The sequence below is a fragment of the Mus caroli genome, unplaced genomic scaffold, assembly GCF_978045245.1.
Source record: "Mus caroli unplaced genomic scaffold, Mus_caroli_1 scaffold_10, whole genome shotgun sequence".
Taxonomy (NCBI): Eukaryota; Metazoa; Chordata; class Mammalia; order Rodentia; family Muridae; genus Mus; species Mus caroli.
This window is the reverse complement of record NW_028227265.1, coordinates 58,766,815-59,010,202: the sequence shown is the minus strand read 5'-3', so window position 1 is coordinate 59,010,202 and position 243,388 is coordinate 58,766,815. Positions and strand designations below refer to the sequence as shown.

General features: G+C 52.1%; 15 protein-coding genes across 39 annotated transcripts; 7 read left to right on the top strand and 8 right to left on the bottom strand.

Moving 5' to 3' along the window:
- Positions 1–9,998: 9,998 nt before the first annotated feature.
- On the bottom strand, positions 9,999–35,441 carry Klhl26 (kelch like family member 26). 8 transcript variants are annotated; one of them, XM_021170672.3, is made up of 4 exons: positions 35,324–35,413; positions 34,885–35,045; positions 15,172–15,354; positions 9,999–12,801 (listed from the first exon to the last, which is right to left on the bottom strand). In XM_021170672.3, exons 2-4 carry the CDS (start codon positions 34,923–34,925, stop codon positions 11,220–11,222), a joined length of 1,806 nt encoding a protein of 601 aa, XP_021026331.1. In that variant the 5' UTR covers positions 34,926–35,045; positions 35,324–35,413; the 3' UTR covers positions 9,999–11,219. The 8 variants fall into 8 exon arrangements, with proteins under 8 accessions (XP_021026331.1, XP_085699998.1, XP_085700002.1 ...); XM_085843872.1 differs by lacking the exon at positions 34,885–35,045 and adding an exon at positions 15,889–15,997 and having other exon boundaries at positions 35,324–35,412; XM_085843876.1 differs by lacking the exon at positions 34,885–35,045 and adding an exon at positions 34,318–34,453 and having other exon boundaries at positions 35,324–35,386.
- Positions 35,442–42,230: 6,789 nt separating this feature from the next.
- Tmem59l (transmembrane protein 59 like) lies at positions 42,231–45,723 on the bottom strand. 2 transcript variants are annotated; one of them, XM_029480339.2, is made up of 8 exons: positions 45,517–45,723; positions 44,577–44,721; positions 44,386–44,483; positions 44,023–44,175; positions 43,426–43,528; positions 43,128–43,192; positions 42,880–42,997; positions 42,231–42,785 (listed from the first exon to the last, which is right to left on the bottom strand). In XM_029480339.2, exons 1-8 carry the CDS (start codon positions 45,664–45,666, stop codon positions 42,742–42,744), a joined length of 876 nt encoding a protein of 291 aa, XP_029336199.1. In that variant the 5' UTR covers positions 45,667–45,723; the 3' UTR covers positions 42,231–42,741. The 2 variants fall into 2 exon arrangements, with proteins under 2 accessions (XP_029336199.1, XP_021026520.1); XM_021170861.3 differs by having other exon boundaries at positions 43,078–43,192; positions 45,517–45,719.
- A 5,665-nt stretch (positions 45,724–51,388) lies between these two features.
- Positions 51,389–62,450, top strand: Crlf1 (cytokine receptor like factor 1). 5 transcript variants are annotated; one of them, XM_085844286.1, is made up of 9 exons: positions 51,389–51,647; positions 56,983–57,264; positions 57,479–57,608; positions 57,716–57,885; positions 59,236–59,393; positions 59,462–59,630; positions 61,673–61,860; positions 61,960–62,007; positions 62,193–62,450. In XM_085844286.1, the coding sequence occupies exons 1-9, from the start codon at positions 51,524–51,526 to the stop codon at positions 62,211–62,213; spliced, it is 1,290 nt and encodes a 429-aa protein (XP_085700412.1). In that variant the 5' UTR covers positions 51,389–51,523; the 3' UTR covers positions 62,214–62,450. The 5 variants fall into 5 exon arrangements, with proteins under 5 accessions (XP_085700412.1, XP_085700414.1, XP_085700413.1 ...); XM_021170661.3 differs by having other exon boundaries at positions 51,390–51,647; positions 61,965–62,007; XM_085844288.1 differs by lacking the exon at positions 56,983–57,264.
- Positions 62,451–62,665: 215 nt separating this feature from the next.
- On the bottom strand, positions 62,666–65,157 carry Rex1bd (required for excision 1-B domain containing). The gene is made up of 5 exons (XM_021170418.3): positions 65,019–65,157; positions 64,853–64,935; positions 64,128–64,332; positions 63,352–63,428; positions 62,666–62,880 (listed from the first exon to the last, which is right to left on the bottom strand). The coding sequence occupies exons 1-5, from the start codon at positions 65,088–65,090 to the stop codon at positions 62,808–62,810; spliced, it is 510 nt and encodes a 169-aa protein (XP_021026077.1). The 5' UTR covers positions 65,091–65,157; the 3' UTR covers positions 62,666–62,807.
- Positions 65,158–67,031: 1,874 nt separating this feature from the next.
- Uba52 (ubiquitin A-52 residue ribosomal protein fusion product 1) lies at positions 67,032–69,446 on the bottom strand. Of its 2 annotated transcripts, none has more exons than XM_021169937.3 (4): positions 69,303–69,446; positions 68,490–68,603; positions 68,269–68,355; positions 67,032–67,285 (listed from the first exon to the last, which is right to left on the bottom strand). In XM_021169937.3, the coding sequence occupies exons 2-4, from the start codon at positions 68,590–68,592 to the stop codon at positions 67,089–67,091; spliced, it is 387 nt and encodes a 128-aa protein (XP_021025596.1). In that variant the 5' UTR covers positions 68,593–68,603; positions 69,303–69,446; the 3' UTR covers positions 67,032–67,088. The 2 variants fall into 2 exon arrangements, with proteins under 2 accessions (XP_021025596.1, XP_021025597.1); XM_021169938.3 differs by having other exon boundaries at positions 68,490–68,600; positions 69,303–69,381.
- Positions 69,447–72,633: 3,187 nt separating this feature from the next.
- On the bottom strand, positions 72,634–87,653 carry Kxd1 (KxDL motif containing 1). Of its 6 annotated transcripts, none has more exons than XM_021171033.3 (5): positions 87,492–87,653; positions 79,462–79,586; positions 77,886–78,038; positions 74,837–74,883; positions 72,634–73,417 (listed from the first exon to the last, which is right to left on the bottom strand). In XM_021171033.3, the coding sequence occupies exons 1-5, from the start codon at positions 87,597–87,599 to the stop codon at positions 73,185–73,187; spliced, it is 666 nt and encodes a 221-aa protein (XP_021026692.1). In that variant the 5' UTR covers positions 87,600–87,653; the 3' UTR covers positions 72,634–73,184. The 6 variants fall into 6 exon arrangements, with proteins under 6 accessions (XP_021026692.1, XP_021026696.1, XP_021026693.1 ...); XM_021171037.3 differs by lacking the exon at positions 87,492–87,653 and adding an exon at positions 82,903–82,998; XM_021171034.3 differs by lacking the exon at positions 87,492–87,653 and adding an exon at positions 82,845–82,988.
- Positions 87,604–95,233, top strand: Fkbp8 (FKBP prolyl isomerase 8). Of its 2 annotated transcripts, none has more exons than XM_021171031.3 (9): positions 87,604–87,683; positions 89,221–89,511; positions 90,925–91,094; positions 91,170–91,258; positions 91,510–91,727; positions 92,521–92,693; positions 94,038–94,115; positions 94,389–94,520; positions 94,771–95,233. In XM_021171031.3, exons 2-9 carry the CDS (start codon positions 89,244–89,246, stop codon positions 94,855–94,857), a joined length of 1,215 nt encoding a protein of 404 aa, XP_021026690.2. In that variant the 5' UTR covers positions 87,604–87,683; positions 89,221–89,243; the 3' UTR covers positions 94,858–95,233. The 2 variants fall into 2 exon arrangements, with proteins under 2 accessions (XP_021026690.2, XP_021026689.2); XM_021171030.3 differs by having other exon boundaries at positions 91,507–91,727.
- Positions 95,234–100,070: 4,837 nt separating this feature from the next.
- Positions 100,071–153,870, top strand: Ell (elongation factor for RNA polymerase II). Its single transcript, XM_021169735.2, has 12 exons — positions 100,071–100,238; positions 134,181–134,228; positions 140,060–140,181; positions 140,318–140,481; positions 142,607–142,872; positions 144,872–144,996; positions 146,143–146,221; positions 146,541–147,015; positions 151,537–151,597; positions 151,711–151,882; positions 152,387–152,431; positions 152,514–153,870. Exons 1-12 carry the CDS (start codon positions 100,104–100,106, stop codon positions 152,628–152,630), a joined length of 1,809 nt encoding a protein of 602 aa, XP_021025394.1. The 5' UTR covers positions 100,071–100,103; the 3' UTR covers positions 152,631–153,870.
- Positions 153,871–155,367: 1,497 nt separating this feature from the next.
- Isyna1 (inositol-3-phosphate synthase 1) lies at positions 155,368–158,261 on the top strand. The gene is made up of 11 exons (XM_021170042.3): positions 155,368–155,552; positions 155,629–155,757; positions 155,832–155,993; positions 156,143–156,275; positions 156,364–156,557; positions 156,708–156,857; positions 156,935–157,150; positions 157,233–157,397; positions 157,482–157,595; positions 157,678–157,895; positions 157,973–158,261. Exons 2-11 carry the CDS (start codon positions 155,638–155,640, stop codon positions 158,172–158,174), a joined length of 1,674 nt encoding a protein of 557 aa, XP_021025701.1. The 5' UTR covers positions 155,368–155,552; positions 155,629–155,637; the 3' UTR covers positions 158,175–158,261.
- Positions 158,262–158,423: 162 nt separating this feature from the next.
- Positions 158,424–169,310, bottom strand: Ssbp4 (single stranded DNA binding protein 4). Of its 6 annotated transcripts, none has more exons than XM_085843866.1 (17): positions 169,113–169,310; positions 163,530–163,602; positions 163,356–163,417; positions 163,186–163,270; positions 161,334–161,423; positions 160,774–160,833; positions 160,623–160,692; positions 160,458–160,528; positions 160,312–160,382; positions 160,057–160,102; positions 159,932–159,967; positions 159,788–159,842; positions 159,638–159,708; positions 159,475–159,553; positions 159,140–159,168; positions 158,831–159,054; positions 158,424–158,702 (listed from the first exon to the last, which is right to left on the bottom strand). In XM_085843866.1, exons 1-16 carry the CDS (start codon positions 169,166–169,168, stop codon positions 158,845–158,847), a joined length of 1,164 nt encoding a protein of 387 aa, XP_085699992.1. In that variant the 5' UTR covers positions 169,169–169,310; the 3' UTR covers positions 158,424–158,702; positions 158,831–158,844. The 6 variants fall into 6 exon arrangements, with proteins under 6 accessions (XP_085699992.1, XP_021025610.1, XP_085699990.1 ...); XM_021169951.3 differs by having other exon boundaries at positions 158,947–159,054; XM_085843864.1 differs by having other exon boundaries at positions 159,475–159,708.
- An 8,679-nt stretch (positions 169,311–177,989) lies between these two features.
- Positions 177,990–182,163, top strand: Lrrc25 (leucine rich repeat containing 25). The gene is given in 4 exon segments (XM_021170885.3): positions 177,990–178,155; positions 178,685–179,484; positions 181,580–181,684; positions 181,686–182,163. Coding segments are annotated over 4 exon segments (960 nt in total). The 5' UTR covers positions 177,990–178,131; the 3' UTR covers positions 181,717–182,163.
- Positions 182,164–191,988: 9,825 nt separating this feature from the next.
- Gdf15 (growth differentiation factor 15) lies at positions 191,989–194,490 on the bottom strand. Its single transcript, XM_021170582.3, has 2 exons — positions 193,929–194,490; positions 191,989–192,770 (listed from the first exon to the last, which is right to left on the bottom strand). Exons 1-2 carry the CDS (start codon positions 194,206–194,208, stop codon positions 192,139–192,141), a joined length of 912 nt encoding a protein of 303 aa, XP_021026241.1. The 5' UTR covers positions 194,209–194,490; the 3' UTR covers positions 191,989–192,138.
- Positions 194,491–213,421: 18,931 nt separating this feature from the next.
- On the bottom strand, positions 213,422–224,410 carry Pgpep1 (pyroglutamyl-peptidase I). The gene is made up of 5 exons (XM_021170399.2): positions 224,293–224,410; positions 222,058–222,110; positions 216,837–216,953; positions 215,626–215,858; positions 213,422–215,259 (listed from the first exon to the last, which is right to left on the bottom strand). Exons 1-5 carry the CDS (start codon positions 224,324–224,326, stop codon positions 215,067–215,069), a joined length of 630 nt encoding a protein of 209 aa, XP_021026058.1. The 5' UTR covers positions 224,327–224,410; the 3' UTR covers positions 213,422–215,066.
- A 6,151-nt stretch (positions 224,411–230,561) lies between these two features.
- On the top strand, positions 230,562–231,506 carry LOC147002391 (ferritin light chain 1-like). The gene has a single exon (XM_085843863.1). The coding sequence runs from the start codon at positions 230,773–230,775 to the stop codon at positions 231,322–231,324; it is 552 nt and encodes a 183-aa protein (XP_085699989.1). The 5' UTR covers positions 230,562–230,772; the 3' UTR covers positions 231,325–231,506.
- A 5,099-nt stretch (positions 231,507–236,605) lies between these two features.
- On the top strand, positions 236,606–242,617 carry Lsm4 (LSM4 homolog, U6 small nuclear RNA and mRNA degradation associated). Its single transcript, XM_021170197.3, has 5 exons — positions 236,606–236,958; positions 240,427–240,468; positions 241,624–241,722; positions 241,800–241,980; positions 242,204–242,617. The coding sequence occupies exons 1-5, from the start codon at positions 236,956–236,958 to the stop codon at positions 242,293–242,295; spliced, it is 417 nt and encodes a 138-aa protein (XP_021025856.1). The 5' UTR covers positions 236,606–236,955; the 3' UTR covers positions 242,296–242,617.
- The last annotated feature ends 771 nt before the right edge of the window (positions 242,618–243,388 follow it).

Sequence of the window (243,388 nt, the reverse complement as noted above, 5' to 3'; positions counted from 1 at the left end):
GGAATAGCTCATATGCCCTTGCAACTAAGGTTCTAGAAATCCAACGCCCTCTTCTGGCCTTGGCAAGAAGTTAAATACACACATAGCATGTGCGCGCATGTGCACACACACACACACACACACAGATGCATAAATGTGTTTTTTTTTAAGATTTATTTATTATATGTAAGTACACTGTAGCTGTTTTCAGACACACCAGAAGAGGGAGTCATATCTCGTTACGGATGGTTGTGAGCCACCATGTGGTTGCTGGGATTTGAACTCAGGACCTTCCGAAGAGCAGTCAGTGCTCTTAACCACTTAGCCATCTCACCAGCCCCAAATAAATGTTTTAAATGTAAAAATATTACCAGGCAGTGGTGGCACACACCTTTAATCCCAGTATTCAGGAGGCAGAGGCAGGCAGATTTCTGAGTTCAAGGCCAGCCTGGTCTACAGAGTGAGTTCCAGGACAGCCAGGACTACACAGAGAAACCCTGTCTTGAAAAAAAAAAAAAAAATTAAGAGAGCTAAGGTCAGGCATAGTGGCATGTGCCTTTAATCCCAGAAGAGGCAGGCAGTTCTCTTTGAGTTCAAGGCCAGCCTGGTCTACAAAGTGATTACCCAAACAGTCAGGGCTACACAGAGAAACCCTGCCTCAGGAAAGAAAGAAAGAAAGAAAGAAAGAAAGAAAGAAAGAAAGAAAGAAAGAAAGAAAGAAAGAAAGAAAGAAAGAAAGAAAGAAGGAAAGAAAGAAAGACAAATAGAGCTAGAGAGAAGACTCCGTTATGCTAGCATTTGCTGTACAGGCATACACATTAAAGCTTGGCGTGGCCATGAGTGCTGCAGATAGGGGACTGGCCAATCACTCTACTGAAAGGGGAGCCCCACGTTCCATTCGGTGAGAGGCTCTACTTCACATGAAGAGGTAGAAGGGATCAGAAAGAGGCACACATGTCTGTGGCACACATGCACACACACACACATGCTGTGCTGAAGGAGACTGTATGAAACCCAGACCACACAGAGGAAAACAGAGCCTCAAGGTGGTAAGACTTTGAACTGTGTGAAGCTGGAGACACAGGCCTTTCAGCTACTGGGGCCATTGTGTCCTTCCCAATTTACTTAGGTCCATCTTTCCTACCTGGCAATGCCTGAGACCACCATCTCTGCCAGGAAGAGGGGAGATGGGACACACTTCCGTCTACCAGCTAGTTCTCACTATTGTCCTGAGAGGTCAAAGGCACAGACAAAGCCTACAGCTGCCTGGAAGGGGGACCCCTGGCTATAATTGGGCTCTGACTGTGATCCTGGCTATCTCCCATGGCTTCAGAAGGCTTTAGTGATATTAATGTGCATTGATAAACACCAGCTGTCTCTGCATTTACTCTGGTCTGAAGGGAGCCCATCACAGACACAGGAGAACGGAGCAGACATGGGCTGGGAGGGAGTAGAGGTCAGCAGGTAACCACTGGGGGCTGTGTCCTCACACCATTCACCGCACAGCCTTGGCTGTAACTTATCAGTCCTATCCCCCAGGGTGGTGGAACAATGGCCTGGCGACGACTGGATCCATTGGCCACTGCTTCCCAGGACAGATGAGGGAGATATGGAGAGAATCATACAACCCAGGTGTCCCGCTCCCTTATTTACTCACACTTGTCATGCCAACATTGGGGAAACTGAGGCAGAAGGATTGAACGTTCCTGGGCAGGGCCTGGAGAGATGACTCAGTAGGTAGTGTGGTAGTCTGAATACAAATGGCTCCTGAAGGGGCTGGAGAAATGGCTCAGTGGTTAAGAGCACTCACTGCTCTTCTAGAGGTCCTGAGTTCAAATCCCAGCAACCACATGGTGACTCACAACCATCTGTAACAAGACCTGATTCCCTCTCTGGTGTCTTAAGACAGCTACAGTGTACTTACATATAATAAATAAAATAAATCTTAAAAAAAAAAAAAACAAATGGCTTCTGTAGGCGCATATTAACAAGGAGTGGCACTACTTAGGCAGGACTGGGAGATGTGGCCTTGTTAGAGTATCACTAAGGGTGGCTTTGGAGTTTCAAACACTCAAGCCAGGTCCAGTGTCTTTCTTCTTGCTGTCTATGGATCAATGTAGAACTCCTAGCTCCTTCTTCAGCACCATGTCTGCCTGCATGCTGTCATGCTCCCCCCATGATGATCATAGACTAAACCTCTGAAACTGTAAGCCAGCCCTAATTAAATGTTTTCTTTGTAAGAGTTGCCTCTTCACAGCAATAGAACAGTGACTAAGACAGTTGGTAATTTGGTTCGAATCCCATCTTCCACACAGCAGCTCATAACCATCTGCAGCTAGCTGCAGCTCTAGTTACAGAGGATCCAACACCCTCTTCTTCTTCCTCTTCTTCCTCTTCTTCTTCTCCAGTCCCCAACACCCTCTTCTGGCCTCCTTGTTCACTGTACTCACAAAGGCATACAGAAATAAATGAGTTTAGTTAACTTTAGTTGCATGTGTGATGTACATGTGCATGTGTTCATGTGTGGGTGTGAATGGGTGTGTGCAGTGCAAACTTCTGGTTTCTTTGGAAAGTCAGTTATGTCAAATGATGGTTTGCTGGGACACACAGGTGAAAGGATGTTTTGCTGGGGCAGACACATGAAAGAATGCTTTCCTGAAGCAGACACAGGAGAAAGGATGTTTTGCTATAGCAAACATAAGAAAGGAAACACGATGCTAAAAAGGAAAAATATAACCCAACAGACGGTGGATGATGCTGTATGGTATTGGTATGCTTTGCCATTCCGTACCAGTCATTGTTTGTTGTGAACTCATAGAAAGAAATGCACTAAAAACTTCTGGTGGTGTTCTGGAGGCTTCTGGCTGCTTCTCCAGACTTGGACCAATTGGCATAGTGAAATGGAAATTTCTGGATCTGTCAGCTGATACAGACTCACACAGAGTTTTGCTAAGACAGACTCACATGGTGTTTTAATGAGGCAAGACTGGTGGGAGGACACATGATGTTTGGAGGGAGTATAAATAGGACCCAATGGACAGTGATGGAAGGGAGCTTGCATAGCTGGCTTTTCAACACTTCATTGGTCTCAAGTCTTCGTCTTCGCTGATCTTCACTTTATTGAGGGAGGCACAGCCGAAAACTTCTCCTGGTGTGCTTCCTGGTCCTGGTGGCTCCTGCTGACTTGTGCTGATTCAGCTGAGGCCTGGCTGTTTCTGCTGGGTCATGCCACCACTGCTGATTCATGTTTGCTCTCCTGACACAACTGAACTAGACACCTAATATCCTGACAATTAGAGATTGAACTCGTCCCAAAGAACTGTTTCTAAACAGGTTCACTTCCCCTATATCCTAATAACCTTCTTTTACTATCTCTAGAGGGTGATGGGCTAGAAGGAAGGTTAAAGCATTTCAGAACTCTTATTAAAAATAGGTTTTGAGGTCGGGCAGTGGTGGCGAACGCCTGTAATCCCAACACTTGGGAGGCAGAGGCAGGCGGATTTCTGAGTTTGAGGCCAGCCTGGTCTACAGAGTGAGTTTCAGGACAGTCAGGACTGCACAGAGAAACCCTGTCTCAAAAAAAAAAAAAAAAAAAAAAAAAAGGTTTTGAAATGTTTAAGCCTACAAGTGTGTGCAGCCTGCGTGCTGGGGCCTGGGAAGCCACACAGAGCACACTGCAAGTGCTAAGGCCCTGAGGCAGGCTGCAGCCTGCTAGAGTGAAGGGCAGGAGAAAGGAAAGGGGGAGGTGACACTGGGGAAACTGGCATGGAACACATGCCAGATAGAGCTATGGAGCCAGGTACAGCTATGACTACAGGACAGAAAACTGGATCTGTGAGCGATGAGATAGTTCAGGCAGCACAGTGCTTGCTGTGCAGTGCACATGACTCTAATCCCAAGTTCAAGAAGTTACAGACTGGAGGATTCCTGGGGCTCACTGGCACACAGGCTAGCTGAAGCATGACTTCCAAGTTTAGTGAGGGACACTGAGAGATGGCTCAGCAGGTAAAGGCACTTGCAGTGCTGACCTGAGTTCAATCCCCAGGACTGCCACAGTAGAATGAGAGAACCAACTCTCACAAGTAAACCTGACATCTACACAAATGTACACACACACACACACACACACACACACACACACACACTGGAGAGTGAATGAGAAAAGCACTCATGAGTCAATTTCTGACCTGCACATGTGCACACACTCGCATACATACACACACACCCATTCACATCCACACATGCACATCACACATGCAACGAGGTCCAAGAGGCTTGGCTGAGTGGTTTCTAAGGTGTGCACTGCATTGCAAATGATGCTCTTTAGCATCTATACTCCCCTCCCAGAGAGTGGCCCAGGGAAAGCAAGTGTAGGGAGCAGACTCACTTCTGGAGGTCGTCTTTGTGGCAGGTTTTGAGGGATGACTAGGAGTCCCCCAGGCATATCCAAAAGTGGATCACAGACAGAAGTCCCTTTTCATGCTGAGATGTTGAGATCTTATGAGAAGTTAAAACAAAACCTAAACTCTCGTGATGGCGGACTTGCTCTGAGATCCTCTCTGTGCATTTCCTGGGTTAAATATGGGGACAGAACTCCATCTAGCATCCTGTGGGAAAGATGAATGAGTGTGCTTGGCTTGCCCTGAAAGCCATAACTGCCTGGGGGAAACTACCAGGATTGGACCAGACTTCTCTTAGCTGTTCTTCGTTTTATAAGGTATTGGCTGGTCATGTCTTTTTTTTTTTTTTAATTTATTTTTTTACTAGGTATTTTCCTCGTTTACATTTTCAATGTTATCCCAAAAGTCCCCCACACCCACCCCCCCATCCCCTACCCACCCACTCCCCCTTTTTGGCCCTGGGGTTCCCCTGTACTGGGGCATATAGTTTGCAAGTCCAATGGGCCTCTCTTTGCAGTGATGGCCGACTAGGCCATCTTTTGATACATATGCAGCTAGAGACAAGAGCTCCGGGGTACTGGTTAGTTCATATTGTTGTTCCACCTATAGGGTTGCAGTTCCCTTTAGCTCCTTGGGTAATTTCTCTAGCTCCTCCATTGGGGGCCGTGTGATCCATCCAATAGCTGACTGTGATCATTCACTTCTGTGTTTGCTAGGCCCCGGCATGGTCTCACAAGAGACAGCTATATCTGGGTCCTTTCAGCAAAATCTTGCTAGTGTATGCAATGGTGTCAGCGTTTGGAAGCTGATTATGGGATGGATCCGGCTGTTCATGTCTTGAAGAAACGAATCCAGACCACTGAATCTGGGAGGTAAAGAGGTGAGCCAGCTAAAGCTGGAGCTAGACTTACAAATCAGGAAAATCAGAGCTGATTTTGTGACCAAGCAAGAGGTGGCTGGAAGTAGATGCCCAAAACAGCAGTTAGGGCTGAGGTGCACCCAAGTCGTCCCAGGTTCCCTCCCAGCGCTGCCAAAAGGCAGAGCCAGGTGAGGCCCCAGGCCCCATCACCTACCCTGGGCCTGAGCTGGGGAACAACAAGATGGCCAACAAATAAAGACTTGAAGCCCAGCACCAATCCCCTGAATTCAATTCCTGGACCCACATTGGTAAAAGAGAGAACTGGCTCCTGCATGTTGTCCTCTGACCTCCACATGTGTGGCACATGTGCACACACACATACATGCATTCACCATATAAAGAGGGAAAAAAAAACTCCTTTAAAGAGGCTAGGGCTGGAGAGATGACTTAGAAGTTAAGAGCACTAGCCGCTTTTACAGAGAACCTGGGTTCTATTTCCAGTACCCACATGGCAGCTAAACAGTATGCACAGCTATGCTTGGACCTGGCTTTTCCTGACTGCCCAGCATCCAGAATCCTGTACACCTTTGGGTGTTTGCCCACATGACTACATGTCCCCCAAGGCAATGTTCAGGGTCAAACTATTGACTCCCATTTCCCATTAGCTCCTTTGCTCTAGGCTCAGCCAGGGACTCCAGTTCTTTCTTTCCAGGGAGAAACATCCACTCTTCACGTTGGCCTTGGCCTTGCTTCTCTCTGCTGTGTGTGTGGCAGATGACCGCTGCAGCAACATAAGGGCTGTGGTGGCCTGCATATGCTTGGCCTGGTGAGTGGCACTGTTTGGAGGTGTGGCCTTGGTGGAAAAGGTGTGTCACTGTGGGTGTGGGCTTTAAGACCCTCATCCTAGCTGCCTGGAAGCCAGTCTTCTCCTAGTGGCCTTCAGATGAAGATGTAGAACTCTGAGCTCCTCCTGCACCACGCCTGCCTGGACACTGCCATGTTTCTGCCTTGATGATAATGGACTGAACCTCTCAACCTGTAAGCCAGCCCCAATTAAATGTTGTCCTTATTAAAGAGTTGCCTTGGTCATGGTGTCTGTTCACAGCAGTAAAACCCTAACCAAGACAGGGTCGTCCCCCTCCTCCTCCTCCTTCTTTCTTTCCTCTATGAGTTACCTTGGCCATGATGTCTCTTCCCAGCAATAGAAGAGCACTAAGAACATTGGGGTATCAGTTGTGGGTTTTCTACTCAATGATAGTAGAAGAGGCAAGATGGCTCCTTGGATAAAAGGATCTTGCCACAAAGTATGAAGACCTGAGTTCAGTCCCTGGGACTCCCACATAGTAAAAGAGAACCAACTCCTGTGTGCTGTCCTCTCCTGCATACACTCACCGTAGCACTGTAGCATGGCGTGAGAACAGAAGTGCCCTCAGCTTCCAGGACTATGACATCCTTTCAGCTCAGCATCTGGCTGTCTCATCCTCTTGCTTCTTCTTAACCCTAACCGACTCTCCCTATGTAACCCAGGGTAGCCTTGAACTTGCATCCTCCTGCATCAGCTGAGGGTCCTGGGATGACAGGTGTGTGCCACAACGCCTGGTTGTATGTGCAAGTGTGTTATTTAACAATTGAATGCAGGGCTTCACACACACTAGGGGAACGCTCTGTATGGATCTACATGTCACATTCACATTATACTGTGCACAAGTGGCGGCAGATGACGTCATATGTCCTGCTCTATCCTCTCAGCCAATCTCTTTGCAGAATCACTAGTCCTCTACTCTTCACAGGTTACAGACCCTGTTTTCTTCATGGGTGCTGAGATCTGAACTCATGGCACTCAGCTGTGTGCCAATTTCCATTTTATGTGAATGTGCATGGTGTGTGCAAACCATGGAATACATATGGAGTTCAAAGGACAACTTGCAGATGTCAGTTCTGTCTCTCCATCATGTGGGGCCAGGGGTCAAATTCAAGTTGCCTCTTCGCTGTCTCACTGGCCCTCTAATTATTTGGTTTCATCCATCACAAAATCTGGCTGCTATGTCTTTATTTGGGTTTTGATAGCAGGATTTCACCTGGCTGTCCTGGAACACACTCTGTAGACAAGACTGGCCTTAAACTCAGAGATCCTCCTGCTTCTGCCTCCCCAAGTGCTGGGATAAAGGCCCGTGCCACCACCACCCGGCCATTGGCTACTGTCTTATAAGTAGCATTTCGGGTAACAAAAAGTCTGAGGTTCATGGGAGGGTGGCTCTGTGACTTAAGACTTGGGAGGTAGATCTGTGTGATTCACGTACCTTGCTCCTCACAGCCACAAGATGGCTGCAGAAGCCCCTGGCATCCTGTCAGCAGAGGAAGGAGCAGGGAAGGGGAGGGGGCAACAAAGTCTCTCTCCTGTCCCAAGAAACTTCCGACCCCTCAGAGCTTGTTGGCCAGAGCTGGGAGCTATGCCCAGATTGAAAAACAATCCCAGCCAAAGGCACTGCCAAGAACAGTTCGGACCGAATCTTAAATCAACCCCCAGGGCTGGGCACATGGCTGCTGGCAGCATATCAGAGCCCTGGTGGTGTGGAGGGAGCTGTGGCTGCTGGGTCAGCCCCTAGGAGCACTAGGAGGGGCTAAGCAGGGGCCCTGACTTGGGTGGGAAGGTAGCTTGGTGCCAAGCGACAACCGTGCCACAAACACCGGATTTAGAATGATGACTGGCATTCACTTCTCTTGTGTATGGGCATCTTCTGGCGGGGTCCCTCTGGGCCAGGTCCCACGCTGCAGAGATAGTCGGCCAGGTGCTGCCAGCACCAGGGAGCACAGAGAGGGATCTCAGCCGTGAGAATGTTCAAGCTGGAACTGACTTCTGGAGAGCAGAGCCAGGGGCCGGCTTCCAAGCTGGCCAGGTCCAGGCGGATTCCCACCTCACACAGCTCCCCCGAGGCCCCCGTGGCCTGACTCACCGCGAGGCCCTGGAAGTCACACTTGGCCTGTCTCTCGGGCCTGCAAACCACCATCCCCTGAGAGGGCAGTTTCCCACAGCCAGAGCCCAGGTGTGGAGGGAGGTTCCTGAGGACCTTGGCCAGGCTTGTAGGAAGAAGCCGGAAACAGCGTCCCTGGGCTCAAGGCGGTTTAGGGGCCTAAGGCTGTAAGATTAAAGGCAGAGAAAGGCCAGGGGTGGTGATGCTACCAATCTGCCAAAGGGCATCTGCCAGACACAGGAGCTGGCTTAAAACCGGGGGCTCAGTCATACTAAGTCTCGCCTTTGCCAGGAAGACCTGCCCTCAGTCCCTCACTGGGAGATTCAAGGCAGGGACTCTTCCCTTGAGCCACACCCATAGAACCTAACTAGAGGATTTTAGGCAGGTGCTCCACCCCTGAGCCATCCCCACCCCCAGCCCCTCACTGACAGAATCTAAGTAGGGACTCTACCCCTGAGCCACACCCCCAGGCCCTCACTGGGGCATTCTAGGTAAAGGCTCCACCCCTGAGCCATATCCTAAGCCCCTGAGAGGTTCTAGGCAGAGCTCCACTGAATCATGCCCCCAGCCCCTCACTGAGGGACTCTAGGCAGGAATGCCACCCTAAGTGAGACATACCCCAGCTTGGTGAGCCTGCCCTTAACCATATGTGAAAGTCTGTGCGTTTGACTCTGTGCACAGATGCACATGGATTTGCATGTCCATCTTGGCCATGTGAACTCATGAGTTGCTGTATGTCCTTGAACTCAAGTATGCCCTAGCACTTAGGGGTGTGTGTGTGTGTGTGTGTGTGTGTGTGTGTGTGTGTGATACGCATGTACTGTGCACAGGCTTGTTTCCCTTTCTCTGAAGGACACAGACATTCACTAACTGAACGTGCAAGTCAGCTTCTGCTAATTAAAAACAGCTTTTTCATGTTTAAAGTTTACAATACAAAAAATAATTTTCCTTTCTTCAGGGGGGTGGGGTGGGCGCCAAGGAAGGGGCAGGGGCCCCCAAGAACATTCCATAAACTGGCTCAGATGGCTCTGCACAATCGCCCTAGTTAGATACAGTAACCCCCCCACCCCCACCCCGGCCCCGCTGCAGGCTCTCTGGCTAGCTCATTGGGGACAAGATGTTGTGAGGTGCTATGTGATCTGGGGGACTCGTGGTTGGCAGACACTTCACTCTGCCCCTCTGCCGAAGGCAGCTACAATGTCTTGGTGGGTTGTTTGGATACCCCTGGCAGCCTGGGTCCACTCTTCTATAGATCAGCCCTTGCTTTAGTGGCCACCACCCGAGACTTACTGAGGAAGGTAGCTGGAGTACAGGGAAGGGACCTTGGGATGACAGCCCCAGACTTCTTAGAGAACTGTTCGAAGTGTCAGTCACTTGTCCCCAACTGTCACCCTGTGCTGAGCTGGGCTGGGGCAAGGATCCTGAAGGGCCTGGCCCTGGGGAAGAAACATCCGGGAGAATGGAAACAGGTCTGCTGACTCTGACCCATCATGGCCTCAGAGGCTTATCTGCAGTTGTGTGTGTGTGTGTGTGTGTGTGTGTGTGTGTGACTGAGCAGAGGTGGAAGCTTCTGGGGGCTGTAGCAACATGGAGAGGTCCCTCACCAGCCTCTCGTGCATACCTTCTTCCAGGCTGCCCAGCAAGCCTGGCTCCTCAGCCCAGCCGACACTCAGAAGCCCTGCAGTTCTCCATTCAGCAGGGAAGCTGAAGAGAAAGGGATAGAGGGGCCCCCAAAGCCCGAGGTCACACAGGTGGCACAGGTGACACAGGTGGCACAGGTCACACTGGTGGCACAGGTCACACAGGTGGCAGGCGTGGAGCACAGGTCTGCTCCATCCTTCCTCCATAATGCCTTTATTAAATCAAAGGACTGATTAGCAGAGGCTGCGGCAAAGGACTGGGGTTAATTGCTCATGTGCTGAGCGGCTGTACAACGATGACATCCATGACTCTGAGCAGCAAGGGACACCTTAGATCACCAGAGAACACATTCATTTGGAAGACAGTGGGGCTGGCTTCCTTAAACAAGAAAAAAATTAAACAAAACATGAAGATGAGAGTTCAAGATTTAAACAGCAGAACAAAGCAGGGCCGCCATCACATGAGGCTGCTGGGGCTCACGGCATAGCACCTCCCACCCCACCCCAGGGTGGGCCAGACCTGGGGGCGTGGCTTTCTATAGCCAACATGTTAGATGAGCCCCCAGCTGGCTCTCCTCCTGGGCCAGCTGACACAGGCCTCCTCACCTGAGGTGGCTTTTGTGGTTTCTCTGCTTTTGTTTTTTGTGGGTTTCCTCATTTCAGGGCTCTGTGGTCCTGGCTGGCCTAGAACTTGCAATGATTCTCCCTCTTTAGCCTCCAGAGTATTGGAAAAGGCCACACCATGCCTCACTGATTAGCTCTGTCTTCTTATAAAAGTGGGTGGCACGGGCAAAGAATGCTGGGTTAACTGGGCAGGGGCCTTTGGGATGCTCCGGAATCCACAAGTCAAGCGGGCCAGGGAGGTTGGTGGTGAAGACATGGCTGCATCTGTCACCTGTCAGGGGGCCTCTGGGACACACTCTGACTCCTGCATCCTGAATGCTGTCCGGGCACCAGAGAGCTGATTTACAATCTTACTCATTTGATTGTGTGCGTGCATGTGTGCTCCATGATGCCCACGTGGCGTTCAGAGGGCAATTCTGAAGAGTCTCTTTGCCTTGTGGATCCCATGGCAGAAATCCAGGCTAGGATTTTAAACAGAAGAGTTTAGTCAGGAGACAGGGAGAGCTGTTCCTCCCTGGACTTGGTGTTTTATGTCCACAAGCTTACATCTGTCTGGCTAGGGATGAGAGATATCAAGACCTAACCACACAGGACAGTGCAGAGACACCCATTGGGCAATGGCTGCCATGGCACCTAAACCTCGGGGACCAGATCTCTCTCTCTGCTGACTTGGGGCTGGGAGGTAGGGACCCCTGGGCTGGGGGTCTGACACTTGTGGGGAACACAGCCAGGCCAGGATCCCAAGCTACCTCCCATGGCCTGAGCGGGGCAGCAGGACAGCAGCACAGGCAATGCCTGCAAAGGACTCGGGGAAGTGCAGGTCTCTCTCCCACTCATCCGTCTCAGTGTTATACACCTGAACGATGCCTGTGACATTGTTCAGCCTCCAGTTGTAGCCACCCACGATGTAGATCTTCCTCTCTAGCAAGCAGCAGCCAGCTTCCGACTGACCAGCTCGCATGGGTGTCACACTGGTCCACTGGTCAGCATCCGGCACGTAGTACTCCACAGCCAGCACATCGAAGCAGCGGTCCACGTGGTCCATGCGACCACCTAGGGCATAGATGCGGCCAGCAGCGCCCAACATTGCGTGCAGCACGCGGGGCTCACGCATGGGCGCCCTGGGCTCCCAGCGGTCAGCTGCTGGATCATAGCACTGCAGTGCCTTCTTGTCCTCCGCTGAGACGCCATAACCACCTGAGATGTAGAGGCGACCAGCAGCTGCGGCACCCGCATGGCCCCAGGTACGGCGCTTGAGTGGGCAGGCAAAATCCCAGCTGTCACGGCGTGGGCAGTAGCGCTCCACAGACGCCAGGCTGCCCGCGCGATTGCGGCCACCGGTGGCATACAACAGCCCGCCCAGTGCAGTGAGCTGGAACTGCACGCGGCTCTCACGCAGCGCTCGCAGCCGCAGCCAGCGATTGCGCTGCGGATCATAGCGGTAGCAGGCGTCCACAGCGCCCTCTCCACTGCGGTGCTGCAGGTGCTGACCGCCTGCCACGTACACGAAGTTATCCAGCACAGCCACGCCCGCGTGGCTGCAGCCCAGTTCCATCTCCGTGAGCTCGCGGAAGTGGCGTGCTCCAGGCTCAGGCAACTGGAACACCTTGCTGCTGACGGCTCGGTCGCTGTCGGTATAAGGTGTGCCTCCGAAGGCCACCAGGGACGCTACATCAGAGCGCACAGCAGTGCGTGGCGACTGCATGTCATGCTGGCGGCAGGGCAGCACGTGGTAGCTGAAGGCCTCCAGCAGGTACTGGCGACACAGGGCATCGTCGAGCATGACGTCAAGTGTCTGCACGCTGTCTACCAGTTCAGCAGGTTGCATGAGCGGGAAGCGCACGTGGCGCAGCACAAGGCTGGCACGGGCGCGGCGGGCAGGATCGTGCTGCAGCCAGCGAACAGCAGCGCGGAACAGGTCAATCTCGGCGCAGCTCTGCAGCCGGTTGCTCTGCAGAAAGAAGACAAGGCGCTCGAGTGGCAAGCGCAGAAAGTCCTCTTCTGCTGCTATCTGCAGGAAGTGGCGGAATGTGAAGGCATCTACTGACTCACGCAGTGATGTCAGGCTGAAGGTGGTAGCCATCTGGCCAATGTGCAGGCACGTCTCTACGCTCATGGCAGCTTTCAGGAAGTCCTCGCACAGCTCCACCACTGGCAGCATCTGCAGAAACACGGCAGCACCCAGCACATCCTGCACACAGTCTAGGTCCAGTGTCACCTCAGCACTGTAGGCGAAATCGATGATGTGGCGCAGGCCACGTGCAGACACACCCTGCAGCTGGATGACAGCCTGGTTGGCCTCACGCATGCCGCCAGTGAACATGGCCCTGGAGGTGGAAACACACCCAAGAGCAGGGCCAGTAGAGAGTCAAAGCTTGTTCTGCCCTCACCCAGCCTTTCTGAGCCTGTGCAGCTCTGCGTAGGGCCCCCAGCCCTGAAGGCTAACTGGTAGGTTTCTTGAGGAGGTATCAGTTGCAGATGCACAGCCACCTTGAGCTCCAAGTCAGGGCCAGCCTGTGCTCCCCCACTACCACCAGAACCTAGGATCTCTTCACTGACTGCTTGCAGGCATAACCAACTTCCCCAGCCTGGAACCTGTGAAGTAAGGGTCAAAGGGTCTGGCCCATTCCCCCTAAGCTGTTGCGAAGGTCCCAAGAGGTCACTGCCCACAAGGGGCTGTGCCCATTACTGCTGTCTACAGGGAGAAGCTACAGAGACGGTGCTCCTGCCCAGGCATGGTCAGCATCAGCCAAGTCCTTAGCCTGTGTGAGGCCTGTGTTAAGGGCCTCTGGAGCCACATGGCAGCTGGTGGGGGGATGCAGACCCATGCATGAAGGTTCTGGAAAGGCTTGGGGTCAAATCTCAGTTTCCAGCAGGAAGGAGAGAACTGAGTTGTGCTCACAGGGTCTGCAGGGGTCCCTTGGTGACATTCTCCAACACTTTACAGCAGCCCTCACAACGGTGAGCAGGCTTTCCTGCCAGAGGAGAAGGGATACCACCCATCATCAAAGATGACGGCCACCCCATAGTGGTCTACTTGGTGCAACCTAGGCTCAGGTCACAGCAGGAGTGAGGCCATGGGTGTCATGGAGGTGCTGTCGTCTAATGCCATCATTCTGTGGGATAGCATCCTGGGCCTCCCTAAGACCATAAGGAACAGCTCCTAGCCCCAGCCCCTGCCTGTCCCCTAAAGTCCCCACCAGCCCTTGGGCACTTCAGTGAGAAAAGAGGCCAGACCAGATGACAGGATGGAGTTTTGCCTTTTAAGGTCTCATGGGCTACATTGCCAGAGCGGGGGTGCCTTTAAAAGGCATTGCTGGCTGGGCTGCCCACCCGCTCACAAATCCAGAGTAAAAATAGCACCGGTGCCCCAGTTGGCTGCAGCAGCTCCTCATAACAGTCTTGCTGAGCCCCAGGGAGGGCCGCTGGGCCTAGAGGGACATTTGGCCTGATATCCACACCCAGGTAACAGTGGACCTGGAAGACGTGACCCTCTTAGAAGGAAGGTCACAGCTGGGGAAGAAGACTTAGCACAGGTCTCCAAGGACAACCATTCCAGCTTCCACCCTCGCTGGCTGGCAGGGGCATCCCCTGATGAGACAGCTTCACTGGGCCCTTAGTTCTGACTCAGTCCCAGGACAGGGAAAAGTAGACAGACCCATGTGTCTGTGTGTGCCTGGGGCATGATACAGGGGAGCCCTAGGGGAGACAAGAGATCCACCTAGGCTCCAGGAGCCACACACACAGATCCTGCAGGGCCTGAGCATCATGGCCCCCGTGTTCCTCCAGTCTCTCAGCTGTTTGCTTTTGATACTTGGAAGGGATGCCACAGCAGCAAAGGGCTCACTTTCTCCTCACAGGGCATGGTTGGCATCAATGCCTGGCACACAGCAGATGTTGAATGAAGGCTTAGGAAGGGGGAGGCTGAGGCTGGGTTGGCAGAGCCTGCCTGAGCTTGCCTGAGCCTGTATGAAGCCCCAGGTGTACTGCTGCAGGCCTGTCTGCCTAGCTCTGGAGAGGTGGAAGTAGAGGATCAGGAGTTCATGGGCATCTTGGGCTACATTGTGAGGATGAAGCTAGCCTGGATTGTGCGAGGCCTATCCCAAGAGAGAAAAATGAGTGTGGAGAGGTAAGAAAGCCTCCAAGATGGCTCAGTGGGTGGGGGGCCCTTGCTGCCAAGCCTGACTCCCTGCGTTCAGTTCCCAGGACCCACATAGTGGAGGAGAAACCCAATGCCTACAAGACGCCCTCTAACCTCCACGTGCACCATGGCTCACATTACCCCACTCACCATCACATACACACACGAAAATGAAGTAAGAGAGTGAAGCAAGAGCCTGGCAGTGCTGGCAAAAGCCTTTAATTCCAGCACTTGAGAGGCAGAGGCAGGCAGATCTCTGAGTTTAAGGCCAGCTTGATCTACAGAGTGAGTGCCAGAAACCCTGTCTCCAAAAAAAAAAAAAAATTCTTGGAGGCAGAATGTTTACTTAGTGTGCAACAGGGCTGAAAAACAAAAGAAACTTAGAAAGTGTCAGAGGCCAGGTGTGCTGGCACACCAGAGGATGGAGCAAGGGCATTCTGATCTGTGGCTAATCCAAGCTATGCAGCAAAACCTTGTCATTAAAACAAGGAGGTGGCTGCCACATAGGTCCCCAGTGAACGTGGCAGAGGTGTCAAGTCCCCAGGGCTAGGCTTACCTAAAGTAGTCACTGCAGGCCGCCAAGACCACCTTGTGCGCATGAAAGGCTTCACTGTTGACAGTGAGGACCACATCGAGCAGCTGGCCCTGTGCACGGAGGGCAGCCAGGCCCTGCAGGAGGCCAGTGCTGTGGCCAGCTGCAGAGAAGGTGCACTTAAGTGCCCCATTCCTGTCGGCCAAGCTGCAAGGACAGCAGAGGAGAGACGGCTCAGAGACCTCCAGGTGGACACAGACCTATGACATGGGTGACACTTGGAACTGTAATACTGAGTGGCAGTAGCCAGGATAGACACCCACACACAGGAAAGGATGCAGGCTAGCAGACCAACAAGTGGAAGGGGAAGCGACCATTAAACACACAACAGCCTTCTTATGGAGAAGCCCTCTAATCAGTCAGAGGCCAGGCCTCTGATACCCAGGAAACGCTGCAAGACTGTCTATGGTAAGAGCCCTACCAAGAATCCCCCAGTAAGGGGCTGGGGGCATGGCTTAGGGGTGGAGTGCCTGCCTAGAATCCTTGAGTGGGGGCCTGGAGGTGTGGTTCAGGTGTGGAACCCTGCCTAGAATCACCCAATGAAGGGTTCACACCTTTCATCCTAGCACTGGAAATGGACACAGGAGCTCAGGTTATCCTCACTAACAGTGAGTTTCACGAAAGCCTGGGCTGTGTGAGAACTTATTTCATAAGACACATACGTAATATGGTGGTGCACACCTTTAATCCCAGTACTCAGAAGGCAGAGGCAGGTGTATTTCTATGAGTCAGAGGCCAGCCTGTTGTACAGATAGCGTCCCAGAGCAGCCAGGCCACATAGTGGGACTGTCTAAAACAAAAAAAGAAAAGCCCAAAGTCAAGCACACCCTCATCCCATCCATGGTCTGTCTCCTGCTACTCCCTGTCCAGCCCACCAGCCATCCCCATCCATGGTCTGTCTCCTGCTACTCCCTGTCCATCCCACCAGCCATCCCCATTCATCCAGCCAATCAGCTGTTGTTCCTTCAGACACCTGTACTGAAGCTCTGCACAGAACACTCCACTGTCAGAGCACAGAAGGGGCGGTGCTGCTGAGTGCCTCTATCCAGCCCAGCCTCCCCAACCCAACCCGGACGGAACCAGACACACCCTCTCTGCTCACCTCTGTCTGTCTCCCTATCCATCTCCATCTCTCGGGACCCTTTTGGACCTGCCCTTCCATTCTTGGGCCACGAATGTGGGGCACTGGGCTTCTTGAGAAAAGAGGAGAGGGAAGGATGTGGGATGCCTAACCACCAAACCCCAAACAAGGAGCTATCAGAGGCTAGAGCTGCTCCATCTGCATGGAGCCTGACTCCCACCATCCCTGGTCAGCTGCCTAATTTAGATGTCATTCTAGAGACCCTCGGGCAGGAATCAGGCATTGCGGGGCCGGGCACTGGTTGATGAGCATGAGGGTCAGTGCTGTTGTGAGGCACTGGCTACCCTGGGTAGGAAGCCATGAGTCCTTAGGAAAGCAGACTTGGGGACTGGCCAGCACTGCAGGAAGTCTGGCTGCTGGGGTCAGGGAGAGAAGGAGTACAGGTAATCTAAAGGCCCTGGCTTGTCCTGAGGGTGAGATCAGCGTCCACCTGTCTTCTGAGCACAGTGGCATTCTGGCAGGCTGCTGTGGCAGTCCCAGGCCCATGCGTCTCAAACCCACAATAGATTTTGGACTCAGAGATGCTGAGATATTATTGTTGCTACATCAAGGCCATGAGCCCAAGGCCACCTATATGCTCCAGACAGGGCATCACAGCTTCCTGTGGCTTGGACTGCTTAGACTCCTGATGAGCCTGCAAGGGACTGGGGACACTGACACACTCAGTGGATATATGTAATCTGTGCAATGGGGCCACAGCACCCAGGCCTGGCTTCATATTCCAGCTGCAGCTGGGGCATGCAGAAAGAGATAGAGAGCTGGGTGGAGTCTGGAGCTGACAGACCCCTGCTGCTGCCCCACTGAGGGGGAAGAGTGAGGCTCATGGGGCTGCTGTCTGTGTCCACGGAGCCTCCCTAAATAGGGCAGTGTATGTGTCTGACCCAGGGGTCTGTCAGGGCAGAAGCCACAGACTGACAGCCAGACTGATGTCATTGTTGGGAGGTGACAGCCTGTGTGACCCTGTGCAACATCCCTCCCACAAGACAAGGGTGTTTCTCCCTCCTGGGGAAGCTAGTTAAAATACATTCCTGTTCTCCAAGCCATGGGGTTCTGAGGCAGGAGGACTGCTGCAAGTTCAAGGCCATCCTGAGCTGAGTACCAAATAAAACAGAACAAAATGGCAAGCACAGTGACCCCGAGGGTAAAGGTGCTAAGTTTATCTCCTTAAACTGGACAGAGAACCTATCCCTAAAAGTTGTCCTCTGACCTCCACATGTGGCACTCATTCCCCCAAATACATGTAATAAATAATAAAATACCAGAGATTCACAGCTTGGAGGACCCAGAACAACAGTGTCCCTACAGCAGGGACCTTGGTGCTACATGTTAAGGGCTGACACAAACACCATCTTCCACTGGGGTCCCTAGAGTCACCCACAGCTGCAGGCTAGCCTGAACCAGGTTGAACCTCAATAGCCACAAGATGCAGCTTTAAGATACCACCCAAGGGAGCCTGCCAAACAGTGCCTTAATCAGCCCCAGGATGGCATGACCTCTCCGGCAGGGCAGTGTCTAGGCTCTCCTGGGAACCTGCGCACATGGGGCTGACCAGGCCGGATCTTGAGGCTCTTACCTGTGTTCTCCATCCATTTATTCATCTATTTATGCATGTGACCCCCACCTTGTGATTTCATAGGTTTTAGGAGGAGCAGGGGAAACAGGACGTTTGTGTACACCCCAGACAGGACACAGAGAGACAGTGTGGTGACAGTGGAGTGATCAGCATTGCCAAGCACCTGCCCACAAGATACAGGATGATCTGGGAGAACAGACATATGCTCAGGGCCACAGTGCTATTGTTGATCCTGTGGCAGGGAACTAGCATCCATAATGACAGGCTGGGCATACAGGATGGCCCAGCAGGTAAAGGCACTGTGACCAAGCCTGATGCCCTGAGCTTCTCTCATGGTGAAAGGAGAGAACAGACTCCCATAGGCTGCTTTCTCACCTCCACAGCCACTGTGGTGCACGCCCCACCACTGTCAGTGTGACAGTAATCATTTCTTGGAAGACCTGTAGACATAGGAAGGATTTGGCAGGAGCCCTCTCTGACACACTGAGTCAGCTTTTCTCAGCTGTCAAGATAGCAAGGTCCTCTGAGATCACCATGCAGCTCCACAGCTTCCCAACTCCCAGAAACATAAAAAAACGCAAAGACACTTCCACAGTTGCCGAGGGACTTCTTAGTTCAAGGAGACTCTGGGCCAGGAGAAAGGCTTTGCACCAGAGATAAATAACATCAGGGTCATGTGTCCATTGGACTTTGATCTACTGTGATTATCCATATATATAAAGAGCATAATGGGGGCTGGCGAGATGGCTCAGTGGTTAAGAGCACTGACTGCTCTTCTGAAGGTCCTGAGTTCAAATCCCAGCAATCACATGGTGGCTCACAACCATCCATAATGAGATCTGACACCCTCTTCTGATGTGTATGAAGTCAGCTACAGTGTACTTATGTATAATAATAAATACATTTTTGGGCCAGAGCAAGTGGGGCCAGAGCGAGCAGAGATACTGAGCTCAAATCCCAGCAACCACATGATGGCTCACAACCATCTGTACAGCTACAGTGTACTCAGATACATTAAATAAATAAATAAACAAACAAATCTTTTTTAAAAAGAGTATAGTGAAAGTACTATAAACCCCACATCCTGATGAAAGGTGCTTGGTGTGAAGAGATCGCTCAGTGCTTAATAGTACTTGTTACCCTTGCAGATCCAAGCTCAGTTCTCAGCATCCATCCTAGTGGCTCATAAGCACCTGCTATTGTAGTTCAATAGGACCTTATGCTTCCTTCCTGCCTCAGTGGGCACCTACATGCACGTGGTTGGCGCTCATATAGACACATAGACATAAACATAAAAAAATAAAACTTTTGCCCAACAGTGGTGGTACATAACTTTTATTGTAGCACTAAGGAGGCAGAGGCAGGCAGATTTCTGTGAGTTTGAAGCCAGCCTGATCTATAGTGACTTCCAGGATGGCCAGGGGTATACAAAGAAACTGTGTCTTGAAAAACTAAAAATAAATAAATAAAATAATAGTAATAATGATGATGATGATGATGATGAAAAACAAACCAATCAACAAAGAAAGCAATGCAGGGGCTGAAGAAATGGCTCAATGGTTAAGGGCACTGGCCCTTCGTGCAAATAACCTAGTTTTAGTTCCCAGCACCCACATGGCAGCTCACATCCATCTATAACTCCAGATCCAGGGAATCTGACACCCTCTGCTGGACTCCACAGGCACTACACACATGTGGTGCACAGACATGCAAGCAGGCAAAACACTCATACATTAATTAGCAAACAAATGAATAAATGAAGAATGATGTAGAAGCTGGGATCTGAGAGTTACCAGGAAAGGAAGCAGAGCCCCTAAGAAGCAGCAGAGAGGAAGCTCACTGCCAGCAGGGGCTCGCACCTTAGTGTGGACATGCTCAACCTTCCCACCTGCAAACAGCCATCACCTGGAATCCATGAGAAACAGAACCTGTGACCCACAGACAACAAAACCCATAGGGACTTAGCTCCCGGCATCATAATGCCTTATGTGCAACTTGCCCCACTCTTCCCCACTTCCTGTCATCTCCAGACGACATAACACCTAGTGTGAGCTACATGCAACGTGTGGCTGTGCATTGGGTGAGGAGTAACAAGAAAGATCAGTGCTGCTTAGCTTTCCTGGTGCCCAAAGTGCCACATGGGACAGTGACATTGCCAGCCGTCTTCCCCACAGCTGGATCCTGCACTACACTGACTGCCAGCAAGATGTGGGTCAGCAGTGCAGTAGTTGCATGAGGTCACAGAAGGAGCGACTGCTCTGATTGATCTGGTGCTGGCTCCTGGGAGGGCACCCATGCTGGTACTCTAAACCTAGCCAGTAGCCCTTGGCCCTGTGGGGTGGGAGGATGCTACTACCTTTGTCCTGTTAAACACACATGCTGTCAAACTGACTTCAAGATGCTTCCATTGTAAGCTCTGGGATTAGCACTGCTCAGCCAAGGCCATAAAAACTGGACAACAACTAACGCAGACTTGGTCAAAGTGCTCAGAATAAATGACTAAGTGCTCAGCCCTGCAAAGGATGACGATACCCCACCCTCTAGGCGTAGGGGACACTGTGGGTGGAAGGGGATAGAAAGAATGTAAGCTCTGGAGGATGGGAGGAGGGCTGTGGCATGCTGTTCTCGGCATATGGCACGGGACTGCACTCAGGAACTTCTCTGCACAAGGACAAGAGCAAGCCACCAGGCTCAGCCAGCATTCCTGCAGGCAGCACTAACTGGACTCCGTGGCACGCACTCACGCACGCACACATTCACACACACAAAGGAGAGGACACAAACATGAAGCAGTGCATAGAGAAGTTGAGGGTGCATATGATCACAGCATGCATGAAATTACCAAAGAATTAAAGGCTTTTTTAAAAATGAAAACCTGTGTGTGTGTGATGTGGATCCATTTTTCTTCAAATACTGTCTATCTGTGTTTGCTTGTCTGAGAATACAGGCACCAGGGCAGGGAGGGTCATGGGGTCTCTGTCACAGGTGGCCACTGCCACATTTTCAGGCAGCAGGGAGGCACTCAAAAGCCCAGTTGGTGGGAGCCAGGCCAAATACTCACTGGTGAGGATGGCCTAGGAGGGCACTGCCACAGGGAGGAAGGACCTAAGTGTCCTGTCTCCCTGAGGCCTCTGCTGTTACATTTCTTGGGGAAGAAAAGGTGAGGGTCCCAGAGTTGATATGGCTCCAGGAGCAAAAGCACTTGCCAGCAACGCCACAAAGCTGTCAATCCCTGGGCCCACATGGAAGGACAGAGACAATGCCCACAGGTTGTCCTATGACTTCTACAAGCACACCATACCATATATATGCACACGCACACACAGGGGCAGGATAAGTAAACAAATGTAATTAATTTACCCAGAGAGGTGACCAGAGTTTAGGACCCACAAAGGAAACAGACAGCCTGGGCCTGGAAGGCAGAGGCAACACACATGGCCAGGGCACCTCTGGGCTTCTGATCTCTGCAGCTGGTGGCCTGGGCTGAGCTCCTGTTCCCTAGGCATTAGCAAGTCCTTGACATGGCCACTCTGTCCCTTCTGGCTGAGCAAGAGCCTCTGCCGTGAACCTACACACCTTGGCTAAGCCACCCTGGAGAACGCCGAGCCCCCATAGTTCAGAGAAGTGCAGTTCAGCCAGGGCTATGACTAAGGTCACCTTTGCCAATACCAGGACCAGCACTGGGCGGCAGGAGGACCCATTACTCAGAACAGTTCTAGACAGTGGGCGGCCACATGGTGGGGCCCCCTGAGCCAGTCCGAATCTCCAGACAGCCACTCGAGTCATGGTGGCCGGCCCGTGAGTCATCAGTCAGTGCGTCAGCAACCCTGAACCGGACAGTCTCCAGAGGCCACTCACCACCCACCCTGGCTGTGCCCTCATCCTCACATTCCATCTCAGGCCTGGCCCAGGCCCAGCCATCCTGCCATTCTCCCCCCATGATTCCCTTTGTACTTCCCAAGGGACCCAGGCATATACCAGGCCATCAAAGTGTTCAAAGCCCAGTGTGGGTACATGACCTTGATGGGACCACCTGTTTGGAGACCCAGGTGTGGGAACTGCTACTTGAGTTCTCAGCCCCCACCCTACAAAGGTTTTTTTACCTCCAATCCTGTTCTAGGGACATAATGTCAGAGTAGGCAACTAGAGAAAAGGCTCACAAGCTCAGCCACACCAGCTGTAGCAGGCCACCCTAGTGACCAGATCCTCCTGGAGCTGGCAGGGGACATGGCCCTGGCCCCCACCCACCCGCTGGCCTTGTCCGAAAGGCCGGCTTTGGCTTTCCAAATCCCAGAACCATTCTTCTCAGAACGTTGAAAAAACAGGCAAGAACAAGAAGGAATTTCATGGAAACATTTCTTTGGGGTTTAGTAAAATCCGTTCCCACCCCCACGAAGAGTGCAGCTCGCCGCCTCGCACACCCTGTTCTGACGCCGGTCCCTGCTCCCCCAGCCTAGCCACTTCTACTTTCAAAGCCAATTTCACTTTTATTGTCCATGTGGTTTGCTGAAGCACGGCACAGCTGGCTGGCTCACACCCTGGCTGTACTGCTGCCTCACCCTTGGTCCCCCAAACATGCAGGTGGGGGACAGAGCCTCTGGGAACAGTACAATATCAGGTTGGTTACCTCAGATCAGCAACAGGGTCCTGGAACATCTCCAAGACCGTTCCCAGAGAGCCTGGATGGGCAGGGATCAGACAAAGACCAGGGTAGCAGGACAGTAGAGTGTCACAGATGTGGTGTCAGAGACCCTGAATGTGAGGAGCTCAGTCTGGAGCATGGTGGCCCAGGACCTCATCCCAGGGCCCTCAGCCACACTAGGACCACCTCCCTGACCATCTTCAGACTGTTCTCTAGGGCCTGCAGCTCCCCTATGAGCTAGCAAATGTCTTTCTTTTAAAATGGAGAAACTGGCCAGGCAGTGGTGGCGCACGCCTTTAATCCCAGCACTCAGGAGGCAGAGGCAGGAGGATTTCTGAGTTCAAGGCCAGCCTGGTCTACAAAGTAAGTTCCAGGACAACCAGGGCTATACAGAGAAACCCTGTCTAAAAAATAATAATAATAAAATAAAATAAAACGGAGAAACTGAGGCACAAGGACCCCTGCTAGCTTTACCTCATCTTCCTATCCATTCTGTTCCCAGCAACATCCCAGTGGCTCTGGCCCCAACTACCAAGGCAGAGGGTGTAGAGCTCTGGGGTCCAGCACACCCACCGCTGTCCTGTTGCCATGGTTTCCCAATGTTTCCTAGCTCTGGGCACAGCACTCCAGCTACAGATCAACTCACTGTGCTCTGGCACTTCACGCCTGCCAGAGACATGCAAGCCAGCAGCCCCCACGCTCACTCACGTCAGCAAGCCCTCTCCTGGGATGTTCCATGGCTCCTGGCCCACAGTCTGTTCTACAGTAGCAGCCCTCTCTTTTGGGGTTCATCTCTAATGTCAGGGGGAACAGCAAGGTACCTGCTATAGGCTTGCTCCAGGCTGGCCTGTGGCAAAAGAAAGCCAGAATTTGGGAGGGGCAAGCAGAAGCCCAGAGGCCACTGAAGGTCCCCAAATCACTGACAGCAAGAGAGAAGCCATGGAGACACACATTGCTGGAGGTGGGCCACAGGTCTGAGGTAGAGTGTTAGCCTAGGATAAACCAGGCCTTGGGGCCCAACCTTAGCCACTTAAAAGACTAGGCTGGCCTCTTGCTCGTGCTAGGCTTAACAAGCAGCTTCTCCACTGAGGCACTGTTTCTGGGCTGCACCTGAAGACAGCCTGAGGGGCAGTGGGACAGCGGAGTGGGAGTGAGAAAGAGGCTGCCTGTGTCACACCGGACTAAGAGCCAGCTGAGTCCAGATGACACAGGCTACGGACAGAGGACTTAACACTGCTCAGTAAGCTGTCACCATAGGGATATACCCTGCAGGGTGTGAGTGGGATGTGCACACCTGACTGTGGCTCACCAGTGGCCCAGGAACACTGAAGAAACACTCTAAGACACAGAGAGGCTCACACTTTCTGAAGACCATGCAGCAAGGAAAAGAATTCCTTACCAATTCAAGCACTTGCTTCCCTTGGCCCCCGACAAAAGGGCAGGACAGCACTGAGATACAGCTGGGAGGATCCAGGCTCCAGGACTGGATCCACTCCCCAAAGCCCAGCTGAGTTGGGGTACGGGGCTCAGGAGCCGGAGGGGGAAAAATGTCCAAACTATCCCAGAGGACGCCACTAGGCACCCCATTGCCTTCATGAGGTATGGAGGTCCCTGAAGATAAGGGAAGAGCTTGGCTGCCAGGTCCCTGCCTGGCTCCATTCCTTTAGAACGTCATTCTTCTGCTCCTAGTCCGCCTCCCCATGGCTGAAATAGGAGCTCTGGGAGGCCAGCCAGAAGGGTTCTTTCTCCTGCCACATCCTGATGTCCACCCCTCCACCCCCACAGTGAAGGAGCCTTGTCACATTAGTGACCTGGACAGTTGGTGACAAGGTAAATGAGTGGGAGGGATGAGTGGAGAGACGGATAAGAAGACAGGTACATGAGTGCTTTGATGGTGTCTCCAATGTGTGTCCCTGTGCTGGCCCCTATTGCTCTGCATTCCCAGAGGCCCCCAGTGAACCCCACTATCTGCTATAGTCCTCTTCCCAGTCCCGTGAGGCCCAGACCTTGGAGTGCTCTCCCACTGATAAGCCTTAGCCCTCACTATGCCTCACACAGGATAAAACACATCCAAGAGCCACCTGTCCTCAGCAGCACAGATAGGGCACATAGTCCATGCTAGGACACCCAGGCCATCCCAACCTGAAGAATCCCACAACTTCAGGACAAAAGCAGTCTGGCACCTCAGCCCAGGACCCCTGGCCACAACCCTGTAGTACAGCTCATTTTACAGGTGTCTAAACCACCCTTTCCCACCCTTACACATATGTTCCTGGGGTGGGGACCCCAGCTCTTCTCCTCTCTGGCCATGCATTGAGAATCAGGTAGACTAACTCCCTCTCCTGGAGCCCTGGCACTGTGACTAGTGAGAGGATAAGGGGGTTGCCCACCTGAACCAGTCAGATCCTTCTCTGGAACTTTTTTTTTCATGACAGGGTTTCACTGTGTAGCCCTTGTTGCCCTGCAACTTGCTTTGTGGATCAGGCTCACAGAGATGCATCTGCCTCTGCGTCCTGAGTGCTAGAATTAAAGGTGCGAGCCACCACTGCCTTGCATCCCCTAAGACTTCTTTCTTAGCTCCAGATGGAAGCTCTTTCCCCTATGGAGTTGCAAGGCTGGAGGACTATGCAAGTCTAGGCCAGGAATTAGGCAGTGGCTAGGGAAAGGGAACAGATTCTCTGAGATGTCTCCATGTGTGCCTGTGCACATACATGTGCCATGGCATGCATGTGTTCATCTGGATCCAGGCAGGACACGATGGCAAGAGCTGCTAATCACTGACCCTTCTCGCCGATCAGGCTGGTTGTCTTGACAGAGCCCAGTCACATAGTCAAACCTGGCCCAGCACTCAGACATCAGTGCCCTGCTCCATCAGTCTCCAGTGCACTCCTTTGAGACAGAGTCTCTCACTGAACCTGGAGCTAGGGTGGTAGCCAGCCAGCAGCAGTGTCTTCTTGCTATGCCCTGCAGTGCTGAGTTGAAGGCAGCACACAGCACCATGCCTGGAGCCTCCATGGGTGGCTGGGACTAAACTCAAGTCTTCAGGCTTATACAAACGGTGTCCTGCCCTCTCAGCCATCTCTCCAGCTCCGTGAGCTGCTGACTGAGGGCAGTAGCCAGCTTTCCAGCTCTATCAGTCCGGAAGCCTTCTCACAGCAGAAGCTTCCATCTTCCCCAAATCCTGATACACTGGGCTTGAAGCCTCCCCAAACCACCCCAGTAGGCAGCTGCCTGTGTGTGCCTGCTGAGCTTCCTAGGTGGCCGGGGTGAGGAGGCCAGGCTGATGGTGAGTGTGTAGTAGCTATGCCAGGGCAGCTGGCTCTACTCTGGCCACTGAGAAGCCCCAGGAAGGTCAGCAAGCTCCCAGCACTGACCCACACCCTCCCAGAGTGACAAAGGCTGATGGGAAAGGGGTGGTGGAATCTATGCAGTGATTCCTTTGAGCAGGAGCGTGCGTGTGTATGTGTGTGTGTGTGTGTGTGTGTCCTGCCACACACAATAGACCACTGGCACCTGAAGAGGGATATAGGCAGGAGGTAGGGTGTGACCTGCAGTGCAGCACACAGAGCAGCTGAGGGGGGTGGAGGAGCTGCTTGGGAACCTCAATGGCTCTCTAGGCGCCTGTCACCTGGCAGCTACTCCACCCAGCCCAGCTCCAACCATCCGGGTAGCGGAAGATTCTGGGAGATCCCATGTCTCCACTCTCACTCTCTGCTTTCAAGCTGAGCTTGAATTCTCCCGTCCCGTGGAGAGCAGGCTCCGGATATCCAGCCCAGACGCCCCGCCCGGTTCCTGGCTTTGACCCCTGTGGAATTTCATGGCTGTGGTGTCAAAAAACATCTTCAGCCTCGATCCTTGAGTGTCCGCCCCAAGCCCTTTAAAAGCTGGAAGGTTGTGCTCTGCAGGCTGAGAGCTCAACTCCTGAAGCAGGAGATGCTAAGACTCCTATTGTTCCTGGGCACAGTGGATCCTCGCAGTGGATGGAGCTTAGTGTCCACCGGGTCCCTGCGAGGAGGAGCAGCACAGGATGCGGGAGTGCTGCTGGTAAAGGCTGCACGGGAAGGGCCAGACTGGGGTTAACAAGTGTTAAGAGAGCCAGTCAGAACAGCTGTGCAGCGGCTACCAGAGCAAGGGGGGTCCATCGCCTGGGGACCCCATGGCCCCCACCTCCACTGCAGACAGCTGAACAGCTCAGCTGCCTTCACTTCCAGCTAAGGGAAGGTTGTGCGGGGCTGTTCTTTCTACTGACCTCCTAGACTCTGTCCCCAAATAAAGGATGGTGGCCTTTGACCCACTGGAATGGAGGATGGTGTATCTGCCAGACAGCTGCTCAGTATTCACACTGGCTGCCAAGGTCCTACCCTCAGGCTCACATGCCTTAGAGGACATAAGATGCGACTGGGCAGTTTGGGGATGCATAGGCCTGTCATCAGCTAAGGGCAAGATATGAGATGCTGGGAGGCCTGGCAGGTGTCAGGAAGCTGTGTAATCTTGGGAAGGTCTTTATGGTCCAAGTTGGAGACAATATCAGGCCAAGGGCTTGGGCACGGTAGCTAGTTGAGTAAACCCTTGCTGGCTGGCACTTTGCTCTGCGTGGCTGCGCACTTCTTTTGAATGGAATGAGGGTCTTAGGGATAGAAGACAGGTCTCCCCACTAGGTTCACTGAGTAAAGAGGGCCCCAGAGGCCTTTATGGAAGACACGAGATTGTGACCCAGGTCCCATGCCACCTCTATCCATGAGGTGGATGGATAGAGCTTGCAGACAGCACAGCTCAGCTACTCCAGGCCAGAGCATCTCACCCTTCCACACACCCTGATAGATAACACATCTCCATCTCCCAGCCCTCATCTGGGCAGAAACCTGAGAGCCTATGGTCCCCCACCCTGCTCAGTGCATCAGAGCACAAGTACCACACACCCTTGGCCCCAAGCCCACTCTGTCCCAGGTCCAGAGGCCTTCAAACAGCAGGGTGAGTGGACCCTGCTCTGACTGCCTCCCTTACTCTCCTCTGCCCACACCTGGTCTACAAGCACATGAGAGGCCAGACACCATCACAAGGATGGTGTCAACCGAACTGAAAAGCCAGGAGTGCTAAGACTGGAGTGTCCACCTCCTCTGGGCCCCATGGCCCTCAGATGCCCCTCAGCCATCTCATTCCATGGTCACCTCCATCCTTGGACTTGGGTGTGGGGAGGTGGGGGATGACCAAGGTTTGGAAGGGGACAGGAAATTGCCAGGACTTCCACGCCAACAGGGTACTGGCCCCACTAACAAAACCTTTCTCAGGTCACTCATCGGGCCTTAATCCCAGCACAGAGGAGGCAGAGGCAGGTGGATCTCTGAGTTCAAGGCTAGCCTCATCTACTTAGCAAGATCCTGGACAGACAAAGCTACATAGTGAGACCCTCTTTCAAAAAAACAAAACACCCAAAATCTTTTTTCTCAGCAACCATGACAATGACAATGAGCTTGTCTCTGGAGCTCAAAGCTACCAGGTTGCCACAGTCCAGCTGCAAGCCGATCAGTCCCTTGCATGTGTCCTGCATGGCTGCAGCACAGGTTCCCACCCTGGTTCTCGGACTCCTTGTGTTAACCACAGAGGCCAGCCAGGGCTCTGGTGCTCACCTGTGCTCCCAGAGCCAGAGCTTATATAGCCCAGGTTGCACGCCACTCTCTCACCCCACCCCTATGCCAAGTGCTGCTGTGCTCCCAAGTGCTCCTCACTCTTATTTCCTCCTACTACAGTGTGGCGAGTGACCCCTGGGCACCCAGTGAGCCCCGTGAAGAAGCAGGCAGAACCACAGGATGGGCAGCATGGCCCCTGTACAGAGACCACCCCAGCCCTCGCATGCCTACATGACCCCAAGGGGCTAAGGATGCTGGCTTTTCAAGTGGCAATGTCTTGCCTGCCCTCCCTCTGCAGGGGTCACAGTTACTCCAGAGTCTTCTCAGCATTGAAAATAACCAAACTCTGTAAAAGCCCTGGCCTGAGCAGAGAAAATCAAGGGAATAATTAGACAAACCCAGCTCAATGAGTCAGGCTGTACCATGACAATCCTTTGGCTACAACTTCCCATGTCCCTGTCCTCCAAATGAGGCCAGGGGCGAAGTGGAGGTGGCAGGTCTCTCATAGTCACATGACACCCTTATCTTCACAGTCCTAGTGGCTAAGACCTCAGCTCTCTAATGGAGAAGCTGGCCCAGGCTTAGCCTGGGGGGAAGTCTCTCAAAGCAAATGCTCTTTGTTCCCTGGGCCAGGCTCTGGCCCCTTTCCTCTCTGCCTGCCGCCAGCCTGGTGGCCACACTGTCTATTGAGGTTCATTCAGCTCAGACGTTATGACAGGCTCCGCTAGGCAACGGGGTTTGTTGCTCCCGAGAGATGAAGGAAGGGAAGCCAGGCTTTTTCTTCTCCCGTAGTCGGGAGAGAAGTCAGAACAAACAAGTTACATAATGGAAGGGACAGTGTAGGCAGCGTGGCCCTGAGCTGTGTCAACATTAACATGGTAGGGAACACAGATGTTATCCCCTACATGGCCAGATGACACCAGTCTTCCTGGGTAGATGAGGGCATGGCCTGACAGGTTCCAGAGATGGTGACACAGTCAAGGCCAGTGTCCCTGCTCCTGGGGACTTCACTGCCTCCCCAGAAAGACCTGACCCCATGAAGGGATGTGGCCAGGCTGCAAGTTGGAGCAATGAGATACACTCTGCATGCCAGGCTCCTAGGACAGTTAGCTCAGGGCAGGCACTGGCCACCCACAGGCCCTTTGAGAGAGGACAATCGTCAAAGCACACCAGGTAGTGACTAAGACATCACTAGGTACCACAGAGCCCCACTACTGTGTATAGACTCATCACTCCACACACAGCCCTACTGGCCTACATCATAGAGGACAATGAATCCTGAAGCCACAGCAGGGGGTAGGGTGTGGACTGTTCCACCGAGACCAGTGTCCTCTCAATGAAGCTTGCCTGGAAGGCGGGCTTCTGAGCAGGAATGTGTATCAGACACAGTCTGGCACAGTGTCAATATGGCCCCACCAGGGTCAGAGCAGACACTGTCCCCCAGCTCTTACAGAACACAACCAGACAAACCTCTCTGCTTATAAATTTCTAGACTCCGTTTTAGTTCACTTTAGTTTGCTTTTGGCTTTGTTTTTGCTACTTAGTATAGAAGGCGTGCCCTCTGCCACTCAGCAGCCCTATCGGGATATTCACACTGCATTCCCTCCCTCCCCTTCCCGTTTGTGTCTCACTCAGCAAGCCTGGGACTCACTCTGTAGCACCAGCTGGCCTCAAACTTGAAGCACTCATTCCTCCTAAACGCTGAAATGACAGATGTTGGGATAGTACCCTCTCAGCTGAGAAACTGTTACAAACAATGACCATCAACACAAAAACAAGCAAAGACATCCAGCAGGTTATGACAAAATAAGTAAAGTGACGATTAGCCACGTAGTGGAGTATTATTTGATCATGAAAAGGGATGAAACACTGATGTATGCCACAATATAGATTCACCTTGAAACAGAAAGCAAGCTGAGAGGAGCCAGGCTGAGGAAATGACATTTTACACATTTTACAATGGGTGAGGTGTGCCAGCTGTGGTAGCACATATCTTTAAGTCAAGCTATGGTGTGAATTCCAGTATAGCCAGGACATAGAGAAACACTGTGTCAAACAAAACAGAACAAGCCAGGTGGTGGTGGTGCATACCTTTAGTCCCAAAACTCAGGAGGCAGAGGCAGGTGGATCTCTGAGTTGGAGGCCAGCCTGGTCTACAGAATGAGTCCTAGGACAGTCAGGGTTACACTGAGAGACCCTGCCTCAAAAAGAAAATAATAAAAAAGACTGGAGACGGAAACTAACAGGTTCTAAGCTAGCCTGGGTTACACAGTAAGAGTCTATCAAGAGAAATGGTGGAAAGATGGAGGAAAGGAAGGAAAAGGAGGAAGGAGAAGAGAAGAGGGGAGGGAAGGGAAGGGAAAAGGACAGGAGAAGGCAGGGATTCTGCCATCTCACACAATCTCATCAATACATAGAGTCCAGACCAGGTGGTTCCACAGGCAGGAGGCAGGGGCTACCAGGAAGACAGGGGACAGGGCTGTATGGGGTATACAAACTCGAGTGTGTTTCTGTGGATATGCTAAATGCCACAGAATTACACACTGTTAAAGTTAGATTTTATGTTACACAAGTTTTACTTCAAAAAATTAAAAACCCAGCCAGGGTTGGTGGCACACACCTGTCATCCCAAACCCACAAAGGAAGAAGCAGGGAGCTAAGGAGTTCAAGGCCAGCCTCAATTGCATATCAAGTGTTAGAGCAGCCTGCGTTGCGAGGCCCTCTGCCTCAAAAAGAAACAGTGAAAAACCAAGGGGCTGTGCAGAAGGTTCAGTCAGAAAAGTGCCTGCCACGCAGAAAAGTCTGAATAGCCAATGCCCATATTTAAAACAACAACAAAAAAACAGCCAGACACAAAGGTGCATGTCTGTAACCTCAGCATCGGGGAGAAAAGATGGATTCCATTACCGAATGGCAAGCATGGGCTCAGTGACAGACCATGTCAGAAACAAACAAAGACAGACAGACAGATAGACAGACAGATAAAACCTCTTTAGACAACTGCCAAAGGGAGGTGGGAGGTGGAGGTAAATAGAAGATACTTGACAATGACCTCTGACCTGCCATGTACATGCATACTACACATACACCCGTGCGCGCGCGCGCACACACACACACACACAAATAAATGCCAAGAGATCGCTCAGAAGGTAAAGGCACTTGCTGTCAAGCCTGAAGAGCTGGGAGAACTGCCATCAGTAGCTTTAGCTGTGACCACATGTCCAACAGCAGGACATAACCGCTGGAGCAGTAGTGGTCTGGCTGCTATGGGCATAACCAGCCACTGTCTGACTGGACACTTCTACAACTGGGATCTCAGTCTAAAGCCTGTGTCTGGAGAGGTCATAGATGTGGGTTCTAAGCTAGCCTGGGCTACATAGTAAGAGTCTATCAAGAGACATGGTGGGCCGGGCATGGTGGCGCACACCTTTAATCCCAGCACTCGGGAGGCAGAGGCAGGCGGATTTCTGAGTTCGAGGCCAGCTGGTCTACAAAGTGAATTTCAGGACAGCCAGAGCTATACAGAGAAACCCTGTCTCAAAAATATACTCACAGACACACAAATACTCACGGATACATGGCATATACTCACAGACACACAGAGCACCCATGGATACATGGTCCTGTTAAATGGACCTGATGGACCAGTCAAACCACCTTCTACAGAACCGTTTGTGCCTGCAGACGAGGGAGACTGCCCACTCTGGCTAGAGGAGCTACTCTCCGCAGTAGGCGGCAGTGACCGAAGACCCATAACTTGTCGAAGTACGGAGAAAGAGAGTCTGAATGCTCAGCCCCAAATGGGACATCTATCTCCCAGCTAAGGCTTGTGGACCATCATGAAAGGTGTAAAGAATGCAAGCCCCGGAGCTGGATGGACGGCTCAGTGTTAAGAACCCTATTTTTCGAGGATCTAGGTTGGGTTCCACACTCCTCTGACCTCTTACGGCACTGTACACATGTGAAGACATACATGCAGGCAAAGCACCAATACACAGGACATAAAAATGAAATCTAAGCTCAGGGCACGGTGGTGTACGCCTTTAATCCCAGCACTGGAGAAGCAGAAGCAAACGAAAGCAGAGCATTTAAGGCCAGCTTGGTCTACCAGGAGAGCTCCTGGACAGCCAGCACTACACAGAGAAACCCAGTCTTGAAACACAAACAAACAAACAAACACCTAAAAATAAGTTTTAAAAGGTGGGGGGGGGGGGGGAGCTGGAGAGATGGCTCAACAAAGTGCCAGTTCCTCTTACAGAGGACTCACATTCCATCCCCAGCTCCAACATGGTGGCTCACAACTCCACTTCCCGGGAATCGGAAACCTTATTCAAGCCTAACCTCCGAGGGTAGCAGGCACATACAAGGTGCACAGACATATACGCAGGCAAATCACTCTCAAACATAAAATAAATAAATCTCAAAAAAGAATTAATAAACAATAAATAAAAAGACTGAAGTAGGCTGGGTATGCTAGGGATAACACACCGTTATTCCAGTACTCCCAAAGGCAAGAGGATCAGGAGTCAGAAGCAGCCTGTGCTAAACAGCAATGACCACTGTGAACTGTGGTCAAACAACAACAAAACAAAAACCTGGGCTGAAGCCAGATTAGCAGTTAAGACCATGCACTGTTCTTCCAGGGGGCCCAAGTTTGGTTTCCAGCATGCATGATGGGCAGCTCCCAGCAAGAGCTCCTGATCAAGCTCATTCTGCTGGCCGCAACGGACACCCAAGGATACATGGCATATACTCACAGACACACAGAGCACCCACGGATACATGACATATACTCACAGACACACAGAGCACCCACGGATACATGGCATATACTCACAGACACACAGATACTCACGGATACTGGCATATACTCACAGATACATGGCATATACTCACAGACACACAGAGCACCCATGGATACATGGCATATACTCACAGGTACACAGAGCACCCACGGATGCATGGCATATACTCACGGATACACGGCATATACTCACAGACACACAGATACTCACGAATAATTTTTAAAATAAATGTTTAAGCCAGGTGTGCTGGCACACAACTTTAGCACCAGCACTCTGGAATTAGAGGCTCTGTGAGCTCGAGGTCAATCCTGTCTACAAAGTGAGTTCTAGGACAGCCAAGGCTATCCAGAGAAACCCTGTCTTGAAATATAAACAAATAAAAAAAAATACATCTTTAAAAAATTTACCCTAGGGATCTGGTCAGCTGCCCCCCACTTTTTCTGGTTTTGTTTTGATTTGTTTTTTCCTTTTTTTGGGGGGGGGGGTCAAGACAGGGTTTCTCTGTATAGCCCTGGCTGTCCTGGAACTCACTTTGTAGACCAGGCTGGCCTCGAACTCAGAAATCCGCCTGCCTCTGCCTCCCATGGGCTGGAATTAAAAGCATGTGCCACTACTGCCTGGCCAGCTGTTCCCTTTTATCTGGCCCCTAGGCCCTGCCCACTCATTCCCCAATGACTCCATGATCTACCCCTGTTACAGACCTTCAGTCCTGGGCCACCACTCTGTCATGCCCCAGTGTACTGCCACTCACTCTTCTGTGGCCAGAGCTCCCAGTTTCTGCAGTTGCTGATGGCCTGTATGGAGTCCCTGGTTTGCTCTGACCTCACTCTGAAGCTTCCAGCTGTTCTGGTAACAGGCAGGTCCAATGCCTCCTCTAGGTGGTAGCAGGGTTTCCCTAATCAGCATCTTCCATCAGGTCCTAATGCTCAACTCAGATCCACAGGCCACCAGATCTTTCCCTGCCTTCGGGCCTGCCTGAGGACCAACTTTATCCGCTATCATTAGGCCCAGTGCCCTTGGCTTCTGTTTATTCCCAAACCATTTAGAGACTGAATTTCTTCCTTGACCTCACAAGGGTGGTGGCTGTCTCAGGGCAAGGGTTCCTGGCTCTGGGTTAGTGTGAAAATGGAGGGTGTGAGTGCTCCCTAAGAGAGTTCCCTTAGACAGGTGCTCTTCCCTTGAGACTCCAGATCAATTCACAAAAATGTATTGCAACAGAAAGTTTTTGAGTTCAAGGTTGGCCTATGCTATACAAATCAGTCACTATCTTAAAAATAGGATGGGTAGAGGGCAGGCATATGACCCAGTAGTAGAGTCCTCACCTAGCATGCACCACAGGAATAGAGATGCATGCCTGTCATCTTGATCATTTGGGTTGAGGAAAGATAACCAGCAGTTTGATGTTATCCTCAGCTACATGGCAACTGTGAGACCAGCCTGGGCTATAAGATTCCTTGTCTTGAAAAGCCAAAATAAAACAAATATTTAAAAATACTTGCCATCTTTATGCAAATTCCCAAGTTCAAGGAACCCACCTTCAGAGTTGACCAGGAAAAAGGGTGACCTCATTTAACCAAAGGGGTGAACGTGGACCCAATATCTGAAGGCAAGACCTCCAATTCAATCGTTTAGACTGAGGGGAGGGGGATTTAAACCCTATGAAGGGTGGAAGGAAGGGGGTCTTAAAGAAAGACCCTATACTCTTGAGTATCTTCTCTCACAGCGCTCAAACTCCACAAATACATCCCGACCTCTCACAGTCCCTGAGACTCCCTGGCCATCATGATGGATCTGCTGGGGCCCCAAGGTTGCCTCAGTGTCCCCTCACGACATGCCCAAGTCCCTTGTTCACCTATCAGGCCCCTAGACAATTTTCTGACAATCAGAACCTGTTGAGGTCTCCCAGTGACCTCAGTGTCTCCCCAGACATGTCCAGGCTCCTAGGTGACTGGCCTCAGTGTCTTCCCCAGACATGTCCAGGCTCCTAGGTGACTGGCCTCAGTGTTCCCCTCCAGACATGCCTAGGCCTCTTGTTCCCTGCCATCAGGACCTGTGGAGGTAACCAGGTGGTCTCAGTGCTCCCTTCAAGAACGCCTCGGCTCCCTCCCGGGCCCCAGGGTCCTTGTGGAGCTTCCCACGTCACCTTCCCCGAACCCCTTCAGCCCCGGGCTCGCAGCTCCCAGGAAGCCGGGCCTCAGCCTGCCCTAAGGCCTACGCCATAGCTCAGGACCTTTGCAGCCAGGGACTCGGAACGTCCACGCCCCCGGCGGCCCCGGGTCGGCCCCGCCCGAGCCAAGAGGTGCATGCCAACAGAGGTGTAGGACTCACCTGCTCGGGCGCTCGGGGCTCTGACTAGAGCCGCTGCTGCCACCGGACTCCGCCATCTTCCGCCGCGCGCCCGAGCGATGGGGCCGCGCGCTGATCGGGAGATCGGGGCCCGGGCAGCGGGCGGGGCCGCTGAGAAGGAGGGAGTGACTCGAATGGTGGGCGGAGCTTGGGGTCAGGGGCGGGGCCTGAGGAGAGCAGGTCGGAGAAGAGCTTCGAGTAAGGCCAAAGAAAGTGAGGGGGAGGAGCCTGAAAGACCAGGGACGGGGCCAAAGCGGTAGGCGGGGATTGGGGCGGAGCTTTTGAAGAGAAGTGGCGCTTAAAACCCTGGAGGAGTGCAATGAAAATTATAAGCATGACCTAAGAGTGGGCCTAAGGAAGATGGTACCTGAAGTGGGGGGTGAGGGTTGAAGACGTCATGGCCCTCAGAAGGGAGGGGTCTGAGGAAGGTGATTCAGGCATGACAAGACCTAAAGAGGGGCGGGGCCTATGGAAAGGAGGGAAGAGACCTGTGGAAGAAAAGTTCTGTGGGAGAAAAGGTTGGCTCCAAGGTATGGTAGGGTCTGAGTTTGGGAAGGGGCGAGTCTTGGCTGTGGAGAGAGTGGCTGGAAGGCCTATGTGGGAAATGGAACCATGTTACTTCCCAACATAACCAGGAAGGGGAAGGCGACCTGAAGGTCATTCCTGGGGTTAGATATATGCTGGACCAGAAGAAAAGTGGAGGAGGACTGGAGCCGCCCCTAGAGGAGGAAAGGAGCCCAGGATGATGAAGGGAAGTGTCTGGCCCGAGAGGGGCGTGGTTAGCGGAGGGGTGAGGCAAAGGGAAGGATGGGAGGGTCTTTTAATTAAGAGCAGGACTGTTGGGAACACATGCCTGGTATTGGAAGAGGGCTGAATCTACGTTCAGGAGGTGCCTGGGCGGGGCCAGGGCTGGGAGAAGGATCGGGACTTGGGCGGGGCTCATCATAATGAGGGGGCGGGTCTGGACTGCAAGAATGGGAGGGTTTGGGGAAGAGCCTTGGTAGGAGATGCGGAACCTAAGTGGTGAAGGTCCTGCCACGAAGGGCGGGGCAAACAAGGTGTGGGCTAGGCGGCGCACAGATGTGGGCGTGGCTTATCGTTGGCAGAAGCTTGATGGCTCAGATGGCCTGTTCTGATGAGTGAGGGAACAAAAGTTCCTGCGTGCACAGACCCTCTTCACTAGCATCCTGCCCCGAGCCATATCCTTTCCCAGCCTGAACCCAACCCAACCCTCTGACTTTCAACCCTTTGCTCCAGCGTTTTCAGCATATGGTAAGCTCAGAACCTCCTACCTCAGGCCCCAATGTCACTCTCAAATCCCCATCCCTTCTTTATCTGCCCTTCATACTCTAGCTCCCATTCCCCAAATCCCTGCCCACAGAGACACAAGCCAGCCTCCACACCCTCTACCTCAAGCACGCTATAGACTTGCAACCCTCAGCAATGGTTCAAAGACCCATGTCTGTGCAAGACTTTCCTTTTGTTAAGGTCTTCCTTTTGTTAAGACTGTGTCTCCTAGGCTGGCCTGCAACTGTGAACCCTCCTGTGTCATCACCCTTCTGAGACCTGGAATGACAGGTATATATATCACCACACCTGGCTGTCTTTCCTTTTTTATTATTTTCTGTCTTCTGTTCTTTCTTCCTCTCTCCCTTCCATCATTCCTCCTTGTTTAGGGCTCAGAGGATAAATGGCAGCAATGCTTGAGGGGCTTGGCTGCCTACAACCTCCCACACCAGAGTCTCAGCTTATAGTAGGTTGAAATGTGTCCAGCTAGTCAGCTAGAAAGTACAACTCCTTTAGGTAAAAGCAAAGACTAGCCACCAAACATGGCACCCCAATGCCTGCAGCCCCAGCACTCACTCGGAGGCTGAGACAGAGGATCAGTTCAAGGTCATCTTTGCCTATACAGAAAATTCAAGGTCTGCCTGGACTACCTGTGGCTCAAACTAACAAAACCAAGTACAACCAAACCCAATGAAACACAATAGGTACTCAGACATTGTTACAAATGGACAGACACCAGCCATTGCTCTATAAACAGTGAATGTGTTCATGTAGGAGTCTCTGCAGTCCCCTATGACACACCCTTGTCCACCCAAGGTCAGCTTTTTGAACGTTGGTTCCAGCTGTGCTGTATGCAAGCTCAACCTGACTGGCAGAGAGGCCCATGGCTGGCATGCCCTCCACACATGCTGCCCCAATCAATGGTGTCCATATGTGTGCACATTTCACACGTGTCCAGATTCAACCCACATGTCAGACATACAGCCACAGTCTAGAGACAAGAAAACATGCCTGGGGACCTTGTCTGTGCCACCCTAGTCTCAGGTCCCGATGCCTGGGGGCTTCAGGATGATACGGCAGAGGACCAGGCAATGCAAAGATTACGGGTAGCTGTGAGCCACCACATGGGTGCTGGGAACGAAACATACATCCTCTACAAGAGCATCTAGCATCTTAATCACTGAGTTCTGAGCCAGTGAAATCTCTAGCCCTTCCATTTCCTCCATCTTTTTGTTTACAAGATGATCTAGGCTACTTGTGGTGATGTATAACTACCATGCCAGCTCTCTAAAGGCTAGGCAGGGGGAAAAAAAAGCATCTTTGAGGCCAGCCTGGGCTATGCAGCTTCTCTCCAAAAAAAAGTAAAGCAGTGTGAAAGGCAGACGGCTCCAGATGCAGGTGCCTATCACCACGCCCAGCAAGCCAAGGTTGTTCTTTGGAACCAACATGGCAGGGGAGAGCTGAGTCCTGCAAATCATCCTCTGCCCTCGACACAGGTCCTGTGGCCTGAGCCAGTCCTCAGCATAGAGGACTAGCGGGAGGGATGGGTGGAAGGATGAATGGGTAGGGTAGGTAAATGATAGGTAGATGAATAGATGATAGATGGATGGATAGATGACACACATACAGATAGATAAATGACAGGTGGATAGATGATAGACACAGATAAATGATAGATGATGAATAGATGATAGACACACAGATAGATAAATGATTGATGTATGCAAAAAGAATAAAGAAAGTCTGTTTTGATATATAGGACCCACCTTTGACATTATCTGAATCTGCTCACTCCCAAGTGAAGACACATTGTTACTTTGGAGCAGTACACCTCTCCATTCTTCTAGATAATTTGTTGGTAGTTAAAGTTTTCTTTGTGTTGCTGGGCAGTGGTGGCAATCCCAGCATTTGGGAGGCAGAGGCAGGCAGATTTCTGAGTTTGAGGCCAGCCTGGTCTACAGAGTGAGTTCCAGGACTGAGCCAGGGCTACACATAGAAACTCTGTCTCAGTTTTCTTTGTGTGCCAGTATGCAGGTGTGGGTGCATGCCACAGTGACCAGGTAGGAGTCAGTTCTCTTTTCCTACCATATGAGCCCCAGGTATCAAAGTCAGACTCTAAGACTTGGGGGCAAGAGCCTTTACCCACTGGGACATCATTCTAGGCCCTTAGCTTCTTGTGTTTGTTTCTTTGTATGTTTTGACCAAAACAGATAAATACAAACTGCCACAAACTGAAAATATCTCAAAAATCCATCAACAGGTGGACTGATAAAAGAGTCATTAAAAAAATCATTTGACAAATTTCCAGAACGTCCTGGAAGAGTCCGGAATGTTCCAGGTGGACCTAAGGTGGAAGAGCATAGTTCAGTGCCAGGAACAGCTCAAAGGACAGCAATGCAGCTAGGAAAAAGAAGGAATCGCTGTCAATCTTCATCCACTCTAGCCTCCAGAGTGACACAGCCAGATGCCACTGGAGTTGGGAGGACATGCTGGAGCCTATTTGTGTGATATTGAGAAACAACCCTTGCTGACCCATGACGAAACGCTGGGCAAGGAGCTGTCTGGGGGAGCAGGGTGAGATCAGACTGCAGAGATCTCCGGTAATATTCTAGAGAGTGCAAGGGTAGCCTAGGAAGACTCTATTTGTGAAACCTGATTTGCTGGGTTCTGACTATGACTATAGGATGTGGAAGCCGGTTCCTTGGCTGGGATGATTGTGTGAGGAGCCTTGGCCTGACATGCCCAAAGTCATCTCCTCCACACTGCAAGCAAGAAAAGCAGAAAGCAAGCAGCTCTACTCAGCATTGTTTTATTTCTTGTGCATGCATGTGTGTGTTGATAATGAATATTCATGTGCGCACATGTGTATGGAGGACAGAGGACATTCTCAGGAGATGTCCACCTTGGGGGTTTTGTTTTTGTTTTTTTTTTAGACACAGTGTGCAACTACTGTTGAGAATTTAAATACACTCACATCAGACTAAAACCCTGACCCTGAGTTCCAGAACATTTGTGAAGTATATTCTAATGGAAAATATAAATCTACCACATGCACAACAGTCAGGGACAAAGGCCATTCCAGGTGGTGAAAATGCACAAGGATAGCAGTCTGAAAGAGTTCAAGAGGGAAGCCAGTACTTTATTCAGGTCAGCAACAGTCTTTCCAAGGAATGGTGCCATCCCTGCTTTAGTAAGAATTGAATGTATTCTAGAATGTTCCAGAACATTCAAACATTTTTGGAACACTGTAGAAAAGTCCAGAATGTTCCAATACATCCCAGGTGGACATGATGCAGAAGGCCCTAATCAAGTGCCAAAAAGAGCCCAAGGGAAAGCAACAGGGCCACCGTGGGAAGCGGGAAGTGAGGCAAGGCGGAGCAAAGAGCGTGTCGACAAAGATGTATTGAGAATGGCTTCCTCAGTGTGTGGGACACAGCTGCGACTGAGACGCCCAGCGTGTTGCATCTGGCAGAGGGACCATTTATTAAACCAATCATCACACAAGTGAACAAGCAACTACTTAATTGTCAACATGATAAAAATTGGAGTTGAGACAGTGTGACATAGGTTGTGGGCTAGGGTTGGAAGGCTCGGGAGTCTTTCAGGCCAGAGAGTTGGTCAGGAGTGCACAGGGAACAGCCTTCAGGGCATAGGGGACAGCCTTCAGGGCACAAGGAACAACCCTTATGGTTATCAAGCCTTTGGTGTAGGAATCTGACCTTTGCTCTCAGTTCCCTACAGGAGGCCGGGAATCCCTGCCTTTCCCTCAAAGTGTTCAGTGTGTGTGTGTTATGTCTGCTGTACAACTGAATCTGGATCCATCTGTTCTTAGCCCTGGTGGTAGAACTACTGTGGGCTGTTGTCACCAGAAAACTAGGATACTGGTTCCCATGGCAACCCTCTGTTACCGACACATAGATGTTCCTGCAGATTGTCATGAAGCCAGCCAGACATCTACCACCACCTGATCTGCATGCCACACCAGATGATCACTAGCAGAACCTTGGGGACAAGTGGGGGAACTGAGGCTTCAAGAACCCGACAACCTTCATGGCTGTCAGCTATGTGGTCAAAGAGGATTCTCTCTCCTGATATTTTGGTAGAAACCAGTGGCTACTAATTGGCAGAGCAGCCTTGAGTTCCTCATGGGACACTTGAGTCCTTCCCAAGCCATCCCAGGTGTCCCTGAGGTGTTGCAAATCCTGTGATCTGACTGTAAAGGCAGGAGAGCTGCAGTCAAAGCCAAACCAGGTAAAGAGAAACACAAGTAACACAGGCTCAAATTGGATCAAAGGGCTGAACTCTGTCCCGCATGCCTATGAAGCCCAGGGCTCCATGCCAGCACTGTATCAACTATGCATGGTGACCCATACCTGCCATTCCAGCTCTTGGGAGGTGGAGGCAGGAGGGTCAAGAGGCCAGCCTGGAGGAGAGAGGGAGGAAGGGAGGGAGGGAGGGAAGAAAGACAGAGATTTCTGTGATCCTGTGACTAGATTACAGTGAGCAAGGGTTGGTGACTCCAACTAGACTGTGGGGACCTTGATGGTACAGCTGTATTTGGGGGTGCTGTATGACAATAGAAACCAGAAGACATCCATGTCAGTAATCAAACTTGTTCTTGACTAGATAGGACTTGGAGGGAAACTGGAGAGGGTCATAATGTAAGGGCAAGAGGATCTGAGGTTGTCAAGGAAACCAAGGTGGATCAGGAGGTGAGGGGACAAGCATGAAGTTGGAATAAGGTAGAGTTCCAGGAAGAACGGAGGCTACTTAGAGGTCCCCAGAGGTGAGGACTGGAACTGGGCTAACTCGTTAGAGTAGGCACTTAATGTTTGTGTGTGTGTGTGTGTGTGTGTGTGTGTGTGTGTGTGTGGTGGTGGGGGGGGTCATTGTTTCCCAGTGCCAGGGAGAGTGCCAAGGTGTTTGGATTGCCACAAGAGCGCTCCAGCAGTGAGGCCCTCTGCAGCGTGTGCACAGAATTCATGCTACTGAGGATATACTCCAAAAGTCATTGCAAGAGGGCCTAGTGGCGCACCCCAGTTACTTCGCTTTCAGACTGAGGGAGGAATATTGACAGTTCTTGGCCAGCTTGTCCTACATAACCAAAAAACAAAGCCAGCATGATAAAGGCAAGAGGTGTTACTCAGTGGCTGAAAGACATCTTAGAATCCCCCAGTGAGGTGCTGGGGGCATGGCTCAGGGGTGGAGCGCTGCCTAGAACCCCCCTAGTGAGGGACTCATGCCTACGATCTTCTTATTCCACCAGGGGTTCTAAGTCTGTCAGCAGTGGGTCAGAGCTCTGCCCCTAAGAGAAAAAAGGGATGCCAGATAATCACAAAATTATCAGCAGATTTCAAGGGGTAACCTACTGATTTTACAGGAGGGACATCAGGTCCGTAAAGGGCACAACCTCACTCAGGCTACAAGTGGGACGGGCTTTGTCAGGGACATTCACTCACTAGGTTTGTGACCTGTTTGTGTCCCTCTTGCTCTTTAAGAACTTCCTGGGCTTCTCCAGTGTTGAAAGAACCCAACCCGCCCAGCCCACCCTAGGGCAGGCACAGACTGAAGCAGGCGCAGCCACCCTATCTTTTTATTCACTTTATTTAAAGGTTTATATCTCCTTATCTCCTCCCAGGAGGGAGTTCACACCACTCTGTCCGTGTGGGGTTGGGTTTCCAGAGACAAAGGGAAGGAACCTTAGCAGAGGGGAGCCCCTGAGACCTCAGCCCCACAGTGAGGACACAGAGAAAGAAAAAGCAACACAGATGAGGTTCCATACTCAGAACATGTGAGGAATGTCAAAAAGCCAGCCCCTGGGAAAGCAAGATGGGGGGCCAAGGAGGCCAGACCCTCCTCTCTCGGCCACATAAGTCCACTTGTCTCAAGGGGACTGAGGGATGTGCTGGCAAAAGAGGGAGGGAAGACTGGGGGGGTGTGGATAAGCCCAAGGTTGGTCCCCAACCTGACCTTGGGATTTAGGGTATAGAACGTGGGGAGGCCCCTGCGCTTGGCAGCAGGCTGGAGATTACAGCGTGGTCAAATCAAGCTTCAACTTGTAAGGAGGTGTGCTGTCCTCATAGGCAGGCGGCGGGGGTGGGTATAAGGGCCAGTCAGACTCCACCAAGAGGCCCTTGTGCTGTTCTGCAGTTAGAGGCTGTATAGATTGGGGCAAAAGAGCCTTGTCTGGCTTCCCAAGGCAAGCAGGACCCCCCCAGCATGCAGCCCTAGCCATCATGACTGTTACTCACCTGGAACTTGAGGTGCTGGCCTGGTGTGGTGACCAGAGTGCAGCAACTCAGCCAGAGCATGATCAGGACGGACAGGAAGAGACAGCAGAACAGGACCCAACGAGGCAGCCCAGAGCGCCTGTACCAAGGACAGGCATCGCTCAGCTACCTGAGCCTCCTACATCTGCGCCCAGCCCAGCCTAGACCACGGGTACCTACCGGGACATACAACTGAGGAAGTCACTCTCCTGTTGGTCCTCAGACTCCACCTTGGCTTTGCTGGTCTTCACTCGGGGCTTAGCCCTCCTCACTTTGTCCAAGGGGCCTACGGGGTCTGAAAGGTGGGGGGCATCTCAGTCCCAGTCTCAGCTAGAAGGACAGCCTGGTAAGGAGTGGGAAATAAATGCCAGGACTCGGGCAGGAGGATGTGTAAGGCTGGAGTAGAGGTGCAAGGGATCTTGGAATATGACCCACAGAATATGGAGGTGGACCATGAATCCTGGGACCACTGGACCCTGGGAGACTATGGATTCCATGACACTGATCATGGATCTGTTGCAATCTTACCCATGTGCAGTTCTAGGGCCTTGGGGTGGGACCTCCTCCAGGTCACCTCCACTCGCTGCAGATGGCTCCCTTGGAATGCAAAGTTCTCTACTACAGGCTGAGTCTGAACAGGGAACAAAATGTCACAGAGGTACCCTCTGAGCCCTGGCAGACTCATCTCAGATGCAAGAAGGCTAGAGTTCCTTGTCCAGGTGGCCCCAGTTCTCCCAGGAGTCAAGCGGGAGAACACCATCCCATGGGCTGTATCCATTAGCCTTAACCCCTCTGATGATCCCTAGAAACAGGAAGATGCCCAAGCCAACGACACAGAATTACTGGATTGACCTACATGGTCATGTGACCCAACCAGCCAGTGCCAATCAGAGTAAACCCTTTTCAGGTAAAGCCCCAAATGGAAGGCAGGTAATATGGCTCAGTGAACTAAGGTAATGGCTGCCAGGCCGCATGAACTGAGTTCAGTCACCAGGACCTACATGGATAGCAAGAACAGTGTTCCTGGATGCAATGTTGCCTGAAGTTCTCTCGTGGTGAGGACTTCATATACCACGAGGCAACCACGGGATGCCACTCCGGTTCACTGTGCCATTATTCTCTCACCTGGAACACCACCACTTTCCGGTTGTCTGTCTGAAGGGAATATGTCCAGGTGGAGGATAGAAAGCCCTGGGCAGAACTCATCAGGTCGCTGCAGAGCATGGAGAACAGGTACCGAAGGGAGAGGCGCCCCCTGGGCGGGTCCAAAGCCAAGTCCTAGGAAGGGGAAGCCCAAGACAAACTCGTGCTGGGAGACTGGGCTGTGCTGATTTAGACAACTAGTGTAAGAAAACCTGAGTTTCAGTATCGGACAGGGACCCCTGCCCTGCCATATGTCAGCTGTGTTCACTTCAGGGGAAGAAGCCACACAGTCTTTCTTGTGAGTGCTTGGTTTTGAGATGGGGCTTTATAGGTTAGGGGGTTCACCTTCTGCTCCAGCTGGGTCTCAGGTTCAGGGATCTGGCCCCAGCACCCCTCGCTGCAGGCCCGTTGCTCCGCTGCCTTCACGTAAGCCTCTGTGCAGGCTGTGGGCCACAGGATGGAGTCACTGGGAGCTGCTTCCCAGGATACCTCTGCTGCAGGCATCCCCAAGGTGAACCCAGCCCTGGAGGACTCACCTGCTTCACATTCTGTCTCTGTGGCATTGGGCCTAGAGCTCTTGGCCACAAAGCGGCAGATGGAGAAAAGCCGACAGCCACGCTCACAAGCACTGATCAGGATAGCCTTGTTATTCGGGGACTCTGAGGGACCCTCTGGCTCAGGCTGGGAAGGGAGATAGAGACTCAGGCAAAGGTACTCTGGGAAGAAGGCTGGGGTCCCCCTAAGAATCCATGAGACTAAAGTCAGGTTTCAGAAAGCCAGGATCATCATGGGGGGAGGGGTGCCCTCTGAGAAATAGCAAGCAGCTTTCTAAGCAGGCTGGATAGTGGCCTGCACAGTGGCCTCTCCAGGATGGAGGCTGGCAGAGAGCTTCTCAGAGAGAGGCAGAGCTTGCACTTGGGAACAGACTGGAGCAGAACTGTCTCCAAGAAGGCAGTGAGGAACGTGGGAAGAGAAGAGAGCCCATGGGGGAAGGAGGGACAGCACCAAGTAGCCTTGGGCTGTGGGTGGGGTATGCTCCAGGACCTCTCAGGTGTAGGTCTCAGCCTCCCTTTGGCATGTCCCCACTTACAGTGTTCACCCCAGGTGCCAATTGATCCCTTCCTGGAAGGAAGGGCAGTTCTGAGAGACCCCTCCCCACTTCAAGACACCCTCATTGCAGGCACCTCAGTTCCTCCCACTCCTGAAGATCCTCCATCCTGTCGCCCCACTATTTCTAGAGGATTCTCTGGCTCCCACATTTCTCTAGGGACTCTCAGAATCTCGCATCCCTCTGCCAACCTGAGGAACCCCACATCAGCTCTTTTCTCATCCGAGGTTCCCCCATCCAGGCCCCTTCCCAGGACCCCAATCTGCACTAGCATACCAGGAACTCGCATCCCCTCCTCCATCTGAGGGTTCTGCACTCAGGTCCCTCCCCTTTTCCAGTCATTGGGTTCCTGAGAGTCCATCTGTTACCTGCACAGGCGGCGAGCCAGGGTGGTGCTGGCGACACCGCTGCTGGCACCTCTGAGTGTCCCCGAGCTGCGGAGCGAAGGGGTCGCGCGCTGGGGTTGGGGTGACCAGTGACGCCAACAACAGCAGCAGCGGCAACGCTACCGCAGCCATGGCTGAAGATGCGCAGCGCGGGCCCCGGGATGCGGGACTGGGTGTTGACGTCACTGAGCGAGGCAGCCTGGGAAAGTGGGGGGTGGTGTGCTGCGGCGAGCGGGGCGGGCAGGTGAATCTCTACTCGGGTCGGGGACATAGTCCTGATACTCATGGTCCGGCTCTTTGACCAGACTTGGATCTGCGGGCCGGGGATGACAAAGAGGACCTGGCTAGATATGATGACAGGCCTATCTCAGGCCACTCAGGGATGGAGGCCAAGAGCAACCCGGGCAGGGAGCATCTAAGATCCTTAGTCAAGGAATTTTAAAAGGGGCAAGAGGAGTATGGACAGAGCAATGAAAGAAGAGAGAGAGAAGGAGACCAAGAGGATGAGGAGGTTGGAAGGCCTGGGAGGATGGAGGGGGAGGTAGAATGAGAAGAGGAAGAAAACGGAAAGTGGGGGAGGGGAGGGGTAAAAAAATGGTAAGAAGGGAGGAAGACAGTGAGGGAGGAGGGGAAACAAGAGGTGTTTGAGGACCAGGAGGAGGCGGATAAAGACTTGGGAGTGGAGAGAGAGGAAGTGGAGGAGAAGGGAGGCCAGAAGGAGCGAGCAGGACCGTAGAGCTGGAGCCCGAATGGATTTGAAGCATCTGAGAGCGCGGAAACCGGCCGACCACCAGCCACAGTTGGCCTGCTTCCGGGACACTAAGACTCAAGGGGGAGGTACTCTAGGGGCAGCTGCCTCCTCCAGGAAGTCCTCGAGGAACTTCAAGGAGCAACACTTAAGGTGGTCTCCCTCCATTTCAGTGCGGGAAAACAGACCTGAGGGAACCCAGTGTCTCCCTGGGACTCGGAGGCCCCCACCACTCTAACAAGGCCTCTGAGCCGCTCACTTTTCCCATCTGGTGGGAAAACTTGAGGCAAATAGGGACACTGTGGCTTCTGTCCTGGATTCGGAGGTCTCCACGGCTTCCTCAGTTCGGGCGCCAGGGCGCGGGCTCTGAGCCCCAGTGGCCTGCTTGGCACAGGTGCCTGCGGCCCGCGCGCCCAGTCGCTCCGCCCCAGTAGACGAGGAGGCCGCTCGCAGGGTCGTCGGGTCACAGGGAGCCGCAGGTTCCGGTCGGGAGGAGGGGCTGGCGCGCCCGGGTCCCCGCCGGCCGCTTGCTTTCATCTCAGCGGCCCGGGCCGGCCCCCACGTGGCTTAATCAGGCGCGGCTGTGCCTGGCGGACCTGAACATCTGGATCCCGGCGCGGCCCCTCCCCCGCCCCTCCCGGGCTGGGCCTCTCTTCCACCAGCGCACCCTGGGCACGGTCCCTGTGCGCTGGGACCCCGACCGTTTCCTCAAGTCGGACGCCTTGGCATATGCCCATCATCCCAACACGCGGAAAGGCTGAGGCAGGAGAATCGCTGCGAGGTCCAGGTCAATCTGGGTTAGGACGTGAGTTCTAAGTCTGGCCCTCTATAGCGAGCGAGACCCTGTCTCAAGAAACCAAACGCAAAGCCTGTTTCCCCAATTTACAGGTGGGAAACCTGGCACCCGGACGCCTGGGCAGAGCCGGAATTCAAGTTCACACTTGTCATTTGCAGAGTCCCGGGCACTTAACCCTTCTGCAATTACGGTCCTTCATTCAATTTCAAACAAACACTCCTTTCAACAAAGATTTTCTTGCCATGACTTTTTTCTCTGACAAAAACCCTATAGGGTAGGGCTGTCCCCCTTCCAAATTAGGTCATTGGAACCCGCAATGGCACAGGGGATAGGCTTAAGTGACATGATACAGAAGAGGGCTAACAGAGGCTGCCAAGCTAGGGAGGATGGGGGCTGATGACAAGGCGGGCCTGACAGTCTCAACAGAAAAGACCGAGACAGGAGGATGGCCGAAAAATTGAGGCTAGCTTGGGCCACGTAACACCGTGTGTGTGTGGGGGGGGGGTCATCGTCCAGTGTAAAAAAGAACTTCCCATGATTCTTTGCAGAGTGAGAAACTGAGGCATGAGGATTTGAGTCAGAGCGTCCCAGGGCTTAAAGTAAGTTTGTTGGCTTCCAGCACCCCCTCCTTTTCCGCTCCCCGAGGCCGCTGGGGGTAAGCGGAAGAGGACTTGACCCCGGCCCCCCAGGTGAGCCCCGACGCCCCTCCTGGCGTTCCCGGGGGAGCTGGCCCAGGTGAGGGGCGGGCGGCCGGCGGGCGGCCGGGGTCGGGTTTCAGGAAATCCGCCGACATTCCTTCGGGGCTTAAGAGGGAAAGTTGACTCGCCGCCGCCCCGCGTCCGCCCCCCCTCCACTTCCTACCCCCCGGGGCGGCGCGGCGGGGGCGGGGGGCGCTGTCCGCGTGAATCAGCGGACTCCCGGCGTCCGGGAAGCAGCCACCCGGTCAGGGCAGGCCGCAGACAAGCGCCCTTTGTCCCTGGCCGCCTTCGTCACGACCCTGCTGACCCCCACCCCCAAACGGAGTCCAGCCCGGCAAGGCAGGGTGGCGCCGCTGCCTGCTGTCAAGGGAGGAGCGATGAGAGGAGGGGTGCGGTGCTTCCCCCATACGACTGGCTATCCTGGGACTTAGCAACAGTCTTTTGAGGATGCAGAGGAACAAGGACCACAGGCTTGGTTGGCCCCAGAGCACCCAAATCCAGACTGGAACCTCCCCACATCCATATCTAGTACTTAAGTTGCAAAACACTATAAAATTGAGGTCTGGTGTCCCTACTGTCTATGCTGTCCCCGGGGGAAAGGCTGGAGCACCCATAGGCCCTCAAGCAGACTCTCAATACCCCAGTGCTCAGAGCGCAGCCAGGTACAGGCAGGAGGGGGAGGGCTGCTCCTGGAGGAACGGTTGGTCACAGGGAAGGGCAGGTCCCAGCTCTGCCCTTCTGGGTCCGGCAGGCTTTGATTTTTACTGGCCCTGCTGCACTAGCAAAACTTTAGTGGTTCACATTTGGGAATCTGAGGCTGGGGAAATTTCTCTGATTTAAACCTGCCTTGTTCCTCCACAGGAGATTTCTGGGTAAAATGTTCAGGGCTAATAAAGAGCCCTTCCACCCACCCCTTCTAACATTCCCAGCCACCTTCAATGACTTAGGTCAATATTTGTCAGAAAGTACACTGTAACTACCTTCCTTTCCTAAGCAAAGAAAGGCCTGGACTGGGGAGGGAAGAGTTAATTTCGCGGGAACACAGGGAAAGGATGGGTGCACCTTAAGGCCAACTTCTTTGCCCCAAAGGGTAAAAAGGTCATCCAGAGGGTAGGGGTCAAACACCAGAGAGGGCTGTGCCAGCTTGGGTCAGACAGCTAAGTAGGGTGTGTGCAGTACCCTGCTCTGAAACCCAGCGGCAGGACACTAGCGATGCTGTTTTCTGGCTTCTTGGAGGGACAGGATTCTTTTATGACTTTTTCTTTTTGTGTTTACTGAACTCTTCTGGCCCTCGCTTGGCCCAGCAGCATGGAATCTGGGAAGCCCTCAGGTATTCAGGACTAGCAAAATGAAGTAAGTGGCTAGAGAGAAGGAGCTTTGAAGGGCTGTGCTGCAAAGATGGTGAAAGAGTGAAGGTGAAAGAGTGAAGGTGTCCCTGGAGAGTTGTGGGGGAATTCACAAAAGGGGCGAGGGAAGTTTTCCCGAAGCCACAGGCAAAGAAAGAAGGCTCCTGAAAACAACGAGCCCAAACAGCCAGGGAGCTGGAGAGGGGAGCATCTGGTATGGGCACGGGGTGGCAAGGCAGAGTTGGGTCTCATTTCTTTCAAAGTCCCTCTGCCTGTGACGAAAACAAAGACTGAAGGAAGACGGAAGGAACCCCAGAGGAGGGCCTGCAACATCCCGGGAGGCGGAAGGAGCCCAGAGGAGGGCCTGCAACATCCCGGGAAGAGGATGAGGGGCCTGGACCAGGAGAGGGGTGTGTCAGAAGCTCAGGATGGGGGTGTGTTTTGGAACCAGGGCCAACCGGATTGCTGATGGATTGTACGTGTGGGAAGAAGGGGAAAGCATTCAGTCACGCAGCTCCCAGGTCGTTGTCTGCAGCACCTGGGTGCATAGGGGAAGTTAGCCCTTTCCACCCGGGACTGGGAGAAGGAGCGTTCGGGAACAAGTAATAAAGATCTTTGCCCCCAAAACCTCCCAGGAGTCGAGATTCCTACTTCTCTACCTATACGCAGACCGGAGCGAATAGGCGCTGTGGGGGAGGGGCGGCAATGATCCTGGAAATGTAGCCAAGACCCAGGGTCTCCACAGAGCCTTAGGCCACCTGGCCACATTTCTCAGAGGAGACCTGCAAGCCAGTGCCACCTCTGCATCCCACCTTGTTAATCAGATTTTAAGTTTGGGGGGATTTTTCCCCGTATTTTATTCTTTACACGTAAACTTTTAAGTTGGTCCCAGATTATCCACTGTACAAAAGAAGAAACTGAGGCACAAGAGGCCTAGTTTGCCCCCAGCAAAATGGCAGTGGCCGAATTAGTTTTTATTTCTCTCCTTTGTCATTTGAAGCTTCTTGGAGGACCTTTAAGGTAGGGGCTGAGCCTCCAAGGGAACGGCTGTATGGGAGAAATCTAGCCCTTTACTCTCAGGGAGCTGTGGCTGGGGGCCTTTACCAAACCCATGGGGTGGAACCACCCGGGAACTTGCATTTCAAGCGGCGCCCCACCAGCAAAGACCTTGCAGGCCAGAGACCTCCCTTCGTGGGCATCCGGATAGGGTGGAGACGAAGAAGCGATCAGAGAGATGAAATGCCAGGGCTGGGTTGGTCTGGGAGGGGTCCCCAAAACCCCAAACAGTGGCCAACAAAAATAACCCAGAGAAAGAACTCTGCGCTCAATCGGCGATAATTCTGCGTTGCTCGGGGCTGCCCGCGTTACCTGAAGTTGGCGGGCGGCGGCCGCCGCAGTGATTACTCACCGCGTGGCGCACCCCACCCGCGGGCCGCTGAGTGGATTTTTCCGTGGGGGGATGTGAAGAAGTTTAGGGAGAACTCTTCTGCACCGATGGGAACTAGGAATGCAGGGTTCGGTCCCGTTCCCCAAAGGACACACCTCTCTCCATGAGCCCACTCATAAGGGCTCCCTGCACGCGCTCCGGGACATCCCCATATCCAATACCCGCAGATATGATAGGCGAGAAGGGACCGGAGGCCGGAGACTCCCTCCCTGCTTTCTGGCTTTTTCCGCCCTGCACGAGACGAGACTGTGCAGCGAGGATGGAAGAGGTGGCATGAAGGCTTTGGGTGGGGATCGGTAGGACCCATGCACCCAGAGAAAGGGACTGGTGGCAACTTTCAAACCCTCTGGGGAAGGAAGAAGGGCTGAAAGAGGATGAACGGGTTCAGGTACTGCTCAATGTGTGTGTGGCGGTCCAAAGTGGGTATGGGGGGCCCCGTAAGAGGGGCGGGGAAGGTGGATAGGAAGGCTCCCGGTAGACTGTAGGGGATCCTGGAAAAGCACCAGGGCTGCGAGCTAGGAACCCATTCGGAGTTAAGGGTACAGGATCCCAGATGAGGGGGTGGGAAGCCTGGGACGGGCGGGACCAGAGAGGGAGGTCCCACGGGCTGGTGGGGAAGGAGTAGGGGGCTTCGCGCAGGAGTATGGGACGATCAGGAGTGGTAACTGGGCGGAGGCCGGTCGGGCGGGGCGCGCCGTGCCCGCGGGCGGTGGGAAGGCCGGTGCGGGGCCCACGATCAACCCCCCCCCCAGGGGCCGGGCCGGGCCGGGGGCGGGGCCGGGCGGGGCGAGCGGCGCATTAGCGCCTTGTCAATTTCGGCTGCTCAGACTTGCTCCGGCCTTCGCTGTCCGCGCCCAGTGACGTGCTTGAGGACCCGAGCCCCAATCTGCACCCCGCAGACTCGCCCCCGCCCCATACCGGCGTTGCAGTCACCGCCCGTTGCGCGCCACCCCCATGCCCGCGGGTCGCCCGGGCCCCGTCGCCCAATCCGCGCGGCGGCCGCCGCGGCCGCTGTCCTCGCTGTGGTCGCCTCTGTTGCTCTGTGTCCTCGGGGTGCCTCGGGGCGGATCGGGAGCCCGTGAGTACCGTGCGCCCTGCTCCCCACCTCCCCAGGGAAGCCGGGATCGGGCGCCCCGGGGGGTAGTCGCGGGGGATGGAAGAGGGGGCGCGAGCGCCACCTGGACGTCCCGGGAACAAAGGAAGGCGGCCCTCGGGGCGCCCTCACCTGTGGGGCTCACGGCACCACCACCCAGCCTCCCAAGAGTACCCCGTTATACATCAGAGGCCTCTTATCTGTATCCCCTTTGCGAGGCTGTCTGGCCAGGCTCATTTTGAAGGACATTGCAGTGTCCTGGGACCCCCTCCTTCAGGGAGCTGGGACGGTTCGGGGCGCACGCCTGTGTCTTGGATATCAGAGCGGAAGGGAAGCCTCCCTGGCCGGGGGCGCACGCTTGGGTGCGTTGGGTTGGGTGCTGGCGCAAAGTGGGGTCCCCTCCCCCATAAAGTGATGATCCCCGGGGGGAGGGTGGGGCGTTATCGTGAGCCCTCCTGTTCGCCTGGCATGCGGCCCGGCGTCCCCCGGGACTTGCCTCTCCGTGGGGTCGGCGCCGCCCCCTCCCCCCTATAGCAGACTCCATGCTTTGGTATCCTCGAAGTCCTCTCCACTGGTGGGGCTCACAACCGGTCTCATTCAGGCTGCGCTGGGTTGAGAGCCTCTAGCGACTGAAATTTCGGTGAGGAGCGAGAGCAAGCGTGTCCGGGCATCACGAGCCCAGACTTCATTGTCTAAGGGGCACCCAGTGGGGGTCAGCTGCCGAGAGAATCCCACTGTCCCAGGAGGAACTCTTGGCCTTGAGCCCCCATCACCCAACGCACACATCCCCGCCAGGATGCGGTCTCCACATCCAGACCCTCTCTGGGACACACCCAAAGACACACAAAAGAGCCCCACTGGCTTATGTCCCGTCACCCTGCCCTCCGACGCGCGCTGCAGCCCAGATGCGTATTCGCACACCATCGCGGCGCTCGCATTCCATCCTCTACACAGACACACACACACACACACACACGTCCGCACGCCCGCACTCGTGGTCCCACATTTATTTCACAGGGGAGGCAACACCGGGGTACGCATATGGTTGAGTGCACTGGAGATCTTTCCCCACCACTCTCAGGACCCCATCCGGAGACACAGATACAGGCCACACCGCAGGGGCACCACGCTGCGCTGCTGCTCTGGGCTACTAGTCTGTGCAGTTTGTCCGCGGTGTCTGTGGACGCCCTCCCGCTCTCGTCAGGGGACACGAACCTACACTTCTGCTTGCCCAAGGCGGCTGGGCAGGTGATGTGGTGACACCCGGGACCTTTCCGGGGAGTTGGTGTTGCTGCCAAGCCTGGGTAGTTTTTGAATGCCACCAATAGCGCTAAGCTTTGTTTCCGGGCGGGCTGCAGAGCAACAGGCGAAGGTGGCGGAGTGGGGGTGGCGCGTGTGTTTTTTCCTTTAAGGGGAAGAGAAATTAAATAAGAGGTTCTCACACCTCTGCAATCTGTTTGTACTTACGGTGTGTCTTAGCACCTGACCAGCCAGCCGGTGGGTCGTAAAAGTGTATGCAGGTACCAGCGGGACAGGAGATGGGGGCCCCTGGGGGATGGCTGGGATGGAGGCCACCTTCCCGTTGGCCTTTCAGGGAATCTCACACTTTTCCCTTTTAAAACACATGGTGTTCTTTTTAATAACGGCAGCAACTCCGCATTGGGAAAGGGGGAAAGAAGCTTGTATAGGCCCCGGCTTTGTGGGCGAAAGGAGGGGAAGAGGGAAGAAAAAAGGAGGGGTGTCTCCTCCAGGCTTAGGGGGCTGCTGTCAGCTGCTGCTCTGTCTAGTTTGGCATGTGTGTGCTCCAGTCCCCAGTGGCTTTGGCCCATTGTTTGTGGAAGCCAAGAGGGAGACTGGAGTCCTCTATCTCTGGTACTCCACAGAGTCAGGCTTCTCAATCCGAGCCCAGAGAACGTCTTCCCTGTTTTATGGAGGGAATCAGGGAAGGGGGTGCCAGGTGGACTAAGTTCTGCTGAGGACTGTACCAGTCGCTCGCTTGAAGGAGAAAGCTTGGGCTTGCCCCCTTCCCCCTCAAGCCACGAAGGGCAGCTGCTAGGCTAGTGTGGTAAAAGGGCATTACTCCCCAGCCAGGACCCCCCAGAGAGTCCCCTTCCTGGCCAGACAAATGCTGGGGAGGGACAGAGGGGTGTGATCATTGCCCAGGAGTGCAGACAGTGGGGTCCCGGGTCGGGCAGTGCCTCCCACCCTGCTGAGGGGGGCGCCCAGGCAGGAAGCGGTGGGTGGGCCGGGGTAGAGACGCTGGCACGTCCCAGTTCATGCCGAAGGAATTCTGAATTAGCGGGCGGCTGGCTGCCTGGGACCTCCGGGGCGGCCCCCTGGCCCCCGCCGCCTCCGCTCTGGCCTGCTCCTCCTGCTCCTTCGCACGGACGCTGAGACCTCCGCTGAGCCCTGGGACAAGCCCCAAATGTAACTGCGATTGCAGGCTTCGCAAGACCCGCCTCCTCCCAAGGCCAAGTTTGCCCGGGAGAAGTCATTCAGGGCCCAGACTAGAACCATGTTGGTGCCACCTCATCCATCTGGGGCATGAAGGACGGTCCAGGGCTGCAGTTTAGCTTCTTACTAGGAACCTGGGGGTGGGTGCAGCCTCTGTTCTCTGAGCCTCTTGGGGAATCGGTTTTGTTTTTGTTTTTGCTTTTTCTAATACTCTTTTCCTCTCATCCAATCCCGGGACTGTTTTCCTCCCTAAGGGTTGAGAGCCCTGCAGTCTTCCCTAACCTTTCCTTTGCTTCTACCCCAGGGCCTTTGCACATGGAGCCCCACCTCTCCCCTTGTCCAACTGGGGCTCCAGCCTTACTGCATTTGGCTCTTGGTAACTGTCCCAGGGCCTCTCTGACACACAGGGCTGTAGCCCCAGCTCCCTCTCTTCTCTTTCTCCTTCTCCTCCCCCTTTCTCTTTTGCTTCTGAGACTTCTTTTTTTCTTTTTCTTTTTGGCTTTTTGAGACAGGGTGTCTCTGTACAGCCCTGGCTGCCCTGGCACTCATTCTGTAGACCAGGCTAGCCTCAAACTCACAAACCTACCTGCCTTTGCCTCTGCCTCTCCAGTGCTGGCACTAAAGATGTGGGCCACCACAGCTAGTAGGGATAAGTGTTTTGCTGTGTCTTTATTCCTATAGTGACCTCAGTTCCTGGCATATTGTAGGCTATGAATAGATGAATGGATGGATGGATGGATGGATGGATGGATGGATGGAGCAAGCTTGAATCGTTCTGAGTGAAAAAAGAGGCCTCAGAGAACTGAATGGAGTTAGGTTCCCAGGGCAGCCTGGCTGGCTGGTCTCATGGGAGCTCCCTGTGAAACTTCCCCTACACCTCCCACCACCCTGCCATCTTGTGTGCCTGACAAGAAAGGCCAATGGCCAGATGAGGACACAGACTCAGGGAAGCTTGGAATATGTTCCCCTCCTCATATCCTAGGCCTTGCTGTCCCCCTGAGGGCCCAGCCTATGAGTAGGGCAGCTGTGGGCTGCCCTAAGGTTGGGTAGGCAAGAAGGGGGTGGTCCCTCAGAGTGGGTCACAGGATTGAGGTCATTTCCTAAGTGGCCATCACAGTGGCCCTAGGAAATGATTGTGGAGAGTCAGGACTCCTGTTGGGAGTTGTAGAGGGCCCATCGTGTGTGCTGGGATGTGAGGAGGGCACGGGGAAAATGAAGGCTCAGCCCCTCAGCTTGCCCTTCACGGTTTACCCAACAGAGCTCACCTCTTCTCCTCTGGACAGGGTCTCTCTGTATGCACAGATTGGCCTCACATTTGTGATTCCCTTCCCTTGATCTCCTGGGATGACAAACATTTACCAGGGTAGGATTTTACATTTTAGATATGTCCATTCTCCAGAAACACACTTGTGAGGTTAGGGTGTCAGTGAAAGGACACCACCAGGACAGGCAAAGAACTGGAGAGGAAGGAAATTGGTAAGCCAGGCCATGCTTGATGGCTTATGTGTGATCCCAGAACTCTGGACGCTGAGGCAGGAGGATTCCGAGTTTCAAGACCGTGTGGTCTAGGTAATGAGACCCTGTCAAGAAAAGAAAAGAAATAAAGAGACAAGAAAATGTTTATGGGCTGTGAGACAGCTTGGTGGGTAAGGGGCACTTGCCTCCAATCAAGACGACCTCAGCCCCATCCCTAGGACTCCATGGTAGAAGGAGAAAGCAGACTCCAGTTGGCTGACCTCCATACATGTGCTCCAGTGTGCACACACACAGGGAGACATAATGAATTAATAGGATGTATTTGCTTAGATTTAAGTAGGCATTTATGACTGATGTTTTTAAATTTTTATTTGATTTTATGAAAATATACTTGTTTGTTTTTGGTTTGGTTTGGTTTGAGTTTGAGTTTTGTTTATTTGAGACAGGGCTTCTCTGTATAGTCCTGGCTGTCCTTGGAACTCACTCTGTAGACCAGGCTGGCCTTGAACTCAGAAATCCGGCTGCCTCTGCCTCCTGAGTGCTTAGATTAAAGGCATGCATTGCCACTCAGCAAAATTGCATACTTTAACCCCAGCATTTGGGAGGCAGAGGCAGACTAATGTCTGAATTCCAGGCTAGCCAAGGATACAGAGTGAGACCCTATTCTTACCCTCCCCCCAAAACCCCAAAATGTATTTTGTGCTTGTGTATGTACATGTGTGTTGCAGCATGTAAATGTCCAAGGACAACTTGTAGAAGTTCTCTTCCTTCACAGTCTAAGTCCTGAATTCAAACTTAAGGTCCTCAGGCTTAGCCACAGTTTTCTTTATGTACTGAGCCATTTCACTGGTCCTGGATTGACTGATGGATTAATTTTTGAGATAAGGTCTCTTGTAGCTCTGGCTAGGCTCAAACTATGAACTCCAAGGTCATCTTGAGCTGCTGGTACTCCTGCCTCCACCCCAAGTGCTGGAATGATACTCAGGCAGCACCTCTCTGGGGAAGGTGCTGGCCTTGGCCTTGATTTTGTTGCCTCGGCTTCAATGAGTGCTTGGGTCTCATTGTTTCTTTTCTTTATCTGTAAAATGGGTGAATACCTGCTCAAGACTTCCTGACTCTTTTTTTTTTTTTTTTTTTTTTTTTTTTTTTTTTTTTTTGGTTTTTCGAGACAGGGTTTCTCTGTATAGCCCTGGCTGTCCTGGAACTCACTTTGTAGACCAGGCTGGCCTCGAACTCAGAAATCCACCTGCCTCTGCCTCCCGAGTGCTGGGATTAAAGGCGTGCGCCACCACGCCCGGCGTAAGACTTCCTGACTCTTGAAACATCCGGGCAAGGTGAGGGACTTGAAGTGGGCTCATCCATGCCTGACAAGTGTCGTCTTTGACCCCAGATACAGCTGTAATCAGCCCCCAGGACCCTACCCTTCTCATCGGCTCCTCCCTGCAAGCTACCTGCTCTATACATGGAGACACACCTGGGGCCACCGCTGAGGGGCTCTACTGGACCCTCAATGGTCGCCGCCTGCCCTCTGAGCTGTCCCGCCTCCTTAACACCTCCACCCTGGCCCTGGCCCTGGCTAACCTTAATGGGTCCAGGCAGCAGTCAGGAGACAATCTGGTGTGTCACGCCCGAGATGGCAGCATTCTGGCTGGCTCCTGCCTCTATGTTGGCTGTAAGTGGGGCCCCAGACACTCAGGGATAGATGGGGGGTGGCAATGACAGATTTAGAGCCTGGGTCCTCTGTCCTGGGGCGGAGCCATGGGCTCTCACTTGCATGCAGGCATGGTCATATCCAGCACAGGCATTGCAACTCTAGAGACAGCTGTGGCTGCACTGTCCCCTGTATACCCCACTGCTTTAGAAAAGCTGTCATGTTTTCCTTGTAGTGCCCCCTGAGAAGCCCTTTAACATCAGCTGCTGGTCCCGGAACATGAAGGATCTCACATGCCGCTGGACACCAGGTGCACACGGGGAGACATTCTTACACACCAACTACTCCCTCAAGTACAAGCTGAGGTTGGTACCCAGCCAAACCTTGCTGTGTGACTTCTGGCAATACTTACCTTCTCTGATCAAATATGTTCCTGTCTATGAACTCAAAAGGGACTCTCGCACCTCCACAGGTGGTACGGTCAGGATAACACATGTGAGGAGTACCACACTGTGGGCCCTCACTCATGCCATATCCCCAAGGACCTGGCGCTCTTCACTCCCTATGAGATCTGGGTGGAAGCCACCAATCGTCTAGGCTCAGCAAGATCTGATGTCCTCACACTGGATGTCCTGGACGTGGGTGAGCCCCCAGTGTCCACCTGTGTTCTACCCTAGACCAGACTTTTTGGTTCTTCTAGAGGTCTTAGCCACAGCCATGGTGGTTACAGGGCAGTGGTTGTTCATAACTTGATGCAAAGACTTTCCCCCAAGACAGTCAAGATTTTCCCCTCCCCAACCCCAACACACACATATACACACACACTCTGCAGAGGACACCTGGCCTGACCACCCTCCCTCTCAACAGCCCAGGTGTTCAGAAGGGAGTCCTAAGGGACTGAGAGGAGGCGCCCAGGTCTGAAGGCGCCCCAGGAAGCCGAGGCCTTGAGCTGGGGGGGGGGGGGCGAGGGTTGGAGGCAGGAAGTGGATGATCCCTGAGCAGAACTGGGCCTAATCTAATTAGGGTGTTCCCAGCCCAGAGCAGCCTGGGCCATTTAACCCTTCAAGTGCCTTACTGAAGACTCAGGGGAAAGATCAGCTTGTACTCTCTCCATGGTCCCCCAGGAGGGTTCCTGGGTGCCCCTGGCTCATTCCCACATCCCAGAGGTTTTGTGTCTTCCTGGCATCTAACCCGCAGTTGTGCTCTGTGGCTGGCACAGCTGCCCCGTGGAGGCTCTTGGTAATGTACAAGGCACAGAGGTGGACATGGGGTGGGGATACATAGGAATAGAGCCAAATAGCACCTCAAGGTGGGGTGATATACAATAAAACTTGTCACCCTGATGCTCAGAAAGCCTACACATGATAATCACAATTGTTGACATCACTCTGGGACATGAAGTGAGACCCTGGCTCAAAACACAGACAGTAGCTTTAAGAGTCAGCTTGTGACTTAATACTGCAACTCAAGGCCTAATAGTGCTGGGTGATGCTCGCCTCACTCCTGTTTAGTGAGATCTCTGCTGCTAATCTCCACCCCAGCTGCTGGGTGGGCTGCTCTGTCCCCTTGAGGACAGGATTGTGTGTCTTCCATCAGAGATAGGAACGGTGGTAGCAGCAACTGCTGCTGGCTGTTTCTGGAATATTAAATGACAGTTACCTATCAGGCCTGGGTGAGTAGCTAACAGGGGTGGAGGGTGGGGGCGGGGTCTGGAAAACGCAGATAGGGTCGCAGGAGCCACTGCAGCCTAGATTACACCACAGGGAGTTCTGTCACTAGGCCATTCTCACCAAGCAGAGTCCTCAGAACTGGGCACACTGTTGCCAGCATTTAATGCCAGCATTAGGGGAGGCAGAGGCAGAAGGATCTCTCTGAGTTCAAGGCCATCCTGAATCCACATAACGAGCTCCAGGCCAGCCAGGGCTGCGCAGTAAAACCTTGTCTCAAAAACAAACAAAACATCTCTAGTGACCAGGCTTGCTCCACCCCCAGTGACCACGGACCCCCCACCCGACGTGCACGTGAGCCGCGTTGGGGGCCTGGAGGACCAGCTGAGTGTGCGCTGGGTCTCACCACCAGCTCTCAAGGATTTCCTCTTCCAAGCCAAGTACCAGATCCGCTACCGCGTGGAGGACAGCGTGGACTGGAAGGTGCCCGTCCCGCCCCGGACCCGCCCCTGACCCCGCCCCCCGCATCTGACTCCTCCCTCACCGTGCAGGTGGTGGATGACGTCAGCAACCAGACCTCCTGCCGTCTCGCGGGCCTGAAGCCCGGCACCGTTTACTTCGTCCAAGTGCGTTGTAACCCATTCGGGATCTATGGGTCGAAAAAGGCGGGAATCTGGAGCGAGTGGAGCCACCCCACCGCTGCCTCCACCCCTCGAAGTGGTGAGCACCTCTCCAGGGCTGGCTGGCCCATGGAATCCCCAATCCATCCCGTTTCCTCCCCCCCCCCGTTTTTTTTTTTTTTTTTTTTTTTTTTTTTTTTTTGAGACAGCGTCTTAAGCTAGCGCATGCTGGCCTTAAATTCCATATGTAGTCAAGGATGACCTCAAACTCCTGGTCTTTTTGTCTCCACTTAGAGACAATGGCCAGTGGCCATCACCACCCTTGGGGGACTAGCCATGGAGTCTATTTAGCCTGTCATTTTGTGACAGATGGAGTACAACAGTGTGACCTCTTGTAAGAGAACTGAAGACAGGCTCTTTTTAACCCCAATATTCTAGACTCTCTAGAAGTTAACTTTATATAAAATAGAGACTATTATAGCCAGTTATCACATGGTCCCACGGAACCTTTTGTCACACAACCTATAGACCACGGTGCCTGTGCCTACCACATGAGGGTCTCTACTGCTGGGCCACCCCTCGAACCCTTAAAATACTGTAACCTAGGCTGCCTTAATATTTGCAATCCTCCTGCCTCAGCCTCTTGAATGCTCAGAAACCAGGCATTAACCCAAGTTTCTCTTCTCTGGGTCCCTTTCTTAAGGTGGGAGGGCCTAAAGATGACTTCCTTTGTCCTGAAGACTCTCCGAGCCCATGGATCTGCACTCTCTAATATGAAATATATTGCATAAAATGTCTGGCCTCAGTTTCCCCATCTGTCAGGTTTAGGCAGCACGGTCCAAGGCACTTCAGTATTTGCAGGCAGTAGAGGAGGAGGCTCCCATCCCCCACCCGCTTCCTCCAGTCCCTAAGACAGAATACTTTAACACTGAAACTGAACTCTCGCAGACGCATATGCTCAGTATGATGATGATGAAATAATGGGGAAACTGAGGCTCCGAGAGATTCCTGGAGGAAGAGGGTCAAAACCAGCTCCAGGAAGCTCTCCAGCCCCCATCCGGGCCTCTCCAGGTTCTGGGCTTGGCGGGAGTGAACACAGCTGGGAGGGGCTGGAGCCTGGGAGCTTTGGCCCTTGCTCGTGCCCAGCACCTGCGATTCTTGCACGGGAGCCAGCAGGCGGCTGCGTCCGCCCGAGAGACTGAGGAGGCCGGGGGTAGGGTTGGAGGGAGGTAAGCAGGGGCTGTGGGGGCCGAGGCTTGTGCCAGGGCCTGTCAGCGAGTCCCCAGTTTTATTTATGGCGTGAGGCCGATGTCCTTATCCGCTGGCCTGCTGGGGGATGGCTGCGGCTGGGGATTGGACCCAAGGGCTGGCCTCCCACTTGGTCCTCCAACCCACTCCATGTCACACCCGTGCATTCTCTGAGGCTTATCTTGGGAACCCGCCCTTGTTCTGTGCTGTCTGTCTGTCTCCATTTCTGTCATTCACTTTCCCAGGGCTTTTTTTTTTACGCTTTTAATATAACTAAGTTTTTAAAATTGCTTTTGTATAATGTGTGTGCCTTCGTGAGCGTGCGTGCCACAACACACGTGAAGGTTAGAGAACTTTGTTGAGTAGGCTCATTCCACCATGTGGGACTAGGGCTGGCGACAAGAGCAAGTACTGAGCCATCTCGCCAGCCCCTCACCCCTCACTTCCCAACCTGTTTGGATAGTCACAGGTAATCGAAGGTAAATCGCTGGCTTTAATTTCGCAGCTATCAGCCTACCAAGTGCTGTGCCACCACGTTTGTGGGAGGGGCTCTCCTCCCAGTGTCTGGGGGTACACAGTCCCAAGATCTCTGCTTTCTAGGTCTTTGTCTTAGTTTGTCCCTTGCTTTGTCCATGTCCCTAGAGTCTCTGGCCACACTTAGTCTCCATTGATTTCCTTTCCGACTGAATACTCGGTTTTACCTCCCACTGATTTGACTCCCTCCTTTGCTTGTCTCCATCGTCGTGGCATTGCCATTCCTCTGGGTGACTCTGGGTCCACACCTGACACCTTTCCCAACTTTCCCCGGCCGAAGCTGGTTTGGTATGGGAGGCCGCCGTCCCGCGCGCGCCTCCTGCTGGCCGCTCCCCAACACTGCCGCTCCATTCTCTTTAGAGCGCCCGGGCCCGGGCGGCGGGGTGTGCGAGCCGCGGGGCGGCGAGCCCAGCTCGGGCCCGGTGCGGCGCGAGCTCAAGCAGTTCCTCGGCTGGCTCAAGAAGCACGCATACTGCTCGAACCTTAGCTTCCGCCTGTACGACCAGTGGCGTGCTTGGATGCAGAAGTCACACAAGACCCGAAACCAGGTAGGAAAGTTGGGGGAGGCTTGCGTGGGGGGTAAAGGAGCAGAGGAAGAGAGAGACCCGGGTGAGCAGCCTCCACAACACCGCACTCTTCTTTCCAAGCACAGGACGAGGGGATCCTGCCCTCGGGCAGACGGGGTGCGGCGAGAGGTAAGGGGGTCTGGGTGAGTGGGGCCTACAGCAGTCTAGATGAGGCCCTTTCCCCTCCCTCTGTGTTGCTCAAAGGGATCTCGTAGTGCTCATTTCACCCACTGCAAAGAAGCGCCAGGTTTTACTGCATCAGCATCAAGGTGCTGAAGGGGCCAGGCTTAATGTGGCCTCTTTTCTGCCCTCAGGTCCTGCCGGCTAAACTCTAAGGATAGGCCATCCTGCTGCTGGGTCAGACCTGGAGACTCACCTGAATTGGAGCCCCTCTGTACCATCTGGGCAACAAAGAAACCTACGAGGGGCTGGGGCACAATGAGCTCCCACAACCACAGCTTTGGTCCACATGATGGTCACACTTGGATATACCCCAGTGTGGGTAGGGTTGGGGTAATGCAGAACCTTCCAAGAGTCTCTCTAAATAAATAAATGAGTTGTTCAGGTTCCGATGGCCAGTGTGTTTGGGGCCTATGTGCTGGGGTTGGGGGAGGGGCAGTATACCCCCTCCCACCTATAAATTTCAATCCTGTTTTCTAGAACACTACCTGTCCCAGAACGCCTTGGGGGTGTGAAATCTTACACCTGCTCTCCCTGTTTCCCTGGAGAATCCCCCCTCACCCCAAGATGGCCGACCCATCCCAAGATACAGAGCCGATGGGAAAGCTGCAGAGGGAGAATTCTTTATTGCGTGAGGCACATTGGAGGGCAGCCCAGCAGGGCACGACCTCAGCCAGCTGGCGGTCAGGGCTGGGCTCAACGCCATGGGCCTCTTTTCCCGGCTTCCTCTGGTCTCTGGGGAGCCGCCCTCACTCGGCAGATTCCGCATCAAACCTGAGTTCCTGCAGAACCTCGCCGATCGCCTCCATGGTTTTAATTACCCTACAAGAGCGGATGGAAACTATAAATAAAACCCAGATGGGGTGAATTAGCTGAGCTGCACAGCTAGCGGGGAGGGGGGCTATGGCAAGCCTTGGGCCCTCCTGCCTGCTGCCAAACCTCAAGCCCAGCCTGGGAGCATGCCCAGGAGGCCGGGTGGCTCGGTGGGTCACAGTAGGCTCATGGGAAAGGCCATGGTGTGTGTGTGGGGGGGTGATGTTTGTGCATGCCTGTCTATGCATAGAGACCTGCAATAGACCTGTAGGGGTTCACAGGGGAGCAAGTGACTGGTCACGTTCAAACTCCTGAAGGCAGTGGAAACTAAGATATGTGATATGCATGCACATCTTAGGAAGTACGTATCTGGGAACACCAGAGTGCCTAAGAGTGCCTGCCCTCTCTGACTGGCTTAGCACTGGGCTGACCCAAAGTGCCAATCTAAGGTGGCAAAGCCAAGGGACCAACAGGGCTCACTTTATTTTCAGCTGGTGCAACTTTTCAGGGTCCTGTTCTGACACTCCGGGTGTCCCCATCATCTGCAGCAGTGCCACCTGGAGGAGGAAATAGGAGTTACAGTAGACAAAAGCCACAGCCACACAGAGGGAAGAAGGGCCAGGCGTGGACCCTAAAGAGAGCAGAGCTTGACTGGGAGGTAGCTTATGGTTTGCTTTTAGGACTCTCCTATGGAAGGAGGTACAGAATATGGTCACAGTTTGGAAAAGCCAGGGAATGGTGGCAGGTATGGTAGGTGTGGCCTCCACCCCAGTGGCCAGACAGGGAGTTAGAATTCTAGGATGGAAATGGACTCTGCAGAGTTTGGGATTGTGCACTAAGAATTCCAGACCAAAGAGCTACATGGTTTACAGTGGGCAAGCTCCTCCCCTACTACCACTAGCTATAAGGTTAGGGTAGGTGGGGTCTTGGGATCTGGGCCAAGGACCAAGGATGACAAGTGTCTGAGGATATTTGTGGAAGAAGTAGTTTGTGGGTTCCAAAGGTGATAACCCAGAGTTAGGGACTTAAACAGCCACAGTGGTCGATGCGTTGGGTTTCTGGAGTTCTTAGGACAGCTTTACAGAGGGGCTGGTATAATTAAGCAAAAATCTGGGAGGGAAGTGTAGGCAGCCAGGAAAGAGTGGGAGAGGGCCCAAATGCATAGAGGTGTGTGGCAAAAATAGTAGTAGGTCGGGGTGGCTGGGAATGGGTTGTGGCCCATGCCCCACTCTAAAGGAGAGGGGTGGTGGTCTTACCGTGGCCAGGCGCGTCTGTTCTAGCTCCTGCAGGCTGCGCACGTGGCGGGCGAGTACCGGTTGCGCTCGAGGCCCTGCCAACTCTGCTTCCACTGCCAATACCTCCCGCGAGGCAGCGGCGAAGGCCTGGGTCACCTCGTGCACGACACTCCGGTAACTCGGGAAGTCATAGTGCTGACCACTGAGCAGGTACTGACGGTGAGCTCTGCAGTGGACCGGGAGGATGCTGAATCGACACGCTGACTGGCAGACCACGCTCCCTGCTCCAGCTACGTGGAAGATCCCCCCGACTCGAAAGAGAAAAACCCGAACCCCACAGACTGGGTCTGTCGGGACAGAGCTAGTGCTTAACCATCTCTGCACTTAGAGAAGAGAGGGATCTAGCGGAAGGTCACACCACAGCTGCTCCCTCCAGGCCACGCCCACATTCTGCTCTACACCTATCTACCCTGCTACTAAGGGCTACACCCCCAGCTCTACCCAACTCCCCCGAATAGACAGGCTTCAGTGTCACAGCTCCTTTTATCCACTTCGCTTTCAAGTACGCCCTGCTTCCGGCAGCAGCACTTCGGCATCTCCTGGACCAGATCTGGCTCTCTCCCCACCTCTTCCGACCAAGTCCACAACCTAAGTCCTCCCAGCCACGCCTCCAGCCGGCTCCCCGCAGGTCCCCCTCTAGCAAGCTCTCCCAGGGCCCGCCCCCTCCTCCAGCCCAGCCCGCTCACTGGTCTAGACGGCGGAAGGCCTGTGCGCGTTCATCCTGAAGCTGCTGAATCCTCCGCACCAGTGCAGCGATCGGGGCGTCTCTCTATGGCGGGTGTGGGGCCATGAAGCCGGAGTCCTGAGCCCATCCCGCCACCCCGCACCCGTCCCACCCGCAACGGGGCTCACCCAGGCCCACGCGGACTCCACAGACCCCGGACCGTCTGGAGCAGCCAACACCTCTGCGGCGGCGGTGAGCATGACTGCGCAGTCAAGTGGCACTTGGGAACGGCCTCTGCGCCCCCTGCCGGCCGGGAGGTCCACCACCAGCCCGCGCGCCTTTGAACTCGTTTTGTTTTGGTTTGAGACAGGGTTTCTGTGTAGCCCTGGCTGTCCCTGCCTCTGTCAACAAAGTGCTGGGATTAAAGGCGTGTGTCACTACCGCCTGGTGGAACTCTAGTTTCTTTTTTTTTTTTTTAAAGATTTATTTATATATATGTAAATACACTGTAGCTGTCCTCAGACTCTCGAGAAGAGGGAGTCAGATCTCGTTACGGATGGTTGTGAGCCACCATGTGGTTGCTGGGATTTGAACTCCTGACCTTCGGAAGAGCAGTCGGGTGCTCTTACCCACTGAGCCATCTCACCAGCCCCAGGAACTCTAGTTTCTAAAGCAACTAAATGGTTAGTTCCAGGACTCTGCGGAGATCGAATAGTCTAAATCGAAGGCCACAAGTATTTCTGTACGGGTGATGCTTATGAATGTAGCTAGGGGATAAACTGGTTTCAGTGGCTGAGTACTAGTTGCTGTTGCTGGACACCTGCCGCAAGTGCTTCGCACGCCTGCACCCTCGCACTCCCCGCCCCCCCCCCCCCCCCCGGTTTCTCTGTGTAGCCCTGGCACTCAGAAATCTGCCTGCCACTGCCTCCCTGGGAGTGCTGGGATTAAAGTCGTGTGCCACCACACACTTTTTTTTTAAATTTATTTATTATATGTAAGTATACTGTAGCTGTCTTCAGACCCTCCAGAAGAGGGAGCCAGATCTCATTACAGATGGTTGTGAGCCACCATGTGGTTGCTAGGATTTGAACTCCAGACCTTCAAAGCAGTCAGGTGCTCTTACCCACTGAGCCATCTCATCAGCCCAGCACACACCTTTTTAAAAGTATTATATGTAAGTACACTGTAGCTGTCTTCAGACACACCAGAAGAGGCATCAGATCAATTATGGATGGTTGAGCCACCGTGTGGCTACTGGGAATTGAACTCAGGACCTCTGGAAGAACAGTCAGTGCTCTTAACCAGAGCTATTTCTCCAGCCCCTAATGTACCTTTTGATGTCACCTCACAGTGCACACAAACCATCCATTCAGGTTACACCTTTGAATTGGGATGCTCTGGGCAGCAGTAGTGCATGCCCTTAATCCCAGCACTGGGAAGCTGGGCCTAAAACCGAGGTAGGATATGCTCTGAAAGGCCCCTTCTCTAAATGACTTTGGAGATGCTGGTTGCACATACATGGGGGATTTGCAAGCTGCTGTCAACCAGGTTCAAACCCACAGAACCTTCCAAATGACAAGGCAGACTGCATACCTGAAGTCAGTTGCAAGCAACATGGCCAGTCTAACACTCCCCACAATGGGTGAAATGGTTCTAGGCCCCCCCTAGAGTACCCAGCTACACATGCAAAAGTGTGCCTGAGGGGCTGGAGAGATGGCTCAGTGGTTAAGAGTCATGTAAATAAATCTATACTCAAAAATCAAAGGTAGATGAGGCAGCCTCATAAGCCCATATAAAGTGTGTTGCCTGTAATCCATGGAGCTATGCCTAATGGTGTTCAGCAACCTAACTGGCAACTGGTGAACTGCCCCTCCAGAGACCCTAAATTGTGGCCCCACACATCAGAGCCAAGACAAGATCTGTAAGCACAGCCTGCTTCCCCACAGCAGCACTGCGTGTGGGCTCCACCTTTACATGGTTCCAAGGCTTGCAAGTTCTAACCCAAGGGTTCACCCTGCTGCCCAGTACCAGTCTTTACTGCCAACAATTCACAAGTTCAGGTAAGACCTGTCTGCCTCCCCAGCCTCCAAGGTTCAAGGGCAGCCTAGGCTACATGGTGAGATCCCCTTCTCAACAGGAGCGTCCCCTCCCCACCAGTCCCTCAACAGAACAGTCACTCTAGACACCAATTACTGCTCCAGTCGATGGAAGGGGACTTTATTTGGTCCCGGGGTCACAGGTCAGGTATGACCCCAGCTTTATTTGACCTTCTTCTTGGGGCGCAGGTTGTTGGTATGGCCGCACTTCTTCTTGCGGCAGTTGACTGCACGAGGGTGCAGGCGTGCGTAGCACTTGCGGCAGATCATCTTGTCACAGTTGTACTTCTGGGCAAGCTGACGAAGGGACGGCTCAATGATGCCACCGCGCAGACGCAGCACCAGGTGCAAGGTGGACTCTGGGAAAGAGAACAGGCAGCTCAGGGCAGGACCTCACACAGGACAGTGAGGTGAGCTGCCCAAAGACACCAAGGAGCACCCTAAAAGAGGCTCCTCTACAAAGGCAGCCAGACACTGGTGGTTGAGATGGCAGGCATCTGGGAAGCACCAGGGAACTTTACAAGTCCAGTGCAAGCACAAGTCAAACAAGGACAAGAAACATGTCCAGTGGAGGCCAGCCCCAGATGCTGACACACTGGCACCCCCAACCCCCAGTGCTCCACATTCAGGCTCTCACACCCACACAGAGAACAGGCAAGCAGATGTGATGGCACACAACTTTAATCTGAGCACATGGGAAGCAAATAGAATAGTCAGTGCTGGGCTGGTGAGATGGCTCAGTGGGTAAGAGCACCCGACTGCTCTTCCGAAGGTCAGGAGTTCAAATCCCAGCAACCACATGGTGGCTCACAACCATCCGCAAGGAGATCTGACTCCCTCTTCTGGAGTGTCTGAAGACAGCTACAGTGTACTTACATATAATAAATAAATAAATAAATCTTAAAAAAAAAAAAAAAGAATAGTCAGTGCTACACAGAGATAGATGTACAGAATGTGTGTGTGAATATGGTGGTGGTGGGGTGACAGGGACATGGAACACGAGAATAAGTAGATGACAGCATGGCTCCAATGGGTTTGAGGCTAACATGAGCTACAAGGAGTTTCAGACAGCCTGGGTCTAAGTTGACACTTAGCCTCAAAGCAAACAACAACAAAAAACAAAGTAAAGGTTTGGCAAGTAGGGGCAGCCAGGTGAGTCTGTCTGGTGAGCTGGGCTCAATCCCTGAAGCCCACACAAGGCTAGAAAGCTGTCTTCTGCCCTTTGCCTCAGAGCCATCACAAATACCCACAGTAAATACATAAGTCAACCATGATGATGACTGCAACAGCAGTTGGATGCCAGCCCCCACCTACAATACCATACAAGCAAAACAGCCCTTACCTTTCTGGATGTTGTAGTCGGACAGGGTGCGGCCATCCTCCAGCTGTTTGCCCGCAAATATCAGCCTCTGCTGGTCAGGTGGGATGCCTGTGCAGGAGAGAAACCAGGTTGGCCACAGCTCCTTCCTGCAGAAGCTGGTTAGACCCCATTCACTCAAGAGGCGAGCAGACCAAGATCCTTCACCCCACCCGCAGGAGAGTGCCCTGAACAGCACAACCCACCTTCCTTGTCTTGGATCTTGGCCTTGACATTCTCGATGGTGTCACTGGGCTCGACCTCAAGAGTGATGGTCTTGCCCGTCAGGGTCTTCACGAAGATCTGCATGTTGGCGTCTGCTACACATTAGAAGGAGACGCATGAGTTACATGTTAAGAAGGCTGAGGGCCGTCGGCTTCTACTAACCACCTAAGACTGCTTATTTCCTAGTTACCTTTACTACCAAAAAGCCAAATCCGGCTTCGGACTGAGGCTCAGTAGTCCCACTCTGCCCAGTCACCACCACCCGGTGGGTCCGGAAATCCTACCCAAAAGCTTGCCACCCTAGCAAGAGTGCCTTCCAACTGAAGGATCGGACAGCAAAGGTTGCTTCTAAATAGGGTAGGCTGTACTCACTATGCCCTGCTTCTCAGGTGCTGAGGTGAGAGCAGTTCACCACCACGCATAGTTTCGCCTTTTTTTTTTTTAAAGACGAAGTTTAACACAGGCAAACTTTTCAGCCTTGGGTGGCCACAAGCCCCCCAAGCACAGGCTGGCCCTGAACTCCCTCTGCAGCCAACACTGGACCCAAACGCGCACTGTATCTCAGGCTAGGCCCAGAACTTGCGCTGGAGCTCAGGTCAGCGCCCTTGGTGTTTCCGCCCGCAGCGCCCGGGCTGCACTGCCGCGTGCCCAGGTCCTGGCGGCCGACCCCCCGCCGAGCATGCACGACGCCGAAGCAGCGCCCGCGAACCCCTACAGTCGCCTCGCCGAACCCCGCCGCGTCCCCTCCTAGGCCCAGCCGCCACCAGCCCAGCCGCAACGCAGCCGCCACCAACCTGCTCGGCCGCCTCGTTGAAGAGAAAGAGGACAGCGGAACCGGAAACCCCCTAGTCTCCTCTCAGAGCGTCTGCGCACTGAGCACGCTGCGCGTTTACGTCACAATCCGCGCCGCACGTCGTCCCGCCCCGGGCTTCGCCAGGCGCCATGTTGGGTCCTGGCAAGATAAGCCGGACTGTCTGGAGCCGCTTCCGGGTGGAGCTTATAAGGCACGTGAGTTAGAGCAGCTTCTTTGGGAGCGTCCTCCGCTGCCTTCGCGGCGGGGACCGATTTTTGTGTAATTGAAGCGTTGTGCTGTCAGCGCACAGGCGGACTGCGGTGAGTACTAGGCTACCCGCGCTACCTACCGGTCTGGCTGGGGTTCAGAGTAAGCCGCTTTCTCCAAAGCCAATGAGAAGACTCAGCGGGTAAAGACGTTGCCATTAGGGGCTGGTGAGATGGCTCAGCAGGTAAGAGTACCCGACTGCTCTTCCAAAGGTCCTTAGTTCAAATCCCAGCAACCACATGGTGGCTCACAACCATCCTTAACAAGATCTGACTCCCTCTTCTGGTGTATCTGAAGACAGCTACAGTGTACTTACATATAATAAACACATCTTTAAAGAAAAAAAAAAAAAAAAAGACGTTGCCATCATGAGGGAGAGAACCGACCCGGCGCGCACACGCAATAGAAATGAATCCTAGCAGTTGGGGGACAGAGTCCTCGGATTTCTGGAAGTTCAAGGCCACTGTGGTCCAGCCGCAGTGAGCTCCTGTTTCAGACAAGCAGTACAATCACGAGACGCTGCAGGGCTAACTTTGCTATGAGCTTGGCTGTGTGGCTCTTCGTTTCTTAACTATTTCCCAGTGCACCAGGCAAAAAGCAGGTGTGGAGATAACTAGGAAAATGCCTTTTTTTTTTTTTAATTGAAAATAGGCTCTTTTTCCCCCATATGGTATAGACTTACCAGGATTTCCTTCAAGTCGCCCCAGATTCTCCCCAGGTCCCTACCCACTCAAAGCCACACTTTTTTTCTTTTTTAATTAGAAAAGAACAGGCGAATAAAAAAAAAAAAAAAAAACAGAATAGGAAGAGAAACACAGACATAAGCTCACACATTTGTAAAACAAAGTTGGAAACCATAACATGCAACCAAAAGGTCCAGACAGCATGAGGCAAACACCTCCAAAACTACTGTTGAGTTCATTTTGCGGCTTGCCCTTAAAGTGTGCTTGGTATATCCAGTAAGACTTTGTTGGAGAAGATAATTTTCCATTTGTGAATGGCTGTCAATTGGAGATAGCTCCTGAATTAGGGTTGGGGTGTTTTCCCCTCTTAGCACTGTGGCCCTTTTCTGGCTTAGACCCCCGCGGGCCCTGTGCATGCGACCAGTCTTGAGTTCATACATGTTAGCCATGCTGGGTTTAGAGGTCCTGTTCTTTGGTGTTCTCTATCCCTACTCCAAGGTTTCATTCACCCTGCACACTGTCCAGTTGTGGGTCTGTCTTTCTTCCTATCTACTTCTTTAATGCTGGCTGAGCAAGGCACTGGTCTGCTTCCCCACCTGTTGCCAGGTAGAAAATATCTCCAAGAAGACACTTTTTTTTTAAAGATTTATTTATTTATTATATGTAAGTACACTGTAGCTGTCTTCAGACACTCCAGAAGAGGGCGCCAGGTCTCATTACAGATGGTTGTGAGCCACCATGTGGTTGCTGGGATTTGAACTCTGGACCTTCGGAAGAGCAGTCGGGTGCTCTTACCCACTGAGCCATCTCACCAGCCCAAGAAGACACTTTTAATGACTCAGAAAGTACATACATGTTTATCGTGGTGGGTTTTGTTTTTGTTTGTTTGTTTTCAAGACAGGGTTTCTCTGTGTAGTCCTGGCTGTCCTGGCACTCGCTTTGTAGACCAAGCTGGCCAGAAATCCGCCTGCCTCTGCCTCCCAAGTGCTGGGATTAAAGGCATGCGCCACCACCGCCTGGCATGTTTATTGTATTTTAAGTGTACCACATGAGCACTGTGCTCATAGAGACCAGAAGAGTGTGCTGATATGGAAATGCAGTTACTGATGACTGTGAACCTCCATGTGGAAACTGAGAATTGAACCTCTTCCAAAAGCAGCCTCTTAACCTCTGAGCCATCTCAGCAACCCTAAAAATATTTATTTTTTATGTGTATGAATGTGTTGCCTTTTTGTGTTGGTGTACCATTAAAATGGCTGGTGCCATGAAGTCCAGTAGAGTCCATTTGTCCTGGGACTGGAGTTACAGTTGTAATCTTCCATGTGGGCACTGCAGTTTCCTTTTTTTTTTTTTTTTTTTTTTTGGTTTTTACGAGACAGGGTTTCTCTGTATAGCCCTGGCTGTCCTGGAGCTAACTTTGTAGACCAGGCTGGCCTTGAACTCAGAAATCCACCTGCCTCTGCCTCCCGAGTGCTGGGATTAAAGGCGTGCGCCACCACGCCCGGCTTTTTTTTTTTTTTTTTTTGATATTTCTAGACAGGGTTTCTCTGTATAGCACTGGCTGTCCTTGAACTCACTTTGTAGACCAGGATGGCCTCGAACTCAGAAATCTGCCTGCCTCTGCCTCCAGAGTGTTGGGATTAAAGTCACGCGCCACCATGGCAGTTTCCTTTTTGATGCTACCCTGCAGTGCTGCTGCTGGACCCTGGGACCCAGTGCTTGTTTAGCATGGTTCTGCAACCATGCTATGTCCTGACAAAGTATCATTTAAGACTGCTTCAAGGCTAGGAAGATGGTTCAGTGGGTAAAGCTCCTGCCGTGCAAGCCTGAAGAACCAAGTTCAAATCCCCAGGACAAAAGTAAAAGCTGGGGCTGGTGAGATGGCTCAGTGGGTAAGAGCACCCAACTGCTCTTCCAAAGGTCCAGGGTTCAAATCCCAGCAACCACATGGTGGCTCACAACCATCCGAAACGAGATCTGACTCCCTCTTCTGGAGTGTCTGAAGACAGCTACAGTGTACTTACATATAATCAATAAATAAATCTTTAAAAAAAAAAAAAGTAAAAGCTGCCTAGAATGGTAGCTGGTATCTGCAATCCTAGCTCCAATGTCTAGATAGCAGGAACCAGAAGCCCTAGGCCAAGGAGTGGCCTCAGCAGGGAACTAGACTTTCACAGAGAAGGTAGTCCATCAAGGCAGGCTTTGCCTTCTGACCCCAACTTGGATGCCTCAGGACTCATCTGGCACAGCCCTGTCTTAGTTCACAGGGTCTGGAGTTTGGCCAGCCTCCTCCAGCAGGGCCCCTTGGAGCCATCCAGAACCTGCCCACGTTTTGGGGTGTGAGGCCCAAAGACAGAAGCAAGCCGCTGTTGCTATAAGTGCTCCCTTTTAACAACTGTCTTTATTGATAACTTCCCAACATCTGTAAACATCAGGTACAAAAATATTCCATTCAGTTGTTTTCTAAGATAACTGGCCAGCTCCTGGAGATGCCCGATGGACCCTCAAGAAACACAGTTCCCCACAGTCAGGTCTGCCTCTATCTTGAACCTTCTATTTCTCCAGTATTCAACACAACAGGAAAAAAGTACTCCACAGATGGCAGGGAGCCCAGAGTTGAGTCAGCAGCTGCCAGTGGGTAGAAACAAGCTCGGCCCTCCTGTGCCCACCCAAGATGTGGGGGACAGACGATCTGGCTTTGGTCTCTGGGGACCTCAGAAGCACTGTTCAAAGCTGGCCCAAGCTGAGCTCAAGGTTACCTGTACTCAGCTGCACCTGGGGCACATGAGCTGGCATAGGGAAGTCCTGCTCTTAGGGGGAGTGGCAGGAATTAGGAACCCTGCCTATGAAAGAATGGAGCAGCCAAGCAGACCGATTGTGACCCTAGGAGGACCACGGCTGCCCCGAGCCTTTCTGGGATGGTGGGAGGGAGGCTATTCTTCATGTGTCTCTTCCTCATCATCTGTCTGTCTGTGGCCGTTGATTGCAGGAGAGCCAGGTCGAATGTGTGATAGGTCCTCAAAGCCAGGACTTAGGGATGGCGAGACCGTGTCAGGGCTGGTGTCACAGGAGCCCGTGCTCTGCTCCGAGGTGGCGATGGTTGTGGTGATACTGGGTGGGATAGGGTCTTCATCTTCATCCTCTAGGAATGAACCCTCTGGGATGTCTGGGGAAGGAACCCCCATGTTGGTCAAGATTCCAGTCTTGGAATAAGGGTGGCACCTAAAAAACTCTGTCACCCTTGGGGCATGACTCAGCCCACTTTACAGAGGAGGAAATTGAGACCTGGACAGCTGTAAGGAAAGTCATCCCAGGTCTAGGGTGAGGATGAACTCAGTGAACATGCCCATTTGTCATCCAGTATAGGAGACAGGCAGAGGGAACACTAGCCAGGACTGCATCTGCACATGAAGTGCTGCCAGAAAGTTTTAACACTTGAAACAAAACCAACAAAAGCGGCAGGTTGCCTGGCACAGGCAGAGAGGCTGGGTCTGGCTGTGTGTGCACCAGCCATGCCTTGTACTAGCACTCTAGGTACAGGCAGAAGGATCAGGAGTTCGAGACCATCTTTAACTACAAAAGAAAAATTTGAGGCCAGCTTGGATTACCTTAGACCATGTCTTGAAAACAAAGCAAAGCTGGATGGGGTAGCACACGCCTTTAATCCCAGCACTCAGGAGGCAGAGGCATAAAGATCTCCTGAGTTTAAGGCCAGCCTGGTCTACAGAGTGAGGTCCAGGACAGCCAGAGCCACATGGTGAAACCCTATCTCAAAAAGAACCAAATTAAACAACAACAACAACAAAAAAAATCCAAGCCGGGCGTGGTGGCGCACGCCTTTAATCCCAGCACTCGGGAGGCAGAGGCAGGCGGATTTCTGAGTTCGAGGCCAGCCTGGTCTACAAAGTGAGTGCCAGGACAGCCAGGGCTACACAGAGAAACCCTGTCTCGAAAAACCAAAAAAAAAAAAAAAAAAAAAAAAAAATCCAAAAAAAACACAATACAAACAAAAGAAAGCCCAGGAATTCTGCCTGTCACTGGAAGGGACAAACCCACCCAAGAGATGAGGTGAGCAGACAGAGCCTTTGGCAATGTCAGGCTCCCAGTGATTTTGCAGCAGTTTCATCTTTGTGAAATGGAATGTTCCACCCTCACCTCACACATGCTTATGAGTGACAGCCTGTTTCACAGGGCTCCTGCGTAAGAGAGCAATCACTATTCATTCATTCTTTTTTCTTTTTTTCTTTTTTTTTTTCTAGATAGGGTTTCTTTATATAACCCTGGCTGTCCTGGAACTCACTTTGTAGACCAGGCTGGCCTTGAACTCAGAAATCTGCCTGCCTCTGCCTCCCGAATGCTGGGATTAAAGGCGTGCGCCACCACTGCCTGGCTACTATTCATTCTTGAAACTAGCCTCCAGAAAGAATATGGCAGCCTCTGCAGCCTCCCACAGCAGAGGCCTCTCCACCCATCACCTTTGAGACCCTGGATAGGCAGCTGTGCAGGCAGACTTCAGATGCTAGCAGAAGGCACTGGCAGCAGTGGGGGGTGAGGGTGTAGTGGGGGGGGAGTGGGGCACACTTACGGCTGAAGGCCTCTGGGTGCTGCCGGGCCAGCTTCCCCTTCAGTGTCCTGTGGAGAAGGGAATAGACAAGGATGAGCCACCAGCCTCACTGGGCTCTGGGAACTGCCTGTGTCTGTCTCTCACTGTCTCCCTGCTGTCCCATGTCCATGGACCCTCCTCTCTTCCTAGGCTGCAGCCTGAGCTCACTGCAGCTGTCTACACTTTATTCCTTCTCTGTCGGCTCCCAGGTGATGAGGTCAGAGTTCTAGACTGGGACTTCTCAGGCCATGTCTACCTTGACTGTGGCTCCATGAACCAGGCTCCATGAATCAGCAAGCCCCAGAGCTCAGATGACAGGCACCACCTAGACCCAGTATTTAAAGTTTTCATTTTGTCAGGCTGGAGAGATGGCTCAATGGTTAAGAGCACTGACTGCTCTTCCAGAGTTCCTGATTCCTGAGTTCAACTCTCAGTAACCACATGGTGGCTCACAACCATCTGTAAGGTCATCTGGTGCCCTTTCCTTGTGTGTCTGAAGACAGCTACAGTGTACTCACATACATAAAATAAGTCTTTAAAAATTTTCATCTTGGGGCTGAAGAAGATGGCTCAGCAGTTAAGAGATCTGTTCCTTCTTCCAGAGATCCTGAGTTCAATTCCCAGCAACCACATGGTGGCTCACAACTATCTATGAGGGTATCTGATGCTCTCTTCTGGCCTGCATATGTATATGCAGTAGAGCATTCATTCTTTAAATAAATAAAAATTTAAAGACTTTTTTTTCATCATGTCTTTAATGTGTGTGTGTGTGTGTGTGTGTGTGATTTCTGTATGTGGTTATGCATGTATGCTGGTGCCGAAGGCTGACTCCAGTTCTCTGGAGCAGGAGTCAAAAGCAGTTGTGAGCCATTTGACATGGGTGCTGAGAACTAAGCATATGCTCTTTGCAAGATCAAGACACCTTTGTAACCTGAGCTGTCTCCACAGCACTGGGCGAGCACTTTACTCAGCAGTCTCCTCCTCAGACCCCTCTGGCTTTTTGAGACAAAGATTTGTTGGTAGCTCAGGCTTTCCTTGAACTCACTACAGAGCCCCCACTGACCTGGAAATCAAATCCCTCCTGTCTCAAGCTCCGGTGCACAGGATCACAGGCATGTGTCATCATGCCCAGTTGACTTTATTACCTTATGAACTGGCTGCTGGTTACTCTGAAGTCCTGCACCCCAGGCCTGCCAGGAGCTAGGGAAGGTCTTCAGACAGCACAGCTCCTGTCCTGGCTGCAGTCAGCCTGGTACAGTTAACAGCTGAGGATCAGCACCTGACACACTGGACACATGCTGCTGCATTAACTCAAAGAGCTCCTACTATTCCCCAAACTCCATGTAGGGTCAGCCTGGTTTTCTGGGCTACAAGTGTGTGTGAGAGGGAGACTAGGAGACAGGGTAGCAGAGCACCTAGGTACTAGGGAGGCAGAGGCAGGAGGCTCTCTGTGAGTTTCAGAATAGTCATTGAGACCTTACCTCAAAAATAAAGCAAAATAACACTAATAAAAAGAATGAAATAGGGACTGGAGAGTTAGCTCAGTGGTTAAGAGCACTGACTGCCCTTCTAGAGGTTCTGAGTTCAATTCCCAGCAACCACATGGTGGCTCACAACCATCTGTAATGGAGTCTGGTATGTGTCTAAAGACAACTACAGTGTATTCATATAAATAAATAAATTAAAAAAAAAAAAAAGAATGAAATAGCTGGGCAGTAGTGGCGCACACCTTTAATCCTAGCAGAGGCAAGAGGCAAGTGGATTTCTGAGTTCGAGGCCAGCCTGGTCTACAAAAGTGAGTTCCAGGACAGCCAGGGCTATACAGAGAAACCCTGTCTCGAAAAACCAAAAAAAAAAAAAAAAAAAAAAGACTGGTTTAGAAGATCTCAAAACTTCTGAGTAGAGTTTACTTTGTCCCCTTAGGTCCCAAGGCCAGAGCCTTGGGCTGAGGGAGAGAGGGGCATATGTGTGATCTGGATCTCTGGGCAGCTGCTGCAGGTGTGTCCACTGCAGTGATAGGTGAGGCTGGGAAGTACACCTGAAGGAGCACCTGAGTGCCACAGACATGGGTATCATGGTCCAGGAGCCAGCACCACTGTGGGAAGACCCAACCAAACCTGCCTCTATCCAGGATGGACCCGGGGCTCCGGTGTTCTGCTGGCCAGCCAGCTAGAAGTGGAGGGCCTGACCTGTCTACCCAACTATAACCTCTCCTGACTTATATTTGGGTCCCAGCTATGTAGCACAAATAGCAAATAAAAGGGAAAGTCACAACTGGATGTTTAAATGCCTACGCCTTCAATCCCAGCACCCATGAAGCAGAGGCAGATGGATCTCTGGGTTTGAGACCAGCCTATTCTACAAAGGGAATCCCAGAACTGCAAAGGCTACACAGAGAGAAACCCTGTCTCAAAAGTGGAAGTGGGGGCTGGTGAGATAGCTCAGTGGGTAAGAGCACCCGACTGCTCTTCCAAAGGTCCAGAGTTCAAATCCCAGCAACCACATGGTGGCTCACAACCATCCGTAACGAGATCTGGCGCCCTCTCCTGGAGTGTCTGAAGGCAGCTACAGTGTACTTACATATAATCAATAAATAAATCTTTAAAAAAAAAAAAAAGTGGAAGTGGGTGGGATTGGGGGGGGGGTAGATTCACTACTTCCAGATCACTCCCTCAGAGGTCAGATCTACCTTGTAAAACAACCAGAATTCTCTGGGCTGGAGAAGGCAGAGGGCAGAGCCAGTGGAGAGAAGAGGAGGAGGCCTCAGAGAGGAGGGAGGAGAGAGTGTAGGGCAAGGACTTAAGGGGAAAGGTGTGGCTTCAGAAGACACTAAGGAGGCAGAGGCTAGCAAAGGCCCCTGGGTAAGATCTGGGAGGTGATAAGCAGAGCTTCAGAGTGGAGGCGCTGGACATCTAAAGCGAGTTGGGTGACAGACAGAAAGGCTAATAATGGGGGGTTGGGGAATAGTGGTTTGGGGAAGATATGCTTGTAAGACAGGCCGAGGAGGCATCTGGCTGGGGGGAGGGGCCACCTGATCCTTCGGAAAATGCTGTCCAGATCCCGTTTCATGTCCACCAAGGTGCGGGTATGGTGCATGAAGCGCTCACTCATCTGTTGCAGCCGCACGCTGGAAAGATTGTTGAAGTTCAGAAGCATCTCGTTGGTTTTCTCGAAGCGGTCCAGCCTAGGGGGAGAGGGCAAGGGCCTTTGCATCAGGCCTAGGAGTCCCCTCAGCCTGAGCTAATCCCTGAGAGTCACAGCCTCTGCATTTAATTACAGAGCCAAGGCCTCAAGAATTCTATCTACTGTTCAGATCACCCAATTCCTGCTCAGCTGAAAGCCCTATTCAGAGGTACTCTTTGTTGCAGCCTGACTCCTTCACGGAGTTCTTTAGTGTGCATTAGTTCTGACAGGATGCTGCCTGGTCTGGGAGCTACTCCATGTTCTAAACTGACCTTAAATGGCCTCTAGAGAAGCACTATGATTACAGGCTTGTCCCACTACATCCAGTCACAAAGCTGGCATGTGTTTATTAGCTGACCTTTTTTGTTTGTTTGGTTTTTTCGAGACAGGGTTTCTCTGTATAGCCCTGGCTGTCCTGGAACTCACTTATGTAGATCAGGCTGGCCTTGAACTCAGAAATCTGCCTGCCTCTGCCTCCCGAGTGCTGGGATTAAAGGCGTGCCACGCCTGGCTAGCTGACCTTTTTTAAGTTTTTTTTTTTTTGAGTCAGTATCTCACTATGTAGCCTTGACTGGCTTGGAGCTCATGAATGAAGGAGTTAAAGCTGCGTGCCACTGCGCCAGACCCAGACTTATTTTCTATTCTGTACTTGGCCCGTGTGCCTCTGTGGAACATGTATACATAGTGCTTACAGACGCCAGAAGGTGTGGGACCCATGGGACGTGAGTCACAGTTGTGAGCCGCCTTTCTCAGAATCACTCACTCTCACGCTGACTGCTCCTCGTTACACTGTGTAAACCCCAAGTCAATCCCAAGGGCCAGGACAGTTTCCCTTTGATTTTGTCACTGTTAGTCTGGGAGTTTACATGACCATATCTGAACCTAACCTAAAGAACCAGGAGAGAATCCTGGCCATGGTGGCAAAACCTAAAAAAACAAAACAAAACCCCCAAACAAAATAACAAAGTAAATAATCTGAGGCAGAGAGCCCTAGAAGACTGCCGCATCTGGCTGCAGGCTGTGTTATGAACACGGAGCTAGGAGGGCTAGCCACTAGAACGGACCAGGAGAATCTGCATGCTTGGCAAACACCACCATGTCACCTTCAAAAGCTAAATTCAGGGTGAAGCTGTCCCAGTGAGGGAGTGAAGCATCCTGAAAAAGGCTCCCTGCATACCCAAACTGGGCTCTGGGTGCCAATGCCAAAAGCTAGCCCAGAAGGGCCTCTGAGTATTCTTGTCTCTCCAACCCTCCCAGCCCTGGCCTGGGGACAGAACCACTAGGCCCTGTCATGCACAGCTCCAAGATCTGATCCCATGCCAAGGCTTAGAGCCTGGAGCTAGTTTTCTTTACTCTATCACATCTCTGGCCAGGGCTTGGGGGAGACAGTAGGACCCTTCCCATGCCTCCCATGGCCTGCTCACATGTTCTTCTGGGCCAGGATTATGGCATTGACATCATCAGTGTTCACCATGCTGAGGAAGCGGCCACAGAAGACCCTTGAGGCTGAGTCTGGGGTGTCCATCTCTTTCTCCTCCACCTCCAATGCCTGAAATGAGCAGAACAATGTGAGGTCAGCACAAGATAGGTGAAGATGTCAAGAACTCATCATGTCCCGTAACACATCACCCCAGCTGGAAATGTGGGGTGTTTGGGAGCCTAACAGGAACACATCCCAATAAAACATAAGCCTGGAGGGCAGAACATGGTAGCACACTTGTTGATTCCAACATTGAAGAAGCTAAGGCAGGACCTAAGCTACCTGGGGGCTAAGACGGAGACCTAAGCTACCTGGGGGCTGAAGTTTTCTCTCTGCCACCCTCCATAGCTCACACTGGGCCAAACCCCAGAACTCTCCACAGGCACAGCTGGGCATGTCATTTCTCCTTTCATTGTCCACACTAGGTTCTGCAAGGCGGGTCACTCTACCTCCTCTTAAGCTGTGCCTAGCTTCAGGTCAGTCTTTTCTATGGAACACGACCAGGTGCTATAGTACTCACATGATAGAGGACAGACTACAGAGACCGAGTTTCCTCCTGGATACAGAACCTAGGGTGTCAAGACACCCGTGCTAAGCTACAGGTGGCCACAGATACGACACAAAACTCAGATCCTCTTCCAGGCCAGCAAGTGCTCTGTGGCATCTCTGCAGTCCATTCTTCCACCAGCTTCCAGTGTCTGCCTGTACCTGCTCCCCACCTCCTCACCACTGAGCTCAGCTCTGTGTATAGGTTCTAGAGACTGAACCTGGGTCCCTAAACATGTTACCAGCTAAGTTAACACAGCAAGTGCCCCTCCTTCAAGACAGGGTCCCAGGGCTGGAGAGATGGCTTAGCAGTTAGGAGCACTGACTGCTCTTCCAGAGGTCCTGAGTTCAATTCCCAGCAAACTCATGGTGACTCACAACCATCCATAATGAGATCTGACACCCTCTTCTGGTGTGTCTGAAGTCAGCTATAGTATACTTATGTATAATAAATAAATCTTTGGACCAGAGCAAGCAGAGACTGAGCGAGCAGGGCCGATTGGAGCAGGGCTGACCATATTGAACAAGGCTAATGGGAGAGAGCAGGGTTGACCAGAGCAAGCAGAGGTCCTAAAAAATTCAATTCCCAACAACCAAATGAAGGTTCACAACCATCTGTACAGCTACAGTGTACTCACGTACATTAAAAAAAAAAAGACTAAGCCTCTAGTCAACTAAGCCAACCCCAATTAAATGCTTTCTTTAAGAAGATGAAAGAAAAAAGAAACTAGCTATGGGCAGGACACAGCCCGTTCCATTCAATAACCACACCAAGTCCAGTTGCCCAGTAATCAAGCATGACCAGGGTTTAGACCCTAGTACAAGGGGAGAATGCAGGACGATCCAGCCTTCATGGCCAACCAGAGCTTCATAGAGCATCCCAGACCCACCTGAGCAACACACACTGGCCCTATTTCTGGTGGATGGCCTGTAAGACAGTGCCTAAAAGATGTTTGCTGTCTATACTGAGGACTCCAGTTCAAGCCCTGGAACACACCTGGCAAAAAAAAACCCTGCAAGTTGTCCCTTGCATGAGAAGGTGTATGCCTCCATTTCCCAAAATAGACTGTAAATTATCTTTTTTTTTTTTTTTTTTCAAGATAGGGTTTCTCTGTATAGCCCTGGCTGTCCTAGAACTCACTCTGTAGACCAGGCTGGCCTGGAACTCAGAAATCCTCTGCCTCTGCCTCCCGAGTGCTGGGATTAAAGGCGTGTGCCACCACACCCAGCGACTGTAAATTATTTTAAGAAAAACAGCCAGACAGTGGTGGCACATGCCTTTAATCCCAGCACTCGGGAGGCAGAGGCAAAGGATTTCTGAGTTCAAGGCCAGCCTGATCTACAGAGTTCCAGGACAGCCAGGGCTACATAGAGAAACCCTGTCTCGAAAAACAAAAACAAAAAAAAAAGAAGAAAAGTAACTTGTGATTAAAGGGCATAGTCAACAACTAGGTTAACAGCTACCATCTCTCATGCAGAATTTTAATTCCAGAGATTTTGTTCTAGATCAGGTATCAGTCCTGGTCTGGGACTGAACTGGAAGCATGCAGAAGCCCTGGGTCCTTCAGGGCTTAAGGTCAGTTTGGGCTGTACATACTGAGATTTAGGCCACCCTAAGATGCATGAAACCCTATTTTAAAACAGAAGTCCGGTGTGACAGCTCATGTTTGCCATCCTAGCACTCAGGTGACTAGAAGACTGTTGTAAGTTTAAAGTTAATTTGCACTACATAATGAGTGGGAGACGAGATTGAGACACATAAGACTGTCTAAATAAATACATGCTGGAGATGACTCAACGGTCAAGAGCACTGACTGCTCTTCCAGAGGTCCTGAGTTCAACTCCCAGCAATCACATGGTGGCTCACAACCATCTGTAATGGGAATCCAGTGCCCACTTCAGGTTTGTCTGAAGACGGCGACAGTTTATGTATGCACATACGTGAAATAAATAGTCAGGTGTGGTGAATGCCCGTGCACAGTGCTAGAGAAGACGGTAAGATCAGAAGTTCCAGATCATCTTTGCTTTGGCTAGTTACAGACTAGCCTGGAACAAATGAGACCCTAATCCAAAACAGGAGTCAACGCAAGCCAGATATGTAACTCACGCTTGTCATCCCAGTACTTTAGAGACTGAGGAAGATGCATTTCAAGGAGACAGAGGCCCCAGTCTAGGCTGCTATCTCAAAATTTTAATGACTCTCCTTATACTTGGATGGCCGAGGCAGGATGATTACCAGGAACTGGAGGCTAATTTGAGCTATCATCTTAAGAAACACTAACTCTCCCCCAGGAGTGCCAGGCTGACTGGAACGGCTCTGAGCCTCAAGGTCACAGTAGGAGCACAAGGAGCCGTCCCGCCCGAGTCCTCTAAACAGACTTCAACTCTACCGGCCAAACTCCGAAGGGGAAACAACAACAACAACAACAACAACAACAAAAGAACCAAACCGGATAAGGCGTGACTCAAACAAACACGGGTCCCCGCCCCTTCGAGCGGGGAAACAGAGGTACACGCGCACCCCAAGCCGCTCAGGGCTCCCGGTCACACAACTAGGGTTCCCATCTAGATTGGGCAGCGCTGTCGCTGCGAATCCGGGAAAACTGAGGCTGTGTCAGTCGTCGGTCCCAGAGCTAGGATGGGCCCTCCCTCCCCTCCGCGGCCTCCTGACGCCCCGAGGTCACGCCCTGCCCGGCCCCGGCGGCTCCGGCGGCTCCGGCCTCGGCACCTGCACATCTGGCGGCCCGGCTCGCGCTTCCGGGAGGGCGCCCCAACGCTTACGTCATTATAAAGCGTCCACGAGCTCCCCCTGTCCTGGCGCCTAGGAGCCTGCGCGTACTTGCCGCGAGGAGACGGGAGGACCAAATTGTAGAAGCCCTAAGGTGAACGCCAAAACGATGAGCAATCTCAGCACGAGATACGCGCACGCGCAGTGTCCCAAACATGGCTCATAAGCAATCCGGAAGTGGACAATTAAATGTATTATTTATCAATCCAGTGTTACACAAGGAAACCCTATCTCGAAAAGTAAACAAAAAGACAAGGTCATATGTACCCAGGCTAGATTCCAACTCGCCATGGAGCCTAGGTTACCCTTAAACTCCTGAAATGACGTGTACGCCATTGTATGCCACCATATGTGACTCTCAGATTTTTGAGGTATCGCTGTAGCCCAGGCTGGCCTGGTACTCGGTATTGTGAGAAAAAATCCCCTCTTTCTAATAAAGAGTCTGGTGAAAGAGATGCAGGGATTTGATTTGATTTGTTTGGGTTTTTCGAGACGGTTTCTGTGTGTAACAGAGCTCTGCCTGTTCTGGACTCGCTTATTTAGACCAGGCCAGACTTGAACTCATAGAGATCTGCCGGCCTTAGCCTCCTGAGTGGAAGGATTGAAGGCCTGTACCACCAGGACCGGCCAGTTTTGGTTTTATGAAACAAGATTTCTCTATTTATCTCTGGTTTTTCTGGGACTTTTTCTGTAAGTCCAAATCAGAGAAACAGTTTTTAATATGCCTTCTGCAGAAAAGGATTTCAGCATAGAAAAACGGCAGAGGCTGGCATACTGATTTCTTGCAAACAAGGCAGTTTTTTATTTCTTTTTTTTCTTCTCCTACTCCTTTCTTTGCGTAGTCCCTGCTGTCCAGGAATGCCCTTTAGTGTTTTGAACAGGTTGCTCTTGAACTCAGAGATCTGTCTTTCTCTGCCTCTTGTGTGCTGGGATCAAAGGTATGTACTACTATGGCAGGCTAAAGCAGTAGTTTTTAAAGTCCAGATCATAAGTAACCTCAGGCTTTTTCCCATAACTGGATACTCAGAGAGTTACAATCTTTGTATACCTTATCATAGTCTTTAAATTTCCCATTCTATCCCAGGAATTCAAAATCTTATCAAATGAGTAGTCTAGGCTTGAGCTTGACTATTCCTTCTCTGATAGTGGCATGGGTCCACATAGTACAGTGCCTGCAGTGACAACTCAGGACAAGAAGAGTCTAGCACCTCATTCTACCTGTGCTGCTTTGGTGGATTCTAAGTATACCTAATACTGAAAATATCCAAGAACAAATTACTTTTTACATTATGAGTCAAGAGCTGGCCTTGAAATTCCTGTCTACGCTCCCGCCCCAGCTTCACTGGGGCTGGGAATGAAGACCTGCTGCACCATACCTATCATCTAGACAGTTCTTCTATTTGAGCACCACCATATGTCTGTCCCGTGAGGTGGGGAGGGGGGATCGGAAGACTTACTTTTTCCTAGCAACCTGGTTCTTTTTAAAAAACAAAGTGTAACCCCTTTATTACTGTATGTGTGACTATTTTGCCCTTATACCATGTATGTGCCTGGTGCCCATGGAGGTCAAAAGAAGTCAAATCCTTGGAATTACAGACAGTTGTGAGCTGCCATGTGGGTGCTGGGAATTGAACCTAGGTCCTCTGCAAGAGCAGCCAGTGCTCTTAACTTCTGAGTCATCTCTTCCATCAAGTTCCTTTTCCTCTCTGTCCTTGACTCTCTGTCACCCCACCCCACCCCACCCCCACCCCCAGTCCTAAGCAACTGGTGTCTTCTGTTTTCTGTCTAGAATGCTTCCTGATTCAGGTTGCTCACTGCTGTTTGTATGGCTGTGTAGAAGCCCCAGAGCCCACACTCCATCCTTAGATGTCTGAAGGACCCATGCCAGACTGATGAAACTCAAGTGTGAAGTTGCTCAAGTCTTTCCACAGGACAACACATTTTCCTAAACTTCATCAGTTCTTTGCTTCCGTACAGCCCGGAGTGCTAGCACACACCTGGGAGCTCAGCTGCTGGAGAGGCTGTAGCAAGGACTGTAACCACAAATATAAGGCTAACCTGGGCTACAGAGTGAGCTCAAAGCCAGGCTGGGGATTTCTGAGTTCAAGGCCAGCCTGGTGTATCTACAGAGTGAGTTCCAGGACAGCCAGGGCTACCCAGAGAAACCCTGTCTTGAAAAACCAAACCAAACACCAAACCAAACAATCAAACAAACAAAAAAACCAAAGCCTGACTGACTATATATGTAGTGAGACTTTCCTACCTCAAAAAGAAAATAAAATGCCAGGTGGTAGTGGCGCATGCTTTTAATCCCAGTACTCAGGAGGTGGAGGTAGGTGGACATCTGTGAGTTCCAGACCAGCCTGGTCTACAGAGCTAGTTTCAGGGTGGCCAGAACCACACGAAGAAACTATGTCTTGAAAAACAAAAACTAGTGCTGTTGAGATGGCTCAGTGGGGAGGAGCACTGACTGCTCTTCTGAAGGTCCTGAATTCAAATCCCAGCAACCACATGGTAGCTCACAACCACCCGTGTAATGAGATCTAACGCCCTCTTCTGATGTGTCTGAAGACAGCTATAGTGTACTTATTTATAATAATAAATAAATCTTTGGGCCGGAGCAAGCAGAGTTGACCTGAGCAAGCAGAGGTCCTAAATTCAATTCCTAACAACCACATGAAGGCTCACAACCATCTGTACAGTGTACTGACAAACATAAATAAATAAATCTTAAAAAAAGAAAGCAAAAGAGGAAGAAAAAGAAAATAGCTAAGAGATATAACTGGGGCTGGTGAGATGGCTCAGTGGGTAAGAGCACCCGACTGCTCTTCCGAAGGTCCAGAGTTAAAATCCCAGCAACCACATGGTGGCTCACAACCATCCGTAATGAGATCTGGCGCCCTCTTCTGGAGTGTCTGAAGACAGCTACAGTGTACTTACATATAATAAATAAATAAATCTTTAAAAAAAAAAAGAGATATAACTGTATGAATAGAGCAACAGAAAAAAGTTACACAGTGGGAGTGGAGCCAGGGTATGAGCGCCTAACAATCTTGAGCTCAATCTACCGCTCCAACATGGTAGGACAGAACTTATTCTTGCAAATTATCCTTTGGCATTCACTTGTGTACCAGGGAGGTGCATGTTCATATATATATATATATATATATATATATATATATATACATATATATATCTTATAATCCATATATAATATATAGTTTTCCTCGAATGTAAAGAGATATTGAGGTCTATACTGCTTAACTGAGCTCCTGCCTAGCACGTGCAAAGGTCCCAGATCCAATTTCATGTACTACAAGAACCAAAGAACAACAAAAAACAAACCCACTGGGTTTCAGATATAGCCAGGTTCAAAGCCCTCAGAACTGGAACAAGCCCATGGTTTCTTTGATAGCAAGTAAAAGAATTACAGAAAGAATTCTCGAAAGGTGACAGCTCGGGAGAGTAGATAAGGCCCTTCAAATGAGAGGCGCTGCTTTCTCCCTGACACCTTAGCACCGTCTGGCAGAGTCTGCATGAACAGCAGGCACTTACTGAAAACCTGTGTGTCACAGGTGACTGCCCTTCAGCTTTGAGCTACTGTTCTTTTTGTAGCCCCGGCTGTCCTGGAACTCACTTTGTAGACCAGGCTGGCCTCGAACTCAGAAATCCACCTGCCTCTGCCTCCAGAGTGCTGGGATTAAAGGCGTGTGCCACCACGCCCAGCTCGCTACTGTTCTTTTAGAAGTGCAATGTAGCCAAGCCGGGTCGTGAACTTCTGATCTTCAGAGCCCCACTTGTCAAGTGCTGAGACAACAGGCAAGCACCCTGTCTGGTTTCCTGACCCCGTCTGTACCTTCAAGGTAGCTTAGTAAGCAGTCACACAAGACCCCAGAATCTTGGGGCTGGAGAGATGGATGGCTCAGTGGTTTAGAGCACTGACTGCTCTTCCAGACGTCCTTAAGTTCAATTCCCAGCAACCACATGGTGGCTCACAATCATCTGTAATGGGATCGGATGCCTTCTTCTGGTGTGTCTAAAGACAGAGACAGTGTAATCATAAAATTAAATCAATAATTCTTTAAAACTCCAGAACCTCACAAGCAAGCTAAACACTTTGCTGCCAGCTTGGGCTTCATGGTCAGACCCTGGCTAACTAAAATACAATATAAAACATGAAACAAAAGAGAATGCTATAATAAAATAGTTGAGACGGGTGTGGTAACACACACCTTTAATCCCAGGAGCAGATAGAGGCAGTATGATGAGTTTTAGGCCAGCCTGGTCTGGTAAACGTGTTGCGTCCAGGACAGCCTAGCCTACACAGACAGGCTTGCTCACCACGCCCCAGGAAAAGAGAGGGGCAGGGGGAAAGAGGACATGAAATAAAGTATTAAGTAAAATTATGAAATATTACTGTTTTCCAAAGAGCCCCGAGAATGACCGCGCATGAGCTACAGTGTTTCTTGTTTATTTCTAACTCGTATGTAAGCAGGAGGAAGCCTGCCCCAGCATGAACTCAAATAAGGGCGTGCTGCTACCCTCTCCCACTGTGCGTCCAGTGAGTTCCAATCTCCCACTTCCAACAGCCCCTCCACCTAGAGGCTAGAGCCCCTTTAAGAACGGCCAGCGGAGCTTACCAGGAAGGAGGTGGCGTCGAGGGCGCGAGACGGACGTGTGCACAAGCCAATAAACACGGCAGACGCGGTGTGAGCAGCCAATGGGTGCGCGGGGGCGGGGCTTCGCATCTGAAGCTGTTTCCCGAGGCGCGGCGGCCGCGGCTGGGGGCGGGGAGGGGGCACAGGACCCCGAGCGGGGTCCCCGAGCCGCAGGCACGTGTGACGGGGCGTAGCGAGGAGGCCGAGGCTCCCGGGGCCAAGGCCTCCCGAGCCTGCGGGAGGCTGGGCCTCCCGGGGCGGTAGTGTCTACCGGGCGCGGGGCGGCGTTGGGGTGCGGGGCGCGCGGGGCATTGTGGGGGCTCGGGGCGGGAGGGTCTCCGGTCGGGGCCGGATCCCGGAAGGAGCCCCGCAGGTGAGGGTCGCAGGGCAGGGACGCAGGACTCCGGGGCTTCCTGGGGCTTAAGGAGAGGGCCTGATAGGACGTAGGGTTCTACAGCTGGGTTGGGGGCCTCCGCAGAAAGGCCTGGGGCCAGCGAGATGGTGCAAGATTCCATATTGGTGTTCCCACTACTCTTTCGCTTTTATTTAATTTGAGACTGGGCCTCCCGTATTCTAAGCTAGTCTTCAAGTGGGTGTGTAGCTCAGGCTGGCCTTGAACTCCAGGCCTTCCTGTCTCAACCTCGGAAGAGCTGGATGACAGGCGTGCCTTGCCACACCTGGTTTACAGGGGTGCTAATTCTAAAGCGTCCTGCTTGCTAGGAGAACGCTCTTCCAACGAATTACAATCCTAGCTTATGCTTTCAATTTCTTGAGTCAGGATTTCATGTAACTCATGAATTCCATGGCCTCGAATACCTGGTCATCCTTCCTCCACCTCCCGATTGCTGGAATGAAAGGCATTTGCTGATACCTGGTTTCTGCAGCGCGCTGGGGTTAGAACCCGGGTCTTGTGCTTGGTAGACAAGTGCCCTGTTGCCTGAGCTATCTCCCCAGTGCCCTACTATGATTAAAAGCTGGAAGCAGGCTTGGTGATAGAGGCAGGTTGGAGCCATCGTCTCTGTTGTTGGGAGATTCAGCAAGAGACATTAAGTTTCTAACACCAATCCTTTATTGCTGGATCCTTTAGTAGAGAAGGTGGCCAGAGTCAGGAATGTCTACTAAAAGTTCACCTTTTTCAAGTGAATAAGTTATAAAATTTATAAAGATTGCTGTCCCAAGGCCTCAGTTACAGTCCCCACTGCCTCAATAACCCCAACACCCTTTTCTTGACATTCAGCTCAATAACTTTTCAATCTTGACCCTCCTGTTAATTGGTTTGTTTTCTGACTTTGGCCAAGTGGCTTTGTCTTTTTTTTTTTTTTTTTTTTTTTTGGTGGTTTATCGAGACAGGGTTTCTCTGTATACTCCTGGCTGTCCTGGAACTCACTTTGTAGACCAGGCTGGCCTTGAACTCAGAAATCCGCCTGCCTCTGCTTCCCGAGTGCTGGGATTAAAGGCGTGTGCCACCACGCCTGGCCAGACTTTGCCTTTCTGTGCTTGATAGATCTTTCCTGTGTAAGCTAGGGCTTCCCTACTTTCTGTGCTTATAAAGATTCCATAATAACAGATAACCCAGCTGTAGTTTGTGGTTCTAGGATGCCCAGCGAATACATGATGAATGAAAGGGAGCTACATGAGGGATGGCAGTTGGAGGGAGTTGGAGGGGCTGCCTAGATGGGGTTATCACTGTCACATTTGCCTGTCCCCTTAGGGCCAGTTCCTGATCCCAGCAGCATGGCGTCTTGGGCTGAGCCCTCTGAGCCTGCTGCCCTGCGACTTCCTGGGGCCCCACTGCTGGAGGGCTTTGAGGTGCTCGATGGGGTTGATGATGCAGAGGAGGAAGATGACCTAAGTGGACTGCCACCACTAGAGGACATGGGACAGCCTACAGTGGAGGAGGCTGAGCAGCCTGGAGCCCTGGCTCGGGAGTTCCTGGCAGCCACAGAGCCTGAGCCAGCCCCAGCCCCAGCCCCAGCCCCGGAAGAGTGGCTGGACATTCTGGGTAAGTGTGCTGGGTTGGTTGGAGGCACTTTGACCCAAGGACTTCTGGTCTCTTGAGCTTAGTTTTCCCTTCTGTGTGGGTTGGGAGTGACATTAGGACATTAATGACTGGTTTTTATTTGTTTGACATAACCTTACTGTGAAATCCGGGCTGGCCTTGAACTCAAGATCCAGTCCAAACTGGGACTGCACTTTGAATTCTCCTGACTCATAGTCTCAGGCTCACTGGTCTCCCAGGCCTGTGCTGTGTGGTTGGCTTCTGAGATGGCTTGATGCCAGTGTATTTGTGAACTTTGTTTGCTGGCTCATACTTGGCATGCACACACAATTCGTAACAGGTTGCTTTTTATCTCCAGTGCTGGTAACAGCAGCTCAGAGAGGCTGAGTCACCTTCCTGGAGCCACACAGCCTTTGCACTGGGTGCCAGCAGCTCTAAGACAACTCCCACTACACATCTTCCCTAAGCATTTGTCTAGACATGTGACAGAGTCACAGCCCGACAGAGCATCTAATTCTGCTCCCCCTTCTCTAGTTCCTTCGTATTCACCCATACCCACAGTCCTTCCCGTTTCACAGAAAGGAAAACAGGGTTAGGCTGGCCAGGTCACAGGCTCAAGGATAGTATTTCAGATTGTGATTGGTGATTGACATGGGGACCCCAGGACCTGAGAGCATTTGTTCTCTCTCCTAAAGAGCCTTCTTTGGATAGTGCCAGCACGAATTTTTCTTCTTGTTTTGGAGTGGTGCTAGGGAGCTAGGAAGTGGAAGCCAGGGCCCCTGTATGCCAGGCAGAGACTCTACCACTGGGGCTCACCCTCAACCTCTCACTTGGGGGTTCTGGGAAGGGTTTTTTAAAATCCTGACCTGCAGGAGTTGGAGAGATGGCTTAGTGTTTGCTCTTCCAGAAGATGTGGGTTCAATCCCCAGCACCCATGGCTGCTCACAAACGTGTGCAACTCCAGTTTGAGAGAATCTGGCGCCCTCTTCTGGGATCTGCCAGCACTGCACTCATGCGGGCAGAGTGCACATAGACATGAAGTTAAAAAAAAAAAACACATTTAATAAAAAAAAAAAAAAAAAAAGCCCAGACAGCCAGAACAGCCATGTTGGTCAGGCATGGGGGCGGGGGGTGTCAAGGTGAAAGGCGTATTCAGCTAGGCTGTTTGCACTGTCTGAAAAAAATGGAGCCGACCAGACGAGCTGTTCCATGGAGCCAGTCTCCAGCTCCAGCCTTGGCATATCATCCCCTAACTCTGCCCTATTTGGGTAGGGCACTGGGGGAAGATACATAAGGTCTTGGTTCCACCCCAGTGTTACAATGGCACTGTATGTTTACTGCATCTGAAGGTGGCTTGGTAGAGCAGAGACCCCTGTCTGCCTACCAGACTATAGACTCACACTCCGGCCCCTGCAGGGAACGGATTGCTGCGGATGAAGACACTGGTCCCAGGCCCGAAAGGCTCTAGCCGCCCACTCAAGGGCCAGGTGGTGACCGTTCACCTGCAGATGTCCCTGGAGAATGGCACCCGCGTACAGGAAGAGCCCGAACTGGCCTTCACGCTGGGAGACTGTGATGTTATCCAGGTGGGAGCTGGGTGGGCAGGTGGGCGGCCCATCCTAGGGCCCGTGCTCTTGTGACACTCACTGGCTGTCCTCCAGGCCCTGGACCTCAGTGTCCCGCTCATGGATGTGGGCGAGACAGCCATGGTTACCGCTGACTCCAAGTACTGCTACGGCCCCCAGGGCAGGTGAGAGCTGGCCTTCGTATTCACCCATACCCACAGTCCTTCCGGTTTCACAGAAAGGAAAACAGGGTTAGGCTGGCCAGGTCACAGGCTCAAGGATAGTATTTCAGATTGTGATTGGTGATTGACATGGGGACCCCAGGACCTGAGGCCTGGCCTTCCTGCCTCAGATTCAACCTGGCAAGGAGGGTGCGGTGGTGGCCTCAGCCTGGTTGCCAGGTCTGAGTGTCCCCTGTTGGCCACCTCCCCAGCAGGAGCCCATACATCCCCCCCCACGCAGCCCTGTGCCTGGAAGTCACCCTGAAGACGGCAGAGGATGGACCCGACCTGGAGATGCTGAGTGGGCAGGAGCGCGTGGCCCTGGCCAACCGCAAGCGGGAGTGTGGCAATGCCCACTACCAGCGTGCTGACTTTGTGCTGGCCGCCAACTCCTATGACCTGGCCATCAAGGCCATCACCTCCAACACCAAAGGTGACCAGTTACCTGGGGTGTGTGTATGCATTGCATGTGGAAGTCAGAGACAAATCAGGGAAGGCAGTTCTGTCTGTCCATTGTATGGAAGTGGTTCAAAACTCAGTTTGTCAGCCTTTGCAGCAAGGACGTTTTCCTGCTGAGCCATCTTGCCAGCCTGTAGGATGGCCAGACTTCTGCACCATCATTTGGGCCATAGAACGTTCTAGAATATTCCAGAATATAGACATATTTCCTGCCATCCATAACCTTCAGGTCAGTGGCTCCTTCCAGGTGGTGTATGTGTGGTCAGAAGCTAAGGCAGGAAGATGGACAATTGTAGTCTAGTAGTCTAGTCTGGGTTACATTGCAAGACACTTGTGTGTGTGTGTGTGTTCACGTGTTCACTTGCAGTGGGGGTCAGAAGTGAAAGCCTGCTGTTTTTCTCAGCTGCTGCCCACATTCTCTGACATTTCATTGGCCCCAGAGCTCTGACTGAGTGGCTGTGCCTGCCTCTCCCCAGTGCTGAGATTACACACATGCAGACTGCACTTGACTCAGAAGTGAGGCCTGGAATCTGAATTCACATCCTCACACAAGCCCTTGGTGGCATGGGCCTGTCAGCTTAGCATGAGGGTAGCCATAGGAAGGTCAGGGGTTCAAGGTCACTTATCACTACATAGTGAGTTGGAGGCTATCCATAGCTGCTTCAGACCCTAACTGTGGTGTAAGGACTTGGGTGGCCTCTTAGGGGTCTGGTGGTGTAGACCCCAGGGGAGGGTGTGCCTGTTTCCCAGTGACCACTCCCCTACAGTGGACATGACTTGTGAGGAAGAGGAGGAGCTGCTACAGCTGAAGGTCAAGTGTCTGAACAACCTTGCGGCCTCGCAGCTGAAGCTGGACCACTACCGAGCAGCTCTGCGCTCCTGTAGCCAGGTGCTGGAGCACCAGCCGGACAACATCAAGGCACTGTTCCGCAAGGGCAAGGTGCGTTGCAACCATAGGACGACTCCCAGTCTTGGGATCCCCACAGGTTGTGGTGAACGCTTCTTGTATATGATCCTCTTTTGCTGCCATCTTCTTTTCCAGAGGGAAAACTGACTTTGTCATATCATGGCCTTGGGAGTCCTAAGCCGTGTGTCTCTGCTCCCATACTGTCTCTTCTGCCCAGGTTCCACCACCTGTGGCCACTACAGATGGTATGGCCAGGCTGGGCTGGGGACACAGCCTCTCTTTACTAGTTTCTAGGCCAGCCATTCGGCACAGGCTGTCCGTCCACTCAGTCCTGGTTGTCTGGCCCTGCGTGGCTCCCTTTTTGCTTGGTGCACTTGTTAATGTTTTGTGGTGGTGCAGCCCTAGGGCTTGTACAGGCCAAGGAAACCGAGACAGAGACACTTGGGGTGTGTGGAAGCTGCTTATGAAGCACCATGCAGGGAAGCCAGTTGTGCTGTAGGGAAGCCAGTTGTGCTGCAGGGAAACCATGTGTGCTGCAGGGAAGCCAGTTGTGCTGCAGGGAAGCCAGCTGTGCTGCAGGGGAGCCAGCTGTGCTGCAGGGGAGCCAGCTGTGCTGCAGGGAAGCTAACTGTGCTGCAGGGAAGCCAGCTGTGCTGCAGGGGAGCCAGCTGTGCTGCAGGGAAGCTAACTGTGCTGCAGGGAAGCCAGATGTGCTGCAGGGAAACCAGGTATGCTGCAGGGAAACCAGGTGTGCTGCAGAGAAGCCAGGTGCACTTTCAGGGAAGCCAGGTGTGCTGCAGGGAAGCCAGATGTGCTGCAGGGAAACCAGGTATGCTGCAGGGAAACCAGGTGTGCTGCAGAGAAGCCAGGTGCACTTTCAGGGAAGCTAGGTGTGCTGCAGGGAAGCCAGGTGCGCTGCAGGGAAACCAGGTGTGCTACAGCAAAGCCAGGTGTGCTGCTCTAGGAGCCTCAGTGTTGAACCCAGGCCCTGGAACCCAGCCACAGAGCTGAAGCCTAAAGACGGATTGTAGCCAGACATCTGTGTAGGCTATTAGTCCCAACACCCAGGAGACTGAGGCAGGAGGATTGCCACATGATCTAGGTCCTCCTGGGCTATAGTGGAAAAAATCCAGAAAGATGGTTGGCTGTTCAAACTGTCCCATCAGGAAAGCTGCCTTCAAATCTGGTGGGATTTGTATGACCATGGGATATTGAGTCTTATCTGAGGCTCCTGTGATCTGAAATGCCTGTCTCCAAATCCCTTGTCCCAGTGCAGCAGTAATACCAGTGCCAAGCTGTGACTTGAGATCATGGTATCCTTGCAGGGTGGGCTGGAGTGAGCTCTGGGCAGATAGAGTGGGTGCCTCTCTCCCATAGGTGCTGGCTCAGCAAGGTGAATATAGTGAGGCCATCCCAATTCTGAGGGCTGCCCTGAAGCTGGAACCTTCCAACAAGGTAAGCAGAACTCTGCTGGGCTGGGCTGGGCTGGCAAGTCCCTGTAGTTGTCTGCTTCTAGTCATTATTGCAGTTCTGTCTTCTGACTTGCCTACGGGTGAGACAGCAGCTCCCGTTTTGTTAGAGCTGATGGGAGTAGGTAGAACCACTGAGTCTTAGGAGCCCCAACACTTGACAGACCTTGGGATCTACGAGAAGAAGGGAGCAGTAATGATGACAGGCAAGTCAGCTGCCTCCTGCACGTGCTCACCCACTCCTACCCACCTCCCACAGACGATCCACGCAGAGCTCTCAAAGCTGGTAAAGAAGCGTGCTGCACAGCGGAGCACAGAGACCGCCCTGTACCGAAAGATGCTAGGCAACCCCAGCCGGCTGCCTGCCAAGTGTCCGGGAAAGGGGGCCTGGGTGAGCCTGGGCGGGTTGGGTAGGGCTGGAGGTGGTGTGGGGACATTAGCCCAGGAAGAAGATGGGACTCTGGACCTGCAGGACTCGTGGTGCGGGTTGGAGGCTCAGGCAGAGGAAGAAAATCCATTGGAGGAGTGGGTATTGTTTAGGTGTGGGTGTGTGTGGTACAAACCCTGGCTAGGAGGCCTGTGGAGGTCACAGTGGCTACTCTGGCCATGCAGCCAGCTCTCACCCTTCCCTTTATTCACAGTCCATCCCGTGGAAATGGCTGTTTGGGGCGACTGCCGTGGCCCTGGGGGGCGTGGCTCTCTCTGTGGTCATTGCTGCCAGGAACTGACTGTCCCCCTGCTCACCTGGACCCCAACCTGTGCTCCCTAACTCCCCCAGGCTCCCTGTCCATTGCCCTCCCTGGCTGAGACGCCTCCTATGGGTTTGGGGAGCAAGGATTGAGGGTCAAATAACCCAAGAAGCAAGAAGGACTGAGACCCTGAGGGGGGACATGGGGTGCAGCCCAGAGGGAGGGACCCTGTTCTTCTAGACCCAGTTGTCTCTATCCCACAACCCTGTCCTCTGGGGTCAGGCCTCAACTGTGGCAGCCTCAGTTTTCCCTCTCAGTAGGCCTGGGGGCAGCACTACCATTCCTTCCTGCCCGTCTGCACCCTCTGTCCAGGCTCCCCCACAGTGAATTAAATAAAGCCTCACCCCACACCCTACTGCTTTCCAGGCCTCTTTCTGATGAAACTGAGAAGCTCTGAGTCACAGCTGAGCCAGGTGCTTTAAGGAGTAGTTGATGGCCTGGCCCAGGCCACACATAGCTGCACTTGAGAGGACTTTGAGAGCCCTGTCAGCGCTTTTCATTTCCTACTTGAGGTTGGGCTATGTTGGGGTCCTGTGAACTCTGGGGTCATTTTGGGTGTTATGATTTCAAAAGAGTCACTGGCCTGGTGTACATGAGGCCTCGAGTTCTACAAGAAAGAGGTGGAGGACCATGCAGGCATGATCATGGCGAGAAGGTCAGTGTGTATGTCTGTGTTACTTTGAGTTGTGCAGGGATGACGGTCACCAGTGCAGGGTCCCTGTATCTGCAGATTAAGAAGGCAGTGCTGCAGTTCACAACAGCAGTGACTGCAGGGTCTGTCATGTTACATGAAACACTAGGGCTGACAGCTGAGGGGCTGACCTATGAGCACTGGCCTGTGCTTTGTCCTGCCACTGAAAGTCAGGATCACTTTGACCACCTTGTCCCCAAACTTGTGACCTCATACTGCCTGGCATTGTCAGCAGAAGGGTTGTGATTCATGCAGTGCCTGGTTCTCTGGGGAATTTGTTTTGAGGTATGGTTTCATGTTCAACTCCTCATACTTCTGCTTACACCTCTCAAGTGTTGGGATGGCAGGTGTATTAGCTATATGATATCATATCTCACACTTAAATGTTTTTAAAAAAATGTTTAGGGGTTCTGGGATGGAACTAAAGACCTGTTCCTCAAAAGTCCTTAAAGAGTTCAGAGATGGACAGAGAGTTTCCCTGGATTGCTACACAGCAGTTGTCCTGCAGATCCTCAGAGCCCCAGCTGCCCTTGCGCCCTAGCTGCCTTTGCCTTTTCCCCACCCTCTGGCCAACTCCAGTATTTATCTGGCCCAGCCTTGGGGATGAATGTCTAGGCAGCAGGGTGCCTGTCACCCAAAGCTATTCTGATCTCAGCTAGGGTGGTGGGGAGCCCTACTGTGTCCAGCCTACCTAGGAAGGTGCAAAGTGGTATGTGAGATCTTTTTTTTTTTTTTTAAGATTTTATTTTTTATATATATGATGAGTACACTATAGCTGTCTTCAGAGACACCAGAAGAAGGCATCAGATCCCATTACAGATGGTTGTGAGCCACCATGAGGTTGCTGGGAATTGAACCTAGGACCTCTGAAAGAGCAGTCAATGCTCTTAACTGCTGAACCATTTCTCCAGCCCCGGTATGTGAGATCTTTTAGTCACACCTACACCTGCTCACCAGAAACTGCACTGGTCTTACCCCACACCCCCCACACCCCCATACCCAGTCTCCAACTTCCTCTCTATAATGTTCCCTGAAGTTGGTGTAGCACCTATATACATCCTACATCCTTTGTTTACCTCAGAGACAGGGTCTTGCAGGATACTGGTGATCCTCCTGCCTCAGCCTTCTGGGTAGCTGGTACTACAAACTTGCCATCATGTCTGGCTTACTTTGCAGTACTGGAAATCCAAAATCTCATTACATTTTATTAAATTGTATGTTGGGGGGGGGGGGCGGTTGTCTGTGCAGTGGTGCATATCACTTCTTCCTTGTGGGTCCTAGGGATTGAATTTAGGTCAGACTTGGTAGCAAGCACCTTTACCTACAGGGCTGATTTGCCAGCCTAACAAATACTTTAGAGATGGATGAGCCATGTGTCCAGCCTCTCACTGGGGGATCCTGGGCTATGACTTCCTGCCTTTAGAGGCTGGGTACAAAGTAAGAGGACTCTGAATCCAATGATGGAGCCTGTCCCGCCACGGAAGATTTAGAACACTGAGACCGGAAGACTCTTGAGTTCAAGCCACCTTAAGCTATATGATAAATTGCAGGCAAACCTGGACTCATGAAACTATGCCTTGAAACAAGGGTCTGGAGAGGTGGCTCAGCAGCTATGAGTACCTGCTGCTCTTACAGAAGACTTGAGTTCAGTTCCCAGCATGGAAATTCACAACCATCTGTAAGTCCAGTTCTAGAAGACCTCATACCTTCTTATGGCTGTACATGGCACACAGACACATGTATGCAAGCACTCATGCACATAAAAGTAGCTTAAAGCTGGGTGGTGACTCATACCTATCATCTTAGCACTAGGGAGACCAGGACTGTGTTGGTGAAACAAGCATTTCCTGACTCTCTGCTCTGTGGTTGAACTGAATCTACCAGAGATGACTCTTGGAGACTGCAGCGGCCGCTCCGCTCTCTGGCTTGACTAGCTAGGACCTCTTCTCCATAACATGTTAACTTTATGCTGGACATGGTGGCACAAGAGTTTAATCCCAGCCTTTCAGAGGCAACTGCAAGCAAGCTCTTTAGTTTGAGGCCTCTTGCTCTACATAGCAAGTTCCAGGCCAGCCAGAAACCCTGTCTGAAAGATTATACATATGACATTATGAGAAATACATCTTTTAAAAAGATATATTGTTGGTCAATGTGCAGGCGTTCAATCCTGTGATTCAGTGTATTAAAAACTGTTCACAGGCCGGGCATGGTGGTGCAGAGGCAGGCGGATTTCTGAGTTCGAGGCCAGCCTGGTCTACAAAGTGAGTTCCAGGACAGCCAGGGCTATACAGAGAAACCCTGTCTCCAAAAACAAAAATAATAATAATAATAAAAAAAACTGTCTACAGGGGCTGGAGAAATGGCTCAGAGGTCTTGACTGTTCTTCAGAGGTCCTGAGTTCAATTCCCAGCAACCACATGGTGACTCACATCCATCTGTAATGGTATCTGATGCTCTCTTCTGGTGTCTCTGAAGACAGCTACAGTGTACTCACAAACATCAGATAAATATATCTTAAAACAAAAACAAAAGTGTCCACAGGTAAGCAGTGAGCAGCAGTAATTGATGCTGATCATCACATGAGTAAGAGAAGCTGTTAATTACACACACCAAAATATTACATAGTCATCAAAAAGGAACGAAGCTCTGATTCATCACCAATTGATGATCCTTGACAACAATCACACTTCAAAGGCCTCAGGTTGTGGGACTGCACTATGAAATACCCACAAAGACAAGCAGATCAGAGTTGCCAGGTGACAAAAAGGGAACAGGAAAAACTGCAAATGAGGACCAGGCTTTCCTTTGATAGGAAGAAATGTTCTGGAACAGTCAGTGGTGTCGGTTGTGCAACATTGAGTACGTGTTGGATGTCGCGTTAAGAGTTGTTTATTGGAAAGCCAGCGCGTGACGTGTGGGATATTCAACCAGTTGTTGAACTTTTAGCATCAGACACATTCAGCACTTCATCCTGTTTCCACAGTTCTTGCCCTGGTTCTGGGAATCCCCCCCCATTAGCTGGACCCGGCAAGCCCACGCCCACTTGGTTTATATAACCACGCCCACCACAAGCCTCAACAGATGCCCACTCCCTCCTGGTGCGAGCAGGCCTGACACTTGACCCTCTGGAGAGCTGTGCCTAGACTCCACCTAAGGAACTCGGAAAAAAGCATAAATATCAAGCTCAAAGGCCCGAGTTCAAGTGTTAAGGGTTCATGAGTAACACATGTAGTGGCGAGGTTAGGAGCTTGGAGAGATGGAACCGTCAGCTCTTATACATATGAGCGGGCGGGGAATAGGCCACGTCGGTCAAGCGGTCAGGGGTCGTAGTCAGTTGGGTGGGAAATCCTTGAAAATTGGTTTTCGAAACGCGGCAGCGGCAACTCCTGAATAACTCAGCTTGCCTAGCGGCTGAGGCTTCTGGGGAGAGCCTCGGGAGCTTGGGGTCTGGCTATTTAGCCCAGTGCGTGAACTTAAGTAGGGCAGACCCTGCGACTGCGGGGGGCGTATCAGTTGGACGTTTGGCGGGCAAGAGGTGGTCTGGGAAAATCAGCAAGCACGCGGTGGGGGAGTGGCCAAGCCTGCTTCATGAATAATGCAGTAAGTCGGTGGGCGGGCTTTACAGGAGTTTGGGGGCGTGGCCAAACGCGGAGCGCTTGGGGAGCAGCTCCTCGGTGACGCAGGGTTCCATGGGCGTTTGGGGGCGTGGCATATGGCTGGTAGAGGAGGCGGGCTCCAACGCGTGTAGGCGTGGCTAAATGTTTCTTTAAGGTGATTTTTTTTCACTGGGGTGGGTGGGCTCGCTGCAGGCGGTATGAGTGACCATCTAGATCGGGCGGGCAACTGCGAATAAACGTGTTCGCTGTCGCGGGCTGGCAGTCTCCAACACGTCGGAGATCACGGCTAGTTTCTCATAAATAACACACTCACGCGACGGGTCGCGAGGCTGAGAGGGCTTTGCTGGGTTTGGGATGAGGATGGGTTTCCAGCGGTCTTGGGGTCGAGGCTAACCTTCGTCTTATGAATAATGCAGGAGGAGTCGTCAGGTAGGAGGAGCCTGTCTGTGAACTGGCGCACGCGCATGGGAGTTGTTTGCAAGGGAGGGAAGTTTCTTAGAGAGCCCTGAGGCGTGGCCAGTCGGCTGCGGGAAGAGCTGTTTTAAGGCTACGACTGGCCTCGCGAGACCCTTAGGGAGTGGCCAGTTGCGCTGCGGTTAGTTTTTGCAGGCGGGTTTGGAGCGCGCGGGAAGGCGTGGCTAACCTCTCTTCTTGAATAATACAGCAAGACTCACAGTCTCCGGGTCCGAGGGCGGGCCTGTAAGTGCTTGGGGGCGTGGCCATCTGTGCGGGCCCGAGGCAAAATGTTCCTCAGCTCTGTCAAAGAAGGCACGCGCGCCCGGAGTGGGGCGTGGCTATGCTGGCCTCATGAATAATGCAGCACGTCGGCGGGCGGGCGGCGCGGCGGGGCGGGGCGGGGCAGGCCGGCGTGCGGGCGCAGTCGCTGAGGAGGGGGGCGGGGGAGTGATGGTTGCAAGATGGCGGCGCTGAAGGAGGCTAGGAGTTACGGGTTGTCGTGTGGGCGCGTGAGCGACGGCAGCAGGGTGTCGGTGTTCCACGTGAAGCTCACCGACAGTGCTTTGAAGGCTTTTGAGAGCTACCGGGCCCACCAGGTGAGCTTTGCGGCGTCCTGGCGGGTAGGCTGCGCCGTGGGGAGACACTTGCGGGGACCTGTGGGGGACAAGGCCGCGCGTCCACACCTGGCGATACCTTGACCAGCCCCAGTGACATCCTTCAGGTTGGCTCTACTCTTGTCTCTTTTAAAAAAATAGGTCCTTTCTATGTAGCTCAGGTTATCCCTGAACTGACGGCCATCCTCCTGCCTTAGGTTCTTAAGTGCTGGGATGACAGGTGTGTTTGGATCCACTCAGAAGGGGTAGTTTAGACAGAAACTTACTGCCTGGCCCCAGATCCTGCCACTCTTGTAACCCTGTTTCCCTGGATATTTTGGACAAGGCTGTTGTGTTTTTCTCACCGACTGAGGTGGTGGTGTTAGCCATGGGGGCTTCCTCCCCCTGGGCACTCAGCAGGAGGCAACTGTAGCCACCACACTTGGTCTCTCCATTTTCCACTCTTCATCTGGGAGAAATTCCAGGCTTTTTGGTACTGCCTCCTGGCTTGGGAGTGGGGTTAGGGATCCTGGCTGTGTCCCTCTTTCCTGTGCCTCACTCTGGGTCACACCTTGATGCCCCACCCAAGCCACGGTATCACCCTGCATCCATCCACTGAGACAGAAGTTGCAGGAGCCCAGGGGAAGTGGCTTGAGGGTTCATCTTACTAAAGTGACTGGGGTGTTGAGTCTGTCTGGGATGTGTGTTTGCCTGTGCTGGCTCGGGGGGTGTTGACGCGGTCGAGTGAACAGAGAGTAACTAGGAAAGAATGTGGTTTTCTTCCTGCCCAGGACATGTGCTGCACCATTGGCCAAGCCAGGAATTTATTCCCCATTCAGTGATCTGGGGAGCCTACCTCTTCCCGCATGTCTTCCCTTCACTTCTTTGAGCCACTTCCTGCCCGTGCCCGGGTCTTAGTTTTTTCCTTCCTAGAACAGGTTGAATCTCTCTGGAAAAAGTCCTTCTTCCCTTGTCAAAAGGGGCAGAAAGTGCCCCTGCAGGTGAGAAGGAAGAGGTGGTGAGGATTTGGGTGGCAGCCACTGAGTGACCAGCCCAGCCACTCTTCCTGGTTAGAATTCCAACCTGTAGTCTTTCCCCTTGGGCCATTCTGACTAGTCCTGGAGAACCAGGGCTTTTCTCAGAAACAGCTGGGCCAGAGCATGAGTCACTACTGTCAGGTGGACTTGGTACCTGGTGGCAGTAGCTGGCCCTTGCTCTGCCACCCCTACAGCCTTCTCCAGCACCGCTGTCATACTGTTATTTTTAATTTTGGTGTGCGTTACATCCCCTAACTAAGCCTGGTCTTCTTCTTGTGAGGGCACTTGTGGAATTGCAGGCCACCGTGCTCGTGCCCTGAGGAAGCCAGCTGTGTCTAGCTGTTTGACGATCAACCATAAGGGACTCTGGGCCTTGTGGCTGACAGCATTCAGTTTTGGGACAGTCCAAACCTGTGTTTATCTGGAAAGCTGACAGGGCACTTACTGGCAAGGCGACTTTGGAGTGTAATCTGTGGTCAGCATCAGAGCTTCACTCTATCCTAGGCTGCTGTCAAACCCATGACTCTTGACTCTAGGTGCCAAGGTGGCAGGCAGAAACCCACCACCAGCCCAGCTTCAGAGACACATATAGTTTGTTTCTTGGGTTTTTTGGGGGGTGGGGGTGGGGGGAGGTTGGTTTTTTGAGACAGGGTTTCTCTGTACCACCACGGCCCGGCTCTGTTTCTTGTTTTTAAGTAATCCTGGTTGTCCTAGAACTTGCCAGGTAGAACATACTGGTCTCTAGCTCTTGGAGAGCTACCTGCCACCTTTGTTAGGTTAAAGGTGTGTGCCACGGCACCTAACTTGGATATACTCTTACTCTCTGAGTGTGGAGGGGTCTAAGCTGAGACAGTATTAGCTCTGGTGGCAGGAGAGGACAGGTTTGGAATGGTGAACCATGGGGAGGGACTTGGAGAAACTTGAGTGACCAGAAAGGCACTGGACATCAGCTGATGCTCACAGGGCCAGCACCACCTCTTGTCCCTGCTTTGAGTTGGTGCCACATTAAAAAAGCAACCTGTCCAAGTTAGTCTCTTTTGCTTCTCCAGCAGCTAGGTCTTGAGTCTGCCCGGCACTTGCTTACCACTGAGCAGTGCCACCAGCTCTTTTATGTTTTGTATTTCTAGATGGGGTCTCTCTGTGTAGACAAGGCTGGTCTGGAACTCTGAGATCTCCCTGCCTCTACCTCTGAATGCTGGGATTAAAGTTGTATCACTACTTTCCAGCTACTTGCTTTCATTTATTTATTTTTTTTTTTGGTTTTTGGTTTTGTTTTTTTCCAGACAGAGTTTCTCTGTTTTTTTTTTTTTGTTTGTTTGTTTTGTTTTGTTTTTTTGCTTTACCTCTTCTGTATCCCAGGCTGGTCTTGAACTCAGGACCCTCTAACCTTAACTTCCCTGTTGACTGTCATGCCCCAGCATCATCCTATATTTTAGTTTGAATTGCCAGGAGCTTTTTCTTAGCTTCAGGTGTAGCCAAAGCAGGGCCTGGAAGGGAACTGGCTGTGGAAAGGGTCTGTGTAGCCTGGCGAAGAGCTGCACATATTAAGGGGTGGGAAGTGTGCGCTTGCCTGTACTGGCACAGAATGCCATGCCAGTTCAAGGTACAGCCATAGGCATGGCTGGAGCCCATCCCACCTGGACCTCTAACATAAAAATAATACTGATAAATACAATGCAGGAGAACTGCCTGTGGGTTCAGGGCTGGGGAGGATGAGGCAGAAGGGTTTGGAATTCAAGGCCAGTCTGGCCTATATGAGACCTTTTCTCAAAGAAACAACCTAAAAGAGTTCTCAAACCAAACTGGTGCTGATGTGACACTTCATCTGTGTGTTTTGGGGCTCTGTGGGTGTGGCTTCTAGGACACATGAAGAAATATGGTCCCCTCTACCTTCCAGGACAGACAGTTGCTATTGAGAGGCATGTTCCCAGCAGGGTGTGGTGGGGCATGCCTTTAATCCCAGCACTCAGGAGGCAGAGGCACGTGGATTTCTGAGTTCGAGGACAGCCTGGTCTACAAAGTGAGTTCCAGGACAGCCAGGACTATACAGAGAAACCCTGTCTCAAAAAAACAAAAACAAAAAAAAGAGAGAGAGGCATGTTCCCTGAGAGCCATGAGGTGGGGACCCTGCCTCCACCTACCCCATTGTAGTTCATCATTGCTAGGAAGGTGGCTCTGTGGCCCCATGCCCTCACCTTGCCCTTGGTGGAGAGGCATGGAGAGGTCAGGGAAAATTGAAGGTTCTAGCAGGGTTAAGAACCTTGAAGCCGGGCGTGGTGGCACACGCCTTTAATCCCAGCACTCAGGAGGCAGAGGCAGGCAGATTTCTGAGTTCGAGGCCAGCCTGGTCTACAGAGTGAGTTCCAGGACAGCCAGGGCTACACAGAGAAACCCTGTCTCGAAAAACCAAAAAAAAAAAAAAAAAAGAACCTTGAGCATCTGTGGGCCAGCAAGGGTCAACCTCCCCCTTCTTCAGTCTTCAGAGTCTCTACCAAGAGTGACTCTTGTCTGGATTCTGCTGTGGCCTCATATCCCTGGACACCTGTCACTTGCCAGTAGGAAGCTGCCTTCTGGGACACTGTCCTTAACCACTCCCCCCCACCCCCAAAGGAAAAAAAACACCTCTTCCCTGCCTGCATAGTGCTGGCCTTTGGGCTCATAAGTACCAAGATGCACCCCTCATGTTACACCTGATGTTTTAGAATCCTTGAGAGGCAGAGATGGATGTGGGAGATCCAGCAGAGTGGGTGTCCGTAGGGAGCAAAGTGGGTGCTACGATGGCCAGGGGGGGCCGGGAGGAGAGCAGGATGCCCTGGCTCTCTGTCCTACACCACGGGGGACATCTGGGAGTTGGGCAGGAGGCCTTAGTTAAGCCTGCATCTTTCTGGTGTGGCTACTATACCAGTGGGGATCCCAGCCTTTTGGAATTACCAGGACCCTGCCCTGGTCAGAATGGACTAGTGGTTCCCACTTTATTCTGAGGCAGATGAGCCTTGAAGCAGCATATCATCCCCTTCCTCCCCAGCTTCCTCAGTGCACAGAGGACTCAGACCAGTCTGCTAGTACCCTTAGAGCACACTCAGTGACTGAGGGGCTAGTCTCAGTGTCTGCTGTGCCCTACTTGTTCCTGCCATCCATCCCAGTCAGCCCCATAGGGAAGCAGTGTCCAGTCTCCAGGTGAAGTCATGGGTGGTGGTTTTAGAGGCCAAGTTACTTCTCAGGACCTCCAAGCAGGGAGGCAGCTCAGGAGCCAGGCATCAAGGCCTCAGAAGGACTGTGGCTCTACCAGGCAGAGTAGAGCATGCTGGTATGGGCATCAGGAGTGTGACAGCCTTTTGCCTTTGGCCTGCTGGAGAATGGGTTTCCTGTGTGTGTTGCAAGGATAGTTCTGAGACTGAGCCTCTCCGAGGCCTTGAACAAGAGGCTGGAGTCTTGGGGAAGGGGAGGTGACAGATGTGTGTGTACTGGGGACCAAGCTTCTCCCTAGCTACCGTGACCCTTGACTGTGCTTCCGGCCTCCTTGCTGTGGCCACAGTGACTGTGTGTAAACAGCAGACACTCAGAACCCACCCCTCTGTTGACTCATCTGCAGGCCAGAGTTCATCACCCTGCAAGCAGTTTTGACAGCACACGGGGATTGTGACATCCTGGCGTCCTTGAGGGAGGAACTACCCAGCACGGAAAACGCGGCTACTTTTCCCTGCATACTTTGCTGGTCCTTAGGCCCAAGCCAAACCCACAGGAGACCCAGGGATGGGGCTAGCAGGGCACACACAGGAGTCCTGCTACTGGTTGACCTGGGTGCTCTGAGCCACACAAGTTGGTTTTTTTGTCAGCTCTGCAGTTCCATGGGTCACTCAAGAGTGCCCCCAAGTGACTTCCTACCAGGAGGCAGCTATGGCAGATGAATATTTTTTTCTGTTTTTATTCTTTCTCCTCCTCTTAGATAGGTGTTATGTAGCACATGTAGCACAGGCTGGCCCTTTCCTCTGCTTCACAAGTATTTGGGTGACAGGTGTTTGTCACCACACCCAGTTGTTGTGTCACCTTTCAATAAAAAGAAAAGCTGGTGTCCAAATAGGCCATCCTGAGGAGACTGTCTCACACTCAGTGTCACAGCCTTGTGCTCTTATGATGTCCTGCAGACAGGAGCCTCTCTGGCCAAAGGGGAGATGTGGCTCCTCACTGAGTCACCAGGCCCAAAGGGTCAGGGTGTCTATTTGAAGCATGTGGGAAACCTTGTCTCCTTTTTACTATGTGCTCAGCCAGCATGGAGGGAAGGCTCACAGAAGACAGTTGTGACTGTCTTTGAAGTACAAGGGGCATCCTTAACCACTCTACACTCAAGACACACATGCAGTGTTGTCTCTCTGTCTTCCCTAGTACTAAGTAAACAGCTTATCATCCCTTAAGCCTCAGAGTCTGTGTGCTTGGCCTCCACTGAACTGCAGCCCAGCCCAAGCTCTCCTGGTTGCTCCATTTTGTTTTTTAATTTTTATTTTGTATGAATGGTTATTTCTATGTACATTCCACCTGCATTCTTGGTTGTGAGCCACCATGTGGGTGTTAGGAACTGAACCTGAGTCTTCTGCAAGAGCTGGCAGTGCTCTGCAGCTGCTGAGAGCCATCCCAACCCCTCAGGTTTTTCTTTGCAGCTCTAGAGATGGAACCGGTGCACTAGAGCATGCCAGGCAAGCAGTGACCACTGAATACCCCAGGCTCGGAAGCTTTTCATTTTGATCACTGCACCTCCCACACTATACCCCTCAGATCTCCCTGCTCATTGATCAGACATGTATTCTAGGTGTGGTACATGGGATGTACCTAGGGATGGCTGCTGCTGTGGACCTTGAGTAGAGGCAGGCTGGTGTGTGCTTTGGGTGAAGGTGTCCTAGGGAAGGAAGCCTCATGAAGGCAGAGGCCTGTGGCCTCTTTTTTTTGTTTGTTTGTTTTTTGTTTTTTGTTTTTTGAGACAGGGTTTCTCTGTATAGCTCTGGCTGTCTTGGAACTCACTTTGTAGACCAGACTGGCCTCAAACTCAGAAATCCGCCTGCCTCTGCCTTCGAAGTGCTGTGATTAAAGGTGTGTGCCACCACGCCCGGCGGCCTGTGGCCTCTTGAAGATGAAGCTTTCTCAGTGCTAAGAGTCATTGGTATGGCCCATGGAAGAGATACATTGAACAGGGAAGGCCATAGCAGAAACTTCAGGCAGCTCTGAGGGCTGATCTGTGAGAGCACCCTGGGGGACCAGTGTGTGGGATCATATGTGAAGACCCGGTATTAGGTCCCAGAAGGTAGGTGGAGCCAGGTGGCTCAGAGCTCTCCCTCCTCCTGACTCTTGTCTCCTCAGTGCTGGAATGAAAGTATGTGCCATGATAGCCTGCCCTTTCTTTTTTTCATTTCCTCATTCCCTCCCTTCTTTCCCTGCCTCCTTTTTTCTTTTCCCCTCTTTATTATCCCTGTGTCTCTCATCTCCACTTTTATTCTTTCTCTTTTTATGGAGATGGAACCTCAGGGCTTGAACTGTGCTAGGCAGCTGCTTATCGTGAAGTAGCACCCCAGGTCAACATGTGTGCAATTAGAATTTTTATTTATCAGTATGTGTGTGTGTGTGTGTGTGTATGTGTGTGTGTGTGTACACAGGCATGTACACGCGCACGCATGTGCAGGTCAGAGGACAACTTGCAGGAGTTGGTTTTCTCCATCTACCACTTGGGTCCTAGGAATTGTACTCAGGGTGGCAGGCACCATTCCCCAGTGTCATCTGGTGAGCACCCTATGTGCAGTTTGAAGGTAGTTTCAATGAGTGTAGTTGCCTGTTCCTCCTGGCCCTCAAGTGACTCAGCATCAGATGTCAGGGTCACCACATTATATTGATGTTGAAGCCCAGGCTCGTGGTGAGGACTCCATCACCTAGGCTGGTGGAAGTGCAGAGGTGGCTGGAAGGCCTCAGTCCCACTAGGAGCAAAGCAACTCACCAAGGACTCTGAGAGATGTAGATGCAGGTCCCTGGAAGCCTGGTGGCCCTGCTAGCCATCTTTTACACACGGAAGACCAAGCACACTGTGGGGACCATGCCACTCCTGACATGTTCTTCCTCATTCTTCCCCCAGTGACTGTTCTACATGCTTGACAGAGCCATGTATATCCCCCTCAAAAGGCCAAAAGACTTCACTGATTCTGGCTTCTCAAAGTCACTTTGCCACCCTGGAACCTTTGTGTCTCTGGGGGCAGTAGAGTCTTGCCTTGGGTGTCTATCTTATTTTATTTTATTTTGTTTTGGTTTTTCGAGCCAGGGTTTCTCTGTATAGCCCTAGCTGTCCTAGAACTCACTTTGTAGACCAGGCTGGCCTCGAACTCAGAAATCCGCCTGCCTCTGCCTCCCAAGTGCTGGGATTAAAGGCGTGCGCCACCACCACCCCACCCCACCCCGGCATCTATCTTATTTTAGTAAGGACATGGCCCCTGTTATTAGCACCTTGCCCTCTGGAGGCAGAGTAGTCAATTCTGGGCCTCCTGTGGCCCTGCTGTGGATTGCTCAGGCAGCAGGATAGTGGACCTCTTTGGGAGCCTGTGTGGCTCCCTCCTGGCAGGCTGCAAGTCATAGGAAAGAAGCCCTATGTTGTTTCCACAAGGTTCACTGTCACCTTCCCCAGGCATGTGAGATGCTTTAGTCTCTCTACCTCCTGATCATCTTAATGTTTTTTGTTTGTGTGTTTTGAGACAGGGTCCACATAGCCCTAGAATTAATTATGTAGACAAGGCTTGCCTTGAACCCATAGAGAATCCCCTGCTTTTGCCTCTTTATTGCACATCTTAGGCTAGCTGCAAAAGTGTGTGTTCCTCTCACCCCAGTGCTGGAATGACAGATGTGCCCACTGTGATAATTGCCCATGCAATTTTTCCACTAGATTTATCTTTATTACATTTTGGGTTTTTTTTGTTGTTGTTGGTTTGTTTTGTTCGTTTTTTGTTTTTTGGGTTTTTTGTTGTTGTTGTTGTTTTTTAAGATTTATTTATTTATTATATGTTAGTACACTGTAGCTGTCTTCTGACACACCAGAAGAGGGAGTCAGATCCCATTACAGATGGTTGTGAACCACCATGTGGTTGCTGAGATTTGAACTCAGGACCTTCGGAAGAGTAGTCAGTGCTCTTACCCTCTGAGCCATCTCTTCAGCCCCCCGTTTTTTGTTTTTCTAAGACGGTTTCTCTGTGTAGCTGTCCTGAAACTTGATTTGTAGACCAGGCTGACCTTGAACTCAGATCCTCCTGCTCTGCCTCCTGAGTGCTGGGATTAAAGGCATGTGCCACCTTGCCCAGCTAGATTTATCTTTATTCATGTGTGTGTGTGTGTGTGTGTGTGTGTGTGTGTGTGTGTGCCCCTTCATGTGCAAGCCTCAGCAAGAGTCCTCAGCCAGAGGACAACACTGTGGAGCCCCTCCTCCCATGTTCATGAGGATGGCAGGAGCAAACTCAGGTTGTAAGGCTTGGAGACAAGCACCTTTACCACTGTATGTTGTCTTGGGCTATTGGTTCATGCCTGATAGAATATCTTCAGGAGGCCAGATGAGAGGAAGGTCTATGCGGCCACACTAGCTGAGTGAGGTGGTGTGACCGTTGCCCATTGCTGGAAAGCCTTGCAAGCCTTTATGTACCTTTAAGATACAAGTTGAGGAGGCCTGGGGAGAGTCTTAGTGGCCGTTAACCATGCAGAGGGGAGAGAAGGTCTTCACAGCTCTCCAGCCTTACAGTTGTCACAGGGTCCTGTCTTCTCATTGGCCACAGACTTTGGCAGTGTTGGTCAGGCTCACTCCATGTCCTGCTTGAATGCAGATTCACCTCTGCTGGTCCCCTTAACTAGAGATTAGCAGTGGTCTCTGTCAGAGCGCTGGCCTTTTCTGGCACTGTGAAAGAGAAAAGTGGCCTGGGAAACTGAGATTTCTTCCTGGCTATAACAACCCTAAGGCCAGGAAGCCAGGAGCTGGCCTCGGTGGGTGTGAAATAGTCGGGCAGCCTCGGCTCCCAGGCCTTCTTGTCTCCTTTGTGTTTCTCCTTTGTGTCTAATGTCTTGTTCCTTCTCTGTACCTCTGTGCCTAGGTTGATCATGTGTTGTGGGTAGTGAGGGGGAGGGAAAGGAGGATTTCTGAGATCCCATTTGTGGGCTGTTGGCAGAAGCTCCAGCTTCTAACAGGGGTGTGTGTGTGCACACATGTGCACATGTGTGTCATGACAGCCCTACCCTACAAACACCAGATCAGGCCCTCAGTGCAGAGGAAGCTAATTTGTTAGCTGAGGGAGTCCTTCCTGCCCTTCCAAGTGTAGTGCCAACCTTCAAGGCCAGGAAGCTGAGAATCCCTGCCCCCCTGCCCCCCCCCCCCCCAAGCTGGCTGAACTGGTTTCATCCTCCCAGCACATACACACTTTCACAAGTTTGTGTATTTGTTCTTTATGGTTTTGCTTTCTCTGCGTTCTTTTTTTATTTTTTATAGATTTATTTACTTTATATATGTGAGTATGCTGTTGCTGTCTTCAGACACACCAGAAGAGGCATCAGATCCCATTACAGATGATTGTGAGAACTGAACTCAGGACCTCTGGAAGAGCAGTCAGTGCTCTTAACTATTGAGCCATTTCTCCAGCCCATGTGTATTTGTTTTTTGAGTCAGGGTCTGTCATTGTAGCCCTGGCTGACCTGGAACTTGCTACACGGACCAGGCTGGCCTGAAACTCATAGAGATCCACTTGCCTCTGCCTCTCAGGTGCTGGCATTAAAGATATGTGCCACCATACCTGGCTTCCACAAATTTATTATTGTGGCTTTGCAGGATCCAGGGGATACACATGTCATAGCATGCATATGGAGGTCAAAGGTCAACTCTGTGAGTTGGTTCTCTCCTTCAATCTTTTCTTGGGTTCCAGGAGCTGAGCACAGGTCACCAGGCCTGCACAGCAAGTCACTATTTGCTGAGCCAACTCTGTGACCTCTGATTTTTTTTTAAAGGTAGTTTGGTTTTTTTTTTTCTAGGTAGCCTAGGCTACCTCAGAATATGAAGTCCTCCTGCCACAGTGCTGGGTCACAGCTATGCCACCAACCTGTGGCTCCTTCCTTCTTTTTTTTTTTTTTTTTTTTGGTTTTTTGAGACAGGGTTTCTCTGTGTAGCCCTGGCTGTCCTGGAACTCACTTTGTAGACCAGGCTGGCCTCGAACTCAGAAATCCGCCTGCCTCTGCCTCCCGAGTGCTGGGATTAAAGGCATGCGCCACCACGCCCGGCCTCCTTCTTGTTTTTTGTTTGTTTGTTTGTTTTAAGATTTATTTATTATATGTAAGTACTACACTGTAGCTGTCTTTTAGACACACCCTCTTCTGACACCAGAAGAGGGCGTCAGATTTCATTAAGGATGGTTGTGAGCCACCATGAGGTTGCTGGAATTTGAACTCAGGACTTTCAGAAGAGCAGTCAGTACTCTTAACCGCTGAGCCATTTCTCCAGCCCCCCTTCTTGTTCTTAAACAGTGGTTTTTCAAGGAAATTATGCTTCCTGCTAGGACCTCATGGTCTTCCCACATCCGGTGTGACTTCATGTCCTAACTAGGCTCTAAGATGATGATGACGGGGCTAGTGAGATGGCTCAGCAGATAAGCATAAGACTGACTGCTCTTACAAAGGTCCTGAGTTCAAATCCCAGCAACCACATGGTGGCTCACAACCACCTGCAATGCCCTCTTCTGGTGCGTCTGAAAACAGCTACAGTGTACTTATGCATAATAATAAAAAATCTTTGGTCCAACCGGAGCAAGCAGGGTCAACTGGATTGAGCAGAGGTCCTAGATTCAATTCCCAACAACCACATGAAGGCTTACAACGCTATGTACAGTTACAGTGTACTCATATACATAAATAAATAAATCTGTAAAAAAAAAAAAGGTGATGAGGACACTCATATTCACAGTTAGTCTTGAGATTAGAAGGTGGACAGGACCTTTGGGAGAGGTCCCCAGGTGTCTCTTCTCCTCAGCTTCTGAAGGCTTGTCCCCAGGATCCTGATAGTCTTCCTGGCTATAACATCCCCAAGGCCAGGAAGCCAGCAGCTGCCCGCCCTCTGTGCCTGGGGAACAGTTGGGGCAGCCAATTGTTCCTCTCTGATTTGTCCTGCTTTGCTTTGCTGCTTTGCTTTGCTTTCTTTTCCTTTTTTTGTTTGTTTGTTTGTTTGTTTTTTTGTTTTTTGAGACAGGGTTTCTCTGTGTAGCCCTGGCTGTCCTGGAACTTACTTTGTAGACCAGGCTGGCCTCGAACTCAGAAATCCACCTGCCTCTGCCTCCCGAGTGCTAAGATTAAAGGCATGTGCCACCACACCCGGCTTGCTTTCTTTCTTTCTTTCTTTCTTTCTTTCTTTCTTTCTTTCTGTTTTTTTTTTTTTTTTTTTTTTTTTTGAGTCAGGGTTTCTCTGTTGTGTAGCCCTGGCTGTCCTGGAACTCACTCTGTAGACCAGGCTGGCCTTGAACTCAGAAATCCACCTGCCTCTGCCTCCCGAGTGCTGGGATTAAAGGTGTGCGCCACCATGCCCGGCATCTTTTTTTTTTTTTTAAGATTTATTTTATATATGTGAGTACACTGTCACTGTCTTCAGATACACCAAAAGATGGCATCAGATCCCATTACAGATGGTTGTGAGCCACCATGTGGTTGCTGGGATTGAACTCAGGACCTCTGGAAGAGCAGCCAGTGCTCTTAACTGCTGAGCCTCTCTCCAGCCCTTGTCCTGCTTTCTAAACGGTCCTTTTTCCAGTCTCTGCTGTCACAGCTGTATGGGGAAGATCCTGTGTAGTGTCCTGTACTGCCCTTGGCTCAGTAGATGGAGAGAACACTGTTGTGGTTGTCCTAAATCAAGGTTGGGATGGCTGTTAAGCTGAGCGTATTGGCTCTGCCTCCTCTGTGGAGCCCCTTCTCCCCTAGCTCTGGTCTCAGGGTTACACTAAGCCTGGAGAGAGTCCCATGGTTCTGGTGTTGTCATGCCAGCTGCAGGTGCTTGGGAGGGGTGTCCAGCTATGTCACTTGGTCCATGTGACCAACGTCGGACTTTCGAAAGGTAGTTACTAGGGATAACCTCATCCCTGGATGCTCCACAGATGCTATAGGACAGTGAGTAGCATGTACTGCTTACAGAGGGATTTAGAGGACACCTGGGTACTAGTGAGCTAGGTGTGACTTTTCCTGTTGAAAACCAGATGCATCCTGTCCTGGACAGAGGATCCTAGTCCCTGACCACAATGTGGATGGCAGGAGCTTACCTTCTGGCAGGAGTTTGCCTCTCTCTGGGTGCTGACTGCAGTCCTTCTTCTCTTCCTACTCCAGCTGTGTGAGGCTACCACCACAGGGTAGGTTTAGTAGTCTATAGGGTGACTGTCCTCCAATGGAGCCCCACAGACTGGACAGCTAGGGTAAATGTATATCTGGGAGAGCTGAACTCTAGAAAGCTCCTGGTGGGTCTGCCCAAAGTTCCTCCTTTCCTGTGTTTCCTTGTGTCCTTCAGGTAGCCACCACCACTTAGGTGGAGACCTCCCTGGGAGCTGTCTGAGAGCCGGGGCAGGCCACAGCTAGAAGAGTGCCTTCCTTTCCCGTGGCCCTATTTTTGGAGTTGGCATGATGTACCTGCCTCATGTTCCAGGAAAATGTGCTTGGCTCAGGGGACATCTGAGATGAGGAAGGGATAGTGGGGGCTTGTACCAGCCTATCCCAAGGCTCCAGCTTCCTTAGAGGAGGGCAGGGTCCCCTGGTCAAGGACCCTCAATCATCTCCCCTCCCCCAGAAATGGCAAGACTTCCCTGTTTGTGGCTGTCCACCAGAGGAAGCCGGCTCTGCTGAGCAGGCCAAAAGGGCTGTCCCCCTCCTGCTTTCTCCCTTTGTCATAGCACTTCCCCCCAGGAAAGGTGCCCTGTTTTCTCTCAGCTAGGAAGGTCAGAAGTCCATCCCCATAGAGAAGGAACCTGCTCTGGTTGGTAGGGTCCTGGCTACTTTTGCTGTAGCTCCACAGACTGGAGGCAGCTCCTGTCCTCCAGTCACATGATGGCTCAGATTCTGAGCTTTAGATGTTGTATTTGATGACTTGCTGCCTTGGGACCCCAGGTGCTCCCACCCTCTCTTCCCCTCCCATTCTCACCTCTTGTGTGAGTACATCGAAAGCCTGACTACCTTATTTTGTGACAGGAATGGCCAATAAGGGTGGCCATGTTCTCCTGGGCAATGCCTGAAGCTCTGCAGCTCAGTAGTGGCAGGTATGCCCATCCTCTGCCATGTGCCTAATTCTGGGGTCCTAAGGGCATTTGCAGGGGTCCAAAGGATCCCACTTGCAGGCCAGGTTTACTATCCAAGGTGTGCCCAAGCCCAGGGCAGCAGCAGCCTGGCGTGCACCAGTAGAAGCTGCTTACCCCTATAGTATCTGTGACTCAGGTCTTAGAGATAGGCTAGGCTGAGAGTTAGGGCCAGGCTCCAGCCTCTCAGTTCCCATGCTGGGATTTCTATGACCTTGGATGTCATAGAACCCCACAGATGGGCTCATTCACTAAGGGGCCTTTGTGAGGCTGCAGCAGGAATTATATGTGTGTAGCTCTCTGAGCCTTGGCCATGATCTGCCCTGCAGGGCTACCTTTCTGCTTGTGCTTGACAGGTGATCAGTGACAATCAGGCACCTTTGCTTTGAAGCCCAGGTCCATGACCTCCTTAGAAAGCAGATGGGCACCATGCAGACTCAAGGAGACAGAGGTGAAGGAGTGTGTAGCCTACCAGGCTACCCTGTCTAGGCCCAGAGGAGGTGTGGGCAGGGTTAGTAGCCCCACCTTCCAGAGGAGGTACTTCACGTCCTCTGTAAGAACTGCTGGCCCTTAGCCACTTTTGATAAAACAGGAGGTTCAAATGCTGTGTGTACTGGCAAGGGTGATGAGGATGTCATAGTGCCCATCAGGACTGCCCACAAGCCTGCCCCATTGTCCTCAGATGAACAACTGAATACAGGGGAAGCCCTATGATAGGAGGGTGGGGGATGTGGCTAATGGGCCAGGTCAGGACTGACGTGCACCTGGACCCTGTAGACATACCTAACATTTGATGGGAAGAAAATACCAGAAGGTAGAGATGTCACCACACTTGTGGCCTGGAAGAGCCAGTGGTACTACCCTCTTTTTCTGGTCTTGTTACTTTTAAATTAAAAAATAAATAAACTAGGCAGACAGGTAGTTTACGTCTTTAATCCTAGCACAGGCAGAGGCCTAGGCCCTCTGCAGTCTAGCTGCCTGATGTACACAGTGAGTTCCAGGCCAGGAAGGGCTGCATAGTGAACTGCTATCCCTGAAAAGATGTGTATGGGGCAGGGGGGTGTGCCTTGGCATCTCTGTGGAGCAAAGGCCTACACATACTTGGTTTCCCCTTCTCCTTTATGTGGGGTCTGGAGGTGTTGCAAGCCCCTTATACAGTGAGCTGTCTCTTGGACCTCTTTTGTTAGTTTTTTTGAGACAAAGTCTCACTTTGCAGTCCATGCTGAAATTTGTATGATCCTTCAGCAGCAGTCTCCCCGTGCTGGGATCCCATGTGTACCACCATACACATGAGCCAGTGGAATGGCTTCCTTTGGTCTAGAATATGGTTTTCCTTTGAGGGCAGAGGACCTTTGGTGTGGGCAGCAGGTTGCTGTTGCCACCATGGATCTCACTCTGGAGTCTGCTCCACTTCCCTCTGGGTGCACCTCCCCATTCCTCCTGGGCCAAATGCCAAGTAGAATCCCTCATGGCTCTAGTTTGTTTCCAGGTCACTCTGTCACTCACACACATGCTGGCTGCATATGCTGCTTCCCACTGGGTGTCTGCCCATCATTGCTCATGCTCCCAGGTCAGGTGACCCCCCCAATTGCCCCTCCACCTTGCTTCCTGTCAGCTTGCTTGGTAGGGGCTTAGATGCTATTCTGGAGAGATGATTCTGCCTGCCCATGATGAATATATGTGCATGCATGTATGCATGCATTTGTTATGTCCTGGGGCTGTTGCAAAGACTGCTTCCACATAAGATTTCTACCTCCCTAAGACAAAGCCCAGAGAAACTGAGTATCTTACTGAGGACACAGCTTAGAAATGACTGGCCAGTGTTGAACCAGAGTATTCCAAACTCAGCTGCATTCAAGAGCCCTTGTGTCATTTCTGCTTGGCAGGATTAAGTGAAACAGGGCCCATGTATTGTGTGTTCCTTGGATCTCCTGCTTAAGGATGCCCTTCTCTAATGGACAAAGGCAGTGTTTATCTCACGAACATCTGGGCAGGATCCTCTTGGTTGTCCTGTGCATTGAATTTCTAGCCCTGTCCTTGGCCACTGGGTACCCAGGTGAGGTGCTGCCTCATCAGAGCTGGTTGAAACCTGTCCTAGTCCTGGTGGGCTCTGCCTCCCCTACAGAGGTCCTCACAGCACTTAGTGGTGTCCAGTGTGAAGCACAGCTGCCCTAGCCCTAGGGTCTGCACAGCCAACCCACACCTCTGGGAAACAGCGTGTAATGGCTCTGCTTGGTCGTCCCAGTTAACTCTTAAAGTAGGAAAGGGGAACACATGGGCTTGTGTGGAGATCTCAGGGCTTTACTTATTTAAAACTACTCTGATCAAGGCCAGGCTTGCCTTAGACTCTAGCTGAGGACAACCTTGAGCTCCTAATCTTGCTGTCTCAGCCCCAAACTAAGTACTGGATGAAGGGTGTGCAGTCTCTCTGGTTTGTGTGGTGCTGGAAGCAAGGCCCACTCGTGTGCTTGATGCGCACTCTACCCACAAAGCTGCAGTTTCAGTCTCCCAACACTTTATAGCAGTTTTAATTTTACAGCAACATAGAGTATACTTCGTACTTTCTCACCTGCATAGCACCCGTAACCGGCAAAGCACCTGCCATCTTGACTCTCTTTTGAAGGAACACTAGCAAGCATGGTGGGGACCCTTTGCAGCAGGTAGCACTGGAGCTGGTGGCAGGTCATGCCGTGGCAGCACACAGGAAGCAAAGAGCCTTTAAGAGAGAAGCATGGCTGACCTGTACCCCTCAGTGACCCACTTCCTCCATCTGGCTCTACTTCCTAAGTACTCCCAAGAACAAAACCAAACCAGCACCCCTGGCTTGAGGAAGAGTATGCTTACATGGGAGCCTGTGGGAACAGTTCACACTCAGACAGTGTGATCCAGGCTTGGGCTCATACTTCCAACCCTCACAGTTGCAATGGTTTCAACATTGTTTAAAAGTCCAGAGTCTCTGCTGAGTCCCTGTGAAATCAAATACCATTTTCAGGCATGGTAGCCATGCTGTTGTTATGGAGGGTCAAGAGTTCAAGGTCAACCCAGCTATGTAGTGAGTCTGGCCTACAAAACACTTTGTCTCAAAAAACAAGAACAAAACCAAAATCCTCAAGTCACATATTCCCAGCATACAGTGGTACAGAACAAAATTCCTTCCAAAAGGAGGATCCGGGGGCTGGAGAGATGGCTCCACTGTTAAGAGCACTGACTGCTCTTCCAGAGGATTTGTAATGGGTTCTGATGCCCTCTTCTGGTGTGTCTGAAGACAGTGACAGTGTACTCACATATATAAAATAAATCTTAAAAAAAAAAAAAAAAAAAAAAGCTCTCTCCATCAGCCGAGCAAGATGCCCAAGGGGAAGAAGGTGGCCCCGACCCCGCCATCGTCAAGAAACAGGAGGCATAAAAGGTGGTCAATCCTTTGAGAAAAGGCCCAAGAACTTCGGCATTGGGCAGGATATCCAGCCCAAAAGAAATCTAACATGCTTCGTCAAATGGCCCCGCTACATCAGGTCTCAGTGGCAAAGAGCCATCCTCTATAAGTGGCTCAAAGCACCTCCTGTCATTAACCAGTTCACTCAGGCCCTGGACAGGCAAACAGCTACTCAGCTTAAGCTTGCCCACAAGTACAGGCCAGAGAAGAAGCAAAGGCTACTGGCCCACACTGAGAAGAAAGCTGCTGGCAAAGGGGACATCTCAACTAAGAGACCTCCAATCAGGAGTCAATACAGTCACCACCTTGGTGGAGAATAGGAAGGCTCAGCTGATGGTGATTGTCCATGACCCCATTGAGCTGGTGGTTTTCCTGTCTGCCCTTCGTTGAAAGATGGGGGTGCCCTGCCCTACTGCATCATCAAGGGAAAGGCCAGTCTGGGGTGCCTGGTCCACAGGAAGACATGCACCACTGTGGCCTTCACACAGGTTAACTCAGAAGACAAGGGTGCTCTGGCTATGCTGGTGGGAGCTATTAGGACCAATTATAATGACAGATATGATGAGATCCGTTGTCGCCACTGGGGAGGCAGCGTCCTGGGTCCTAAGGCTGTGGCTCGAATTGCCAAGCTGGAAAAGGCAAAGGCTAAAGAACTTGCCACTAAATTGGGTTAAATGTAAGTTTTCTGTACATAAATATAATTACAACATTAAAAAAAAAAAAGAGCCAGTATGTTCATGAGAGACGACCAAGCAAGGCCACAACCCAGTGAGGCACAGGAAACTGGAATCATGTCTCTGGGTGGGCATCTTGGGCTCACAGCAGCAACATATAAAGTCTTGGGTAGCTCCTTGGCCTGTGGCAAGTGGAACCTCTCTTGTGCCTGCTCTGCTTTGTGCCCACAACTTTCCTTGCTGGGTATCTGTCTTAGAGTTCATTCTGTTGCTGTGGTAAAACACTGACCAAGAGCTACTAGGGGAGAAAAGAGTTTATTTTAGCTTATAGTTGTAGTCTGTTATCAAGGAAATTCAGGGCAGGACATTAAGGCAGGAGCCTAAGCAGAGGCCATGGAGGAATGCTGCCTTTTTTTTTGGTTTTTCGAGACAGGGTTTCTCTGTGTAGCCCTGGCTGTCCTGGAACTCACTCTGTAGACCAGGCTGGCCTCGAACTCAGAAATCCGCCTGCCTCTGCCTCCCAAGTGCTGGGATTAAAGGCGTGTGCCACCACTGCCCGGCAGGAATACTGCTTATTTACTGGCTTGCTCTGCCTGCTCTCCTGCACACCTGCTGGCACTGCCCACAGGAATTATTAATCAAGAAAATGCCCTCCCCGAGATTTGCCGGCCGGCCGTTCTGATGGAGGTGACGCCTCAGATGATACTCCCCCTTTCCAGATTACTCTGGCTTATGTCAGGTTGACAAAACCCTGAATCAGCACAGCATCCCATGTTCCTGGCCATCCTGGCATCCCCTTGTCTTCATTACAACTGATGCTTCACCTTCCTCTCTTTGTGCCTTCAGGACCTCCATATAACATGCAGCTTGGGTCCACGTTACCTGACTCTCACTCTTTAATTCTGGAATCTTGGTCTGCATCTTTATGACCCTGCCACTGCTGCATCCTGCATGCCTGTGAAGTTAGCACATAGAGCCAGTGTGGGTTCTGCTGCCATCTCAAAGTGTTGTCACAGCCCTGAGCTGTGGCTGCAGCAGCTATGTTTGCTCAGCTGAACCTGAAGGACGTATACTCAGGTGGTCATGTTACAGTAGAGCACCTTTGCATTTGGCTGTCCCTTCAGATTCTTAAAGGAATGTTTTCCAAAGGGGTTCTCCGTCTCTCACCTTGAGTCTGAGGAGTGGAGCCTGCCTGCAAGACATTTTCCTGTTATGTTGGAACCGGGTCCATGTCAGATTCCCATTGAGCTCTGAGCAATTGCAGCCCCTCTGTGCTTTGCATAGCCACCTTGTCCACTTTCAGTTTGCTCTTTACCTCCCCACAGTGTACATTGTCCACATCTTCCTGCTCTATTCTCTGCTTGTAGTCTGACTAAGAGCAGTGGGTAGGGACCATTCCAAAGCCTGATGCTTTGCTCTCTTGAAATTTCCTCTGCTAGTTTATTTTGTTTAGCTTATTTTCTAAGATTGGGTCTCATTGTACAGTTCTGGTTGGCATGGAGCTCGCTATGTAGATCAGGTTAGCTTCAAACACAGAAAAATCCACTTACCTCTGCCTTGAGTGCTGGGATAAAGGCTGCTCTGTCGTGCCTGGCTTATTCTGTTAGTTTTAGGTACACTCTCCCTGAAGGCTGGGCACAGCCAGATTCATTGCTGGAGCCCACCATGAACATGCTGTGCAGAGCCTTGTGGAAGAGCAGAACCTTCTCACTTGCTGCTGCCAGTCTGACCCATGTGCTCAGGCTTCTCATAGCATCCCCACCCTGCCTCAGTCCCTGCCCACCTTACTCTTCTGCCACTATGGCAGGACACAGGACTTTTGTCCCTTGAATCTTATGGCTAAAGCAGTTTGATGTGTGGTAGCAGGAACTGTGGCTGGTCATACTCCGACAACAGATAAAAACAGCTCAGTCTGCCAGTGGGGCCAGGAACAGGAAAGCCTGCCCACATTTTTCCCTTCCCCAGCTAGGCCCCACCCTTTGGTGATGCCACCTTTAACACAGCACCACCTGCAGGGACAGAGTGTTCAAACGCTGAACTTGTGGGAACTATTCATGTCCAAACAAACAAACTCATATGTGCATTGTTTGTGTGAGGTCTGGTGAGTTCTGAGCCTTTGGTACAGCACTGTGCACAGTTCCTCCACTCTCCCACACCTACCCTCTGTTCCTTCTCAGTCCCCATGCCCTGAGGCAGCTGATTGCTTTTGAAACAGGCTCACCTAGCCCAGTCCTGAAGTCTGTTTTGTGGAAGATGCCTTGAACTCCCATCTCTACCTCCTCTGGAGTGCTGGGATGACAGTTTTTCGTTTCTACCTGTGGCATGTCCCTTTTGTTATTTAATGTTTATTTAATTTGATGTATGTGTGCCTGAGTCTATGTCCACACCATGTGCCTGGTGCCTTCAGAGCTCAGAAGGGACATTGGATCTCCCAGAACTGGGGCCATAGATGGTTATGTACTGGGAATGGAACCCGGGCCTTCTGCAAGAGCAGTAAGTGTTCCTAACTGTTGGATCTCTCCAGCCTCTTGTTTTGTTTTGTTTTTTTAAAGTTTTATTTGTTATGTATAAAGTGTTCTGCCTGAAGGCCAGAAGAGGGCACCAGATATCATCATAAATGGTTGTGAGCCACCATTGCTGGGAATTGAACTCAGGACCTCGGAAGAGCAGCCGGTGTTCTTAACCTCTGAACCATATCTCCAGCCTTTGTTTTGTTATTTTTGAGACAGGATCCTTCTTTGTAGCCTAGAGTGGCCTTTCCCCTTCAAGGTACTGAGGATGCTGGGTCTGTACCATAATTAGGGTCCATCTATCCCATTATATGATAAAACAGTTCATTCATGTGCTCCATCACCTCACCCCCGGAAACACATGTACCCACATGATTTGAAAAACCATGGACATCTTTGTTTTTCCACTTTTAACACGTGCCTTTAATCCCAGCAATCATCAGGTTTGGAGCTCACCTGGTCTTGAGTTCCAGGTCAGTCAGCATTGCACAGTGAACCTCTGTCTCAGAACAGAGCAGAGAAGTGCCCCTTCTGGAGTGGTTGGCTCTGTCCCTCAGAGGCAGGCGATCCTGTTCTCCAGGCACACACTCCTGTCTGTACTTTTTTGGCCACAGGAGTGCTGGGATTCCAGATGTATATTGCTGTGTCTGTGTTTTCATCCATGTTCCTGGGAGGCAGGCCTGTGTAATGAGTGCTTTACTCACTGAGCTACCTTCCTGGTCTGGCCAGTGCTTTTACTCCATTCTGCTTGAGGCAGTGTTGGAGATAGCATATAGCCAGGCTGGCCTCTGATGTACAGAGGCTTTGCCTTAAGTTTCCCATACCCTGCCTCTGCCTCCTGAGTGTGAGGAGTAGGTGTGTGCCATTGCCTTCTTTCTGTGACCTCCACTCCCCTGAGGCTGTGTAGAGGAGTGAACTTTTGGGACCTCAAGGTAGCATCTACAATTTGTCTTAAGGAGACTTCACCTGTGGCAGTGGTGATGCCACATTTGCACAGTGGTGCTGAGAGTTCCATTGTGTCCTAGCTGGCACTTGGCAGTGTCAATAGCTTTGGCCATTGTCTCACAGTTTTGCCATTACTTCTCACCATCATGGGCATAGACTTGGTGTCATAGACTACAGTGAGAGTCCAACTCCTGCCTGCTGGCTCCTGAGCTGCCCTCATGGCCAAGGGCAAGGAGTGTTCGCAAAGCTGCTTCCTGCCCTTGAACTTAAGCCAGGAAGAAGGCTGTTGCCACAGGAAGGAGGGAGTGTGTCTGGCTGCTGTAGGCCTGGTCTTTGTAGATCCTACTGCTCTGGGCCCTCTGGAGGGCGCTTCTGCCCTGCTGAGCTGTCTGAGCCTCAGCTCTCTTGAGTGTGATGCACATGGAACATTGACGAGGACTGTCTCTCTCCACAAGACACACTGGTGAGTCCTGTGACATCTAAGTATCTGCCTGTGGGACAGGTTCCAGGTTCTTTGGGACCATTCTGAAACTCGTGTTCCCATAAGGCCTTTTCCTCCCTGGCTGGCGCTGTGTGTGTTGAAATCCTCCTCATAGCCAGAATGGCCGAGAAGCATCTAGTTATAGGCAGTTGATAAACTGGTATTGAATTCTGGAGCTTGTGGCCACACCCCTCTGTAGAGACCCCCCCCCCCCAAGTGTCTGACTGATGCACCAGAGACCAGCCTTTGTCCAGGATTAGGAAAGCAAGTAGGTGTGTCTGTGCACAGATTATCTCTCTATGTGTGTGCATGTGCACCCACGTGTGGAGTGTGGGTGGGTAGGAGGGCCATGTGTGTTCTGATGCAGCTTTGTGCCTGGAGTTTTTAAAACACTCTAGAGACAGGAAGAGCTATTCTTGGAGAACTAGCCAGCAAGTCACAGGACCCAACTGTGCCTGGTGGCTAGGGGTCAGAGGACTCCAGAGCTGTGTGCCTCCTTTCAACCCATACCAGGCTGTCAGCTCAGGAGTTAGCACTGTTAGATGGGCTTTTCTAACACTTGTGCCCACTGTGCCTGCTGACCATGAGATACCACCTTGTTAGGACAAGGCTGTCAGCATACCAGGAGTCAGCCAGGTAGACAGCTGCAAGAGCAATATTCAGTGGGAACACTGGCTTCATAGCTCTGTGTAAGCCTCACAGAGAACTCAAGACCAACCTGTTACTTTCTGAGCTTTTGGGCTGTGATGATAGATGCCCTAGTGAGATTTCCTTCTGAAGACTCCTGCAAAGCTGTTGGAGAGGCTAGAGCTTGTTGGAGGGACCTTGAGATCTGAGATTGTGGAGACATAAACCACAGGGAGTCTTGGGCTTGCAGGCTGACAGACATGCATTCCCTCGCTCTTCTCAGGATTCTCCTGACCTGATGCAACTGTTGTGAAACTTCCCAAAAGTGACTGTTTTCTGCAAGGTCAGTTCTACTGCAGAATCCCAGAGCAGAGCCCAGCTGCCTCCCTTCATACTTTTCACCCTGAAGATAAGCCCATTTTTGTCTGAAGACAGATGATAAGTGGATCCAAAGAAAAACTTGAGGAGTCCAGCCTGCAGTCCTTCCTGCCATCCCCTTAGCTTTACAAGTGCTGGTGACACAGGGACATATGCCACAGCTCCAGTACGCGGGTATACCAGAGAACTTACCTCTATTTTTGTTAAAGTTGGGACTGCTTGTCCTAGCTGGCTTTGGGTGAGAATACAGCCTGCCTTGTGAGGACTGGAGATTACAGTGTGCCCTGAGTGTCTGTGCTCACTCTCTGATCAGATCCTGACAGTATGACAGTGTGTATCTCTACACTCAGGCTTTTTCATGAGCCCTAAGTTCCATGACTGGGCTTCTGTGCTGCAGGGCAGGGCCCAGGCTGCTCTTGACCTCCTGACCCTGCTGTCACAGCCAACTGAGTGGCTGGGGCAGGAGGGGGATTCATAAATGTGGACATTGTAATTGGTTCTCTGTGCTGGGCGTTGGTCATCTTCCTGAAGCAACACCAGTTGGCAGATGCTTGTCATCAGCTTCTGCACAGCCTGACTGGAGATCAGGGTGTGTCACCCTGACAAAGGACACGTGGGGACATGCAACCTTGGGCAGTCCCTCTGATACACTCTCTACCGATGTTACTGCTTATGCAGGTTCTGCTGAGCACAGAATGAAGACAGTGGACAAAAGTTCCTTGCAAGGGAAAGTGGCAGCAGCAAATGGAGTTGAGCCTGTCAGATAGCACAGACCCACAAGTGAGCTCAGCAGACGTGGCACCTCCACCCCCACAGAGGTGACTAGAGCAGCCAGAGTGCCTGGGGCTGTAGGAGAGAAATGTCCCCCGCTGTGAGACAGGGTGGGAAAGCACTTACACACATCCTCTTCAGGAGGGCACTGAGAGCAGTGCTGCACCTCCTGGGGCCAGGGTTCTGAAGAAGGGGCAGGTAGCCCGTGTGAATGGTCATGACTTTCTTTGACTTCACAACTCAGGGTCAGGGAGTATGGTGCCTGAGGACCCCAAAGACCTGTCCATTGGAGTGGATACCAGTGCCTGTCTTTGTCTGTAGTTGGTCTCTTTGCACTTGCATTTGAGGAGGAGCAGGTTTGAAGCAAAGTGGAACCTTGGGTTGGCCCAGGAGCCCCGGCAATCTGGAGGTCTGTCTGGGATGTGCTCAGGGAGGTGCCCTAGGGAGGTCAAGGGTTGTGGCTGAGTGTGCAGGCCTGCTGGTTTAGCGGAGTTCTGAAGTTGCATGCAGATCATGAGTGGGCTGAGTTGCAACATTCTGGTAAGATCAAATGGTGTGCTGGCCCAGCTGGGGTTGCTTGGGGACAATAGAACTTGTTGTCCTAAGAGGCTGGTTCCTCACTCCCTTGTCCAAGCTCCTATCTTCTTTGTGCTTGTCCTGTGGCTGAGAATGGGGGTGGGCCTTTGAAGTTAAGGGGAGGTAGCCTAGCAACTGCCCTGATACCCAGTGGGAGTGGCACAGGAGTGGTGAGGGCCCTTGGGTGAGAAGGCCAATGTCTTTGGAGACAGACCTGGGTAACATTTTGGCTATGACTTCAGTAGGGTGGGTAGGTAGGACATGTGGCTGTTGAGAAAGCTGCTCTCAGGGTGGGCACAGCCACTGCAAGGAGCTGTGTGAATGGTTATTTGGGAGGTATTATAAAACTGGTTTTTCAGCAGTGTGTGATGGTACACACAAGTGGATCTTTGTGAGTTCAAGGCCAGCCTCATCTACATAGTGAATTCCAGGACAGCCAGAACTTTGTAATGAGACCCTATCTCAAAAACAGACAAATCAACAACAACAAAATACTAATAAAACAATAGCCTTTCCAAAACTAGGTTTTGTTTGTTGTTTGTGTTATAAAAAACAGCTGGGAATGGTGTTATCCTGTCACCTCAGGGAGGTGGAGGCAGCTACATCAGGAGTTTGAGACCAGACTGAGCAACACAACACCCTTTTTTTTTTTTTTTTTTGGTTTTTTCGAGACAGGGTTTCTCTGTGTAGCCCTGGCTGTCCTGGCACTCACTTTGTAGACCAGGCTGGCCTCGAACTCAGAAATCCGCCTGCCTCTGCCTCCTGAGTGCTGAGACTAAAGGCGTGCGCCACCACGCCCGGCTAACACCCTTTTTTAAAACTGAAACAAGAAAGTCAGGACATTCATAACAGGGGCCACCCATGTGTGATTAAATATGTTCAGAGTCAAAGGATATGCCCCTAGCTGACCTGGGCAACAGGTGCAGCGCAAAAAACTTGGTTATTGTCCTTAGCGTCCAAAACCAAATGTCCTTTCCCGACAGTCAAGATGTTTTTGTGTAATGTATGAGAACGTGACTGGAGGGGGTAGGGCACACTGTCATCCTGGCAGGTAGGAGCTTATACAGAAGGACCAAAGGTTCGAGCCAGTCGAGGTTAGATAGGAAAACTCATGACTTTAAAAAACAAAAACAAGCCAGGTGTGGTGGCACACTCGGGAGTCAGAGGCAGGCAGATTTCTGAGTTCGAGGCCAGGCTGGTCTACAGAGTGAGTTCCAGGACAGCCAGGGATACACAGAGAAACCCTGTCTCAGAAAAAAAAAAAAAAAAAAAAGGGAAGAAGAAGCTGTAGGGTGTCTTGGTGCACTTGTCTTCTTGGTGTTCTAGACACAGGCGTGAGGATCGCTAAGCTGAAGGCTGGGCTAGGTGCAGGCTAGGAGTTCTGGGTCAGCAAGACCTTCCAGAGGTAACAGAAGATGGCAGTGACCAGCTGTGGAGCTCTGCACTCTGTCCAGTATCACATAACCAGGCATGGGGCAGGAGGGACAGTAGTCCAGGCTCATTCCCAGCTATGTAGGAACTTCGAGGCCAGCCAGGAATATGTGAAACCAGCTCACATGAAAAAGAAAATCTAGTGTTCCTGTAAGAAGAGAGTTCCATGTGACCACCTGAGGCAAAGATTAAAGTAACAGTCAACAAGTGAAGAATGCTGTGTGCTACAGTCCAGTGACACTGATACAGGACAGGACAGTTCTCGGTGTTTGGAGCTTCCAGGTATAACAGCCACAGGTCCCACATGTGGTGTCTGACCCATGGATACAACTTCAGAAAGACACATTCGCAGGAACAGAAAATAAATTTGAGGGAGCTTGACAGCAGAGCTGGGCTCTGGGTGTGCAGTATATGGCCACAGTGCCCTGCCCCCTCTGTCAGGGCTGCAGGAAGGTTATGTCTTCAATTCCAGCTTTCAAGAGTCTTCTTTGAGGTCTCACTTTGGGAGCTTTCTGGGTCTCTCCTTTAGACACGCCTACTGTGGTTACACCAGTGCATCAGGCTCAGCAGTCTGCCATCCATCTGCCCCATCTGACCTGCTCAGGTGGTCAGGAGGACCTCTGTGAGACCCACAGCTCTGGGCCTGGTTTCCAAGCCCCAGTTGCTCATAGAGGCGCCTTTCCCAGCAGGGTCCATGGCCTTGGCGACCACACTCATCCTTCCAGGAAGCTGGGGGAGGATTCCTGAAGGGCATTTCCCAACAGGCTGAGCTTTACTGGAAAGGAGTGGCAACCAGGAGGTCACTGGCCAGGGCTCAGCCCCTACAGTCCCCTTTCCTCCTTGCAAGACTCTGAGAAGGCAACCTATGGCCTGGCACCCCAAGGAAGACTGGAAGAAGGTATCTACGCCCTCCCTTCCCAGGTCTCCTGTCCTGGGTCAGGGGCAGACAGTGGATGGAGGAGAGACACTGCTTAGCAAGGTTGACTACTGGCTCCAGGAAATGGCACAGTGTACTCTGCCATCCTCACCCAGCCTTGTCTGGCTCTAGATATGATCCATCCATTACATTTGGACTCCCAGCCCCTTTTCTTTACAGCCTTGGGACCAGCATCTCAGATTCAGCCCTGTTCTTCTAGACTTGGGACTGTTCCACAACATACTGCCCAGCTGAGCCACATTTCCATGGCCACCAAATTGAATTGTGATCCATATGCATTTCAAGCACATGGAAACCCTTTTTTTTTTTTTTTTTTTTTGAAGTTGTGGCTCCAGCTGGGCAGTATGTTGTGGAACGGTCCCTGTCTGTCATCCAATATAGTGTCCAAGGTGGTCAAGACAGTAGCTTCCCTCTGGACTGCCTGGGTGCTGGTGTGAGTGCTTCCCTATCAACTTTAGCCACACTTCTGTAAACTGCCGACTGCCTTAGGGCTTGCACAGGCTTCCTGTTGTCTCACCACCCTGCTCTCCTGAGATGGCCCCATGTCCTGATGCTTGCCTTGCCTGACTACTGGGGGGGCTTGCCTAGTCACACTGCATTGCCCTGTCCCAGGAATGGGTCAGTGCTGATAGTATACAGGCTCAGTGACCAGGATATTCATGTCACTACCCCACAGTTTGAAGCCAACTGGCTCTCAGCCAAGTGTGGGCTGTGCTACTGTTGTCAGCCAGGTGCAGTGCCTGGCAGAGCTGTCTGCTATAAAAGTAACTTTTATTTGCTAGATTGTAACTGTGGTCTAAGAGGCAGTAAGCCTCCCTCTGCTAACCTAGGCCTAGTCCTGGAAGCTTCTAGCCTTCATACAACCTTATCTAGGCCTAGAAAGTTTTCAGCCTCTGAGGCTCACTGCTGAGTAAGCTCACCCTTTCTAGTTCTTTCTGAGCTCTGACTGGCTGGTTTAACTCAGCTGTTCTGGCTAAACTCCTCTCCTAGCTGACTGATTCAAACTCTGTTCTGTCAGCTTCTGACAGAACTCTGTTTGGCCTCAAACTAACTCTAGCAATTTGTTCTAATCTTCTAGTTCCTTGATCTCTGGCTCATTCAATCTTCTCCTGTATCTAGCTTGATTTCTCTTCAACTTGTCTCTGTAAAACTCCTGGTAAAACGGCTCCTGAACTGCCACAAACTCAGCTCCACTACACTGCCCTTTAACTCACCAACTCAACAGAATTACCTGAACAGAATTGAGTAGAACTCAGAAATCTGCATGCCTGTCTTCTTGGATGAAAGGTGTGTGTATTCCAGCCAGATTACACAGATCAAGAAGGTCTTTGGATGTGATCTCTTGCTAGAGCAGCCATGTTCTGAATTAAAATTCTTCTGCAATCACAATCACAGCTGTGTCCTTGGTTTCAGCAAGCTTCAGGAGTGGCACCTGTCCCCAAAAGTATGGCTGTCACTGCTGCCTGCCCACAGCATAGTCAGACTTGTTAATCTGATGGGATCAGGGAAGATGTCACCTCCAACCCAGCCTAGACATGGTGCTGTGACCACCTTAGCCATAATTTGCCCTCCAGCACTCACCAGGACCTTCAGGCTATCAGTGACCTCCCACAGGCGCCTAGGAGCCAGTCTAAACATAGCTGAGATCATAGGAAGTGTCACACCTGCTGTCACCTGGCCCACAGGGCTTTGTGTCTTGCTGTGGAAGTGGTACCACAAACTGGGACTTTGACAACAGCAGCCAGATGGAGAAAGAACCGTAGACTACAGCAGGGCAGACATCCTGCCAGGATGCCCAGCTGTCTTACACTTCCATATCACTGCTAACTCAAGTAGGGTAGAAACCTGGAGGCCAGGAGCTGATGCGGAGGCCATGCCATGGAGGGGTGCTGCTTAGCGGCTTGTTCAGCCTGGGTGATCTCAGGACCCACAGTGGGCTGGGCCCTCCCCAGTCAATCACTGATTAAGAAAATGCCCCACCAGCTTGCCTACATCCCAGTCTTACAGAGGCATTCCCTCTCAGATAACTCTAGCTTGTGTCAAAAGTTTGACATAAAACTAGCCAGCACAGACCTGTAGAGATGGCTCAGGTTAAGAGCACTGATTGCTCTTCCAGAGGTCCTAAGTTCCATTCCCAGCAACCACATGGTCGCTCATAATCATCTACACTGATATCTGGTGCCCTATTGTAGCATGCAGGCAGAATACAATATACATAATAAATCTTAAAAAGACAAAAACAAAAAACTAACCAGCACAATTGACCACTTGTCAGTTTGACATTTTCAAAAACACATCACTGTTAAGCCATAACCTTTCCTTTCTTTTTCTTCCCCAAGATCACATATTAATATCAACATTATAATATAAATATTCCAAATTCTTTTTTTGTTTTGTTTTGATTTTTTGAGACAGTGTTTCTCTGTATAGCCCTGGCTATCCTGGAACTCACTCTGTAGACCAGGCTGGCCTCGAACTCAGAAATCCGCCTGCCTCTGCCTCCCAAGTGCTGGGATTCAAGGCGTGTGCTACCACTGCCCAGCATTAAATGTGTATCCCAGGCTGGCCTCGAACTCCAGATCCTCCTGCCTCTGCCTCCTTCAGTAAATCTTACTGGCCTGTGCCACCAGAACCGGCTCCAAATTCTTAAAGTCCCACTATCTTTAAAAATTCAGCCCCTTTAAAATAGCTGGTCTCTTAAAATCCAAAATCTTTTAAAAGTCGTTTCTCAACTATGGGCTCCTGTAAAATAAGTAGTTTCTTACTCAGGAGGGAAGGGCCAGGACACAATCAAATCAAATCAAAACCAAACCCTAACTGTAAGTAACTCAGTATCCAGTTGTATGGTGGTGGCACTTGCCTTTAATCCCAATACTTGGGAAGCAGAGGCAGGTGGACCTCTGTGAGTTTGAGGCCAGCCTGGTCTATAGAGTGAGTTCCAGTTCAGTGGAGGTTACACAAAGAAACCTGTCTCAACACCCCACCCCACCCCAAAAAACAAACAACAACCAGAAGAGCTCTCAATAGCCAGTATCTTTGTTCAAGATCTTCTGGACTGGGGCTGGAAAAATGTCTCAGCAGTTAAGAGCACTGATTGCTCTTCCAGTAGGTCCTGAGTTCAATTACCAGCACCCATATGGAGGCTCACAACCATCTATAATGGGATCAGATACCGTCTTCTGGTGTGTCTGAAGGCAGCTACAGAACTCATATACATAAAATAAATAAATCTAAAAAAAAAAAAAAAAAGATCTTCTGGACTCCTCTAAGGGGCTTGGATCACTTCTCTGTCTCTACCATGTGGCCCTACACACAAATACTATCTCCTAGGGACAGCTTCACTCCATACTGGTTTTGGTGGCCAATAGTGACATCTCCAAAATATAGGTTCTTCTACTGCAAATGGGCTGCACTTTCACCAATTGGTTCTCCTGGGCTCTCTGCAGGGACTCCAGGCCTAGTGGTACACAGTTCAGCTGCTCTCCATTCCCTCTTCATGCCTTCAAAACCGGTACCACCTGGGTGTCTCTTATAGTTTAGCTGCCAGCGTACTACATTGGTCACTTTTGGAACACAGCTTCTATATATCATCCTGGGAAACATGTCTCAGAAGATCTCAAGCCAGTGAAGCCAGTCTCTTAATCACAGCTGATTATCCAGCGCTGTGACCAGCATCCACTGACCCAGCAGTGGTGGTTTTACTTACTAGTTTTGGTCTCTTGTTTTGTTAATCACAGCCAGTTCTTCAGCTCCAGCTGATCAGACACCACAGCTTATTCACACAAAAGGCTTGTCTACCAAGTTCTACACTTTTCCTTCTGAGACTTGACATGTCTGGCATCCCATCGTCTGCTGCACTGCTCTCAGTATTCTTGTGTTCCATGGTATCTCACTGGATAGCCTTGCCTCTCACATGTGACCAGCTTTCTTTCAGTCATTGGCCTCACAGAGCTCTGTACAGGTCTACTTAGTGAGCGGAGCTAAGAGCAGCTACCCCCAAAGACACATTTCACTCTCTGCAGTGCACACTCAGCATCTTCTGGGTGTGGTGGAGGACTTAAAGGGTCGCCCTGCTCTGGCCCCTGCTACCTCAATAGGACATATTGAGAACTAGGGCTGCGTTGTGCTGCCCTGTCTGCATAGTTTCCAGCGGGAGGCATTTGTTCATTTACCTGCTCACTTACTTTACCTGAGTGGCCTGTGCTTGGTGCCGTGCAGCTTGGCTGGGTCACTGTGTGCACGAGGACAGCTGCCGTCCAGCTTGGCTGGGTCACCGTGAGCAGGACAACTGGGATGCCTCTCCCCTGTTTGTGTGTAGAGGAAGCCTGTGACCCACTGAGACCCAGTGCTTGCAATGCTGCCATGATCACCTATAAAGGCCTCTCAGAGCATGGCGTGCAGACATGTTGCTAGGAGTTATATGCCTTTCAGGGTGGTGATGAGCCATGTGTTAGTGGAGGGCAGATGCCAGCCTTAACAGCTACAGCACCTTGCCTTGGCTACCAAGGCTGTGTTATTTCTTGTTCTGGTTTGGTTTGAGACAAAGTCTCATGTAGCCCAGGCTGGCCTTAAATTTCTGAGTCACTAAAGGATGACTTGAATTCTGACCTCCTACCGTCTCTAAGTGCTGTGTTTACAGGTGTGCACCACTATGCCTAACTCCAGGTTCCTTCTTTCCCAAGTCTACTGGAGCAGCCATTGGCACCACATAGCCTGCCTGAGCTGCCACTACACAAGCTGTGGTCCAGTGCAGAGCCGCCAAGCCCTGCCATTCACAGACTTGACCTTCTGCCCAACTAGCACCCACTGTGCACTGGCCAGATTGGAGTAGGGCTGGTGCTGAAGCTGCCTAGACCCTCAGCAGCCCAAGTCCCAGGGTGCTGGGCACCTTCTGACTGGAACCAGCCAAAGAGACAAGGCTTCTACAGGGTCCTTGATTGTAACCCTTTCTAGACCTAGCTGAGAGGGTTGGGCTTTCTAGACCTAGCTGAGAGGGTTGGGCTTTCTAGACCTAGCTGAGAGGGTTGGGCTCTAAGAACGTTCTTAGTTGGGCCAGGTGGATGTGTGGATGTGATGGACCCCGATTGCAGCAGCCTTGGTCCTGTGGTAGGTGTGGCAGGAGTGGTTGGTTTAGAACACAGGACACCTTTGAAGAAACTTAACTCCTTCAGCCTCTCAAGGCCTTTGAGTCTGTGCTGTGTGAAGAGATTGGGTGTGAGGTACCTGCTGTCTTCATGGCCTGTCTGCACTGAGTGGTAACAGCTAGAGCCAGCCAGGCTATTGGGTCCCTCCACCAGCCACTGGCTAGTGGCTGGCACCATCAGGGTAGCTCACCCAGGTCACCTGGTTTCCCCTAGACTGGCTCACTAAAAGGGACTCCAGCTGTCAGGCACATGGGCCAAGGCAGTGATGAACAGCTGTGGTCCTCTGTTGTGGAACACTGAGCAATGCCCCTCCTGGTCTGTCTTTGTTAATCAGTTTTCACTTTGCAAGGTCATCGTGACCTTGTGACAGTTTGTGGGTCATGATGGCATTCTGCCCTGAAGCTGTTGGCTTTTGAGGCAAGGTCTTGCCCTGCAACCCAGGCTGACCTGGGCCTCATCACCCTCCTGCCTCAGCCTCCTGACTGCTGGTGCACCACCATTCACAGCTTGTTCTGTTGTTTCCAAGCCTGTCCATACCTGTCCATAGCCCTTTGGGGAATTGCAGTCTAATGACAGTAGCAGGATAGGCTGACTGCTCAGGTGGCTGCTAGGTGGGGCCTCTTGTCCAGGTGAATGGCTTATTACTGACATGAAGGACCCAGCTTGTGTAGCTAGAAGCCTAAGTCTGTGATGGCAGCCAGGTCATATGGGGACAACCACTTGAGGTCAGCCATCCCAGGTCCATGAGGAAGGCTGAGCTACTGGGTGTCTCTGTCTGTCCCTGTCCTCTGAGGCAGCCACAAAGTACTTGCTCTACAGAGCAAGGGCCTGCTCAGCCAACAATGCCACTCTTCAGAGCTGCTCCCTGGGCTGCCACTCCAGACTCCATGCACATCATGAGGCACGTGTCCTTTCCTGCCTTCCTGCTGGCACTCAGCAGTCCTGCTGCACGGTGGCTCCTATGCTCTGCTTGTGCGCTGTCCTCTAGAGAGAGCTTGGCCCTGGGGTGGACCTGGGCCAGTCCTTGCACCTGCTGCTTCTCCCCCTGAGCACCTCCTAGGCCACAGGCCCAGTGCCACGGTGTCACTGATATTTTTGGCCAGCAGGGCCAGCTGACCTGTCTGACTCCTTTGCTGTGAATGGCTCTTGTGTCTCTCAAAGGCTTCCTTTAACCTGCCTTGCCATTTATGGTAAGCTATGGCTCCAGTGACAGACCAAGCGTGTATAATTCTGAAGAAAGTAGAGGGATAATGAAAGGTACTTTCTGTCTGTTCAAGATTCTGTACAGAGGGTGTTGTTCTGTAGTCCCTTCATCCACAGAGACCTCTGCATAGACAGGCAGTGCACACTGCCACAGCGGAAGTATCAGAGGGATTTTATGGTTTGAATTTTCAGTCAGTGTCTCAAACAGCCAAGGCTGGCCTTAAAAACTTCCTATATAGCCAAAGATGTCTCCAGGCTGGGGATTCACTCATGTTGCCTGTGTAAATTCTCCTGGTGTCCCTAGTATGGCATCCCAAGGTATAGGATGGGACTGGGGTCAGCTCAGTGACAAATGTGCATCTGATGTGCCCAGCATCACATGAGACTCAGCACCCTGTCCAACATGTGCATCCATGTTTCTCACCTGGGGTGGGGCTGCCACCTCCCCTGCCTGCTCAGCATCATGGTGTGGATGTCCCACCATGGGCTGCACATACCAATTCTGTCAGTTTGTCTGCTCAGCACCTACCATTCCAAAACTCTCTTGTCCTGTCTGTCTGAAGGGCATCCCAGCACATAGCTGTCTTTGTACCTAAGGGCTTGAGCAGACTCTGTGACCACTAGGTGGAAGATTGGGGGATGTCGCCCCACCCCTCTGCTGGGGGCCTCAGTGTCTTCATGTATGCTGCCTCTTATATGTGGTTCCCGTATGAAACACCAGTGTTTTGTGCCATGGCTAAGGAGCTGACCTGGGTATGAGGGACTGACTCTGTGGTCTGCTGGGATGTGACTAAGGAGCTCTGAAGACAAGGAGGCCTCTGCCTTTGCCTTGGGGGCAAATGTGTGTCATTTTGTAGGGCCACTGGCTGCCTCAACCTGTCCACCTGTCCGCTGGTGAGATGTACAGCATGCCCTTCCTTGCCCTCCCCGAGCCTCAGGAGCTGACCACCCTACAGAGGCATTTAGCTGTATAGAGCCTCACATCTGAGGGGAAATGGAGGGTGTAAGAGCCTCCCAACAGCAGCACCTCTGAGAAGGTGGTCTGGCCCCAGGGTTCACTGAAGCAGACTGGAGGACTGTGGGCAGGCTGCTCTGGGTTGAAGCCTTCATGCAGGTTTCCTTTAGAAGCTGCTACATAGACACAGTGACCAAGCCCCTAGCCAAACCAAAGGGCTAGCCTAGCTTCACGCCAACAGCAGCAGGCATGTATGATGTGAACCTCAACAGGGCTCATGGGCTGCATCTAGTAGAGTGTTCTTTGCTGGGGACCAGCCTCATGTGATCTGCTTCCTCCTCTCCCTGGGAGTCACAGCCTATGACAACATCCAAGGCTCTTGATCAGTGTCTACTTCTGTGTCTTTGGCTCTGGCAGTTGGAAGAACTTCTTCTGAGCCTTTAATACCCAGGGTGTGCTCTGGCGCTTTGTGGCTGGAAGATATAGATTGTCAGTCTGTCCATTGAAGCTTTCCCTTTTTGTTCTCTTTTAGGATTCTGTGTCACTGAGACCTTCCATCCGATTTGAAGGAAGCCAAGGAGTGAGTGTTCCCTGTCCTGACACATATGAGCTATGGGAGAGGGAGGGCACAGGTGGCTTCCTGCCTGTCCATCTCTGAGTTGCTCCAAGTCAGGCTCCTATGCCCAGTGAAGGCCATGTGTGAGAGGAGGGTGGTCATCTGGAAGCAATCCTTGGGGTGCCCTCTCAAAGGTGGATGCCATTCCAAACCCCAGGTGTAAAGCACACCCACCCATCCTCACCACCTTGTGGATCTTGTGAGGGAGAGTTGCTCTCGCACTGAAAATTCTCCTGTCAGCCTCCCAAGTCGCTGGGTTGCTTGTCTGTGCCCAGTCCTATCTAAATAACTTTTTTTTTTTTTTTTTAAAGATTTATTTATTTATTATATGTAAGTACACTGTAGCTGTCTTCAGACTCTCCAGAAGAGGGTGCCAGATCTCGTTGTGGGTGGTTGTGAGCCACCATGTGGTTGCTGGGATTTGAACTCTGGACCTTCGGAAGAGCAGTCGGGTGCTCTTACCCACTGAGCCATCTCACCAGCCCCTCTAAATAACTTTTTATTTGAAGTTGCTGCCTCACCACTGGCCTGCTCAGTGCCCTCTAGCCCATGAGATGAGGTGGCTGTGGTGCATTCCCTGTGTCTCTTAGGGCTCTGGGGCTATGTGCATGTCTGAGTGGGAAAGGTCATCTTGGCCACTGGCCCCTCCTGGGCATTGGCCATGGGGCTGCAGTCCCCAGGTCAGGCTGGGTGGGGCACTAGTGTTCCCACCTCTCTCCTGAGAGTGCCAAGATCCTACAGGTCAGCTCTTACATCTGCCTGTGAATGGTAACCAGAAACATGGCATGCCTCAGCTGCCCACATAGCCTACAGTTGCTGGACCATGAAGCCCTAGGGAACACAGCCATTAAGGATAGCTTCATCCCCGTTTTAGTCCAGGTTCTCTAGAGAACCAGAACCAATAGTGTATGCATAGACAAAAGGGATTTATTAGAATGGCTCTCAGGTTGTGGTGCAGCTGGTCCTCCAATGGCTGTCTGCCAGCGGAAGACCCAACAGTCCAGCAGTTGTTCAGTCCATGAGACTGGATGTCTCAGCTTTTCCTTAGCAGGCACCATAACCCTGAAGAAGTAGGCTCTGATGCCAGTGAAGGAGTAGACTTGCTAGATAGAGCAGAGCAAGGGCAAGCAGGCAAAGTGTCCCTTCTCTCATGTCCTTCACCTAGGCTGCAGGCAGAGGGCCCAGGGTAAAGGTGGATTCTACCCACATCAGAGATCTGGACTAGAAGCACATCTTCCCACTTCAAATGACTCAATCAAGGAAAACCTTCCTTATAGGTGTACCCAAATACTTTGGTTTTAGTTAATTCTAGATGTAGTCAAGTTGGTGAGCAAGAATAGACATCACAGTCCCATAATTGTGGCCAATGAACAATGGGTTTATTCTACAAGATTCGTACCAGCCTTGTCTTTTACCACTTCTGTGCTTTGGTCAGAGGCCACAGCTCATTTGTGTGTAGTACACTACTACCCCACTTGTCATCCTAGGCTGGCTTCAAACTCATGGTTCTTCTGCCTCAGCCTCCTTTAGAACATGCCACCTGTTAAGGGTCTTGATGTCACACACCACTGGGCTGGATGTCTGGTATCCTTTTGCCTCTGCAGTCAGTGTAGCCAGAGCCTGACTCTAGGAACCTATGATGCTCAGCACAGACCTGATGATGGCCACCCAGGACCCTGGTGTCAGTAGAGTCCCAGAAGCAGTGCCTTGGCATGGGTCTCATACTCAAACCCCAGGCCCCTGTAACATTTGCCTGTGTGCCCTGCTCCTTCATGAACCTTGAGCTGGACCATCCTTGGCCTCTGGCTGTATGGGCATTGAAGCTGCAGCCTCTAAGCAATAGTAAATACTGCCTGGCTGACCCTATGATGAACAATACTTGGTGTCTGTGGCTATGTAGCATGGTTCAACCCGAGTGTACCACCCATGTTTGCAGCTGGTGAGGCAGGATGGTCAGAGACTGAGATGTTGTCTGTGTGTCTAGAGTCAGGGACTGTAGAAGGACTTGGATTGCCATTGGGCATGCCTGTTGTACTGTCTTTTAGGACAGTGTTTCTCAATTTTCCTAACACTACAGCCCTTTAATCCAGTTCCTCATGGTGTGGTGACCCCCAACCATAAAATTATTTCCGTTGCTACTTCATAACTGTGATAAATGGTAATGTAGATATCTGTTTTCTGATGGTCCTAAGTGACCCCTTGTGAAAGAGTTGTTCCACCTCCAAAGGTTATCAGGATCCACAAGCTGAGCAGACAGGGACTGCATAAGGAAGGATGTGGAAAATTCCAAAATGTTCAGGACCAGTGTTAGCTTAGTGAAGAGGCTGGGCAGGCTGCCCAAAGGGATAGTGTGGGGAGGGGAAGGAAGCCAAATCCCCCGTGTGCTCTCTGAGACCTGCTGAGATCAAGATTAGGCCAATGCAGACAGTGGTCGTCCCTGCAGCACTCTTGGGTGTGTAGGCTACTGGGTGTGTCTTGAAGACCAAGGGCCACACAACCACAAAAGCATTCCTTGTTTGCTTTTTGTTGGTTTTCTTGAGACAGGGTTTCACTGTGTACTCCCTGTGTCCTGGAACTCACTCTGTAGACCAGATTGGCTCAGAGATGCTCCTGCCTCTGCCTGCTGGGATTAAAGGCATGAGCCACCATGCCCTGCCCGGCAATATGTTAATTTCTTTGAGACAGAATTCATGTGGTGGCTAGCCTTGTTAGCCCTGTTTGGTTTTTTAAGATTTAATTTCAGGGCAGCAGTTTAAAGCAGTAGCTGTTGTTGCAGAGGACTCAACTTAGGTTCCCAGCACCTACATAGTGAGCAGCAGGGAGACTCATCCAGGGCACCTGTGCCCTCTCCTGAGCTCAGGCACCAGCAGCACCTGTGATACACAGGCACACAGACAGGCAAAGCACTGGTGCCCAGAAAATAAATCATTTAAATTTTGCTTTTTTCTTTTTTCTTTTTCTTTTCTTTTCTTTTCTTTTTTTTTTTTTTAAAGATTTATTTATTTATTCTATGTAAGTACATTGTAGCTGTCTTCAGATACCCCAGAAAAGGGAGTCAGATCTCATTACGGATGGTTGTGAGCCACCGTGTGGTTGCTGGGATTTGAACTTAGAACCTTCGGAAAGAGCAGTCGGGTGCTCTTGCCCACTGAGCCATCTCACCTGCCCCCCCCCCTTTTTTTTTTTTTAATTTGGAGATCTCACTGAATTATTATGGCAGGATTTGAATTTTTTTGTTTTTTTGTTTTTTGTTTTTTGTTTTTTTCGAGACAGGGTTTCTCTGTGTAGCCCTGGCTGTCCTGGAACTCACTCTGTAGACCAGGCTGGCCTTGAACTCAGAGATCCGCCTGCCTCTGCCTCCCAAGTGCTGGGATTAAAGGCGTGCGCCACCACCCCCGGCTAAATTTTTCTTTTTAAAAATAGTTATTTTTGTGTCTGGTCTCTGGAACTGAAGTTACAGATGGTTTTGAGCCATTCTGTGGTTGCTGGAAATGGAACATAGGTCCTCTGAGCCATCTCTCCAACCCTAAAGAGAGTGTGTGTGTGTATGTGTGTGTGTTGTGTTTTGCTTTGTTTTGTGTGTGTGTGTGTGTGTGTGTTGTGTTTTGCTTTGTTTTGTTTTGTTTTAGTTATTGTTGTTGAGACAGGGTTCCTCTGTGCAGTCCTGGCTGTCCTGGAACTCAATACACCAGACTGGCCTCAAACTCAACAGAGATCCTCTAGCCTTTGTCTCTGCAGTGGTGGGATTAAAGATGTTTACCACCACCCCCTAGTTTATTTCTTATTTTTAATTGTGAGTATATATCTTGGGAGAGGTGGTTGTTCACAAGTTCAGGGTCCAGAAAAGGGTGTTGGATCCTCTGGACCTGGAGGTACAGGCACATGTGAGCTGCCATATAGGTGCTTAGAACTGAATGAACTTGGATGCTCTGTAAGAGCAGTGAGTGCTCTCACCTTCTGAGCCATGTGCCCAGCCTTACTGCTTCTTGTTTTAAACTGAGAAATACTGCTTAAAATACTTCTCAACTGTTACCTGCCCCACCTTAGTTCCCATGAAAGACCCCTTCCCTTCCCACAGGTCATCTTGAACCAGGATTACAGTGAAAGCTAAAAGGGCTCTACGTGAGGCCAGTGACCCTGGTAACCACACCCCAGAGCAGCAGGGTGGCCCCCAGGCCTGGGTCCTCAGACCACCCACACTCCTCAGACAACCTAGAGCCAAGCTGTCACTGGGGCTGGCAGCAATCCACAGGACAACTGGAACCCTACCTACAAGTGGCAACTGCATTGCCTGCCATCCTAGACATGAGCAGGCCCTGAGCCACACCATCAGGTTATGCTGCCACTACCCACTGGGCAACTGAAACATTGACCATGGCAAATCCTGCTCCCTTTGAACCCTGGCCCTGAGTAGCTCCCCCAGCTGTCACCTCCACTGTGGCCTAGATGATACGGCATCAGCACCCTGTATGCACCTTGTCCCTAGCGGTACAAAGCTACCTTTCTAAGCCTCAGTCAAAGCCCCCAACACTGAGTGGTACACGGTGCCCTGCCTGAGCCTGGGTGAGATCTTTTGCAGAGCCCAGGGGTCCACCCAGATCAGGACATTAGCAAGGAGTCTAACTGTCACTAGGTGTGACAGTAGCCACATGTATCTCAGGGCTTGTGCCAAGGGAGTGTCAACTCCAATCCAAGCCTGAAATATATGCCAGAGTCAGATGGCATGGAGGCTCCACATGCTGGGCATACTCAGAAACCCCTTGCAGTTCCTGCACCCACAGCCAGGTGCCTGCTTCCTGATGCCATTTAGTCCAGCCAAGTGCTAAAGCCATACCTGGAAGGACAGTCAGGACCTTAGCAGGTAGAATGAGTCTGAATGGCATTGCCTTCATGGCTTCTTGCAGGCTGCAGTGTGTGTATGTGTGTGTGCATATGTCTGTGTTATGCATGCACATATGAGGCTATGTGCTTCTGATTGGTGTGTGTGTAAACCTTACTCCTGGGTGAGGTTTGAGAGGCAGGCTGGGGTCTGACTTATTAGATGCTGGGTGCAGACCCGGTGCAGACCACTCTGTCCCTTTCTAAAGCTGATGAAAGCATCCGGGGCTGAAGTTGGGTTCAGTAGGTAGACACTTGTCTTGCAGCATTCCTGAGATCTCTGAGCTCCATCCCCAGTGCCAAGCAAACCAGGTGTGGTACACATGTGTCATCCCAACCCTGAAGAAGCAGACTCAGGACAAACAGGAGTTCAAGGTTAACCTAGGCCATATTGTTGAATTGAGTTCAGGGTAGGCTAGGGACCCTGTCTCAAAAGACAAACACATTTAAGCTACACACACATATGCGCCACATGCATTTGCATTAAGGTAGACATAGGTGGTGGGGACCTTTCCCATTTGGTATGGAAGCTGTGCAGATATAGGGTGGGGTGTACTGTGTCTGTAGGCATGCTAGAAAGGCTGCAAGCTGTCCTGATGGCTGCTGTTGCTGCTGTATGAGCTTTACCTTCATGGATGTTCCAAATGTTCCAGTGCAGGTCCACTGGCCAGGCGGAAAGCCTGAGTGGCATATAGCCCCAAATAATGGTGTCTCCAGAGCCCAGTGGCTGGGCTGAGCTCTTTTATTGCTTAAGTGACCATCTTGTCCTTTTATGCCAGAATGTGCCAAAGAGGAAAGTGCCCATGTATCCCTACTATGCAGGTTGCATGTTGTAACCAGTGCATGGCATCTGTGAATGTGGCTTGTACTGAAGCTTCCCCATGCCAAGGACCGCAGTGACACCTCTCTCCCTACAGCACATCTCTATACCCCAGCCTGACTGCCCAGAGGAGGTGCGGGCCTTCTCCTTCTACCTCTCCAATATTGGCCGCGACAGCCCTCAGGGCAGCTTTGATTGCATCCAACAATATGTATCCAGGTAAGGCTACCTGCCCTCAGGCCCCCAGGGACCCCAAAACTACCACAGCTAAACTGCTGCCTCTCTTCCGGTGTTGTAGGTTGGCATGGGTGGCTCAAGTGACACCCTAATGGCAAAACTTCCTCTTGTTTTACAGCCATGGGGATGTACACCTGGACTGCCTGGGCAGCATCCAGGACAAGGTCACAGTGTGTGCGACTGATGACTCCTACCAGAAAGCACGACAGAGCATGGCACAGGCAGAGGAGGAGACTCGGAGCCGAAGTGCCATCGTCATTAAGGCTGGAGGCCGATACATGGGTGAGTGGCAAGCAGCATGCTGGAGCAGAGGTAGCTGGAGCAGAAGCTTGAGCACGTGCTCCCTAGGCAGGGGATATCTGTCCAGCCTCGAAGGGCGGGATGCTGGGGGCTGTGGCTAAAGGTGCCATGGGAGCCCCAAGTGAGACAGAGCCCTGGGTGAGCCACCCTCTCGTAGCTCTTGACCTTGCTGATCTTCGTCAGAGAGGTACAGAGGTATGGGTAGGTCAAGGCCCCACTTAGTTGTTCTCCAGCTCTTCCCAGCTATTCCTTCATAGGCCACTGTGGCCACAACTGCAGACTAGAAGGTGAGTGAACACTGGTGACATGGGGTCAATCCATCAATCAAGTGTTCCCAGGGAAGGAAACGGGCCTGTCTTATCTTTATGAGGTTTTTAAATTTCTTTTGATAGTGTGTATATGTGTGTATATTCTCCCTCTCTCCCTCCCCACCCTCTCTCTCTCTCTCTCTCTCTCTCTCTCTCTCTCTTTCTTTCTTTTTTTCTTCCTTCCTTCCTTCCTTCCTTCCTTTTTTTTTTTTAGACAGGGTTTCTCTCTCTGTAGCCGTCCTGGAACTCCCAGCGATCTGCCTGCTTGCCTCTTCTTACCATGTTTTCCTTTTTTTTTTTTTTTAAAGATTTATTTATTTATTATATGTGAGTACACTGTAGCTGTCTTCAGACACTCCAGAAGAGGGCGCCAGATCTCATTACAGATGGTTGTTAGCCACCATGTGGTTGCTGGGATTTGAACTCTGGACCTTTGGAGGAGCAGTCGGGTGCTCTTACCCACTGAGCCATCTCACCAAGCCCCCTTACCATGTGTTCAAGGCTGACCACTGTGCATTGAGTGGTTGCCCTGTGGAGGACTATTTCTCAGGAGCTCAGCAGTTCTCAGGTTCCTATATTTCTTTGTAGGGTTAAGGCCTTCTGGTCTTTCCCTGTCCACTTTAGCTTATGTAATGAGTTTGAGGCCAGCCTGGTCCACTGAGACTCTGGAGGGTGGGAAGTAGGGGCTGGAGAGATGGCTCAGCAGAGGACCCAAGTTTGGTTGGAGATACCCAAGTGGCCGCTCACAACTGTAACTCCAGTTCCAGGAGGTCCAGTGCCCTCCTTGGCCATTGCACACATGTGCACAGACATAACAAACACGCAAAATAATCATACATATAAAATAAAGAGTGGGAATTTCACATTGCTCTGGCAGCTCTGGGTAGGACTTGAGCAGTTAGAACATGGCTAGACCTTATCACAGGCACTGCTTTGGCACTGGTGTTGGGGCCTGGTGACAGAAGCCTTCTCCTCAAGGCCAAATGGGGTGTGCACACATATGAGTGAATCTGTGGTTAGCAACCTCATTTTGTCAACCTTGTTCGGTACCTCTAAGACTCTTGAATATAATTATAGGCACATCTGTTGTCTCAGCATCCAAGGGGCTGAGGCAGGAGGATGGTAAATCAAGATAGCCTGGGCTATATAAAGAGACCTATCTCAAACCACCTTCCTAGCCTTGGATGTACTCACCCCAATTCAGAGTGTCTCATTGGCCCCAGCTCACCCTATGACCTGAAGCCAGGCACATCATTCTGACCCAGGTGTGAAGGGAAGTGTTAATACTAGAGGGAATCCTCCTGGCCCAAGGCCTCCAGGCTCCCAGCTTGCTCTGTCCTGAACAGCTGTACAAAATGGCCTCCTGATAACTACAGCTGCCACAAAGCACTGGGTGAGACTGGCTCAGCCAGAGACACCCAGGTCTCTACTGCAGCCACTAGGGCAGCCCAGACACTGTGACTCATGCTACCTCTAAAGTTGCAATAGCCAGGGCTGTGGGGCACTGCCTGAGGGCACCTATGTTTCAAGTGAGGGTTCTGATTTCACATGCAGGGGTCCACATATCCTGTGCTGGTTGGTGTTCCATATTGCTCAGGCCCTGCCTGGGACTGTGTCAACCTCCAGTGCCTTCTGCCTGTGGGCTGTGGCAAATGCCCACATTCACACAGTTTCTTAGTCTCTCCCCACCTCTCTCCTGTTGCCTAGTGCTTACTTTGCTATACTGTGGACCACTGATGCTGTTCTTATGGCATGGTATGTGGTTGCTTCCTGTGCCATGAACCAGGCTCTCATTTCAGGGAAAAAGGTTCAGTTTCGGAAGCCAGCGCCGGGGGCAGCTGATGCAGTACCCTCCCGGAAGCGTGCTACCCCCATTAACCTGGCAAGTGCCATCAGAAAGAGCAGTGGGAGTGGAGCCAGCAGTGTGGTACAGAGGCCCTTCCGAGATCGGGTGCTACACCTCCTGGCCCTGAGGCCTTACAGGAAGGCTGAGCTGCTGCTGCGGTTGCAGAAGGATGGGCTGACACAGGCAGACAAGGACACCCTGGACAGCCTGCTGCAGCAGGTGGGTACAGACCAGCCTGACCTCGTGCTGTGCAAGCAGGCTCTCTAGCTTCATGGCAGTCTCAGGCCTGTCCTCATAAGGTCTTCAGTGCTTCCCCCCGCCCCACATACACACCAACTGGATCCATGACAAGTGATACCTGCAGACCTATATGTGCACAAACTGCCGGTGGCCATTACCTGGAGACTCGCTAAGAGCTCATGTCTGGCTGACTGTTAGCCCTGCACTGTTCATGAGGTCAGCCTGGCACCTCTGGGCTATGTCTTCCTGATCTTTCCACACTGGAAACATCTTGGGACTCTGAAAAGTGAACTCTCATGCTGACTTCATGCCCTGGCTAAGGGGTGGTGAGCTTGCTCAGTGCAAAAGGAACTTGCTGTCTGGTGACCTGAGTTCAGTCACAACATTCCCCACCATAATAATTGACAAATTCAAGGGCTAGAGAGATGGCTCAGTGGTTAGGAGCACTGGCTGCTCTTACAGGCATACATGCATGGTGATAGTGGTGGTCCATACCTTTAATCTCAGCCCTTGGAAGACAGAGGCAGCTGGATCTCTTGAGTTCAAGGCCAGCCTGTCTACCTAGTGAGTTCCAGAACAGCCAGAGCTACTCAGGGAAACCCTGTCTCAAAAATAAATAAAATGTCAGCGCCAGCCAGGCTTTGGGGACAGTATAGAGGTGGATTGGGGTGGCCTGGCCCCTGTGCTCTTGTGACAACATAATATCAAGTCTCAGAGAAAGCTCTGGAATCAGGAGAGACCATGGTCAGCCTCTGCCTCAGGCCATGGAGTACATGCATGCAGTATACAATGGAGCCAGAGGCATCTGAGGCTCTATGCAGCTCCCAGGGCCTCTCATCAGCCATGCCAGGTCTGACCTTGACAACCTGGTACTCTTGAGTGTGTGATGCATCTTGTGAGGGGCAGCAGTACCCCACAGGTTTTGAAAATGGGCCTATCTTGGGCAGGGGTCACGACCTGGTCAGGTCTTTTGCAGTCTCCTCAGGTCATCAGAGTCCCTGAGCATCTGTAGGGAGGAGCCATAGCCTTTCAAGACTATGCCTTTAGTATAGGCAGGGTGGCCCAGGGTGTTGGATGCATCAGGGGAGCCAAAAGCCTGCTCAAGGGTGGGATGCCTTAGGTAGTGCTGGTCAGTGGTCAGCTCCACATACCATCGTGGAGGATCCTGCCTATGGGAATGAGTATTCCTGCTTGGAGTATCCGTGAGTGAAAGGCATGACAGCACACCATTTAAATCTTAGTGCTCAGTCAGGAAGAGACTCTGCTGCCAGCTTGGCATGCTGGCATACCTGTGGTCCCAGCATCCTCAGACAAGAAATTCTGAGTCCAAGGTTAGCCTGAGCTATAAGGCAAGGCCATGTCTTCAAAGCCCATTAAATATATAACTCATTCCTCTCAGATCTTTTGTTTTGTTTTGTTTCAAGACAGGGTTTCTCTGTATAGCCCCGGCTATCCTGGAACTCACTGTGTAGACCAGGCTGGCCTTGAACTCAGAAATCCACCTGCCTCTGCCTCCCAAGTGCTGGGATTAAAGGTGTGTGCCACCACTGCCTGGCTCCTCTCAGTTCTTACAGGTTGTGGACTTGGCATGGTTGAGTGGCCGATATGTGCATATATTGCACTCTGGCACCTAACAAGGCCAGCACAGATGTAGCCTTGGTCCCTTCAAGGCCTCTCATCAGATTCTTTGAGCCTGAGAGAAAGCCTGAGATGAAATAGTTGTGGCAGGGAGAGAGGACTGGCTAGTGGCCACCGCCTGAAAGGGTGGGGTTTGTGGGGGCTGTGGGCATATGGATGACATCCTGTGCCTCATCAAGACTGTCTGGGCCTGCAGCAGCTCATGCGCAGGGGACCCTAGGTGGTGTGACATGGGTCCAGAGCTACCACCACCCTGTGCTTCCCAAGCACTCACACCCCCACCCCCACCCCTGCTGCCTCAGCAAGCGGTGACAGTCAGTGAGAACTGGATGTGTTGCAGGTGGCCAGTGTGAACCCCAAGGATGGCACGTGCACGCTGCAGGACTGCATGTACAAAAGCCTGCAGAAGGACTGGCCCGGCTACTCTGAGGGGGACCGGCAGCTGCTGAAGCGCATGCTCACGCGGTAAGGCACGCACTGGCCTCAGCCTGCCAGACGACTCACAGTTATGGCTGTCCTCAGCCAACTGTGCAGCTCCTCTGTGCCAGGGTGTCCTGTCCATGTCCCCATGACTTCCCACGAGCCTCTGGTGTCCACAGAGTGTGAGGTAGACTCCCAAGAGAGCAGCACAGTAATTGCCTACTCCCCCTGGGTGCTGGTCCTGTGAGCAGAGCTGCTCGCTGAGAGATTGCTATCGATACCTCAAGTTCAGTTGGCACCACCGCATTCTGGGCTCATCTCCAACCTGTGCCTAGGCCGGAGCCTGGGGGTTCCACATGCTTGGAGGCAGAGAGGGCACATGATGGCAAGAGCCCAGGCGCTCACTGCCTGGCACACGCTCCTGGGCACTACAGCCAGCTTACTTGCTTTTCTCTTTCTTTTTCCCTGACAGTCCCTGATAGGGTTTCTTTGTGTAGCCCTGGCTGTCCTAGAACTCATTTTGTTAGCCAGGCTAGCCTCTAACTCAGAGATCAACCTGCCTCTGCCTCCTGAGTACTAGGATTAAAGGTGTGTGTCACCATGCCTGGCTTCTTTTTTGGGGGGGTCAGTGTCTTGTCTTACAGAGACAGTACAGGCCTTAACTCCTGCCCATCTTCAGTAGTGCTGGGCTGACAAGTGTGTGCCCATTGTCAGGGTCACCTACACCCAAGTGCTGGAGGTGTCCACATAAGGCCTGTCACTGCTCCATAAGCACGGGTGTACAGGACCAGCATGCCTGGGCTAGTTACCACCACTGATGCCATGCCCCATTATGAGTGATGAACCATTGGGTACTCGGGGCCAGATCAGGGTGGGAGGAAGGGACAACACACAAGGTCACCACTGACACACAGAATGGCCTTGTGCTGGTGAGGTCCTGATGTGCTGTAGGCAAAGTATGTGTTCATATTTGACCTGCAATTCTCCCTCTCATTGGCAAGCCCAGGCACTAACTGCCTGTGCCTCAGCATGGCAGAGTGGAAGTCCTCCCTGAGCACCACATGGGCTCTGCTTAGCAGCTGCCCTGTGCACAACACAGCTTGGGTTCTGAGAACCTGGCCCTCTCTGTGCAGACATAGTCCCGAGGCACAGTGGCAGTGCCACCATGGTGCCTCTACCACTCCTCTGCAGGAAGCTGTGTCAGCCACAGAATGCCACTACAGACTCCAGCCCACCTCGAGAGCACGGGCGCTCTGCCTCACCCTCTCAGGTACTTGCCTGGGGGGTGGTTGAGTGTGGGGTCCTCACTGGTGCACCACAGCCCTTTGTAGCCAGTGTCCACTGCCTGAGCCACACTCTTTGGGGGGACTTGCTGTCTTTGGAGCTGGGAGTGTCTTTCTGGGTGGGCATGTGCCTCAGGCACCTTCACTGCCCAGTCAGGGCAGTCTTTTCTTCTCTGGGTGTTGCTTCTCTTGTATGTGTGGCCAGCTCTGTGTGCCGGCGCCCCTGTGTGGCCACAGCAGGCCCTGCAGGTGGTTACTAGTTCCCACATAACTTCTCTGCTCAGCCTAGTCCCCATGGCTTTTCAGAAACGGCCTACAGACTTCATTGACCCCCTGGCCAGCAAGAAGCCCCGAATCTCACATTTCACACAGCGAGCACAACCCACCCTCAATGGCAAACTGGGTGCCCCCAATGGCCATGAGACACTGCTGCCTGCTCCAGGACCCACCCCATCAGACATCCTCAGCTCTAGCCATCTGCCCCCACGGCTGGAGCCCCCACGGACCCACGACCCACTAGCTGATGTCAGTAGTGACCTAGGTCACAGTACCCAGGACTACACGCACCAGGAGGCCACCCCAGCTCCAGCACCCCATCTTGGTCTTCTCCTACTGACGGACTTTCCTCAGGCTGAGCAACCTACTAGCTCCTCACACACCCATAGCCGACCCAAGAAGAAGTCCAAGAAGCACAAAGACAAGGAGCGGCCCCCTGAAGAAAGGCCCCCCGCCCCACAGCCTGATGCACCTACTGCCCCTGCACTACCGCCAGATGCCCCAGGTCAGTGCCACTTGGTTGTCTCCTCTGATATGTGGGATATGAGACCACTACTGGGGTCAGGACTTGGGGCCACCAGCCTACTACTCAGTGCTTGGGGCTAGGAGCTGAAACACTCAGACAGGTTAATGGAATGCAACGCTTTCAGGGAGTACTGAGATGCCCTGAGCCAGAGAGGTAGAGGGAGAGTAAAGAGAACAGCTGTATGCAGGGATATATCCAGGCCAAGGCACAGGTAGGTACACTGAGCCCAGGGAGCAAAGGTTTCTGGGACCGGAGGACACTGAGAAATGAGACATCTATCTCTGTGGCTCCTCACACAGCAAGACGTGTGAGGTACCCTGTGATCAGAAGGCATTGAGAGCAATCCTCTGTCCATAGTATAGTGAGAGCATGGATCTGGTGTCGCAGTCCTGTGCTTGCTATGCCCTTCAGTCCTAATCTCTTGACACCTGTCTTAGTTAGGATGTTACTGCTGTGAACAGACGCCATGACCAAGACAACTCTTAAAAAGGACAGTATTTAATTGAGGCTGGCTTACAGGTTCAGAGGTTCAGTCTATTATATTTAATGCAGGAACATGGCAGCATCTAGGCAGGCATGGTGCAGAAGGAACTGAGAGTTCTACATCTTCATCTGAAGGCTACTAGCAGAATACTGACTTCCTAGCAGCTAGGATGAGGGTCTGGTTTTTTTTTTTTTTTTTTTTTTTGAGGGTTGCTCTGTGTAGCCCTGGCTGTCCTGGAACTCACTTTGTAGGCCTCGAACTCAGAAATTCGCCTGCCTCTGCCTCCCAAGTGCTGGGATTAAAGGCGTACGCCACCACGCCCGGCTAGGATGACGGTCTTAAGCCCACTCACCAAGGCCAAGCATATAAGAACCATCACATTCCACTCCCAGGCCCCCATAGGCATATTCAAATACATGAGTCTATGGGGGCCATTCCTAAACATAGCATAATAAAAAAGTACATTTAGTCCAACTTCAAAAGTCCCAATAGTCTATAGCAGTCTCAACAATGTTAAAAGTCAAGCTGGAGAGGTGGCTCAGTGGTTAAGAGCACTGACTGCTCTTCCAGAGGTCCTGAGTTCAATTCCCAGCAACATGATGGCTCACAACCATCTATAATGGGATCTGATGCCCTCTTCTGATATGTCTGAAGACAGTGACAGTATACTCACATATGTAAAATAAATCTTTTTAACAAGAAAAGTTCAAAGTTCAAAGTCTCTTCTGAGCTCCATCCAATCACATAACTGTAATCCCCGAATCAAGACAGGAAACCAGCTGGACAAACTCCAAACTCTGCATCTCCATGTCTGATGTCAAAGCGGTCTTCAGATCTCCAACTCGTTTTCATCTTTGTTGACTGCAACAAACTTCTTTTCCTGGGCTGGTCTCACTCCCTGTTAGCAGTTTTCCTCAGCAGATAGCCCACGGCTCTGGCATCTCGAAAATCTTGGGCTCTCCAAGGCAGCATCAGTGTTACAGCTTGTTTCAATGTCTGGGATCCACACATGATCTGGACTCCTCCAAAGGGCTGGTGTCACTTCTCCAGCTCTTCCCTCTGTAGCACTCTAAACTCAGGTTGATCCACTCAACTGCTGGATCTCCAGTACACTGGGGTCTTCCGCTGCACCTAGGCTTCACCAGTAGCTTCTCATAGGTTCTCCTTGTGGTACCAAGCTTCAAATCCTTTGCATTGACCCCTTTAGTCCTGGGCTGTCAACTGCAACTGAGGCTGCATTTCAGCCTCAGCTGCTCTTCATAATCCCTTTATGCCTTCAGAACCAGTACCACCTAGGCGATCCTTACACATTACCAAGTATAGCTGCAGCACAAGGTACAACCTTGGCTCGCTCTGGAACACAGCTTCTTTGTGCTCTTACAGAACACTTGCCAGAAGATTTTACCTCAGTAATGCTGGTGTCTTATTAATCACCACTAATTTCTTAGTTCAAGCTAAGCAGCATCAACTATTCCAGTAGTCCCTTCTATTCTTGTCTCTAAAGCCAGAGCCGCGTGGCCAAAGCTGCTGTTGAGTTCTGCTGCTTGCAGGAGCTAGAACATGGCCCCCTTCTATCACATTATCACCAGCTTTCTGTTTTCCAACTTCTTCACTGCCTAAGATTAGCTGTCCTGGATCTAGCTCTGTAGATTGACCTTGAATGCAGAGATCTGCATGCCTGTCTCCTGGAATTAAAGGTGTGTACCACCATGCTTGGATCTAAATTTAGCTTTGTAGTATCTTACCCCAAAGTCCTACTCCCTTAATCTGCTATCTCCTAGAACACAGGATTCACTGCATTTCACTTCCTCATGCCCCCTTAATACTCAAACCATATGTCTTATATTTCTCCTTTCTAAGCTTGCTACACTTGTTCAAAATGCTCTTCAAGAGACTTAAGCCAGGCGTGGTGGCGCACGCCTTAATCCCAGCACTTGGGAGGCAGAGGCAGGCAGATTTCTGAGTTTGAGGCCAGCCTGGTCTACAAAGTGAGTTCCAGAACAGCCAAGGCTACACAGAAAAACCCTGTCTCGAAAAACCAAAATTTAAAAAAAAAAAGAGTCTTAACCAGAGAACTCAGTCTACACTGGGTGTTTCTGAGACTTCGTTTGTCAATGCAATTAACATAAATCTCTTTGCCTCAGGCAAACTCTTCACACAAGGGCAAAAGCAGCCACATCCTTCACCAAAATACCACAAAAACAATCTCTATGCCACATACTGAAATTTTTTTCTTCTGAAACCTCTTGGACCAGGTCTGCACAGTTCAAATTACTCTTAGCAACAAAATCTTCCATATCCCTACTAGGATGGCCCATTAAGCCCCATTTAAAACATTCCACTGCTTTCCAGATCTAAAATCCCCAAACCTACATTTTTCCAAACAAAAGTATGGTCAGGCCTATCTCAGCAATACCCCAGTCCCTGACACCAACTTCTGTCTTAGTTAGGGTTTTACTGCTGTGAACAGACACCATGACCAAGGCAAGTCTTATATATACAAGCCATCTCAACACCCATGACTAGATGTGCTCCTGGCACCCACAGTCACTTAGAAGTTGCTTAGTGCAAGAGGTGGCTGCATGTGGCTGAGGTGGCTGTAAGACCTTCAGGGGCTGGTGGGGCCACTGTGGGCTCTGCTGCCACACCTGCCCGGTGCTCTCTGCAAGAGGTTTAGCTACCACAAACCTGCTAGGAGGGCTTTGTCTGACAGAGAACACTTTAGAGGGTCTTAGGAACACATAAGAGCACACAGGAACACACAGTTACACAGCCTTACCCCAGCTAGTCAGCTCAATGACAGATCCCAGGAATAGCATGCACCCCTGAATGTGACAGATCAGAGACACAGCACACCTCTGTGACAGATCCCAGACACAGATGGGTTCCCTGTGTCAGAACTGGTCCTTGGCCACCTGGTCCCCACATTTTTAGGCAGGATGTTTGGGCCACACAGGACACTCTCTTCCTTCCATCCAGGCCCAGCCCATAGGATGATCTGCTCATGCTCAGTGGCTCCTCAGCATAGTCCTGACCCCTACCCCACTCCACACCTGTGGAACCATCTTAGCTGGATCAGCTCCAGGGTGCAGTTTCCCAGCCTTTGGTGTTGGTGTTTAGTTTTTTGCATTGCCGGTGACAGGCCCCAGGCCTCATACTCCGTGAACACCTGCCACTGAGCCAACAGCTTGTAGACTTGACATTGTGAGGTGGGGCCCTGAAGCAGGAGTGGGTTAGGCTGAGAGGATTTGATTGGGGACAGGGTGTGTGAGGACCTCAAAGCTACGACTGAGGGAAACAGCAAGTACCGGCATAGAGATACAGGTAGGCCAGGCTCAGAGTGAGACTGTTTCAGAGAGCCAAATAAATGGGTTAAATGACTGGAAAGTGGCACTCTACCTGGCCGGCAGCCCCAGCCCAGACCTGCCTTGTACCTTGCTTGACCTTCTTATGCTCCATCTATTCCTAGTGCTAGGTTTGGTCAGGGAGGTCATGTGGAGGAGCCCTCCTGCAGTGTGTGCCATGCAAAGGACAGTAGGATCTGACTGGGGACTCAAGTGAAGAGCAGTGCCAGCCAGGCAGTGGTGGTGCACGCCTTTAATCTCAGCACTTGAGAGGCAGAGGCAGGCGGATTTCTGAGTTCAAGGACAGCTAGGGCTACACAGAGAAACCCTGTCTCAAAAAAAACAAAAACAAAAAAAGTAGTGCTAGCAAGGTCTACAATCTATCTGTCACCAGAGGTTTCACCATCTGCCCTTTGTCTGGGTAGCTGGGGTTTGTGTCCAGCCCAGTGCTGATGCCCCACACAGCCAGACACTGGGCGAGTTCTTTGGGCCTGCCAGGAGGGCCCTTGGAGACAGCATAACTGGACTGTGTGGCTGCGGGCTGGATAGTGCCTTCTCATTGTAACCAGCTGGTCTTGGTGCATGGTCTACTGCTGGTGCCGACGTGTGGCCACCCAGCATGGCTTTCACCCACAAGCACTGGCCCTGGAATAAGAATGCATTGCTCTGCAGGTCTGAATGGAGCCTGTGACAATGAACCCACATCCTCATCAGAGACCCCGGACTATTTGCTGTGAGTGTCTTACCTAGGCTTTGCCCCATTCCAGGCCCATCTAGACCCTACCTGAGCCAGGTACTGCCACCCACTATGACCCCTGAGCCCCTGCAACCCTTCTTATTGTTCAGGAAATACCCGGCCATCTCATCGTCAGAGCAGCGTCAGAGCTACAAGAATGACTTCAATGCTGAGTACAGCGAGTACCGGAGTCTGCACGCGCGGATCGAGCAGATCACCCGAAGGTTCACACAGCTCGACGCACAGCTCAAACAGCTGAGCCAGGGCTCTGACGAGTACGAGGTACTGCATGCCACTCGAAGCTGGCAGCAAGTCATGGTCAGGGTTTGCCCATGAGTCCCTCCCTGCAGTGGGGCACCTTGTAGCACACAGGCTTCTGGGGTGGCCATTTCCCTTTCCCTGTGTGGCTGCTTCAGTGTGTCTTCCCTCATCGTGTCTCCCTGCTACCCTGGTGCAATAGACAGGCCAGAAGAATTACAGGAAGGTGCTGGGCGTGGTGGCGCACACCTTTAATCTCAGCACGTGGGAGGCAGAGGCAGGCAGATTTCTGAGTTCAAGGCCAGCCTGGTCTACAAAGTGAGTTCAAGACAGCCAGGGCTACACAGAGAAATCCTGTCTTGAAAAGAAAAAAAAAAAAAAAAAAAAAGAAAAAGAAAAAAAAATTACAGGAAGGCTACCTGCTTCCTATGGCTATATTCTGCCCATCTAGCTGCTCACTTCCGGAGAGGGCTGGCACTTGGGGCTTCCTCAAGTGGGACATCATTAATTCTTGGCGTTTTCCCCCAGACAACCCGTGGGCAGATTCTTCAGGAATACAGGAAAATCAAAAAGGTAGGTGAGGCAGGGCGGGTGCTGAGAGGAAGACTGCTTGGCTCGGGTGGGTGTGTCTCACCTGCCCCTTTGTCCCTCATAGACCAACACCAACTACAGCTGCGAGAAGCGACGCTGCGAGTACCTTCACCGCAAGCTGGCGCACATTAAGAGGCTCATCGCAGAGTATGACCAGCGGCAGCTTCAGGCCTGGCCCTAGCACAGACAGGCAGACCTGACGGCTCCGCCTGCCTTTCCTAGTTTTATATGAACTCGGCCCTTTAGCTGCCGCAGAGACATCTATTTTTGTACCTTTTCTACTCCGTGCCTCCTCCAAGGCCCACGCCTCCAAGTGTTAGAAGCCCCAGGGAGAGTGAGCAGCGAGTGCCAGACCCTGCTGCCTTCAGATCCTCAGCGGACAAGGTTGCTGCAGTTTGCTGGCTGTGCCCAAAGCCCTTAGCAGCGGCCTCCGCAGCATGTGCTCCTCAGTCCCCAACACACTGCCCTTCATGTCACACTGTGGCTGTGTGGTTCTGTCTGTCCCTCCATCCATTTGTGGGTCCTGGGATCACCTCCCTGCTGGGTCCCACTTGGGGGGTGCTGAGGGTGGTACCTTGCTTGCCTTCTCCAGGGCGCAGGCCTGAGGCCCCCCAATTGCTGCTTTCTTACTGTGCCTCGTCTCATACCCCAAATCCAAATCCAAGGGGCCATCGGTGTGCATGTGTCTGTGTGCGTGTACATGTGGTATGAGTGGGTCTCCACACATTCAGAGGGAAGCCATTGGGGAGGTGGTGGGGGCCACTGCTGTAGGGCAGGGAAAGAATGTCTATTTTTTTAAATGGTGAAGATGTCTTTGGGTGGCTTCCAAAGAGCCTGGCTGCCTGGAGGCACCTGCCTGGCACAGTCCCCCACCCCCAGTCAGCTCCTAGCTTTCTTTTGAGATCCCTAGAGTCCCCAGACCCTAGAGGAACCAAACCTTCATGTTTCAGTAGATGTTGGTTTCTTCTCGGGGGCAGGGCCAAGCTCTGCATGGTGCACTTCTCTGACAGCTACAACTGCGAAGGCTCAGGGTAGACCCCAGGTTACCCCTCTCCTGCCCTGAGAACTCCATCCAGGGCTATTGGTTGAACTGATGGTATGTTTGCGTTGTTTCGTTGTCTGAGATTTTGTTGTCTGTCTGAGATTTGGTAAAGGCAGGGCCACACTCTGGGGCTGCAGGTGGTGGCTGGCAGGTTAAGCATGGTCTAACTTATTGGTATTCTCCCCACCTTTGAACTGTGCTGTGGAGAAAGTCTACTTTGAGCCATGGAGTTGGTGTTTACAAAGTCTTCACTTTTGCCAAAACGTTACAATTGACAGAGAGGCGGTGCCTCCAGGTCCTTTCTTAGAGTTTGTCTTCTGTACACAAAGCAGGTGAACCGCCAACTTTCAAAGTCTATAATAAATTTGATGGAATTTAACCTCGCTGTGGTTTGAGTATGTCACTGTAGGGGTGGGGTAGCCCTAAGTGAGAGCTTGACCCAGAGTCCCGTGTGCTTTGGCAAGGTGTGAGCACGGCAGTGCTGGGCATAGGCAGACTGGGCTCTCCTGCAGCACCAAGGCCTTCAGGTGTGAAGGTGCTGCCCTCTACTAGGTGGGACAGAAAGATTGCTTGAGACTGACACCCTTTTAAAAACAATAGACCCCCAGTGAGAAGTACCTGTCTCTTAGAGCTGTCAGTCCAGCTAGCATCTGAGGCCATGGAGGCTGAGCATGGCCACCATCAGCCCCTGGCTCCAAGCAGAAAGCACAGGCTGGGCATGCATCAGAGGCAGCATGTTTGTTTTCAAAGGGAAAAGTCAAAGGCAGCCTGTGAGGGAGGGCTGGGGTCAGTCGGACTCCCTTGAGGCCTTGGCCAGACTTCTGACAGGAGTTCTAAGGCAACTGAGGGGGCGGAAGGAGAGTCAGGCACCCTGTGGGCCGCTGTGTACTCACCACCTAGGAACAGCTTGACCATGCTCTTCCATCGCCTTCCCGGAGCCCAGGGCTAACCCTTGTCCCCACGCACCTCCCAACCAGAGCAGTCTGCTACAGCTACCCCAACCCCACCCTGCTCAAGGATGTCCTCGTGGGAAGGGCCTTTCTGGGGACGTGGCCTTGCTCCCAGCCCCGAGCCCCTTGCAAAATGAATGTCCCGGTGCAGTCTTTCTGCCTCAGCCTCCCAAATGCTGAGATGACCGATATTGGCCACCAAACAGTTTCATTACCTAAAAGAGTTAAACAATCTGCCATTTCTACTGCGGCACACCACAAGAGGACAGAAAGTGGGCAGCAATCTAAAGCACAATCCATTTCCCCATGGTGCACCTCAGCCCCACTTGCATCTGAGACCCTCCCCGAAGCTTTACTTTAGGGGGTGCAGCGGGTTCCGCCTGTAGTTCTCCCTTGACAATCTCCCCTTCATACATCAAAACTCTCCGCAACAGTCCCCTCCTCTGGGAACCCTGCCTGGGTCTCTTCACCGGGATGAGTTCAGTTGGGTTGGTTCTTGTTAGCTAAAACAACGGCAAATAAAGTCTTGACACCCACAGAGCGGGCCCCCTCTTATTTTCGTGCAGACATTTCGGACAATCCACCTTTTTGGCACAGCCCCAGCTGTGGAAAGTTTCCGCTAGGAGGAGGCCACTTGTTTTGGAAAGTTCTAGGGGCACCTCCCCCGCCTGCCTGCCGAGTTCCCATGTTCCTTATCATTGTGCCTACCCAGGGGGAGGCCGCGTAGACCTGGCTATCCTGTCTCCTTCTCTGGGCACGGCCATGCAGGCCAGTGATCGCAGCTGGAGGACTGGGAGCGGGCGAGACAGACAGCTGAGCAGCTCTGAGACCCCCCCAAAAAGCCCCTAGACCAGACATGCCCCACCTCCCTGTCGGTGGCCATCGCTCATTGGCTGCCTGGTGGTACAAGGGTGCGCAGCGAGGTAACGCGCAAGACGCTCGCGCCTGAGACTCCTTCCGGCTACCTGGGTTTAGAGCACCCAGAACCCCCGATCGCAAGTCACGCCCATCAGGGGCGTGGTCGAGGCGTGGCATCGAGGTTTTTCTTCGCTGCCCCCGAGCCCCAGGGCTCACGCTGTCCGCTGCCGCAGTCTGATCCAACTCTGGGCCGGTAAGTACGAACCTATCCTAGGCTGTAAGGTTGGCTTTCGGGCGGTGATCCCGCGCTCACTGGCTCTGGCCCACAGCTCGCCACGATGGAGCCCGCCGCCGAGATCCTCGTGGATAGCCCGGACGTGGTCTACAGTCCCGAAACCATCGAGGCGCGCTACGAGTACCGGACAACGCGCGTCAGCCGCGAGGGCGGCGTGCTGCGGGTGCGCGCGGGGCGCGGGCGGCGGAGGACACTGGGAACCCCAGGTCCCGCGACTCACTCCCAACTCTTCCATAGGTGCAGCCCAGGGCTACGCGTTTCACCTTCCGCACCGCCCGGCAGGTGCCCCGACTCGGGGTCATGTTGGTCGGCTGGGGCGGGAACAACGGCTCCACGCTCACTGCTGCTGTTCTGGCCAATCGGCTGCGCCTGACCTGGCCCACGCGCACAGGTCGCAAGGTGGGGGCCGTGGCTACCAGGAGAACACGGGGGGGGGGCATACAGAACTGGGGGAGAGGCGTGGCTTGTGGGACTAGCGCGTCTCAGCGAGCCGGACCCCTCTGCCCCTCAACACCCTGCTCTGCTTGCCGCACCCCCTCCCTCCCCAGGAGGCAAACTACTATGGATCGTTGACCCAGGCGGGCACCGTGAACTTGGGTCTGGATGAGAACGGCCGGGAGGTGTTTGTGCCTTTCAGTGCGCTGCTACCCATGGTGGCCCCCAACGACCTGGTGTTTGACGGTGGGCAAAGCCTCGGGACGGGATGGGGTTAAGTGTGGGAGGCCCAGGGTACGGGATGGGTCCCGTGTTAAGGGTCCCTGCAACCCAGGCTGGGATATCTCGTCGCTGAATCTGGCCGAAGCCATGCGGCGCGCGCAGGTCCTGGACTGCGGTCTGCAGGAACAGCTGTGGCCCCACATGGAGAGCCTGCGTCCGCGGCCCTCAGTCTACATTCCTGAGTTCATCGCTGCCAACCAGACAGCACGTGCGGACAACCTCATCCCTGGCACACGTGCCCAACAGGTGGGGTCCTCGATCTACTCCCAGGCCTTACTGTCACCTGTTACATGGCCACGTGGTCTCTCCCTTTGGCAATAATCCCTATACCCCGGGGCCCAAGCCTCTGGACAATTTAAGACAACCTCCACCTACTCTTCCTCCTTCCTTTCCCAGTTGGAGCAAATCCGAAAGGACATTAGAGACTTCCGATCCAGAGCGGGATTGGATAAGGTCATCGTGCTGTGGACCGCCAATACGGAGCGCTTCTGCGAGGTGGTCCCAGGTCGCAATGACACAGCTGAAAACTTGCTGCATACTATCCAGGTGTGCATTCGCCCAAGATTCCTGGGGATCAATGCCGTTCCAAAGGAATCCTTGGCCGACGACTTCTCTGCCCTCAGCTTGGCCTGGAGGTGTCACCGTCCACACTTTTTGCTGTGGCCAGCATCCTGGAGGACTGCGCCTTCCTCAATGGTTCCCCACAGAACACACTGGTGCCCGGTGCCCTGGATCTGGCTTCACAGCGCCATGTGTTTGTAGGTGGTGATGACTTCAAGTCAGGGCAGACTAAGGTCAAGTCTGTCCTGGTGGACTTCCTCATCGGCTCTGGCCTCAAGGTACCTGCAGGCTTCATGGGGTGCTGGGAGGAAGCCGGGGTGAGGGTACTGCAGAGCATTCACAGTCTCTTTGACCACACAGACCATGTCCATCGTGAGCTATAACCACCTGGGCAACAACGATGGGCAGAACCTGTCTGCACCTCTGCAGTTCCGCTCCAAGGAGGTGACAAAGAGCAGTGTGGTGGACGACATGGTTCATAGCAACCATGTGCTCTACGCGCCTGGAGAGGGGCCAGACCACTGTGTGCGTGCAACCGGTTGCAGGCAGGCACTGAGGGCAGGGGCTTGGTGCCAGTTTGGGGCTGTGTGACTTTTTAAATCTCTGCAGGTGGTGATCAAATATGTACCCTATGTTGGCGACAGCAAGCGTGCCTTGGACGAGTACACCTCCGAGCTGATGCTGGGTGGGACAAACACCTTGGTGCTCCATAATACCTGCGAGGTGTGGTGGGCGCCAGGCGTGGTGGGCGGGGTGGGCGATGACCCTTCAGACCCCGTCACACCCTGCACCATCCCCAATCTAGGACTCGCTCCTGGCCGCGCCCATCATGCTGGACCTCGTGCTGCTCACAGAGCTGTGTCAGCGCGTGAGCTTCTGCACAGACTCGGACCCCGAGCCTCAGGGCTTCCACACAGTGCTGTCGGTGCTCAGCTTCCTGTTTAAGGCACCGCTTGTGCCCCCGGGCAGCCCTGTGGTGAATGCCCTCTTCCGCCAGCGCAGCTGTATCGAGAATATTTTCAGGTGCGCCTCTGGTGGCAGGGGGGCGGGGCAAAGACAGCCTTAAGATGGTCTTGCTGAGCCTGCACTGTCCCCTGCAGGGCTTGCGTGGGGCTCCCGCCCCAGAACCACATGCTATTAGAGCACAAGATGGAGCGTCCAGGCCCAGGCATCAAGCCAGGAGAGGTGGTGGCCACCAGCCCACTGCCTTGCAAGAAAGAGTCCACACCTGCCACCAATGGCTGCACCGGCGATGCCAATGGGCGCCCACAGGCACCGACACCAAAGCTGTCCACTGCTTAAATCAAGTGACCAGACCCTTCTACCCCCAATGTCTCCAACCATTGTACTTCAGCCCTTGCCAAAGACAATAAAGCAAGCCTCAAGCAAGCCTACTTGTGTGCTTTTTCCAGGAAGGGGTCTCAGGTTGACCTGGAATTTGCTATGTAGACCAGGCTAGGCTGACCTCAAACTCACGCCTTGCTTCAGCTCCCAGCCCATCAAAGTACAGATTTTAGGCCATGTCAAGTAAAAGACATCGCAGTACCAAAGTCAAAACGGAATGGCATTTATTGGCAGAACCCCTGCCCCCACCCCCCAGCCCTGTGTGCACACAGGTCCGAAGGCCTGCACTTCTCTGAGGTCCTTTGAGTTTGTGTGTGTATATGTGTGTTTAGAAAATGATAAAAGTCCTTCGTGGGGGCCCTGCCGGCCGGCCGGGCTAGCCAGGAGTCCGGATGGCAGGGGTGCTGCCGCGACCCGAGACCTCACCAGCAGGACCCTGGGCTCAGGCCGGGACTATCACACGCTCATGGTCATGCCGGGGGAGTACTGCGGAGAGAGGGCGGCGCGCGGAGCGCGGCTCAGCTCCGGCCGAGGCTGAGGCCCACCCTCCCGGGGACAAGGGGAACCCGGGGAGGATGGGAAGGAGGGGGAAGGTGCCGCGGCCGCCCCCCCACCTGGCCCGCCGCGGTCACGGTCTTGCTCTGGCCCCGCGGCCGCCCCGCCGGGGTCTGCCCGCCAGGCCCCTCCGGCCCGCTGCGGCCGCGGGTGGGGAGTCGACGCAGGCGCTTACGCTTTCGCTCGGGAACGGGTGCAGGAAGGTCCCGGCAGCCGCCATCTCGCCGTCATCGCGCGGGGTCCCCGGGGCGTTGCTCAGGCCGCCCACGGCGCCGGGGGAATTCTGGGGGCGGCGCTGGTCAGCGCGTGGGTCCCCACCCCTCCCCAGGCCATCTGCCCTCCCACCCATCAAGTGTGCAGGGCCTCACCTTCGGCAGCCCGTCCATATCGCCCGAGCCTGTGGGGAGAGACACCAGGCTCAGGCGCTGAGCACTGAGCTCAAGAACGGGATACCCCAGAGGTTTTCCTTTCTGTAACCTAGGGGCAATGGAGGGTGCAGGGGCTGGGCCCAGGGGCCACCTGCGAGTTTGGGGACAGAAGACTCAGTGAGTCTCTCAGAGTCGCCCCCCTTCGTGGCGTGGAGATGAGGGCACTAGCCGGTGTAGGCGTCAGCAACCGGGGATAACCTAACAGGCTCTCGTCCAGTCTCCTGGCAGTCACGGTGCCCGCCGATGAAACCGGTAGGTGGCGCCCAGCCACTCACCCAGGGATCCGTTCACGTGGTGTGGCTCCATCGTGCTCATTGAGGCCATTGGGCCCTCCGGGCTGGGGCCGAGCGGGAACTGCGGGCACAGGGCAGCGTGGGGCTCGGGCCGGCCGCCCCCCGCAGAGTCCCCGTCGGGTGAGGCGCACCGGCCCGCACTCACGTTAGCCCTGCTAGCGCCCGGCCCGATGGGATTCATGATGGTGTACATGTTCTCGCTGGAGTTGGTGGAGTCTGGGGGGAACAGCAGGGGCTGCGTGGGTGGGTGCATGAAATGGAGACCCCGGCTCACCCCAACCGGCATGCTCCTTACCTCCGGGGCTGGGCATGATGGGTGTTCCAGGGGCTCCGCCTCCTCCTGCGGGTCCCTGCATGGAGACATGAGAACTGTGAAACAGGGTTTCTATGGCAGGTAGCCTGCAGGTCCCACCACGCACCAGCACCAGCAGGGACTCACCGAGTAGCTGCCAGGAGATGAGGAAGAGTACGGGATCTGGGAACAGGCAGGGACAGCTGTGAGCACTCAGTGGCAGGCAGCTGGCTCCAGCCCTCCTTCCCTAACTCACCCTGCCTGCCACTCACCGAGTTACCGCTGGGACTGGCCCATGGGCCACGCACTCCCGGACCCCTGAAAGAGATGGTGGCCCTGCAGTAGACCAAGCAGTCTGGGCCTGGGGCCCATCATTCCCCAGAGCTAAGTGGCTCTCTTGGCCTCAGTTTCCCCTCTAAATACTTGGTGGAATAAACAATGCTCAGGCTGTCCTTGAACACATAAGTCTGCCTCAGCAGAAGGGACTATCTGGGTAACCACAAGTCTTAAGGCACCCTAGAGCTTACATGTTCATGGACGGCAGGACCTGGCTGGTGGCAAGGGAGTTGGGTGGGGGCCGCATGCCAGTTCCATAGCCCTGTTGAGGCAAAGGGTTAGTCAGAAAACCCAGGTGTGTCCTTTCTGTCCCCTCAGTAGGCTAGACCACCCTTACCTGGGGCCCAACACTGGCCATTCCTCTTGGAGGGGTCACCCTCTGCATCGGGCCTCCCAGGCTGGGGTGTCCTAGGCAGAGATACAAGAAAGAGGGTTCAGGCTTGGGCACACTCATGAGGGGCGAGTGCTGTGGATCAGCAGCTGGAGTGCATCCCTTACTCACCCTGCACGCGTGGGGAGGGGTCCATGGCAGCCGGGATGAGGGGCTGGGAGCCAGGGAGGCCCACAGGAGGCTGTGGAGCAGGCACAGTACTGAGTTGAGAGAGACATCCCCAAAACCACTGCTCCTCCCACCGTAGCCGGCCCTCTCTCACCTGGCCTGGCATCCTTAGGATTGGGCGGGCACCCCCTGGGAACCGTGGTGACATGAAGGGCTGGAAGAGGTGGGTGGCAATCAATAAATAAACTTCATCTTGTACTTGCCCTAAAGAAACCCTGTTCTTACTATCCCTGGGAGTAGAGTGGGGGACCAGGGCCTCCAACCTTGCTAGTCCCCTGCTGCAGATCCAGACTGCAGACCACAGACAGCTGGCACAGCTGCAAAAGGAGGGAGCACGTCACGGTGCCAGCTCGGGTGAAGCCCACTACCTGGCTGTGGGGTCCACCACTGGGGCTACACATCTTGTCCAGGAAGATGGGTGGGAAAAGCTATGAAGCTCAACCTGGGAGGGGAACAGGGGCACAGCCTGTTGCCAGGGGATGGCATTAAGGGTCACTAATACTCAGGGGCATAGATTCATGCCTGTCACTGGCTATGACAAGGTGCATACATCCTTACATCCACTGTGGTGACAGCCCTTCTTCCACTGAAGATGAGCCTGCAGCATACCCCGACCTCAACTCTGGGAACAGAGGAAGCCCCAGGCACCCATACCTGAAAGAAGCCTGGTGCCACAGGACCTGCTGCCATTGCATCGTTTGGGGTCATGGCACCCATCACAGGGCTGGGAGCTGCTGCTGCACTCTGCAAGAACGAGACACAGAGGGTGGGACAAGAGCCACAGCAGGGGGACAGCTGTCATGTGGTCAAGCTGGAATGTCAAGCTGAACCAGAGAAAGGGGAGGCTGAAGGAGGGTCAGCAGTAGCCACACCCTCGGACTTCTGTGGCTCCAACTCATCCCAAGTGGCCTATGTTCTGGTGGCAGGGTGGCCGCCCTCTGTTGCTTCATACCCCAAATATATGCAGTCAGTCCCTGCCCCAAGGGCCCCTTCTCTCCATCTCCTGCACTGTAGATGCTCACCAACCTCTCCAGGAGGGGGGAGCAGTACTCTGGATAGGGCCCCCAGCCCCCAAACCTCCTTAGAAGGTCAAGAGCCAGGCTTGACAGGCTGTGGGGGGAGGGGAGAGGGTGCTTACAGGCCACTTCCGCTGCCTGTTCCTATTCTGGCTACCACAGAGCAGGAACCGGGAGCGGAGGGCTGACCTCAGGATGGGGAAAGCATCCTTTCTGCAGACCCCCTCAGTTTCTTCCCAGGTGGAAGACATGTTTCCTGGCTAGCACAGGAATACTTAGAACTCCAGGGCTCCTGGCTTGATCTCTGGAACAGGACAGCCCCTCCATAACTCAGAGCCAGGTCCCTGGTGACCTCTTTCTCCCACTCTCAGAGGTTGGTGCAAGCCAGACTCTAGTTGACAGTCTGCTCTAGCTCCGGTGAGTAAATGACAGGAGCCCACAGAAAAAGAAACGCACTGGCAAGGTCCTCTCCAAAATCACTGTAATCTCGGATGTTTTAGGGGATGTCATGGCCAAAGCCCCCTCCCGCCTCCCCCCAGGCCTGCCTGTCCCGTCCCAATCACTAACGTCAGGCCAGACCCCTCCCGTGCAGAACAGCCCGGCACTGCGGGTGGGCAGTCTGAGGAATAACTCTCCCCGCCCCCGCCCTGCCAATCAGCCCGCGGAGGCACTGGCGCCCGCCCGCGTTACCATGACGACAGGCAAGGCCCGCTAGCGTTTCCAGGAGACGCCAAGGTCGGGGCGAGCAGTGGGGCGCAGTGGGGCGCCTAGGACCAGCTTGCTCTGGCCCCGCCCTCTCGACGCCCATGCTGCCATGGCAACCGGCACCTAGGGACTCTGGGGGTCCGAGCAAAGACTAGTGGCTGACTGGAGCCCACTGTGCCAAAAGGAAACTGAGGCCAGAAAGTGGCCAAGTCTTTAACCCCACACACCATACTCCAGAGGTAGAGGCAAAGAGTTCTGAGTTCTAGGCCAGCTTGGTTTACATAGGAGTTCCAGGCTAACCAGAACTACTTAGTAAAACCCTATGTCAAACAAAAATTTTTTAAAATTTAAAAAAAAAAAAAAAAACTTCCAGGGGGCTGGAGAGATAACTCTGTGGCTAAGAGCACTGGCTGCTCTCCCAGGGGACCCGGTTTGGTTCTCAGCACCCATGTGGCAGCTCACAACTGTCTCCAACTCCAGTCCCAGAAGCCATCTTTTTGGCCCTCACAGCCCCAAGGCAAGCATGTGGCACACAGACAGGTGTGCAGGCAAAACACTCAAACACACAAAATAAAAACTATTTTAAACAATAATGAAAAGGGGTGTGGTGACACAGAATTGACTCCAGAGTTTGGAAGGCAGAGGCAGGAGGATCTCTGTAAATTCAAAGCCAGCCTGGTCTACAGAGTGAGTCCTGGGACAGCCAAAGCCACAAAGACCCAGTCTCAAAACATACAAACAAAACATAAAGAAGCGGTCCAGGTTCCAGAACCCTGGAGACTCACATAGTCCTGGAAGACTTTGGCCTCACTGGAGTGTTCACAGGCCTCCCTGCGGTCTGGTGCCGCACAATACAGGTCCCAGAAGACGCTGTGGGCAGCACAGGGAACACAATGACTCCACATGCCCTTACAGGTCCCTCCTGCCCTACGCTCTGCTCCCCACAGGCACATACCACCACCAGGAGTGCAGGAAGCCAGGAGGCTCACCCAATGTGATGTTCTTTTCCCAACGGATCTATGAAAGAGAGTCAGAGTGAGGGGCAGGCACGCAGGAGGAACCCACCAACAAGCTGGACAACACAGGACAGTGTGGGGTGGCCTGGTCGAGGGGACAGATGCTGACTCACCTCAGACAGGAAGGTCTGCGCCGACTTCTGTGCCCCCACATGAAGTAGGTACTCATATACATACAGCGCAAGCCTACAGGCAGGGTGGTAAACGGGTTCAGACTGTTGAGCACACAGGCACCTGAAGCCTGGCCCAACTTGAGGCTGTGATCAGGTTCCCCAGACAATCCTTCATGTAGCCACAAAGCTTCATCACTGCCCCATACTAGACCCTCGGCTCCACCAAGCACAGAAAACAGTTTCTTCAACTCATTGATTGATCGTTGGCAGCCAGTACCTATCAATACCCCACTATAGGTCCTCCCAAGAGCCCATCTTCTGCCAGTGGTAGCCCTGCCTTTTCCTTCCTGTAGACTACCCACAGAGACAGTAATTGCCAGGTCTGGCATGGCCAGAGGAGGGACACGTTTCCTGGCCAGCAGGGCATGGGTCTTCTCTAGTGTTGGCGGATGCTGTGGGCGGGCACTTAAGGCTCATTTGTATATATTTTACTTTATGGTCCTTCTGTGGGGAATGCTCTCCCTGACAAGGCTGATGCCTCCACGATAATCAGAAACAGCAGGACTCCAGGAAGCTAGAGTGTGTCTGGTGTTCCTCAGGAAAACTGCATCACTGTGACCTTCGGGACAGCCCTTAAGGCTGTGGGAAAAAATTCTGAAAATATGAGTTCAAGAATATATACATCAGTGTGAGAGCTGTCCTTTACAGGATTTCTCAACTATGCAAAACAAAAGATGCATTTTGAATTTTATGAGGGGCTTCATGGACCTGAAAGAACAGAGGCGGCTGCACTAATGAGCCAGCTTAGTCAGGAAGATATCAAGGAAGGAGATAAAGAGATTTAGGGGGTGGTGACCTCAAGGCAAGATCCTATCCAGCTAAACTTATTGTCTGTATTTGCAGTTAGACAAATTTGGACTTTTAATCTGGAATGAACTATAATCCAGAAATGGAGGGTACACCTGTGATCCAGATCTTGAGGCTGGAAGACACAGGCTTTTGATCTGGATCTTAGGAATAGTAGCCATGAGAAGGTTAGGCCCAGGCAGGGTGATACACACCTTAAATCCCAAGAGACAAAGGCAAGTATTCTGAGTTCAAGGCCAGTCTGGGCAAGTTTTAGGTGAAGAAAAGCATAGGTCCAGGCAAGGTGGTACACACCTTTAATGCCATACAGAGCCATACAGACCTTTGAATTCAAGGTCAAGCTACAGAGTAAAGATTAGGTAGTAAGGAACTTGGAAAACAGAAAGCTGGTGTTAATGTAACAAACAACAGAGCCATGTTCCAGCTCTAACAAGGAGAACGCAGCAGCTCTGGCCACAGGGCTCTATCTTTAGAGTCAAGGGACTAAGGTCATAAAATGATGGCCCGTGGGAAAATCAAAAGGGAACCTGTGATAAATAACTGAATTGATATGCAATTCCTAAGGAAGTAGCTTATGCAAAATAAAAGACTGGGCTTTGGCCTGCAAGAGCAGAACAGACCTGTCATTTTGCATCCATCAAGGACTCCAGGACCCTCTCCCCAGCTGAGGCTGGCCCTTGGCAAGTAATGGTGCCACTGGGGAGTGTAGAGACAGCAGGCAGAGCCTGCTGGGAAGCCCTGCTCCTTGGGCTAACATGGTATGCTAGACCATCCTATCCAGCCAGCCTCCTTCCTCAGCAGCTACCATGCCCAGGGGCACCCACCACTGCACACTGGTCTCTCTAACTCACATGTATGTCCTCTGGGTGCCCCCTCCAGTCCCCACAGGGACATGAGGATAAAGGAACATGCTAAAAGCTGGAAAGCATACCTGTAGGGTTCCAGGGACCTCCCCCAGCTGTCCCTGCCCCACCCTCCCTGGCTGAGGGCTTCCCTCTAAAATAACCTGCCTTTAACCGGCCTGGCACACTCTCTGGCTGCTCCTCTCCTCCCTCACATCTCAGCATGCCTCCCAGTCTCCTAGTCCTGGCCTTTCTGTCCCAGGACAGAGGTGGGGATGAATGCAAGTACCTCTACTCCCTTGATACTATTCCTTTATCCCTTCATCCCTCCATCCACCATCCGTCCATTGGTCTGTCCTTGTGCAGTGGACATCCAGTCATCCTCCCAGGGTACATGTTCTTGCAAAGACACACCAAGAACAGAGCAGCCGAGGGCTGAGCTAGCACACAGGTGGACTGGCCCAAGATGAGGGCTATGCTTGCACCTTTTACCACGTGAGTTGTGACAGCTACTGGACAGGACTCACAGTGCCACCATGTCACCCCACAGTGACCGTCCCCAGATCCCCACTTGCTCCAAGCATCAGCATGTGCCATCAGTGCAGGATGGTGGCGTGGCCAGGGTGGCATCCCAGCCCTGCCCCCCTCCTGACAGTCAGGGGATGGGGTCCTCCTGGCATTTTCATCTGTGGGCCTCTCAGCCACCTGTTCCCTGGCAGCTCCCACACATCCAAAGGAAACTAAGGGATTGAGTGTCACAGGATGAGCAGGCTCCCAATAGCACTCCAACACAGCCTGGGGCCATGGGAAGACCACAGGGGAGGTCAAGGGGAAGGCTAGAGCTAGAGAGAGGCAGCAAGGCCAAGTCTCAAATATACTCAACTGTCTCCTCTCCCTAATGTCTCAGATCTGCAACAACCTGGAACAGCACTTGCTCCAGGCCCTGTAGTATCTGAAGTCCCTGGCTACCTCCAGCCTCCTGCCCCAGGGCCTTTGCCTAAACTATGCTTCCCCTGACTCCAGTGTCTAACATGTTCCTGCCAGACCCAGGTCTGGGCAGACACTACCCATCCTATTGTCTTCTGATAGCACTGGGATTATGGGGGAAGGGAAACTCAGACCAAGATCTGAGACCCCACCCACAGACTGTCCTGGGTCAGCCCAGCCCCTCAGCGCCTTCAGTTCCCATGTAGCAGAAAAGTAGGGCAGTGGTGGCGCACGCCTTTAATCCCAGCACTTGGGAGTCAGAGACAGGTGGATTTCTGAGTTCAAGGCCAGCCTGGTCTACAGAGTGAGTTCCAGGACAGCCAGGGCTATAGAGAAACCCTGCTGTCTCGAAAAAAAAAAAAAAAAGCAAGTAGACAGAGGGACCATGAGAAGCCAGGGCATGTTCAGCTTCCTGCTACAAGGGCTGAGTGGCATGGAGTACGGCTTGTTAGCTGGTTCCTGCAGCTCATGGCATCACCAACACTGCCACCATAATTATGGGGAAATTACTGTAAAGGCCACCGCTCAGACAGGCTGCTAGCAGCCAACAGTGACACTTCAGTCACCATCTAACCTGTCAACGCAGTCTTCTAGTGACCCTGACTCCCACAGTCCTTCCTGTCTAGGTGTGGGGTACCAATGTCCAGGGGAAGGAAGGAGGCTATCATAGCACATTCTGAAGGCTGTTCAGAGAAGCCACCTCAACTGCTGGGCGGCAGCAAGAGGACACACGGCCAAGGCCAATACTCGCATACCCCAACTTACACAAGGGCCACTCAGGCCCCAACCTCATCCTCACAGCTCAAATGCAGGGTCTCCACTTGGTGGCCCAAGCCTAGACACATAGGCCTGCAAAGTGTCAGAGACAGGGAACAAGTCGGCCAGGAAAGTGGAGGCCACAGCAGGTGAGGCCTGATACAGGCTACTACCCCACTTCTCAGAAGATAAAAATCAAAGTTAGGCCAGCCAGTAACTGAGACACTGGAGCTGGAAGCCCTAACCCCACACCCTCTCTGTGGGGATGACACCATGGGAAAGATGGGATAACTCCACTCCAGCAATGTACCAGCAAGGGCCTCGTGGTGCACACTCAGGCCTCCAGTCTGCCCCAGGTCCCTGACTTTGGCCTCCTTCCAGCTCTGTGAGCAGTGCCACCCAGGTACACTGTTCCTCAGACAAGGAGCTGGGCTTGGATGGGAGATCCTCCTGCCTCAGCCTCCTGTATGCCCTTCCAGAAACATAAGCCTCCTTGCGGCCCACACTCAGCCAATCGGTGTCCCGGCTGTGCTCCCTGCCTGCTCCTCCCACAGGGCCTTTGTAGTACGGAGCCTATGGCCCACCCCCACCCCCACTTCACTCTCCCCTAACAGCCTACCTTGAGGTTCCTGCGTGCTGTGTGGAATGACTAGATCCCCACTTCCTGGATGTGAGCTTCCTCTCACACAATCATCACACGCACACACACCCCCAAACTTAGCACAGGTCTGCGGACTATGTGAACCATTCCCTAGAATGGGGACTTGCCAGGTGTCAGGGAATCAGTCAGTCCCTGCTTCCCACATGGCCAGCAGCCCCATGCCAGGAAGGGTCACTGAGTTTACTGACCATAAATGAGTCCTAACTGCAGGCTCTCTGGGAGCCAGCCTTGCATGGCAGCCCAGTGACCCAGACTTCTCTGTGCCAGGTGATCTGTCCCCTACCCAGGGCTGCATTGGGCCCCTACCCAGGGCTGCATTGGGCAGCTCAGCCTCTAGGCAAGCTGCCCGCTCAGGCCCTGCTACAGTAATCCAGGCCTCTGCATTCACACCTCAAAGGTGAGCGCTGGGCTCCCAGCACACTTCAAATGTTCCCGCTTCACCCACTTCTCCACACGGGCACCTCAGAAAGGAAGGCCTGCCCAGGCGTGTCCTCACTGGAAGCTAGAGCACAGCCTGTCCACCTGGGCGGCGCATCCTGTACCTTCAATGTGGGGCGTCGAGAGCCAGACCCATTCTGGCTCACCTGGGACTCCGGGAGGTGGCCCCGGGACCGTCATGGTCAGGCGGGACAGCCATGGTCAGGCTCTGCACCTCTCTAGGCTTTGCATCCGCACCTTTGCCTACAAGCCACAAGCAAACCTCACTACCTCCAGAACCCCAACACCCTGCAGGGCATTAGGGTCCGACCCAACCTCTTTAAATTTGCAGCCACAATGAACCCACGTGTCCTGTTTCAAATCTCCAGCTTGTATACTTGGGACTCTGCGGCCCTAAGACCTGCAGCTCTCCTCCAGTGCCATGGTCTCACAGCCAACCCCGAAAGCTCACACCTGTCAGGTTTGTGTGACCCCAGAACTCCCGAGGCCTTACAACCCTCAGATGCTGTGCCTGCCCGGGCATCCTGTGACCGCTCAAGTCCTAACTCCTGATCTCTGATACACCACCGACTCCCTAGAGTGAGCCCCTGATCTTGCACCCGACTAACCGCCACGTGACCCCAGCAACCCCTTTGCTCTTGTTTGACCCCTTGATTTCCTGTCCCCTCAGGTATTCTGAGACCCCAAACCCCCTTGAAGCTCTCACAAGCTCATGCCCATGCCCTCTATCTCATGTGACCCCCCCAAGACCCTGGAACTCGAGTACCCCAATATATTCTGTCCTTTGTGTATTCTGTGACCCCAAAGGACCCTCAGGTCTCGCACACCCACAATCACACACCCTTCTGGTCTCGCGTGACCCCATGAGCCCCTTGATCTCGTGTGTACCCCTGAAATCCCGCACCATTTTGATTTCCAGTCACTCCCCGATCTCCTCCGGATCTCCTGTGTCCCCCCTGAAATCCCGCACCATTCTGGTCTCGCGTGACCCCATGGTCCCCGGTCCCGCGTGGCCCCGCACCGCACACTCACTTCTCGCGCGCCTGCCCATCCGAGGGCGCGCAGCCCTTGCTCGCCTTGCCGTACATGCTCCGCACCTGTCAGGCGCGCGTGGCCATCGCTGCCCGCGCCCCGATTCCCGCGGCCATGTCCGCGCGGGAGCTCCGGCCGCGGGTGGGTTCTCGCCGCGCTGCCCTCCCCGGGCTGTTCCGGGAAGCGCGCCACCGCCACCGCGCGCTCCCGCCGCTCTTAAAGTGGCAATGGCGGGCGCGCGGGTGGGCCCCCCCGCGCGCGCGCTGGGAGCGCGCACGCGCAGAGCCCGCGGGGGCGGCACTGCCCACCAATAGGCTGAGCACCAATAAGTACAGGCTGCAATACCTCCCCCAAAGATACTCAAGCCCGGGACGCGCTCCAGCAGTTGCTATTCGTGCAATTGGGAAGCTGAGGCAGGGGGATGGCCGCGAGCTCCAGGCGTACCTCGGCTGCGGAGCGAGACTCCCAGTTGTACAGATCTGGGGGTGTGGGGGGGAGGGTGCTGTGGGGATCTCCGTTTTGACTCAGGAACTGCACTAGGCTCTTGGGCTCACAGGATATGCGCCCATGACATTCTATTCCCAGGACACTCACTGCGAACCAACACAGCGCTGCCGGCTATGAGGGCCCAACCCTTTTGAGAGAGTTTCTTTCATATAGGCCAGGCTTGTCTCGAACACATTAAACAGATGACCCTGAAATTCTAATCCTCCTGCCTCAGCCTCCCTAGCGTTTGCACGACAGGCGTGTGCCACTTAGCCTGGTTTGTGTGCTGTGCACGGAGCCCGGTTTTTTATGCATGCCAGCGTTGTAAGGACTGAACCCCAGACCAAGCACGTTTTGTTTGTTTTTCTGAAACAGTGTTTGTTAACGTGGTAGACAGAGGCAGGAGGATCTCTGTGAGTTCGAGGCCAGCCTGGTCTATAGAGCGAGTTCCAGGACAGCAGCCAATACATAGTGAGACCCTGTCTTAAAGTCGGAGTAAAACAAAACGGTGTCTCCTGTAGCCCAGGCTGACCTCCAGCTCTCTACTTCACTAAGGCTCCTTGAACAGGTGGTCCTCCTGCCTCCACCTCTGGGTGCACGCTGGGAATGAGAGCATGCTTCTTCCCCCCACCCCAGCGCAGACGCACGTGTATAACACGCGGGCCCCGTGAGAGTACGAGGGGTCGTGGCGGATGGGCGTCGGGAAGCATCCAGGCTAAAACTTGCTATCGCTGCAAGTGTCCCCGGTTGGACACGACGGGTTTAGTGGGGACTTGCTGGAGATTGCGCACCGGTGGGTCGTCAGCACCGAGTGGCGCGGTCATGGGCTCAGGTTTCCTGTGCGAGTGTGTGAGTGTGACAGCCTGCAGGTCACCACGGCGCTAAGTCTCGCGTGGTGTCCCTGGTGCAGGCAGATCCCCTAGCCCGGGCCTCCCCGCCCCCACCCTAGAGAGCGGGCGGGAAGCCGAGCCGCCGTGGTTCCAGGCGCTCAGGAAAGGCTGCCGGGGCGCGCCCCGCCTCCTCCCCCAGGGCCCAGCTGGGCCGACGCCGGCCTTTCCCATTTCCTGCTTGGCCCGCCACCCCCTCCCCCAGCTTCCTCTCCCCGCCGCGGGGCTGGCGACTGCTGGGTGCCTGGAAGGCCGTCGGTGCGCCTGGGCCACCGCGCACTACAGATCTTTGCAGGCCCTATTCTCAGCGAGACACAGAGAGGTTGCGGGTGCAGCCGGGAGGCACAGCATGCAGCTCCGAGTTTCCTTCCACCCTCAATTGTGTCCCCAAGGTCTGGAGATGCCCAGGACGCAAGGTTTCCCCTCTCTCAGCCACAAATTTTTGATTCAGTGTCTTCACCCACTCCACCCCCCGGAACTATTTATTGAGCGCCTGCTGTCTACCGGGCCCTGGGGACCCAGCGGGGACACTCTGCTACGACTCTTGGAGAAAGGAGTCAGCTGGGGAAAGCAGGAGACAGAGCCGGACAAAGGGAGGGAGGGCCGGCGGCAACAAGGGCGGTGGGAGTCCCGGAGGAGAGTGGAGGCGGACGCTGGGAGGAGGAAAGAACGGGGGGGGGGAGGCGCCCGCAGCCCTTGAAGGCTGCTTGGGGGAGGCTCTGCGGGCGGGAGCAACTGCGCCGTCGTCATGGCAACCGAGGCGCTCCCAAACACAGCTAGGAAAGTCGGGGGAGTAGAGCTTGCAGGACACACACACCCAGTTTGGGCATACACAGGGGCCCGCCCACGTGAGGGAGAGGAAGTGAGAGGGCTGACACTGCAGGACTGGAAGGAGTGAGTATACGTTCAAACCAGTTCCAGACAGTGCAAAGGCCCTGGGGCACACGCACGGTTAAAGTGCTGGAGACGGCATCACGCGAGTGGGAAAGCTTTATTTCAAGAGCCACCATGAGTGGCTGGTGGTGAGCCCAGAAAACTTTCCCTTGGGCGTGCGAGATGTCTCAGCAGGTGAAGGCGCTTGCCACCAAGCTTGATGACCTGAGTTTAGCCCGCGGCACCCACATGATGGAAACTGTTGACTGCTCTTGTGACGTATACACGCACAATGGTACGTGTGCTCCCACGCATAAGCACAGCAGTAAGTGTACGCTTCAAATACAGTGATCTGGCCACAGACTTGGACTAACGAGGATGGAAGGCATTTGAGGGGACCCCTCACCTGCTCCCTTTTCTCTCGGGTGCAGTAGGGACCAGATTGCCTGTTTCCCTAAACGGGCCAGGCTCTGCAAACTGCCCCCCCCCAAAAAAAAAACCCAGAAGGATTAAACTTTATTCCCTAGAAGATCCTGCCCCATGACAACCCCATCCACCAGAGAAGCCGGTTCCGTCGCGCCCCCGTGTGGCTGGGCCGGGAATTGCAGTGCTGCCTCCCCCCTCACTCTTCCTCCTCCAACCCTTCCCTTCCCCTTATTTTTTTCATCTTTTCTCCCTCCTCTACTTCCTCCCTCCTCTTCCTCACCCTTCTCTACCCTGTCCCCATGCCTTTTGATGTCCTCTCTAGATTTCACCAAACACCTCGTTTGTCACTATTATTGACAGCCGGTGCTTCTGACTGACACCCGGGCCACCCCGCCGGGAACCGCGAGCCGCGGGAGTCGCTGCAACACGCACCCCCTCCCGCTCCGTCCCGGGCCACAGCCCCTCCCAGCTGTGCTTTGGAGGCTGCACAGCTGGAGCACGGCTGTACACGGAGACTGCTTCCTCTCCGTAGCTGTAATTATGGGTAATTTTCTAAGTGCAACACAAAAATTAAAACCCAAACAACACCAGGAAGGGGGCAGCCGCAGCTGGTGCACGCGGCAAGCCCGGGGACGTGGACCTGGAGTGGAGGGAGGAAGGAGTCCTGAGAGCGACCTGTGCCTCTGGCCCTCGGGGTGCGGAGTTCCCAAAATAGAGTTACTGGGTGCAAAAGCCCGAGTTTGGACGCTGCTTGCTCTGTGCTGCGGTGCCAGCGCAACCTCTGCCCTCTCGGAGCCACGCAGGAAGGAGAGAGAGACGTCCGCCCTCACTAGACCGCACCCTGGCGCCGGGTCGACCGCCGGGAGGTTCAGCCCACCCGCAGACTGTTCCCACCGCTTCAGAACTTCTAAGCTGAGACAGGATACACTTCTGAAACGTGCTGGTCCCCCGCAAGACCGAGCCCTGTCGCCCAGCAGTACTCCATTCCACCCGACCTCGGATCTTCAGCTCAGCGCCAAGCACAGGGCTTAATTCATCTTTTGCTGATTCCTACCCAGCGTTGGTACAACTACATAGAGTAGAGCAGTGTCAGAGTGACAAAGCAACCTGCCTGGGGTTGCACAGCAGAACCAAACACCGGGTCCTCATTTGGGGTGTGCTGGTAATGCATGTAGTCTCACAAACTCTCATTTCGTGAAGAGAACTCAATAAGTATTTGCTGAGCAAATGAATCTGCATCCCATTCTCTCCTGAACACCCACCCCGGGAGGAAGGGGACCTGGGTTTCCTGTCCCTCAAAACAGCCATGGGCTGTAGTTCCAGATGTGGCCACGAGATAGCAGCAGAGGACGATGGTGACCGCGGCAGCCACATTCAGAGTGAATGTGTGACACTTGGTGACACTAGGTCTGGCAGGTGCTCCCTGTGAGCTTCCAAATGGCATTACATATTTATGCATTGGATTATCTCAAATTCTGAGAAACTGTAGGTCTCTGGAACTCACCATCTCCTGCCTCAGCAGGCCGGGATTACTGGCCTGCGACACCAACCTGGCTTAATTAGTTGTTTGAGGGAGGCTCAGCTGGTAGGAGCACTGGCTACTCTTTCAGAGGACTCTGGTTCAATTCCCAGCACCCACATGGCAGCTCACAACTGTTATTTGTCCCACACGTTGGAGGAGAAAGACCACGACCCAATTAAAGGTGGCAATGTTAATTAAAGCAAAGCATTTTTTTTTTTTTTTTTTTTGGTTTTTCGAGACAGAGTTTCTCTGTATAGCTCTGGCTGTCCTGGAACTCACTTTGTAGACCAGGCTGGCCTCGAACTCAGAAATCCACCTGACTCTGCCTCCCGAGTGCTGGGATTAAAGGTGTGCGCCACCACGCCCGGCTCAAAGCAAAGCATTTTTACATAAGGCAGGGTTCAAGAAGACAGAATTGAATGTAAGGAAGACAAGAGTTTTATAGCTCAGGAGTAGGGGGTTTCTAAATGGGGGATTTGGTGGGTAAAATAAGTGGGGTACATGAGCCTGGAAGAAGCAGCACAGAGCCATTTGCAGTTAAGATTAGGAGTGGGGCCCAGCCCAGTCCTTGAGAAACAAATGTAATTACAAACGGGAATGAACTTAGTCTGTCTTACTATAAAACAGTTTCCAAGCACAAGATGGAGTCGTCCTGATTCTTCACTGCAATTCCAGTTCCAGGGGATCCGACACTAGCACCTAGACATACATGCAAGCAAAACACCAATACACATGAAACAAAACTAAATAAAGTAACAGTTGACTGTGTTTATTACCACCACATTGCATTTAGCCAAATAGTGATGATTTTGCTGCATCTTATACCAAACCGGTAAGTGTTCATACTCTGTGAGTTCGAGGCCAGCCTGGTCTACGGAGTGAGTTCCAGGATAGCCAGGGCTACACGGAGAAACAATGTTTAAGGAAAAGGGAAAAAAAAATTCTTTCCAGACATTAAATGGGAAGAATCTCAGATTTGGTACATATGTGGTAAACTGCTTACCCAGCATGCACTAGGCCCTGGAGTCCATTCCCCCAATCCCTTGTCACCTGTTGACTAAGTTTGGGGGCTGCAGATTGATTAGAATGGCAGCGTTTGTAAAGAATGGTAATGCTGCAGGTCTGGAGCTTAATTATCATAGGCTAAGAGAGCAGGCTCAGTCATTAAAAGATCTTGCTGATCGTGAGAGGCCATAGATCCCATTCCTGCCCCTGCCCCTCTGGCTCACATTGGCAGGGGATTGGAGTAGCTCTTCTGGTCTCCAGGGACACTCATACAATGTCACACTCACACAATGTCACATATACTCTTAAGTGTCACACACTCACAATTTTTTGAAAAGACTCAGGGCTACTAAGTATAAATAACAACAAAAGGCCTACCCCCACCCACCCACCCCACCCCCACCTGGAAACAGCTCTGCGATCCAGCAGATGGCTCTCCAAGTTCCAGGCCAGCCCTCAAGTGTGCATGGAACCACACTAAAAAACTCTTGAGTCCACAGAAACAATCAGTGGTACATCAAGGTGTCTTCACGGCTGTGGCCAGACTCTCTATTTAGTTATAGACACCTTCAGAAGCCACTCAAGCAGCCTGGGCCTCAGTTTCCCTGTCTGTGAAATGGAGGTGATGTTATTACTCTCCCATGAGTTCTAGGGAAGGCCTGCACCCTGAGCCTTGGCCCCAGATCCTCCCTGAGGATCCAGTCTTTTAGAGTAGCTCAGGCTGGCCTGGGAAAGCACAGGAGGCAGCAACCAAACAGAAGCTGCTCCCCGGGGGTCCATGCTGGCAGGCATGTCCAAGCTCCTGCAGTTCAGGGCTGTTCTCCAAAACCCTCTGACACAGAAATGCAATGCTGTGGGGGTGCACCATGGTAGCCACCCTGCCTTCAATCATGCCCTATTTCTCTAACGAGTGGCTTTTATAATTCTGTGAGGGTCTCTGCCAACACCAGGGCCATCAGAGAAACAACCCTGGTGAGGCAGGAGGGAAATCCCTTTTAACAGAACTCGTCAGCTGGAGTCTGACACAGGACAGTTTATTGTAGCCATATTTAAGCACAATTTTGGGGAAAAAAAAACCATTCTGCTGATAATTAACCTAATCCCCTGTGTCCAAGGAAACTTAAGGCATGTTTACATTGAATCTCTTTACAGAGTGCATATGGACACTTCCATAAAGATGGGTCCTGTTGACCAAGAGACAAAATGTCCACAATAAGGACTGGTCTGACCCTGCAGACAGCACAGGTCGCCAGGCTGTTAACCACATCCACATTCTGGGTAGGAGACAGCCATATGTGTGTTCTCTTGAAAAGACCAGCCTGCTGTTTAACGTCCCTAGTTTCCTGAGTGCTTCTCTGTGAGCACAAGCCTTCGAGTCCTCTATGAAGTCCCATCCGCTGCCTGAATTCACTTGTCAATCTTAACCTGACCAATGACTCTCAGTGTCCCCAGTCACACAGCCCATCCCCTGGTCTTTGCTTGGTCAGCAGCCTGGCACACAGCCTTCCCTCCTTCCTGTAAATAAGAATGGAGTGCCCATTGCACAGTCTTCATGGGAGCCAGGAAGGGGTCGGTGCAGTACAAGACCTGGGGCCTGGCTGCAGGGAAGGCTGTAGGCAGGAGTAGGCATTTCTGGCTGTCAGACATTTGTGGGGGGAAAAGCAGCAGGTGGAGTTGACCTCAGAGACTGGAACAGTAGGGGGCCCAGGCTGTTTCAGCACGGGAGTATTAGGACAGCAGAGCTCAATTGTGGGGTGTCATATATTGGGGACTTTGGTACTGAGAGCTGTCCAGGGATCTTGGGAGTTTTGTGTGTGTGTCACTGGCATTTTGGAGACATTGGAGGTCTCCCAATATCTTTGAGGGTCTCAAGGGTGTCTCTAAGAGTCATTGGATATTTTGAGGTGTCTTTGAGCATATATGGTGTGGCTGAGGGCACTTCTGGCTTCTGTGACTTTCATTCAAAGATTTTTGTAGACTGGCTCTTGCCACTGTGCCTGACAGTCTGAGGTCAGCCCCTGAGACCACATGGAGGAGGGAGAGAATAGACTCTTGTCAGCTGTCCTCTGTCCTACCTGCCATCTCTGCTTCCAGAATATTCCACGCCCTAAAAATGAGCCCCTGAGCCCCAGTGTCATGAGCAAGTGGAAGCTGCTAAAGCTCATGTGTGACAGCTCAGTCATCCACATGGGACATCATGTCACAGACACTTGGGCTGCTGGTGTGGGACCCAAACCCCAGGCTCACAGCTGGGCTGTGTCTGAGCTCCCTCAATTGCTGAGCACACTCTACAGCCCCAAGAAGGTCTCACCAAGCCGGGCGGTGGTGGCGCACGCCTTTAATCCCAGCACTTGGGAGGCAGAGGCAGGCAGGTTACTGAGTTTGAGGCCAGCCTGGTCTACAGAGTGAGTTCCAAGACAGCCAGGACTATACAGAGAAACCCTGTCTTGAAAAACCAAAAAACAAACAAAACAAAACAAAACAAAACAAAACAAAACAAAACAAAACAAAACAAAGGCCTCACCAGGGTCAGGGAACACACACAAACCCAGCTACCAGCATAGGCCAGGCCCCCAAGTGCTAGGGTTCCTGTATCCCATGACCCTGTTAGCCTTGCCACATGGAGCCTCTACATACGTAGCGTCCCCAAGGGGGTCAAGGACAGAGCTGGTCACCCGACCCTATGACCTCACACAGCCTAGCCACTTTCTCTTCTAGGACAGTCTCTCCCTGCGTGGGGTTCTTTCTGATAGCCTGGCATGTCTCTCTGCCTCAGGAATACAGATTCAGTCTTCATACCCCAGCCTATTCCCTTCCCCTGAGCATTCTCCAGCCTGGTCTCCACTGGTCCCGGGACTTGCTGGCTCTGGCTTACCCATTTCCACCAGTGTGAGAGCAAGGCCCACACTTCTAGTTCCCCCTTCAGCTTCCTCTTACCCAGCTGCTCCTTGGGCCTCAGGGTCTTAGCTCCTGCTGACTGCCAGGCACTTATCAGCTATGTGCCCTCCCCTAGCTGGTCCTTACAGCCCCTTTCCAACAGCCTGCTGCAGAAACTTCCACGAAGCACCTGTGGAGGGTTAGGAGCTTGGAGAAGTAAGGACAGGTTTTTTTGTGTTTGTTTGTTTGTTTGTTTTTTAAAGATTTATTTATTATATGTAAGGACACTGTAGATGTCTTCAGACACTCCAGAAGAGGACATTAGATCTCCTTACAGATGGTTGTGAGCCACCATGTGGTTGCTGGGATTTGAACACAGGACCTTTGGAAGAGTAGTCGATGCTCTTAACCGCTGAGCCATCGCTCCAGCCCTAGGGACAGGTTTTAAGACTCCTTGACAACTCCTAGCTATGTGTTGAAGCCCTAACCTTAATGCCTCCTCTTTTCAGATACCTTGTGGAATTCTGTCCCTTTTTCCTGTCCTGCCTCTATTTGGGGCGGGGTGTGTGTGGGGGGGGATTGGACCTCTAATCACTGTCAGTTCTGACCTTTTCCAGGACCAGATGTCCCCCGAGTACCTGCCCTGCCCAGAGCTGAGGCACTTTAAGTGATTGTTCATTGAGTGAATATTTGCAGAGCCCAGCAAAGATCAGGAAGCGGGTGGAGGGGAAGCTGCGGGCCAAGGAGCTCAGGGTGAGGTCACAGCAAGAGAGAAGTGGGACAGTAAGGCCCCTCCTCCTCTCATGAGAGCCTGAGGCTGGCAGAGGGCTCTCTGCTGTCCCCTCCACTCCTACACCCACTCATCTTCCCGCAGGAGTGGATTAACAGGTTGAGAGCACCAGGAGCTGTGAACCCCAACCCAGACCCTAGGCCCCTGAGGCTTATGAGACATCACGAAGGCCAGGAGGTGAGACCCAAGGCAACGTCGCTCACTCGTGGATTGGGCAATGTAGAATAATAGCAGGGTCTGCAGGAAAGATGGCCAGGATCAGGCTAGGAGGTTTCCAGGACAACAACTCGTTTGCATACTGTCCGTTGCGTCTTGGCCAGTGAGAGGTGCTGCAGAGATGCGAAGCCTGGGCAGGTGTGTGTGGGGGTGGGCTAGTCTAGTCTTGTGGTGGGCAGGTGCAGGATGCACCCATTTCACAGACCAGCATTTGGAGGCTCAGGGACCAGGGAAACCCAGAGAAAGGTGGCCAACCAGGGGCCATGAGCTTCCATGTCAGAAAAGCCTTAACTGGTTGGGGTGTTTTATTTGGGTTTTATTGGGTCTCACTAAGTAGACCAGGCTAGCCTCGAACTCGCAGAGATCCGTCTGCCTCTGCCAGACAAGTACTGGGATTAAAGGCAGGAGCCACTACATGGTTTGAATTATTAATCTGTATTTAAAACAAAACAAAAGAAAACCAGTGTTTAACTTAGGTGTTACCACACAGGTTGCTGGGATGGGAAGCATCAGAACTAGGTTGCTGTGGTCATGTCTCCTGATGCTGTTGGCCCTGCTTCACAAGTCAGGAAGTCAAGATCTCACCTGCATGGTTTACCCGAGCAGGGTAGACTGGACTCAGACATTTAATGGCACCTGCCTCAATTTCAGTGGCCTTGGCCTGTCCCTGCCAAGGAGCCCCTTGCAGGCCAGCCATGCTCAAGTCCTGGACCTGTCTAAGAATGGACTGCAGGTGCTCCCTGGGGCTTTCTTCGACAAGCTGGAAAAGCTGCAAACCCTGATTGTCACCCACAACCAGCTGGACAGTGTGGACAGGTCCCTGGCCTTGCGCTGTGACCTGGAGCTCAGGGCAGACTGCAGCTGTGGGCTGGCCTCCTGGTACGCTCTCCGCCAGAACTGCTCCGGGCAGCAGCAGCTACTGTGTCTACACCCAGCCACCGAAGCTCCAAGGAACCTCTCCACCTTCCTTCAGGTCAGCTGTCCCCCCAGCTGGGGCCCAGGAACCATTGGAGCCCTTGTTGCTGGGACTATCTCCCTGGCTGTGGCTGTCAGTGGATCTGTGCTGGCCTGGAGACTTCTTCGCCGCCGCCGAACCAGTGAGCACAGCCTCAGCAAAGCCCAGATGTCCCCACACGATATCCCCAATCAAGTGACAGATTTCCTGCCAAGGTACAGCAGCCGGCGACCTGGCCCCAGGGCCCCAGACTCACCACCCAGCAGGTTCACAATGGATTATGAGAATGTCTTTATTGGCCAGCCGCCCGAGGACTGTTCATGGTCTGCAGCCAGGTGAGTGACCATAGATCCCTGCCCACAGTGAGCAAGGACTGCTTTAGCAGGACAGAGGCATGCCCTGTCAGAGTCAGTGGGATTACCAGCTACTCAGCAGTTGGCCTGAGACTGTCAGCTGGGCCTTGTGCAGGCTGTGTGGCCAAGTAGCTTCATATGTTCAGATGAGGGCTGCAGGCCTCCCCTCCCCTCCAGGGGTTGGGGTAAGAGTTTGGAAAGTTTCCAAGGGGCCAGCCCCCACGTTGTTCCTCATACCTCTGGAGGAAGCCAGGCTCCAGGTCAAGTAGAGCTTGGTGAAGGGTCAGAAGCCCAGGCTCCTGACTTCGTGGATGTCTGTGTCCCCATGCTATAGGGACATCACTGGAATCTCCCTGTGGCTTGTAGGATGCACAGCAGGTGAGGACTGGATAAATGAGTAAGGCTGTTGTCCTGACCTACCTTCCCATTTCCCAGCCCTGAGGGGGGAGGGGGGAGGCAGGGGAGAGAGAGAGAGAGAGAGAGAGAGAGAGAGAGAGAGAGAGAGTTGAGAAATTTGAGAGAGAGAGAGTTGAGAAATTTGTGAGTTGCCTGTGGGGGGTGACCGACCAGGAATAGGGAAAAGAGAAGTTGGACTGGAAGCTGAGGTAGGGGATTTGGGTATCTTGGTTGCTGAGAAGAAATGATGTATGGAAACGAGATGCAAATATTGAGAAAGGGGAAGTGACCCATTGAGGGGGATGGGGAAGGTCACCAACAGAGGCTGAGCCAATCTGTCAGGGGACTGGAGAGATGGCCCCGCCCTGGCCTCACTGGCCCCGCCCTAGGCCCTGCTGAACTTCCGGAGGACAGTTGGAGGCCGGTTCCCTTCCGCGCACTCACACAGGGTTCACCGAGCCTGCCACACCCTCTGCCTTCTCAGGCAAAAGATAATGAAAAAAGTTAAAAATAAAATCCGGGTGGGCTGTGTCCAGGCTGGAGTGCTCACGCAGACATCCCCTCCCTGCCATCCAGACCAGCTGGGGTGGGCGTGTAAAATCTGAGTTCAGGAATAGCCTGGGCTATATGAGACCCTGTCTCAAACACACGAGCCGGGTGTGGTGGCACACGCCTTCAATCCCAGAGGCAGGCAGATTTCTGAGTTCAAGGCCAGCCTGGTCTTCAAAGTGAGTTCCAGGACAGCCAGGACTACAGAGAGAAATAAAAAAATAAAAACAAGTGTGGAAAACACACACCTGATTTGACTTGTATATGTGCACTCGTGTACACTCTGCCAGCACTCAGGAGGCGGCAGAGGCAAGCGGATTTCTGAGTTCAAGGCCAGCCTGGTCTACAGAGTGAGTTCCAGGACAGCCAGGGCTATACAGAGAAACCCTGTCTCGAAAAGCCAACAAACAAACAAACAAACAAAAAAACCACACACACACATACACACACAAACACAAGCACAAGAAGCTGGGTTCTGGAACTGGAGAGAAGATATCAGGGCACATGTGCACACAGGCGACATCGAGCGTGCATGCACAGACACACATACATGCAGAAACTAAACATGCACATACAGACTCACACTCACATGCATACACATGCACACGCAAGCACAGACACACATATTCATTCATATGCACAAATACGTGCACACATGTAAATGCACGAAGCATACATGCACATACAACACTCATATGCCTACACGAGTGCACATATACAAGTCAAATCAGGTGTGTGTTTTCCACACTTATTTTTATTTTTTTATTTTTTGGTTTTTTGAGACAGAGTTTCTCTCTGTAGTCCTGGCTGTCCTGGAACTCACTTTGAAGACCAGGCTGGCCTCGAACTCAGAAATCTGCCTGCCTCTGGGATTCAAGGCGTGCACCACCATGCCCGGCTCACACTTATTTTTAATGATGCTGAATCAGTAACTTTCAGAGTAGTGGGAGTCACACACTGAGTTGGAAAACGGGTAGGAGCAGAGCAGGAGCATAGAACTGTGAGAGCCAGGCCAGCCTGGGCTACACGGTGAGACCCTGTCTCAGGAAGAAGGGACAGACAGACAGGCCCCAACCCTGGCTGCCTCCTGCCTCAGTCACACGCCGCCTTTGATGTCCATCTTCCTCCACAGAAACAGCCCTTCTGGGGACAGTGATTGCTACATGAACTACAGGAGTGTCGACCAGGACCAGGACCAGGACCCTCAGCCCGTCTATTGCAACCTGGAGTCCCTGGGGCGATGAGGAGAGTGTGGTCTCCTGGCGCTGAACCAGCCTCCCACAGCCCCCAGGATCCAGCACGCTCAATATCACAGGGGGTACGAGGACACGCCCCCCACCAAAGAGGATCAGAAACAACCTCTGGTCAGTGTGCATGCATGTGGTGCTCAATAAAAGATCTGGGCCACGTGGAGCAGCTGACTCTGCGCAGGACTGACCGGTGGTTTCCCGAGAGTCCGAACTCCATCTGAATTCTCTGTTCTGCACTCTCTGTCTCCTCTGCCTGCCTGACACCCACCGGCTGTCGAGACTCCATACAGGGCCTGTGGGCCCTCACTCTGGAGGCTTCCCACGGAGATCTCTGGCCCAGCCAGATGTGAGGGTTCAGGCAAAAGGGAGAGAACCGGAGCAGGGAGGGGGAGTCGCCTCTGCTGCTGCAGCTGCCTCCACCTCGGTCCCTGCCGCTGTCCCTTCTGTTGCTCCAAGACCTGTACGGGTCGCTCTGTGCGGGGGTGGGGGGGTGGGGGCCTGGGCTGAGCTGGTAGAGGGCTGACTAGCCAGCAGCTGGGGGGGAGGGGAGCTTGGGGTGGGGGGAGTTGAAGAGCTGCTTCTGGCGGCAGATCTCTTCCCCAAGCGGCAGTGTTACAGCTCTTATGACAGAAACTCTCAGTGAGTAATTCTCACACACATTTATTCCTCCTGGATGGACTTTTTTGTTGTTGTTTTTTCGAGACAGGGTTTCTCTGTATAGCCCTGGCTGTCCTGGAACTCACTCTGTAGACCAGGCTGGCCTCGAACTCAGAAATCCGCCTGCCTCTGCCTTCCAAGTGCTGTGATTAAAGGCGTGCGCCACCATGTCCAGTTTCTGAATGGACTTCTTAAATACAGTTTTGGGGTGGGTCAGGGTCTGTAGGTACTTCCTATTGGCTTAGTCTGAGAGCTTGGGGATACCTTTTCTGCATGTGGGAGGGCTTAGGGTGCTGCCCCTACATGACTGATGGTCACAGACCTCTGTATGGGGGGCTGTAGCTATGTGACAGGAACCTGGTTTCCGGAGCAGGTAAAGCTTCCTACCATCCCTTCAAGGTCCCCCAGGCTTCAAACCTTAGCTCAACCTTACCAGGCTTCCTCTCACAGCCCACCTCCCCACAATTCCCCCTCATCAGAATAACTGTCTCCTATGTCGGGAACAGCTTGGTACTGAATCAAGACCTGATTGGTAGTGATTTTTGCAATGCTACTCATCTGCTGCTTTAGATACTGAATGAGACAGGGTGCCAAGAGAAGCAAGGCTCCAATGACTAGTATGGGACCAAGGAGAGGAAAAACCCAGGCTACCAAGGGGTTAGAATACCAAGGCTCAGGGGTGTTGGGAGTATAGCATGCCCTGAAGTTCCCCCTGAGTTCTTTGAGCATTTGTACATCTTGTTCTACCAGCCCAGATTCATTGACATAAAAGCAACATTTCTCCCCCAGCAAAACCCAAGTCCCTCCCTGTTCAGCAGTCAGTAAGTCCAGGGCTCTCTGGTTTTGGAGATAACCTGCTAAGGAGGTTATCTGACCTTGAAGAGACTCAAGGCTGTCTGTAGTGGAAGCCATTGCCTGGTCAAGGTTGTCTTGGAAATCATTGGCCAGATGCTGTGTTTGGATGAGGGCTGCTCCAGCCGTTCCTGTTGCACCCAGTGAGGCAGCAAGGCCTAGTCCAGTGAGCAGAGGGATGAAGATCTCTTTCTTCTTTTGGCTTTCTCCCATCTGCAAGGCGAGTTCTTCAGGTTCATAGAGATAAACCTGGAGGGTAATTATCACAGGGGTGCAGGAGCCTTGAAAATGGGGGTTAATACAGGCACCTGTGGTGCCTTTGCACCAGAGTAGGGCAGGAGGGTTAACACATACTGATTTGGTGATGGTGATGTCACGTACACGTGTAAGATGGGGTTTTTGAGGAGGGTCCTACAAGGCAAAGGGGGTGGGGTAAATCAAAGTGAGGCATGTCCTGTGTTTTCCTCGTGGGTAGCGTCCCATGGAGGCTGTGAAGGGAAATGTTAATGGGAGCAGCTGCTAATAATGGTCGGGAGAGAGAAGCACAGAAAAGGCATTGGGAGGAGTGGGGGTGGGTCGCTAAGGGAAGGAGGTGGGCTGTGTATTGGATGTACTGTAGCCAGGAGAGGGTAGCTCGCAGCTCCTTCTGAGACTGATTTTCCTGTTGGATAATATTAGCATGGGTAAAGGCCGATTTGGAGGCAGGAACAAGCTCACAGGAGATGTACAGGTCAGCTACTGGGTATCTGGCATAGCCATAGGGGTTCGGTCCACCAATGTTCATCTCATGGATCGCTGATGGAAAGCTGAAATTGAGTTTTAAGGTTGGCGAGCATGGTGCCGCCACGATTGGTAGAGTCCATTTTGAAACTCCAATATCTGCAACCTCCATTTGTGGAGACGTCCTGGAGACATTCACCTGTGTTTCGGTAAGGAAAGCAGAGAAAAGAACTGGGGCGGGGGTGGGGGGATAATGAGATGGAATTTGGGTGTGGAGAGATCTCAATCCTGGTTCCACGTCCTTCGAGTGGACAGTCCTGGGTCCCTATAACTTCGTTGTGTCCATTGTAGGTTTCCCTAGCATAGAATCTCCAGTGGTTGTGTTGGGAAGGCTAGGGAGAGGCTGGGTAGTAGCAGAGCTAGCATGAAGAATGACAAAAACAGCCAAGAGAATAGAGGAGAGGGGGCTTTGTGGAGGGCACATGGCCTGGGCAGCGGTCACCAGGTCATGGATGTCCTTCCAGGAGATCTTGTTGTCCTTCTGGGTGTGGTGTTTCCTCTGCCCCCTCCTCTTCTTCTGTCCTTGATCTGCCATCAAGAGGCAGGCCATCTTCTCGGTTGGAACCCAGATAGGCTTAGGCTGCTCCTGTGGAAAAACACAAGAGAAACCCATCCCGGTTGTAAGGAGGGGGTCTGGTCCCTTCCAAATTCCATGCAAAGGATCTCGCCATCGTACTAGGATGAGGGAGTTACTTTTGGTGTGTGCCAGTGGAGGGAGATAGGAGTTTTTGTAGATGATAAATATGTTTAGGGTAGTCAGAGCCATCATTAATTGTACATTAAACGGGTAGGTTTTTGTCTTTTGTTGTAGAAGTTGGGCTTTTAGGATTTGATGTGTTCTTTCAATTATTCCTTGGCCCTGAGGGTTGTGGGGAATTCCCGTATGATGGGCAATTTCCCAGTGTGTGCAGAAGGTTTTGAATTAAGAGCTAGTGAGGGCCAGGCAATTATCAGGGTTTTTTTGTGTTTGTTTGTTTGTTTTTGTTTGTTTGGTTTTGGTTTGGTTTGGTTTGGTTTTTGGTTTTTCAAGACAGGGTTTCTCTGTGTAGCCCTGGCTATCCTGGAACTCACTCTGTAGACCTAGTTGGCCTCAAACTCAGAAATCCACCTGCCTCTCTGGCTCCCAAGTGCTGGGATTAAAGGCGTGCGCCACCACGGCCCGGCCCAATATAAAGAACTACATATGTCATCTGTCTAGCTCTAAAAGAAGCCAAGGGCCGCCGGGCGGTGGTGGCGCACGCCTTTAATCCCAGCACTTGGGAGGCAGAGGCAGGTGGATTTCTGAGTTCGAGGCCAGCCTGGTCTACAAAGTGAGTTCCAGGACAGCCAGAGCTATACAGAGAAACCCTGTCTCGAAAAACCAAAAAAAAAAAAAAAAAAAAAAAAAAAAGAAGCCAAGGGCCCCCTTAACCTCTTTTCAGACAGTGTATATGCTGTCCATTTGCTCCCTGGTTGTCCAGATCCTTTGTCAAACTGGACACCAACCCACTTTCCCCTCTACTCACACAGTCCACCCTCCTACAGGAGAGAGACTCTCCTATATAAATAAATAAATAAATATTCTTTATATTGGGGGGAGTGACTGGGTAGCTCTTTAAATTGGAGGATGGGGTTCATCCTCAGGGAAGTAGTATATTACTGCTGCAGCTCCTCTTCCCCCCATCACTAAATATCGAGGGGGCTCCTTTTGAAAATAGTTTGGGGGGCAGCTATCACAACAGAGGGAGGGCAGAGGCCCATTTCTCATCAGGATTAATGGTTGTCAATTTGTCCTGGGAATCCTATTAAGCTGATAGCAAAGTGGGAGTGATTTTTTTGATTAGCCACTGACTGTCAGGGAGGGAGAAGGGAATGACAAGAATGTCAGGTTCTTTCCCTAGGGTTTGCAGGGCTCTATCCCTGCCATTTTTAATCATGCTGACGAGCACATCTACTTCATTTAAAATTTGGGGTGTGCCACCCATCGGGGTGTGGAGCCACTCCAGCACACACACCCCGAGGTTGGTAAAGGACTCCCACAAGTGTAGGGGAGGAGTTAAAGATGAGGAGATGTATAGGTTTTGTTGGGTCATACCTAGCAAGAGCCAAATCTTTTCGGGCTGCATTGACAGAACTTAGAGCTTGGATCACCTCTGGGGACAGTGTTCTTGGAGTCTCCGGATACTAATATGTCATCCATATATATTGAGTCCTTTGTCTAAATAGGGTTTCAATGCCTTGGCTGCAGCCTCCTGACAAATTGTTAGCGATTCCCTGCGGGAGGACAGTCCATTCATCTCGTGAGGTGGACCAGAGTTGTTAATGGGGTTACTGAGAATGCAAAGCGTTCACAGTCTTGGGTGTGGATGGGGATGGAAAAAAGGCAGTCCTTTATGTCTATTGCTAACAGGGGGACATGGCTGAGATGTGGGGAGCCCAGACTCACACGGTTTTGTTAATTGCCCTCAGACCTTGTAATAATCTCCATCCCCCTGAGGTGCTTTTTATAGTGAAGACAGGGGTGTTCCATGCACTGCAGGAGGGGTAGATGTGTTATAGCAGAAGCTGTTTCTCTACCAGCTGGGTGAGGGCTCTCAGGTTTTCCCTTGATAGAGGCCACTGTGGGACCCATTGGTGAACCAGTCAAGGCAGGGAGTACTAAATCTAACGGTGGCCCCTAGAATTGGGGGTGATTTGGAGGAGAGTTTTTAGGGTCTTCTTGGGTACTACTTTCTTTATAGGTAATGTCCTCCATCTTGATGTGGTCTCTTTCTGGTTGGGTGGTAGGAACCACCTCTAAGGCTTGTAAAATAGCTCTCCCTAGAAGATCGGTGGCTACTTGAGCCACCAGGTGGCGTATGAGGCTAGTAGCCTCATCCGGGTCTGCCTGTCTGGTGGTGAATGCGTGAGAGGTACCCCCTAGGCCGAGGAGCTGGGACCAGGGATCAGTTGCCAGTTTCATGGTATCTCTTGCTGTCTCAAAATTGTCCTGTCTGCTCCAGTATCAATAAGACACTTGAATGGCTTATGATCTTTTAATGGTTAATTTTGGGTGGGAGCCTTCTGAGATGCTGGACACCCATAAGACAGACTTCTAGTTGTCTGTCGTACTGAGGGCTGTCTGTCCCACCCGAAGTTTAAAGGCTCCAGTGGCTTACCATCCTTCTCAAATACATCAGGAACAGTATCTCTTCCAGTGAAAACCTTTTCTGCAGTGAGGACAAATTTTCTTAGGGGGATTAGGATTTTTTTTTTTTTAAAGATTTATTTATTTATTATATGTAAGTACACTGTAGCTGTCTTCAGACACTCCAGAAGAGGGCGCCAGATCTCGTTACGGATGGTTGTGAGCCACCATGTGGTTGCTGGGATTTGAACTCTGGACCTTCGGAAGAGTAGTCGGGTGCTCTTGCCCACTGAGCCATCTCACCAGCCCAGGATCTTTTATAGGGAGAGAGTTTTGTGGGCATTCATTCCTCCAATGTCCTGTCTCTCCACATTTGAAGCAGACTCCTGTTTTTACTGCTGCTACTAATGCCTGAGCCACGGATGTAACCTGATATGATATGGTTCCTATATCTCTAGTTGCCACGATCCAGCTATCGATGCTCCGCCCGGAGACCCTGGCAAGCAAGTCTGGATTCAGAGGTCATACCTTCCCATACGATGGGGATTTTTTTTGTTGTTTTTTGTTGTGTTTTGTTTGTTTGTTTTGTTTTGTTTTGTGGGGTTTTCCAGACAGGGTTTCTCTGTGTAGCTCTGGCTGTCCTGGAACTCACTCTGTAGACCAGGCTGACCTCGAACTCAGAAATCCGCAGGGCGTGGTGGCGCATGCCTTTAATCCCAGCACTCGGGAGGCAGAGGCAGGCGGATTTCTGAGTTCGAGGCCAGCCTGGTCTACAAAGTGAGTTCCAGGACAGCCAGGGCTACACAGAGAAACCCTGTCTCGAAAAAACCAAAAAAAAAAAAAAAAAAAAAAAGAAAGAAATCCACCTGCCTTTGCCTCCCAAGTGCTGGGATTAAAGGCATGCGCCACCACTGCCTGGCTCCATACAGATGGTTTTAAGAAGGAGGTCTCTGGCTGTGGGGCTGGGATTTTTCTTTCTAGGCTCATTCTAGTTCTGAGAATAAAATCAGATAGGGGTTCTCCGGGCTTTGGATGGAGAGGGGTGGGGTCTTGTGACCCTGAGGTGGGGTGAGCCTACCCAAGCTTGGGTTGCAGAGGCAGACATGCTCATAGTATCCTGCGCTTGAGTTGCCTGCTGTGCTCCAGTGGAAAAGGCTTCCTGGCCAAAGAGTTCATTAAAATCCGTGGGGTGTTGCCTCTTCCCTATTTTGCCCAACTTGTTGATGGCGTTCGTCTTGAAATAAGGCCTCCCACTCCAAAAACATCAGGCCAGGCAGGGAAGAAAGGGTCTGTAAGAGAGATTTTATTCAGGATGTGTGGATGCCATCTTCCTTCATTGCCTGCGTTCTTTTAAGTCTGAGGCTTGGAATGGGTACCAGTTGAACGGTTTAGTTCACCTGGGGTTGATGTTAACAGGGAATGCTCAAGTGTTTGGGGTTTCCAGTTCAGACTCCTGAGTAGCACTCTGTAGTCCAGGCTGGCCTCGAACTCAGAAATCTGCCTGCCTCTGCCTACCAAGTCCTGGGATTTAAGGCATGCGCCACCACCACCCCGTCAGGTGGGTTTATCTGTTTTTGATGAGAGAAGCTACTCTGATCCATGAGTCTGGGATTTGTTTTTGCAAGGGAGTTCCAAAAATTACAAAGTTGTTGGGTGGTAGGTGGTTGGGGGAAGGGACTATGGAGTTTGCTAGATGTTTTGTCTATGCATTTTGTAGGTCTTTCACTTTTGTGGTTCAGAGAAGCGGGAGGAGAGATACCCCTCTCTGGTTGGGTGGGGGGAGGTGGAGAAAAGGGAGAGGCAGGTGGAAGTGCCTTTGTTTTTTTTTAAATGCAGCCTTGTCCTTGGGTGGGTGAGGGAGAGAGCAGTTTATTTAGAATTTCCTCCGAGTGGTAAGGGGCAGGGGTGGGAAGACGGATTTTACTTCCTTTATTAGTTGGGTAAGGGCTGTGAGATCTAAAATGGAATGGTTTTAGGACCTTGATCTTTGGGGTCATCTGACTGAGGGGACTCAGGACCTGTGTTGTTGTCAGTCTGTCTGTCCTATTTTTTTTTTTTTTTTTTTTTTTTGGTTTTTCGAGACAGGGTTTCTCTGTATAGCCCTGGCTGTCCTGGAACTCACTCTGTAGACCAGGCTGGCCTCGAACTCAGAAATCCGCCTGCCTCTGCCTCCCAAGTGCTGGGATTAAAGGCATGCGCCACCACGCCCGGCCTGTCCTATTTTAGATGGCCCTATGCACTGCCAAATTGCAGCCAAGATCAGCAAATAATCAGGGGAGGGTGTTTTAGCTTCTTGGGTTTATCTGTTTGTTTGTTTGTTTTTTGTTTTTCGAGACAGGGTTTCTCTGTATAGCCCTGGCTGACCTGGAACTCACTCTATAGACCAGGCTGGCCTCGAACTCAGAAATCTGCCTGCCTCTGCCTCCCAAGTGCTGGGATTAAAGGTGTGCGCCACCACTACCCAGCCAGTTGATCTGTTCCCCTCCAAAACCAGGAGGCTTGCTTTTGGCTATCTTTATTCCGTGGTGTTTTAGTAGGGCACATGTCTCCCTGGCCTGGGGTGAGGTTTTATATGTGACGGAGAGTTGCCCATGACGGAAAGGGGAGAAACTCTCTGTCCAATGGGAACGTTCCCTTGGCTTATTTATTGGATTTGGAGAATTCCACAGAGGTCCAAACGCTAAGCCTTCAGGTAGATTTGATATCTGGCAGTCAGTCTCCCTGTGGATCTTAAGTGACTGCTGTGTTACCAGGTTTTCTTTTGTTTTACTGAGAAGTTAGATAGAGAGTCTTTGCCAACACCTTTTGCGGACTGTCAGGATTTACACAGGGGCCAGAGGGACTTTGGGCCAACACCAGAGAGTAGCTCTGGCCAGGAGGCTGCTGCAGCTGCCTCCACCTCTGTTTCTGCCACTGCCACTTCTGCTGCTCCAAAATGCTGCATAGGTCACTCTCCACTGAGTCAGGTCAGTCTGAGCCATCGAGGGGTGCAGGGGGCTTCAGGACAGTAGTTTCCTTCGCTGAGCGGTTACAGCTCTTAAGAGAGAAGCTCTCATAAGAAATTCTTTATTCCTTCTGGATAGGATTCTTAGATACAGTTTTGGGGTGGGTCAGGGTCTGACAACAGGTACTTTCCTTTGGATTGGTCTGAGAGTTTGGGGATACCTTAATCTACATGTGGGGGACTTGGAGTGCTGCTCTTACATGACTGATGGCCACAAACCACTCTATGAGGGGGGCTTTGGGGGGCTGTAGCCACGTGACAGGAACCTTGGTGCCCAGGAACAGGCAAACTGCCTACCATCCACGCAGGGTCATGGGGGTTTCTAACCTTAACTCAACCTTACCAGGCTTCCTCTCATAGCCACCTTTTCACAAGGCCTCAGTGACATCCTCAGCTCCCAGGGCTCTTTCCCCCTCCCTTCCCCTCCTCTCATTCCCTTCCCCTTTTCTCCCTTCTTCTCCTGATGCTCCAACAGGTCACAACGCTGTCTTTTCATCCGTTCTTCCTGCCACCCCCAAGACTCCCCGGTTCCAGATCCTGGGTCTGGGACTCCAGCCTGTGTGGCTCTTCCTGCCTCTCTGTATGTCCCTTTTCCTTCCCTTCTGTCCTTCCGACCAGGGGTCACTGCTCACCAGACAGATTACACTTAAGGCCCCTTCAGTGCTGTGGTGACTCCAGGTTGTCACCTTGACAGAATCTGGAATTAAACTCAAAACTGGAGGACACACACACCCGTGAGTGATTTCTGCTTAGGCAGGGTCTCTCTGTGTAGCCCTGGCTGTTCTGGGACTCACAGAAATCGTCCTGCCTCTACCTCCCAAGGGCTCAGACTAAACTGACCATGGAAGATCCACTTCTTGTCGGACTTTTGAGAGAAGGCTCATGCCATGCCTTTGATCCCGATTTTTTTAAATGATCCCGATTTTTTTCTGCTGGGAACTTATATTAGGACAATGGAAGAAGGAAGCTTCTGCTCTTTGCATGCTTGTCCTTGCCTTGCTTGCCCATCCATTCCTTCCCTGGCACTGGAGCCTACTTCAAGACTCCAGCACATACTGAAGACCAGCTGAGATACCCAGTCTTGTAGACAGATATAGACAGAGCAACTACTGGATTCTTACACTTTTCACTCACAGCTAACTATTGTTGGACAATCTGGACTACAGCCTACAAGTTATTCTAATAACACTCCCTCTCTAGATCTCTAGAGGATGGGTATATATATATATATATATATATATATATATATAGTGTGTGTGTATATGTATATAGATTCATTCTATGAGTACTGCGAATCTAGAGAACCCTAACGAATAATATCAAGACCCAGAGCCAGAGTTTTGTGTGTTTCAAGAAATTATGGGGCCGGGCGTGGTGGCGCACGCCTTTAATCCCAGCACTTGGGAGGCAGAGGCAGGCGGATTTCTGAGTTCGAGGCCAGCCTGGGCTACAGAGTGAGTTCCAGGACAGCCACGACTACACAGAGAAACCCTGTCTTGAAAAACCAAAAAAAAAAAAAAAAAAAAAAGAAATTATGACACCTCAAGCTGTTCCAGGTTCCCTTAAACCCCAACCTAGTCAGAGGCCCCCCTAATTCTGGGATGTTAGGCCTGGTTTGAAGGCATGATGGGAGGAAGGCCACTTTCAGGGGAAACCTAGGCGGGAGCTGAAGCAGAGGCTATAGAGATGAGCTGCAAACTGCCTCCCTCCTCCTTGCCCAAACACCTAGAACCACCGGGTACTGGCTGGTCCCTCCCACATCAGCTGTCAGTCAATAAAATCACCCTGAGGCCGGACTAATGGAGGCCTGTCTCTTCTGTTCCTCTTCTCAGGTCACTAGGGAAACTGAGGCTAGGGAGGTGGGTATCATGCCAAGGTCACTGAGACGCCTATAGAAACCAAGCTCACCTTTATTAGCAGAGTTTTAAATAAATACACAATCCATCCACCCAGCCCGACCCCAATAAATTAATAATATTAATAAATACAAATATAAATAGCATCCTTGAAGGGGAGTGTAGGTGAGGAGCAGGGCCCGGCGCTCAAGCGCAGTGGCAGCCCCGGGCCACCAGGTCATCATAAGTCTGCAGTGACACACCACTGTCTGTCCTGTGCAGAAGAACCACCGGGGTGTAGCTGGAGGGGACACAGCAAGGGGCAGGCACCCTGTCAGGCTGCAGGCCGTGCAGGCGTGCTTTGATCTGCGCATGCGTGTTCGCGGAGCGGTACAGGTGGGGACACTCGCCCACGCACATGCTCAGCTGCAGCTGGCGCGGGGACAGCACCCAGTCGCTCCAGCCCAAGTCCTCGAGAGTTGTCTGCACAGTCTCCAGGTGACAGCAGCGCCCCGGACCCAGTGGGCACGAGTCTCTTGGGTGCGCATGCGTGCTTCGGCGCCCCCTGCCGGCGGCCATCCGTAAGTGCAGTTCCAGCTGCGCGCCGCCAGAGGGCAGCATGGCCAGGTCGGGAGGCGGCGTCAGGCGCAGGCGTAATGCGGGAGCACGGGGTCCCCGGAGGCTGATCGCACGCTTCAGGGGCCTAGTGATGTCCCAGGGGCGGGTCGTCGGCGTCAGCAGGAGCAGCGCTCGGTGCACGCGGTAGGCTTCGGGGAGACCCTGAGTCAGCGACGCCCGGTTGACGCGGAGTAGCAGCTGGCCGTGGGACCCCAATCTCACTGCAGAAGAAACCAGAACACCGGTTACTCATGTTCCTCAGGGTGTGCCAGGCACAGGTGTGCCCCTGTGCAAATGTGCCACTCCCGACGACCACAGGGTCTGCACAGATGTCAAACATAGGTCTCTCAGGATAGCCCTGGCTGTCCTGGTAACTCTCTAAGTAGGCCAGGCTGGCCTTGAACTCACAGATATCTGCCTGTTCTGTGCCACCCCTCACCCCCAACCCCAACCCCCGTGCTGGGATTAAAGACGTACACCGCCACCTTCTGGCTTAAAGTTGATTTTGCTCTTAGCTACAGAGATCTCTAAGGTCTGCCCTGCGCAGGACAGCATGGATCTCTCCAACCTTTCCCAAGCCTCTGAATAAAGTGCTTAACAAACAAGTTGGTTTTCTTTAAAGCAGGGTTTGGTTGCCTACACCTGTCCTCCCAGAACTTGGGAAACGGAGGCAGAAGGATTGCCCTGAGTTTGAAATCGACCTGGGCTACAAATAAAACTTGCGGCAGGTTCTCACTCTGTAGTCCCAGCTGGCCTTGAACTCAAGGCAATTCTCCTGCTTTAACCTCCGAGTAGTTAGGGTGGCAGACGTGCGCCACCACATCCAAGTGTAGCTTTGCAGATCCTTCGGGAGAGCTACAGTTCACTTGGATTCACACAACCCTAGCGGATTTGTAAGGGGGCGTGGCCCAATCAGCCTGGGCCCGCCCCCAGCCCTTCTGGGTCCCAGAGCTGAGTCCAGGCCCCTGGATCCTCCTCCCTCCCATTCAGGCGACTGTCACTTGTTACTGTAGCAGTCTCTTTACAAGCGATTGCGTCAGATTTCCGATCCAGTTCCCGCAGGTTCTTTCCCTTTGGCTCCTAACCTGGCTCCCGTCCCTCCCTCCTCCCTCCAGGACCCTCTAACCTTCCCCCATGTCCTCCCCCACTCGAGTGCTGTGCATCTCCAGGAGCGATCTTGACCTCTCTGGACATCATTTGTCCAGCTCCGGTCTAGGGACGGTCATCCGTCCTACTCTGGCTGAGCCCGCTGCTGGCAACTCCAGAGGTCACAGCAGGGGAAACTGAGTCTCGGAAGCTGGGCTGGGCTCGTGGATTTGAGTGTGTTGGTTGGAGCTTGGAGAGGGTGTTGCTGAAGTGGGTCCCCGGTTGCTACTCACCCTCTGGATTGAGTATCCGGACAGCTGGGTCGGGACTTGGTTCTGAGTTCGAGTCCTCTCGGCTCTGGTTGGCATGCAGCCGGCTCAGCAGGTCCTGGAAGCGACCCCGTAGCTCGTCGGCGTTGAGTTGGGACTCAGGGCGGGAGCGTCGCTGCTCAGGCATTGTCAAGGCGTCCCCCTGCGATGGCCATGACAGCAGCAGCAGCAACAGCAGCAGGAACAGCAGGAACCTCAATTGAGAGCCGCCTGGAGGTTGGGCCTGGAGCGCGGGCGGGGCCATGTCGCTTGTGTCCTGAGTGTGTATTTGAGTTAAGCCCTCTGCAGCTGCCTTTATACCCACTGGACTCTGTCCGCCCCGCCCCCGTGTGCGATGCCAACTCGGGTGACCAGGCTAATTCGGGCGGGAATCCCAGGGCTCCGCAGGGGGAGGGGGTGGTAGGGAGGGAAACCGGCAGATCTGGGACCCGAGTGAGGGCTGACCACAGAACATGTGATGGAGTCCAGACTGAAGTTCAAGTGGCTTCTTCCTTCCTCTTGGGACCAGGACTCTCTCCCTCTCTCTTTCCTCCTCCCTCCACCCCCATCAAAGGTGAAACCAAGGAAAAGGCAAGTTCAGGCAAGTCACCCCTATGCCTCAGTGTCCCAGGAGTAGACATTACAGCCGTGCCCAAATGGGCTGGGACATAAGGGCAAACCAGGGACTGCACCTCTTCGGTGTCCTCTGTGGGACCCCTACCAATCCTTCAAAACCCTGTGTGAAGAACAATTGCTCCTTCAGGAACCAGATTTACCTTTCCGGGATGACTGGATGCTCACATGTGCCCTGCCCTGTGCCTGCCTCAGTATCCTCAGACCAGGGGTTCCTCTTGGGAATGGAGGGAAGAGGAAATCTGCTGTGGGCCTCCTTCCAAACAGGAGGCAGCAGGTGGCTGGAGGGGGCGGGCAGTTGGTCTCAGGCTCGGATAGAAGATGGAGGAGAAGGATGAAGGTGCCAGGAGCCCCATCCACGGTCAGCCTGGGCCCTGAAAGGATAGTGGCTGTAGTTAGGGCCTCTGGAGGGAGACAGGAGTGAGCAAGGAGCAGCACCAGGTGTCATCAAGGGCTCCTGCTGGGGTCCCTCCCAGCATTTACATACTGCTGGGTGACCTCTGACCTGTGGGGTCACTCCAGGTTAATGACTGACTAGGGTTACTCCATGTCCCCCTGTGAAGACAAGGTAGGTGCATGGTAAGTCCTCACCCGCCATCTTCTCTGTCCAAGACCAGGATGACCCCAGAACCCTCCCCAAACTGATTCCAGACCACTTCTCCTCAGATCCAAGCCCCACCCCTGATGCACTACCCAGAACTACCTGTTTACTCCACCCCGTTTGCCTACGGGGTGACTTTTTTTGTTGTTTGTTTGGGGTTTTTTTGTTTTGTTTTGTTGTTGTTGTTGTTTTGTTTGTTTTTTTGAGACAGGGTTTCTCTGTATAGCCCTGGCTGTCCTGGAACTCACTTTGTAGACCAGGCTGGCCTCGAATTCAGAAATCCTCCTGCCTCTGCCTCCCGAGTGCTGGGATTAAAGGCGTGTGCCACCACGGGGGTGACTCTTAAAGATCAATGTGGAGAGAGGTGGCACCGCCCTCGGGATGGCAGCTGTGGGCAGTTTTGAGGCGCAGCATGGTGGACACCCGGCCAGTGAGAGTCGGGTTCTGGAATTATGTTCATCTCTGACCGTTTTCCCCCAAATTTAAGTCTCAGAGTTGGATTCTCTGCCCTGGGTGAGCTGCTGATCTCCGAATCATATCCCAGAGGATAATACTGCGGCCTTCTAGTCACAGGCCAACCATTGAACCTCAGTTTTTCTTTCTGTGAAAGGCTGCTGTGGTCTACATTGTCAGGGTAGGGGTACAGCGGGGGCCAGGGGTGCATGCTACAAATTGAGGGACTATCCCGCAGTCCCATGTGACCTTGGACAAGTTCCTCAGCCTCTTTGCACTGCAGAGCAAAGGCCAAGGATCAGGATACAACTGTCTTGCTGTGTGAGATGAGAGGTTGAGACAGGACCATCATGGGTCACAGGTGGGGAAAACTGAGGTTGGGGAAGGCCCAAGGTCTCTAGGGATGCAGATGGCTTCGTAGGGCAGGAGTGGGCTGAGCAGCTGCCAGACACACGCGGGGAGCCCTGTGCAGTCCGGATGCTGGGACAGGCCTCAATGTTCTCAGCACTTCTGTACCCCACCTAACCCCACAGGCCGCAGGCAGATGCAACCTCATCCAGCCCAGGTTGCCTCTCTGGCTCTCGGTGTCTTCCTGTGATGGGCCCCAACTTTCCTAACCCACATAGGCCCCATCAAAAAAGTCACCAGGGCTTCCTGTTTAGGATCCCACTTTGCCAGGCGTCTGTGCCCCCTCAACACACACCCACTGCTGTGTGTGACCAGCTATACCTTCAGCTTCATCCCGTGGGGTCACCACAGGCTGTGGTAGACAACTAGAGACGCCCATGTGACCTGAGTACACAGTAGGAGCTCCTGTGCACCTTGAAATTCACACTCTCAGCTGCTTGTCAATAGAGACCCAGGCCTAACGTCTCAGTCAGGTGTCAGAGTGTCACTTGGGGGTTAAAACAAGTCTGTCAGCCAGGCGTGGTGGCCCACGCCTTTAATCCCAGCACTTGGGAGGCAGAGGCAGGAAGATTTCTGAGTTTGAGGCCAGCCTGGTCTACAAAGTGAGCTCCAGGACAGCCAGGGCTACACAGAGAAACCCTGTCTCAAAAAACAAACAAACAAACAAAAAAACAAGTCTGTCAGAAGCCTAGGGGACAGTTCCTCTAGGTCCATAGAACTTTCACTCTGTGAATCCAAACCCACAATCCCCCTGCCTCAGTCTCCTGAGTGTCAAGATGACGGAGGAAAATGAGCTGCCAAGCTCTTCCTTGCTATATATAGCATCCCACCCTTCCTACATTGTGGTGACAGGGCATCTGTCTCTTTAAACCCAGGATCAGTCAGCCATTCACTTTATTCATGGAATGTTCTCCCAAGTTCCCCCATCCTCTGATAAGCATCACCCCCCAAACACAGATTTCTGGTTCACAAAACTCTGGAATGTGGCATCGTGCCAACTTGGCTCCTCTTTCCTCAAAATCCTTAGCTGGTGACTTCATAACCAGCCCCGAAGCCACGTAAGGGAGCGGGGTAGCCCGACTGTGGGCTGCCAGCCAACAATGACCTCAGCGGGCTGGGACCCTGACTTCCTCACACTCTGGGGCAGAGGTGAGCTGCCCCTGCTGGGCCAACTCCACCCCTGTCAACACAAGAAAGCACAAACTTTCCTGCCCTAGGGACAGTGCCTCTCCTCGTGATCCCTGCAGATCAATTGAAATGTGGATGAGAGTCCCCAGAGGACAGGGTAACCTGCTGTCCTTGTGTCAGGATGACCTCGGGGAGTCAGGAGAATCCAGAGAGTCCTGGATCATCTCTGCTTCCGGAAGAGTAGCTGAGGCTTGGATGGTGCTGCTAGCCCAGGACTGACCAACTAAGATGATTAAATTCTCAGCAAAGATGTTGGTTTCAGGCAGTCAGAACTCAGATAGGTTTGGGCAAACTTCATACAGAACTCCTACCCATCTCCTAAGCCCCACCTTCAGTGTCCATCTTCCTCCTTAGTTCTCTCCAGCTGAGGGGACTCTGCCACTGAGCCCATCCTGGGCTGACTTCCTGACGCATCGATTTACTTACTGAAATTGTTTTATTGTTCTAAAGCACACAACACATAAATGTACTATTTCGTGTAATACAGACATCTCCCCTCTTGAGTTCTAGAACATTCTATCCCATAGAAAGTACAGACGCTCTTATCCTGCCTGCCCCCTGCCACTGCCTACCAGGCTCCTCCAATGCTGGTGCTGTGGTGTAGTGACAATTTTAGTTTCCTTGAGAAACACAGAAATACTATAAGACTATATTTCGTTTTAATCCCAGGTGTGGGATATGGGACAGCTTCCTCGTATGGTTCCTGACTTCCCTCCAGAAACAGCAGCATTCCTGGGTCCCAAGGCCACACTCTGGGGCAGAGGTGAGCTGGGACCACACCACACACTGTCCACAGAAGCTGGCCACGATTTGCCCTGGCAGGGGTGTGATTTTGCAGCTGTAGATAGTTTCTGTGCCTGTGTGACATTTGGACTTCTGGGGACCCTTCAGTAGGTATATAAATGCTAGGGCCCAAGGGAGGGGTTGTTGTTGTTGTTGGTCGTCGTGGTTTTGTGCAAAGAAGAAACAAGAAAAAGAAATTAGGGGCTGGTGAGATGGCTCAGTGGGTAAGAGCACCCGACTGCTCTTCCAAAGGTCAGGAGTTCAAATCCCAGCAACCACATGGTGGCTCACAACCATCCGTAACAAGATCTGACTCCCTCTTCTGGAGTGTCTGAAGACAGCTACAGTGTACTTACATATAATAAATAAATAAATAAATCTTTAAAAAAAAAAAAAAAAGCCGGGCGTGGTGGTGCACGCCTTTAATCCCAGCACTCGGGAGGCAGAGGCAGGCGGATTTCTGAGTTCGAGGCCAGCCTGGGCTACAGAGTGAGTTCCAGGACAGCCACGACTACACAGAGAAACCCTGTCTCGAAAAACCAAAAAAAAAAAAAAAAAAAAAGAAAGAAAAAAAGAAATTAGACATCCTGACCACAAATATCGACTTTGCCCCAGGAACTTGATGCCCCTAACTAGCAGGAAGTAGTCTAACCATGACATCGCCCTGTTCCTCTCTGTCCTTTTCTCTCTCCTCTCAAGTGTTAGGGGGTTAGAAGGGCGGAAGAAAGAAGAACCCACAAAGTAACCAAAGTCCAATTACACCGATCCTCTAAGCCGGGCGGTGGTGGCGCACGCCTTTAATCCCAGCACTCGGGAGGCAGAGGCAGGCGGATTTCTGAGTTCGAGGCCAGCCTGGTCTACAAAGTGAGTTCCAGGACAGCCAGGGCTATACAGAGAAACCCTGTCTCGAAAAACCAAAAAAAAAAAAAACAAACAACTACACCGATCCGATCCTCTAGGCTCTTTTGCCTGCTCTGTCCTCCCAGAGCGACACAGCCGCTGTCCCTATGGGGTTTGTAGTGCCCGGCCTTCCTCCTGCCAGGCTACCACAAGTGCAAGCCTGCTTCTCCTGTGCATGGTGCCTTAAGGGGAAAATGCTGTGTCATGAGGAGACGGAAGAACCAGCGCCTGCTGCTCCTGTGAAGCACCCAGGCGTGCAAAAGTGAACAGCTAACAGAAAAACAGTCCCTAGGAAATGAGACTGGAGGACTGGTGCTCAGCCAGGCCACAGAGGGTAACTCACCTACAACACCCCTGCTCAAAATAGACTAAGTGGAAGGCTGGGGCTAGCTTGGTACAGTGCCTAGAGCTCAGTTGGAAGAGTGATTGTGGCTCAGTTGACAGGGTGCTTGTAGTTCAGTTGGAAGGGTGCTTTGATCTAGGTAGGTCTCAGGCCCTCCAGAAATGAGCTCAGGATGGAAGACAGGCCTTTTGACTGGTAGATAAAAGCCAGCATTTGGGGTTGGCAAGATGGCTCAGCGGGTAAGAGCACTGACTACTCTTCTGAAGGTCCTGAGTTCAAATCCCAGCAACCACATGGTGGCTCACAACCATCCGTAATGAGATCTGACACCCTCTTCTGGTGCATCTGAACTCAGCTACAGTATACTTACGTATAATAATAAATAAATCTTTTTTTTTTTTTTTTTAAAGCCAGCGTTCCTCAGGGACTTGTGAAATAGGTCTGTCCCCAAACGGAGGCCCTTATAATCCACAGTTTGCCTACCCCAGCTTGTGCTCTCTTGCAAGCCCTGGACAGGGACAGATTTCTTTCTCTCTGTGCTGCACTCTTCCCGATGCCTCTGGACATATCATTCTCCTTTACCCACAATACAAACCTACCCCCAACAGGAAACAGCCATTCGGCAGTTTCTATACTCTCCCTCCTCACATGCTGTATATGGCATACCGCACACCATGCTTATAGCTAGGTGGGTAGAATGCTTGCCTAGTATGCACAAGGCTACGGGGCTCCATTCTAGGCACCACTTAAACCAGCCCGAGTCCTGCACACCTCTCACCCCAGCGCCGAGGCTAGGCTCAGGGATTAGAAGTCCAAGGTCATCATCCTTGGACACTGAGTGAGTTGGAGGCCAGCCTGCCCTATATGGAATGATGTCTCAAAGAAAGAGACATCAGGGGCTGGTGAGATGGCTCAGTGGGTAAGAGCACCCGACTGCTCTTCCAAAGGTCTGAAGTTCAAATCCCAGCAACCACATGGTGGCTCACAACCACCCGTAATGAGATCTGATGCCCTCTTCTGGTGTGTCTGAAGACAGTTACGGTGTACTTACATATAATAAATAAAAACAAGGGCTGGTGAGATGGCTCAGTGGGTAAGAGCACCCGACTGCTCTTCGGAAGGTCAGGAGTTCAAATCCCAGCAACCACATGGTGGCTCACAACCATCCGTAACAAGATCTGACTCCCTCTTCTGGAGTGACTGAAGACAGCTACAGTGTACTTACATATAATAAATAAATAAATCTTTAAAAAAAAATTTAAAAAAATAAATAAATAAATAAATAAATAAAAACAAAAACAAAAAAACAAAAACAAAAAAAAGAAAGAGACATCAGAAAGTGGAGGCTGAGGGGGCTTGCAACCCCACCGGGTTGTTGGTTATGATCATTTTTATTTGAGTGCATGTCTGTGCACTGCATGGGTGCCTGCTGCCCTGCAAAAAGCAAAGGCATCAGGCTCCCCTGAGCTGGGGTTACATTGTGTGAGGAGAAATTTGAACCAAGGTCCACAGGAGAGGGAAGGCATGTCAATGAGCCTGACAGCCCCCACCCTACCCCTGTCATGCAAATAAGGCTCGTGTTTCCAGAACAGCTATCACACACACACACACACACACACACACACACACACACAGAGGCTCTCAGGCCTTCTACCTCCTCCTGTGGACTTGACACCCCTGTGGACTGAACACGCAGGGGGTGGGGAGACACGGATGGACCAAAGGACACAGGACACATTGCGGGACAGGTGGGGCTCTGGGCTCACTGGCCTGCAATATGGGCAAATGAGAGAGCCCAGCACAGAGTGGAGCTTTAGCCATGGCTCAGTGGTTAAGACTGCCTGCTGCTCCTGCTGGAACCCCACAGGTGGTCACAAGTGGCTATAACTACACCCCACCCCCACCCCCCGTGCCTCCGTGGGCATTGTGCAGGCACATGGTGCACAGACATGAACAAAACACTCATCAGATCAAGTAGAAAGAGATAAAGACAAGCGCTACATAAAAGTCTGCCTTCCCTGGGAGTGCGTGCCCAGGAGATAGAGGAGCATCGCTGTGAGTTTGAGATCTAGAGATTGACTCCAAGAAAATAAACCGCCAAGGCTGGCAGGGATGGACAGACGGGAGGCACCTGCATGCTTGCCTTATACTCTTCTTTGTTTTCATTTTATAGCTTCTGGTGTTTGGAGAAAAAATCTCTGAAGAAACATTAATTCCTCAGGGCAAAAGGATCAGAAATATCCTGACCAAAGCCGACCGGGCACAGCCTCTGTGGCCTGAAAACCTGTCTGTGATGGTGGACCCTAGTGGATCTGTGACCGTGGGCCTGTGAATGTGCACACTAGTGGTCATCGCAGCCTTGATAACACACCAGATTGGCCCAGAGGCTCAGCCCTGGACCTCAAGATGGAAGGAAGGAGAGAACCCAGTTCCGAGAGTTGTTCTCTGATCTTGACAGTGTCGCGGCCTGTTTACCCCCAAGCCAAATAAATGTAAGAAAAAGGTTTGTAAGTGGCAGGCCAGCTCAGTGCAGAGCGGTTGGAGCTCAGTTGGTGGAGTTTTTGTTAAGTTAGGGGAGGATTTACTTTAGCAGGCACAAGGCCTCGCCAATTCTCTGTCATTGTAAACTGGGTGTGGTGCACTCCTGTCTTCTATCTCTGGAGAGCAGAGGCACGGGGACCATGGGCTCATCCTCAGCAGGCACACCAAGGCCTGGAGCAACCATGCAATGTTTAAGAGAGCTCTGACTGCTCCTGCAAAGGACACAAGTTCTGTTTCCAGCACCCAGTCTGGTGGCTCACAACCTGCAACCGCTGCTCCAGCAGATCTGATACTTCGGGCTTCTGAGGACACCTGCGCTCATGGCTCCCGTGCACAAATCTACACAGACACACAAACAAGCCCACCTAATTAAAAATAAATAAAAACAAGCACATGCAAGATCAACAAGGCCTTCTATTGACAGCACACTCAGGCCTAGAGGGAGGAGATAAATAGTTCCATTCATACCAAAGGCTTCAGTCTCTCACTGCCATAGGGCCTCACCCTGTAGACCAGGCTAGCCTCATTCTCACAGAGACCTGCCACTGCCTCCCAGGTGCTGTTCTGCAACTCCTGCCTGTTGTTGTTGTTGCTTTGGTGTTTGGTTGGTTTTCTGAGACAAGATTCTCCTTATACAGTCCAAGCTGGGTCCAAGTTCACCATCCTCCTGCCTCAGCCTCCTGGAAGTTGGGATGACAGACCTCCCCCCACCCCTACACTGTTCAGTGGTATATCAGTTATTTTCTCTTACCTCTGTGTGTTTTCTGTGTAGAGAGGAGCATGCATGAAGTGCTCAGACCTGGGTCTCTTCATGGGTCAGGCCTGGCAGAGCCTTAGCGATGGAGAAGAGGCGGCCTCGAATATCCAGTCAGATGCAGGAGGCACAGGCAGGCTCCAGGAACTTGGAATGTAAGGGAGGGGTGTGGAAGCGGATGTGTTAACTGCCTGGTGACCTTGGCAGGAGAGCACACGGGCCCTCCTCCCCAGACTCTCCCCGTGAGCTTGTCTTTCTCAGTCTACAGAACTCATCTTTATGGAAGGGGTCACATGGACTTTACAAAGAGTCGATGTGATCACACCAGGGCTTTACAGCTTTAGTTTACTGAGTCTTTATTGGGCACACGGAACTGAGTTAGTTATCACCAGGCAAGTTTTCAATCAATTGTGCTTATACATGCCTAAAATAAAGCATTCAGAGTCAGACTCCCAAAGTCTGAGCCAAGTACAGAAACACCCTCCTGCCCCTCCGCACCCCCCTCCCTCGAGGAGCACTACTGAGCTGGCCCTGTGGTCACAGAGACCCCCACAGTCAGCAAGGTGAGAGCCATCCAGAACGTGGTTCAGAGGAACACCCTACACTTCCCCAGGCCGCACAGGACATCCCGTGACCATGAGGTAGGCCATAAAACAAGTCCTAATCAATTTAAAAATTGCAAAATCATAGGAAATATAGTCTCTAGTTTTGACTGAATGAAAACCAGCAGAAGGCGTGGTGGTGCATGCACTTCGAGTAGAGGTTGGAGATCTGGAGTTCGAGGTCATCTTCAACTACATAAGGAGTCTGAAGCCAGTCTGGCCTACATAAGACCCTGTGTCAGAAAAGGGGAGAGACTACAAAGTTCCACAATACCTGTATAGCACTGGACACTGGAGTCCAGAGAAATCACGTGGTAGATTGGAAAAGATTTAGCCATGAATGAAAACAAACTCAGTCCAGGTGTGGTGGTGCATGCCTTTAGTCTCGGCCCTTGGGGAGCAGAGGCAAGAGAAACTCTGTGAGTTCAAGGCCAGCCTGGTCTATGTAGGAAGCTTCAGGCCAGTCAGGGCTACACAGAGAAACCTTGTCTCGAAAAGAGCAGCAACAAACATGTAAACTACTAAATAGAAGAGTCATAGGTGTCACAGGTGACACACACAGGTGTCACAGGTGTTACAGGTGACACAACACAGGCATTAGAAAAGATCTGAAGTCTGTGGCCTGACTTGCTGTCTAGAGGAAGTAGAAGGAGACCCAGGAGAGAGAAGAAACTGTAAAGATCCTGTGGAGACAGGACAGAGCCCCCAGAGGCAGTACTGGGGATAGGTGTAGGTCTGGAAGCCTGGGGTGCCAGGCTCACGAAGCTGAGGCAGGAGGATCAGGAGTTCAAGGTTATTTATTCCCTTATATATGGTGACAGGGCCCAGCCTGAGCTACATCAGACCCTGTCTCAAAACCACACAACAGCTAAACCAGTCCTGAAGAAAAGGAGAATTTACAACATAAATTATAACTAGAGTTATAACTACTGTCATGGAGACAGGGAGCCAGCACTACGGACTCTATAGGTGAGAAAGTGGGAAACCCTAAGGCCATAGGGAAAAAATCAGGATGAAGAGATGCAGCCCTGGAAACACTCTTGCTAACTAACAGGACTCAGGGAAAAGGGTAAAGGTTTCCTGAGAAGCTCTAACAAATAGAGCTAGGATCACAAACCAAGATTCTAAAATGCCAGCCATCACTGAGTGGCCATACCTCCAAGCCCAGCGCCTTAGAAGCAGAGACAGGTGGATCTCTGTGAGTTGGAGACCAGCCTGATTTACATAGAGTTCCAGGACAGTCAGCTACACCCAGAGAAACCCTGTCTCCAAAACAACAAACAAACAAAAACCAAACAGATCTAAAATCTCAAGACCCGTATCTACAACAAATACAGGGCTGGGGTTGATAATCAAGATTCTAAACGCTGGGCTGAGAATCTAAGTTAGCTGGTAAAGTGCTTATAGATTAGAGGAGTGCTTGTAGCTCAGTTGGTAAAGTGCTTATAGATCAGAGGAGTGCTTGTAGCTCAGTTGGTAAAGTGCTTATAGATCAGAGGAGTGCTTGTAGCTCAGTTGGTAAAGTGCTTATAGATCAGAGGAGTGCTTGTAGCTTAGTTGGTAAAGTGCTTATAGATCAGAGGAGTGCTTGTAGCTCAGTTGGTAAAGTGCTTATAGATCAGAGGAGTGCTTGTAGCTCAGTTGGTAAAGTGCTTATAGATCAGAGGAGTGCTTGTAGCTCAGTTGGTGAAGTGCTTGCCTTGCACCCATGAGGGACTGTGTACAATCCCCAACACTGTCTGACTGAGTATGGTGCTCCCTTGCTACACATTAAGTTCAAGGGCAGCCTGTGTTGCATGAGAACCTGTCTCACAGAACAAAAATATTGAAATTTCAAAAATATACTTAGAGGAGCTAGAGGGATTGCTCAGTAGTTAAGTGAGTTCACAGCTCTCTCTGGGGCCCAAGTTCAGTTTAACAACAGATCAGGGAGCTGGCCACCTATAACTTCAGCTCCAGGGGACCCAGTGCCCCCTCCTGGCCTCTGCAGGTACCTGGACTCACACATACACATACATATACACAGAATTACAAATAAAATGGGTCTTAACATTTTTCTACTATCTTGAGATCTATAGTAAATAAAGAGCTGGAGTCACTAATTAAGAATATCTCTGGGATCGAAAGATGGCCTAGTCGGCCATCAATGGAAAGAGAGGCCCATTGGACTTGCAAACTTTATATGCCCCAATATAGGGGAATGCCAGGGCCAAAAGAATGGGAATGGGTGGGTAGGGAAGTGGGGGGCGCTATGGGGGACTTTTGGGATAGCATTGGAAATGTAATTGAGGAAAATATGTAATAAAAATCAAAAAAAAAAAAAAAAAAAAAGAATATCTCTGGGGTAAAAAAATCCAAATAAGAATGGTTTACTGGGCCGGGCATGGTGGCACACGCCTTTAATCCCAGCACTTGGGAGGCAGAGGCAGGCGGATTTCTGAGTCCGAGGCCAGCCTGGTCTACAAAGTGAGTTCCAGGACAGCCAGGGCTATACAGAGAAACCCTATCTCAAAAAACCAAAAAAAAAAAAAAAAAAAAGAATGGTTTACTGGGGCTGGAGAGATGCCTCAGCGATTAAGAGCATTGACTGTTCTTCCAGAGGTCCTGAGTTCAATTCCCAGCAACCACATGGTGGTTCTCATCTGTAATGGGATCTGATGCCCTCTTCTGGGATGTCTGATGACAGCTACAGTGTACTCATATAAATAAATAAATAAATAAAATAAATAATAATTTAAAAAAATGGTTTACTGGTGAATTCTACAAAACATTTATGGAAGAATTAATGTCCACTCTTTGGATGAACTCTTTTCAGAGGGAGAAGTAGAGACTCAAACGGAGCCACCATTACCGATCCTTCTTTTATTTCATTTGAGACAGGGTTTCAGCAAGTAGCCCGGTCTGATCCAGAACTGGTCATCCTCCTGCCTCAGCTTTCCAAGTGACCACAGGTGTGGGCTGCTACTATTGCTCTTATTTTCCAGCTAGAAAAGATACAGGGTGGCACGGGACCTGGATCGACACCCCCAGTCCTATAAATGCAAATTTCCTAAACCAGCCATCAGCACACCACGTTGACCCGCATTGTCACCCCAGGAATTCAAAAGTGAGTCACCATTAAAAACCAGTTACGATAATGCAGCCATTAATAACATGAAAGAGAATGCCACGTGATCACATTAATTGACGCAGAGAGGATGGCCATAAAATTCAAAATTGTTTCCTGTTTTAAAAAATACATCCAGCTGGGAAAAGGAGAAAACCCTGTCCATACCAGAAAGCACATTTATGTCATCTGGGGAAGTTGGGTACTGATTCCCCAGCAGCACACAAATCAGGGAAACTGAATTGGGACTGAAGCTGAAGCTCACTTAGAAGAGTGCTTGTAGCTCAGTTGATAGAGTGCTTGTAGCTCAGTTGGTAGAGTGCTTGTAGTTCAGTTGGTAGAGAGCTTGTAGCTCAGTTGTTTAAGTGCTTGTAGCTTAGTTGTTAGAGTGCTTGTACACAGTTGTTAGAGTGCTTGTAGCTCAGTTGTTACAGTGCTTGTAACTCGGTTATTAGAGTGTTTGTAGCTCAGTTGTTAAAGTGCTAGTCTGCCTTAAGCCCTGGGTTCCATTTCCAGCACGCAGACAGTCCTGATGTTGCTCACCTATCATCCCAGAACTTGAAAAGTGGAGATAGGAGGATCAGGAGTTCAAGGTCATCTTCAGCAACAAAGTGAGTTTGTAGCCAGCTTGGGCTACATAAGATCCTGTCTCACAGAAGAGGAAAAAAAAAAAATCAGAAACAACAACAACAAAAAAAATCAGAAACAGGCCAAAAAGGAAAGCCAGAGCTACCTCATTCTTGATGGTGAAAGATTATGTCCCCCTGGAGTAAGGAGGGTTCTCCATTGCTCTAATAGACTCTGCAAAAGCTGAGCTCTGAAACCTCTGGAGCAGTTTTACTGCTTCTCGGTGGCTCTGTTGGCTTACTGGAGTTGGTGGGAGTCTAGGTGGGATTGAGTTCTCTAGCAGGGAGGGAACTCAGGGCTTGCCCATCCAATTCCTTCCCCAGGGACTGGGTGGAGGGCAGCAACTGTGGGTGACTCAGCAGGGACTCTGGGAGAAAGTGATGGTTGAGCCCTGTCTCAAGGCCATTAGGGACAGTAGTCAGATGACACTTCGTGGCTCCCCACATGCCTCTGCTGGAACCCTCAGCAAAGCATCTCCCAACATTAGCCCCTGCCCAGGTTCCCATGGCCACCCCTGCAACCTTGCTGTGCTGCCTGTGCATTTAGGAAGTGCATGCTGTATGGTGGGCGCTGGCTGAACTCGGACATGAACCTCCACAGGCAGGTGTATGCTCAGTAGTATCTATCAGGAGAAACTGAGACCCACAACAGGCCAGACCTGACCTGGGTCACCCTTCATTCCACACTCTTGACTGCCAGGGCTCTCTCTGCCCTTGGTGCCTTTGAGGTAAAGACTCTACCAATCAGCACTATGAGCTGGAGGCAGAGGAATCAGGAGTTCAAGGCCATCCTTCACTATACAGTGATTTCTATGCTAGTCTGTTTTATGTGAGTCTTGTCTCAAAGTAGATAGATAGATAGATAGATAGATAGATAGATAGATAGATAGATAGAATCAGGAGCTAGAGAGATGGCTCCGTAACTCACTGCTGCTCTTGCAGAGACCCAGGTTCAGTTCCCAGCATCCACATGGAAATGACAGAAAGAGCACAGAATAAAAGACAAAGACAGGGGTGTGAGGTGGGAGAGCACAGAGAGGGAGGAGGGGCACAAAGGACTGCCTCTGGATAGAGAGGAGATAGTAGGCAAATGGAGGTTTTAAAAGGTAAAGGAAAACCCCTGGGTTAAGATGAGTTCTTGGACTTTAATTGGGCATGTTAATTAGGTGAGCCAAGGGAGCTTTGATTGTTGGACTTGGTAGCATTGACCTTGGCAGCCAGCCTCAGGAGGAGGAAGTGGACAAATAAGGGAATAGACCTTGGGGGCCAGCTTTAGGAAGGTGATCTCATGGATTAGCACGGGGAAGAGGGAAGGAGAAAGACAATGGCCCCAGGCCGGCTAGAGCCCTTCAATAGGACTCTCATAACCATCTTAACTCCAGATCCAGAGTATCTGACGTCTCCTCTGGCCTCTGAGGGCACTGCATGCACGTACCAGACAGGCAAAGCACACATACACATAATTAAAAAAAAAAAAAAAAGTTTAGCCGGGCAGTGATAGTGCATGCCTTTAATCACTCGGGAGGCAGAGGCAGGCAGATTTCTGAGTTCAAGGCCAGCCTGGTCTACAGAGTGAGTTCCAGGACAGCCAGGGCTACACAGAGAAACTCTGTCTCGAAAAAAAACCAAAAAAAAAAAAAAAAAAAAGTTTAAAAAAAATCATGAGCCGGGTGTGGTGGCGCACGCCTTTAATCCCAGCACTCGGGAGGCAGAGGCAGGCGGATTTCTGAGTTCGAGGCCAGCCTGGTCTACAAAGTGAGTTCCAGGACAGCCAAGGCTACACAGAGAAACCCTGTCTTGAAAAACCAAAAAAAAAAAAAAAAAAAATCATGAAATCCTAATATAAATGTCTAAAACGTCCTGCTTGCTCTCTCTCTCTGCCTTCTCACCTCTGTCTCTGGCTTGATCTCTGTTGTGCTCCCCAGTCCCTTTCAGCACAGTGAAAGAAGATGCAGGGCTGTCTGGGCCCCATCTCCAGTTCCTGGGCACCTGGGACATGTCTGAGGCACTTGTAAAGGATGCATACATAGACCTTGAAAACAAGTTTCCAGAAGCAGAGGCCTGAAGGTGGACAGTGGAGTGTAGGGAGGTCTGTTTTAGGTCCATGGGAGGACTGTTTGTCCCCCTCAATCCCACTCCAGCCAATCACACTAAGCAAGTCCCAAGTGTGTCCCTTTCCCACCCAAATATGGGGTTTTACGTGTCATATAGAAGTTTACAGGTGCTAATGTGTGTTTTGAGAGAGGGTCTTGGCCAGGCATGGCAGCACACACTTTAATCCCAGCATTCAGGAGGCTGAGGATTTCTGTGCATTCAAGGCCAGCCTGATCTACAGAGTGAGCTCCACAACAGCCAGGGCTATGCAGAAGCAGCCATCCCTGTCTCAAAAAACCAAATAAATAAAAGACAGGGAGGGTCTCAAGCAGGAGCCTCACCTCTCTGAAAACCCCTGGGGTAATTCCAAGCTTTGCTCTGTGCCCCCATTTTACTGCAAACCCTTAAGCCCTGCCCTCTTCTCAGCTGCAGTAAAACCACCTGGCCCGCATCAGAGAAGACCTCTGCCTTGTTAGAGCAGGCCTGGGCTTGTATTGTAAACAGTCACACCCCAGGACTAAACCTCCATTGACAAATTTCTCTTGTATTTTACGCTTTCCTGCCCTTCAAGGCCTTTGCTGTGATCAGCTCCACTCCTGACCTCAGGACCCTAGCCAGTTAGAAGCGCTTCCTCCTGGTGGTTCTGACGTTGGTGTCATTTCCTCATAATTTGTGCACCCAGTGACCCCAATACTCACTGGGGTTCAAACTCAGATTCTCAGGCTTGACAATAAGTGCCCTCACCTGCCAGGCCATCTCACTGGTCCAAGATGTATTCCATATGGAAAAAAGCTCAGAGACGCAGAGCACTCCAAGTCCTGACATGAGGCTTAGGGCTAAGCATGGATGGAGAGTGAGCATGGCCACAGGGTACCAGCCAAGCGGGGCCCTCCCTTGTTCAGTAACCCATCACTCTCAGCTAGTCTCTCCTGCAAGGTGGTCTGACTGACCATGGGAGCTGTGTGCAACGTTTGCCAGAGGTAAGTTAAGTCCTTGCTCTGGCTGTCCAGGGCTTCACCCTTCTCCTTGCAGCATGAGATTCCTGAGGACTTCTAATGTTTTGGGGTCCTTTGTTTACTATTCTGATAGACAATAGAGCCCAGGTGTCCTTCAGACACTTCTGCCCAGGTGATATGCTGTCCTGCCCATGTGGCACTGATCACCCAGCTGGGAATGTCAGCAGGCTCCTGTAAACCCAACCGGGACCATGGCATCCGGTGTCCCCACCGATGACTGTTAGTTTATGACTTCCTATGACTATAAAAGTTTGCAGCGCGTGACAGTCAGGGTGACAGGAGTCTGTGTTCCCAGGCCAGGGTCACAAGCCCAGGCTTGGCAAGAATCACCCCATTTCTTCCTTTTTGTCAGGCGGGGCTCAGCTGACCAGAGAAATTTCAGGCAGTGAGGACCACAGTTAAGGGAAGGGGAGGTCTGACTTCCACCGTGGGATTCTCCAGACCCTTAGAATAAGGCTGGGTTTGTGTGAGGCAGGGGGTACATCCCAGTCTACTCCAAAAAGAACTTATAGGTGTTGAGCCCAGACCCAGGAGGGCTGAGGGAGGAAGATGGCTTCAGGCCAGCAGTCAGAGGCTGGCTAGTGTGGACCATAGCGGGATCCCAGTGGTTTGAACCTGCTGAAAGTTCCCAGTAGGTGACACTGGATGCACAATGACAGGTTTCAATGACTTTATTGGTTCTGAGTAAAGAGCGTGGAGTTTCCCCGAGTGCAGCCTGGCAGGCCCTTCTCCCTTCAATCAGAGTGCAGCCTGGCAGGCCCTTCTCCCTTCTATCCAAAATGCAGCCTGACAGGTCCTTCTCCCTTCTATCAGGGTGCTTGGTGGGAGCTCTGGCCTCAAAGGGAAGACATACTGGGCCTGAAGGGTCTCAGAGGGCAGAAGTGCCCTGTTGAGAGGATAAAACATCTGAGGTACTGGGGGGGGTCCCTTAAACCAGCCAGGGCCCCCGTGGGGGCACCCAGGAAGCACTCCCTGAGGTGTGGCTTTAGCTGCCCTGGGCGGAGCCAACCCAGGCTTTGAGGGAAAAGAGCCTGGTGCCAACCAGCATCAGTGAAACCTCTTTTTATAAAAGAAAAGCCTGTGGCTCTTGGGGAATAAAGGTTTGGTGGCAACTGACCCCCCCCCCCAGTCACTTTTCCCACCTCTCTCCCTCTCTTCCTGATAATTTGGTTTTTGTCTCTCAAATCCCAGCCTGGCCTCTAACTTGGAGTGTAGGGGGAGGCTGGCCTTGAACTCTTGTTCTGCCTCCAGGTCCAGTGCCTGGATGATGCAATTCTTACAACTTGTGACCAGTGTCCCTGACACCAGTGACAGGCCTCACTGACAGGGCATGTTTAGTGGCTGTGGCAACTCAGGATATAGCTTTTCAAACCCAAACATTGACGTGGGTTCATTTCTCTACTGCTGCATATATATATATATATATATATATATATATATATATATATATATATATATATATATATATAAAAAGAGCCATGTGCCCTGTTTTCTAGTCCAGACACTGTACTTGGGGGGGGGGGGCAGGCATTTCACCTGACAAAGAATACCAAAGCCCCTCTCTCTGTTTGCTTTCTCCAGCCTGTGGATATAGAGAAATGGTGGGCTGGGGAGGGGGGCCACCTGCCCGGGTACGCATTTGAGAAGCCATTGGCACGCATAGGGACCCCACAGGGACTCCCACAGCCCCAACTCTCAGAGTCAAGGCTCTGAGAGTAAGGCTTTGTCTCTATGTTCCCAGAGGGGACTTCTGGGCTCAGACACTCCAAGGGGTAGAGAGGTCAAGGGTAAGCTGTCTAGACAGTGGGAGGGAGAGGGGCAGGCTGGAGGTGCTCTCCTAGCACACAGCAAGGTCACCTTGGGGGCTGGGGGCGCAGGCACAAGCATCCTGTGCACACAGCAGCTGGTCTGCCTTCCAGCCAAAGTCCTCACTCAAAAGCACCTAGAATCTGCTTTTCCAACTTCCCCCAGCCTCGGGGTCCCCCCTTTTCTGAAGGTTTACACGCCAGCTTGAGAAGTACACGAGAGAGTTCCCATTTTAGCTGAAGCCATCAATTTAACTTCAAAGATCTGCCCCCAAAGCAAGGTTCAGGTGGAGGCTTAACCCTGCCATCCCTGGGACCTGGAGGCAGGGAATTCAAGGTCACCCTCAGCCACATAGTGTGAAGCCAGCCCAGGCTACACAAGATCCTGTACCACCCCCCACCATCTCCCAAAAAAATGAATTCAAAAGATTGGTGCCCACTATGGTGGTCCTGCTTCCGCTTCCTGCAGTCTGGCCCTCCACGTGGCCTCAGGAAACACTGGAGTGGCCCAGGGCACAGCATGCTGGTGTTGGTCTGAAAGCTACATCTCCACACCTAAGTTGATCAGACACTTTCTCAGACTGGCTGAGATCTCAGATTCTACCATTGCTGTCCCTGCACAAGTCCCTGGCTTCAGGTTTATGCCAGTGTTACTTCTCTCCCTCTGCTGGGCTAGCTTTCTACTTTGCTATTAATGGTAAGGACCAGCCAGGCCCAGGTCAGGCCCTGCCCACAAATCGGCCTACCTGTTGAAGCCCCACCCCCACTCCCCAGGGTAAGCATGGGAAATGAAGGTCAGTGCTGGGGTGACCTGGACCTCAAGGGTCAATGTGACCAGTCTAGGCGACACCTGGCAACTATAGACCCTGAGCCCTACCTGCCAAGAAACGACAAGAAAAACCAAGAAGTTTTGGATCAGGGCAAGGGGTGTGTGTTTAAGAGATACCCAAATAAATAACTACCAGCCCCATGTCCTGGAATCCCCCTCAGCGCAACAGTGGGGACTAGAACATGACATGTGCGCCCTCCTGGGGTCCCTGAGCAGAAGAGCATGGTGTTCCCAGCAGAGCTGGACCAAGGAAAGCCAGCCAGGCTCATGCCAGGGACTTTGGGAAAATTGAGAGTGGAGCACGCCCGCCCCCCCCCCCCAGTCTCCCTGAGGAAGACTTGCCAGGCACCGATAGATAGATCTGAAGCAGGACTGTCACACGTTGGAGGGCCAGCCTGAGCTACAGAGGGCAGGTAGAACTCTGCCTCAAAACATAAAGACATATGGGAACCAAAGTCAGATCCATCTTGGTCATCTCAGGGGGAGGCTGAGGCCAGAGGACCAGGAGTTCAAGGCCTGCCTTGTCTACATGATGTCTCAAAAGCCCAGGGCCCTGGGGAATCCCTTACTCCTGAGCCCCCATCTTCCTGCCCATGGCTAGCTGGGAAACTGCAGGGCCTCTCTCTCTGGAGAAGGTGTTAGCACAGGACTGGGGGGAGGGTGAGAGGGGGAGCCCTGGTTATTCAAACTGCAGGCCCACACCCATAGATGCTTTTGTAGGGACAGAAAATCACCCTGGGGCACTCCAGGGTGCCCTCACCCCTGAGATTCAGAAAGAGAGCCAACCACTCAGATGTCCATGTGGCGACAGATAAGCTTCAGACCCAGGATCAACAAGATGATGACATGAAGAAACCACATCAGAACAAGGAACACTAGAGCTTAAAAGTAGCCAGGCCCAGCACACAGGCTTTCATAAGCCCTGCACGGAGTGGGCCGAGGTAGGAGGGTCAGGATTTAAGGTCAGCTTGAGCTACAGTGAATTGGAGGCTAGCCTGGGCTATAGGAGACCCAGTTTCACAAACAACAAGAAGATCCAGGGATGAGAAGTCACTTCAGAATTCAGATCCATCAATCCCATGGGGACACCGAGGTCTCTATCCATCCACAAAAGTAAAGGTGGCATCCAAAATGTACTTGGCTTCACTGGCAGGAACTGTACTTGGTCTTGGAAGGAGTCCAGGTCACATGCTACATCCCACCCTTCCTGAGAGCCCCTCCTCCTGGCTTGGAAGTTCAAAGTCAGCTAGAGACAAAGGCTGGCTGGAGTCCCAGGCACATGTCCAAATGCAGTTCAGCGGATATCCCCGTGGCCGATAGGACATGCAGGAACATGCCTGGGCTGATAGGACACGCAGGGACACGCCTGGGCACCGCAGCCTCTCACCCCAGGTCCCTCACAAGATATTACAGGCTGGTGGATATCCCCGTGGCTGATAGGACATGCAGGAACATGCCTGGGCACCGCAGCCTCTCACCCCAGGTCCCTCACAGGATATTAGAGGCTGGCTATCTCAAGATGGAGAAAATCCACAGCTCCAGGTGATGGTTCACACGGTGGGTTCTGGGTCCCAGGTGGGCCATGTGTGGTGGCAAACACTTGTCCTCTTAGTGCTTAGGAAGCTGAGGCCAGAGGATCAGAAATTCACACGAGGCCAGCCTGAGCTACCTGAGACCTGGTCTCAAAAGAAAACAAACAAACAAACAAACAAACAAACAGCAAATACCCTCTAAAGTTTAGAGTATCTAAATTTTTAGAGTCTTAAAATATCAAAAAGAGAACAAGAAATGTCATGGCAGGGTTGGCTCCCCACAGGCACCAGAGGCCACTGCGGCCAGGCCCTTGGTGGCCATAGCAGCCTGCTCTTCCGAGCAAAGGGAACCCACTATGGAGACCCAAAGTATGACGGCATTTTCAGGGCAGGAGGCAAAAGAGGCCACCCTCCCCAGGAGAAAGGAAAGACACTTGTTGGTTAGGCCTGAAGTCTTAACAATGGGAACATAAATAACTCTGTTCCCTAATGTAGCACTGAAGGGAGGTGGGTACAACAAACAAGGACGGGGACAGACAGACAGACAGACGGAGGGAGACAGAGAGAAGATAGAAAAGGCAACCAGGTCCCAAGTGGCTTTGGCGGGGACCGTCTAGGGTTTAAGACATGGATTAGAGCTAATCTACTTTATGATACTTTGTGAGGCCCCAGCCACAGGGCAAGCTTCAACTCCTTGTCCATACACCTGAAAACGCAGACTGTGTCAGGGTCAAGGTGGCACCATGGCATGTGTGCAGGCCACTAGCCCTGGCCTCTGGGCGCAACAGAAGTGTCCCCAGATGATATTCAGATGGGAGCTCTCTCCATTGCCCCCTTGTGGTCCACTAGGAGGGGCAGATGAGTCAGGATGGCCCCTCTCTCAGCACCACACCCAGGTGTACATGGCTGTCAGAGCTGGTGGCAACAGCTGATATCCCCCTCAGCTTGCTCCAGGACACCCAGCATCTCCTCGATGATAGCTCGTAGCGCCCGGCCTAGCTGGTCGGCGTTGTAGGGCTTACCCAGTGGGGGCACGTGGACAAAAGCGGAGCGGCCGCGGCCCTGGTAGAGCGACGTATAATACGTGAAGTCACACAGATACCTGAGACAGATGGGAAGAAACGTCACAGTCACCAAGTCCCAGGCCAAAGACACCAGGCTTCTGAAAAGTCCTTCGAAGCTCTGTGCTCTGGGGCACAGCTGGGAGGTGGAGGAGAATCTAGGGGTCAGGAATTTGGGGGACCCTGGACGCCTACTCTCCATTTTCTAAAAACGTATTTTGCTGGGCATGGTAATCCCAGCACTCAGAAAGCAGATGCAGGTAGATTTCAGGTTGAGGCCAGCCTGGTCTATGCAGAGTTCCAAGCCAACCTGGGCTACACAGAGAAACTATCTTCAAGCCTAAGGTGGAGAGTGACTGAGGAAGTTATCTGCTGTTTCCTCCCCACCCTCAGGGTCTAAAGCCTACCTGCCAGCGTCCTGGGAGATGGTAACAGACACGTCCAGCCCCAGGGTGGTCACCCTTTTGCACACTGCGTCCATGTCGATGATGGAGTCGATGCTCTCGGGACCATCCTCCACGCAGCACTGAGAGCCGGGGCAGAACCGGCAATTATCCAGTCCTTTGTAACCCTTGTTGTGCCCACATTTTTCCAGTGTCACTGTGGTGGCCATGCCTGACACCCCAACATGCACTACGAGCTGGGGACAAGAGACAAGCGGGGGACGGTTAGCAGGAGCAGCACCCACCCATATACGGGGAATAAACACAGTGAGTCTCTGTTGTTGTTGCTGGAAAATGAGCTATTAACGTGGCTACTTAGGAGCCCAGGGGGGCCTTTGGCTTCACCTTTGAGACAGGGTCTCAGTCTCTCATGTAGCCCATGCTGTACTTAAATTCATGATCGCTAAGGTGATGGTTATCTACCACCACTGTACCTTGCTTGAGGTATGGGTTTTGTTTGTTTGTTTTTTAGTTTTTTTGAGATGGTTTCTCTGTGTAGCCCTGGTGGTCCAGGAACTCACTCTGTAGACCAGGCTGGCCTCAAACTCAGAAATCCGCCTGCCTCTGCCTCCCAAGTGCTGGGATTAAAGGCGTGCGCCACCACCGCCCGGCTTGAAAATTATTTTTTTATTAATATATTTTTCTTTGGTAGTGCTGGGTGGACACCAGGACCTCACATACTCATATTTAACTGTAACTTACCCAAGCCCGTCCTGGCTGGTGTACAGGCACAGAAGGCAGCAAGGCCCTGACAGGGCCCTGTAAGGTGTGGTGTGGCACTGGCCTTATGGGTGGTGTGGTGGTCTGAATGAGAATGGCCCCAGAGGTTCATCTATTTGAATGCTTAGTCACCAGGGAGCAGTGGAACAGCTTGGGGACGATTAGGAGGTGTGGTCTTGTTGGAGGAGGTGAATTGCTGGGAGTGGAGAGTGTGTGTTGAGGTTTCAAAAGCTCAGGCCAGCCTGCTTCTCTCTGCCTGCCACTGCTCCCGCACCTGCCTGTCTGCGTCTGGAATTGATGATCGTGGATTAACCCTTAGATACTGAGTACACCCCTCGTCAGATATTGGCTTTTATGAGTGGCTGTGGCCATGGCCACGGTGCCTCCTCATAGTGACAGAACAGTGACTAGGCTCCAGGGGTGGGGAGTGCTTTAGGTGAAGCCCTGCTGCCCACCTGGGGGCTGTGCTTCTCCCACAGTGCTGGGATGAGCCTCTGCACCGTCTGGTATTCCACGGGGATCTCGTACACATGCAGGTCCACGCTGTCCCCGAGGCCCAGCTTCTCCAGCTCCTAGGAGGAAAGACAGGGGGTGAGGATGGAGGGGCTGCACGGAGCCTTCTGTCCCCAGACTCCAGGCAGCTCAGCCAGGGGTGGCACACCAAGGTCACACAGCACTTGGGAGATGGAGGCAGGAGCAAGAGGTTATCCTCTGCTACATAGAAAAACTGAAGGTAGCCTTGGCTGCATGAGACTCTGCCCTCCTCAAAAAAACGGAGTCTTGACTTCACATAACCCACTGAGTTCATCAGCAATTCATCAGGTGACCACTGCAGGGCTACCTGGGAAATGCCTTCCTGCAGGAGCCCAGGGTCTCCAGGGACCAGGAGACACAGTGCCTGCCTGAGGAAGAATCAGTAGTCACCCATTTCCGCAACTGTGACAAGGACCACATCATAAAAAAGGGGGTAAGCCAGGCATCACTGTCATAGTGCTGAGAACTGTCTTAACACGTGAGAGGCTGAGGCAAGAGAACTGCTATATTAAGGCCAGCCTCTTCTTCTACACAATGAATTCCAGGCTAGCCTGGGTTATATAGTGAGGTTCTATCTCACACAAACAAGAAACCAAAAAAAGCACAAAAAGGTTTGGGGCTGAAGCTCAGCCGGTTAGCACAGTTGTAGCTCAATTGCAAGAGTGTTCAGCCAGCATGTGGGCAAAGCCTGGATTTCTTCCCAGCACCACATAAACTGGTGTGGTGGTACATGCCTATCATCCCAGACACTTGGGAGCTGGAGACAGTGGGATCAGGAGTTCAAAGAGACCCTGTCTCAACAAACATACACCCTAGACTCAAACAAACAAAGAAACAAAATCTGAAGGAATTAAAAACCACAAAGGTCTAGTTTCTTTGGGTTTGCACTGGGGCAGTGGAAGTGCGCCATCTGCTGGCTGAGAGGGAAAGGGGCAAAGGGCAAGTCCTAGCCATGGCAACTGGATTTGATGGCCTTTGGAACTTCATTCATAAACAGGAAAACAAAATAAACTTCCCCCAGCAGAGCAGATGGTGTGAATCATTCAAGACTCTGAGGCAAGAGGATTGCTGTGAGTCCCAGGAAAACCTGGGCTGCTGAGGGACCCTATCTCAAAAATCAAAACAGTGCTGGAGAGAGGTAAGAGCTCTGCCGCTCTTCCAGAGGACCTGAGTTCAGCTTCCAGCTCCAGCATCAGGTAGCTCCAGCCTCTAAGGGATGCTGGGTCTCAGGAGGCATCTGCATACAGGTGGCTCCCAGAACAGGCATTTACATGTGCATAATTTCAATAAATCTAATTTAAAAATAAAAATAAAACAAAAGAACATGCCTGGCATCACATCCTGTCGCCCATTTTGGGAGATGGAGGCAGCAAGCAGGAAGAAGTTCAAGGTCAGCCTGGGCTACATAGTAGTGCTTTGGAGGCCAGCCTGGGCTATATGAGACTCTGTCAATAAATAAATAAATAAATAAATAAATAAATAAATCAGAGAGGCCAGATGTGGCAATGCACACATTTAATTCCAGCACTTGAAAGGCTATATGAGACTCTGTCAATAAATAAATAAATAAATAAATAAATAAATAAATAAATCAGAGAGGCCAGATGTGGCAATGCACACATTTAATTCCAGCACTTGAAAGGCAGAGGCACGATGATCTCTGTGAATTTGAAGCCAGTCTGGTCTTGTAGGAGTTGCAGTATAACCAGGGCTATTTAGAGGGACAATCCCAAAAAGCACCAAAAATAAAACAAACACTAAAATAAGTAAATAACTCCATATCCTTTCACCCCAGATCCTTTTCAGTGTTTGCTCAGGAGCCCTGGTGATGCCCAGTCGCCCCCACGTGTTTTATTTGAATCAGGATGTAAATCTGTAATTCACAAAAGCAGGAAATAAAACCAGGGTCAGGCACCAAGACCATTCACCAACATCCCAACCCTTCAAGGGGTGAATTCAGGGCAGGACAGAGCCACCCCACCCATGGGCACACACATGAAGACACCCCAGGTGACTGGCCTTCAGCAGCACACATCTGTCATGCCTGCACTGGAGTCTGAGACAGGGGAACAGAATGTGGGGCAGCCTAGGCTACAGAGCGACACTGTCTCCAAAAAAAAAAAGGAGCAGGCCTCCTAGCTCTCCTGCCTCTGCCTCCCCAGTGCTGGGAGTGTGGCCACCACACCTGCAGTCTTGCCATCGTATCTTTGAAGAGCTCCCCAAGAACAAATTCAGTAGCACTGGCTCCCTCACTGAGACTAATGGCGGCCTGGGCCTCCAGAGACTCCTCATGCTGTTTCCGCAGGCCACCCTGTTCCCAATGGTGGCCTGGAAGGACAGGCACATGACAGGATATTGATGACAGGATATTGATGAAGGTATACACCTGTCAGCTCTATCATCTCTGCACATCTTACAAGGCCAAGGTCAAGGCTCAGGAGTTCTTAGCTGATAGTGAGTTTGAGGCTAACCTGGGGCTACTTGAGATCCTGTCTCAAAAAACAAAAACAAACAAGCAAAACACAAAATGCCAGGCATGGTGGCACACAGCTTTAAATCCAGCACTTGGGACACAGGTGCAAGAGGATCTCTGACTTCAAGGCCAACTTGGTTACATAGTGAGTTCCAGAATAGCCAGGGCTATTCAGAGAAACCCTGTCTCAAAACACAAACAAGGGGCTGGTGAGATGGCTCAGTGGGTAAGAGCACCCGACTGCTCTTCCCAAGGTCCAGAGTTCAAATCCCAGCAACCACATGGTGGCTCACAACCATCCGCAACAAGATCTGACTTCCTCTTCTGGAATGTCTGAAGACAGCTACAGTGTACTTACATATAATAAATAAATAAATCTTAAAAAAAAAAAAACACAAACAAAAGACACACTCCACCCCCCTACACAAGATGAATGACTGAGGTCTAGCTGGGGGGCTTGGCACTCACCCTCATCCCATGGCTGGTACCTTCAAACAGCAGGATTCACATATGGACTGGGTAAGTGATGTGGGACTCAGGGCTTCGCCTAGAAAACCTGAGGTGGGTGTGAGCTGGTATTTAATGTCCCTGTGAAGGCCAGGCACTTCCAGAAGACAAGAGCCCTTCCGTGCTGACACTCTGCTTTTTGTGGGGGCTCTATGGCTGAGAAGGCCAGTGTAGTGGGGATTGGTCACAGATGTGCAAGTAGTGACACCCTTCACCAGATTCTGCCTTTTGTCCCTGGACACCTGGTTCCAGCTCTCTCGGGAGAAGAGGGCTGTGAGCCCCACATCCCACTTCCTGAATCCTGGCTCAGTACCCAGCACCCTGGGAAGAACCAGGCAGGGCTTCAGCTGTGGCATTGTCCTGGGTCATCTACCTGAAAAGACTCTGTCGCAAAAGCAGGCATGGCTGCATCTGACCAATTGATTCCCTTGACCCCAGCACAAAGCCCTCTTTGTTTGCTGGTACCCTTAGCAGGTCTGTCTAGACTTGTGGTGGCAGTAATTATCCCAGGATGTCACCACGTCTGTGGCCCACTCAGGGAGTCTGTGAAGAAACAAGTCAGAGTCAGCCTCGTCCTTGACACCCACCTGAACCTCCCAGGAAGCAGCCTGGCACCCCAGACCCAGGGGGAATGAAGAGAAAGCCGGTGTGAGGGCAGGCACCCTCTGCAATTCCAGCACTCGGGAAACTGAGGCAGAAAAATCAGCTGGAGTTTGAAACTAGCCAAGATACAGAGTAAAATGTGATTGATTAGTTAATCAATCAAAGGAGGCAGGCACAACAGTGTACACCTGTCACCCCAGTGCTAGGGAGGCTGAGGCAGAAGAATCAGGAGTTCAAAGTCAGCCAGAGTGAGATCCTGCCTCAAAACTTAAAAACAAAAGTAAGGCTCAAGGGTGATGAAGCCCGTGGCCCAGCCTGGTCTCCATGTTCCATTCTGAGCACTCACACAGTGGAAAGAGAGAAGCTGGTCCAGAAAGCTGCCCTCTGACCTCCACAGGCATGCTCTTCCACACACACAATCATCAAATGCAAAAACAAATAAAATATTTTAAAGGAATAGGTTGAGGAACAGTCTTGGTCTATTCAGGACCCGGAGTTTCCCCCGAGTCCAAGCGCTCCAAGGGGATATTCACAAAGATTGTTTAATTGATTTTCCTTCCCATTTACATGCAGATGGCGGTGTCTGGGGCCCAGGAATCCAGACACTGGCTTTGTGTCCACTTAGCCCGTGAAGCCTCCTGTCTGTAACTCGCACAAAGCCAGACACACAAGTCTTCTGAGACACACTGGGGCTTTTTGTCTGGTGGTCCCGGGAGTGGATGCGCAAGCAGGGGCCCGGTCACACTCCCATCTGCGAGGTCCCTGGGACCCCGGGGTCCTCCACCTGGCTCACAGAGTGAAGGTGGAAAGAAAAGAGGGAGGTGCTACGGCAGCTGAGACTTCTGAGGTCTGCAGCACGGGGAGGGTGACAGGCTGGTGGCGGGGGACGTGGGAGTCTCGGGTGAGAAGAGAGAACCCTTAAATCACACAGCTAATGGGCTAAAATTAATCCTGGTCTGCTGCCGTCCCAGCCAGTTATTACCAAAGAATCAAACGTCTGTTTCTCTCCACTCAATTGTTCCCTAGTCTGTCTGTCTGAATGTCCCATCTGGCAAGGAAATACAAGTTAGCAGAGTCACTTCTTGGATGGCACTCTGGGAAGAGCCACCCCCTGAGGTTCTCAGTGAAGAGACTGAGTCCCTGCCCAGGGCGCCTGCTCCCCAGCCACAGGGCACCCCCTGGGACACACTCCACCTTTCTTTTCTTTCTTTTTTTGTTTTTTGTTTGTTTTGTTTGTTTGTTTTTCGAGACAGGATCTCTCTGTGTAGCCCTGGCTGTCCTGGAACTCACTCTGTAGACCAGGCTGGCCTCTGCCTCCCAAGTTCTGGGATTAAAGGTGTGTTCCACCAAACCAGGTCAATTGAAAAGGTTTTCAGCTACTGCTCAGGAGGCTGAGGCAGGAGGATCATAAGCTGGAAGTTAGCTTGGGCTATAGAGAATGACATCTTGGGTTTTTTTTAAAAAAAAAAAAGTCAAGGTTAAAATTCACTGTTAAATTGTATTAAGTACTTGGAGAGATACTCAGCTCTAGCGAGGCTCCTCCCCCAGATCAGAGTTACCTGGACGGCGATCCAGCTGGCATTCACAGTATGCTCCCCAAAAGGGCCAAATCCTGAAAACAGGAAAAGAGAAGTTATTCTCTCTTCTTACCTGAGTTCTGAAATCTCATCCCCAGACACACCCCTATTCTAGCTTCTTATCCAGCCCTTCCTGGTTTGCCCCAGCTATGGGCTGTGACCTCTACTTGCTGAGTCCTGGGGTGACAGGCACAGGCTTCCTTGTCCCGATTGGGTCCTCACACCTGGGAGGACCTAGTCAGCCTCTCTCTTCACTGCTCTGTTCTCCAGCCAAAACCCAACTACTTTATCACTGTCTGGGTGGGGTTGTCTCCCAACTCTGGAGGCCCAGGGTTGTGGACCACCACTACTTTAAGATTAGCTCACAGAGACTGGGAGGGGGGGGGTGTCTCCAGGACAGGCTGGGTGGACACCAGACTGCTTCTGCTTTTGGTCAGTTCAACCTTCAACCTCCAGGTCCTATCTCTGACCAAGACAGACCTCCAAGGCATTGTGGCATTTGGCTCCATTCCCTCTGAAGTCAGGGTTTCCAGGGCCTGTCATGAGCAAGAAGTGATGCAGAGAAGGGGCTCACTCTTCCAGGTCACACAGCAGGAGTGGGAAGAGGCTGGGATTTACCCCATCTGGGTAACTCGGCCTCCTTCTCTAGCCACTGGGTTGCCAAGAAAAGTTAAATTGAGAAAAACAAAAACCAGCCCACCGGCCTCTAGGTGCCATGGTACACACCTGCAGACCCAGACTCCAAGACTGTTTCAGGCCAGTCCAGGTTACATGAGACCCTGCTTCAAAATAAACAAATACAGCTGGAAAGATACCTCAGTCAGTTGCCACACAGGGCCCGAGTTCAGCTCTCTAGCATCATATACCTGTGGTGAGGAGGCACAAACTTGTATTCCCACGGCTGGGGAAGCAGAGACAGGCAGTCTGGGGCGCCATGGCCAGTTAGTCTAGCCTAACTGGCAAGCTCTAGAGCAGGGGTTCTCAGCCTTCCTAATGCTGCCATCCTTTATTTATTTACTTTTTTGCTACTTCATAACTGTAATTTTGCTATTGTTATGAATCATACTATAAAAATCTGTGTTTCCCCACACTCTGAGGTGACCCTTGTGAAAGGGTCAATTGGCCCACAAAGGGGTCGTGACTCACAGGTTGAGAAATGCTACCTCTGAATTCGTCCTAAATTGAGACACTTTCTCAAAACAGAGGTGGATGGAGCCTGAGTAATGACACCCAAGGTTAACCTCTGGTCTACACACACACACACACACACACACACACACACACACATCTAAGAACCTGGGTTAGTGTAACTCAGGTGGTAAGAGCCTGCTGCCAGTGTTAAGAGGTTAAGAGAGGGCCACCATACCTCAGGACAGCAGGTAGAGGACACATCTTGGGGCATCTCATCATGGTGGCACATGCTGCTCACCCTAGCTAATAATAAGGTTTGTAGCCAGCCTTGGTCACAGAGTTAAGTTCCAGCTCAGCAGGATAGTGCAACAGAATGAGACTCTATCTTAATAAACCAACCGACCAAATAAACACCCCCACCCCCAGAATGCTCCAAGGGATCAGGGACACTGTCATTCACACTTGTACTGCAGGGAACAGCAGGGAGAAAGTCCCAACCTTTCTCAGTTACAAAACACCTGTAGGAGTGGGAGTTTTCCCTGGCTCACTTCCTGTGGCCTCTCAGGGCAGAGGTTAACCCGAGTGCCCTCCTCCAAGGCCTGGTGGAGTTGACTCCACCAAGTGGCCCCAGGCTGAGTCTCAGGAAATAAGAACAGTTGGCTTCCGGGGGTGCTGATGACAGTAGGAGCTGGTCTCTAGAGTCCCTGGGTCATTCCGGGGTCAGGTTGACTCCAGGCCCAACACCTGCCCCAAACTGGGTTGCAGGCCCCTCCAACAATGCAAGGTGCCAGGAGCAGAAGCTGAGCGGATCGTATGTCACTGGGACTTTTCCTGGCCGTAAACCCGCCTTTGTCCCCGGGGTCAGCGGGTGGGGACAGGCCCGAGCTCTGAAGAGGCGGGGAGGGACTGCAGTGCGCGAGGTGACCTGTCTGCACCCTAGTCCCCGCGCACTCCGAACTCCCGGCCGCATGACCCCGGACTTTTCAGGTTACCAGGACCGAACGGTGCTATCACGGGCGGCGACAACTGCAAACCTCTGGCAACCGCGAACACTTGCCCCGCCGCCCCCGGTCCAGATGCACCTACCGGTCACCACTACCGCCTTCCGCGGCTGCTCCATGGTGGAATGCACTCTCTAGGATCCTGGCTGTAGGGACTGGAGCGGACACGGACCCCCGAGCCCCGCCCGGCCGCTGGGCCCCGCCCCCTAACGCTGGGCCTGCGCGGACACGCCCCGGACACGCCCCCGACCAGCTGTACGCACCCTTGCGCGGCCCCACGGGTTCCGCCGAGCCCCACGCACACCACTACATCCCGGACCCCAGCGCCGGGGCCAGGCCATTCCTAGGCCACGCCTCCTAGAAACCACACCCCTAGCCAACCCCGCCCCCAGTCTTCCAAAGACCCTCCTCCAGGTCCTGTAAGGGACCCACCACGCCCCCAAGAATCACACGCCTGGAGCTTTCCAAACTCTCAGGTCGGGGTCACGCTCCAGCCAGGTCCCAAGCTCCCAAGACACTCCCAAAACCATCCTTGAAACAACTGGGCCCAGGTCCAGGTCATGTACCTCCGCCTACTCCCACGCAAGTGCAGATCCTTCCAATGCCCCTCGGCCAGGCCGCAGTCCACGTTCACACTCGCGACCCATGACATCCCTGGCTCAGGCCACGCTCTCCGAAACTTCTTCCTTCTAAAATCTACTCCGCCCCGAACCCACCTAGGGCAACGACCCCGACCCCCCTTCCCTGTATGCCACTGAAAACACTGAGCTGGGTGTGCATACCGGGTCTCCATCTAGGCTCCGCCCCCAGTCTACCACCGCCAGGTTCCCAGTGGCCGCTGAGCTCTCAAGGTACCTGGAGCCATGCCCCGCCCCAAGTATCGACCGGACCAGGCCATCTCCCCTGGTCCCCCTGCCTGGCCACGCCTATTCGCTGCCAGGACCCTCCCCATACTTGTATCTTAAGCCCCGCCTCCAACACGTAAGTGGGCAATGGGAGTGTGCTCGGCTCCAACCTTCTCAGTCTCAGTTTCTCTTCCTGTAAGACAGGGACATAGGGCGGGGGAACAATTTGATTGTGTTCACTCGTCACAGTTTACAAACAAGGACACCGAGGCATGGCTCTGAGGAAGTCAGAAGGGTCACTTCAGCAGAAAGCTGAGGGAGGGGCGCAGGAGGAAGACCTTTGACTCTCTGCCAACATGGCTAACTGGAATACTTCCTTTCCTTGACTCCAGATTGCACCTTATTACCCCAGGGCCTTTGCTCACCTGCACATTTAGCTGTTCACCGCCCAGACTTCCTCCTCCTGCAGTCCTTCCCCGACTGTCATCTCCTTTTTTTTTTTTTTTTTTTTTTTTTGGTTTTTCGAGACAGGGTTTCTCTGTGTAGCCCTGGCTGTCCTGGCACTCACTTTGTAGACCAGGCTGGCCTCGAACTCAGAAATCCGCCTGCCTCTGCCTCCCGAGTGCTGGGATTAAAGGCGTGCGCCACCACGCCCGGCGTCATCTCCTTTTAAGGATGCTGTTTTTCCATCCCCTACCTGGACATCCTTTAGGCTCATCTTAAGGAGGTCCCATTTTTCTAATGTTTTGTGTTTTTAAAAATCTTTTTTTTGTTTTTGTTTTTTGTTTTTGTTTTTGAGACAGGGTTTCTCTGTATAGCCCTGGCTGTCCTGGAACTCACTTTGTAGACCAGGCTGGCCTAGAACTCAGAGATCCTCCTGCCTCTGCCTCCCGAGTGCTGGGATTAAAGGCGTGCGCCACCACACTCGGCTTTAAAAATCTTATTTGTTACTATGGTGTGTGTCACTTCAGCTGCTTTAGGGGTTAGCTTGATAAGGCAGCCTTTTGCCGGGCGTGGTGGCGCACGCCTTTAATCCCAGCACTCGGGAGGCAGAGGCAGGTGGATTTCTGAGTTCGAGGCCAGCCTGGTCTACAAAGTGAGTGCCAGGACAGCCAGGGCTACACAGAGAAACCCTGTCTCGAAAAACAAAAACAAAAAAAAAACAGACAAGGCAGCCTTTTGCTGAAGGCTGGTGTTTGACCTGGTGCCCAACCACCATTTGGGTACCTGGGACATCCCCTGCCTACCTTGTAATCCTCTATTGTGATTTCTGCAAAAACACCAGGAGAAAACAGAGCCCCTATCTGTGTCTGCAGAGGCAGGGTTGGGGCCTTACTGAGCCACAAGCATCTTGTTCCAAGCAGTTATGACCCTCCATGTTCCAGGACACTGGGGGAACACTGGCTCCCACGCACAGCCAGCCAAGAACCCTTCCTCTGACTGCATAGCATATAAACAGACAAACAAACGGATCCATGGTATGTTGTGGGGAGGGACAATTGGAGAGAGAGAGAGAGAGAGAGAGAGAGAACACATGCAAGGTAATTAGGAGAATGAGCAGATGGTAGATGGGGCCCTCATTGGACTGAGTTTAGGCTGGGGAAGAAGACAGGAAGGGCTAGTGAGAACTGTGAATTGAGAGATAGTTACTTGAGACACTAAGGGAGCCTGGAGGCCAGCATGTGCTTTGGTCTGCTGATAGGCACCACTGGTAGCCATATGTTCCTTCTGCCTGAAGTAAGAGTAAGAAATGACTCCTTTTGGTAGATGGAAAATAATTTCCAAGTTCCTGAGGAATTCCGGCATTTACTTAATGGCTAGAAATCTTCCCATAGCCCAGGTAAAACCCATTTCTGGATAGCTGGACTGCCTTTTGGGGCTTGGAGAAATAATTTCCTTTGGACCTGACACCAGGGAGTCCTGTGTACAAGCCCAGGTTGGAAGTCACACTCAACACAGCTTATTTGAGCTCTGGTATCCTCATGTATGGTTGGAACATCTAAGACCCCAGGTCCCAATACACCCAGAGACATACTCATAGTCCAGAGGTACCCAGAAGGCTGCAACCAACTATATAACTTTAATTTGTTTAAATTTTTTATTTTTTTAAAGATTTATTTATTTTATTTATATGAAGATACTGTAGCTGTCTTCAGACACACCAGAAGAGGGCATCAGATCTCATTATAGATGGTTGTGAGCCACCATGTGGTTGCTGGGATTTGAACTCAGGACCTCCAGAAGAGCAGTTAGTGCTCTTAACTGCTGAGCCATCGCTCCAGCCCTCTAATTTTATTTTATTTATTTATTTATTTTGTTTTTTCGAGACAGGGTTTCTCTGTATAGCCCTGGCTGTCCTGGAACTCACTCTGTAGACCAGGCTGGCCTCGAACTCAGAAATCTGCCTGCCTCTGCCTCCCAAGTGCTGGGATTAAAGGCATGCGCCACCACTGCCCAGCCTAATTTTATTTTTAAAGATGGTTTTAGAATGCTTTAACCTCCCTTTTAGCTCACCACCCATCAGAGGTAGTGAAAAAGAAAGGAGGGGCAGAGTGGGCCTGTTTAGAAATGGTTCTTTGGGGCTGGCAAGATGGCTCAGTGGTTAAGAGCACTGACTGCTCTTCCAAAGGTCCTGAGTTCAAATCCCAGCAACCACATGGTGGCTCACAACCATCTGTAACACCCTCTTCTGGAGAGTCTGAAGACAGCTACAGTGTACTTACATATAATAAATAAATAAATATTTAAAAAAAGAAAAGAAATGGTTCTTTGGAGCAACTCCTGGCTGTGTCATCTGGAAATCAGCAGTTGAGGTGACAGGGTAGCAGTGGCAGCTAGATCTACTCACAAACACTTCACAAATACACCAGCAGTCCAGTTCAGTAGAGTTGGGATAGCAAACATGAATTAGCAGCTGCACTACCTAGCAGAGACAGCCAGGCCTCAGCCTCCCACAGGAGACAACAGCAGGAGGGACCAACAGGAACACTCAGAGAAGTTCTCAGCTGTGTCTCTCTCTCAGTGAAGTGAAGATCAGCGAAGACATGAGACCCACAAGTGTTGCACAGCTAGCTCCATAAGCAAGCCTAGCTCAGCCTCCATCACTGTCTGTTGGGCCTATTTAAGCTCCCTCCAAACATCACGTGTCTCCCGAGGATCTTTCCTCAGCTGAGCGGCTGTCTCAGCTGACATCGCTCTGCCAATCAGCAGGAGCCTGAGGAAGCGGTAAGGAACTGCAGCCCACCACCACAAGTTTTTGGTGAAGTTTCTCTCTATGGAGTCTGGACAAATGCAGATCAACTATGTAATGTAAGGCAGACCGACACATGCGTGTTGTTAGTGAAGAATCCTTCATTATATCCTTTCCTTTCGAGTGCTTGCTTTAACAGAACATCCTTTCTCCTGTGTCTGCCTCAGCTAAATGTTTCTTCACTTGTTTGCCCCAGGAAAACACTATCCAACTAACTTTACAAAGAACCCTTAAAGTTTCAGTTCAACCAAGGGTAGATTAAAAACTCCCCAAGGGAGCAGGTATGTGCGATAAGGCTCAGTGGGAACAATGCCCCAACAAGCATAAGGATACAAGTTCGAATCCCCAAACCGGCATGAGTAGGTTTGCACTGTATGGCTGTGCACACTTCCCTCTAACACCAGCAATAGGGCTGGAGACCAGCGTATCGCTGTGCTCACTAGCCAGCCTGCCCAGCCAACTGGAGAGCTCTGTGTTCAGGGAGAGACTCAACCTCAAAAACTAAAATGGAGATCAATAGAAGACACTATATTGACCTTTGGTCTCCATGTGCACATACCCAAAAATCACCCAACAGGGAGAGGGCAGAGAGAGGGCTCAGGGAGGCCCATGGGACCTTCAGGTCTCTGGTCAGTTAGTTGGTGGGTAACAGGGAGGGAGAGGAATTCCTCTCAGTGCACAGCCACTGGTGAAGCTATCATGCTCCTGTGCAGACCCTAGCAAAACTCAGCCTGTTGAACAAACAAAAGAAAAGAAGCCGGGAGGAAAGGAAATGCAGGGCTGGAGGGCAGGAGGGGACTGGGCTCACCCTGCAGTCCCTTGGGAACAGGGCTGGAGGACTCAGGAATCTCACTGTGTGCCAAGGCTCTCTCTCGTCTTCAACAAATCCAAAAAAGAAAGCAACCCGGGCCTGTGGCTCGAGGGTAGAGTGCTGGCCTATGGGACCTTGTCCCAAAGCAGCAATGATAACAATAATAAAATTAACAGTATTTAAAGATGGCTAGTCGGGGTCAGGCATGGCGGCACATGTCTTTAGTCCCAGGAGGCAGAGGCAGAGGCAGAGGCAGAGGCAGAGGCAGAGGCAGAGGCAGAGGCAGAGGCAGAGGCAGAGGCAGAGGCAGAGGCAGAGGCAGAGGCAGAGGCAGAGGCAGAGGCAGGAGGATCTGTGAGTTCTAGGACAGTCTAGTCTACAGAGGGAGTTCTAGGACTGCCACAGCAGTGCTGGAAACTGAGCTGAGATCTTTACGGAGAGCTCTGGGGTCGTGCGGCTCTGTTGTTTTTCCACTATGAGCTTTGTCCAGCCTTACTACAAAACCTGCTATTTTAAAGTAAAATTATGACAGCATTTCATGTAGCCCAGGGTAGTCTTGAACTTCCTACATAGCTAAAGATCTTGCCTTCTCCACCTCCCTAGGGCTGAGATGATGGGTGTGGCCATGATGCCCTTCTTTCTTTTTTAGTTGAGACAGGGTTTCTCTGTGTAGCCCTGGCTGTCCTGGAACTCACTCTGTAGACCAGGCTGGCCTCGAACTCAGAAATCAACCTGCCTCTGCCTCCTGAGTGCTGGGATCAAAGGCATGCACTACCACGCCCAGCCATGTGCTTTCTTATGTTTTGTTTTGTTTTGTTTTGTTTTACTGAGACAGGATCTTGTGTAGCCCAGGCTAGCCTCAAATTCATTATGCAGCTGAGGATGCCCTTGGACTGATATCACTTTCTGATTCTGGGATAACAGGTGGGCATTGCCATGGTCAGGGCTTGATCAGGGAATATTCTGAGGGTCAGGTTATGTCTCTCTTGTTCTTTCCCCCACAGCAAGGCTCAGAGCTAGTTGACCTGTGAAATACTGGGAGAGTCCTCGACCTCCACTCTCTGTCTCACCACAGGGATGCTGAGATCACAAATATGTGTTGTGTATCTGCCTTTTTTACCTGTGTCCCAGGCATTGAACCCAATGCTTTCACCCACTGAGCCATCTTCTGGTCTGGCCCCCACGCCACCCCAACTCCCCTAGATGCCTTTAATTATCTGTATGTGGGAGAGTTTGAGCACACATGTGCAGGTGTCTGGAGCCAGAACAGGGTGTCAGATCTGATGTCCTGGAACTGAAGTTAGTACAGGTGGTTGCAAGCTGGTGTGTGAGTGCTGGAAGCTGAACCAAGTCCTCTGTAAGGAGCTGTCAATGTTCTTAACCCCTGAGCCAGCTCTCCGTCTCCAGGAAGCTTTGGGTTTCTGTGTGTGCAGGTGTCAGAAAGCTGTTTCCAGAGCAGCGCCTTGGAGGTCCCGTGGATCTGTGTCTTGCTTCAACAGTGTTTGAACGGAACAGACCCGGGGATTCCCACTGAACTCGCTTCCAGCCGCCTTACAAGTCTCTCCAGTCGCAGCCTCCGGGACCATCTCCTTGCTGCCTTCGGCTCCTAGGACCAGTCTGCACCGTCTCTTCGCGGTTAGCTCCTACTCCGGATCAGCCATGACCTCTCAGATTCGTCAGAATTATTCCACCGAGGTGGAAGCTGCCGTGAACCGCCTGGTCAACTTGCACCTGCGGGCCTCCTACACCTACCTCTCTCTGGGCTTCTTTTTTGATCGGGATGACGTGGCTCTGGAGGGCGTAGGCCACTTCTTCCGCGAATTGGCCGAGGAGAAGCGCGAGGGAGCCGAGTGTCTCCTCGAGTTGCAGAACGATCGCGGGGGCCGTGCACTCTTCCAGGATGTGCAGAAACCATCTCAAGATGAATGGGGTAAAACCCAGGAGGCCATGGAAGCTGCCTTGGCCCTGGAGAAGAACCTGAACCAGGCCCTCTTGGATCTGCATGCCCTGGGTTCTGCCCGCGCAGACCCTCATCTCTGTGACTTCTTGGAAAGCCACTTCCTGGATAAGGAGGTGAAACTCATCAAGAAGATGGGCAACCACCTGACCAACCTCCGTAGGGTGGCAGGGCCACAACCAGCGCAGTCTGGCGCGCCCCAGGGATCTCTGGGCGAGTATCTCTTTGAGCGCCTCACTCTCAAGCACGACTAGGAGGCCTCTGTGCCTTCCAAGGGGCTCCCCCCTCTGCTCTGCACCAGCCCGCCCTGGGACCTCCACCTGAATAAACCTCTCAAGCCACTAGGCAGCTTTGTAACCGCCCTGGAGCCTCTGTCAAGTCTTGGACCAAGAGAAATTAAAGCTTTTTGAGACAGCAAAAAAAAAAAAAAAAGAAAGCTGTTTCCAGCTGTTTTCTTTTTTTTTTTTTTTTTTGGTTTTTTGAGACAGGGTTTCTCTGTGTAGCCCTGGCTGTCCTGGAACTCACTCTGTAGACCAGGCTGGCCTCGAACTCAGAAATCCGCCTGCCTCTGCCTCCCGAGTGCTGGGATTAAAGGCGTGCGCCACCAACGCCCGGCTTCCAGCTGTTTTCTACATCTGAGTGTGGAGGAGAGACTGATGCCCCAGTGTGCGGACCACACAATCTTTAAGTTCCCAGTCTAAGCTCATTTCCCGGTAAACAAAAGGTGACTTTAGGGGCTGTTGGACACCGTGGTTGACCCCAATCTGGAGTCTTGCAGAACACATCCCTGTTGGACCACACCCCACCAGGCCACACCCCTGCCAGCACCCTCGGTCTGGAACACTCTGAACACAGTGAGAAAACCGTACTAATGCAGCCAGCAGCCCTGGCTCTGCGGCTCAGTCGGCATGCATGGGACCGTGTGGAATGGAATCTTTGCTTGTCATGGAACAAGTCACCAAGTCTTGATGACAAGTGAGACTCACTGAGCCTTCTAACAGCCTTCCCCCCACCTTTCGTTCATGTTACTTTGTTCTGAGACAGCTGCTCACTTACATAGCTCTGGCTGGCCCACTTTCACACTCTGACTGCCTAGTGCCCAGAACCTGCTATGAAGACAAGGCTAGCCTCAAACTCACAGATCCACCTGGCTCTGCCCTTTGAGTGTTGGGATTAAAGACATGGCCCTTACACCAAGGTCTCCAAACTCTCCTCTGTCCTCTCTCTCTCTGTTTTCAGAAGTGTTTTGCTATGCAAACCAGGCTCCCCGAATTCCGGAGAGATTGTTGGTTTTTTTTTTGTTTTTTTTTTTAAGATTTATTTATTTATTATATGTAAGTACACTGTAGCTGTCTTCAGACACTCCAGAAGAGGGCGCCAGATCTCGTTACAGATGGTTGTGAGCCACATTGTGGTTGCTGGGATTTGAACTCAGGACCTTAAGAAGAGCAGTCAGTGCTCTTACTCACTGAGCTATCTCACCAGCCCCGGGGTTGTTGGTTCTTTTGTTACTTTTGGCTTTGGTTATGTTGAGGGAGTTTTGCTTTTTAGCAGAGGCTAGCCTCTGCTTATGGCAATAACCCTGCCTCTTCCCTGGCTGCTGTATTAGCATGTGTTCGTTCAGTTCGTTCAGAGGAGGGTGGCTTTCATACATTTTTGACACATTTCCATCACACCTCCTCTCCCCCTTTCCTGACCATTTAGGCAAACAACAGTAGCTTCCCCACGGGGCCTATGAGGTCCCCAGCCACAGGTGTAGAGCCACAACCTGTTTGCAGCCTCAGACACAAGCCCTCTTCTGGACCAGGACTCCAGTCCATCCAGTAAGTGTTGGTGATACCCATAGCAATTGTGCCGCTAATGCCCCGGTGGGCACCTGTGGCTGCTAGCCCCACATCTCCCTGATGCCCATCCTGACTAACAGTCATGGCGGTATGTGTGCTGGGGTGACATCATATTATGTCAACCTGACACAAGCTAGAGTCCTCAGAGAGAAAGGAGCCTCAGTTGAAGAAATGCCCCCATGAGATCCAGCTATAAGGCATTTTCTCAATTAATCACCAAATGGAGGAGGACCCAGCCCACTGTGGGTGGTCCCATTCCTGGGCTGGTGGTCCTGAGTTCTGTAAGAAAGCAGCTGAGCAAGCCATGGGAACAAGTCAGTAAACAACACCCTTCGTGTCCTCTGCATCAGTTCCTGCTTTTTGGTCCTGGTGTTTTGTTGCAGCAATAGAAACCCTAACTAAGACAACAGGTATGAGTTGCTATCCCCCAGCTACTTGTTTTGGGACCTAAGGGAGATGACCTGGTGGGGAAAAGCAAAAGAATCTGAGTTTAAAATCTGTGTAAGGGCTGGAGAGATGGCTCAGCAGTTAAGAGCACTGACTACTTTTCCAGACGTTATGAGTTCAAATCCCAGCAACCACATGGTGGCTCATAACCATTTGTAATGAGATCTGATGCCTTCTTCTGGGGTGTTTGAAGATAGATATAGAGCCGGGCGGTGGTGGCGCACGCCTTTAATCCCAGCACTCCGGAGGCAGAGGTAGGCAGATTTCTGAGTTCGAGGCCAGCCTGGTCTACAAAGTGAGTTCCAGGACAGCCAGGGCTACACAGAGAAACCCTGTCTTGAAAGAAAGAAAGAAAGAAAGAAAGAAAGAAAGAAAGAAAGAAAGAAAGAAAGAAAGACAGAAGATAGCTATAGTGTACTCATACATAATAAATAAGTTGGTTCTCACACAGTTTTTTTTTCTTGTCTATAAAGCACTTAACCCCCCTGAAAACAACTCACTCCTTTTAAAGAAAAAAATTGAAATGTAAGGCTGTGTAAGATTTGTTTTTAAAGTATACAGTGTGTGTGTGTGTGTGTGTGTGTGTCTCTCTCTCTCTCTCTCTCTTTTTTTTTTTTTTTGGTATAGTTAACACACTACTGAATGTGTCTTTAGATAGCCCTGTACGGGTGGTATTTTTCAATAGCCACTAACCTTGCCTGGTACAGTCTGGGGGTTGTAAATTGGCATGGAAATTTAAAGCAGGTTCTTGGTACACAGCACAAATTTGTTATATATGGGGACAGTAGTTTGTTTTTTGTTTTCTTTTGTTTGTTTGTTTGTTTTGGGGGGGGTTGGTTTTTCGAGACAGGGTTTCTCTGTATAGCCCTGGCTGTCCTGGAACTCACTTTGTAGACCAGGCTGGCCTCGAACTCAGAAATCCACCTGCCTCTGCATCCCGAGTGCTGGGATTAAAGGCGTGCGCCACCACGCCCGGCTGTTTGTTTTTCAAGACAGTTTCTCTGTGTATCTCTGGTTGTCCTGGAACTCACTCTGTAGACCAGGCTGGCCTCAAACTCATAGAGACTGGCTTGCCTCTGCCTCCAGAGTGCTGGGATTAGAGGTGTGCGCCACCATGCCCTGTGCCCAGTTGTTCTTTATCCACAGAGTTTGGAACCTGTCCTGTCTGTGGAAGAACAGACACACAAGTGTACTTCTCAGTGTGCAGCAGCCGCCCAGGCCACACTTGGAAGCTCAGCACTGGTGCTGTATCACTTGCTGGGAGCTGTAGGCACACAGAATAGAGGCGTGTGGGTGTTTATTTAGGCTGCTGCTGCGGTGGGCCTCTCTCCTGGCCATTGTGTACACAGGCCCATTTGGTCAGTCAGAAAAGGCTCCTCTGATGGTGGTTGGAGTGCAGGAAGCCAGGTCGGAGGGACATTTCTCCACTGTAGCAATGGCTTTATTTAATCTAGGGAGCTTTGACCCTTCACCCAGGTGACTTAGGTGACGTGTTGCTGAGCAGCAGCACCTCAGGTTTCAAGGCTCCGCCCCCACCCCCCACTCCGTGTGCAGGAGCATGGGCTAGCCAAGCCACAGGTGAGGGCTGACAGCAACTTTGCTGGAACTCACCCAGTCTTGCTGCAGGGGTACAAGTTCCCCATCATGGGCTGCTTCTTACCTAGGTATCTCAGATCCTCACATCACAAACCCTTTGGTCCCCATCTCAGAGCTGGATTCTGGGGTGACAGGTACTCTCTAATCTTAGACATGAGGTCAGCAGACCCATTGACATATTTCTCTTTTGCTTATCAGTGACAGAGTAAAGTAGACCCGGCTGTTGTTGAACTGTCCATGAAGTGGAGGATGGCCTTGAACCTGCGCTTCTCCAGCAGTGCCTCCACAGTGCTGAGATGGTGCCCATTCTGCTCAGGCACTGCTCTCCAGCACTTACTGGTTTACTTTATTGTTAGTGGTGGTGGTGGGGGCAGGAGCAAGAGCCTCTACACACACACACACACACGCTGAGCTGCAGTCTTAGTACAGGAGTCTCACTCCATCACTTAGAAGAGCCCTGGGGAGTGTGGCCAAGGGAGTCTCCCGGGTCAGAGGATCCCAACAAGTGAACTCATCGTTAACATTCTGTACCAGGGCCTTTCAGCAGCTTGGTCAAACAGCTGTCCTGCTTGGGACAGCTCAGGGTGGAGCTCTGATTCCATAACCAGCAGCCAAAGAAAATAAAAATAAATAGAAGGGCTAGGAGATGGCTCCATGGGTAAAAATGCTTCCTGGTGAAAAGGCTAGGCTGATTCTATGACAAGCTTCAAACTGGCAGTTAAGGAGAGGTGGCCTAAATCTGTTTCCAAGAACTGGCCAATTCCAGACAAGTCCAGGCCTCAGAAGCTGCCCCACCACCTGGCCTGAGGCAAGGACAATGGGTAAGCAACAGTTTCCAGACCTCCCCAGTAAGTTTCCAGCCCCCACAGTCCTGCCTTGGAATGTCCATAGAGATGGACCCCACAGATTAACATAGAGGTCACCTGCCCCGGAATTCCCTAATGTGCTTTAGATCAGACCTCCAAGTTAACTTGGGTGTCTATTTTGGTAATGGGAGACCCCATGCTAGGCATGGTGGTGCACACCTGCAATCCCAGTGCTCACTAGGATCTCTGGAAGGTCGAGACCAGCCTGGTCTACATTGTGTGTTCAAGGCCAGCTAGGGCTGTACAGAGAAACACTATGTCCCTCCCAAAATGATAATGTTTTTTTTTTTTTTTTTTTAAAGCAAGGAGCTGGCTTGATGGCCTACAGTGGCCATGTCAGCACTGGAGAAGCCGAGTCCGGGTCTAAAGCAAGTTCATGATCAGCTAGTTTCAGCTGCCACAAAAAGCCCATCTCAAAACAGGAAAATCCCAGAGATTTGTTTTCACTTCCTGTCGCCAGGGACCGCCAGACCTGCCGTTCGTGTTCAAAGATTCTATTTGAGTTGGTAAAGACAAAGAGATCCATAAGGGCAAGAATGGAAGGCTAGAGCCCGGCAGTGGTGGCGAACGCCTTTAATCCCAGTACTTGGGGGGCAGAGGCAGGCGGATTTCTGAGTTCGAGGCCAGCCTGGTCTACAGAGTGAATTCCAGGACAGCCAGAGCTACACAGAGAAGCCATGTCTCGAAAAAAACAAAAACAAAAACAAAAACAAAAAAAAACAAAACAAAGAATGGAAGGCTAGGAGCGCAAAATAGGCACCTCGCGATTCGCATGCATTAGCCAGCTTCGCCCACAGTGTGGCGCCGAACCAGATCCAGGAGAGCACCTCTGCGCAGGCGCCCTTTCCCAACATACACCCCCGCAGTGGGCGTAACTTGTGCTGCGGCCTTTTGCGTCGTTCTAGTGTCGCACTTTACGGCTGCTTCTCAATCCCACAGTAGGAATACGGTGCGGCCGTCGGTCTTGTTCCGTAGGTACCGCCCTAGCCCGACCCGATTGGATGGATGCCCGTTGAGCCGCACGCTGATTGGCCATAGTTTCTGCCAGTCTTTTTCAGTCTGGGGCGCGCGGTCGGCCGCCGGTGAGAGCGCGAGGGTCTGTGCCGCGGCGGAAGTTATCGCTGCAGGGAAGATGGTGAGGGCCGCGAGGCGGAGGGGCGCGCGCAGGGTCTTCGGGCTGCTGAGAGATGGGGGAAACTGAGGCCGGAGGTGACCGGTGTCCCTCCAGGGCCCTAGCCGGTCACCGTTGGGGATTTATCTCTTGATGGACACGTTTTTTTGCGGCCGGAAGCGGGACTATGATCATTTCCGGGGTTTGTCACCGTCATTGATAGGAATGCTGCGTTTCCGGGAAATGGGCGGGCTTAATGGCTCACGTGGGCTTCGTTGCCCTCTTGATGCTTATCTGCTGTCTGACCTCTGCTGCCCACGCCTTTGGCTGAAAATCCAGCTCAGAGAGAGGGTTGATTCTCTCCCTGGGACACACAGCATGCCCTGCTCAGGAGGAAAGGATTTTTTTTTCCTCCTAGTTTAGGCTCAGGCCTCCCCAGTTTGGGGAGTCTTAGACCTGGCATAAACAAGTAGAGGAGGCCAGGTTTCCCCGCTGCTCTGTCGAGGGGCGCGTTGGCCTAAGTGGGGAGAGCCGCATATTCCCATCTCCCCAGTTCTTGATGGTAGGATGTTTGGTTTTGTTTTTTGGTTAGGCTTTCTGATCTGAACTGATAATCCAGACTAGCCTCAAACTCCTGATCCTCTTGCTTCAGTCACTGGAGTATGGAAAGGACGCGTGTATACTCCACATTTTAGTCAGGAAGGGAGGCAGGGTCTCATATAGCCCAGGCTGCCTTTGAACTCCATTTGTATACATGCATCACTGTGAACTCCTGACCCTGCCTTTACTCCAGAATGACCCTGCGTTTTGTGGTGCAGGAACTCTAGGCCTAACACATGCTAGGTAAGCACTCCCCACTGGGTGTACCCTGAGCCTTCCTGAAGGGATGGCCAGGTGCGTCCAGGACTGGACACCCACCTCATGCAGGTGCGCACAGATCACTCCCATATCTCTGCGGTCAGGCTGGTACAGGAGTGTCCCTGAACATTCCTGAACTCAGAGCCCTAGACTTGGTTCTCCAGCTATCTCTCATCTACACACTGGATCCCAGAGAGTCTGGATGATAGCTGAGAAGGAATTTCCTTTCCTGGAACTGGCTCCTCTGGTGGGAGGTGCTGGGACTGGATTCCAGACCAGGTGGCTATAACACCTGCAGCTGCTCTGTGTAAAGCTATATCTCCTCCACTCAAAAGCCCGTGACTATTCCAGCTCCAGCCTCCCTGTCTGCCCTGGCCCATTTCACTCTGAGCTTTTTCTTCCTTCATTTTGGGGAGACATTCCCAGCTGGAGCACGGACTAATTCTTTCATTCCTCTCTCCCACTGCACACACAGACAGGGGTGGGGGGGGTGGCCTGTCCCTACACCACACTTTTCTTACCTGTGGCGCTGGACAGGATGCACCTGAGCTGGGTGTCCCCACCCCTGCATGTTCAGCAAGTGTTTACTGCTCCTCCCTGCTGCTGTAGCAGAGCCCACGCCCACACTGACCTTGTGTCTAGCCAGGGAGACTGATGCTAATCACCCATAATTAGAGAGCGGCTTCAGCTGGGGAGCTGGAAACAGGCTGGCAGCCTAGGGTGGCCATTAGGGGCCTGGCCACAGGAGGGGACATGCTCAGCAGGATTGGGCAGAGAGTCTGGGGAAGGGCACCCTGGGTGGTGGCTGGGGCCCTGGCAGGAGGAACAAAAGTTGAGCAGTAGGGTGGACCTCACCATCGATGCCTCCAGGCTGTGCTGGGCCATAGTAGTTCTGGAAGAGCTTTGTGTGCCTCTGTTCTTGTTTAGCAATGTTTGCCCTTGAGCCCTTGCTGAGCCTTGTGTTTGGGAGTTTGACTATTCTATTCCTTTATTGAAACAGGATCTCATGTAGCCCAGGTTAGCCTCACACTGTAGCCAAGGATGACCATGACTCCAACTCCCTGGAGCTTAGCCACAGGATGTCATACTGTGGCTCTTTTCTGCTGTTTATTTGAGGATCAGGGTGGACACCACTGTCACTGATCACCAAGGCCACCCACCCACCTACCCACCAGCCATTTTCACAGAAGCCATCCTCTGCCTCCTACCCTTCCAGGAAGCCTCTGCAGGAAGTGGGCTAGAGCTTCACTTCCTGCCACTAACTCCTCCCCTCCCCTCAGCTCTTCTTGGGAAGGGCCTTGTGCTGCAGGCTCCCCCAGTCCTCTCATGACCCAAAGTCCCCATGCTGGGCATGATGGCCCTGAGGATCTAGGGCTCTTATTGTTTGTTTCTTCTGTTTTTAAAATTATTTATTTAGCCGGGCGTGGTGGCGCACGCCTTTAATCCCAGCACTCGGGAGGCAGAGGCAGGCGAATTTCTGAGTTCGAGGCCAGCCTGGTCTACAAAGTGAGTTCCAGGACAGCCCGGGCTATACAGAGAAACCCTGTCTCGAAAAACCAAAAAAAAAAAAAAAAAAAAAAAATTATTTATTTATTTATGTTTTGGTTTTTCGAGACAGGGTTTCTCTGTATAGCCCTGGCTGTCCTGGAACTCACTCTGTAGACCAGGCTGGCCTCGAACTCAGAAATCCGCCTGCCTCTGCCTCCCGAGTGCTGGGATTAAAGGCGTGCGCCACCACGCCCGGCTAAAATAATTTATTTTTATTTCATGTGTTTTGCCTGCATGCATGTGTCTGTGAGTGTGCTGGATCCCCTGGAACTGGAGTTATAGACGTGTGAGCCACCATGTGAGTGCTGGGAACTGAACCCAGGGCATCCAGAAGAGCAGCCTGGGCTCTCACCTGCTGAGCCATGTCTCCAGCCCCTCGTGTTGTTGTTGTTGTTTGTTTGTTTGTTTCACTGTGTAACCCAGCTGGCCAGGAACTTATAGATATTCACCTGCCTCTGCCTCTCAGTGTAGTGATTGAATGTGTGCACTGTATGCTTGGCTGTAATTTGATTTTTGTATATTTTGGAGACAGGTCTAATGTAGTCCAGGCTGATCTCAGACTGTAGCTGAAAATAATCTAAAATTCCTTATCCCCCTGCCTCAGCCTCCCTGGCACTGGGATGACGGGTGAAGCACAACACACCTGGCTTTATGTTGGTCTTTATGGTGCTGGCTCTGGAAGGCAGAGTGTCACTAGCCTTGCTGTCACCTTGACCTCAGCCCTGGGGCTCAGGCAGCCCAAGTCACCTGTTCTGGAAGCACATGGATGGATGGGATGTGAAGCAGGCTGGTGTGCAGCCCTGTGCATTTAGAAGGCTGTGGCCAGCCTGGGGTTATGACAAGGTTCTGCCTCAGAAAAGCTACCTCCAGACAGAGGACTGTCCCCCCCTTCTTTGGTTCCAGGTGACAGAAATTGTGGAGAAATGACCAAAATGGTCCGGGAGGTCCAGGTGGCTCACATCTGTAGGATGAGATGATGTGAGGTTACCTGTGACCTGAAGACAGGCGCGTGCATTGGGGGTAGCCATGCCCATGTGGTCGTCCCTGAATTGAGGACTACACCTCACACTGACTTTTGTCTTCCAGCTTCCCTTGTCGCTGCTGAAGACAGCGCAGAATCACCCCATGGTAAGCACTCTGGGCCACCTCCCTTCATGTGCCCACAGCCCAGTCCTTTGCAGTTCATGATTGAAGGCCTGGCAAGATGGCTCAGTGGGTAAAGGTGCTTGCTGCCAAGCTGAAGGACCTGAGTTCAATCCCCAGGACCCATATGATGATGGAGGGGTTCATGACTTCCCTGAAGTTGTTCTCTGCCCTGTCTGCACACAGACAGAAAGGCAAATGCAATACAAAGGAAAACGTTCACAAAGAAATCTATAGCTGGGCATGGTGGCGCACACCTTTAATCCCAGCACTTGGGAGGCAGAGGCAGGCGGATTTCTGAGTTTGAGGCCAGCCTGGTCTACAAAGTGAGTGCCAGGACAGCCAGGGCTACACAGAGAAAGCCTGTCTCGAAAAACCAAAAAAAAAAAAAAAAAAACCCAAAAAAATCTTTTTAAAGTACTGTCAAGAATAAGCTGGGCACTGTGCAACTCATGCCCCTGGTTCTGTCCTGAGAGTCACAGCATAGACCAGGTCCCCTGGCATCGCAGCTGCCTGGGAGGCTGCAGCAGGAGCATTGCCACTGGTTGAAGCATTATTTTTTGAAAAGGAGCAGCAGTGTGGCCGCTACAGGCTTGGGTTCCATCCGAGGTGCCACGGAAGGAGCCATGCCTCTGTGGTGTGTAGTGCGTTTATAGACTCCACACAGCCAGAGCCCAGCCTCTTCTCATTCCCCTCAGCACCCACCTCGGGTCCACCCCAGCCCTGGCTGCCTGTGCACTGAGCCCACCTGACGTCTGCTCCTTTGCATCTTGTGAGCATTTCTGAGTGTGGCTTGTCTGTCACTCAGTGGTTTTGAGTCATTTTCTTGGCTGTGTTAACATTCCTTCTGTAGGTGACTAGACTGGGCTTGCCCATTGTCTCCTCACTATCCTCCTGCCTCAGCCGCCAGAGTCCAGGAATCACAGGTGTGTGCCACCATGCCCAGCTAGTGTGGAGTTTTAATTTGTCTCTGTCCATACATTGGGTGGGGAACCTGGGCGGTGCCTGCTCATCACAGCACTCACATATGAGCTGAGCGGCAGCCAGCCCTTAGAGGTTGATCCCAAAGTACACCAGAAAGCTGTAGTTTGGGATGGGAAGCTAGCTGTGTTTGAACTAGGCTGATGGGCTCTCCCACAGCTGGTGGAGCTGAAGAATGGGGAGACGTACAACGGGCACCTGGTGAGCTGCGACAACTGGATGAACATCAACCTCAGGGAGGTGATCTGCACGTCACGGGTGAGTGGTCATGCAGGGAGGGTGCACTGCTGGCCTGGATGGACTGTGCCCACCTGTCACACTTCCCCTCTCCACAGGATGGTGACAAGTTCTGGAGGATGCCTGAGTGCTACATCCGTGGCAGCACCATCAAGTACCTGCGCATCCCTGATGAGATCATCGACATGGTGCGGGAGGAGGCCGCCAAGGGCAGAGGGCGAGGAGGACCGCAGCAGCAGAAGCAGCAGAAAGGCCGAGGCATGGGCGGCGCTGGCCGAGGTGGGGTCCCTGTGAGGATGAGGTGGGGAGGGACACCCGGGCACTCGCCTCTCTGCACCCTCTTCAATCACATGTAGGACATGGTGGTGTGGGCTCCTGTAGGCTCAGTACAACCTAGAATCTCCCACAGGACCCTGCGCGGTGGCACAGGGCACAGAGGGGAAGACCCTTGTCCCTGTCTAGGGAAGCTGGTGTCTAACTCTGCCTCTTCTGTCCTGCGCAGGTGTGTTTGGTGGCCGGGGCCGGGGTGGCATCCCAGGTGCAGGCCGAGGCCAGCCCGAGAAGAAGCCAGGGCGGCAGGCAGGCAAGCAGTGAACAGTCCCGGCCTGAGCCGAGCCCAGAATGGTGGGCGAGGCCTCAGGGCACCTTTGTGTGAAGCCCCACTTGTCGTCTGGTCCAGTGAAGTCCCTCGCTGGCCACTGACTCAGTTTCTGGAAGGTTCCGAGTCTGAGGTGCCCGTGGAGCCTTGGATGCCCTTTGACGGGCTGACTTCTTCCAGGCATGTTTGAGTTTCAGTTGGAGCTGCAGGCTCAGCCCATGGCGGCTCACCTGTCCTTTACCAGCCGCACCCTGTACATCTTCTGTTTGAAAAATAAAAGCAAACACCATAGAAGGAGCCAGCCATCCTTCTGCCTAAGCCCTGAGCATGTTTTCCCCAGGGCACCTGGGTCTTATCAGAGGGAGCAGTTCCCTGGGCATGGGGCTTGTCTGTGTGTCCTGCCAGTAGAGGTGAGAGTAGAGCAGCAGATCCTGCATTTAGAAGGCTAAGAGGTAGAGTCAGGAGTTTTAGGCCAACCGGAGCTACAAAGCACTTAAAAAGCCAGGCCTGTAACGACTGAACTGCGGGAGACTAGGGTAGGAGGCTGTCACGCTGCTTCCGCAGGCAGAACAGTTCTGATCCCATACAACTCCAGAGCGCACCACAGGGAAAGTGACCCAGGGAGAGCACAGCATGGGACACGTACGTGTGTGTGTGTGTGTGTGTGTGTGTGTCTGTCTGTCTGTCTGTGTGTGTGTGTGTGTGTCTGTGCCCATGTGTCTGTGTATTTGTCCGTGTGTATTTACCACATGCATACCTGGTACCCATGAAAACCAGAAGATGATATTGGGAATGAGATGACAGCCACTGGGGTGCTTGGAATGGAGCCCGTCCTTGAGTACTCTCCAGGTCCCCTGTGTCTGTTTCCTGTCCCAGGGGTCAGTCTGTGCCACAGTCCTGCCTGCTGAATGGTCTGCCCCCAGGGCCCTGCAGCTTCCTGCCAGCTTAGCCCTGGTCGCCAGTGCTCCTTCCATGCCTGTCCCACCACGAAGAACAGTCAACTCTGCTTCCTGGTTCATGCACCCCCCTTAGGTGCATTGGCTTCTAGAAGCTCCTGAGCTGAGTGAGGTTTCTGTGTTCTTCCCAGTG

What these genes read in the sequence shown, in the direction of transcription:
- Klhl26 (XM_029480623.2), bottom strand. Translation starts at nt 35,379, where the DNA reads ATGGCGGAGTCCGGTGGCAGCAGCGGCTCTAGTCAGAGCCCCGAGCGC. An exon ending in AGCCCCGAGCGCCCGAGCAG is followed by an intron (nt 15,355 to 35,323) that starts GTGAGTCCTACA and finishes CTGTCCTTGCAG; the next exon opens with CTTGGCCGACAGGAATGGGG. An exon ending in GCCTGCAGTGACTACTTTAG is followed by an intron (nt 12,802 to 15,171) that starts GTAAGCCTAGCC and finishes TTCCACCTCCAG; the next exon opens with GGCCATGTTCACTGGCGGCA.
- Ell (XM_021169735.2), top strand. Translation starts at nt 100,104, where the DNA reads ATGGCGGCGCTGAAGGAGGCTAGGAGTTACGGGTTGTCGTGTGGGCGC. An exon ending in CTGAAGCGCATGCTCACGCG is followed by an intron (nt 144,997 to 146,142) that starts GTAAGGCACGCA and finishes ACTCCTCTGCAG; the next exon opens with GAAGCTGTGTCAGCCACAGA. An exon ending in AGGGCTCTGACGAGTACGAG is followed by an intron (nt 151,883 to 152,386) that starts GTACTGCATGCC and finishes GTTTTCCCCCAG; the next exon opens with ACAACCCGTGGGCAGATTCT.
- Isyna1 (XM_021170042.3), top strand. Translation starts at nt 155,638, where the DNA reads ATGGAGCCCGCCGCCGAGATCCTCGTGGATAGCCCGGACGTGGTCTAC. An exon ending in CAACGACCTGGTGTTTGACG is followed by an intron (nt 156,276 to 156,363) that starts GTGGGCAAAGCC and finishes CCTGCAACCCAG; the next exon opens with GCTGGGATATCTCGTCGCTG. An exon ending in CTGGCACACGTGCCCAACAG is followed by an intron (nt 156,558 to 156,707) that starts GTGGGGTCCTCG and finishes TTCCTTTCCCAG; the next exon opens with TTGGAGCAAATCCGAAAGGA.
- Tmem59l (XM_021170861.3), bottom strand. Translation starts at nt 45,666, where the DNA reads ATGGCTGCGGTAGCGTTGCCGCTGCTGCTGTTGTTGGCGTCACTGGTC. An exon ending in GGCCCTAGAACTGCACATGG is followed by an intron (nt 43,193 to 43,425) that starts GTAAGATTGCAA and finishes CCCACCTTTCAG; the next exon opens with ACCCCGTAGGCCCCTTGGAC. An exon ending in TTCCTCAGTTGTATGTCCCG is followed by an intron (nt 42,998 to 43,077) that starts GTAGGTACCCGT and finishes TCCTTGGTACAG; the next exon opens with GCGCTCTGGGCTGCCTCGTT.
- Gdf15 (XM_021170582.3), bottom strand. Translation starts at nt 194,208, where the DNA reads ATGGCCCCGCCCGCGCTCCAGGCCCAACCTCCAGGCGGCTCTCAATTG. An exon ending in CCGGATACTCAATCCAGAGG is followed by an intron (nt 192,771 to 193,928) that starts GTGAGTAGCAAC and finishes TTTCTTCTGCAG; the next exon opens with TGAGATTGGGGTCCCACGGC.
- Ssbp4 (XM_085843864.1), bottom strand. Translation starts at nt 169,168, where the DNA reads ATGTACGGCAAGGCGAGCAAGGGCTGCGCGCCCTCGGATGGGCAGGCG. An exon ending in CCAGTCCCAGCGGTAACTCG is followed by an intron (nt 159,968 to 160,056) that starts GTGAGTGGCAGG and finishes GCCTGTTCCCAG; the next exon opens with ATCCCGTACTCTTCCTCATC. An exon ending in CATCTCCTGGCAGCTACTCG is followed by an intron (nt 159,843 to 159,931) that starts GTGAGTCCCTGC and finishes GTCTCCATGCAG; the next exon opens with GGACCCGCAGGAGGAGGCGG.
- Fkbp8 (XM_021171030.3), top strand. Translation starts at nt 89,244, where the DNA reads ATGGCGTCTTGGGCTGAGCCCTCTGAGCCTGCTGCCCTGCGACTTCCT. An exon ending in AGAGTGGCTGGACATTCTGG is followed by an intron (nt 89,512 to 90,924) that starts GTAAGTGTGCTG and finishes CGGCCCCTGCAG; the next exon opens with GGAACGGATTGCTGCGGATG. An exon ending in CATCACCTCCAACACCAAAG is followed by an intron (nt 91,728 to 92,520) that starts GTGACCAGTTAC and finishes ACTCCCCTACAG; the next exon opens with TGGACATGACTTGTGAGGAA.
- LOC147002391 (XM_085843863.1), top strand. Translation starts at nt 230,773, where the DNA reads ATGACCTCTCAGATTCGTCAGAATTATTCCACCGAGGTGGAAGCTGCC.
- Kxd1 (XM_021171033.3), bottom strand. Translation starts at nt 87,599, where the DNA reads ATGCGAAGCCCCGCCCCCGCGCACCCATTGGCTGCTCACACCGCGTCT. An exon ending in TCGACGCCACCTCCTTCCTG is followed by an intron (nt 79,587 to 87,491) that starts GTAAGCTCCGCT and finishes TGCTCATTTCAG; the next exon opens with GCATTGGAGGTGGAGGAGAA. An exon ending in AGCATTTTCCGAAGGATCAG is followed by an intron (nt 74,884 to 77,885) that starts GTGGCCCCTCCC and finishes CCTTCTCCACAG; the next exon opens with GACACTGAAGGGGAAGCTGG.
- Rex1bd (XM_021170418.3), bottom strand. Translation starts at nt 65,090, where the DNA reads ATGCTCACCGCCGCCGCAGAGGTGTTGGCTGCTCCAGACGGTCCGGGG. An exon ending in TGGAGTCCGCGTGGGCCTGG is followed by an intron (nt 64,936 to 65,018) that starts GTGAGCCCCGTT and finishes CACCCGCCATAG; the next exon opens with AGAGACGCCCCGATCGCTGC. An exon ending in AACAGACGCGCCTGGCCACG is followed by an intron (nt 63,429 to 64,127) that starts GTAAGACCACCA and finishes TTCCTCCTCCAG; the next exon opens with GTGGCACTGCTGCAGATGAT.
- Lsm4 (XM_021170197.3), top strand. An exon ending in AGGTGATCTGCACGTCACGG is followed by an intron (nt 241,723 to 241,799) that starts GTGAGTGGTCAT and finishes CCCTCTCCACAG; the next exon opens with GATGGTGACAAGTTCTGGAG. An exon ending in CATGGGCGGCGCTGGCCGAG is followed by an intron (nt 241,981 to 242,203) that starts GTGGGGTCCCTG and finishes TGTCCTGCGCAG; the next exon opens with GTGTGTTTGGTGGCCGGGGC.
- Crlf1 (XM_085844286.1), top strand. Translation starts at nt 51,524, where the DNA reads ATGCCCGCGGGTCGCCCGGGCCCCGTCGCCCAATCCGCGCGGCGGCCG. An exon ending in CTCCTGCCTCTATGTTGGCT is followed by an intron (nt 57,265 to 57,478) that starts GTAAGTGGGGCC and finishes TTTTCCTTGTAG; the next exon opens with TGCCCCCTGAGAAGCCCTTT. An exon ending in AGGACAGCGTGGACTGGAAG is followed by an intron (nt 59,394 to 59,461) that starts GTGCCCGTCCCG and finishes CTCACCGTGCAG; the next exon opens with GTGGTGGATGACGTCAGCAA.
- Uba52 (XM_021169937.3), bottom strand. Translation starts at nt 68,592, where the DNA reads ATGCAGATCTTCGTGAAGACCCTGACGGGCAAGACCATCACTCTTGAG. An exon ending in CAAGATCCAAGACAAGGAAG is followed by an intron (nt 68,356 to 68,489) that starts GTGGGTTGTGCT and finishes TCTCCTGCACAG; the next exon opens with GCATCCCACCTGACCAGCAG. An exon ending in CGACTACAACATCCAGAAAG is followed by an intron (nt 67,286 to 68,268) that starts GTAAGGGCTGTT and finishes TCTCTTTCCCAG; the next exon opens with AGTCCACCTTGCACCTGGTG.
- Pgpep1 (XM_021170399.2), bottom strand. Translation starts at nt 224,326, where the DNA reads ATGGAGCAGCCGCGGAAGGCGGTAGTGGTGACCG. An exon ending in GAAGGCGGTAGTGGTGACCG is followed by an intron (nt 222,111 to 224,292) that starts GTAGGTGCATCT and finishes TCCTGTTTTCAG; the next exon opens with GATTTGGCCCTTTTGGGGAG. An exon ending in CCAGCTGGATCGCCGTCCAG is followed by an intron (nt 216,954 to 222,057) that starts GTAACTCTGATC and finishes CTTTCCTCCTAG; the next exon opens with GAGCTGGAGAAGCTGGGCCT.